The 282,376-nt window shown below is 41.5% G+C and overlaps 4 protein-coding genes and 1 long non-coding RNA gene across 16 annotated transcripts; 3 read left to right on the forward strand and 2 right to left on the reverse strand.

The window, feature by feature from the left end:
- Positions 1-252: 252 nt before the first annotated feature.
- LRRC40 (leucine rich repeat containing 40) lies at positions 253-51,297 on the reverse strand. Of its 5 annotated transcripts, none has more exons than XM_061633405.1 (16): positions 51,046-51,297; positions 49,135-49,282; positions 47,274-47,455; positions 45,964-46,037; positions 39,617-39,746; positions 37,176-37,299; positions 36,066-36,208; positions 35,240-35,412; positions 34,626-34,716; positions 34,474-34,519; positions 32,529-32,640; positions 29,879-29,986; positions 27,023-27,133; positions 22,989-23,066; positions 9,842-10,027; positions 253-7,550 (listed from the first exon to the last, which is right to left on the reverse strand). In XM_061633405.1, exons 2-16 carry the CDS (start codon positions 49,262-49,264, stop codon positions 7,445-7,447), a joined length of 1,794 nt encoding a protein of 597 aa, XP_061489389.1. In that variant the 5' UTR covers positions 49,265-49,282; positions 51,046-51,297; the 3' UTR covers positions 253-7,444. The 5 variants fall into 5 exon arrangements, with proteins under 5 accessions (XP_061489389.1, XP_061489385.1, XP_061489387.1 ...); XM_061633401.1 differs by having other exon boundaries at positions 50,979-51,056; XM_061633403.1 differs by lacking the exon at positions 51,046-51,297 and adding an exon at positions 50,531-50,948 and having other exon boundaries at positions 254-7,550.
- SRSF11 (serine and arginine rich splicing factor 11) lies at positions 51,162-76,020 on the forward strand. Of its 2 annotated transcripts, none has more exons than XM_061633406.1 (12): positions 51,162-51,555; positions 55,829-55,962; positions 60,157-60,266; positions 63,382-63,474; positions 68,500-68,549; positions 69,702-69,829; positions 70,994-71,075; positions 71,960-72,091; positions 72,291-72,380; positions 73,666-73,761; positions 74,505-74,643; positions 74,757-76,020. In XM_061633406.1, the coding sequence occupies exons 1-12, from the start codon at positions 51,428-51,430 to the stop codon at positions 74,949-74,951; spliced, it is 1,377 nt and encodes a 458-aa protein (XP_061489390.1). In that variant the 5' UTR covers positions 51,162-51,427; the 3' UTR covers positions 74,952-76,020. The 2 variants fall into 2 exon arrangements, with proteins under 2 accessions (XP_061489390.1, XP_061489391.1); XM_061633407.1 differs by having other exon boundaries at positions 51,163-51,555; positions 74,760-76,020.
- A 3,743-nt stretch (positions 76,021-79,763) lies between these two features.
- Positions 79,764-115,124, reverse strand: ANKRD13C (ankyrin repeat domain 13C). 2 transcript variants are annotated; one of them, XM_061633414.1, is made up of 13 exons: positions 114,527-115,124; positions 105,108-105,149; positions 102,006-102,110; positions 99,943-100,022; positions 97,854-97,899; positions 95,969-96,035; positions 93,582-93,726; positions 92,744-92,875; positions 92,258-92,419; positions 89,846-89,925; positions 87,171-87,269; positions 85,091-85,191; positions 79,764-83,537 (listed from the first exon to the last, which is right to left on the reverse strand). In XM_061633414.1, the coding sequence occupies exons 1-13, from the start codon at positions 114,873-114,875 to the stop codon at positions 83,407-83,409; spliced, it is 1,539 nt and encodes a 512-aa protein (XP_061489398.1). In that variant the 5' UTR covers positions 114,876-115,124; the 3' UTR covers positions 79,764-83,406. The 2 variants fall into 2 exon arrangements, with proteins under 2 accessions (XP_061489398.1, XP_061489397.1); XM_061633413.1 differs by having other exon boundaries at positions 99,943-100,028.
- Positions 114,229-118,352, forward strand: LOC133387814 (uncharacterized). Of its 2 annotated transcripts, none has more exons than XR_009763574.1 (3): positions 114,229-115,532; positions 116,132-116,217; positions 116,351-118,352. It is a non-coding gene; the product is annotated as an uncharacterized LOC133387814 (long non-coding RNA). The 2 variants fall into 2 exon arrangements; XR_009763573.1 differs by having other exon boundaries at positions 114,238-115,285.
- Positions 118,353-151,162: 32,810 nt separating this feature from the next.
- Positions 151,163-178,636, forward strand: CTH (cystathionine gamma-lyase). 5 transcript variants are annotated; one of them, XM_061633417.1, is made up of 6 exons: positions 151,163-151,573; positions 152,546-152,698; positions 153,512-153,633; positions 155,104-155,156; positions 158,708-158,846; positions 178,127-178,636. In XM_061633417.1, the coding sequence occupies exons 2-6, from the start codon at positions 152,617-152,619 to the stop codon at positions 178,265-178,267; spliced, it is 537 nt and encodes a 178-aa protein (XP_061489401.1). In that variant the 5' UTR covers positions 151,163-151,573; positions 152,546-152,616; the 3' UTR covers positions 178,268-178,636. The 5 variants fall into 5 exon arrangements, 4 of the variants coding, with proteins under 4 accessions (XP_061489401.1, XP_061489399.1, XP_061489403.1 ...); XM_061633415.1 differs by lacking the exon at positions 178,127-178,636 and adding an exon at positions 160,463-162,925; XM_061633419.1 differs by lacking the exon at positions 178,127-178,636 and adding an exon at positions 161,396-162,925.
- Positions 178,637-282,376: the final 103,740 nt, after the last annotated feature.

Below are 282,376 nucleotides of genomic sequence, written 5' to 3' on the forward strand. Positions count from 1 at the left end.
TATTTCCCATGAAGCCACAATGACAAATAGTTATAATTTTTTCTCTTTTGTCTGTTACAGGCAAATGGACACAGTTTTGTACATATGGAACATGAAAAAGCTGTATTACTACTGAAGAGTTTCCAGAATACAGTAGACCTAGTTATTCAACGTGAGCTTACTGTCTAAATATTTTTTATAAACAGTAAAACATGTCTAGCCAGAGCTAATGTTTAATTAAATAAAAATTTATATATATACACACATACTTACATATATATATATAGGAAACATTTTTTTGCCAATTGCTGGACCAATGGCAAATACAGTGCCAAATGTATAATATATGTTAGATCATCGGGGGGGATACATATATACATGTAATTTTCACGTTATTACATATTTGTTTTCATTGTAAGCCTCGGGCTGTGCACAGGCACCAGTTTCTTTTCAATATTCTTTTTAATTATTTCTAGATGTTATGTAATTTCAGAACACAGAAGCACACACAAGCTCTTTACAAATTCTGCTGTCCATTAAAACATAGCCTCAAAGTTCTTTACATCTCATAAAACTAATTCCCATAAACTCTTTTCTTATCTCAAGTCCATATGATGATTTATAGAATGATATTTTCATTAAAAAAAAATCTATATATAATTTAAGTCTGCAAACCTACATCCACTTACCCAGGAGTAAACTCCATTGAACTTAATGGGACTCACTGCTGAAGAGACATACAGAATTGCCTTTAAAACTTTTGCCTTTTTAAATTTAATGCCTTACAAATTTAAATTTAAGTACTTCTGAGTTGGGGGCAGGATACTGAATATGCTGAATTTTCAAGGAAGAAAGTGTGCTTTTGAGGGGTACATAGACACCTTCTTTTGACTTTCATCCTGGCTTTCATGTACCTATTCATAGCCATTGTTATTCCAAATCCCCTGCTGTTTCAGTGCTGTCTTTTAAAACTTTTAAACAGGGCTTTTTTCCAACTTCACTTTTTCATTTTTTTTCACATCATAAATCATTTAGTAAACATGTCATCACTCACAGAGGAAATCAGATCTGGCTATGAGTTCCACAAGGACAAATGGAATTGCATTGTCCCTTATCTAGTTCTAGTTGCACAAGGATGCACTTCAGAATGTGTATTCCAGCGCACAGCCTCTTCATAGCAAAAGTATGTGTAGGCAATATTCTGCCTGCAATGCCTATGCAAATAAGCATCTGAGTCACCCTCCTGTGCAGTTCCCAAAAGAGGGTGTTTGCTCAATTAACAATCAATCCCCCCCAACCATTTTTGTACCATCTTGACTTCCCCCTACCCATTTTGGAAAAATGAAAATGTGGAGATGCTTTTTGAGGGACATGGAAGTATTTACAAAACATACCCCCCACCCGGTTCTACTTAGTTCTAACATTTATACAAATTCCTAACATTTTGTGCTCTCTCACAACACTCCTGTGTGACTAAGAAACAGAACCTAGGCCAGGGCTACAAAGGCAGAGTCTGTCTTGGACGTATCAGTGAGTTATAGCTAACAACATAATATGTGCCATGTGAGACACTGGCATCAGAGATGGATTTGAGACATGGATGGCAGAGCAGGGAGTATGAGTGAAGTGGCAGGAGTGGGAAGACTGGAGCTTTGCATCCCTTCCCCCACCTATTACACCTGTTGACCCTTTAGCTACAAATAACTTGGCAGGTATGCAGCACTTGAACATGCCAAAGTGCTTGACATACATCATCTCAGTACTTCTCAGAGCACATTAATTTAAGAATTATGGTTTGGATAGCTCTGATCACTTGCAAAGATACGGAGGAGGAAGGAACTGCATTTGGACTCCCCTTTGCTTCCACCTCTTTCAGACTCAAGGCAGCTAATAATCAATTATTATTGATTATTAATAGTCAAACTGCCATTGCCAACCATTTGTTCAACAGGTGTACATATGGAGTTCTTTGAGTGCAGCCTTTAGCTGCATAAGTCAGTTAGTGGTCCTATTTGTTAATAAAGCATCTGTAAGTGCAAATTAAGGCTGTCAGAAAGAGCAAAACACTTGGATAACCACATTCACTCAATGTGGTTTAGGGTCTCACACAACGAATATTCACAACTAATCTCAATATTCGTTGTAATCTGCAATGCTTCCCTGCCACACCCTTTTCTTAGTCCATATTCAGATATTCTGATTGCAAAAATATGCTGTCCTTACTCAGCTCAAATTCTTAATGAATGACACGGTGTTTCGTCTGATAAAACATGCATTTGGGTTAATTCACAAGATGACAATAAATGATGGGAAACAGTGTATACTCTTGCTTATTGCTAGAGGAACCTTTACTACAGCTAATTAAAAGTGGTTTAGCACTAATGTAATACAGTTCTTGAGCATTTGCAGGGGGATTCACACAAGCAATAACTTTTTTGAGTATAAATATATATTAGACTACTTAAAATATTTATATACTTTTTCCCAGGTTCATGACTGATGACACTGAAATATAAAACCATAATTAAACAATAAAATGCAACAGTTCAGCTGCTAAAAAGAACTCAGGATAGCCCCTTGAGGGCTAAATATATTGTGCAGGTTTCAGCTCAGTTGTGTTACTGAATCAGATAATTATGACAGGCTGGAAAATAGTAGCTGGGCATCAAGCTGATCTACTTCAAATGGTTTCCAAGGCCTGGCCATGTAAGCTGAATGGGAGGTGGCCTGGGAATCATGCCACTTGCTCTGACCTTCTGAGCAGGAGTATAGTATAGTAAGATAAATACTCTATATGTTATTGCTCTTGTATGCTATGGGCCTGTAGTGATCTTTGAATCCCAGGTTTCTTCTTCCAACGATGTGAAACTTCAAATGCTATGTAATTTACCAGTCCTCATCAGTAGTGTAGTGGCAAATTCAGAAGTGCACAGTCCCTTCATGATAATCACAGCAATGCCCCCCCTTTTTACTGCTGGATTGAGAATGAGATCCTTGCTAACACCTTCTCTCACAAAAACAGACATCCCTAGGAACCAATAAGCATGAAAGGGGAGAGTGTTAGCTGCCGAGAAGAGTCTTCTCAACAGCTGACTCGCCTCCTTTTACTCTGATTGTCTCCAAGGAAGCATGTTAGGAGACTCTTCTCAGTGACTAATACACTCCCCTTTCATGCTTATTGGCTCATAGGATGGTGGAGACATAGGGACCCTGCTGGGACTCTGCTCCCAAAAAAGTAAAGGGTCTTAGACCCTCCCCCCCCCGAGACCCTGCACAACTGCACTCCTGGTCCTCATATCCAGGTGAGAATCCAATGTTTTTAAACTTATTTCTTCCCATTTTTTACAATAATTTAAAAATACACATGACATTTACTCTTCACTCTGTTGCATTTGTTACCATGGCAATAGTTCTGTTAGCAACAATTCTTAAAAGTTTATTTACGAAATCTCACCTTAGAATTACACTAAAAGTAAAACAAAGGGAAAGACTGACATACCTTGATTTAGCGCAACAGCTGTTCAGGAACCCATTAGGATTAATGCAGATAGAACATCACTACATGGATTCAGTGACAGGAATTTGTTATGCTTCTATACATGCAGTTACGACATACTCCTATGGCAAAAACTCTACAAAACTGACTTCTATAGAAATACAATTTTCAGAATCCTTGTAAGTTTTCTCTCCAGCACCATTTATACTATGAAAGCTCTCTAACTATTAGGATTAGGGCTGAGGTGAATGGATTAAGCTTTTTTTTTTTTACTGCAGCAGCAGCATGGCTGTGCTTACCCATTTACCTAACTAAGAACAGTAATTTCAGCATTTTACAGAGTTGGCTTGTGAGTGTACTGTGTCTGACTGCAATACATGCCTCTCTTAAGAAGTAATCATGCAAACCAGAGAAGCTAAAGGAAAATGCCAGCATGTTCACACCCTTGCTAAGGTTCAATAGGTATCACTATTGTCAACAATAACAGTGTTTAAAGTTAAAGGCTATTAACTTTGATTCAGGTTTTCCATATTTACAGCTTTCATGTACTTTGGGGGCAAAATTAAGATGAAACAAGAGTGGTTTATACTTTCACAAAATATTTTTTTCTTCCTTTAGGAATTGCTATCAAGAATTTTGATTTCTAATTTTTTCCTTTTGGTCAGGCCTGCATCATTGCATCATGTTCCAAGTATGAGATAAGAATAAAAGCATTTTTAAACCAGTAGTTTGGATAGTGAAGGTTAACAAGTACAGTTTTTGCTATGCCCTACAATGATGGTAGTAATATTTGTACAGCCCAACACTGACACCGAAAGGCAAAGCATAATTTTCCTCAGCACGCATTTTTAATAGCCACATTTCTCTCTATAAAAAACCAGAATTTTAACTCCAATTTTTAAAAGTCCTCCTTTACTAGTCTTTATGAACTTTTCAGATGTGCGTTAAGTCACACTCAAAATATGTATAATACACACCATTTTACTCCATCTAGAATTTTCATGCCCCTTGTAAAAGGTTTTATTCCAAACATCAACAAGCCACACCAGTTCAGCACAAGAGGCTGAATTTTTATAAATTGGGGCCTTTCCTGCCTCTTTGCTAGCTTAGGTGGCTTAACACTGGGCAAAACAAAAGTTACATTTTTCTACTTGTGAGTACTGTAATCAAGTCAAAAACAGCTTACTTTATTACAGATTTTACCATTTTATAAAAACACGTTTAATTATAGAGATAGCTGTATTGTAATTAATATTTTGAGACAATTGTGATTTTGAGCTTAAATTATATACAGAACTGTCATTTTTGTATGTGTTACAAAGATTGCTATATGAAAAACTTACTTTTCAGTTTAATTATATCATTGTAAATATGGCTGAATGAAGAATCATTTACTATTCTATGAACATAGATTGTGAATGTATTTCAGTGTCTTTGCAGTATACAGATTTATTGAACTTAGAAGCTGCTTCATTTTATGTGCAAAAAGGTACTTTAAAGCTATATTTTAAATCTATTGATTCAGTGAAATCAATTATCTTTAATTTGCACATGCAGGTGGTATCTCTCCCATTTTACTTTATGTGTTGACACTAACTGGTAAGGTGCATATTGTGTCTAGAATGCATTTTGCAGATGCTTTCTGTACATAAAAAGAATACAGGGACTCAAACAATGCTGTGCAGCGTATAGCAGAGCCATTTTCGGCTTTGATGTACTCAACCTTTTTCAGTATTTAAAAAAGTGTTTTGAATAATATATTAAAAAGTCTATTGTATAAATAAAAGCACCTTATTGTAAGTACTTTGTGCTGGAGTCTTGCAATTACATTTTTAAAAGACAAAGATGTCATATTTGCTAATTCATAGAAAGCAAGTTTAGAGGAGTAAGAGCAAGATTTTTTGGCAGGCCTCTTAATTTTTACTTTCTCAGCCCACAGGTTTTTATTTTTATTTTGTACCACTCCAAGCATATCAGAACTAGAAACACATTCTCAAACATAAAATGACACTTCTAGTTGTCAGCCTTTCAGGTCACAAAAGTAGTATTGGCTACACTGCTGCGAATGGTTTAGTACAATGATTGCTATTAGTCCCCCAGCTCCTGCGAGTACTGTATAGCTAGAAGTGTTGCCAGAACTGATATAGGACTCAAGTATCTGATACGTTAGCATGTACTCAGGCGAATCAGCTGCATAAACACAAAGATAGGTGCACTCAACTAGACTTAACACTGCACTGCACTGAACTGGGGGTAGCATCTAGAACCACCATCTGAGGCTTGGAGTATGCCACTATGGAATATGCCACCAACATATTTAGAAAACATTTTTTCTCTTATCTAGAAAGATGAAACATGCATGAATTGTTACCAATCAGCCCCAGTCCCAGTCTTTATGTATTTACCTTTATCTTTGCTTCAATACATCAAGGACAATCAGTGGCTAAAAACAGGCTTAGGGCAGCATACTCACTTGTGGAATAGTTTAAATAGGGGGAGGTGGCACATAAACATTTCCTAAATCACAAAATCTACTAGACTAGGGCTAGCTCATCGGTGGCCTCCTAGATGTTGGAGAACTTCAGCTCCCATTAGCTCCAGGCAACATGGCTAGTGGTTAGAGATTATGGGAGCTGTACTCCAAAACCAGGGCCCCAGCTTAGTCACCCCTGCACTAGACTCTCATTGGGTTGGGACTATGGCTTTCATAACCATATCTGCTGTTTGCTGAAAAGGAGAGTATCCTCCTAGGCAGTAGTGTACATATGGCTAGTATTTTACACATCAACCAACACCGGGGCTGCTGCCTGTTTCTATATACAGAATCAGAGTAGATTTAAAACCACAGTCCTAATGCTTTGACTCATCAGTGAAAAATAAAAAGGGGGGAAGAAGAAAAGAAATGAAAAACATGGGCAATATCCAACACTCTTGTTCTGCTAGTGCAAGATACTGATAGTACAAGATAATGTAACGGAACATTCCTCTCCTCTCTCCTACAGCCCCCCATGAACCCTCAAAATCACCTCTGGAAGGTTGAGGGACCCTCTGGAGAAGATTTGGGGGGGGCAGGAGAAGATGAAACCAGCGTCACTGTTCCAGTGGACCTCTGCTGATGCTGCTTTGGATACAATCCTTTGTTAATCTAACGAGACTAGCCATTTGAATAAATACAACATACACACAGTACAAAGTGTTAATTTTAAAAACACAGAAAAAAATGCTTCCAACATCTGTGGTGTTCCATATGGAAGTTTTTCAAAACATTTCTGGAATTCATGACCGTCAATTGCACACAGCATACTTAAGTCGTTTGGCTGAATTTCTGAAACTGATCATTTGCTATATATATTTCAATCTGATTTTCAAATACTAATTTGATACAGGTGCCAATTTATCAATAGTGATTAAGCCAGCATCATACTTCTCCTTGAATAGGCAATCATGTGGTCAAAGGCATCATGTTATACAGATCAATATCTACGTTTAATTTTTGAGTAACTGTTTTGGTGCTCTTAAAATTAAAGAAAATGGAATTTTAAACAGCAAGGATAAAAGAAAATTTAAGCACAACAGAATATTATGTCCAATTTCAGGTAACACACAGCACCTGTTCATACAGGGTATATGGGGCAAGAACAGACCAAACCATACATAGAAACAGTCACCAGCAATTCCTTGACTGCAGCAGTATTTTTAACACTATGTCATGAACCCAGGAATAGTTGTTGGACAGATAGATCTAACACACACACTTACGCTATGCAAATATGTACCCAAAGACACTTTGAACTGCTCACATGCAAAGTAAAAGTCCTCTGTGAAACAGCCCTTAACAGTAACTCCAGCATATACACTTTGAACTTATGCTGATCCAATCAAATACTTCTCAGGCATAAGGACTGTGATCTTCATGCTTCAGAAGGGTAAGGTCTTGTACACATTTTGGTTCAAACCAAGCACAACAGATCAAGTAGGAATTCTGCTTCTTAGGTATTCAAGCACAGCAGCTGTCCCCTTGGCAAGAATAGCAGCTCGAGGAGTCCGGAAAGGATTGCCTTCCAGCAAAAGGGTCCTAACAGAAGGACCAGAAACCAATTAGGACTACTGTTCATTTGTCTATGTGTGTGCATACATGCACACAAGCATGTGCACAAACCTTACGTATAAAAGCAATAATTCAACTTATCACTTTTATTTTACTATATCAATTATTTAAAGAATGGAGGTCAGCCTTGCCTTAGCCTAGTGCATTCCACATGTTGTCAGGCCCAGGATGTGACTCAGGAACCAGACCAACGGCTGTAGTTAATTCGTGTTTTATTAGGGTAATGTCCAAACAAAGACTGCGTTTTCTCATGAAGCAATACAGGGATACAGGTCCTGCGGCATTGGGAGAAAGTTGACAGAGCAAGGGACTTCTTCCCGCCTGTTCTTTAAGAAGGGGCCAAACGGGCGCGCAATCTTTCGCTCCTCCTTAACTGCCCTCAGGTACTGCCCGCCTTCCCCCCTTCTCTCCTGTCTTTTCAGCTGTCTGCGTGTGCGCGGTGAGGGGGGAAGCATCACCCCCTCCTCTTCTGAAGTTTCCGATTCCAGGATGGGGGATAGGGGAGGGGCTGATGGTAAACTGCCTCCCCGCTTTTCGGCTGTGAGCAGCCCTCCCTCTTTCCCCTCTTGCTCTGAGCCTGAAAGAGGGGGAGGTGTGAGAATGTCCAGGGAGGGCTCAGGCTCCCCGTCGCTAAGTGACCTTATCACTGGCAGTTCCTCTGTTTCGTCTTCGCTCCAAAGGGGGGAAGTTCCTCCCCCTTCCCTCTGCCATCCATCCGAATACTCTTCTCCCAACTCTCTGGGATCCAGCTCCCCGGGATTGGGACCCCAGCTCTGCCTTCCGACACATGTTTTGGGCTAACTTCCATCAGCCTCAGTCAGAATGGCCAATAGTCAGGAATGATGGGGATTGTATCCAAAATATCTAGAGGGTACCAGGATTGGGAAAGGCTTCTCTAATAATTTATATTTTCCATCTTTCAACTACAACTGAACTTACACAGGGGAAATATCACTATTAATTGTATTCATTTTCTTAAAATTTCAACAGCACACTGAATAAATGTTTCTGTTCAGCCTCTCGCAACAATACTCTTTTTCATAAACAGTCACTTAGCAAAGGTTCTGTTGGGAAATACCTTCCATTTTTCTTTTTCAGACCTGTGTAGTTAGAGGTATTGGGGAAAGGCCATGGAATTTGGAATCAATTATAAATTCTCGTTAAAGACTGGTGCTGTTGTAAACCTTGATCCTGGTTGGGATCTGCATACTGCAGAAAGTACATGATCCTTTGGCCCATTCTTGATTAGGGATATGGTAGAATTCCACCCAAATTTGGTAGAATACTGTACCAAATTTTCCATTAATTTGCTTATTTGTTATCACTGCGGATCACATTTTCATGTAGTGATTTGTTCATGGCTATTTTCAGAAATGAATTTTTTTTTTTAAAAAAAAAATCTAAAATATGGACAGTAATATCAAAGTTTTATTCCAATTTCATTCGATTTATAAATTTCCTTTAATTTATTGACAGTTCCTTTCAAATATCAACATTTCTTTTCAAAATATCAACATTAATATCAGTATTTTTTCCAAGGTGGAAAAATGGATTGATAAATCAGTGGTTTGTGGACAAAGAATGAACTTGGAGTGATACCAGCCTGTTAGGATCAACAGAATGTTTTTGAACCAGCCAACAGATCCCATCCCTATTCTTGATCCCTTAACTGTAAGGGATCATGAGCATATATCTTCATCAACTCTTCCTGACTACATCGGACCACATTAGAACTTGATTCAACAGCTGAGCCTCTTCACCATTTACTGATTTATATATAAAGTTCTACCACCACATCTTTAACAAATAATTGCATCACCATAAGTCAGGGCTGTTAGATGAGCAGTTTTGAGAATGGGGTTCTCTTGTGCTCCCATTAGCATAGGTACAACCTTGTTTGAGGGGTTCTATCCCATATAAGGATCAGGAAAATTATCCATTCAAATATTCAGTTGTATATTGCAACGATGCTAATGAAGTGTACATGAAGAAGCCCACTACCAAACTTATTGTGTATAAACAATCCTGGGAAGTAGAACATCGTTCAAAACAGCCCTTGTCTCTGAAAAGATGTAAGAAAAACACATTTTCAAAATTATAACCAAATCAATTCAAATAGTCAGAAGACAGTTTCAAACTGGATTCAATTATAAACATTTGCAATGCTTCATTTACTGTTTACTAGAATAAATATGAACATTTTCAACTGGAATATCCTGTATAGAAACAGGTTATCCAAAATTCATGAAGTTAGTCACCTGAGATTGACACAGTTCCCAAGTTCTGGTGGTATGTGTAAGAGGTCATTATTTTGAAGATCAAGGATCCCAAGCCTATCCAACTTCTTTATTTGCAGAGGGTCCAGGGATCCGACCTGATTATTGGCAAGGAGGATTGTTTCAAGAGTAGGAATGTGATAGAGGACATTTGGAAATATTTTAAATCTAAAAGAAAAACAAAGGCACTTCATTAATATAATTATGTGTAAACACACCACCACAGAAAGAGACAGAGAACTGCTGAGCAACAGTGGTGTTAATTCTACCCAAGAAAATATCCTATGTAAATACAACCACTGTACACACTTCTTGGCTTACAATAATAATGTAACTTGCTGAAACGTTGAGAATGTTAGAGCCTTCAAAGAATTCAAGAAGTCTAAGTGTTGGAGTCATATTGTTAGTCATTACTTACGTCCAGGATCCCCTTCAATTAGATATTCACCAGATAAGAAAAATTCCATTTACCATACTCTGAAAGTATTGTGCTATTTGGCGGCTGCTTTTTTTTCCTGTCTAAAAGTCTGTTTTGCTTTCTGTAATTTGTCACTTTTACAGGGAGAACATTTCCAACAAGAAATAGTATAACCTAACTTTCTGTCTTGTGTCCCTACTATATGGTCTATTTCTCTCTCTTCCTACTACAAAAATTGGGCTGGATCTAGACCAGTGGTTCGCAAACTTTTTTTTGCCATGGAACACTTCAAAATTGCTGATGGTCTTGGTGGACCACTTAATTTTTTTTTTGCCTGTTGTAGCAATTGTAATTGCACCATGCTAAATGCTGTATGATTTTTAATTGTATCTTTATTGCTTTTATTTCTTCTGTTGTATTTTATTGTACTACAATTTGAATCCTGTGGGATGCAAATTTTAATATAATACAATATAAGAAATAAAAGAAGCAATAAAAATACAATCATTATGAACATTCATGTAGATTTGCGGCAGACCACCTGAATTAAGCTCATAGAGGAACTCCAACCAATGACTAAATGTGCCTTGAACTCCAACCAATTAGTACTCCACTTCCTTTCCAATTCCAACCACATACCCTGCACTGTTCAAAAATTCAGATGTGTTCCCCACCCAAACGAACTGGCATCCATGGCTATCATCAGACACCACAATAGAAAGGATCCACCTTCATGAAAGCATCCCTCTGATGTCAATCACAGCAGATCCTGTTACAGGAGATTGGGAATCAGGATATGGATATGTCTGTGACTAGCTAGTTGATCTTGAAAGGGAGTAGCAAGCACTGGAGAAAGTAAATGTAAACCCACAACTATGGGACCCAGTCCTGGAAGAAGACCCAACAACCCCAAAACAGAGAACAACTGCAGAAACTCTATTCTCCATCCTCTGAGTCTCACACTTGTTACGTGGCAGTGTCAAGGACTACTCCCAGCTGCATCAACTGCTGAGTAGGAGTCAAGACACTCTTCTCTAAATTGACTACAAACCTATGTTCCTGTAGACAGTCCAATCCTAGCCACATTGTTTCCTGGGATCATGCATGAATTGATATTATTTAGATATGGGTGCAACAAACTTCTCTGAAACCGGAGAACTGCTCCCAGGTGAACACTCGGGGGGGAGTGTGAAGTTAATGTTAACGACAGAGCCTGATACTGAAAGTGTCCTTTGTTGCAAGAAAAATGATAAAAACTCCAGTGGGATGGACAGATTGGGATGTATAGATATGCCTTGGAAAAGTTCATGAATGCAATAAAGTCATGCTCTGCCGAAGTGTCGAGAATTGATCTTAGGGTCTCCATCTTGAATTGACAATTGGTCAAAAATTATTTTAAACAAGTGAGGTATAAACAGCCCAAATCGTGTTCTTTTTGGGAACCAAGATAAAAAGTGAGTAGACCCCAGACCCAATCTCCAAGCTCAGAATTGGTTCTATGGCCTGAACTTCCAGTGTTAGTCTAGATACTTTGCTTTGACAACCGGAACAAAGTTGTCATGAGGAACCTGATGGAACTCTAGGACAGAGCCTTATGTGACCATATCTAGAACCCAGCAGTCTGATGCAATAGTGCAGGCCTAGGAGAAATTATGTAGTTGGCCCCCGATCACACAAGTAGGGACAGCCCTGGGGCTGGTCATGTTGAGGATTTTTTCTTGAAATTCTTCTGCAGCCTAATAAATTGGAGGTATTCTTGGTAGAGCTCAACCAAGCCTTGCCCGCTTCATGGAAACCTCTGTTCTAATGTGGCTTAAATCCAGGTTGGAACCAAAACTTTGATGAGTACCTAGAGGCACAAAAGGAAAATTGGCCTTTAGAACTTTGCTTTCCTTCTTTGTGGTGGGCAAGACTTTTTTCATCCTTAGTCTCTACCAGGATTGGGTCCAACCAATTACAAAACAGATTAGCCCCCTCAAACAGCTCATTATGCTTACAGCATAGTGTGGGAAGCTGCATCCACGTCCAAGTTTGTTCTTGTTGTTATGTACCTTCAAGTCGATTACGACTTATGGTGACCCTATGAATCAGTGACCTCCAATAGCATCTGCCATGAACCACCCTGTTCAGATCTTGTAAGTTCAGGTCTGTGGCTTCCTTTATGGAATCAATCCATCTCTTGTTTGGTCTTCCTCTTTTTCTACTCCCTTCTGTTTTTCCCAGCATTATTGTCTTTTCTAGTGAATCATGTCTTCTCATAATATGTCCAAAGTATGATAATCTCAGTTTCATCATTTTAGCTTCTAGTGATAGTTCTGGTTTAATTTGTTCTAACACCCAATTATTTGTCTTTTTCGCAGTCCATGATATGTGCAAAGCTCTCCTCCAACACCACATTTCAAATGAGTTGATTTTTCTCTTATCCACTTTTTTCAATGTCTAACTTTCACATCCATACATAAAGATCATGAACAACATGGTCTGAATGATCCTGACTTTAGTGTTCAGTGATACATCTTTGCATTTCAGGACCTTTTCTAGTTCTCTCATAGCTACCCTGCCCAGTCCTAGCCTTCTCCTGATTTCTTGACTATTGTCTCCATATTGGTTAAGGACTGTGCCAAAGTATTGATAATCCTTGACAAGTTCAATGTGCTCATCAATTTTAATGTTACATAAATCTTCTGTTTTCGTTACTTTAATCTTCTTGACGTTCAGCTGTAGTCCTGCTTTTGCGCTTTCCTCTTTAACTTTCATCAGCATTTGTTTCAAATCTTTACTGGTTTCTGCTAAGAGTATGGTATCATCTGCATATCTTAAGTTATTGATATTTCTCCCCTCAATTTTCACACCTCCATCTTGGTCCAATCCTGCTTTTTGTATATGTTCTGTGTATAGATTAAACACCCCTTGCTGGATCGTCACCTTGTAGTGGTGAGTGGGCTTGTGTGTTTCTATGAACCCTATGAGCGATGCCGTCAGGAGTCATGTACTCCCAGCAGGGTCACCCATGGCAGTAAGGTTAAAGGAGAGGAACCAGACAAAGAACGATCCAAGAATGTCCTCAACGGCAGAACAGGCGGAGGATAACAGTGTATATGTTACAACGGCTGTGAAGGTGGATGAAGGCTGCATCAGATAAAAGACTTCCAATCTTTGTGGTATCCATGCCATTGGATCAAAGCCTTTTTCTGTCAAGATTGTGTGTTGATCGTCGTGCACCGATCTCCCCACATAAAACAAATTCACGCACAGGCATCTTCCAACCAAACAAAACGAAAGCCCCATGACGGTCGGTGAATGGCAACGGGGGCAGGACTGAAACCCAGAAGCCCCTAGTCATGGAGTAGCACATGGGTGGTCGATACAGACTCAGTCGTCCTGGCTCAAGGACCAAGGCAGTTGAGTAGTTCGGCAGCTATATCCAAGACTGAGCAGTCCTATTCAGGATCCACTCTGCTCACCCCATATGGGGAGGGGGCTAGAAAAGGTGCCCTAAACATAGTCTGCCTCATCTCTCTCACTGACTAGATCATTGCATCCAGTGGGGTCACCACTTAGTGGTCGCAAAAGACAACTGAATTTTGGAACATGGAATATACGGACATTGCTGGACAATACAGATAGTGAACGTCCTGAACGCAGGACTGCCATCATCACGAGGGAGTTAAGACATTTTAATATTGACATAGCAGCACTCCAAGAAACTCGAAGAGCAGGAGAGGGGCAATTGAAGGAAGAAAAAGGAGGTTACACCTTCTTCTGAAAAGGACTGCCTGAACAAGAAAGACGAATACATGGAGTAGGCTTTGCTATTAAAAATGATCTTGTGAAGCTCTTGTCAGGAGCTCCTATTGACATTAATAAACAACTCTCAACTCTCCGGTTAAAACTTGCCCAATACCAGCAGGCCACTATTCTAAGTGCTTATGCACCAACATTAGATGCTGATGAAGACATCAAGGAAATTTTTTGTACCCAGCTGGACACCATCTTATCAGAGATACCTAAGGAGGATAAAATTATCCTCCTGGGCGATTTCAATGCAAGATTTGGGTGTGATTTTGATTTATGGCCAGAAACCATTGGGAAAGAAGGAGTTGGCAATAGCAACCTGAATTGAATTCTACTTCTGACTAAATCTGCAGAGCATAATCTTGTTATTACAAACACACTCTTTCACCAGAAAGATACATTTAAAACATCATGGAAGCACCCTTGATTGAAGCACTGGCATCTCCTGGATTATGTAGTTGTCCATGCCAGAGATCATCGTGGTGTACTCCTCACTAGGGCCATGACGAGTGCCGATGACTGCTAGCCAGATCACCGATTAATTCAATCCACCATGGCCATTAATATTGTTCCTCAACGTAGGCTCCAAGGAAGAAAACCAAGCTGTAAAATGAACATCCATGCCCTTCAATATCCTATTAAGCGAGCTTGCTTTCAAACAGCTCTCAAGAAACATCTACCTAGGAACTCCCTGAAAACATCGAGGAACACTGGATTAAACTGAAGACTTCCATTATTGCAGCATGTGAACAAACTATTGGATACCAAACTAAGAAACATCAGGACTGGTTTGATGAGAACGATAGTGAGATTGAACATATCATTGACAAGGAAAGCCTTCCAGATATGGCAAAAAGACATTAACTGTGCTGCTAAGAAAAACATCTATGCCAGTGCAAAGGCTGAGGTCCAAAGAAGAACTAGAGAACTTAAGAACCCCTGGTGGATAAAGAAAGCTCAAGAAATCCAGCATTTTGCAGATGCTCATGATGCACAGGGCTTTTTTAATGCCACAAAGGCAATCTACGGGCCAACAAATTATGGTACAAATCCCTTACATTCAATAGATGGTACCAAACTTCTAAAGGATAAAGAATCTACTGCACTGTGTTAGAAAGAGCATTACCACGACCTCCTTAATCGTAACTCTTATGTGGCTGGTGAGATCTTCTTGCAAATCCCACAACAAATTAGAGATGAGCTCGCAGTATCCCCTAATTTGGATGAAGTCAGTAAAGCCATCAATCAAATGAAGAATAACAAAGCTAGTGGACCTGATGGGATTCCTGCTAAAGAAGATGGGCCTGAACTTACACAACTTCAGAAACTCATCAAAAAAAATCTGGATGAGGGAGGAGATCCCGAAAGACTTTAGGGATGCCATAATTACCACTCTTTTCAAGAAGGGTGATAGAACAGATTGTGGGAACTATCAACGCATCTTTGTTCTAGCTACCGCAGGTAAAATCCTTGCAAGGATCCTCACAAATCGCCTCCTACCTATCTCAGAAGACATCCTCCCTGAATCCCAAAATAGCTTCCGCCCTTCCAGGGGGACAGTGGACATGATCGTCACTGCACAGCAGCTTCAAAAAAAATGCAGGGAGCAAAACCGACCTCTGTATATGGCGTTTATTGATCTGACTGAGGCCTTTGATACTGTAAATCGAACTGCTCTCTGGACCATCCTTCTGAAAATTGGATGCCCTGATAAATTTGTGAATATTTTGCGACTCTTCCATGACAACATGATGGCAACAATTTTGGATAACAATGGCTCTCAAAGTGATCCATTCAAAGTGGGATCAGGCATCAAACAGGGATGCATCATTGCTCCGACCTTATTTGCTATTTTCATTGCCATGATTCTACACCTTACTGAGGGGAAACTTCGCACTGGTGTGGAAATCACATATCGAACAGATGGAAAGCTTTTTAATCTCAGTAGGCTGCAAGCAAAAAGTAAGGTAATTACAACCTCTGTTGTAGAACTTCAATATGCCGATGATAATGTAGTCTCCGCACATTCAGAGAAAGATCTTCAAACTACCCTAAATGTCTTTGCAGAAGCATATGAAAAGCTTGGTCTCTCGCTTAACATCAAAAAAACCAAAATGCTTCATCAGCAGGAGCGAACCAATCCCTCTGTAGCACCATCAATCCAGCTTAATGGTGCAACGCTGGAGAATGTCGATTGCTTTTCTTATCTTGGCAGCCATCTCTCTGTAAAAGCCGACATCGACACTGAAATTCAGCATCGTCTGAGCTCTGCGAGTGCCGCCTTCTCCATGATGAAGCGTAGAGTGTTCAAGGATTGGGATATTCGCAGGGAGACCAAAATGCTTATTTACAAAGCCATTGTACTACCAACCTTACTGTATGCCTGTGAAACATGGACCATCTATAAACGCCATTCCCAACTTTTTGAAAGATTCCACCAATGCTGCCTCCAGAAAAATCTGCAAATTACTTGGGAAGATAGGCGGACTAATGTTAGCGTATTGGAAGAAGCAAAGATCACCAGTGTTGAAACAATGATCCTCCAACATCAACTTCGCTGGACCGGCCATGTTGTTCGAATGCCTGATCACCGTCTTCCAAAGCAGCTACTTTACTCCCATCTTAAGGATGGAAAACAGAATATCGGTAGACAGCAAAAGAAGTTTAAAGATGTCCTTAAAGCTAATCTAAAAAAATGTAACATGAGCATCAAGAACTGGGAAGCTTTGGCCCATGAGCATCCCAATTGGAGGTCGGCCATTATCAAAGGTGCTATGGACTTTGAAGAAGCACGAGTACTAGGCGAAAAGGACAAACGAGATAAGCGGAAGGCACATCAAGCAAATCCTCATTGTGACCATCTTCCATCTGGAAACCTATGTCCTCACTGTGGGAGGCTGCGTGGATCCAGAATTGGCCTCCACAGTCACTTACGGACCCACTGTTAAAGACCTTACCCTGGAAGATAATCTTACTTGGCCATGAATGATCGCCAATGAATGATGAATGAAATGAATGAAGATTAAACAGGTAGGGTGATAAAATACACCCCGTCTCACACCCTTTCCGATTGGGAACCAATCGGTTTCTCCATATTCTGTCCTTAACATCCAAGTTACACAGCCAAATAACACATTTGCCATTTTGCACACCTCAAATTGAATGTGTCAAAAGCAGAGTGCCAAAAAGGCTCCAAAGAGAGATATCTTTTTCAATCCATCCTGAACCACCTTTTGAATGTTGTGAACTAGCGCTAGTTCCTCTGCCTACATAAATACAGCCCAAGCAAAATTTTAACTTCCCAAGGTTGGGGTTGGTGGGAGTCTAAGACTGCAATCCAATACACATCTACTCAGAAGTAAGCTCCATTGGGTTCAGTGGGACGTACTCTCAGCTAAGGGGGTATTAGATTGTAGCCTAAGCCAGTAAAATTTTACACAAACAAAAACTACTTAAGAATCTGATGAGGATCAGGCTAATAGGAAGTGCATTGATCAGGTAACATCAGTGCACAGGCAGAGGCAGTATAGAAAGCTAGGGGTGGCTCCTCCCTCTGAAGTTTGAGGCTCTGCCTGTTGGCCCTGTAGAAGGCACCACCCAATACTGCTCAATGGCCTCAAGGATCTCCTTATAAATTATGTATCAATGTTGCAAGAACACTTGAAGAAAAGTGTCCCAAATCAACATTTTAAAAAAACTGGCTGGAAAATCAATTTTAGCACTGCATATGCGTTGTATGCATAGCCACTGGCAACATTTGAAGGTTTATAATCACTTTCTGGAGAATACCTGTGCACTGAGAAGTTCACACAAGTAAACAACTGAAGGCCTAAGGGGAAAAAATGGATTATTGAGGGGAGAAAGGGTTTTCTTCATCTCCACCTTCCTCAAACCTTAAAAAAATTCCAATCAACTTTTTCTTTTTTTGAACAATAATTAACACAATACTTTTAAGGTGGCAAGGTCTTTAAAGGTTGTATTAACTACTCTCACCTCCTGAAAAGACTTTCTAATAACACTGTGCATCTCCTCAGCATATATAAATTAGGGTTGTCTCACATACTCTCAAATACCCTGCCTGCTTCAGACTCCTGCATTTTCTACGGCATGTGTGTGGTTTTTAACATACATCAAGAAACAAGCTAGATTGAAAAAATAGATAAATTTGCTTCAAACTGTACAAACCTTCAGTTCTCTGTAGTCCATGGACATAAAACAAATACTCAGAATTGGAAGTTCTTGCTCTCTCAGAAATTAGTTCTGCTTTAGAATTATAGCATTTTGTAAGACCATATTAATGATTATAGGTATACAAGTGATATGGGTTTCCCATTACTAGTTTTGTCTACAGTTACTATGACACTATATGTAATAATACACTGTTGAAGAGTTCACTATTAAAGTTAATTTAAGACTGAGATTTACTGATACCACTACACTCTGTTAAGATGGAGGTAGACAGTAGGATTTTGATCCAGCTGAGGAATCCAGCTGGTAGGAGGAAAGGCAACATCTTTCAATTTTCCCCTGCTATTATCCAAAAGAACAGTGTGGGAAATGAAATTGGCAGAAGTCACCTCCACCCCCTCCCTTCTGCCAGTAGGGTATCTCCACTGTATCAGAAGCTTTCTGTGGATAGAAGTCTGAATCCAGCCTAGGCTATTTCCAACCAAAGGGAATGGTTGCTTCCATTGTGTAAGCTCATCCCACTGCAAACAGTGCTGCAGTTTCTGTAGTAGTTCTTCTATTTCTGAATATTGCTGACAGTAATATGAGGATAAAAACTTTGTTTAATATTCATTATATCTATTTTCAGCTCTTATATTATGTTTAGCTACTATAGAGATGGCAGCAGCAAGCTACTTCACATATTTATCAATTATAATTATTTCATTCATCAATCACTTTACATAATAAAAAGTCTCAAAGCAACTTGACAAAATACAGTACATAAAAACCATTAAAACCTTTAAAATTAAATAATAATATAAAATACATAAAATGTTCATCCAGAAATGTTTATAAGGACCAGGTCCTATCCACCCCACTAAAAGATGAGTACCAACGCAGGAGGAAACAACAACTGAGGGCCTGGGTGAATAGAAAGATCTTCACTTGGCACCTAAAGACTGCCAAGGATGATGCCAGTGTGCCTCCCTGGGAACAGCATTCCACCGATGGGGGGCTACCACCAAAAAGGCCCGTTCTTGTGTGGCCACCCTTCACACCTCCCTCAGGTGTGGCACACAGCAAAGAGCCTCCGCTGAGGACCAGAGGGTCTACGCTGGTTCATAAAAGGACGGGCCGTCTTTGAGGTACTGCCATCCTGAGCAGTATCAGACTTTAAAGGTCAAAACCAGCAGTTTGAATTGAGCCCCAAAACTAATATGTAGCCAGTGCACTCAGGCCAAAATCTAATATAATATGTTCAGACCTCCTAGTCCCATTCAGCAATTTGGCCACTGAATTCTGCACTAATTGTAGTTTCCAAACTGTTTTCAAAGGCAGACCCATGTATAATGTATTACAGTAATATTTATTTTTAAAAAATTGAACAAAAGGTATACTTTTAAAATTTCATGAATGTACTAAGTTATACAATATTATGTGCCAAGTTATATATAGCACATACAAACTAGATTAGATCTGAAAATAAAATAAATATTGCATATAGTTCAACACAAACACACAACCAAATTGGGGGGAGGGAGATTTCATTGCCTTCTAAAGTTCTGCAAATTTTACCTCTCTGCATATCTGAATGATGATCTTACCTATGATATGTCACTAAAGGACTAGTAAGGACACTAAAACAGGTGTGGGAGTAATGGGCCTCTGTTATCTTGGTAGCCCATACTGGCTTTGGAGACCCTGGTTCTCTGAGATCTTTCACCTGGCAGTGGAATCCTCCATAGCATTTGCCAATATCGCCTGACCTGCTCACTCAAGGGCTACTGCAGCAACCAGATCCTGTCTACCTTCATTTGGCCTCATTGATGTGAAACGAAAGCACCTACTGAAGCTGGGTTTTTTCTCTGACATACGGCCACAACCTTGTTATGTTGTCCTTCTCGACACAGAACTGGTGTTCCAGTAAGGCAGGACTGCTGGAGCATCTAGCTTCACTGCAGAACGGTTTGAAAATGGGCCTTAAGCCTAATACCTGGAAGAGACGTGTGTCAGCTTTGTCATCGGTGCTAACTCAAGACCTAGATAACGTATATGGGGCACATCCTTTTGTGAAAAGGTTTCTTCATGGGGCACAGCTGTTGAATCCTCCTGTCCAGCATCACTTTTCATCATGAGACAGAAAGTGCTCTCTGCATTACAGAAACCAGTCTGTTTTGGGTTGCTATTACATCAACAGTAAGAGTGTCACAGCTGAAGCTGTGCGTGTTCCACATGCATGGAGTATACTGAGATCAGATCCTGCTTTCATTCCAAAAGTTAATTCTGCATTCCATTAGCAACAGAAGCTTATTCTTCCAACATTCTGTTCTTTCCCTTCTCAGCCATCTGAAAAAGCTTGGCACTCCCTGCACTTACACAGGGCATAAAAAGTTTACAATTCTAGGACTCTGTCCTGTAGACAGACAGATTCTCTGTCCGACTCCTTTCTGCCTTCAGATTTGGATAGGGTGGTCTCCACTTTCACCATACCTAGGTGAATCAAGGCCTATACTGTATGCCATATGATTCTCCGCACTTACCTGTTCTTTCTAAAATCACAGCTCACTTCACCAGTTGCTGCTCCTTTTTCCACTAACGCCCCTCTTCCAGCAGTGTGCAGAGCAGCTACATGGGCTAATCCTAACACTTTCACACAGTATAAGATGGACCTGTATGCCTTGACTGAGGCAGCATTTGGAAGACATGTTCTCTAGAACATCCTCCTTACTCCCAGGCAGCCTCAATTGTCCCACCCTAAAGTCAGAGCAGCTTTTGAACATCTCACTTGAGTTCATTATAGCACCACAACAGAAGGGACAGTTGGTCTTATCCAACAGGTATTTCGACGTGGTGTTATAATGGTTTTACCATGTGCATGCTTACTAGACTGCCTAAGGTAGGCTACTGTTATTTGTAATCTCATACAGTTAGGACAGCTTAGTGTTCTGCAGTGTTCAGGGGTGTCAGGTTGTTACTATTATGTTGGTTCTTGTTATGTTCTTTGTTTATACATCTCTGTGCTCTTTAGCTTGTCAAGAATGTAACTGGTTGCTTCAGGGAAAGAAGCAAAATATTTCCTTTGAGGTGACTGTGTTCCTGCCTTTGAGCAGTAGGGGAAGCCAAATCCACTTGAAGCCATTCTAACACTACATAGAAACAAGTAGGACCACTGGTCCCATCTCTCCTAGTGGCGCCTTAATGCCCCATGCTGCAGTATTTTACCATGGTTATGAATCTATGTCCAGAGTCAGCTTCACAGAATAGCAGTGTGATTATTTTTTGGTCCTCTGACAGTTGGCATCCTGTGGCACCTCACAGCACATCACCTTTCTCCAACGCTATTTAACATCTACATAAACCATTGTGGCATTAGGATATTTAGGATGATGGCACCCAGCACTATTTCTCTGAATATCTGAATCAGGAGAGGGCATGCAAGCCCTGGAAAAGTGCCTGGTTGGGTCGACTTGATGAGGGCCAACAGTCTGGATGCTGAAAAGACAGAGGTACTGTCGGTGAGTGGTAACCAATCTGAATAATTGGTCAATTGCCTGCTTTGGATGGGATCATACTTCTCCTGCAAGACCAGGTTCATAGTCTGGAGGTGCTCCTGCATCAATCTGTCACTAGTGTTCCACTAGTGACCTCAGTAGCTAGGCACACCTTCTACTGCTTCTGGACCAGGATAGCTTCACCACTGTTATCAATGCACTGGGAATCTCCAGACTGGATTAGTGCAAGTGGGTTGCCCCTGTGGTTGGCTCAGAAGCTGCAGCTACTGCAAAATGTAACTACTTGACTACTTGCTGGAACTGAATATCACCATCATGTTATGTTGCTGCTGAAAGAATTGCACTGGCTGCCAAGGTGCTGATACTCATGTACAAAGCCCTATACAGCTCAGGACCATGATACCTAAAAGGTAATATCTTATATACTGAGAGCTAGTGTAGTGTGGTAAAACCAGTGTGGTATAGTGGTTAGAACGTTAAGATTAGAACCTGGGATAACAGAGTTCAAATCCCCACTCAGGCATGAAGTCCACTCAGTGGCCTCGGGCCAGTCACTGTCTCAGCCTAACCTACCTCACAGAGCTGGAGGGCGGGGGACCAATGAGGAGGTGGGAACCATGCACACCACCTTGTGCTCCATGCAGGAATGGTGGGATAAAAATGTAATAAAGGAAATAAACTAACCCAACCAAGCCTTGAGCTCTGCAAGAGAGGATGTCCTGCAGAAACCGTCTCAGATTTGTTCAATAGGATGAGGGAATCAGGCCTTTAGTGTGGTGGCACCAACACTGTGGAACTCCCTCTTATTAAATATCAGACTGGCACAATCTCTATTGTCTTTTGAGCACCAGCTAAACTTCCTTTTCCAACAAGCCTTTTAAGAGTTTTTTTTTATATCCCAGTCTATATCTATATTCTTGAAATAGTTTTCAGAGTTGGTGTTTTTGTTAATAATTGCTTCAGGATGTTTTACAGGAAGCAATTTATAACTAAAATTAAAACACCTGGAGGGACACAGGTTATCCACAACCAAATTAAATTAAAGTGTCAGGAGTTTCCTCCTCCAACAGGATACTGCTCAGGCAAGCAGATTTTTGGAGTGAATTTCTAAATGCAGAAGTCTGCTGTGAATTCTAGGATAAAAATAGCAGTGTCATGTAACAGCACAATGTTAAAGCAAAAGACCAACAATTTATTCAGTAATCTTGATAGGGCTGTATATAAGAGTACTTACCTGTTGAAAGCAAGATTAATTACTTGCAGTTTTGTCAGTGCTTCCATTTCATCAGGCAGAGATGTCAAACTGTTATTTCTAAATTGTATTAAAAAGCAACAAAATAACTATTAATTTTTTATTAAAAGTTGGTATTTTAATTCAACCATTTCCTAGTACGTAAGATTTAAACGTACTTCCCTCAATAAACAGGCAGAACTATTCTAATGTGGATCACCATGACAAAGTATCACTTCAGTACAGAAAACTGAACACATCTACATCACCATCATGTGTCATGACTGCATATTAGTACATGCAGAATACCCATATTCAAGAATAATATGCTTCCAACTACCAATAGCTGGAGTCAAAGAATGCGGAGATTGTTGCTCTCATGACCTGCTAGTGAGCTCCTGAGAAGCATCCAGAAAGGTTGTACCCAACCAATTTGTCCCATGCTTCTCCCTGTGCAACAGCCTTCTCTCCCCACATGCCCCATGTGCCCCCCATCTGCTTGGGAAGGTTGGGGGGAACCTTGAACAGATCTGGGGTAGCACAGGGGGAGCAGAAGTCCTGTACAGCCAGTGAAAGTCCTTCCACTAATGAGATGACTTCACTGGATATAACCCTTAGTTAAACGAGACCTGCTGCATCAGAATATGTATTGCCACATACCGTAGTGAGAAATCCCACTTGACAATTTCAGCTGCATGTGTATATGATAAAATACAAATACACATTTGTTATATATGACAGTATACATGAAAGGATAAAATTGTCTATACAAAAATGATATCTCCATGCACACCAAAATTTCCCACACAGTAACCCTTTGACAATATTCAAATCACTGCTGTAGTGCCAACAGTTCAACAGATTTAGCTAAATCAGCCTTCACAGACTGCATGAGTTAGGCAACAAGCATACACTGATTTAATCCTTCCCACTTTTTAACCTGTTAAGAACTGTTCAAAAAACATCACTTGGAGAACTAGTTACATACATGTTAACCGCTTGATATCATGGACCTTAACTGCACTTAGGGGTTGAATTACTTGAAGCTGAATTTTGTACTGAAGAGCATTGGCTCCACATATATCTATTTGATTGATTTGTGGGAGTCCTGGTATTTTGTTGCAGTATGGTTCTGGCTTATTGGTTTTTCTAATAGATCAGGGTTCTCTTGTATGCTAGGCTATGTGTTTTAAAAAACTGTGTGGTAAGATGTGGGTAAATAGTGTAATAATATTACGCCATGATTAGTGGGTGTAATAATATTTAGCCTACTTTTTAGCTGCTGTTTTGTTAGTATTGCTTTAAAGATTACATTATTTTATCCTTGATTTCTTAATATTCTGTGACTTCATAGGGTCAACTTTTAATGGTCTAGGCATTGTAATGGTGTTTTGTGCTGATATTTCTATTGTTAAGTTTATTGCTATTTGTTTCAATGCTGCTCTAGGATTCACTTGAAAGAAAGCAGCATAGAAATACAATAATATTTATTTAAAATATTTCTATCCCACCCTTCTGCCCTAAAATAGGGCATTCAGGACGGGTCACAATAAAATCATACACAATAAAAACACATACAAAAATAGATAAAAATACATAAAATAGTTAAGAAATCTAGGGGGGTAATATTAAAATGGGACTAAAGAGTTAAAACTAAAAAAAGGGGGGGATAAAATCAGTTTCATGCTCAGTCTTCAGTCCCTCCCAAAGGCTCTCTGGAATAGGATGGCTTTCAAAAGTCTCCAGAACGCCATCAGGGAGGGAGCAGAGAAGGCTTCTTGGGATAGGGTATTCCAAAGCTTGGGGGACACAGCTGAAAAGACTCTTTCCCATGTGCCTGTCAGTCTAACATCATTCATTCCAGGCACGCAGAGGAGACTAGAGGCAGATGATTTTAAATCCCCAGCAGGTACATATGGCATAAGCGGTCCCTCAGGTACATTGGTCCAAGGCCGCTTAGGGCTTTAAAGGTCAGAACTAGCACTTTGAATTAGGCCCAGAAACAAATTGAGAGCCAGTGGTGTTGATAAAGCACAAGGGTGATATGATCCCCACACCGTGATCCACTTACCATTCTGGCTATTGCATTTTGAACCAACTGCAATTTCCAAATCGTTGTCAAAGGCAGCCGCACATAGAGTGCATTACAGTAATCAAGCCTCAATGTCACCAATGCATGTGTCACTGTGGCCAAGTCAATTGCTTCAAGGAAGTTGGCCAAAAGCACTCCTGACTATCGGAGCCACCTGATATTCAAGCAGCAGGGCAGGATTCAGGAGCACTCCCAAAGTGTGGACCTGCTCCTTCAAGGGGAGTGTGACCTTGTCCAGAACAGGCGGCAGCCCTATCCCTGACACAGCTTTCCCCTTGACCAACAACACTTCCATCTTGTCTGCATTAAGTTTCAGTTTGTTAACCCACATCCAGCGCTTCACAGCCTCCAGGCACCAGTTTAGGATGAGCACTCCCTCCCTGCAATCAGATGGTAGGGAGAGATAGAGTTGTGTGTCATCAGCATATTGATAACATTGTACTCCAAATCTCCAGATGACCTCTCCCAGAAGTTTCATATAGAAGTTAAAGAGCATGGGAGTTGAAAATGCACAAAAAGAACTATTAAAAAGAGCATGGGAGACAGAATGGAACCCTGCAGGACTCTAGGTCAGCACCCAGGGGTCGAGCAGTAGTCTCCCAGTACCATTCTGAGACCTGTCTGACAGGCAGGACCAGATCCATCATAAAACAGTGCCTCCCAATCCCATCCCAGCTAGATGGCCCAGAAGGATACCATGGTGAATGGTATCAAAAGCCACCAAGAGGTCCAGTAGCACCAGCAGGAATGCACTCCCCTGTCTGATGCCTGGCGTGCGTCATCAAGCAGGGCAACCAAGGCAGCCTCTGTTCCATGACCAGACCTGAAGCCTGTTTGGAAAGGGTCCAGATAATGTGATTCATGCAAGAAAACTTGGGGTGGGGGACTCTGTGTGCTGTGGCAGCTGTTTGCCATATCTTCTTTCTGCTCCATGTAAATAAAGGGAAGGGGCTGCCTGAGGCAGTGCCTCAGTGCATGCCTCGGCATTGCGCAACATGTGCCGCTAAGTGCACAGTTGGGAGTCAGTTTGGAATCCATTCCCTTTCCAAGAGAAATCATTGCCACTCTTGAAGTGCTAGAGACAGACAGCCAAACTGATAGGTGGTTGTGACGAATGCCTGCCTCTTTTTAGGATGACACCTGAATAGCTTTTGGTTCCTCAGGTGAGAGATGAAGGAAGTGTCATTGCCTATTATGTTTGGACAAGTAGTTTATATATATAATTTTACCTCCTTGAGTGAAAGACAAGGAGTAGTGCTTGATATATGAATTATGTGAGTGTTTGCAGAATGTGATTTGAGATGTGTTACAATAGGAAGCTTGAGAGCATTGGTTCAGAATGTTATTTTTGATGAACATAAGTGTGCTGATCTTGTAAGGGTGTACTTGGAAACAGATATCATTCGGTTTACTCAACTGTAGTTAGATGAAATTCTGTTTACTGTTATAGGGGCTGGCTTTTTAAATTGTTTTGCTTTTTATTATATAGCAATTAAGAAATCAGTTGATTTTATTTTGTCTAATCTGCTATGTTTAAAATAAGGTTGATTTTTTACCCGATTTTTATTAAAAATGTGTGAAGCCTAAGGGGTATTTGTTCAGTCAGCTATGTTATGATCTTTTCTTGTATTTTTTTGTAGTTCATTTCTATATGTGATACTAAATGTTGATACTAAAGAGGATGTTCTATTCAGTTAATAATTGTATTTTATAGATTGTGTTGGGTTTTTTTGTATCTGCTCTTTAAGACGTGTTAACATGTTGTACATCACTTAGAATTTCATTTAAATATAAGTGGTATATAAATTGTCAAAATAAATTAATTAATAAAAATATAAAACTCAATCTACATTAGCCAGCATTTCAACTATTAGTGCATTTATCGGGGGGGGGAAGCCTTTAAGGAAATCTACAATTCAAAAAGGTTTTAGAAACAAAGGCTTACCTGACATCCAAATGTGTCAGTCTGTGAAGCATACAGAGTTCCAGGGAAACAGAAGAGAGCTTATTGAAACCAAAACTGATATCAGAGACAGATTCCTTTAGCTCCACAATTCTGCAGCATAAAAATTAAACTTGTCAATAATTCACAGCATTTCCGGCTATCTCAAAAGATCACTGATTAAAGTAGACTGCATCTTAGCTTTCACCAATGTATAACTCTAGATCAGTTTCTCTCAAACGCTGGGCTGGGACCCAATAGTGGGCCTTTCAGGTGAGCCACAAGATGAGAAATTTTTACTTCCTGATTTAAACTGGTGTTTCTCATTAAGTCTGAATTGGGAACTCTTATTTAACAGAATTTATATACTGCTTGATTGTAAAAACAAAAACACAAGCCTATAAGTAGTTTACAAGAAACATTAAACGGTTTACAAGTTTAAACCAGGGATAGTCAATATTGTGGATTACAGCTTCCATCAGCTCTAGTCAGCATGGTCAACCATCAGGGATACCGAGGGAGCTAGTCTGTATCTGTAGGGCACCCCATGTTGGATCCCTCAACATTAAACTATGGCTTGTTAAAACAAGCTAGGATCAATTACCATGAGCCATATCCACATGCAACTCCACTATGGTTTACCACTATGGAGACATGCTTGCACTCCACCCTCCTCATCCCGTATTCGTGGGAGGAAAATGCTGCAAAAGTTTAGTTTACTTTTACAAAATTCTGGCTTAGTGTTACAACTGAATAATGGGTTAAGAAGTTAGCTTGTTATAAAACTTACCAGTGTTTGTTTTAAACCAAGACCCGGGTTCACATACAAAGCTAAGTCAGGATTCTTTAAAAGTAAAATTAAGCTCTGCTGAAGTCCACCTCCCAGTGTTATGGGAGGGTACATGAGCCTGACTCCTCAGGCTCACTTATCTACATAACCATGTGTTAGTGCTATGTGTAAATGTGGCCATGACTTATGATCCTGCTATTTTTCCAACAAGCCACAGGTTAAAGTGACCACTTTTGTCCTTTTCTGATGTTAACAATAAACTGATCAGTTAAAATGAGACGCAGATGCTTCCAACTCTTTGTGACCAAGTTAGAGGAGGAAAGAAGAGTGCACAAGCCTAAGGATGTTTCATGTAACACTATACTATGGTTTTGTGTTGTGTTCAAACCAAGTGACATGTCTTGTTAGTATACCTACTGTGATGAATCCCTATATTCTGCTGTAGGCCAACAGTGCCACTAAAGTGCCTGGAATTTAGTATCTCTTGCAGTGAACCCTAAATAGGCAGATATCTTGGGTTTTATTCCTGAATACATATTCTCAGGTTAATCCCAATAGCCAACTGTTATGAACTGGCTAGTTCTTTTGTAGTGGAACTTCAATATCATTAAGGAGGGAAACTAACCTCTAAATAAAAAAGTTCATTGATGTTACTAGTCTAGGTAGCCAGAGATGGAACCTCTCATCATTGGTTTTAAAAAACCAATCTGTCTCTGTTAAAACCAGCTTTTACTGGTCTAAGATTCCCATAAAAATGTGAAGCTTCACCCTCAGTCTTTGCATCCTTGGAACTATCTAAGGCTGCAATCCAATACACACTTATCCAGGAGTAAGTTCTATTGAACGCAATGGAGCTTACTTCTGAATAGACATGTACTGGATTGCAGCCTAAAAAGATGAACTCCCACTGATGGGTTTCGTACACAGTCCTAAGGTGAACTGCAGCTTAGCACACATAAGCTAACGTTTGAGTTCCTGGACAACTAAGTCCACTCTCAGCCCTGCTGCTGCCACACTTTCCAGGGCGAAGCCATCGTTTGCTTAAGTGTTACATTGCTTAAGTGTTACATTCAAACCGAGGTTTATGGCTTGCCTTGCTCCAAACAACGTGCAGTAGACCAAGAACAACCCTTGGTTACAGCTTGTAATTTCTCTGGAGCAAGACAAATCACTAGTCTGGGTTTGGACTCAATATTCAACCAAATCATGGCATAGGTTCAGGTAGTATTTCAGCAGTAAGACCCAGAGAGGACAGCCAAACTAAGTCTGGCTTAGTGTTTTATGTTTAGTGGGCCACTGTTTCAGAGCCTCTTTCCTGAAATGAACTCTGGACGTGCTCTGAAACTGAAGGTAAAAGGTAATTAGCAAAGTTAGATTCACTTTCGTTGATTTAATGTGCAACACTCTGTTATGTGGCTGTTGCCTTCTCTTTTTATATACACATAAAAACAAATGAAATAGTATTTCCATTGACTGAAACATAGCTATGTTTGCTTAGCAGTAACAAACACCAAGATTGACATTAGACCCATGCAAAATATCCTCCCCTTTCATGAGGCTATTTTTCCCTGGCAGAAGGGGGGTTATATACAGGAGGCAAAATTGTAGAACCCTATGCAGGGCTTCGTCTTACCTTTTAAAGGAGTTGAGGGTGGTTCTCTTTCAGCCCTTTTTTCTTTTACTCTTAAAAAACCCTTCAAGAGGTATCATTCCTGGAGGGACAGAATGCCCCAGGGAACTGTGACATAGTGTTGCTTTCTGGGCCACTCTTGGGGAAGAAAAAGATGGGCATTCTGTCTCCAGGTACGTAGCTGGATGACTATGGCTAATTTTGGTGTTGCTTGAAGCAGCAGCAAGACTTTTGAAAGTAAAAAGTGGGGGGAGGGGAAAAAGAATCACCCTCTGCAACCTTTTTTTTTTTACGGTAAGACCACCTTGCCCTCCCCACCATTAAAAATTTTACAGTCTTTTTGGGGAGAGGGCAATTTCACCCCACCCATCCCCCAAAAAGATCTGGGCCAAATATTTCAGCCCAACTTTAATTAATATTGCTATAGAAAAAACAGTACCTTACTGGAATTTCAGTCAGCTGATTCTTGCTGAAATTTGCAATATTGACTGGATTGGTTCCAACTGCATTCAGTACTTCATCCGGAATTACAGCTGCCTGTTTCTCACTAAATATTTATCAAAATTCATCTTATTTAACAGGACAATTATCAATTTCCCAGAACTGTCGCTTTTTTGACAAATCACCATTATTAAAAGTTCAACACAGAGCACTCCAACAGGAAAGGCAATGTACTTTTAAGAGTTATGTTGCAAGCAAATTCATATTGTACTCAATTATCAAAATAAATTACGGCTGGGAAGTTTCCTAAAGAGAAAACTTTTAGAAAAAGAAGCATTAAGCAGTTTTTATAGTCTTTGCAACTGGAGCTACTAACCTCACAACACTAGTCCACAGAAATGTTTAGAATGTAAGCCTGTGCGTAGTACTGTCTTATTTGTTGCTGATCTTATTCAAGCTGGTCTGGGAATCTTTTCAGCTGAAGCCTGGAGTAGAAGTGCTTTACAACCAAGCAGATTTTCACAAGTGTGTAAAGAGAGCTGCTCAATTTCTTTGATACAGGAGTATCATCCTATAAATCAAGGGTGGCTAATTTGTTTTTGCTTGAGGCTGCATTCACCCTTGACCAATCCTTCAGGAATCACATGCCACCAGTGGGTGTGGCCAAACAGTATGGCTATCAAGCACACACACCTCCTCAATTGATAAGGGCTGGATCATTAGACAGGGCAAGAGGATTTAAACCTTCTGCCCACCCCAGCAACATATTTAATTTTTTTTCTTTTTCCTGCCACCAAAACTTGGGGAATCTTGGGGGGGGGGTCAGAGGAATATGCTCGGATGAGCCACTTCAGGCCCCCAGAACAGAGATTAGCCACCTATGTGATGTAAATCTAGTTCTGAACGTTTGGTGTAAGACAGTAATTGTTCTCCAACATTTCTACAGTATTTACAGCACAACATCAATCACAGGAGTTTTACCAGATAAGCAACTTTTCATTTTATAACTTGCAACAATATAAAGCTTGTTATTACTTTCTTACCATTACCACAGTATTAACATTGCTATGGTCTACTACTTACTGTGTTATTACAAAACGATCTGTTAAGAATAATAAGGCTGCAGTCCTATCTACACTTACTTGGGAATAAGCTGCATTGAACATGAAGGAACTCACTTCCAAGTAAAAATACACTAAAAGCAAGGTTCTCAATTCTTTTACTAAACTTATGACAGATATAATTCAAGTCCCCTTACCAAAACACACCCAGAATTAAAACAAAATCCAAATCAATTCCTTTATAGAACATACAGTGTACCTGGCAGTGCAGCCATGTAGTGGCCCATCCCTTACTCATAGCCAAAGGAATGACTGTTCCCTTCCCACAGACACTTCCACAGCAGACTCTCCTCTTTAATCACGGTTAAGGATTGCAGCAGCAGCAGCCTGAACCACAGTTAATACTCACCTTGAGTGCTTTAGCCAATAGATTATATATCAGTGTTGTAAATCTATGTTTAAACCAGGGGTGAGGAACTTTTTTGGCTCCAGGGACCAGACCTTTATCTGTCCCACCTTGCAGGGCAACTTTGACAGGTGGGTGGAACAACCCACCTGTCAAAATCCCTTGCAGAAGATTCCAAAGCTTGGAAACCACTTCACAAGAGGCATTGCCTGACCTATGTTTGCATCTGAAGTGGAAATGAGAAGCCCAAAGAGGCTTCAAAGAGCAGCATCGGGAGGGAGAAGCAGTTTTCACTGACTGGAAAACACTTCCCCTTTCTTGAACAAGGCGTGCTCCTACTATCCAGCTGGTGGGCGGCTGGGAGCACACCTTGCTACAGCAAAGGAACAACTGGGAGGAACACTTAAAGCCTCTCAATTGTTCCTTTGAAGCCCTGTCCTTAACCACACACCTGATGTCATGGTTTCCCCAAAATGGCCTGGCAGTTCCCTACCCCTGTTCTAAACAAGCTATAGTTAAGGGAAGGTGGCAGTAATTCATGCCAGAGAGATGAGTGACTGGCAGGCAGAAGCTGCTCACCTGGCAGGACAAAGCCACAACACTAGCTTCCCAGCAGCAGGATCACTGCCATTTACAGGGAGGAGCAAGGTGATGGCAAGGTTGGGGCTAGAGTACCAGATTGGCTCCACCGGTGTGCTCCCTTAGCTCTGATCTGACCACCAGCTCACTCCTCCCGGTAAGCAGAAGCACCGCCACTGCCATGAACCTAGTATTGTGGCTCCACCTCACTGAGCAAGATGGTTCTGGTGGCATGAGAGAGCATGTGATCCTTATGTTTTAGGGCTAGCCTCATTAAACCTGCACCAGTGCCATTTGATCTATCAGGAACACACTGGGTGGTATTCAACAAAGTAATTTCATAAACACAAAGACTTCTGGTTGTACAATGGAATTTTTCCTCTTTCTTTTCCCCATGCACTCCCTACGTCTATCCTGGAAATTCCCCCAACCCTCTAGATCAGATCTGGGGAAGGTGCAGAGGGAGGGGAAAGGGAGGGGAAAGGGAGTAGAAATCCATCACACAGCCAGAACTCCTTGTGCTTACTGAACTACTTCACTGGATACTGCCCATTATATTTTAATTTATAAGCCTATGATTAATAAATTTTAAATATTCCTACCTATAGTCCAATGTTTTTAATGCAGTTATAGCATGCAGGTTAATTTTTGATTGACTTGGCAGAGTCATCGCTGTCACAGACAATTCTCCATTTGGACTAATTGTATCATCATCTAAAGGAAGCAGAAGTATGTAGGTTTAACTTTTGACAAACATCAGAATTTGCAAAAGTCTTAAAATGATAAAGAAGTGTGACCAAAAGTTTAGGATTATTATTTAATTTCAATTTTACCCACTTTGAATCTGCCCATCATGAAAGAAAGAGCTTTCACAGGAGCTGAGAAACACCTTCTACCCTGGCTCAGCACTACTTAACGAAGACCCAGCACAAAATATTTACACAACATTTCTAGAAGATGCTCAGGTTTGTTCTTCAGAAAGTTTCAGAAGGCTGGAAGTTTCAACAGTTATCCCAGGTGTAAGAAGGTAGTTAATTACTGTTCTATCCAGTCAAATATGGATTTGTTATAGCAGTGACTTAGGTCATAGAACTTGTATTTTTTAACCATACCAAGACTAATGGAGAAGGTGGCTTTAAGTGGACAATTTTTAGATTGCGCTCCTAAGTAGCATGTGATCCATTTATCCAAATGTTGCCAGATGTTAAAGAATTGTATCACAATTCTTTGTAATTACAAAGGGTATTACAAGAAAGTATCACAGCAAAATCTATAATTATATAGCATAAAATGTCTGACTACATTACAATTATCATTTTTTTCTTTTTTAAAGAGGAAGCTATACAATCGTGATCGTATCTGGTTGATACAAGTCCAAATCAATTTTGGCACATACCTTAAAACTACACTATGAAATAACTTGGCAGTGAAGTCCTTAGAGTAAATGATATCCACTAGTTCTACCATCTAATCTTTGCCCATACATACAGAATCCTAGCTAATAAATCTATTTCCAAATAAATGTTATCCTAAGCCAGACATCTCAAGAGTGAGCATAAGCATGAGTATAAAATTAAGTATGCAGTTATTTCCATATTAAGTAACGAAATACTAGTCTGAGGAATGGCAACCTATAGCTCCCAAGAACTCCCAGCATACAGCTGGGGATGAGAAATGGCTGAGAAATAAGTGTGAGAAATCCAGATAGAAAATGGAAGAGTAATGTGGTGTTAATGTGGTTTGGGAAATGGAAGCTGTCCACGTCCACCAGAGTGAAAAATTATTGCTAAAAGTTTTAAAACAAGAATGCTCAGAAACACTGCAACATGACAAGAAACACCTAAATTAGTGACATTATGCATCAACTTAACAGTCAAAAATGGCTTTATTAATTCCATCTTACCCAGCCATCTAAGCCTACTTGTTGGGGTTTAATGCTATTTTGCTTATATATCTTAGTAATACAAAAGAATTTTGGAGAATATCTTTCAGGGGAAGGGGCACAATTTTTAAACTTTCTAGAGTCCTTCAATACTAAAGTTTATGTGTGACAATCCGGAGAACTGCTTAAGAATACCCAAAGGAGACATTTTTTACTTTTTTTCTTTGGAAAAGTAGGCTATCACATCACAAACTGCTCTGGAAATTACCACTAGTTTGACATGTAGTGCAAGGGCTGTGTGTTCAGCATTCAGAGCTAGCTGTAGCAGCGAGCAAGGTCATTTCATGATTGCTGTCTTTGCATCTTCTACCACCAAGTCCACTTTACACAGCCAGTGAATTATTAAACTCATATCTGGTCAACAAGCAATTCTTCTGGATATTATTGTCCAATTAAGTTTTCCACTTTTTTAGAGTCTACATAACAAGGGATACACTTTCTTCTGATCCATACTAGAAAACCACCTCCAGTTACATTGGACTTGGAAGAGAAGAAAAGCTATGTAAGCAAGCAGATGTGTACAAAAATGCTAAACAGAGAATAATTAATCTCATAATTACAGCTATTCCAAGGGTTGACCTTCTACTCTCAAAGAAAACATTTACCTTGTATTTTACTTCTAAGATATTTCAGTATTTCTTGTGTTCCTTTCTAAAAGGGAAGAATAAAAGCACAGAAAAGCTTATCAGTCACCACATCTTTTGTATCTCAAGGGGTAGAAATTATTTAAGATAGTATATAAATTATGCGTTCTTACTTGTAGAACTTCCCTTCGGATGGTTCTTAAAGGGTTTCCTTCCAGTGCTAGGAACTTCAGCTGAGATAGGTTTCCTAGTTTATAAGGAAGTCTGCAGAGATACAGAGTTCTCTTTAAAAATAACCTCAGTCAAAGCCAGAAGATGAAGCAATGCTCAGCTCAGTTATTCAGACTTGGATACAAACTAGGTGACCATGAACTTTCACAAGCTCCTTTTATTCAAGGATAGTCAAGATCCAGCTGATAATTCCACTGGCAGAAGGGATGGCAGAGGCGATCTTCACTTATTTCTCTTGCGCTATTTCTAATGCTGCTCTGAAGGATCCCTCAACCCTTCAGAGCAGATTGTCATGAGGGCACAGGGTGCTGCTGGGGGAAGGGGGAAATCAGTGCTGATACGAACAGACCTTTCACCAGTGGAAGTCTAATTAAGATCGAAACCCCTGCATTTTGAACCTCATTAACTAGAACATTCTTCATGGCTCAATATTACTTTATGAATTAAAAGTATTGTTTTTCCAAGATCAAAATATGAGTTTTAGGTCTTAAAATTCAGTAAGAGTAAACATTTGCTCCAAAGTAAAGAAGGCTATTAAATATGCCTATAACCTTACCTACTAATATCATTGTTGGATAGGTCCAGTCGCTCTAACCCTTGTAACAGAGTTATTTCATCTGGTAGTGATTTTAGTTTATTATCTCTTAATTCCAGCACACACAAGGAATTCAGATGCTTTAGGTGGTCAGGTTTTAATACTTCAATTTGGTTTTCACCAACATGCAACTCCTTGAGGAATAAAAAAAAATTATATAGCCATGAACTCAGTATCAAGATTAATCTATGTTATAGGAGGCAAGAGTATACTAAAGTATTCTCCATATTTTCACTGCATATCTTATTTACGTATTTGTTTACATTTAGAGTTTCTCAAGCAGAGAATCTATAGTAACCTTGTAGGAACTTCAAGTCACTAGAGTTGCTAAATTATGCGTATCTACTTGGGAGCTGCACTAAACTCAGGAAAACTGACTTCTACATTGGATTGCCCCTCACCAGCTTTACTAAAACCCCAATAGTATTAGTTTCTATTAAAATATGTTCCATCCACAATCTGAATCTTGAACGCAAAGCTACATGTACCTGTGTCAGTGAGATGCCCCCCTATTAAGACACACTGTGTAAAAGCATCATGATAATTGTTAAATATATGCAATGGAACATACTCTAATCCCAATGTCACCAGACAAACTAAAGCTTAAAATTCAGTTTCAGAAATTAGTTGGATGAACTTCATCACTTTTAGTTCAGTTTCACCAATATAAAGATTAATCTATCTTTAATTACAATAGGCTTCAGAAAAGGAGAAAAAAACTCCAATATGACAATCCATACACACACACACACACACAAGCATCAAACATACTGAGAACAAATCTTACCTTTAAAAATTTACATGAAGGAAGGTCTGGCAGGTAGCACAATTTATTTCTCCTTAAATAAAGTTGTTCTAATGATACCATATTGGCCAGTTCAGGAGGTATAGTTTCCAGATCGTTTTTAGTACAATCAAGCTGTTTTAAACCTATAGAAAATAATGTCAAATAGAAAAACAAGTTGAAACCTCAGAATCAAAATCATTAGAGTGGCTTTACTAAAGACAAGCATCACACAGACACATTGTCTTCAATATTATACTTCTGAAAGAGGCTTCAAATGTTTGTCATCCAAGCCAGACTGAATAAAGAGTGCTTCACAGTTGTGCATGTGAAACTTCACCCTCTTACGTCTAAGGACAGAGGGGGGGAAAGGGAGGGTGAAGTTAACTCACAAATGCAAAGGCAGAAGAATGTGCCACTGGATTTGTTATATCTACATTACTTTCTCAGAATTCTTAATAAGAGCTATGCCACTTGCAAGCAGAAGACAATGACTTGGAGCTAAAACATCTCTTGCGTGAGCAGAAGGCACTTCCACACCACCTGTTGCCCCCCTCCCAGCTTTCCACTTTGCCTCACACACTGTTCAGAGGATCCCAACAATAAAGAATCACTTTTCAGAGGGCTTGACAGTCTGCAGTGAGAAGAGCAAGTGGGAAAACCCTGTTGCATGAGCAGAATTCTGACACAATTCTTTGGATCCAGACCATTATTTCTAGCTGTACCAAGATATTCTAAACACGTAGGTGTTAACTTTATTGAAACAAGCTGCCGCTGCCACTTCCCACTTAAATCCATTGTTTTCTGATGTACACAGTTTACACTGCACACAGATTACAATGCAGAGATTCTGTACATATAAGATTCTTCTCATAGCTTATCATGGGATAGTCTTCCTGTGTTGCACATACCAGTTCTGCTGGACTACCAGTTCTGTTTAAAATGGGTGTTACACTTTTTTGTCTACATGAACATAAAACTAAAGAGCTTCTTCTAAAGAAGCATGACGGTAATGTACTTTTCAAATTAAGTTCCATAAACCCCTTATTACTACCAGTAAAGCAAGACAACAAAATATTCAAATTCTAAAGGCATAATTGAAGACTTCCTTACTTTTCATAGCACTGATTTCTGTTGGTAGACTCTTCAAATGATTACAAGACAAATTGAGCCTCACCAAGTTTGTAAGGAAACAAAAACTTGCAGGGATACTAGAAATATAGTTGTTGGAAACGTTCTGAAGAAAGGGGAAAGAAAAATTGATGAAATAGTTTAGAGTAACTATATGATAATTTCTGATAGTCTTCAAACCACTTAAGTCAATAACGCAAGTAGTATTAATTCAGCATTGGGTATCAGAACATGATACAGGATACTTGCTATCCCTAGTCAGCACTTGCAGTATTTATGTCCTGTTTCACTCTCATATGGCATGGCTAAAATGCAGTAGTTCCTAGGTGAAAAGAGTTATAATGTAGCAACATGAATAGCTAGCTATTCCAGTGAAATATTCACTTACATAGACTGAGGCAGTCATAAGCCTCTTTTGCACATCATGATAAGCCACAGTCTGAAACAAATTATGTTTTATGTAAACGAGTAGCACTCTAGTGCACGCTGCTCAATTGTGTCTGCTTCACTCCTCCCTTTGCAGAGCTGGGAAACAAATCACAGAGTGACTGGCTTAGTGTTACATACAAACCAGCACTCATGTTTTTTCTCTTCCAACAGACAAGCAGTAAACCAAGAACCACCCTTGGCTTATTGCTCATTACCCATTTGGAGAGAAACAAACCATGAGAAATGGTTTTCAGATAACACTAAGCTAGCCACTCCATGGTTTGCTTTCCAGATCTGCAAACAGAAGAGAGAAAGGTGCACAATTATGTAGTGTAAACCAGCATGCTGCTTGTTCACAGTAAACCATAGTTTATTTCAGACTGTGGCTTACCATGATGTGCAACTCAGGCCACTCTGTGTTAAATACACCAAATAAGAGTACCCATACCTTGTACCTCTTGACAAAGTTCTTAGATCTAAGTAAATCACTACATAGAAATGTGAGCAGTGAATTAGCCAAGTCCACAATGACACCAAATTAGTCAGAATGGTGAAAAACACAAGCAGATTGAAGATCTCCAAACATGGGCAACAGAATAGTAAATGAGGCCTAAGGTAAGTAAGCACATAACGGTGCATATTCAGGCACAAATTCCTAACGTTCATATTTCCTAATGAGGTCTGAACCGGCAAGCAACTATCCAGGAAAGATCTTGAGGTGGAGTGGATAGCTCAATCAAAACATTATTTATTTATTTATTATTTATTACATTTCTACCCCGCCTTTCTTTTCATGACTGAAACCCAAGGCAGCTTACATATGGTTCCCAGGCAGTCTCCCATCCAGGCACTGACCAGACCTGACCCTGCTTAGCTTCAGCAGGGAGCTGGCCTTATGTGCCTGTGAAAAAGGCAAGATTTTGTTATAAGAGAAACTGAAAATAAGATGGGTAGTGTCATAATGCCTGTATCCACAATGCTACCATTTGAAACACAGTGCCACATCTCAAAAAACATTTTGCAGAAGTAGAAAATGTGCAGAAAAGAGCATCTAAATGACCAAGGGATTGAAGCACCTTGCCAACAAGGATAGACTGAAGTATATGTAGCTTTTTAGGAGGAAGGAGGGTGGGAGAGAGGTAAACATGATAAATTGCACATGGTTTGGAAAAAGTGGATAGAGAATTTTTTCTCCCTCTCTAGTTATACTAGAATTCATGACCAAATCCAACAGAACTGACCAGCAGAAGATTCAGGACAGAAAAAATACTTTCCAAAACATGCGTAATTAATTGTAATTCACTGCCACACAATAGGGTAATTGTCACACTCAGATGGCTTTAAAAGAAGGTCTGTCAATAATTATTAGCCATGAGAGTCAACCTAATAAAAGTTGCTAGGGGAAAACAAAAGGGAAAGGATATTGCCTTCACAACGTGCTAGTGGGCTTCCCAAAGGCATCTGGTTGGAAGGCAGAATATTGGACAAGATGAACTTTTAGCCTGATCATGGACTGCCTTCAAGTCAATCCCGACTTATGGCCACCCTATGAATAGGGTTTTCATGGTAAGTGGTATTCAGAGAGGGTTTACCATTGCCTCCCTCTGAGGCTGAGAGGCAGTGACTGGCCCAAGGTCACCCAGTGAGCTTCATGGCTATGAGGGGATTTGAACCCTGGTCTCACAGGTCATAGTCCAGCACCTTAACCTCTTCTCAATACATCCCACAAGGCTTTAAAAAGGAGATAGAATAAATTGGCTTACTTTTAAATTAATTGGATGCAGTAAGCCAAAAGCCGAGTCAAATTATACAATGTTTGCAAGCAATGTGCCATCTGCAGAATTTAAACATTTTCATAGCAAAACTGTCAGATAAGCACTACATAACCGTTCATGTAGGCAGATAAGATAACTGTAAAATGCAGTACCCATTCAAGTGTTACACAAGTAATAAAGTTAGTGAAAAAAATAACCATAAAAGCCTTCTATACTTACCAACTCCTCCAAACTAGTAAGTTGTCCAAATTCATCCGGCAAGCGATTCAATTCATTATGCTGCAGAAGCAGACTCCTTAAATGTTTCAGCTGGATAAGCTCCTCTGGTACATCTTTTAGTCTATTATGACTTGATAAAATAATAATTGTGAAGGAATGCATTTGTACAACCTTGTTCTGAAAGAGCCTTGCAAGTCAGTCCATAAGTGTTATGAGCCACAAGAACTACTAATATCCTACCCAGCTACACATTGCTATGATACTGCCTAACCCTATACTGCACATTTTCTCAGATGCATCTTTAACTAAATTTACTTCCTAGTAACATAGGATTGCAATTTTAAGTATTCTGAAGCACATCAATGTCCCAGAAAAAAACACCTTAGAGGAGCTTTCCTCACCTGAAGTCAACTATTATTCAAGACAGCCAACTGGCTATTCATAGGCTTCTTCTAAAAAGCTATTTATGTTCTATAAAACATAATCCCATTTTTAGGACTATAAAAATTAAAAATACCCTTTTCCAAAATTACAATTTGGTACATTTTCCAATACATGCATATTTTCAGGGCCGGCAAAATATCGATTGGACCAATTGGGCCTAATCGGGTGCCCCGTGCTCGTGGGGTAGCGGGTTGCCTGGTGGCACTGCTGGGTGGGGAGCGCTGCTTCTCTTCTTGCTACTCGCCGGGCCAGAGGCCGTAGCAGCATCACCAGTATTCTCACCCGAAGCCGCTGAGCAGCGTAGTGGAGGAGAAAGTGCCAGTGATCCGATCCAGGAGGAGATCCAGCTGCGTGTCTTTGGGGGAGGCTTCCACCAGTTATTATGGCAGCTGCAAAATGTCCAGGAGACCCTCTTTGCCTTGCATTTCCAGAGAACAGGTAAGGCTTCCTCTGGGAGGCATGCTGCTTTCTCTCTCCGCCCGCCCTCCTGTCCCCGTTCATCCACCTTTTGCCAAGTCCCATTTCCAGACAGAAAGAGAAGTTTTTTAAAAAAAACCTTTTCCTGCACTTCCATGTGGCGAAACCTTCGGGTTGTTTTTGCTGTCGTTGCTGCTCTTTTGATTTTATTTAAAGGAGGCAATCTGCTCACAAGGTGGCAACTGCACTAAAAGAGATGCTAAAAGCCAGAGAGAAAGCAGTGGCAAGTGAACGGCCTTCCTAAAAAGCATCCCGGGTGTTTGGATAACCAAAGGACACTTTGCATAGCCCAGAACAAGAAGAGGAGTATCAACCGAACGGTTGTGAAGATCAGCCAAGTGGGTACACACACACACCCCAAAAACACTTCCCATTAAAATAAAAAAACAACCTCACTCGCAGAGACAAATTCCAAGAGTCGGGGGGGGGGGATCTGTTGAAACTTGGGAAAGTGTTAGTTTACTCCCTCAGATGCTCAGAGAGATGCGGACCCATCGCGGCTTGCTCTAATTGCCTGTTTTTGGTGGTACAGATTGTTTTTTTCATTTTTTTTTTTAAATAGTGATAAAGTGTAAAAGTAACTCCTTTTATAAGGCATGGGTGTTCGCCTAATCTGATCACCTTCTGCCCTGTTATAGGGCTATTGGGTGGCTCTAACGGCTACCAGCGGGCTTGTGCTGGACGCCTTCTTCGCTTGCATCGGGTGGGATTCTTCTGTAAAATGTCACACTCCTCAGGGAGGGTTTGGGGCTGGGGGGGACAGAGAAGAAGCTTAGGAGCGCTCTGAAGCTGAGCATCTCTTAGAGCCCAGGGAAGAGTGCATATTGCAGTGGGACCTCACGTGCAAGCTGAGGCTTCAAAACAGTTCGGGTTGCCCGATCCAGCCAAAGCGAAACACTTTTAAAGTCCCATGGATTTCAACGGGTGAGAGAGCTGAGCACATGCTGAACTCTCCCGTCAAATTCAATAGGACTTGGTTCTACAACTTGCGTGGCCCTTGGTTCCTAGACAGTGCGGGGGGGAGGATTGCGCCTTGCGATCAGAGTCAATTGCGCTTACACTTAAACAGTGATCCTCACTGTGTTTATTTGCCCCCCCCTGGTAAGGGTGTATTTGCTACCACAAAACTGCTCGTCTCTCCAGAACTGAATCATTAGACCCCAGTTTCCTGATACAAACTTCTACAAGGGTAACAAAAAGTCCTGCATGCTTTAATGTTGGCTTTTCAGGTGCTCCAGGGCTATTTGCTGAGTTTCCTGGTATATTACTTCTTATCCCTTTTGAAAATTGCATGCTTCATGCTCAGTTACAAAGGACCATAAAATCAAATCTGGTGAAGTGATTTATGTTATTGGGCCAGATACTGATACAGTGCTCATGGGGGAATTGCGTCTTTTTTAACCCTCGAGCAGCAGCGCTTTTTTCCATTTCTGCTGCTTTGTGGAAATCGGCACCCGCCATAAGGTTCCCAATTGGGCCCCACATTTGCAAACGCCGGCCCTGCATGTTTTGAAAACTATTTGTTAAATGGAAACAAGTTCTATGCCAAGATTGTTATATATTTGTTTAAAAACCTAAGAAAATAGCCTGCAGAATAAACTACATAAAAACTTTTCATTAAAATCCTTGTGCATATAATAATTTCACAGTGGCATCCAAATACAGCTTTGAAGTACTATATGCCAAGAAACAGGCCTCCTCTATCCAGCACCTCAGACTGAGAAGACAAAGCCCGACTTTAAACAGCTAAAACCCTGGTAATCATCCATTCAAAATAGGGTGCTGGATTAAGTCCCATTCCATCTCCAAACAGCTGACTGAATTTTTAAAAGCTGTGTTAGCTTTTAAAAAACAGACTTGACACATACTACTTCCAGCTACTCTGTCTGTGCACTGTAACAATCCTCCCACTGGCACCACCGGTCAGGCTCCCACCCGTGGCTACCACCAGGGAGAAACATAGTTTTTATTTTTCTCTAACTCACCCTACCACAGATCTCACAAGATCCCACTGCTAGGCAGCACCACCAGTCACTCCCTGTAAACAATACTGCTAGAGATTTCGCCTTAGTCTCCCTTCTGGCTTATTGTTACTTTGTGTCTGGGTGCACTTGCAGGCCACACCCCCCTGTATCTTTGTGCCAATAAAGCATACAGCCCTGGGTTGCCCTGGATACTTGATGATACACTATCTATTCACCGCTGCCACCATTTGATACTGTTTCTCCGCCTTGGTAAATACCCTGCCCACCCTTCTGGTCTGTGAAAGCCCCAGCCAAGGATCAGGCTTTTGGTAAACCAATAGAATATTTATTTATAAACACCAGGAAATAACAAATTATGTAAGGTATCTTTAACAAGCATATGGTTTCATATAGTGTCACTCTTTATGTTTCTGGTCATATAAATATATTGCCTAAATATCAGCCAAATACAATCCAAGCCTCCCTCAGAACTATGCCAACCAACTCCTCCAAAATACCTCTCATCAACCAACTAACCTCCTCAACAACTCCCCCCCCCGACTCAACTGCCATCCTCTCATTTATACCTTCAGCCATTCAAACACTCAGCCAATCATCATACAGCATTCTCCAGCATTCTAGCCCATGTACTCCTCTCTCACTCAGTCACTTACCATAAATCGCTTAATAAACCCGCACTTACCATATTTACAGATATTAAAATACAGGGGCATCACATGCACCACTATATTATGGTCTGCATTCTCTTTATAATTATGGCCAAAGGAGGAGGGGGGGAAATTCTCTTTACAGACAACTTGCATCTAAAAGCCTACGCAAGTAAAACTAATTGTAATGTCTTGATTTGTGGTAACTTAAAAGTTAGCTGTTGGTATATGCTTGTGTATCTACCCAACAAAAGCTTATCTACATAAAAACTAATAAATCACATCCAAAATGCAGATGGAAAAAACCCTAGTCCTTGCTTTGTAGGTTTTTGGAAACTTCACTGTGATTTTTCATATGTTGTATGACAATACAATGCAAGATCACATTTTTTTGTTCAGTTAAAAAGATCTACAATACAACGAAGGCTGAAATCGATGCAGTTATTTGAGAGTCTATGCCACTAAACTGGCACCCTCCCATCACCCAGCCCTGCCAGCCTCCACCTGCAGAGTAATGTCAGCTAGTGGAAAGTTACCCCTTCCACCTACCCACATTTTCTGCTGGCACTGCTGGCAGGATCCCCACCAGTGGGGCAAGGCATTGAAAAGCATTGGATCCCAAGCTGGTCCCACTGCTGCTGTGTTATGGCATTGGGCCAGATCACTGTGCTAGCTCCCAGCTGACATTTATTTATTTATTAATGTATTAAATTTATTAGTCGCCCATCTGGCTGGCAATCCAGCCACTCTGGGCGACGTACAAAATTAAAACATATAGTTACATTAAAATATTAAAATCTCAACCAATAATAATAAAACCTAACCCTTTCCCAAGGACACTGAGGTAACAGGCCTGTTATGTGTTTCACAGAAATGGTGAAGAGCAGTTATGAACTCACTGATGGAAGGGGATCACTCCCTAGTATAGACCCAAAGCTGGAACAGACAACACTCCAAAAGGTAGTAAGAACCCTATCCCTTTATTGAATGCACTGGAAAAGGTTGCATCGTGGTTTCATTCTAAAGGGATAGAGGCAAAGACAGAACTGCAGTCCAAGAAGGATTACTGGACACTTCCTCAGATGTTGCCTGCTGCCCCCCTCCCTGAGAGTGTTTGTCAAAATGGTAAAGAGACCTAGACTTATTAAGATTTGGGATATAGCCCAAGAGAGAAATTGACTACAGGCCTAACTCTGTCCTATATCAGAACATAAGCGACTACTGTGGCATGAAAGTAGTTGTGGAGACAGGACCAAGATTACAGACCTAAATGGCCCTAGGGAATGTAAAGGGGTGGGGGTTCAGACTGCTGGATTATCTATTTGTCCGGCATCAATTCGCAGCCAGTCTTGCTGAACTATCATGGGCAGATGATCACATAGACCCATGTGAAGGAATGCAAGGGCACTCCTAAAGCTGTAGGAGCAAAAAGAGCCTTCTGAAGCCCAATGGGAAAACTGAGATCCTAGTCTAGGAAGAGGTAAGGATTAATTTCAGGTGCAAACTGAATAGTATAGATTTACTTTTGCATCTGTTTTAAAGAGCAAGTATTATCTACCTGTGTTGAAGAAGAAAGCATCTAAATCAGGAATGAGGAACCTCTGGCCCAGGGGCCAAAGTTGGCCCTCTAGGCCTCCCTGTTGGGCACATGAGGCCATTTTTGGGAAGCATCACCCACCTACCCTGCACCTAACATAAGTGTCAGGTGTAAGGGCAGGGCTTCAAAGAGTCAATTGGGAGCTTAAAGTGAGCTCTCAATTGTTAAAGGAAACAGCTTCTCCCTCCCAGCACTGAGCAGCATGGGGCTGTTTGAAAACCCTGTCTCAAATAGCCCTGCACTGCTCTTTAAATCTCTGATTTTTGGAGGCTTAAAGAACACCATGGGGATGTTTAGAAAGCACTGTTTGAAAGCCCTACACTGGTCTTTCAAGTCCCCAAAATCAGGGCTTCAAAGAGCACCATCACCTGACATCACTATGATATCAGGTGACTGACAGGTGGGTGGCTCTGCTCACCTATCAAATGTGGCTTGTCAGGGGGCAGGGAGAAAAGGTTCCCCACCCTTGATCTAAATCCTAAAATGGATGCACATGTGCTTGGGAAACTAAGGGATGGATGTGTTTTTTGGTCCTGACTGTGGCAACCAAAGCATCAGCTGAATCAACCAGTGAAGTCAACCTGTTAGACATAACCAAAAGGAAGAAAATTGCAGCAAGGCAAGTCAAAGTGATTCACCAAGAAATTGGTTAGCTGTGTCTACCTTATACAACACCCTTGGTGCAACTGGTGGGGATGGAGCACAAGCAAAGTCCTCGGCGGGATAACAGAGTTAAAAAGCAGAGGAAATCACATATATGAAGAAAGACCCTGATGAGGCCCTGATGAGCCAAGGCATGGGGTAGCAATAATGATCTGCCTGTCCCCCAGCCTTTGTCCCGGCCACTGCATGTGGGAAGGCACTGGCAGTATCCCCATCAGACTGAGGGAGGTTAAGACTGAAACCTATGCAGATTTTATTTCTAAACAAATATGGATACAATTGTAAGAAAAAAAGACATGCTTTATGCATATCAAAACCATCTGACTAAAAATATGTGCCCCAGGCCTCTGTTTTTGCTACAACAGTCTAACACACCTACTCTCCATAATCTTTGACAATAATCACTACTATCAACACAAAACACTCTGGCTTGAAAAAGCTGGGGGGGGGGACATTAGAAATGAAGATATGTACTTTAAACTGTTTGCATTCCAGAAACGTGATTTGTGTAAGAAGTGTGTACACTATATTTACCTCACATTAAGTTTCTGAAGGTTTTCCAGTGATCCTATAGCAGAAGGAAGAGATGTCAGTTGATTATCGTGCACCTAAAAATAAGAAGAAATTGTCAGCATGTGTATTCAAGAGAGTAAGAGATCAATTGCTCTGAGTACCAAGCTGTTTAGGCTCCAGACATTACTATAAGTCATTGTAATATGCTCTAAACAATAATTCTTGTATTTCTTATATTGTACCCAGTTCTTCAATTTCGGCAACTTAAGGATGAGGCTAAATGGTGAAGCCAAATGTCATAAAGAAAAAGGTATGCTGAGAGATAAGGAGAAAAGCCATGTTCACACAGGCAACAGTTTTCCATATAGGTGTTTAAGGACAAAGGGAGGGATCCAACAAAGTTGTTCCATTAGCATAAGGATTTCTGGCTGTGCAATGAAACTTTTCCTCCCTCTCTTCTCCTCACCCCCCCCAAATCTGTTCTGGGGGTTCCCCCAGCTCTCTGTAGCAGATTTGGTGAGGGCTCAGGGGGTGCATGTGAGAGGAGAGGGAGGGAAAGTTCTATTGCGCAGCCAGAAGTCCTTGTGCTAATGGAACTACTTTGCTGGCTAGTCACTGACCAGACTCCAGACCGCATTTCCAAAGTATTCTGCTTTGCTATGGTGATAAGTGATAAATACAAGTTTTTAAAATCTCTCCACAGCCAGTATGTAACAGAATTTTAACACTGAGGAACTTGGCTGATTACAGATGGCCAAGATTCAGAATTCTTCTTAGAACTTTGAAAATTCCTCTTTCTTTTTCTCCATCAAAGCCAGCCAACATTATTACATTTATCTCTCAAGGAATTCATGGCGGCATTCGTTTTATTGTCCTGCTAGTTTGACCAGGTCAACCTGTGAGGAGCATAACATTTTCAACCTGGGACTCCCTAGTTTGTGTCAAACACTCCAACTTCCAAATCTAAAACTGTTATCCTCCTTCCAAGCTGGTTATAACGTTACTTCACATGTACTGGATGAAACACAGGCATGTATATTTAACGCAAGATCTGCACATACCCTAAAACAGCCTTTCCCAACCTTTGGGTCCCCAGATGCTGCTGGACTACAACTCCCATCAGCCCCATCCAGCATGGCCAATAATCAGGAATTATGGGAACCGTAGTCCAGCACCATCTGGGGACCCAATGGTTGGGACAGGCTGCCCCTAAAAGATAACAAGATGCAACAAAACTCTTACAGCTCACAGAATAGAAGGGGGCTATTTCCCCCACTCTGCATCAGCAAATAATGCAATAAAAAAACATTACTCAGATTTATTGTACTCACATCCAACACAGTAAGAGCAGGCAAGAGTTTGACATGATCAGAAAGACATTGCAGCTTGTTTGAGGATAAGATTAGTTTGGTGAGATCAGTTTGCTCCCACCACCGATCAGCAGCACCAAAAGAGAGGTTTTGATGAGCCTCTTCTGGAGTATCCAAGTTTATCCGCCATACATGTAGAGGTACTACAGACAGAAAAATGAACATAAGCAAAGCCTTGTTAAAGTAGACCTAAGGTTCATCTAGTTCAGCATCCTGTTCCCAGTGGTCAATCAGATCCCTATGGGAATCCCGCAAGCTAAGCACAACAGCACTCTCACCACTTGTGACTCCCAACAATTGGTATTCAGAATTACCTGATACTAGACGTAGTACATACTAGTCATCATGGTTAGTAGTAGCCATTGGCTGGCTTATCCTCATGAATTTGCTTATCCTCATGAATTTGTTAAACCTTTTTAAACGCCATCCAAGATAATGCAGAAACGATTATATGCAACTACGTTTTACTCTGAGTAGACCCACTGAAATTAATGGACCTAAGTTAGTCGCGTTTATTAATTTCAATGCCAAAAGTAGGATACATCCGGAGCTCACATCTTTCTATCGCCCAGGCTGAAGAAATTCTGAGAGTTCTCCCTTGTTGCTGGCATGGGATTTTTTTCCCCCTCCAAGCCTAATGACACACTTTAAAAGCCACAGAGCCACACCAAGAAAATAAACGGGCGCGGCTAACACCATTCAGACACCCATTTCTGCGAGTACAAAACTCTAGCTGCCGAGGTGGAGTAAAAACACCCTGAACGCAGCCCTCCGAATCCAGGCCGCTCTTTTTTCTCTAGTGTAAAGCGGGGAAGGACCTCGGCCTCACAGGGTGGGTGCTCAGCAGGCCTCTCCTCTCTAGCCTATAGCTGGGTGCCGCACTGAGGAAAAGAAATGGATATAGATATAGCCTCCCATCTTTCGGACGCCCTGGCCTCTCTCACCTTCAGTTAGCTCCCGACCAGACAGGTTTAGCTGGCCACTCTTTCGGGCCACCCGAATTAGTCCCTGAGGCACCGCCGCCGCGTTCGTCCCACCATCCCCTGCGCTGCGTCGGAAACCGGCGAGGGAATTTCCCGCTCCTCTTCTCCGCGCAGCAGACATTCTCTCCCCTGACCCACTCGATGGCCGCCCAGTCCCACAACCTTGGAGGGTGGTGCACAGCCCGGTTAAAACTCGGACACGCCTTTCCCAGCGTAGTAGGCGTATCAGCCGGCGTAACAGCCGCCTCCGTGATCGAAGGTGGGGAGGAGAGTGACAGCAGGGGACCACGTTTGAGGAAAGGCTGGTGGTAGCGCTGTGACAAAGCCCTCAGAGTTTTAGTTGAGCCAGAACTTGATTTCAATGCTAAGACTGACAAGAAACACGTGAATCAATGAGACAGTAACTGCTGAGCATATCCTCTGCCCTTCCGTGAAAGTATCCACACCTGGGTCATAAATAAGAGCTAATGTAGCGGTTTGAGTGAGAGTAGGCCCAAGGATCAAATCCTCACTGAGCTATGAATCTCATTGAATGACCTTGGGCCAGTCATTTCTTTGCTTAGCCTACCTTACAGGGTCGTTGTGATGGTAAAATGCAGAACGTACATTGCTTGGAGCTCCTTAGATATTGATTTAGAACTGATTTAGTATCTAGGGTAAGCCTTGTTTCATCTCCTCACCTTTTACAAATTTATTTGTTTAATTTGTTAGTCGCTTCATACCCAGTAGTTTCTAGGCAATTTACAACACATTTTTAAAAGCATACACTACAAAATGAACTTAAAAACACACAATATACAAAATTTAACACCCAAACAAAAAGGACTAAGACAGCATACCAAAGGCCTGAGTGAAAAGGAAGGTCTTTGCTTGATATCTAAAGATGGATAGAGAAGGCACCAGGTGTGCCTTCCTGGAGAGAGCATTCCACAGCTGAGGGGCCATCACCGAAAAGGCCCATTCTTGCATTGCCACCTTCCAAGCCTCCTGTGAAGGGTGAACATGAAGAAGGGCTTCAGATGACAAATGCAGGGTCCGGGTCAGTTCATAGGGGAGAGGCATTCCTTGAGATATAGAAGTCCTGAGCCGCATAAGGCTTTACAGGTCAAAACCAGCACTTTGAATTGAGCCAGGAAACTAATGGGTAGCCAGTGCAGCCATGCCAGAATTGGTGTTATACATGTGAACTGCTATATCCCAGTCAACAATCTGGCCACCAAGTTCTGCAATAGGTGGAGCTTTCAAACTGTTTTCAAAGGCAGCCCCACATATAACATATTGCAAAATGACAGTTTATTCTGCTTACATTGTCATAACAGATTGTTTTGAGTCTGTGGAAGAGTTCTGATAGACATAAGAAGAACCTGCTAGATCAGGCCAATGGCCCATCTAATCCAGCATCCTGTTCTCACATTGGTCAACCAGTTACCTATAGTAAGCCCGCAAGCAGGACCTGAGCACAGGAGCACTCTCCCCTTCTGCAGTTTCCAGCAACTGGCATTTGGGAGCACGCTGCCTCTGCCTATGGAGGCAGAGAATAGCCATCATGGCTAGTAGCCATTGACAGTCTTTTCCTCCATGAATTTTGTCTAATCCTCTTTTAAATCCAAGTCATGTTATAAGTGAAATTCTGACTGTAGGCAGAACTTCGGCTTCTGGCTCATTCCAATGCTATGTAGTTAGAAGTCCCACTGAGTTAACTGGCATATATAATGTGATGCATATAATGTGCTAAAAATCCTTTGTGTCAGTGTAGTCACCCTTTGAACTTCCTTTCATCCAGAATGGTAACTCTAAGCCATAGGCCCTAAGCTCTGAATATAGCAATGCTTACTTTTGAACAAACACAGGTAAGGATAACAACAGTAAATTAACTTATGCTGTGGTCAGTACTGTGCATAAAAGTGTTGAGTTCAGTCCAACTGTAGCTTCTTGCAGTGTGTTTTCAAGATGAAGTTTTGATGAAATAAATCTGTGGATACACTTTATGCATGCCCATTTTAGTTTCAGATCTGTAACACCTAACCACTAAAAGTGTAATGTGAAAAAACCACATTCACTAGGTGGGTTTAGGAAAGAATTGTAAAGCACTTTGCATGTTACAGATGCACTATTGTTTCACTTCAGACAATTGGAATTAAACCTGGATGATACCTATATAATGACACCTATATTTTTCTAAAATAGAACACTGTACATAAGAATAGCTTTATAGTTCTTATATTCATAACAAACCTCAAGTAATTTCTGCTTGGCCAATTCACCTCCAGGTGGTTTCAGTAGCTGGGGTTTCAGTCAGGCCTTTCCCGTCCTGATCCAGCATCACACTAGCTACTATGAGTGCACCAGTTTCTGCAGACCGTTTATGCAGTCTTAGGCTACAATCCAATTCACACTTACCTGGGAGCAAGTGCTACTGAACCCAATGCAGTTGAGCAGACACCCCACTAACCCATGAATAAGCCCCAATGAATTAAATAGGGCTTACTTCCGAGTAGACATTGAATTGCACTATTAGCCTCACTGTTAATGGAAGTCTTTTCTTACTTTTTGTCTAATGACTGCTAAACCATTCAAGGCGATTGTAATATTGATCATGCTACAAATACAAACAAAAGTCAATTAAATATACACAGAAATATGACTTGTTCACTTCAGTAAGGAATCTCCAAAGTCAGACAACCTTATATTTCACAACTCCAGGACAAAGTAGCTCCCTTAGCAATAGCAAAACACTGGCCATTACTCGCCTGCACCGAAAACCCTAGCACTTTTATAGCTTCGAACTTCAAGACATATCCAACACATGCGCAACAAGGTGTTCTAAGGACCCGGATGTCTCTCGCTGTTAGGCGGCTTGGTTTGAGCAAGCGCAGGACTAAGAGACTCTCGCTACGAGTAGGCGCGGAAAAGGGCCGCTGAGGATTGTGGGATATTGCGGCCCAGGCAGGCTGGTAGCGGAACGATCGCGCAGCGGCGGTTACTGGGTGCGTGAGAGGAACCCTTTCTTGACTGGGATACTTCGACAGGAAGCGCTGAGGGACATAAGAAAGAGGCTGTCATCCGGTTCTTCAGGGTCTTTGACCCCTTTCCCCTCGATGTGTTTGTAGTGCCGGGGCAAGAGGTAGCGCGATGGCTTCAAGTAGTGGTACCGATGTGATCCAGGTCACCAACGTCTCCCCGAGCGCCAGTTCCGAACAGATGCGGACTCTCTTTGGCTTCCTCGGCAAGATAGAGGAGCTGCGCCTCTTCCCTCCCGAGTGAGTCCTGTCCGGCCAGCCTGAGGGGGCGCTGGCCGCTTAACCCCGTCGCGGTCGCTTTGTAAAGGCCTAGGCCTCAGGGCGAACTAATGGAGGCCGTAGAGCCGCGCGCTCGGGTATCTTCGAGCGCGGTGCGCCTGCTAGGCCAGGATTGGACGTGGGGAGCGGGGAGAGGTTACCCGCGAGGCTGCGAAGGCCGCCCTGCGTGATACACAACACGGCTGCTCTTGGAGCTTCCAAAATGTGAAACGGGAGGGTCACCGGAAACATCCCACGGCGCCCCCGTCTCTTCTTGCCCCACCATCTTGTGCTCATGGAATTGTAGCCGTCTTTTTGTCCCTCGCCCCCTTCCTGCACTTCTCTAATGGGGCAAAAAGTGAGGCCATCAGTGGGTTTCGACTTCGCTCTTCTTCTCCTGCTCCCTTTATCGTTTTCCGAGCGCTCCGTGGAGGCATCATTTAAAATGCAGCAGAACAAAAACGGGTAGTTGATCGATACAGTGGCGGGTAGAAAATAAATCGGGGTATACTGTTGAGTAATTCGCAGTAGATCGGCAAGGAGTTTTTACTCCTAATTGTTTAAGAACGGGAACAGCAGAATGAACCCCCTCCCCCAAATTAGGCTGTTGAAATGAAGACAGTTAATGTTAACCCAGAGAGGACTTTTGTGTGAAAGGGCTTGTAAGGTCAGCTTGGTTCAGTTTTGGCTCTAAAAACAAACTCTTACACTTAGAATGTGCTCAGACAGGCACTCGTCTTTAATTCTAATTGTGCTCCCGACTCTGGTTGGTTAATCTTGACGTTCTTGTTAAGACACACACAAGTACCTCTGACAAGCCTGAAGTCTGGCCACCCCTGCACTTGACCAAAATATAGAGAGACAGTAAAATGTTTATTTGTTAAGATTTATATCCCACCCTCTGAAAAGTGCTCAGGAATCAAAAATAATATTTGGATCAACAAATATTCATAATCTCGTATGGGAGCCTGATGTGAACTTGGGCCTGATAAAGGTGTTGAATACAAGTTGCCTGTGTTTAGAAGAAAGGGACCTCACTTCACATATATTTGAGTAGTTCTGATAAGCTGTTTCCAGTTTTCAGTGAGACAATAATGCCAAATGATAGCGGTTTCCTTGCTCATCAGTATACACAGACACACTAACAAGTAAGAGTTGCATGTTTCGCCTCGTACTGTAGAATCTCCAAACTACACAACTTAAGGTTTTCAAGGTAGTGTGATTGATCATGCCAAAATAGTATAGATTGCTCTCTTTTCACTTAATCATTGCACACTACCTTGAGCTGTATGGTTTGGAGATTCTACAGTATAGTCTGAATTCCTCAGAAATGTGTGAGTGGACTTAAGATTTTTTAGCCCAATTCGATCATGTCTTATCTTTACTGATGTGTTAAGAAGCATGGCAGCAGGGGCACACTGCCCAACCTTCAACCCCTCCAACCTTCAACCCCTCCAGCACCCCCTCCAGCACAGTACAGCTCCTTCTATACCGGTAGAGGCTCCTCTTTGACTTACAACCCTAATTAACTAAAATCCCAAGTATATACTTTTGTTTTGTAAATTTAAATCATATGGATCATGTGTGGTTTTAAAAAATAGAGTAGACTATGCAAGATTGGCTTCAGCTTACCTGCCTTGCTGTAGAACTATTTGGCTTTTGGATGTGAAAACTCCATTTTGTACCTACCATGACTAAAAGGTTTGTTGTCCTGTCATCACCTGCCACAGGTAATTTTTATGAGCCATTTCCATAAGTAAGCATTCATTCTTAGTCACGCCAATTAGTATTTTCCGTGGATTAAACTACTAAGGCTGCAATCCTGTATTGCAGGAATGAGGAACCTCCAGCACTAAACCTGGCCACTAGGTCTCTCAATTTGTGGGCAGGCTTGCAAAGCATAGAGCTGGCAATGCCTCTTGCACAGGACTTCCAAGCTTGGGAGTCCTGCACAAGAGATTTTGACAGACAGGTTGCCCTACCGTCCTAGAAAAGTTGGTCTACAAGATCTGGAGCCAAAAACGCTTTCCCACCCCTTCTCTCTGCCCACTTAACCCAGGAGTAAGTCATATTGAACTTGATGCAATTTACTTCCAAGTATGTATATATAGGATTGCACTGTAACACTGTGATATATGCACACTTGAGGAAGTACATTTGAGAAGAGAGGGCAGCAGGAAGCATTTTTATGGAAAATGTTCTAGTAACTACCGTAAATTGATTAGATTCTGATTTGGTATATTTCAGTTATATTTAGTGAACAAAACTGTTAAAAAGTATAGTTTGTATCCAGCGCGGCACCAGAAGGATTCCACTGGCACAACAGGATTTCTGTTTCTACTACTACTACCCCCCCCCCCGGTGCTTCTTCAAAATCTGCTCTGGAGGGTCCCCCAACCCTCCTGAGCTGATTGTGAAGGCTAGTGGGGAGCTGGAGGGAACAGAAGAGGATGTTCTGTTGTGCACAAAGAAGTCCGTAGCATCCGTGTAGGATATGGCCCTATTAATCCTACATACTAAAATATTTTACTAGGGAGAAAGCACCATTAGATAGAATGGAATTTATTTCTGAGTGAACAAACACAAGTTCCAAACACATCTGAAGCTTTACTTTGAAATTGTTTTTATTGGATAGGATTACTCATAAATATTTCAAGATATGATAGTATGCACTAGCCTTGTTTAAATTTTAAGAAAAGTAGTTTAGGCTGCAATTCTAAACAAACTTCTCAGTGCTTATACTAGTTTTCAATGCTTCACACTGCAATCCTATCTTAGTACAGCTAGGTGGCTTATAATTGTCGGAAGGCAGAGCTGGGGTCCCAATCCCGGGGAGCTGGATCCCAGAGAGTTGGGAGAAGAGTATTCGGATGGATGGCAGAGGGAAGGGGGAGGAACTTCCCCCCTTTGGAGCGAAGACGAAACAGAGGAACTGCCAGTGATAAGGTCGCTTAGCAACGGGGAGCCTGAGCCCTCCCTGGACATTCTCACGCCTCCCCCTCTTTCAGGCTCAGAGCAAGAGGGGAAAGAGGGAGGGCTGCTCACAGCCGAAAAGCGGGGAGGCAGTTTACCATCAGCCCCTCCCCTATCCCCCATCCTGGAATCGGAAACTTCAGAAGAGGAGGGGGTGATGCTTCCCCCCTCACCGCGCACACGCAGACAGCTGAAAAGACAGGAGAGAAGGGGGGGAAGGCGGGCAGTACCTGAGGGGCAGTTAAGGAGGAGCGAAAGATTGCGCGCCCGTTTGGCCCCTTCTTAAAGAACAGGCGGGAAGAAGTCCCTTGCTCTGTCAACTTTCTCCCAATGCCGCAGGACCTGTATCCCTGTATTGCTTCATGAGAAAACGCAGTCTTTGTTTGGACATTACCCTAATAAAACACGAATTAACTACAGCCGTTGGTCTGGTTCCTGAGTCACATCCTGGGCCTGACAATAATGATATCTTTTTATGTATTTGAAACACTTCTGTACCATCCATCAATAATATCAGGGCAGTTAACAATATAATACAATTCCAATAAAACAAAATATATCACAGTCCACAGTGGACCAGCCAGATGTTACTCAGGCCTGCTATTAACAGCCCACAAATGCCTGAATGAAGCAATGGGTCTCTAGTAAACATTGAAAACCCATCAAAAGTCAATACTTGACTGTATTTTTAGAATTAAAAAATGTTCTGTCCAATTTAATCAGTGAGATGCCGTATAGGAGCCTCTGTGCGTTGGAAAACATGTTGATTCCAATTAGTCTGGACTCCAGAGCGGTGGGGCAGGGTGGATGACAGATTTTAGAAATCCAGTGTCAAATACCCCTTCCCTGTTTTTGAAATCTATCCACCACTAATGTTAGATTGTGAAAATGACTTGATAAAATTCCCACCTCTACCACTAGATGTCTCTTGCTCCAGAGATTTAATTTATCAACTGTACAGTATAAAAATACTGTTTTGCTGTCCTGATGATGCCATCAAATGATATGCGTGCATCTTTTGTGCGGCTCTGTATGACCTCATGTTATAATAGTTTTCTCTTGAATGATTTAGTTGCATATGCAGAGAGAACCAGCAAACCACAACAGTGATAAAGATGGATGATACCAGTCGCATCTCTTGCGAATGTTCACAATTTAATGACAAGAGTAATGCAAAACTAATACACCATTACAACTCAGTTCCATGTATAGTCAAAAAAATTCCTTGATTTTGTTGATCTTGTGTCTAATATTCTTTCTTCCTGTTTGTTTTTTTTCCCAGTGACTCCCCTTTGCCTGTTTCTTCCCGTGTGTGTTTTGTAAAGTTCCAAGAAGCTGACTCTGCAGTTGTGGCTCAGCATCTGACAAATACTGTATTCGTTGACAGAGCATTGATAGTCGTACCATATGCAGAAGGTTTGTGAATTGTTTAATGATCTATGAAGCCACAGAATAATGGTATTAAATCCTGATGTAGTTTAATAGCATGAAGTTTAGCATGTAAAACACTGAAGCTTTTACATTTTTTAAACCCTTGGTATACTGACACCATTTGTTTTTGTCCAAAAGCAAAACCATTAGTTATTCAGTAAAAGCTGGAACTTGCCTGTCAGTCTTCTTGCGACATTTAGAATACTAATATGTTTAAAGCAGCATTATTTGAAATCTTTTTTTCATCAGGCCCCATCAAGCAGTTTTTAAAAACTGAAACATAAAAATAAGATATGTTGCTTTAAGTAACTTGGCATATGTTGTCATATGATTCATTCTCATAGAGAATGAGTGGAAATATACTGGCAGTTACAAAGCAATGTTCTGTTTACTTTAAATGACAACTCAGAAACATTCAGTACACATTCTGGTACACCAAGGGTTTGATAATGTCAATTAGACAGAAAATATCTCCAAAGGTGCTAAATGGGCACTGGGTGTTAGATCTTATTCCGCATTTTCTTGTTCAACCTTGCTATATTATCTAGAATTTCACTAAATAATAAACTCTTCTCTCTGTTATTTGTGTGTGTGATTTTTGTAGTGGAGAAGGCAAATGCAAAGGCCCTTCCAGATGACTGAAACAGTGGGGTCCTCTGCAGCTACAGGGGATTCTAGACATTAACTAAAGGCCAGCAAGCACTCAAGTCCCCAAGTGTTTTCCTGGTGTAATAACTTGTTAACGACATTTTTTTCTCTTTTTTCTTACATTTTTAGGGTGTTACAGTAATTTGAAAAACAATGAGCAGGGTTTGGGAACATAATTTAGTAATTCTATACCAAGAAGACTGCTCTTCTAACAAGTTCTGTTAAACTTCTGTAGATTTCATCACAGCTATTTCAAAGGCACCATTAATTGATAAACTAGTAATCTTCTTAAATAACTTGATTTCAATAAAATATTTGTAGTCTTGCGCACACGCAGGCTGCTAAATCTCATTGAAGTCAGTGGGATTTAAGCAGCCTAACTGTATGCAGGATTGTAGTGCAAGTCTTTATGTGCAGTACCTGTCTTTATAAAAATCTGTTTGCACATTAAAAGGCTGAGGAATATGCAGTGTACAGACCTGGCAGGACCTAGTTGTGGGGGATTCCTAACTGAAACTATAAGTAATGTAAGCAACTTCTAATTTTAATCAAATTTAAATTGCAGAACAGAACATTTTTAGAATAGAATTGCTTCTGCATTATTTTGGACAAAATAACAATTGAGATATAATTTGCATTTGGTTCTAACATGAACATTACATAGGGCCAAACTAGATATGACAGTCCTTGTGTTTAACATAGACTTGCCCCAGTCTCATTGAAAGAGTGGGTTGGGAGTTAGTCTTGAACAATTAAAAAGGCACATGGGTGAAGTGCACAGAATCCTTCCTGTGCCTGCAGCTTAACCTCCTTCAATCTATCCCCCTGTGCTTTTATCCCTACCTGTGCTGTAATGCTGGAAATGTGCTCAGTGCTTGCAGGAGGGCTTTGGGGACGTAAGAGCAGGTCGAGGTAGATTTCAGGGGCTCTCTCAGTTTTCCTTTTGTTATTAAAAATGGGCCACATACCCTTTTTAATGTGATTGGGGGAGGACTGCTGCTCTCATATCTAGTTTGGCTCTAATAGTAGCAGCAATCCCTACCAATTCTATTATACTTAATTTGGCTGTAATAGAATCACAAAGTGTGAAGAGTTTAATATTTTTCTCTTTGAAAGTATAATGTATGTTATGCTAGATAATGCATAAATCTGGCAGTAAAAAAATCAGCCATTTGGATCACTTAAAGATCTGACATTTCTTTAATGCAACTGAGCAACTATTATTTGTCAAGGACTCAGTTGAGTGTGGTAGGATATATATAGTTTGGTAGTTGGGGAGAATTATAATTCTGGACACAGTACTATATAAGAATAATCTACTGATTGTTTTTTCCACGAACTTTGACTACATTGTTCGTACAATTCTTCCATGTTTATGGAAGTAAACAGACTTCACTCTTCAGTTGTTCATACTGTAAGAGTCCCATTTCTGCTAGGTACTTAAGCATTGTTCAGTGAGACACTACAGACTGAGTGGGACTCGTGCATTCAGCACATGCTTAAGTACTCTGCTGAATTTTTCACTAGTGATGATGAGTTTTAGTGATGATGAGTTTTTACCATTGCCTAACTTGAAGTATTAAAATACTGCACTGTGCTGATCATAGCTCTCTGTGTCACTTACATTCCTGTTCTTGGTGTGTTCATATATCTTGGTGTTGGCTATTGCTTTGTGTTCTAGACTTACACAAAGTTCACGGTAAGGCATAGTACTATAAACTTCACTGTGAAATTCAAGGATGTGGAAGGAACTCAGATATTAACAATGGCTTTGGGTGGGGTTGTGTAGGTTCTTTGGTTAATGTTTGTTTCTTTTGTCTGTTTCTTTTTCTTCATTTCTACACATTCATGCAGTATTTCATGGTTCTAGCAAAGCAGCAGTAAAAAACTCTTGACGCATGAAAATTAACTGGTGAGGGGCCTCATTGCTTTTTTTAAATTGTAGTTTTATTTCTGAATAACTTTTTTCCTAAAAAAAAGAGAGGATCAGATGCATGACTACTTAATGGATGCAGATCTTCTGTGAGGGGTCTCAAGATAAGAGGATTTTTAGTTAGATGCCAGAAATGTCATAGTTGCACTCTGTGTGTGTTAACATAAATAATATCCTCTGAGACATAATTTTGCATGCAAAATTATCCCATAACCTTTATAGATAATGTTTATATTGATGCATTAATGCCCTGTATCTAAATGACCTTCCCCCCCCTTTTCCCACCATAACTTTTGGTATTGAAATTATGACAGCTCAGTGACAGAAGAAAGATAACAGTGCTGTGTATTATACATTTGTTTATATTATCGGCACTTCTCAGTATAGGTGGAAGGAACCATTACCTTTATTTAACAGTGGTTTTTCTTTTTTGTTGTTGTGTTTTACAGTTCTTTTCCCTGGTTCAGCCTGAACTATATACCAGGCCCTGCTGAAAATACCACCCAACAGTTTTCTTCTGCAGCTTATCCAGTTTCTCTTAAGTGCCCTGTACATATTGTATGTTTTATGATGAGATGCAGTCTTTTTAATATGTATTGCAGAAACGCTTCTGGTATTTGCAAATATATAGTACCGTTGTCTTGTTGAACTCTCACATTGGGGGCTTGGGCACATTAACAGATTAATCCATACATAATAGGGCTTTTGCTGTTGGATAAAATAACAACTATCAACATTACTGTTTGTCCCACATTGGACCTTTTAGTAAAGTTATTACCTATTCAGGATAGGTAGTAAAACTAGACACTTGCAGGCTACATGGCTGCAGACCAGAAGTTTCTTCTGAAATGGCAATATGCAGCAGCATTCTTGGTACAGTAAGCATGACAAACAGTGGAGCATATATTTTACTGCACAGGTAAGGAATGTGCCACATTTTAGGTTTACATAAACACACATGGAAACATATGCAAAACCTATATTTGGAGCTCTGTGGAGACCTTCATATCCATGTGACATGTCAGCAAAAGCCCTACATTTTTCCTTACCTTCGCTTAAGATTTACAAATTTGTATGGTAGGTGTAAAAGAAATCATAGTGAACTGTACCATATTATTAACCCCTAAATCAAACTTTTTTTGTCTTGTGTATCTTGATTTTTCTGTGTGCTTTATAGTGAAGCAGCCGACACGAGTCGTTGTTCATAAAACAGCTTTTGAAAGTTGAGAGCACACCCCTGGAGAACCGACTGTGCTTGCTTACGTTTGGTTCATGACTTAAAAATCGAGTACAGGTGATGAAATCTTGGCAGTGTTAACAAAAAAGTAGTGTGTATTGTGCTATTTTTTTATTCTAGAACTTAACCTTTTGTAGAGAAAAAGGAACAGTCAAATTTTCACACATTGAAGTTTCATTCTGACATACAAATTAATGATAAATTATTAAGAGATCAAACTTTGTATTATAGCCAACATAAGTACTTGCAGCAAACTCAGGTGGTGTTTCAGGGAGACATTTTCTGGGTGTATTTGTGTGTGTGTGGTTTTTAAAAAATGTCAGAGATGAGTGTCTTCTAATGCAAAGCTGTCTCTCTGCAGGAGTTATTCCTGATGAGACTAAGGCTTTGTCTCTCCTGGCACCAGCTAATGCTGTGGCAGGCCTTCTGCCGGGGGGTGGACTTCTGCCTACACCCAACCCACTTTCTCAGGTAAGTTTACTTTATGTGGTGTGTAAAAGGATGCCCAAGTGTATACAACTTCACATTGCTGAATTTAAGGAGATACACCTGCTATACCAAAATAATTTCAAAACTCAACAGCAGGATTTTGGCAAGTAAGAATTGCCCCCAGGCAACCATGCCTCTGCTTTTGAAGATATCTCTGGTTTGACACTTGATTATTATGCTTTGAAAGATGTTCCACTTGTTTTCTGTTTACAAGTTAACATTTGAAGTGGGAACTCATGGAAGACTGCTGCTTCCATGAGAAGAAGAAGAAAATGTCTTGCAAGTTTTGTAGCTTTTGCGATCTTCCCCTGTGTCCCCACTGCCAATATAACAGTATAATATTGGTGCTTTTTCATGAGCAGTTAGTTGTGGGGATTATCTGGCTGTATAACAACTGCATTAGCTTTTAGGTGGGAGAAATACAGTTTTTAGAGAGGTGGCAAGAACTGGCACACTTTCACACAGCGCGACACTTATAGAGCTATTCTTATTTCTAACACAGCCGCCATGATGCTTTCCCTGGATTAGGGCTATATACTGTTGGAAGCTGGAGTTGTTTTTTTCTTCTTCATTGGATGAAAGAAAGGCCTTTAGCTTGAGAACCCCAACAGAGGAGTATTCTAAACTCTCCTTGCAGAGACGTTTCATTTTCAGCAAAGCTAGAAATGAGAAACCTCTGCCTGCAGCTTTCAGAAAGCTGTTTTTTGGGGGCTTCCAAGGTTCAACCTAGTCCTGCAAATGTTTGGTTGGGATACAAATGGGAAGTGGGGCTGGCCATTGATTGGTGAGTTACCCTTAAAATGGGTCTGTAGTCTGGAAGTTTAGCAGTATTTTAGTTTATTTATTGTGATATTTTGTATTTCTGTACTTTTAATCTTTTGTACACCGCCCAGAGAGCTATTTGCTATGGGCGGTTTAAAAATGAAATTAAATAAATAAATAAAATAAATCACTGTGTTAGATCCTGTCCGTAACTGGATCTTGCTTATAGTATATAAGTAATTTTAGTAGCAATGGATGATTGGCTAGGCAGGTATTGAGTGTAGGCCTGACTCTGTGCCATACATAGGTACTTCATTGCAATCTAGAATGCCACAAAACCCAGCCATTTAATCGCAGCTGCCTCTTCCACTTGTAAACATGCTGCTGGTTAGCCATCTATGGACTAGGACTGTCACCTGATTAAATTATTAACCTTGCTTTAATTGTACAAGTTGCAGTCAGATGATCAATTGATTAAATTTGCACATGCATAAACCAGTCGTTCTGAAGACAGAATATGCTTTCTGGATCAGGTTACTTGGAAGTAAGTCCCAATGTGACATGCAAAATTGTACCATTATAGCCTGTTTAGACTGCTTTGCTGGCAGTGTGGTCTGTTCATCCCTTCTACTTGTCAAGCCAACAACTTCAGCAGGTGAGAGGAAGACCAGCAGTGACACCAGTGTACATGAGTTCTGATTTTCTATGCCTGCATCTTTACTCTTCCTGTTTCCTGGGGAGTGGAGTAGAGGGAACTGTCAGGCTACTGACTGATAAGAGAACTACTTCTTCTAAAGTTATTTGGGAACTTAAATCAATTTGAAAATCTTAAACCAATTAGTTGGTTTAATTAATCAAACATCACATCCCTAGGACACACATTGTAGATCATAGGAAAGGGGCATTGCTGACTGTTAGCATACATGTTTGGCTTTGCCCAGATTCATCCCCCAGCATCACCATTTCATTTTTAAAAAAAGGATTAGATAGCAGATGATGGGTAAGAACACTGCCTAACTCTGAAGAGCCACCACTGACAATGTGGCCTGTACAGTAACTAATGGTCTGACCCTATTTGAGGTTGTGTCCTTGGAAAAGGATAGTAGGTCAGTGGTAAAGCACATTCTTTTTATTCAGAAGGTCCCAAGATCAACCCCTGGCATCTCCAGTTGAAAAATGAATTCAGGTAGCAGGTAATGGGAGTGGCTTCTGCTTCAAATACTGCAGAACTGCTACCAATTAAATTAAACCGTGCTAGGCTACTATAATAGTCTGACCAGATTTGAATACCGTATATTCCGGCGTATAAGATGACTTTTTAACCCAGGAAAATCTTCTCAAAAGTCGGGGGTCGTCTTATACGCCGGGGGTCGTCTTATAGGGCGGGTGCTGAAACTTCCGAGCCGGACTGGAGGATCTGTGGTCGCCGCATATGGTGGGGGGAGCAAATGGCCGCGGCCGCATCCCCGCCGTATGCGGCGACCGTATGAAAGCAAGCCGGCTGGCTGGGTGCTGGCCTCGAGCTGGGGGGTGACAGTCACCCCACCTCACGCGAAGGCAACCCTGTTGCTACCAAGCGCCCCCAATACTATCGCCCCCAATACTAAGACTCACAGGTAGCTGCAGCCTCCGACAGCAGGGCGGGGTGCCGTAGGGAGCGCACCTCTGTCTCCTCGGGGGTGGGGGGAGTCGTTCGCTGTCCTCCCCAGGTCCGGCAAGCTTGTAGAAAAGGGCTCGCTCAGGCAAGGCAAGCGCGCACGCTCCCGCGTCTATCGCCTTCCTATTTTGACAAGGACGAGCCCAGCGCAAGCGCGCACCCGCCGGCCTGAGGCAAGGAGGCGGGAGGAGAGGGATGAGCGCGGAGAAGGCCCTCTCCCTCCGAGACAGCACGGGCGCTGTGCCCTCCTTAAGCTGGCAGATTTCTTCCACTCCGTCTGACAAGGCGCGTTCCCTCTCAGACCATCACAACATGCGCGCGCGCACGCTTCCTTTAAATCAGGTTGTGATACCAGTAGTGTATTAGTACCGTATATTCCGGCGTATAAGACGACTTTTTAACCCAGGAAAATCTTCTCAAAAGTTGGGGGTCGTCTTATACGCCCAGTCGTCTTATACGCCGGAATATACGGTAATAGTCTGACCAAATTTGAAAGCTTCCTTTGTTGCTTCCTATTAGCAGTGCTGCAAGTCATTTTTCAGCAATGTTTCAAAAGTTATGTGATACTGTTAGAAACTGTTCCTTTTCCTTGTGGAGATAGTAGAGGCTATTTTCTTAATTATATGCAAAGTCTGATAACGATGTGCTGTGTACTTACATTAACTCTCCTTTTCATAGATTGGTGCTGTTCCTTTGGCTGCTTTAGGAGCTCCAACTCTGGACCCAGCCCTAGCCGCTCTAGGGCTTCCCGGGGCAAATTTAAACTCACAGGTATATTGTGTGTACACAAATGGGCACATACACTTTGATTTCTCACAAGTTGTCCATTACAAACATTTTGGTAATATTTTTTCAGCATCTGCTGATACATCCTGATTTGATCCAGGATTTAGTGACATGTCTACTTAACATTTACCAAGAAAACCCAGGAAGGAGTTCAACATGATTATACATCAAGTATTTATTTATTCTAGCATTTTCAATGATTAAAAAGAATAGGCTTTATACTATTTCTAGCAGATTTGTAACTACAGGGTAACTTCCCTGCACCCAGATTTTTTTGAGGATCTGTGATGCTTAAATGTTTGGAGTCCTGCAGGACTGTGACTTGTTGCTATGCTTTTTAACATAATGAAACTGCTATGTGAGGTCATCTGGGGATATGGAGTATGGTGTCATCAGAATGCCTATTTGTCCATTTCATCTCATTCTGATAAATTGGTTGATGTGCAGAATCTCTATCTGAGACCAGTAATGGACTAAATGAGGGCCAGTAAACTGAAGGTCAGTCCAGAGAAAACAGTTGGTGAAACATATCTCTTAACATAACTCATATTCACTAATAGGCAAAAAAAACCCTTGCAGTTTAAGAACATACCTATAGCCAATTTCTATCAAACTTTAAAAAGCAGGGAAATTGAGCAGCTATAGGGAATGCACCAGGGGAGCAGGAGACCTGACCTCTCTGAGATATTAGACTTCCCTACAAATGTGTAAAAATGCAAATGCAATTTGGGTTGGTCTTTCACAGTCCAGCCCGCTTCCTGTGTAGCTTGGAAGAATTTGGTCATATGTGCCTCTGAGCATAAGATGAGTGGTGGCAACACCTGCCATCTTCAAAGATGGAGAATTACATTTCTGTATGTTTGTTGGTGTTCTTACTTTGCTTCTTTTCTGCGTTACTACTGTTTCTACAGAGAATCTAACCTAGAAACTTACATTTCTCATTCATCCTAGAAATCTGTATCAAATTTATTTTTATTATTTTCAAAGGCTTTTTATTGGTCAATGTCATATGATGGTAAAGACAGCCTTTTGTGTTTCAAACTGGAGATTATGCTCTATTTCGGGCACATTAACAGTTGAATCTGAAACTGCAATGTGATGTAAAATCAGCCTGATTACAATATGTTGCTACTTAAGCAATGACTCTAGCTGTTGGAAAAAACAAACTTGGCTTGCCCAAGATGCATATTTTCAGCCTGCTATGCTTAAACTACTCCACTTAAGGAAAGGTGGGCATGGTCAATTAAAACATAGAGCACACCTAGAATTTTGCTAGAATATATTTCACTTCCCACTGTTTTATCTTGTGCAGACTGAGACACTCCTCATGTCCATTGGAAACTATTCTGCAGAACAGACAGTGCCATTATTCCACAATTGTTTTTGGAGCTTTTTTTTCCTGTTGCAAAGTGTTGCTGTACTTCACATATTCACAGAAACAGAAGCAAAAGAAACGTCTAGGAAATGTCACTAAAATTGCAAAGTAAATCAAAGATATTTAAAGTGACTGTCTGAACTATATAAACTGTTTTAATGTTGCTTCCTCCCTGCTAAAACAAGACCAGCAACACATGTCTTATTTCTGTTATTTGGGCTGATTGCAGGTGTTGCCACCACTCCCCATATACTCAGAGGCACATGTTATCAAATTCTTCCAAGCTACACAGGAAGTGGATTGGACTGTGAAAGACCAACGCAAATTGTGTTTGAATTTTTACAAATTTGTAGGGCAGTCCAATATCTCAGAGAGGAGGTCAGGTCTCCTGCTCCCCTGGTGCATTCACTATAGCTGCCCAATTTCGCTGCTTTTTAAAGTTTGATAAAAATAGCTGTAGGCTATAGGTACGTTTTTAAACAGCAAGGTTTTTTGCCTGTTAGTGAATTTCTCTGCTTTTTAATCTGGGAGGTAAGAAATGGGATCCTGTCATTTGCATGCTTATTGAGTTAGTGGACTGACTGCCCTGCAGTCATAGGTGAAGCTGACCACGGGATGGGGAGGGGGGAGAGCAGGTTTAATCATTTGCATGTTTATTGAGTTCAGTGGCATTTACTCCCATGCAATCATGCTTAGGATGAGTAAAACTGACCATGGGGAGGAAGGCTGGGAGTGGGCAGGAGAGAAGGAAAAAGGAAGAGGGGAGAGGAGAGAGGAAGGAGGGGAAAGGCAGGTCTGATCATTTGCATGCTTATTGAGTTCAATGGGATTTACTCCCATGCAATCATGGCTAGGATAGGGAAAACTAACCATGGGAGGGAGTAGAGGGAAGGAGGAAGGGGGAAAGAGTGGAGCAGAAGGAGAGGGGGGGAAGGAGGGGATTGGAAGGGAAGGGGGGAAGGAAGGGGGAGGGGCAAAAGGGAGGTAATGCGAGGGAGGAGGGGAGGGCAGGTTTGATCATTTGCATGCTTATTTATTTACTTACTTACTTACTTATTTATTTATTGCACTTGTATACTGCCCCATAGCCGAAGCTCTTTGGGCGGTTTACAGCAATCAAAAACATTAAAACAAATATACAATTTAAAACACATATTTTAAATTTTAAACACAATTTTAAAATTTAAAACAATATGAGTTCAGTGGGATTTACTCCTGTGCAGTCATGCTTAGAATAGGTAAAACTGACCATGGGGGAGGGGGAGGGCGGAGGGGAGGGAAAGGTGGAGGAGGAGGAAGAAGAGGGCGGGTGAAGGAAGGGAGAGGGGAGGGGCAAGAGGGGGATAGGAGGGAAGGGCAGGTTTGATCATTTGTATGCTTTTTGAGTTCAGTGGGATTTACTCTAGTGCAATCATGCTTGGGATAGGTAAAACTGACCATGGGGGAAGGGCAGGGAGAGGGAGGAGGAGAGATGGAAGAGATTGGATGGGTGGGCACTGGGCAGAAGGGGAAGTCCCTTTCCAAAAGGAAAACCTTGTGAACAGTATCATTCTTTTTCAGGGTTTCCCCCACCTTTTTATTCTTCAGCAGGCACATGTACTCTTCCACCCAAATTTAAACCAAAGCTGTCCCTGGCCACATCCACACCAGACCTTTATTTCACTTTATACAGTCATGGCTTCTCCCAAAGAATCCTGGAAGTGTAGTTAGTGAAAGGTGCTGAGAGTTGCTAGGAGATGCACTATTCCCTTCACAGAGCTTCAATCAGAGCATCTGACTGTTGAACCACTCTGGTCACTGAAGCTCTGTCAGGGGAATAAGAGTCCTCTCAGCACCCTTCACAAACTACACTGCCCAGGATTCTTCGGGGGAAGCCATGACTGTCTAAAATGAAATCAAGGTCTGGTGTGGGTGTGGCCCCGATTAGGCAAGCCAAACAGCTGTGAGTTTGGCTTTTAGAACACTGACTGTTGGTTCTTAATGAGCATGCCCAATGTTATCATTCAGTTCAATGCTAAATTTCTTACATTAATTAAAAATCAACCAGGCATTTTTTTAACTTTTAAAGTGCAGAAGATGAAGGTCAGAGTATGGGGCAAGGTCAGTAATAGGATTACAGGTACTTTGAATATGGCTGATTTTTAATTAATTTCAACAAATTATGAGAACTCTGACTGAAAAAAGTCCAAAAGGGCTCTGGTTTTTCTCTCTCTCTTTTTAGACTTTGAACTCTTGATTCTCTCTGACTGTTTTGTGTATCACCATGAAAATTGAGAGGGTTGTTAAGCAAGTGTTTCTGAGTTGAGGCCTATAAGTTTTGTAAGGTTTTGTTTTGAAATGAGCTTATGGGAAGCATCAGAATGGCGTGGGGGTATTTTCAATTTAACATAGTGGAATGTGAAAAACCCATGCTGACTATAGTGTACAGCCACTCTTACGGCTGTATAATTACTCATTTGGTATAAAACACTGTGTAACACCCACCCACTGACTGGGCTTCTCTGTGTATGTCTTATTTACCTTTAAAAGTTTCATTTGATTTATATTTTCTATAGTAAATATATAATGAATTGTATATTAAAAATCTTACACCTGTGGCCTCTTTACCTCACAGCCGAAGTTTTGCAACAGTTAGCTCATGTTACTTTGTCAATATATTCTGTATTATAAATTCTTACTCATTCTCTTTAGGGGTTCTATCTACACAAATAGGAAATAACACAGTTAAACCCTATATATATATCGGTGGACAATTGACCTGCACTATCCTACTTCCTGGTGTGGCTAGATTTTATTCAGTTTACTTGCATGTAAATGTAGTTCAGATGAAAATCACTGGAGTCTTTAGGATTGCAGACCTATATATTATACAGGGTATGTGGAACACTTATTATCTAGAACTGTAATCCTGAGCAAAGTTATGCAAAAGCAAGTCTCTGTAAACTCAGTGTGAATGATTTCAGAGAGAACTGATTTAGGATTATGCTCCACTGGATGTTTGGTTAAGCCCATGGTTATCAACCATCAGCCTTCATATTCGGGTTAATACAACTTCTGAGCAGCTAACAGTTCAGTTCAGAAAATCTAGATTAGAAATTTGATCCAAATTCAAGTTTAATGTATAATTTAGCTTGCAAAACTATACCATGTGCACAACTGAGAATTAAATCTGAATTTTAACTTTAAACTAACAATACTGACAAGATCCAAATCTGCCAAATAGATTAAAATACTATTAAGTGTTCCAAAACAACTGCTACAAACTTCACACAAGTTCAGCCTTCCTCTGGCCTTAAGCATAAAAAGAAACAAGCAGTAAAATAAAGACCAATTCTTAAGCAAACTGGAAACTTTTCATCAAGTCAGTTGAGAATTAAGTGCTAACATAGACCACTAGCGGTGAGAAAGAAGAGTGCTGTTTTTTGCCTGAAATTGTGTCTGCCTGGAATGATGTAATCCTATCCGAGAACTTTAGATGACCTACTTTCATGACACTTAACAGATATTTTTTGCATATTAGATGCTCACTCATTTTGGTTAGATTTAAGGACTGTTTGGATGTCCTTTCCTTCCCTCCCACAAATTTCAAAGTGCTTATGGTGTTAAAAGCAATTTCTGACTAATTTTCTTTACAGTCTCTTGCAGCAGATCAACTACTAAAGCTTATGAGCACAGTGGATCCAAAGTAAGTATGAATTTTAACATTTAGATTGTTTAATAAATTTAGTCTGTTTAACAAATGTATTAGATTGCTTCATAGTATGAAATCATCAAAGCAGTATATAAGACAAAAGCAGAATAAAACACAAAAAACAGGTTCTAAAAACAACAAAATCATTTCAACAAACTCTGATTTCAGCAAATTGTAATGCAGCTAGTCCTGAGTAGGAGCTTAGGGTGGTGTACTTGGTTCTTCCCCCACTCCATTTCAACCTTAAAATAGTAAGCTATGCCTATTTCGGATCTTGGTCATATATCTGAAAAAATGGGGTTAAGGAAGGTTGGGCTAGGAACAAATCTCATGCAGGTACTAGAATTCCCATCCTTTTTCTAAAAAAAATGAAAGGGAGGAAAGATACTGCATATGGCAGGAAAAAACAGATTCTCAAAAGTGCCAAAATGTATTAAAGCCCAACACATTGTAGAAATAAAATTTCATTTTCAGGGCAATCTGAGTAAGTATGCTGTTTTGCCCCAAAGATGAAACTTTATTTTGGAATGTGTTGGACTTTATTACATTTTTGACAATTATTGTTGAAACTGAGCTCAGTTTTTAGAGATTCTCTTGAGGATTTTTTATTGAGGAAACTAAAATCGTTATTATAGACCAAGCAACATTTTTAAATGTTGCTATATTTCCAAGACCTGTTATGTTGCCAGTTCTTCGATTGTCATCTTTTTTATTTTTAATGGTTTTATTGAAGTTATGATTCTGTATTCTTTATATTTGGTCAGTTGACTCTAATAAATGTACTACATACCTATTTAGTCTTGCTTTGACTAAAAAGAGAGATGGGAAGAAGGGCCACTCCTTTGGTTCTAGAGAGAGTTATCTTTTGGTTACGTCTTTCCCTCTGGTATGTTTTCATCTCGGCTAGTCCTTATATGAACTTTGTAACTTTTAGAACTGGTGCTTGAGTTGGATTTTTTTCCCTCCTCACTCCCCATCACTTTTTCTTTTCATGTAATGTCTTTTAGATTGTACGCCTCAGGGTAGTGACTGTCTTGTTTTTTATTGATCTTTAAGCTCCTCTGTGATTCTTTTCATTGGAAGAGTGGAGCAAAAATAAATCCATAAATAGGCCTAAAACCCAAATACTATCTTTTTGGTGTGTAGGCTGAACCATGTAGCTGCAGGCCTCGTTTCACCAAGCCTGAAAACTGATACCTCCAGTAAAGAAATAGAAGAAGCCATGAAACGAGTACGAGAAGCACAATCCCTGATTTCTGCTGCTATAGAACCAGGTAAACTAATCTAAAATGTCTTCCTTGTATTACAAAAATTACTTCTCAGAATTCTGATGACACCAAATTATTCTGGATGGTAAACGGGACATGGGATAGGGAAGAGCTTCAAAAAGATCTGTCCAAGCTGGGTAAATGGGCAGTAAAGTGGCAAATGAGGTTCAGTGGAAATAATTATGAAGTGATGCACATTGGGACAAAAACATTAACTTTGCACATACAGTGATGGGTACTGAGCTGGCAGTGGCTGACCAGAAAAGAGATCTTGGGGTTGTGGTGGATAGCTCTATGAAAAGATCAACCCAGCATGCCGCAGTTGTGAAAGACAAATTCTACATTAGGGATGATTAGGAAAAGCATTGAAAATGTAACTGCAGATGCAATAATGCAGTAGACACACACAAAAAAAATGCTTTTATACATCTGTGGTGTGACCACACTTGGAGTACTTGGTATAGTTCTAGTCTCACATCTCAAAAAACGATATTGTTGAGCAGAAAAAGATGCAAAAAGGCACACTCAAAATGAGCAGCTCTCCAGAAGGAAAGATCATGACATTCGGAGGTACCTTGTTTGGAAAAAATAAGAATAGAGGTGTATAAAAGTTATCCATCGTGTTGAGAAAGTAGATAGAAGGTCTTCCTCATTGCACTAGGACTAGGGTCATCCAATGAAGCTGAATGGTGGGAGGTTGACAGACAGAAGGAACTACTTCACATACACCACTCCACTACTTCACAAGATGTGGAGGTGGCTACCAGCGTAGATGGCTTTAAAGGGGAATTAGATGAATTCATAGAAGATAAGGCTGTCAGTGGCTACTTGTCATGATGGCTGTGTGCTACCGCCAGGATCAGAGGCAGTATGCCTTTGAATACCTGTTGCCAGGTACAACAGTGGGGAAGGCTGTTGCTTGCACACCCTGCTTGTGGACTTCCCATCGGTATCTTACTGAGCACTGGACTTAAGCATCTTACCCTTCTCATTGTGTTGAACAGACTTTGAAGACAGACACCCACCCACCCCAAATGCAGACACATTTTGGGTAGATACATTCACTTGCAGCTTTACATAAAGAGAGTCCAGGAGGGTGGACAGCCAAACATTAGGTAGATGTCATATGACAATGAAAGGATTACAGCATTTTTATTGTGTTAATTCCAGATAAAAAAGATGATAAAAGAAGGCATTCAAGATCCAGATCACGTTCAAGGAGGAGGAGAACTCCATCTTCTTCTAGACACAGGTAAAAATTAAAGGGATGGGATCATTGGCAGTCCAAAATCAAAGTTCTTTAGGGCACTTCTGTCATTATGCTTTTTTATAGCACATGACAATAGAAAACAGTGTTTCTAAGATTTGAAAGTGAGTAAAAGGACAAACCTTTACTGGGTTATTGGTTAAATTATGTTGCACAGAGCATGTTCTCAAACTTAATTGCATCCAGGGTTCATCATCTATTAAGCTGCATTGATTGAATATTAAAACTAACTATTGAAAATGGTAGGTACTGAAAAGAGTTGTACTGAAGTGTGGCAGACATAATTACTGTGAAATTACTTGACTTTAAGGTTTATCAATTAGACTCGACTTTTAAATACATTCATATTCTTTCATCTTCACCATAATCAGAATCCTAACCATTTAATTAACATCCAAATCATATGCAAAATTGTTGTGTTTCTGCTAGCAATTGAAGAGTGGCAAGGAAAGTAATGCGTAAGTGCAGCCCTATCTTCTGATCACTGGGAACCATATGCTGTCTCTTTTATTCCATCAGCCAACCCAAACTTGTCAGATAGTTGCCTTGTATATTCTGTTTTATCTCCCTAATTCATAAGGATTAGAAATGTTTATGAAGTGCTTTCTAAACAAAAGAAACCCCAAATGCTAATATTCCCTAGACACTGAACTCTGCATGGAAACATATAGCCACCCCCCCTTTTTTCCCCACTTAATCTTTTTTCAGACACTTCTGAAAGCTGTTGTTTTGATTTCTCATTTTGGTTGTTTATAAAACTTAATTGATAATAAGTGAGAAGCTTGTTATGGGATGACTTGAACACAATAAATAGATACAGTACAATACCATATAAAAAATATTAAGGCAGCTAATGTTTTGTTCAACAGGCGGTCAAGAAGCCGATCAAGGAGAAGATCTCACTCAAAATCAAGAAGCAGGAGACGATCTAAAAGTCCTCGGCGGCGGAGGTCTCATTCCAGAGAGCGTGTTAGACGATCTCGGAGCACATCCAAATCCAGGTAATCCCTGGAAAGTGTGTAATTCTGAAATACATTTTCTACTGTAGGATTTTACAACCTTGGCTAAAAGAAAGTCGAACTATAGCTAAATGAGTTTGATAAATTGTATTTATGAGACAAAATGTTCTTTATTTGATCTACAAGGTAAATGAAGGGAGCTAATCTGCTTGTCCTTTTTTATCTAATGGGGTTTTTTTAGAGACAAAAAGAAAGAAGAGAAAGAGAAGAAACGATCTAAAACTCCACCAAAGAGTTACAGCACAGCCAGACGGTCCAGAAGCACAAGCAGGTGCAGCATCTTTTGTACAGTATATTTTGTACTCTTCTGCTTACATTTTAAAAAGTAATTACCCATACCTAAAAGGGACAACTCTCCTAAAATACGGGAAACCTGACTGAAAGAGGGTTATATTAGATCACAGAGCATTTCTGTAAATGAGTGTTTCAGGTTACAGAAGATGTCAAACAAAATTTGCGAGATCATTTATGTAATTTTTTTGTGTTGGAGCCAACAGAACCCTTTTTTATTTGGAATCTGTTTTTCACTTAGAAGTGAAGAAATCCATACTGACATCTTGCATACTGGCATCTTACTGCGATGGGGGCAGGTTGTTCTTTCCTCTACAAATAGTTACTTATCCGTTTCATTTTTAAGGGCAAACAAAACCTTAGAGTAGTATCCAACATTGTATGAGTGAAAGGCAAGCTTATGCCTTATCTTATCTTCCCCTCCTCACATCTGTATCTTCTCCCTGAAGAGCCTCTACAACTATGGGCTGACTAGTGGTGGGCCATGTCATACAGGGCTATGGTGTGGGGAGAGTGGCCCAAAGTCAGACAATGGGATCTTGCACCTCTGCCCAGTTGTGGGTGCTTTTCATTGCAGCCCCATATGGCACAGACCACAGGGTTCAGTAGGTACACACACACACACACACACACACACAACCCTCTGGAGAAGCTTTTGGGGGGTGCAGTGGGGAGGAAGGGAAGGGAAAGATCTGTTGCATGAGCTGCCTTCTACTAAATAGTGCTGGATGAAAGCAAGCGTCATTAGAAGCAATTTTACCTGTTTCCAATTAGCTTACAACTCCCCAGCATAATTTGCTATCTGGAAATCAGGTGTATTCATTCTACATTACAAACTTTCGTTTGGATCCAAATGTAGCTTTCTATGAATGCCACCCACATCCAGTGGAGGGTTGGTGGACGGGAGGAGATTGGAAAAGTTGTTTGCCCTGCTACCACTGGTAGGGGTGTCCCCTGAGTGGAACTCTGTGCTGGTAGGACAAAATACTTTGATTCCAGCCTATTTGTTCAGCAGTATATCATAGTCCAGAAGCAAAAGAGATTGCAGCATTTTCATGTCTTTAGTTTCATTTGTTTTTATTTAAAAAGTATACCTTACCCTCCTTAAAAAAGAACTCAAGCCCTTAAAGAGGAGTCATTGTTTAAAATGCTGGTATAAGGTGTGCTATAGAGAACACACATATGATAGGAATATTAAAATAATATTGAAAACAATGGAAATGTTGACTTGGAGGCATCTTGACTTTTATTGTTAATAACTGCAGAGAAAGACGGCGCAGAAGAAGCAGAAGTGGATCTAGGTCACCTAAAAAGCCCAGGTCTCCTAAGAGAAAGTTGTCTAGGTCCCCTTCACCAAAAAGGTTTGTTTATTTAACATATCCATAGACTTGCATACTTCCCCTTTGTGAAGGATGCAATGAGAAGATGACAGTCTCGTTTGCAAGTCTTCTTGTTCTTGGGCAAGTTCACACACTATTCAGGCTGTTAGCATTCAAGCAAATAATGGCTTATACTTGAGTACATTGCAAGAATTACAGCTTTCATTATGTTCTTTTCTGTAACATTATGCCAGAGGTGGCCATATAAGTTGTAGAGAGGTCAAGTACTTCCCCTGTTTTACATCATACATCTCTTGGTTTATTGTCTCTATTGTCCTACGTTGTGCTTATTTAAAATACCTTCTCATCCCAAAATTTTGAAAACTATACATTGTGAAGAGGAGGGTTTGTTGCATCCTTCTTGGTGCTTGTATCTGATATAGTTGATATTTGTGTGTAACTGATTTTACATAGTGTTAGGGAGAATGGAATCTTTTGGATGCTTTCAGTAAACTAGCTTATACAAAATTCTTCAGTAGGCAGGAATAGTTTTCATTGACATTTATTTAGCTTGAATGCAAGCATTACCAGCAAATTAGTTTGGTAAGAATCTCTCCCTTTTGCATTTTTCACATCTGCAGAACCAATTTTATTAAAGCCACTTGTGTATTTGGCTGCTGGTTTTAACACAGAACAGTTTGTCTACCTGAAGTGGGAAGTGAAACTGAAACGTTTCACTGATCTTATTAAATACCTGCATTTCTTAAAACCTCTTATCGCCTTAGGCACAAAAAAGAGAAGAAAAAGGATAAAGACAAGGAGAGAAGCAGGGATGAACGAGAGAGGTCAACAAGCAAGAAGAAAAAAAGTAAAGACAAAGAGAAGGATCGAGAGAGAAAGTCTGAGAGTGACAAAGATGTCAAAGTATGCTTTAAAAATCTGTTTCCTCTGTCTCTGTGTTGCCCTACATAATCCTAAATCCCAAGAGCCTTTAAGCATGTCTTACGTATTTTGCTTTGTGTTTTATCTTGGCAAAGCAGGTCACAAGAGATTATGATGAGGAAGAACAAGGCTATGATAGTGAAAAAGAGAGAAAGGAAGAAAAGGCAGCAGATTCTACTTCCCCAAAACATAAGGAGTCACCAGCTGAAAAAGGGAGCGGAGATGCAACAAGGGAGTCCAAAGTCAATGGGGATGATCATCATGAAGAAGATATGGATATGAGTGACTGAATATTGCCTTGGCTGTGAAAACAGTTGCCGACATGCATCAGTGTCATTCCTGTGTGATTCCTTTATGCTGTACTTGTTTAACGTTTTAAGCTAGATGTACACAGCTGTAACTATAACTGGTTGTAAAGCTCCTGATATTAAATAATTACATCAAAAGCTTTAGAGGAAGTGATGTCTGGGTTTCCATTCTTGTTATTGGCCAAATTGAATTGAGTAGCCCAGAAGTTCTTACAAAACTTGGTGCTACTTTTTTCCTTTTTGAGCAAAAAGCTGCATGCATCTTCGGCAGGCATGGACTGTTTGTGTTGTATGATCTTTTTTAGTAAACCAGCTCACCTACAATAGTGTTTCTAGAGTTTGATTCATTTGCGGTAATAGAGCAAAATAGGGAATGCACTGGCTGCATGTTAACTGTGGCAAGAACATCCTTGGCTCCTATAACATGGTGGATCTCCTAAGGGTCTCAAATGTAGACAAAGAAACTAACATTAGCTTCATCTGGAAACAAATGTTCTGATAGAGATAGATAATCTTTTTGTTGTGGATTTGTTTGGCTTTGACGCGTTTGAAATGCACTAGCCTTTTTTGATACCCAATGTAAGGTGAACTTTGAGTCTAAATCCTTCTCAGGTGGTGTTTGATTTTTGACAACTTGGAGTTCTTGAGACAGTAATGCAAAACTTCTGTAAGAGACAGTTAACCTTGTGTAGTTTTTCATAACATGCATTTTGTTTCATTCTGTTTGTATGTGCTAATAACCCTGCAAAAAAGGTAGTGCATTTTAAAAATAACTTCATAATTTTAAAACAAGTCTACTTGATAATGTACTTGATCGCAAGTTGTATAAACTAATAAATTTGTGTTCTAGTCACTGAAGTAGTAACCTTTGCACACAGTGATTTCCTGTTATTATGCAAAGTAAGTTGGGTAACTTCTTTTAGTTCTGGAAGTTTTTGGAGCATTTACTTTTGTGCAGGTAAAAACAAAAGTAGGCTACAGTCTGTGCCATGTTGATGTACAGTTTCTGAAATTGTTTTACAAGACTTTGATAATAAAACCCTTAAATATACACTAGTATTTGTACTAAAGTGTGCAAGTATATTTATGCTAATTGATTTGTATGACATTACCTCACTTATCTCCTATTCACATTTTCATTTAGGACCACAGGTTTAATTCCTTCTAACTACAACAGACATTTCTGGTAATACTTAACTGCTTCTAGGGATTTTCCCATTAATTTGGGAATGCGAACAACAAAGGTTATAGGAAGCCTTTAAAAGAGAAGACATCCAAATTCTAAGGCTTTTATTACTAGGATGTGAACTCACTGATCTTTCTTTTAAGAGTGGAAGAGAGATACGGTAATATCCAAGTGCCATTCATTCTGAATGCCAATATGTAAAAGGAAAACTTGCTCTAATAACCAGTGAACAGCTGCTAAAACTTACATGTTCTGTTTAGAATCAGTACCTATATTGGCTAGCATGTGGTCCTCTAAATGGCCCAGCATGGCCAATGATCAGGATAATGGGAGTAATCCAGCATCAACTGCAGGGTCACACATTAGCTACTCCTGACCTACACGATTTGTTTGAATTTAAAAGAAAAGCATATGAAAATAACTTTTTCTACATGTTTTATGGTAAAGATTGCTATTTAAAATAACGTTTCAGAACTTAGGGATATGTAACTTTTTAAACAACTTTGAGCTATGTATATAAAGTATGTCAGCCTTTTCTTTCCTTAGCAAAATGTAATGCACCCTCACAAGAAAAAAAGGACTGGTTTACAAACAACTTTGGTTTGGAAACACTAGATGCAGGAACACTAGATGCAGGAATTCTGTGCCGCATCACTGTGTATGATGCTTTATAGAGTACAAAAACTGTTGATTCACTAATAGGCAAAAAACCTTGCAGTTTAAGAACATACCTATAGCCAACAGATATTTCTATCAAACTTTAAAAAGCAGGAAAATGGGGCACCTATAGTGAATGCACCAGGGGAGCAGGAGACCTGACCTCTGAGATATTGTACTGCCCTACAAATTTGTCAAAATGCAAACACAATTTGGGTTGGTCTTTCACAGTCCAATCCACTTCCTGTGTAGCTTGGAAGAATTTGGTAAGAATTTGGAAGGAGTGGGTTGGAAGGGGATGGGGGAGGGGAAGGGAGCGGTGAAGGGAGGGGGAGGGGAGGGACAAGACAGGAGGAGGGCAGGGCAGGTTTGATCACTTGCATGGTTTTTGAGTTCAGTGAGATTTACTCCTGTGCAATCATGCTCAGGATAGGTGAAACGGAGGGGGAGGGGAGGGAGGAGATTGGATGGGTGGGCAGAGGGGGAAGCCCCTTTCCAAAAGGAAAACATTGTGAACAGTATCATTCTTTTTCAGGTTTTCCCCCACCTATTCTACAGCAGGTGCATGTAGCCTCCTACCCAAATTTAAAGCAAAGCTGTACTGGCCACATTCACACCAGACCTTTATTCCACTTTAGACAGCCATGGCTTCTCACAAAGTATCCAGGGAAATGTCGTTAGTGAAGGGTGCTGAGATGCTAGGAGATGCCCAGTTCACCTCACACAGCTTCAGTCAGAGCGGCTGACTTAAACCACTCTGGCCACTGGAGCTCTGTCAGACGAGTAAGAGTCTCGGCACCCTTCACAAACTGCACTGTCCAGGATTCTTTGGGGGAAGCCATGACTGTCTAAAGTGAAATCAAGATCTGGTGTGGGTGTGGCCCCGATCGGTCAAGCCAAGCAGTTTTGACTCTGGCTTTTAGAACACTGACGGTTCTTACTGAGCATGCCCAACATTATCATTCAGTTCAATGCTAAATTTCTTACCTTATTAAAAATCAGCCAGGCATTTTTTTTAACTTTTAAAGTGCAGAAGATGGTCAGAGTATGGGGCAAGGTCAGTAACAGGGTTACAGGTACTTTGTGAACACAGCTGCTTTTTAATTAATTTCAACAAATTATGTGAACTCTTGACAGAAAACACTCCAAAAGGGGTCTGGTCTCTCTTTTTACACTTTGAACTCTTGATTCTCTGACTTTTGTGTATTGCCATGAAGATTTAGAGGGTTGTTAAGCAAGTGTTTCTGAGTTAAGGACTATTAAGTTTTGTAAGGGTTTGTTTTGAAAGGAGCTTATGGGAAGCATCAGAATGGCATGGGGAGTTATTTTCAATTTTAACATTGTGGAATGCAAAAAACTCCATGCTGACTATAGTATACAGCCACTCTTGTGGCTGCATAAAATACTTCTGAACAAGACCTATTTCTATCCAGGTTTTCAGACTTGTTTATTAATTCATATTTCACAAGCTTTCCTAGATATTAAAACACCCTTGTATATCTATTTAAATAAAAATAGTATCAGGAACCCAGTTGGGGGGGGGGAAGGGGCAGTAGTCTGGGAAAATGTTACGTCTCTCCTTTCCCAAGCTATGTCCCCCACTGTATAGCTTTTTTTTAATAAAGATCTGCAGATAAAATCACTTTCAGTGCATCATCTATTTTAGTTGTTAGGCTCTCCAAATCAGAGTTCAAATTTACATAAGAGAGATTGCAGCATAAATGGGATTAGAACCCCCTCTAATTAGATTTTTTTAAGTATGTTCACACATAACCACAATGATTAACTGGACTTCTAACATACACTCGTTGATAGAGATATGATTCAATGTTGCTTTAGAATCAAAACGCATTTCCCCTAGGTCAATGCTTGCCACCAATCCCATATAGACTATGACCCCAGGTTATCATGACAGCAGTCCATACAGCATCTGGAACAAACTGTAGCCATTGATAGCCCAACACCACTCCATACAGGTGTCATGTGAGGGGAGGGGAAGGCTTTTCAACTCTGTTTTATGATAGGCAGCTTGAAAAGGGAGGCCATCGTCTAGCAACTTGTAGCCCTCTAGATGGCATTTGGGAGGGTACTACTGTTTACAAATGGGGCCTCCACATATGTTCAGCAAGCCTGGTGACAGCATTACAGGTAAGGTGTTCACATACAGCCTCCTGCTGCTGTTTGCCAATGAGCATTTTGCATCTAAGGCAATGTTTTGGACAGTTCTTTTATTCTTTAGGTCTAAGGATATCTTGATTTGTTATTTCCAAGATTTGAACTTAACACTTTATGTTCTATGCCAAGAGAGAACTTTGAAAAACAATACAAAAAGATACATTCCCGAGTATAATCTTGTGGAGGAAAAGGAATAGCTTTCTCTCTTTATGTGGGGCTGCCTTTGAAGCCTGTTCAGAAATTGCAACTGGAACAGAATGAAGCAGCCAGATGGATGATAGAAACCAGGCCGTTAGGCCACATAACCTCTATTTTGATCCAGCTATCTATATAGATTTCCAGCACAATTTCAAAGTGCTGATTCTAACCTATAAAGCCTTACATGGTTGGTCCCATTGAACCAATGGAGCTTCCTTCCGAGTAGACATGTATTGGATTGCAGCCTTTCTCTTTTTTGGAAGCACTATGTCCAGAAGTTCCTCAGCTCTCAGGCTTTGAGGATTCTATATGCCTTTAGTTAATTATTATCCTGGCTGATTACCCGCTGCTGTCATGTGATTGTGATATCATTTATACTTTTTGTGTATTTTAATCTGCTGTAATAGACCTTGAGTCTTTTTCAGAAATAGGCACTTAAAAAATTAACTTACTAACAAAAGTATGGTGCAAGCAGACACATTCATTTGTCAACATGTGTACTGCTTAGCTGATGGGTTTCATCTTACGAACTCTAAGGCTCACCCTCTAAAGTTACAAGACTGAAAACAAAGATGCACTGAAAATTGAGGATTTTATTGAAAAACTGACCAATAAAGTGTCCTTGTGAAAGTGGTACACTGTAATATCCTTTTTCTTAGCCTTCCTCTAATATGGAGGAAGTATCCAAGCATGGTAGAGTATAGATTTCTGAAAATGTCCATACGCTTAGTCTCAAAAGCAAACAGCATATTTTGGTCTTTATTCTAAGTGGCATAACCAAAAAACACTGTTAGTGAAGGTGAGTTTTGATTAGACAAAGAACACATAAAAGTAATATACAAAAATGACATTAAGTTTCCACAATTATAATCTGTCAAAAGAAATTGCAGCATTATAGGAAGTTTGTTAATAAAGTTTAAATAATGTAATTATCTTTTAATGAATAAAATCAACAAGTATATATTTAAAATGGACGAACATATTATGATTCAACATAAGGTGGGTTTTCAGCACAGATTTATATCCACAGTTGTACTATCTGATAAAAATTGCTAGGTATCCATCGATGCAGTTTAAAACTTAAATAAGGTGACTGAAACATCAGCTGCTTGGAAATAAAGATTATTCCCTTTGCCACAAGTTAAAGCAATGATTTGGAAGACCAGTAAAACTGAGTTTGGTTAAGGAAGAATTCTGGGAATTATTTTTAAAAGATTCCATATTTATGCCTGCCAACACACTGCTTGGTTTTTAAGAGGGTATACTTCAGGAAAGTTTCAGAAGCCTCTTGGAAAAGTCAGTTTATTTCATCTGTCTAAAATATTCAGAATACCAATTCTTTTACACTATTGCTTCCCAAAAGATGTTATCTCCAACAATGACTTATAAGCATGCAAGAGGCACTTAACCTATAACCTGGCCTCTTCTGATACTTGCATTATGTGATACCTTAACTTTTTTTTGCATGAATGTTTCTTCATAATCCCATACCACCACCCTTCTGAGATCCAAAGTCCTTGGGAATGATTCAGATGTTCTCCAGGACACAGTAATAACGCCCAACAGATGTTACCTAATTGTGACATTGCGATGTCAGAAAAAGTAAGTGCTTAACTACAAAGTGCTAATCAATTTTGCTTAATGTCTGCTCTTCTTTATTAACCAAGTATCACAATCTCAAATGTAAAACTTCCTAATCCAGCTATTTGCTCTTGAACATTACTGCATGCATGAAACTCCTTTTCCTGGAATGTCTAACGTTTATTTCAAGGAAAGTAGAACAACGTTCTTATTGCATGGATGGATAAGCTACCCAAAATTCACAAACCAGGAGCTTCATGTATACAAGAGATCTTTGTGTATATGTATATACTGGAACTGTCCATTTAAATTTTAAAATGGGATGAGATACAATAGAAATTGTATCTTTAAAGTATGAGTGCAACAAACTGGAATTGCTCAGAGATCACTTCTCCAACATGGTCCAGAACTTCTTACATTGTGTCCATCTAGTCTAAGCCCTTCTCCACAGACAGATTTTACTAAGCCAGGGTTGTAATAGCACACAAATTGTTTTTCAGTCATTGTGAAAGGAGCCATTTGCGAGACATTGGTCTGACAGTTCATGGGCTAATATTTATTTTGCAGATCTCAACAGAGACAACTATAATTTTAAATGTATAGGAGATGACCAATTGAATATTTCCGCAGTTTAGCAGCCATCACCTAATCAAATTCATACTGCTCATCATTCACTCATGTGAGAACAACATCGTGAAATGCCTTTTAAGCACCTCAGTAGTTTTATGAAATACTTCCAGTATTGATAACACAAAGTGTCATACACCTTCAAATCCAATGTCTCCTCCAGAAATGAACAAGGGGAGAAAACACTGATTTTTTAAAAAAAACTTACTGGGAAAATGTTTCTGTATTTAAAGTTAATTTACTATTTAGAGAGCGCAGATATTACCCAACAATGGATATTGGTAGTGAAATGTTACTTTCTACAATATGGCAGCTACAATGATACACACCAAGTCAATAGAGACTGCTCACACAGAGAACTGCCAAGTCTTCACTGTCAACATGACTTAAGGTTGGAGCTTTAAACAAATTTACAGTATTTCTGGAATTGGGTCCAACATTGCTCCTGTTATAGAATGTGAGGATGATTTCTCTGGGAGTTGCCTCTCTGCACATCACAAGAGTACCAAGTTACAGCACTTGGGAGTATGCTTAAAACCTTTTTCCTGGCAAAGCTTATGTGGTTCATGAGTCTGGTTTTATTGCGCACCATGACTCATCTCATTTCACACTCCAGGTATCACCAGCACTGGTGGCTTTCTTCAAGTCTGAAAGTGACTTGAACAGTTTCCAGAAAAAAGATTGACTAGACTGCACAAAGAATATACTTTTGAAAATATTTACATTTCTGTACATTTACACATCACCGGAAGCTAAACCTCAGAATACAAATGAACATAGTACTGATAGTTTTGGACACATTCTTTCCAGTAAAGAAAAAAGGCTATGTTATCTTCAAGTTTCATACACTGGACCCATGTGAAGATTCTAATTTTTAAAAACCCACCTGAAGAAAAACCTGACATCCTTTCTGAAGCTACCCATGCTGGAAACACCCTAATTACTCTTGTACTTTTTCCCCCTTTTATCCATTGACAAGTCTTATTAGCTTCTCCTATATTTTCACTTAGGGAAATAAACCTTAAGCACCGAGACTGTTGTTATAGTAATGTAATTGTTATAGAAATATATTCCCAAATGCTGCTAGATATCAGTACAAGTTTAGTGTATTCGATTGCCAGCTTTTATGGTTCTGATAAACCCCAAAGAATGTCAGTGATTCAGCCTATGGGCTTATCAACAGTCTCCAAGAACGCTCTCCAACGAACACAATAAGGATATATGTGACCAGCTTTTGTCGAGGGGAGGGGGGGAAATACAGATTTATATGATTAGTAAACAACTTTCAGTGGAAAAATGACTAGTTCGGGGGGAAATATGAATAGCACCACAATGAATTGCACTAAGGTGCTAAAGGAGGTACCTTATTCCCTGCAGCGTGAATGCTCTAGTTCTGAAAAGTATTGCAATACAGGTAAATGCAACTGTTTAAATGGTTACCATTCGGTTCATTCATCTACAGAAAATCAATTCCTTCTACTATATGCTCAACTGATGTTCAATTTACTGAACAAATATTACAGAATTTACAATACATGAAAAGAAAAGCTTGAAGGAAGGTTATAAGAGCAGCTCGAGTAAGATTGTTTTAAAGGGCTAATAGCCAGGTAAGACATTTTAGTTTTTTATGCTAATGGTCCAAGAGTGCTTTTATTACCAAGAAACATAAAAAATGTAAAAAACAAATGACAGTCCTTATAGCTGCTATGCAAGTATCCAGGGGGCAGGGGGAGAGTCATTGAAGTGCCAGGCTGTCATGCGTGCAGGTCTGGATGTATAAATGCACATGACACATCAGGAGACCTGCTTTCATTTAGACACTAGATGGATGCTTGCTATATGGTACAACTGTTTGAGATTCACTGTGTGTTCCCTTTCTGAATTCATTTAAGCAAGTTTTATCCCTTCCTATTTCACCCACTTTCAAACATATCTGTGGATTATCTGCATCCACTCTCTCTCTATCACTGTGTACATGCTGGTATTTTATTTACTGCTAATTTTCCAGTTAAGTTAGAGATCAGGAAAGCGGCTAGGGTCCTCCTTGTAGTCATCAGGAACTGTGAAAATTGATTCATCAAACTCATCATAGCGAAACTCCTGAAAAGTCACAGTGGCTGTGATGGTTGGAAAAACAGGTATATCTAGGAAGAACAGAGCAGAGTATTGGTAGATTAGAAAAGACACAATGCACAGTAAAAGGGGGCATTTGTGTTGACAGAAAAGGATTCATCAACCCACTTGTTCATTTTCATGGCATACCTCTGGATCACCCTACCAGAGTGGGGCTTTGAATCATGGGTTATGGTGGCTACGGTCCTTTCTGGAGAGATGGCTCCTGAATACTGGGCAACTGGCTTTTGAAGTGCCTCAAGGTTCCATCCAGTCTCCAATTATTTTTAACATCTACATGAAACCATTGGAAAGGTAGCCCAGAGGCTGAAGTGTCATCAGTATGCAAATGACATATGGCTTAACCGTTTATTTCCATCTATTAATCCCAGGGTGACAGTGGAAGCCTTAAACAGGTGTCTGGAGGCAGTTCAGGGACAAGACAGAAATTTGCTGGGGAGACTACTGATCTGGATAAAGACTTGCAACTGGTTTTGGAAACGGGTACACTCCCCCCTGAAGAATCAGCTATGTACTTCAGGGGGTACTCCTGGATTCAGTTATCAATGGAAGAACAGGTGACCTCAGTGACTATGAGTGTCTTTTACAAGTTTAGGCTGGTTTGCCAGATGTAACCCTATCTGGAGAAAGTGGACCTGGCTTCAGCTTCACAAGCAACGGTTAAATCCAGACTAGACTACACTAATGCTCACTATGTATAGCTGCCTTTGAAGATAGTCCAGAAACATCAGACAGTGTGATCAGAGCTAGTATGGTACAGTGATTAGAGTGCTGGACTAGGACCTGGGAGACCAGGCTTCAAATCCCCACTCAACCATAAAAGTCACTGGGTGATATTTGTTTATTTATTTGTTTGTTTGTTTATTTATTATTTGATTTATATCCCGCCCTTCCTCCCAGCAGGAGCTCAAGGCGGCTGTTGGGCCAGTCACTGCCTCTCAGCCTAACCTACCTCACAGGATTTTTGTGGGGATTATTAAATGAGAAGGGGAGAATCGTGTGCACCACCTTGAGCTCCATGGAGAAAAGGTGGGATAGAAATGCAATAAATAAATAATAAATTCAGTCACCAGACGACTTATGGAAGCTAGGTCATTGATCATATCCCACCAAGTTTTCATCAATTTTATTCGTTCCCCATTCATTTCTGGACTTAATTTAAACTGCCTGTACTAACCTTCAAAGCTGTTAACAGTTTGGGACCAGGTTATCTGTAGAATTATCTATAATCATATGAATCTGTCCATGGCTTAAAGTCAAAGACCCTGCCCTTCAGACTCCCATGATCATGTTTGCGGGTACCAAGGATAGGGCTTTTTCAGTGATGGCTCCACACTTGTGTAATTCTCTCCCTGAAGAACTCTTCCTGCCCATCCCGCTGGCAGCCGTTAAGCATGAAATGGCATGCTAGTTTCTATCCAAGTTCCAATTATATTCCTCCTAAAGCCTGAATGGCAACCCACTGCATTTCTCATTCCAAATATTAAGATTTTTAAACAACAACCCATGTTCTTGGCAGGGCAGGCAGACACTTTAATTGATGAAATACACACTGACAGCTCACCTAACTTTACAGGAAAACCTGGTGGAAGTTTCATCTGCACGAATTCCCGCAGTTTGTTAAAGTGCTTGAAGGGTGCAATTACTTCTAAAACATTCAACAACCTGAAAAAGAACATATGTAAAAAAATCATCTCCTAGCAACTTTAGGATTTATCCATGCACATCTGATTGGTGTAGGTGCCAATCGGAGGAAAAGTGCCAAAGCAAATCACTGCAACTGAGCCAAGCCACATGCTGTAGCGAAGATAATATTGCTCTTGGCCACTTAATTTAAATCAAATCATTTTGCTAATACAATGTAGGTTAAATAAATGTGGGCCAAATGTTCCCATATAATTCTGGTCCAATGTGGCTCAAAGATAGACACAGCTGAGCATTCAGTTGCAATGAGCTTCATATGCCTTAGTAAGAGGATTTCCAGATTTTAGCACTCATTTTCTTAGTGAGTTTAATATCCCATGATTTCAAAAGGTTTTGAAACTAAAATCAATTAAGAACTCCAGTAGTAAAGCTTCAATCTTAAAAATGAACCCCCTTTTGAAACTAACCATTCTCCAGACGAATCAATACTGGAATAATCTTACAAAATGCCACTTCATGAACTCTCCATTATGGTTGCTGGAAGAACTTCTCATCAGGGCACACAAAGAACAGATCTGGAAAAGCATCACACTTCAGGAACTAGACTTTTCCAAGCTGCCAATTATTCACCCATTTGCTCTCATTGATTTTTTCGCATTGCCCTCTTCACCACATCCATGTACGTGGCTACCTTATTCAGACTGAGGTGCCCTCCATATGGATGGCAGTACACATTAAATCATATTTCAAACTTGATTTACTGGCCACCATTGTTCTACAGATTTCTTCCACTACACAATGTGAACTTGCCCCACTGCTCCCAATAGAAATCTACTGTTGAAACAATGAAACAAGTACTTGTAAAATTATACAAGCAAATGCTGGGGGGGGGATAACTATTGCTAAAATAAACACCAGGTTTGATCATTTCACTCAGTCCTTTGCCAAGGTGAGAGATCCACCAGACTCTGGCAAGCTATTTGAGCCTGGAGCTTCAGAGGAGAGGAGGCAAACCCCGCTCCCCCCAAAGTTTGGCTGAAGCCTAAGATGTGTTTTGTTTTTGTGGCTCTGCAACTGCCAAGTACAACTAGCCTTCACCTCCCATCTCCAGTTCCAGCTAGAGGGGAAAGAGACGGCATGCGGGCTTGCTGCTAAGGGGCAGGGGCTTATTTTTACATTGGGCACCCCCTCCACAAGTCCAAGCTTAAGAGTTATAAAAAGGAGAGCATTTTCCCTCAACCTCATGCTCCATTTCAGAGGTACAACACAAGTTCAAGGACAAGAACCTATCCCTTGGGGGGGGGGGGTCCTGATGGCAATACATTTTTGATTAACTAGCAAAGTTAGCTGTAAATCCCTGAATACGCATTCAACTTTGAATGTGTGTGTTTGCCCATTGCCATATACTATAGGCCAGCTTCTACAAAATACACACGCACACAAGATGTGGGCCAGACCACTTACGACTTTGGGGGAAGGTTTTTTAAAAATAATTTTTATAATTATGCTGTTTGCCACCCTGGGCTCCTTTAAAAAAATAATGTATTTAGATGATAACATTCCAAATCTAATACATTTAATAATATTGGTATCAATCCCTTAATTGATACTTAGCTTACAAATACGTGGATCACTGTGTAAGTGAATGCCTTGATTTACAAATGACTGGAGGATGGGGAAAAAGCCCATTGATTTTGCAATACAACAAAGAGAACCCTAATTCTATGCTAGACTACATGTTTTCCTATTCTATGATTATTATTTATTATTTATTATTATTATTTAATTTCATTTATGAACCTCCCATAGCCAATGGCTCCCTGGGCGGTGTACAACATACAATAATACAATAAATGAACAAAATCACAGATACAAATACAAATAATGATAATATATTACATTGCAATCTCTGGAATAAGCACAGTTTTATATACATCAGCATATTTTAAATTCATCATGTCCTTTCAACAAACGTTTATAGCAGACAGTTTTAGACTTACGATTCAATTCCTAGAGGGAATTCTTGGCTCATGGCTATTGTGGCTTTAAATGTTTTCTTGCTTTCTTTGCAGACCAGTTCCCTACCCAAATGAGGTGCTCTAGATAAAGAAAATAAAAATTAAAACTTCCCTAAAGACATAAGATCTGAACACAGTATGCTTTTTTATGTTGGGCAAGAAAACAGGCTGACAGAAGTTGTTTAATGAAGGCTGGAAGTGTTCAGATAGCAGCAACCAAAGTGGGCAAGTTGCCCAGGCTCTAACAGATTAAAACAAGTGAATACAAGCCTTTTAAAAAGAGAATATGCACACACAATTTGGCCATATAAGATTTCATATTGTTAAGAATATATGGCCAAAACCTAAAAAGGTGTTCAGATGAGCCCAATAACTTTTGTTTGCCGCCCTGGGCTCCTGCTGTGAGGAAGGGCGAGATATAAATCAAATAATAAATAAATAAAACTTGTATAACTAAGGGAATTTGTCTTTCATCTTTGTAAACCCTCATACAGTTGCAAAAACAGTTTGCAAGCATGACACGGAGCACCATGGTCACAAGAACTTGTTCAACAGTTCTTTGAAATTTGATGAATGTGTTCCAGTCACTAATTAGAAATGAAATAATGTAGAAACAATTTTTTTAAAAAAGAAAGAAAAAGGTGCAACCAGAACTTTCTAATTTTGTGATCAAACAACTTCTGCTAAACTTGTTGAGTGCAATTTTATTTAGAAACTTGAAATAGTTGTTCAAAATTTAATTTAAACTTAATACATTTTAAGCTGGATCCAGAGTTATCCTTCCACAAACAGAAGGGCTCCCTCAAATTGTGGGAGGAACTGAGATCTGAAGCCCACCATGCCACACCCCATGCTGTTCTGGAGGGTCTCCCAACTCTCTAGAGCAGCTTTCCTTGGGACTGGAAGCAGAATTTGCCAAAACTGGTTCGTCCCATCCTCTGCAGTGGGAAGGACCTGTGAGCAGAGCGATCACAGGAACGTTGGAACTAACCCTCTGAATAGTTATGAAAGAAGTCACATTCTAAAAAGTATAATTTACAAATAAGGGCATGCCAAGACCACATAAGAAAGATCTCCGGAGCCATTCAAAGACCTCTAAGTACATCAAGATGGACACTTATCTTGTTTTTAGTCAACTGACCATTGTACTTGAAACCCATGAAGGTCTAAAATGAAGAGACCACCTTTGATTTGGTAAAGCATGTGAAAAAGTAAAGACAATGGGGCATATATCATCAGTTTGTCATTAAAACTTCAGGCAAAGTCAAGAGAATGGCCCAAGGGATAAACAACAAAGTTGTCCTCATTAAAGTCTAGCACCAAAGAATTGCATTTGATTCTTCTATTCATATTGCACAAATTCAAGATAGCTACTTTAGTTTTAGTGATCTCAGGGGGGTTATGTGTGCAGCGCTTTCAGATCTGCTCAATTTCAAGAAGATAACACACGTGCCCAATTTTATACCACTAAAATCAATGGGACCTAAAAACACTGAAATCAGCCCACAAAATTTAAACCCATGTGTGAAATTTTAAGCAGACATTTATGATCACATCAATTAGGCTTTAACCTCACTGGCATCAGAGACAGGAATAATGGTTTCACATATTCATCTTTATATTCAATTCTGTACTATATGTATCAACCAAGTATCTATGAGGTCAGCCAAGGACAGGATCTCATGCAAAAAAATTTCTAAAGAAACGTTGTTGTTATGCACCTTCAAGTTGATTTGGCGACCATATGAATTAGCGACCTCCAATAGCATCTGTTATAAACCACCCTGTTCAGATCTTGTAAGTTCAGGTCTGCAGGTTCCTTTATGGAATCAATCCATCTCTTGTTTGGTCTTCCTCTTTTTCTACACCTTTCTGTTTTCCCCGGCATTATTGTCTTTTCTAGTGAATCATGTCTTCTCATTAGGTTTCCGAAGTATGATAACCTCAGTTTCATCATTTTAGCTTTTAGTGATAGTTCTGGTTTAATTTGTTCTAACACCCAATTATTTGTCTTTTTCGCAGTCCATGGTAGCACATGCAAAGCTCTCCTCCAACACCACATTTCAAAAGAGTTGATTTTTCTCTAATCCACTTTTTTCACTGTTCAACTTTCACATCCATACACAGAGATCAGGAATACCATGATCTGAATGACCTTGACAATGAAAATAAATTACTACATAAAATTAAATATGTAGCTATACACTTTCTAAAAAAAAGCTCAACTTGATCCAATAGCTCAAGATTGAGAAAATTATAATGTTTTAGTTCCTGATATTGTCAAATAAAGTACATATATAGGATCTAACCCAGGAAATTCAAACTATTGGCTTCTTCTGTTCAGAGAACAAAACCTGATCCAGCAAAGACTTCTGTGCGATGAGAGATGGTTTCTGCCAGTTACCCCTTCCCACTAAACCCTGCAATACCAGCTGTCATGCTCTCCTGGAAGGTCCTATGGAGCAACTTTTCAGGGAGCACAGGGGACTGTAGATGGAAGGATGAATCAGTTAAAAAAAATACCCTCCTTCCTCCAGCAGAGTATCCCCTGAGAAGAACTCCACTCATGGAAAGTTTTGATCCAACTCATTATATTTTGCAAACATCATTAGCTATATACATAGCAGTAACCACCACTATACGTATTTAATACTCACTTTCCATTTTCAGCAGATATATACTCCTCCCATGTAATTGTGTTTGGTGGAGGTGGAGTAAGAGACTGCCTCCTGACAGGCTGTTAAAGAAAGCAAATGGCAATTCTTTGCAAGTCAAAGCACTTTACTTCTCAGCAGGTCACCACCACCTATCCTATAAGAATATCTATATCTCATCCTTCACATTGGCCAATCTGAAGACACAGCACATTGGCCAATCTGAAGACAAGTAATTTTGGATTAGTCCAACTTTAAAGTATTGCAAGCCTGAGAAACAAACTGCAATAGCACATTTGGACAGGAAGTAGTAATTTACACAGGAGACCAGGGCTAATTCAGTATGAGATAATCCCAAAAGCCAAGGCGAGTTTAAAACATGTAACTAGCACACATTCACAATCCAGAGCAGTGTCCTATTGCAGGGGCTGATAAATTACAGTGCCCATGTAATATGAAGATCATGGGGTAACCTGCAGGTTCATCGTTGAATTCTGTTCTAAAAAAAAACTCACCCTAAAGCTAGATTTCTAGACCTTGTGACTATACATAATCATGATTATGGGACGGCAAAATATGGTTCTGACACAGCTAGTGCCAAGAATGTTTAAATATGGCATGAATATATTGTTGGGTAATGCAATTTCTAAGAATTTGCCACCCTGGGTTCCTGCTGGGAGGAAGGGTGGGATCTAAGTTAAATAATAAATAAATAAATAAAAATAACAGCACATACAGTTGCTTGCAGAATCCTCACTGGCAGTGAGTGCTGGGACTGCAGCCCTATGAACATGTCCTTCAGAGCATGTTCCATTTATGACACCAGTATAAAGGAATACCCCGCTATACGGACCTTCACTTAACGTACACTCACTTTTATGGACATACTCCATACTCCACCATGCACGTTTATGTATGCTTGGTTCACACTTACAGACACTTAACGGTGTGTGGGGGTGGAAATAGACGCGATCGCGCCACCGCAAATCAGCTGGAAGGCGCGATCACAATCAGCTGAGAGGCACGGCAGTGCAGCAACAGAGGCTTTAGCGCAGGGCTTTGAGGCTCCGCATGAAGGAGAGGTAAAAAAAAGTTTTAAAAGGTAGTGCTTCACTTTAAGGACATTTTCAGTTTACGTACTCGCTCTGATCCCATTGAGTACGTTAATGCGAGGTATTCCTGCATACACACCCAATCCCTGTGATCCTTCCACCCCTCTTACTTCAAATACAAATGCATGCTTCAATATTTAGACACATCTCAAAATTCAGGATACCATACAACTAAAGATTTAGGATTCATCAAGCATCACATCCTTGAGGTGAAGCCATTCTTGAAGATGGAGTGAGGGTAGAAAGAGAATCAAATAACTTCCCTCACACACCTAGCCAACCAGCCCTACAGAATGTTCATCCCATCTCAAGAATGAGAGGATTTGTTAGGGTGATAACCCCTAGCACCACAGTATGTGGTGCAGTACCAGCAGTCACACTAGATTCCTTGGCACAAAGAATGAGTTTGCACTGTAAAGGACAGGGGCCAGGACCAGTGACATGGGTTTCCCAGAAAAAACTGAACTGAACTCTTCATGGAAATGTTTTGCCTTAAAACAGATATCCGATTTAGCGGTTTTAACTAAATATGTATGTCATGTTAATTTTACTTGTTATATAAATGTCTGAACAGTTTTTTCAATAGTCAAAAATAATTGAGCTAGTTGAGTTCCTAATATTAAAAACATATTAAAACAAAATATATTTTTTAAAAAAGCTTTAAAAAGATAATTCCACATACTAATTTTAGCACACCTGAAGAGCTGTGCACATAAAATAAGCACTACTTAGGGAAAATCATCTGAAAAAGAAAATGACTTTGGGTTGTATTTAAAATAGTTCTCAGTAAGCATTCGGTCAGTACAAGCATTTCCATGAGCGCAACAGGATTTCCCCCTCTCTTCCTCCCATGCACCCCCTAAATCTATTCTAGGGATTCTCCAACCCTCTGGAGTAGATTCAGGGAGGGCGTACAGCATGCAGGAGAAGAAAAGTGGGGAACCCCTGTTGTGCTAGCAGTAATCATTGCGCTAGCAGGATATGTTAGTTGGATACTGCCCTTTGTACACAAATACATGGTTTGTCTGCTCGAGACAAACCTTGGCTACAGCTCACGGTCTGCCTGGAACAAGACAAGCCATGAGCCCAGGTTCAGTCATAATGCTAAGCCAAACCATGGCTTAAGCTTTAGATAAGGGCGGCAGTAGGAGGCTCGGGGGAGGAGCAAAGTGGCCATGATTTCTCTTGCGAGTATCTGCACGCTCACTCATTCACATTTAGCCATAGTTTGGCTTAGCCCTGTTGGCCAGTAAAAGGTAATAAGTCATTAAATGTTGAATTTAAACAAAACTTTTAACTGTACCTCAAAATTTTGTTCCATCAAGTTTCCACCTTTACTCAAGCTTTCCATAATAGCCTTGTTTCGAAGAATATCTTCTTCACTGAGATGTTCCCGTCTTTTCCTTGATTCTAACACAAGTCCATTAACCAGGTAGAAGTCTGCCAAAAAGTTTCCTACCCGTTCCTGCAAATACACAGAAACAAAACACAAAAAGCATTTGAGTCAAAATATAAAACTGCTACAGAAACACATATAATCTTACCATTTATTGCCTACTTGTTGCCTTCTTGTCCCCAATCTCATATTTTTCCATACCTCATTGGGAGCAGTCTTTCTTCTATAACCCTAACCTTTAACATCCTCCCTTCTCTCAATCCAAATGACTGAGACTGTAAGCCTGATGGAGGAAATGTGAGACAAACCGAGTCAGACCATTTGCCTTCCCGCCATCTTCCTGGGACACAGTAGCACAGGATGGTCAGATGACTTAAAATAAAAAAGGCTTACTGTTTTATCTTCTCGGAAAAGCCATCCTGTTTGGGCACGTGTGAAAGTGATTGATTTGGTTGATAATGTTGCTGAATAAATATCGCTGCTCATCAAAATGTCAACTTCTTCCTCCGTTTCCATCTCAGATTCCTGAAAGGAGAAAGTGTATAATTCCATGCATTTAACACACCAAACTATTTAAACAGATTTGTTATCCTCTCCCTTTCCAATTTCCCCCTCAAATAATTAGGAGCCTTCCAATAATCAATCAATTCCATCAGGGATCAGTCTTATCCACTGCACGTGTGCGTGCTCCATACTCATATTGATATGAATTGCTGAGTGTGTCCAAATCCTCGGGTACCAGATTACTCTCCATTCAATTTCAGCTTCTTTCTAATTCTGTACATACCCATTTAGTAGTGCCTTGGAAAATCTTCAGTGCAAATTGGTCTTCTCACTTCCCAGGCCCTAGGTGTGCCCTGTAGCACTGCCATTGTCATATAGGTAATAAAGAGATTTTGGGAGGGCACTAGCAATCTACACAGCAAAGGAATTTAGCATAGTCACCATTGTTTGCAGCAGGACTGCCACCCAACTAGGCAACCTGCAAAGCAGCACTAAAATGTGAAAAAGCAGTAGATTTATAACCCTATTCTATACTTGTCTACTTTGTTCAGTGGGACTACGCCCAAGTAAAAACATACAGGACTGCAACTTTAGCGTCTGATAACAGACTGCCAATATCTTTCAACTACACAGGACATTAATTTGGGGCTTAAAACATTATATTTTTCTTTGTTTCTGAATAATATTTTAAAATATTTTATTTTATTAGTCATATGCTGTGGCTTACCTCATGATGTATTCGCTGGTAAACTTTTTGTTCATTGTCTAAAACTACAAAGGATTCAGAGGGTGCAGCATCACCACTGAAAATGAAGCTCAAGTCCCCTCGTTGGCACTTCATGTCAGTAAAATCTATGAGTGTTGTGTCAAGCCTAGAAAAAAAATTCCAACACTGAGATGATCCAGAAAAATGGACACATTACACTGCTTAGTTCACAAAAAATTTCAGGAGCAAATTCAGGGAGATTTTCTAGGAACCAGACTGGAAGGAAAGAAAAGGCCTATCTGGATGTGCTGCTTGAATTTAAAGGCTACACATAAGCAGGGATGAGCATGCTAAGCTCCACCCCCCTGCCTTCCAAGAGTGGGAAGGTGAAGTCTGAAGCTGGGAGCCGCCTCTACTCATGGAGGTTCACAGAGGGATTTAGAGCCCAAGGGTCTCCTACAACTTTTGGAAAAGCCTCTCACAACCTGCTGTAGGCTGTAGTGCGGGGCTGGGGGAAGAGGGAAGAGAAGGGAAAAAGGCAGAAATTGTGTGAGCCCCTTCCATGAGAAGAGCTCCTGCTCACAAATGGTACCTCTGACAAATTTTCAGCAATCCCACCCCCCCTTTTCCCACAGTATCATGTGCTACAGCCCACATCATTCAGTAAGGTCCTCTGACCCTCGGATGGGAAAATCACCTTCTGCTCACCCAATCCCCTGGGCAATTCACTGCATCCAACTCACTAAGTACAGCAAGACCCTTCTTGTATCAAATCTTCCAAGTTTCAGTTTAAAAAAATTAATAGTCCTACAACAGAGCTGCTGCCTCTGCTACAGCCATTTAAGTTTTGTTCAGAACATTCTAGTAAAGTTCACAAGATCAGGCTAAATAAAACTACAAAATTTAACTTTAAAAGAAGCACACATTTGTTGATGGTACATGTTTGAACACAGAATTCTTGTATACAAAAATTTCTCTATATACAGTATAAGGTAAATTCAAAGTCAGCACTAGTATTGAAATCTCATTAAGAAGGCAATGCAAAATTTCAATCAGACTGATGATGTAGCAGAATTGAGATGTTTGTTTTGCTTCTTCTAGTATTACACAGAATGTTGTCCATTTAAAACTTAGGAAGAGGTGGAAAAGAAAACCACTCCCTTTGACAGAAGCCTGGCGGTACAGCAACATATTTAATTAATAAGAAACAGAAAGACATCCTGACTTTTTAAAAAAATTAACACTTGATCACCCAATAGCAGCTATGCCAATAATCAGATACAGGTGTTCATTTTAGAAACGCCTGTGCAATCTCCAAGGCATTTAAGGAGATTCTGTTGAAGATGATCCCTAAGCAAGCTCTAATGGTACAGTTATTCACAAAGGTTTAAAGTGAGCCGCTTTATTCATAAGTTTTTTTCTATAATTTATCCAGTCAAGAGTTCTCAGCACATCAATAGTGTGAGAGTTCCAACTCCTAACAAAAGGCATTTCCACAGTGAGCCAAAAGGTCAAATCGCGTTAACATAAAGGTTTGTTGTTATGCACCTTCAAGTCGATTACGACTTATGGCAACCCTATGAATCAGCAACCTCCAATAACATCTGTTATAAACTACCCTGTTCAGATCTTGTAAGTTCAGGTCTGTAGGTTCCTTTATGGAATCAGTCCATCTCTTGTTTGGCCTTCCTCTTTTTCTACTCCTTTCTGTTTTTCCCAGCATTATTGTCTTTTCTAGTGAATTGTGTCTTCTCATTATGTGTAGTACCTGGGTTTAAGTGGCAAAAGACATACATAAATCCATTCATCAGAAGACTCCCAAACATGAGCAGGCCCATGACGAAAACATAGTGGACCATTGAGCGTGTAAGTGATTCTCATACCTTTATCTCTTCTAACTCATGTTTTTGTAATAATTTAGAATACTTGTACAATAAGTTTTTGAAACCAAGACCCAAAGAAGCCTATGAGCTGAACTTCAAACATGCAGGGGCTGTGTCAATTTTCCCTTTTAGCTGCAGATCCTTATACTATGTTGGATGTCACTCTGGAGGTCTTCAGAAGCAGCTTCTTACAGCATTTAAGGAAACTGTAGAGGAAACGCACATCAAAAGCCTCTGAACATCTTCCCCTCCTCATCCATCCCACCATACGATATGAAATCTGATAAAGCCTGAGGACATTGGCAAAGAGGGTTATTAATTCTATGGTGTTAGAACTTAATATTTTAGCAATATTACATTAGTATAGGTCAGAAATGAAGAGCTTTGGGCTCTCCAGATGTTGTTCGACTACAACTCCCATCATCCCCAGTCAGCATGTCCAGGGAGTGGTAGCCTAGCACCATTTGGAGGGCCATAGGTTCCCCATCCCTGGTATAATCCTTCAAAGGTGAAGACTATTCTTACCTGATATTTATACCTTGTTTGTATATTTTACATGCATCAGAAGGCAGGATTCGGGAAAGTAAAGGCACTGCATTTAGGGTAAAAATGACACCCTGTTACCATCAATGTCCTTCTAATATATCCATTCATATTTATTTATTAGAACTATTTACAAACCATCCTTCATCAATACAGATACCAGGGCAAAGTACAGGACACAAAATAAAGACAACCAACCAAATCATAAAAATATATACTAAAAGACACATCCAACAACTAAAAACAGAGGTATATGTAAAGCTATTAATCATGATAGTTGTATACTACATCCAGAGCCAAAAGGCACAACCCCTTAAATACCAGTCACTGGAGAATAACAGCAAAAGAGGACTATTGCTCTATGTTCCACTTGTGGGCTTCACAGAGGTATCTGGTTGGCTACTGAGGAAAACAGGATGTAGGGCCAGACAGGCCTTCAGTCTGATCCAGAAAGACTACTGGAATTCAATTTGATGGAACCCTAGCTACTTTTAAGAGTACAGTCTTCTCCACAGAATGCTGCTGAAACACATTTTAGTTCTGTTTGAAGTCTGACAAACAGCAAAACACTAAAGCACATGTAATATTTTATGTTGTATAAAAGTAATATTAACAAAACTATCCTCTTGTTACATAACAAATTACAACATGGCTCAGTGCAGACAAAAATATTTTCCAGTCCTTTAACTATGATTAAATAACTAGAACCACTCCTCAGGTTTCCATCCTCCTCGTTCTCCCTTCTGCTGCTCATACCAGACAGGCCAGAAGGCAAATCACTACGCCAGTCTGGAACTGGCACGGCAATCAGTCCTAATGCCACCATGTGACAGCAGTAAGGCCAGCTTGGGATCCATGAGATCCCAAGCCAGCTCAGCCTCTTCCCAGAATATCTCTCTTCAGGGCATTCTGTGGGCTGTTGCCAATGGGGATCCTGGCAGTGGCACTTCCATGCATCTGTACATTCAGAGGTCAGAACAGGAAGCTCCATGCCTGCAGGAGCCCAAGTTGCAGGTGCCCAAGCCACAAACACACTAGCCTGGCACAAAGGGGATTTGGAACACAGGGCCAGTGTTACTAACAAAGGCATGTATGTGGTCAAGATGATAAAGGCAGACGGAGGGGAAGGTGCACATAAGCATAAAGAGTGCTCCCAACCTCTTAACCATGGTTAAGGGATCAGGCAACATTACATCTGCATGAATCACCACCACAGGTTAGTTTAGATTTAGGAGAGAGATTAGCTCCAACTGCGATTCACTGTGAACTATAAAAGGTAAAATGTATATTTATTTTATTTTTATTTGTTATTTAAATGTGTATGCCATTTTTCCACATAAGTATGCTCAAAGCTTTGCATTATAAAGTAATGTATTATAAACAAATTAATAAATTAATAAACACAAAGGGGTTGAATCCAGATGTCTTCAGCAGAACTCCAAGTAACTGATGTTCCTGCAGGGAAGAGTTTAATCTTTCCCCCTGCAGCACCCTATGCCCCCCGAAAATGTAATCCAAAGTGCTGGGGGAACCTTCTGCAACAGTTTGAGAGGTGACACTGGGCCTGCAGGGGAAACATAGGTGATTTATCACCCTATCATTTCCATTAGCGGGAGCATCCAGCTAGCAGAACAGGAGCCTCTGCTGGACCACAGTTCCATCTGCGAACAGGAGGAACCTTTCCATTTGTAGATGGAGATGTCTGAACCCAACTCATTGCTTTTCAGAGGCACAATATTTAGTATAAACAATGATGTTGTGCTTTTGCATAACTTTATATAGCTAGCTTGGTGTACAAAACCCAATCATCCCAAACAACAAGTCTGCTCTGGAGAAATACTTATTTGGTTTTTTATAAAAATCTTACCCCAACTTTGAAAATCCCAATGAAGTTCAAGATAGAAGTCACCTAGCTGGAAAGAAACAGAATTGTCTGTTAGGTGTTAATAAACTGATGACTACTTTCATGTTTTCTTTTTTCCAGAAATGCTAGAAACATAACTTTCATTCTGGACATGCTAGACTGGTAGTAAAGTAAACATTAATGGAGTCCAGTTTGCACACCTTTTACATTATATTTTTTAGAAGAAAAAACAAAATTGTCTTTACTTGTTTTATCTACAGAAGACCAGTCAGCATCTCTCAATATTTTCATTAATTTAAAATATTCTTTAACATAATATTCTTACTCAAACTTCACAATTTTTGAAACAACCTAATCTTACAATTAGATATAACGTATATATTCTTCTACTACTACTACAAGACCTTAATATCTTGTCTGCTCATGATCTTTATTTCGTTGGACATATTCATATTCATTGGCATATTACAATACTGACAGTCTGATTTAAAATTATGTCATGTCAATAGATATATCAGAATTCCTCTTCCCCCCTGCAACCCCCAACACTCTGGAGGGGAGGAAATTAAGTCCTGTACGCACAAGAGGGTCATCACAATTAGATATATATATTATTAACGATCTAAATACGCATGCCCACTTTAAATTTAAAAGCTATTATTCAAATATTTTAACATGTTTACATCAGCTTCTGATTTCATCATGACAGCAAAAATGAAGCATTACAGCCTTTTGCATACTGATTTATTCACCCAGTTCGACTTTAAAACTAAAACAAAAATGGCATTTGTAAAAACTATTTTATGGTAAGAAGGTAGAAATTTTTAAACTAACAGGCTAAACTATTATAAACAGGATGCCATTTCAGATTGGAATAAGTGGGATTTTAGCATTAAGTATTGAAAGCAAGATTCATTAGGATTTTTTTCCTGGATTCATTCAAGATTAATTGTGGAAACAACAACACATCTTAAGAGAATTTGCTGCAATTATTTAGATCCTTTTTCATAACTTGTAACAACTAGTAAGAGTTATCAAAAGATATTTTCCTTTTTAAGCAAAGGAATTTGCCTGCATACCTAGTACATTTCATTATTTATATAACTAGGCACTCAGTATGTAGACCTGGAAAGTTGACCACAATATTGGTGCCTCTGAAAACGTATGGTCTACACCCTCCCTAAAACGGCATTACTGATTAGACTTCTATAGCAATACACAAGATTGTGCCACTGAACTATTCCCTTCATTAACCTTACTCTGGACTTGAATCTGAAATGCCCTTCCATAAACAAAAGGGCTCCTCCTGTTCCTGGGACTTCAGTCCAGCACAGGTTCTCACAGGAGGAAGGATGAGGTTATTTTTGCCAATTCTTTCTTTCATCTATGGTCCCATGCCATTTTCAGTGCTATTGCAGGTAAGTTTTTCAGGGCCATAGGGAGTTGCAAGGGAAACAGGGAAGAAGCAAAACTCCCTCTTCTACTTCCTCCAGGGGAGCAGGGCATCCCATGTTAGGAACTCTGCTCCTGGCAAAATCTGTAGGTTGCATCCAGATTTAATACTGTTTTATCCTTTGGGCTGATCTTAATTTCAACATAACTTTTCATATTTTACTATTTCTCTAACTGGGAAGAGAACATGCAAATCACATATTGCTACTGATCATTAAACACAACAGCTAATGCTTCTCAACAGCAGTAAACTACCTAGACTTTTATTTCTCGTGTTACTGTCCAAAGGACCATATTACTATGTAGGAAGAAACATGGTACTTTCAGGCACACAAACACTGCAGTTCGTTAACTTTTGAATAATCTAGTAGTAAAAGAATGTCAAAAGAAGCAGAGCAAGGGAAGATATATAGAGGTAGCAAAAAACATTATCCACCTGCTGCAAGAAATAAACCTATAGGCCAGTAATTCTAAGAGAGTAGCATGCAAGATGCAGGTCAGACACCAATTTCCAGAAATGAGAGGCTTGCATGAGCTGTTTGCCAGTGTGTCTTCATTAAGTGCAATCACACACAAAGTATTTGAAAAATAATGGCTCCATATTCTCAAATGATGGATAGCAAAATCCTTACAAACTTACCTCTTTCAGGGCTTTTAATAATCGAGGTCGCTTTTCTTCAACACTTTCCCTAGACTGTTGTTTCAGTTTTCTTAGGAGCGCTGTAACTAAATAAATATTCTCTAAGCCCAATATAAAGACAATTATGTTAAGCTTCCACTAAACTGGGGATTGACCTTACAACCTTTTGTTGTAAGGTAGCAAAAGACAATCAGCATCAATTAGCAATTTTCTGTAAACTGCTTATTGTTTTTTGTTGATTAAGCAGTATATATTCAAACCAGTAAAATAAATTCAATCATGTTCTAACAATAGCCCACATACTACCATTTAGAGGTAAATATACCAAGCATTCATAACATTGAACAAAAGATCTCAAAACCCTAGGTGCGCCGGCATTACTGAAGTTAAACTGGTGTGACCTGATCAGTAATCTGAGTGGCAGACCACTGGGAGCCTCATGCTAAAACAGGATATACATATAACACATATTTTTAAACACACACTTAGCCTTCAAGTGTGCTTATTTTTCCTGAGAGTTTGCCTCTCAGAAATGATGCAGTAGCAGTAATGTTCAAAACCTCTCACATCCAACTCCCAGATTGCTTTCTGAGGTAATTTAAATAGCAGTCTGGGGGCTCTGTAAGGGAGTTTTCATTAAAGCATTTCCAAACTTCAGGTATAAATATACTCCTCTCAGCTGTGACTATAGTGTTAATATTCCTTATGCTTAAAAGAATCCTTCACCATTTCATAGAATCATAGAATGATAGAATAGTAGAGTTGGAAGGGGCCTATAAGGCCATCAAGTCCAACCCCCTGCCCAATGCAGGAATCCAAATCAAAGCATTCCAACAGGTGGCAGCTGCCTCTTGAATGCCTCCAGAGTCGGAGAGCCCACTACCTCTCTAGGTAATTGGTTCCATTGTCGTATGGCTCCAACAGTTAGGAAGTTTAAGCACTACAGTTGTATATAAACATGCTACTGAGCATGAACACTCATCTGCCAACCTACAGTGTGTTATTTTATAGGCTACATTTTATTGTAATTGTATATAATTGAATGTATAAATCATCCATCCTGAACATTACATGTAAGTAACAATATAGAAGTTATAAATATACCTTGTGGGCTATACATGTACAGCCACAAGAATAGGGTGGGTCCTAAGAATACATTTCTCAGGTGTCAAAGGGCAGAGTATAGATGTATGTCTTCAGCATACAATGAAAACTGCATAATGAAGATGCCAGACACACCTGTGGGGAGGGAATTCCACAACTTAGGGGGTGCCACAGAGAATGCCCACTCCTGGGCCTCCACCACCACCCCAAACTTCTGAGGGTGGTGGAACTACCAAAAGGTCCTCCTTTGCTGATATTAACACCCAAGACAGTCTGCAGGGAAGAGGCAATGTTTCAGATACTTGGGACCTAAGTCTTTCAGGGCTTTAAACACTTAATATGAGCACCTTAAATAACACCTCAGCTAATTATCTAGGTAATTAATTCAGGGTCTCAAATGCTTAGGGCAATTAATTTAATGATATAATAAACTGACCAACGGACATAACGGACACTTAATAGTCACTCAGACATGCACACAATTCATTTGGCAAAAACTGTAAACGACATTCAAACACAAACCACTCAGAAAGGAATTTAGACACAACAAATCAAAAACAGTAGGGAAAGATTTGGGAATCTAAGTAAGGATATAAGCCAGCCAGACTAAAGAGCAAGGCGAAAACAGTACTGCTCAAGCCAGGCAGGAAAACAAACTGACACTCTGTGGAAAGAGCTACGGTGAGTGTTAATTCTTTCCTGCCTCAAGCAACAGGAAAGGCAGACAATGCCCACTTTGTGGTGTCCTGGTGCCCACTGAAGGAAGGGCTCCCTAATACTGGCTTATCCTGGTTAATCTGCACCAGAACGTAATATGAGCATTATGCTTTAAAAATGATATCAAGTTTAGGTGTTCATGATCTACACATTTCAGTCATGATTTGCAATACGCAGCTGATCTGTATGACTAAATGGATTTCCTGTATTTATCTCAGACAACCAGAGTCATAGTTTCTTACTCATTTGTCTATCTCCATAGCTGATGGCTTCTGCAAGAGGACTCCATCCCTGAGCATTTTTCACTTTCACAGGAGCATTGTGGGCCAAAAGCAAGTGGGCACATTCTATAATAAAGTAAGAGGCAATAATTATTTTCCAAATTAAAACTACCACATTGCTCTTCTGTGAAGAGCCACTTATAGGTTGACAAAAAAACACTGGAATAAAAATGTTTCTAACTTATTGAAGGTTGAGCAGCACATTACATCAAGCCAACCTCGAACATTATTTGCATTTGAAACATTTTATGTAGCATTTTATAAAGTTAAATCTACAGAGTCGTGTGAGTCCACTATTTTCAATGAGTCTACTCTATGACTTAGGTTGAAATCCCAACTATGGCTACTCAAAAGTAAATCCCACTGAATTCAATGCTGCTTGCTCCCAGGTTAAGTCAGATACTATTCAGTGTTTGGATTTAACAGCACACTGGGTTAAATCCCATAGATGTTTTTCCACTGACAGAAGACTCTCTGATCCAGCAAACATGGAATGCAATTCACAGGAGATCTAGAAGACATGGCATTACCTTATCAAACTCTCTACTTAAAGAATAGCTTTAATCCCTTAACACCAACTTTTCTATATTTTACTCGATTCTTTGGGGGCTGGGTTCTTCTCTTTTCAGAGTTGTATGAACTAACGTGTATGCCTTAGCCATACCAGTCCTTGTGAGGTAAGTGGTTTGAGGCAGACTTTGAACTGACAGGGGAGAAAAAGCTAGAACCTGTAGTAAGTACTATGATGATTTAGGAATTTACACATTTAGAAACTAATGCATCATGAGGACGTTAATTAAAAATATGTAAGAGCAGTTTTACTCCTTATTTGTACACAAATTATTTCTCTGAGATTAACAGGAAATTGTTTCAACATTCTTAACTGCCAGAGGGCACCTAACCTGCATCTACTCTACCTAATTAAACAAAATGCACTGAGCTAATGAGATTGTTTGCTGTTGTATCTTATCTAATTGGGTCAACCAAGGAGTCCAGTGGATAAAGAGGAAATGGAGACAAGACATGACTAATCATTTTAAAGTTATTGAGAATTAAAAATAATTTTAATCAACTCAATATCATTTTCTGTTTTACCCTACACTGCTGTTGTACTTGAACATTAAAGAAATACCAGGAGAGCATTCTGTTTGGCCATCTCTGTTCAGTTAGTAACTTCTAACTGCATTGAGGAGGACTGGAAAGGAGCAAGTGAGTGAGTGCATCTGAGCCCAAGGCCTGCTTCCAAATCTCAAGCTCGCTATAATCCTGAGGCAGAATAATGATTTTACCATTTTTATGTACAACTTGCTTATATTTTTTAAACATACTCAAGCCACTAGCACCTTACCATTTCAATGAATCCCCAACCCTCATCCTCTACTTTTTAATCTCTGCCATCTTCATGCCATACAGGCAGCATCGGAAAAGAGGAAGGAGGCAGGGGGGAAAGCAAGTGGTAGGGAAAGAAAGAAGAGAAATGGGGAGGGGAGTAATACAGCTATTCTCTCACTTCCCTCTCCAAACTGAGTGAATGGGTGGGAAAATGGCAAATGCAATTCAATATAAACAAGTGTAAAATTATGCATATTGGAGCAAAAAATCTTCATTTCACATATACGCTCATGGGGTCTGAACTGGCGGTGACCGACCAGGAGAGAGACCTCGGGGTTGTAGTGGACAGCACGATGAAAATGTCGACCCAGTGTGCAGCAGCTGTGAAAAAGGCAAATTCCATGCTAGGGATAATTAGGAAAGGTATTGAAAATAAAACAGCCGATATCATAATGCCATTGTATAAATCTATGGTGCGGCCGCATTTGGAATACTGTGTACAGTTCTGGTCGCCTCATCTCAAAAAGGATATTATAGAGTTGGAAAAGGTTCAGAAGAGGGCAACCAGAATGATCAAGGGGATGGAGCGACTCCCTTACGAGGAAAGGATGCAGCATTTGGGGCTTTTTAGTTTAGAGAAAAGGCGGGTCAGAGGAGACATGATAGAAGTGTATAAAATTATGCATGGCATTGAGAAAGTGGATAGAGAAAAGTTCTTCTCCCTCTCTCATAATAAAAGAACTTGTGGACATTCAAAGAAGCTGAATGTTGGAAGATTCAGGACAGACAAAAGGAAGTACTTCTTTACTCAGCACATAGTTAAACTATGGAATTTGCTCCCACAAGATGCAGTAATGGCCACCAGCTTGGATGGCTTTAAAAGAAGATTAGACAGATTCATGGAGGACAGGGCTATCAATGGCTACTAGCTGTGATGCCTGTGCTCTGCCACCCTAGTCAGAGGCAGCATGCTTCTGAAAACCAGTTGCCAGAAGCCTCAGGAGGGGAGAGTGTTCTTGCACTCGGGTCCTGCTTGCGGGCTTCCCCCAGGCACCTGGTTGGCCACTGTGAGAACAGGATGCTGGACTAGATGGGCCACTGGCCTGATCCAGCAGGCTCTTCTTATGGACTGCATTTGCTTTGATCCTTTGCTCTGGGCCTTCTACTAACACACATTCATATCCAGCAAATTCCCCAGCTACTGTTCAACAAGGAGCAACTTCAGACATAGGACGGTGACCCAATTAACTATGAAGGAAGCCCAAAAGCAGAGAGCAGTTCTACAATTAGTTTTCTCATGTTATGTTATCTGTCATTCATTTCTCCTCTCTTACTCCTTGCCAAGCAGACTGATCTATTCTACTGTGAGCCATGTTACTTTTGGCCTGCCAGATTTCAACTCTAAAGCAAGCACTGGCTTGAAATACGAGCCAATGGAGAAGACAAGGAAGCCTGCAAAGTTTGCCAGCTTGAAGAGAAAAACTGTGAGAAAACCTCTTTCCCTGTATTTACTGGTGCTCAGAGGACTCTAGATTGAGAGCACTGCCAAAATGAGCAAAGTCTCCAGGTCAGTTCCTCCCTATCTCAGAAGTCACATCACCTTTGGTTGTAGGAGGAAACATTTGTGACTCCTCAAATAGTTTCAAGATATTCAAAAGAGAAAATCTGAGAAAAATTCTAGTTGCTAAGTTATATGTTTTTCAAAACAAATGTAAGTCGAGTAATACCAACCTTTATGTCCCAGCATCACAGCAAGATGTAAAGGAGTGTTTCCTATTAAAAAAAAATCAGTAAATGTATAGGACCTTAATCAGAGAGAATAAAACATCACATTTTACACTAAGTTGTCATAACTTCAATTATGAGTTGTATAACAACCCTATTATTTTAATTTGATATAAGGAATAAGAGATGTTAAACTACATGACAATTTACAGTACTTTGCTATATTCTGTATTGTATTCTGTATTGTTTTCATCTTCAGGTTTGCCCCTGGACAATTAGTAGGGCGGGGGGGGGGAATATGAGTATTTAAAATGAAAAACCAAGTGACATTCTGTCACTCCAAATTAATTAAGGTCTGTAAAGTCTCCAACTTTATCAAAATTGACAAATGTAGGCCACTACTCATAAGGAATTTATTCTAATAAAAAATTAAACAGCATATTTTATTCATTCATTGTGCAGATCCAGTTTGACAGACAAGCTCTGTTACTAAAGTATAGGAAATGTAAGTCAGTGATCATGCAGGCACTCAAAATACGTAATTAGTGGAAAATGTTACAGCAACATCTTAAAATTATGTACAAATAGGGTTATGGGAATTCTTAAGCAGCAATATATTTATACTAGACACAGAAGTCAGCTTCTTCAGAACCTCAACTTTTATTTTTATGGCAGTAAAGAAATGCAATGGCTGGAAAATCTGATAAGTATGGATAGAAAGGTAAGCAGGATTCCCAGCTGCTTCGGGCACTTCAGTGTCCACAACTGGAAAAAATATATACAAAACCAAATAGTTGTATAGTTTTTTCCAAACTAAGCAAAAACCAGAATTCTTTGGTGCAGTTAATGAAACGACAAAATTCTGCATTTGGTAAGCACTAATTTTCTTCATGTATATTAAACTGTTGTTATATTTAATATTCTGAACTTTTAGACTAAACACAACCAAAAATAACCCAGTCACTAATGGGCAAATAAATTAGGAATGACTCCCAATAAAGACACTTTAGTTTGGTTAATTAAAATCTGCTTAAGTTTACGTATAAAGTAACCGTTCTAAAGAAAAATGCTACTATGTTCTCAATTTAGAGGGTGTAAACATGCTTCATAGTATACACCCATTCTGGAAAAGATATTACTACTACCCTATTATGCGGCAAAAATAATGAAATTACCGCTAAAGTAACACTTCAGTTCTTGAAAAAAAGGTTTTTTAAAAACTTACAATACCCAACATTGTATCAGTGAACACAACAGGGCTTCCCTTTCCTCTCCTTCCCCCTGCAGGCCCACAAAGGAGGTCCCTCAGGTTGCAGGTGGCAGAAGTCTCACCGCACAAGGGATTGACACCACTGGAAGTCACCCTATTTGTTCAAACAATTAGGACCACTTTTTAAAAGAAGTTTTCAAACAATGAACCTAACTGTGCAACTTCAGGGGCTGCAAAATCTAATTAAAAATAGGTTGTGCTATTCATGCAGTGGTAGTGGAGGGCAGAGCAATCCAAATCATGGGAAGCTGGCAAGAGCAGGACCAACAGAGGAGGAGCCGGTGGGAAGCTCCACAACATCCACTCCCCATTTGGGAGCTGCCGGCTCAGTTGGGAGTCACGTGCAGGGGCCGGAAAAGCAAAAGCCAGCTCCTGCAAATACCCCTATTGGGGAGTAAGTGCTCCCCATTGACCAGCATGGAAATTATTTGGTGGAAATTTTACCTGGATCAGGACCTGCAGCAATACTCCAAATGGAAGGAGGAGGATGCATAGCCCCCCCCACCATACCTGCAAAATGCCCCATTTTGGGGCCTTCCACCGACTGGCCACCCCTGGCAGACCTCAGGCTGAGCTGGCAGTGCCATAGCTCAGCCAGGACGAGGGGCTTCTGCCGGTGAAGCCAGGAGCCTGCCAGCTCAGCCAGGAATCCGCCACATCCAACTGCCCTCAGCCCGGCACAAATACGAGTTGGATTGCACCCTGAAATTATCAAGTTTTCAGAGAACTCTCCTTGTTTGTCAGGTTATACTCACAAAGATGTTCTACTGATTCAAGCAACATTCTCCTTTTTTTCCAGTAGGTATGGTACAAATGACATTAGACATGAAATATGCAAGACCCTGAGTAGTTGACTTACATTACCACTGGGAATTTTTAAAAGAAATTCAGATCTTAACTTAGAGGAAATTCATGAAATATGGTACTCTAATGTGTCTTCCTTTTGCCATTTGTATACCACAGAGATTTCACGTTAAGCGGTTTAGAATTGCTTTTTAACAAACAATTACATTGCAAATCTGCGGGTAGGGTCTGTACTAGGCAAAAATTTAAAATAATGTATGTTTTAAGAGTTTAGCAATTATTTGATATTTTACTTCAATATGAAGAAATTTATGAGAAGAAAGAGTTGCTTTACCAAGGAAACATTTTTGTAGCACCAGAAGTGTCTCCCACTTTGCATCCTTCACCCAAGAATATTAGGCATAAATGATAAGCGATACTTTTTGGGACTGTAATGCCGTTCTCTCTCAGGTATACCCAAGTGGTATGGTCATGGATCAATGACAATTCTCTAACATTTAGGTGGCTTATATAAGAGTAAAGCAGTGCATTTAACAAAGCTCCTTACTGCCACAGACTCTGCATACCATCAGCTGTTCAATTTACAGAATATTAAAGCCAAAAGAAGAAAAGGGAAAAAACCCTGCACCCATTCAACTTTGGCAGAAAAGAACCATCATGCAGAATTTTAGCGCACTTTACAACATCAAACTAGCCCTCATGTGGGGAAATTGTATATATGAGTGCAGGTCTATCTTGCATTCTTTATATAACAAAGCCAGTTTCCTCTCTGTCTCATCATAACTCTTCTAACATCTGAAGAGTCCCCTCAGTGGTGCCTACCACATGTGCTAATTAACAAACATGGAGACATACAGGAGGCATTCTGGTTATTCCCAGCTTCAAAATCCCCTACTTCTAAAAGTTTACTGAACCCAAAGTCAGATAATCTGAGGTCTACTTAAGACTTTTTTAAACTAAGCATGCATTCAACAGCTGATAAGTATGACTCTCTATATTTATAGTTTTATAAATCACTTTTTAAAAACAGAAAATCTCATTCATGTCTACACTGAACCCGGGAGTACAAGTTTAAATGTTTTCCTAATTTTCTGAAACCAGTGCTTCCTATCATAGAGTGTAAACATATCATTTTTTTAAACTGGCCAATCAAATCCTTAGTTTCATTCTGCTAGTAAACACTTTTCTAAATCAGAAGCCCAGATTTCAAGAGTGTCCATCTAAAATTGAACACAAATGTTACTACTACTAAAATAGTAATGCGCCCGTTCCCTGAGATGCCTGATCTGGCTATGGTGATACATGCCTTAGTTACATCCCGTTTAGATTACTGTAATGCGCTCTACGTGGGGCTGCCTTTGAAGACTGTGCAGAAACTTCAACTGGTACAGCGAGCAGCAGCCAGAGTGCTAACGGGGGCTGGCTACAGGGATCATACATCTCCCCTGTTACAAGCTGGTTGCCAGTTTGTTTCCTGGCACAATTCAAAGTGCTGGTTTTGACCTACAAAGCCCTATACGGCCTAGGTCCAGGCTATCTGTCAGACTGTATCTCCCGATATGAACCTGCCTGGGCCTTGAGATCTTCAGCAGAAGCCTCCTCACAGTCCCAAAACCCTCACAAGCACGACAGGTGGGGACGCAAGATAGGGCTTTTTCGGTGGCCGCCCCTAGGCTTTGGAACTCCCTTTCTAGGGAGGTAAGAATGGCTCCCTCCTTGCTGTCTTTTCGTCGGCAGGTGAAGACTTTTTTATTCCAATGGGCTTTTAGAACAGAAGGTGCTTAGGACAGGGCCTTAAGAGGTATGTTGTATTGCTCACGGCTTTAATTGCACTATTTTTAAATTGTTTTTAAGTATCTTGAGTGTATGTTAATGTTTTAATGTTGCAAACAGTTTGATTTTAGCTTAATGCAGATTCTTGTATCTTTTTATTATATGTATCCACTTTTATCTGTAAGCCACCTTGAGTTCCAATTTTGGAAAAAGGGCAGGGTAAAAATCAAGATAATAAATAAAAACAGCATTCCATTTCCACTGTGTATGAAGTTGCAAAGAAATTGAGAAAATCAATGCTGCCTACAGCTAGAGTAATGAAGGAGAGAACTCTCTGGATCAGGTTTAGGGGGTGTATGGGGGGCTGCAGAGGGGACAATAAAAACCAGAAGTCCCGTTGCACAAGCAGATTTCTATTGTGAAATCAGGCTGCCACAACGGGATCTCACCCATTAAAATAAAGTTGAAGCTTCACATTACATCCTTGGTACTGCTGACAGTCAAACAAATAGGAGACAGCTCAAGCATTCCCTTATCCCACCCATAAAAACAGTGTTAATAAATCAGTCACAGGTGAAATGGCTTATCATAAAAAGCATGCCCTGTACACAAAGAAAAAAAAGGCGTCCAAGAAAAAGTGTGCTTTGGAAGTGGGACACACCCCACTTTTAATATCATCCTATGATTGAAATTTGGTAGGCACTTTAGAAAGCACATAAGATTTTTTTCTTTCTTCAGTAAATCATATCTACATCAGGCTTCAGTCTTTGGTTTCTTTGTCCTGTGAGGAGCATAAATAGTTCCTTGAAAGAGCTCTAACAATGGAATTAGAATTCATTTTAAAAATTAAATTGCATGTCTTCAAGAACTAAACAGGAACCATGGACAGCACTCACACTGTATTAAACTATTTGATTCAATTCTGATGTATTCAATATATAATCCCACCCTTCGCCAGTCCCTATTGCCACCATAATGATTGCTGACAGTTTGAATTTGGACTGCAACATTTAACTAGATCAATCAGTTAAAAACCTTTTGAATAATTAAAAAATATTCAAAATAATGCCCAATTAATACGACATTTTCAGAAAATGCTAATAAGCGGCTATAAAAATTGTAGATGGCAAGCATCATCTTAGAAGATACACCTCCCCTTCTCTCACACAGGAGAGAAGTGGCACCTGCTATAATACATAATCAGATAATGTAAACCATTAATCTAAACATATTTTTCTTTAAAGCAGCGGCAATGCAGCCGAAGCTCTGCTCACGGCCGGAGTTCGATTCTAACGGAAGGAGGAAGTCGAATCTCTGGTAAAAGGGGCCGAGGTCCACTCAGTCTTCCATCCATCCATGGTCGGTAAAATGAGTACCCGGCATATGCTGGGGGGTAAAGAAAGGCCAGGGAAGGAACTGGCAATCCCACCCCATATATACAGTCTGCCTGGCAAACGTCGCAAGACGTCACCCTAAGAGTCGGAAACAACTTGCACTACAAGTGCGGGGACACCTTTACCTTTACCTTTTTAACAATATAAAAATATGCAAATTTAATTAATTGAAGAAAATGTACAATAGAGTAAAACAATTAATGAGGGATCAAGCTTTGCTGGAATATCATTGCACACACGGCCTCTGCAGTGCCAAGTTTTTTAATGAAGGACAGTGTTACAAACATTGCACATACAGGTTTGTCAGGGGCACCAAAACACACACCCCATTACAACAATGCAGACCAGATTCAACTCTTGGGCCCCTAAGCCATCCCTGGACTAAGCAAAAGTGTTGCTTTCCCATCTTTCTGATCATCAAACTCCTTTGACTACAATTGAATCCTCTTGTTCTGTGCCAAACAATCTTTCCAAGCCCCTCTTTTGTTCAGAAAGGGTTTTTAAATCTAAGTCTTTTATACTGAAGGGCTGTTTGAGGTTCATTACAACTCCAACCTATTGTTTTTTAGCATCCTGAGGCATACATTTTTGGAAAAATCTCTAACCAAGTAAATGCACACTGTCTGGCATTCACAATACCACCACAATACCACTACCAACAAGATATCACCTTTTTTTCCTAATCCCTATGGAAATTGAGTTATGGCTGACCAAAGATCACATTAACTCAAGTGTTTCAAATTGCTATGGTGCATTTTATATGAAAGAGTATTTCCCACCTATGTGCTTTGTCCTCTGCTACAATTCAGCTGACTGGTGACTATCCATTGTGGTGCAATCAGATGCTGCTAGTCAGACACAGAATTCAGTGTGTTCTGATGAAGTGCCAATAATACTTTTGAAAATGGATCTAAAGCTGTATAATTATAGAAAACCTATTCCTACTTTACAATCATGGTGTACTCAAACAGAAGGACAAAAGTATAAGAATTACATTTTTAACAGAATTCCTGTGCTCTTAATTACTTCCTTAAGTATAAATCAATCATGTTCTGGTAAAAGAAGCATGTTATCCCAAATTATTCTTTAAGCTTGGTGAATTTACAAACAAGAGTCAACCAGGTAAAACAAGAACCTCCCCAGCTGTAATTTAAATCCTTCAGTCCCAAACTATCCTTGTTTGGTGGCTGGCATATCCAAAAATTAAATATTTGCTGGAACTGTGACAGATGCTTAATGTTTTAATCAAGCTTATTAGCCAGTTCTTTTTCTGATCTGATTCATCCATCATGCCTAAACTGCACTGACGTAAAAATGAATTTGTAAATACATTAGACCAGGTGTGAGGAACCTTTCGCCCTTCAGATGTTACTTAACTACAACTCCCATGAGCCCCAGCAAGCATGGCCAACAGCCAGGGATGATGACAGTTGTAGTTCAGAACATCTAGAGGGCCAAAGGTTCCTCACACCTGCATTAGACCATCCAGTTTTGGGACAAAACATTTTCTTTCTTGTTGCTACAGACAAGAATTTGTCAATTCATTAAGTGTTTAGGTGGAGGAATTAAAATACAACCTTTAAATATTTTCTAAGTGCTACATGTCTGGTTTCAGTATGATTCTGGCAAACAATTTGTTTCATAGGAGGGAAGCTTTGGGGAAGGAATGGAAGATGATATCTACCCTCAACACAGATTAAATCTAATTGTCTTTTACACAGCCAGCTCTCTCTCCATGCCTCTGTATTCACAAGTGGAGAAAAGCAGTTGGTACACCCCAGAGAACAGCAGCTGGTCCTGAGACCTTAAACATTTATGTAAAGTTTAAATGGGTTCTCAGCACCTTACTCAAATGCCTGTATATTGATCCAGCTTGTCACAACATTTAGATAGTGGCTGCATCACATACAAAAGAAAAACAAACTATTCTTATTTGAACAGGTCTGACTATGTATATACCTACAAACATGGCACTTCACTGTTCTTGCCAGAAATTTTAAACTTGTGGGGATGGGAGATGGCCTATAACAATAACAAACCACATACATCCTTACCATTTTTTGCCTTACTGAAGCAAATGGTCTTGGACCAGCAGACAATCTACAGATAATTTTAACACACATGGCTGAAATCAAAGTTTAAAATAAAGGAAAACCAGTTTCAGAGCTCAAATTTTGCTTTCCATTATGACAGCTTTACCATAAAAAGTGGTTGTTTAGCCACATACTGAAACAAAAAGGATATAGAAAATTTATTCATTTATTATTTGATTTATATCCTGCCCTTCCTCCCAGCAGGAGCCCATTGAAATGCTAGCTATGCGGTTCTATTTCATGACTATTACTGTACCATGATGACATCTGCCTATTTTTTAAATCGCTTCACAACTAGTTTCTTGCTCACTGGAAATCTAATACTTACTTGTGCCAGTCTGCATTGAAAATGCTTTATGATAAAAGACTAAAAACTCAATCCTTTATCTAGTCAGAAGTAAATCCTACTGAATTAAGTGTGGCTTACTCCCAAGTAAGTAGATATAGGGTTGCACCATAAAAAGAACTTTTTTCCATTAATAAGGCTATCACAAAATTGTGGATGGATACATTGACATTTAGTGAAAAGTTGAATTACACAAAGTTCTATTGCATGAAAAGGTCAAGATGGAAACAAGAAAAATATCAAAGACTCATACCAATTACTCATAGAAATAAATGCCACTAAAAATTAAGCTCATACTTTAGGAGATTAGTACTATATTAAAAACTGGCCACAATCCAAATTCATGGTTGCAGGTAGAGGCAGGTGACATAATAACTATCCTTGTGGAAAATTAAACCACTAAATAACAGTGATGGAGCCGGAAAGGTAGTTTTCCACCCACAGAAAAGTTATGTTCACACCTTATACAGACAGTCCTTCCCACTGATAGAGGGAAAAATATCACAGGTAGCCCTGTCTAACTAATGTCCCACTGAATTCAACAGAAGCCACTCCCAAGGGTGCATCGGACTGCAGCTCCCCAAGTAACCCTATTTGGAATCTCCTTGTAATACCTGGAATTAAATAGGAAATACAGTATGTTTTTGAACAACTGTGGCCGATTCCAACAGGTTTATATCAGAACATGTCTACTCCTACTTTAGTAGTTTCATGATACTTCAAAGCATATTGTTCTTAGAGTCACAGCAGAGTTATCTTCACATTCTGTGTGGCTTGAACAAGAATCAGAAGCATCACAAATAGGAAGCATTAATTATGTCTGCGCTTCCGATTGGTATATCGGCTCTAGAAGAAAGGGGAAAGCCTATCCTTATTAGCTATTTTGTTTACTTGAAACAATGATTCTTCCAGTTCTGCTTTCAGTGGCAGGTAACTTGTATTAATGTAAATTGCCAAGAATAAGTGAGTAGGTAACCTTTATTCTAATTTTCACAGGATAAAAGAAAAACACAGTATGTTTTTCAAATTTAGGAAGTACACTGCCCCATCAGCATTCTTGCAGTTTAGAAATCTGAACAGGAGCTAAATTTTCTCTAAAGTATGTAACACAAACCTCTGTGTACGCACAAGCATGTGCATGCTTGATTCTCAATATTGCTTAGTTAATATGATCCAAAACTGGGTTAGCAGAAGTTCTGCCACTTACTTTATGCTTTTAAAGCATGTTTTTTTAAAGTATGTTTAGTCCCATTCATTAGCCATGAAGCTCCTTTCTGACTACAGCTTCTTTACTGGGTCATGGTCAGTTTATACAAATAGGACCTGAGATACAGGTATATATGCAGATTCATATTCCAAGAGAGGTAAAGATCCCAGTTCTGTCCACATATAGGTGGAGTTGATCACTGACAGAGATGAGCTTTGTTTTCCCTCTGGACTACAGAAAAGAATATACCTTCTCAAGTAAAGGCTTGGACCTTCGGGATGGGGAGATGCAGTACCGAAGAACGCGTAAAAGCGAAGACCCACTCTCCAGTGGAGGTGGGGAACACATCCGAAGACACTAAACCCGGCAGGCAGGAGACCTCCCGATGGATTAGAAGTAAACTGGGAGAAACTCAGAGCTCAGGAGAATAGACACAGGCGAACATCCTTGACCAGAGAGGCCCCGGGCCATCAATATACTCAATCCTCCCTAGGGCCGACGATAGACTGGTGTAATGTGGGCGAGCTCCATTTCTTACCGTGACTGTCCTTCTGACCGATGCCCTGCGTGCGGATTAGAGCCGACAGCCGTCTCACGTCTCCCTTGAAAACACACTCGTGTACGGGGAACTGCGCCGCTGGGCACTTGTCGGGCTCTGGACCGGTGGTGGACCCCCCAGGTCCTCCCTTGAGCGGCAGACGGTGGTGATTGGTGAAGATGCGGTGACTCCCGGCACGGCCGCCTTTCCCGCTTCCCGGCCGGCCCCCGGTAAAAGCGCCTCCGCCAGGCGCGGCCGCCGCCTCTTCTTCACTGGGCGCCAGTAGGTCCCCGTCCTCTTTGCTGGGCTTGTGGTCCCTGCGCAGCGAGCGCAGCTTCTCTCCGGTCATCGCCAGCGGCGGCCCCGGGCGCTGAGGGGCCCCGAAGGGGAATCTGGGCGCCGCAGTAGCTGCGGGAGGCTCGAGCGTTCAGAGCCGCGGCGGCGAGTCCCGTCCTGAATGCATTCCCCCACCCGGGACACCCCGCAGGTTGAGGGACTCCGAGCTGCCTTCAAACTCCCTTCCACCTGCCGCTCTTCTCAGCGACTCGTCCACGCCGCCATCTTGTCGAGGGATCTCGCGAGAAGAGAGCGCTCTGCAGAGCGATATCGCGAGATGGTGACCTCAGGCGATGGCAATGGGGAGAGATAGAGAATCGGCGCGATGAATTGGAATGTTGGTTTCGTGGAGGCTTCTCTCTGGGATGAGAGATGCGGGAAAAAGCGGAGTACTGCGAGATGGAAAGAGAGGGAATAGTCGTAGTGAGTTAATGGAGACATGGAGAGGCTTTTTTTTTTACCGATCATGGTGCCGGGGAGGCTACCCTGTGGCCATCCAGGGGCTATTGGACTACAACTTCCACCATCCCTGCTCTTTGGCTATGCTAGCTGGGGCTCATGGGACTTAGAGGCCCCCAAAATCTGGAAGACTGCTGATTAGCCACCCCTGAAAGGGAAGATTGTGTTTACTTGTTTGTTGTGGCACAATTTTAGGGGAGTTTATTCCTAAGTAAGATTACTTACTATCTAAGATTGCTGGATACGGATGTTAGAGCTAGGAGCTTCTAGGTGAAGATGAGATCCACAGGTGGATCCCAATCAGGGACTAAAACCCCAATGATGTGGGTCTCCTTGTTATCTTGGTGCCTCCTCTGATCACCCAGAATGAAAAGGGATATAGTTAGGGTTACTAACCGTACTCTTTTAAGAGTACATGTACTCTTTTTATGGTAAAACAGCGTACTCTTACTTTTCACTTATCGAAGCTAAATGTACTGTTTTTGAAATGACAAAATAAAAAAATCAGATTATCTAACCTAACTTAATTTATTATTTTATGTTTACTATTTATAAAAAAAATCATGCTTGTACTCTGCCGCTAATGGTTGGTAACGACAACGAGTTCTGTTGGTGCCAGTGACATCTGTGCCTGGAATTAGAAAGCTGAAACCCGACACATAACCTCTGTGTACCAAATTTGACGTGTCCTCACAGTTCGCAGTTGATCAGTTGACAGTTCTTTGGAGTTTCGAATAAAACTAAAGTAAGAAAAAGCTTAATTATTGAATCAGGCTGTAATGTTCGTTGAAATTTCTTCTTATTTTTAAGGATTTGCAATTAACTGTTACTGTTACCCAAGTGTTACCGTCATAGTATCCACGAAGAACGGGAATAAAGAAATTGTTCCAGTACCAGTACGTTGTAACTTCTTATTATTTTGTGTGATTTTATAATAATTATATATCTATATCTATATATAGATATAGATATATCTATATATCTATATCTATCTATATATCTATATCTATATCTCTCTATATATTTTAGATAGAACCCCAAAGAAGACAATGTCTCGGCGAAAAAACAAATTTTCTGACGAACTTCAAGAACAATATCCGATGTTCAAGAAAGCCAAGGTTGATTATGAGGCATACTGCAAAGTTTGTCAGGTGACAATTTCAGTCGCCAATAAAGGGCAAGCTGATTGAAGCAACATTTGATCTCAATGAAACATACCAAAAACATAAGAACAGCTGGTAGTTCGAAGAAAATTGACAGTAAGTTTGTCACCCAAAATACTACAAAGGAATTAAAAATATTGGCTGCAGAAGCAACTCTGGCTTTTCACGTTGTAAAACACCATCAAAGTTACAAATCTTGTGACTGCTCAACCAAATTGTACCGCAACCGCAAGTTATTCAGCGACTCTGAGACTGCTTCAAATGCTTCCAGTGCCAGAACAAAAACTGAAGCAATTGTTAATAATATTTTGGCACCCAACTCTGTGAACACTGCTGTAGAAAGGATCGAGAGTGAAAACATTCCATACATTGGAGTATGCACGGATGGAAGTAATCATGGAGCTTTTAAAATATTACCTGTTCTTATCCAATATTTCAACAGAGAATATGGGATACAATTACGTATGCTAGAGTTAAAATCATTGGAAAATGAAAAATCGGAGACCATATGTGATTTAATTACCACAACATTACAAAATTACCATCTGAAAAGTAAGTGTATCGCGTTTACGGCAGACAACTGCAACACCAATTTTGGTGGTCTGCAAAGAAGGGGACAAAATAATGTTTTCTTCCATCTACAAAATGTCTTTCAAAAAGAATTGATTGGAGTTGGATGCCCAGTTCATATCTTGCACAACTGTGTGCAACATGCTTTTGATGGTCTGCCAATCGATATTGACTCTTTGAGCATGAAAATTTATAACTACTTTTCCATTTATACAATCCGAACTGAGGTTCTAAAAGACTTCGGCAATTTTGTGGAGGTAGAATATTGAAAACTGCTATCTCATTCCGAGACTGGGTGGCTGTCATTATTTCCCTGCATACACAGGGTGTTGCAAATGTACTCGGCACTTCAAAGCTACTTTCTGTCGCAGGAACATCCACCAGTGTTAATTAGTTTTTGAAAATCCACTAAACAAAAGTTATTTGTGGTTCGTTCACTTGCTCATGAATGTTTTTCATTCCAATATTGAAAAGATTGAAAGAGGAAAAAATAATTTAATAGAAATCATCGACATTTTAGAATCCGTGGAAGATATTTTACTGGCATGAAAGTCTGAAGAATTTCTTCCGCTCAAAGTTAAATAAATTTTAAGAATTAATTCTAATGAACCAAGTTCCAGCACTATGAAAGGCGAGTTTTTCAACGTATATGACAGAGCTTTGGAATATCTCAAAAATTGGACGTCTTCTCTAGAGGAATTTAAAAATTTCAGATGGATGAAATTAATACAGACTAACTTGGGATGAAATTGAAAAAACTCTTGTGTATTTAAAAATGAAAAATGTAGAAATCAATGATGCTTTGTTATTCGACCAAGCTTCTAATTTAAATATATTTTTGGAAATATGGACACGAATGCGGAATTTTCAAGGAAAATATTGTCGGATAAATGGGTAGATTACTTCAAAAAAGTGAATAAAACTGCGAGCTCTGAGTTTAAAAATATATTCTTTCATTTTTGCAATACCAAGCGACAATGCTAATGTTGAAAGAGTCTTCAGCATGATGAACGCTCAATGGACTGTTGAAAGAAATAGACTGGCTGTCGACTCCGTGAAAAATTTGTTAATGGTTAAATATAACTTCAAAGAATTTGATTGCTTACAATTTTACAATTATTGTACAGGAAATAAAAAATTGTTAGCCGAAGTTCAGAGTAAGGCAAAATATTCATTCAATTAAAATTTTATATTTATATTATAGGTTTTGTTAAAGCTCTAATTATTGATCTCTTTCGTGTATATTTATTGCAAAAGTACTTGCAATGTACATGGTTACCTACTTTAATTTGTGATTTAATTTGATTTTTGTGATGATACTAATTGAAGGTTCTGGTCATTCAATTAAAATTTTATATTTACGTCAATAAAAATTATGTTCCAGAATTTTTTTTATTTTATTGAATACCTACTACAGTTTACACACATAAAAAAATTATACCCCCTCCCTCCGGCCCCTGGATCATCATCTTCTTTTAAAGAGTGTACTTGTTTACTCTTTCCTTATGATTCAGGGATGGTAACCCTAGATATAGTACAGAGGATGGTACATGATGAGCTATCAAAAATAAGAGAGAGAAATACCTTTCATCAAAGGGGAAACTGAGAATAGAATTCTATCTAGCAGAAAGGGAATTCTAACAGCCCAGTTGTATACATGTTTACTCAGAAGGAAGTTCCACAGTTTTCATGAAAAGTGTACAAAGCCTGATCCTCTTCAGAGGTAGGTGCACCTACAACTGGTTTATTTATGTATAACGTCGATCTTTATGCTAGACTGGATCACATGGAAAAATTAATTTAGCTTCACTTCTGTATTTTCAGGAAATGTTTGTATTTAAATTCCCTTTCACAACACAAGCCCACTGCTGTACACAATTGTATTCTCATGCAAATTGGTGGAGCATATTACAGTGACAGACAGCCTGTCCATTAATTTTAAGCAAGGGTGATTGTGAGCATGCAACTTTACTAAACTGTACTTCAGTATTTCTGAAATAAAAAATAACACTTTTTGTCTCAAATATACCACTAAAATCATCTGTTGGACACGACAGCATCACTTCAGGAAAACTGCAAAACTGTTGCAATGGATTTCATGAAAAAAACTGCTTTGTTTTGCTCAATGTAAGGTGGACTAAAAACAGATTGGTGGGCAACACAGCGTCCAATGATCACCAGTAGGGAGAATCAAGGCAAGGTTATGGTGGACTCAGGAGAGAGGGAAATCATGAATGATGTGGCTTTTTCAGGACAAGAATAATAGTTTCGGTGGACTACCAAATTAACAGCTGCTTTGACACACATTCCATGACTATATGACCATGATTTATGTCCTATGAACAGTATATATTTATTTAACATTCTGAATTTTTTTTTCTTTAAGACTATAATCGTAAACATACTTGGCGGGAAGAACCTTTCATTGATTTCATCAAGATTTACTTTCTAGTAAATATGTGTATGATCAAATTTCAAATGTCTGAAAATCATCCTGTGATGAAGCTTCATCAGGATTTTATTCTTCTCTATTAATGATTAATTAATGTAGTAATTTCAACTTTTCAATGAGTTTGAAATACTCCATTTTTACTTGAAAAGTGAAACCAGCTGATTTTATCCATGTTAAACTGGAAATAGTACTCATTTCAATGTGATTTACTTCCATGTAAGTGTGTATAAGGCTGCAGCCTATGCACATTTACTTTCAATAAAGTCCACTAAAATCAGCGGGACTTATTTCTGAATATATATGGATCAAACTGGGTAGTTCCATTTTTCATGTAAAAACAGATTATAAAAATAGGTAGATTGAACTGAAACTCTCAGATCCCAAATTTCAAAATAAGTATTGAAACTGTAATATAATACTGCATATCCTATTTATCATAGTGGGTCACAAGCAAGATGAAACCTGCAGATTCCTGAGTCATACCAACACCAGGACACTCAAATGCTGACCCATCGATGCATTCTCTCGAAATATGAGTCAGCTGAAATAGAGTTCACCTTGAAATAGTCAGAAACAAACTGCCCTTGCCATCTTGCCTGTCATTTATTGATTTTCATGATGCATGAAAATATTTCTGACTACTCTCCCCCCAAAAAAGCCAAACTGAAGAACGCACACATGTAAGCAAAGATTTTATAAAGTCTGACACATATGTTTCTCACCCTGTTTTACTGATTTATGGAATCAAAGAGGTTGAATCATTATGTCTGCTTTATATTTCTTCTTCAGGTTCTTCACTATAGTAAGTGCATAAACAGTGTAATAGTAGGAGACTTAAGGGCTTCAGATGATATAATGAAGTTTTTAGGATTATTCCAAAAACCCAGATAACCCAACACAGATACCACAGTTGCCAATATTTTTACCTTGCTCCTGTGCTGTCAGGTGATAATGCTTAGGTTTATGTTGTGAAAAGCTTTGTGGTTTCTTGCTGATCAAGCTGCTGTTAGAGGCTTGGTGGTTTCTTGCTGATCAAGCTGCTGTTAGAGGCACAGGAGCAGGCCGGGTGTTTTTGCTTTTTTCTGGTTAGTTGTCAGTCATACAGATGTCACATTTTACACTCAAGGGAAACAGATTTTATAATGGGACTACTAGGATAAGAATTGTCCCACCAAACCGAAAAACCAGTAGCTGTCCAACTTAGTCTCTGTTGGACTACAGCTTGAATTCAGATCACCAATGCTGAACCCCTGCTTTTTCAGTATTAAGCTTAGAACATATTAGGTAGTATTAAGAAAAATGCATCTGGACATTTGCAGAATGCTTTCCTCTCACCACTAAGTAACTATAACCATCCTAACACATCTCAGATGGAAGGGATTTAATATCCTTTGGGAGGTAAAGTTTCTCAGCACCATTATTATCATTTTAGAAATGAAGCAATGAGCTGGATAACAATACCTATTGATGCTTAGAATTGTTAAGCACTGCAATAAAGAACAGCTTGATCATGAACAAAAGCCGCTTTTTATAACAGTTCTGCCGCAAACTCTCCTTAATCATCAAAACTACATCTACATAACAGGGTCTACAATTTACAGAACAAATAGAAGAAGAAGAAGCTGGCTGAATTTGCATCATGACATACTTTAAACATGTAAATATATTTGAAAACAATGTAATTCTTTCAGACAGATTGATCTGCTCTTAATTTATATGGTGGTGATGATGTTTGAAAGAGAACGATAGAATTTGCTTCTGTCTATGTTTTATAATTAGGTATAAGCAAGGTAAAACATACCTATTAAAAATGGGAAAATTATACTGAGAAACAGCCCAACCCTAATCAGTATTACCTGGGAGTCACACAGGGGAAAAAATGATTCACTTCCAAGTAAGTTTGGTTAGGATAACAGCCAAAACAATTTACGGCACAATTCTATACATGTCTACTCAAACGGGGACTTATTTCCAGGTTAAGTGGGTACAGGCATACCCCGCTTTAACGTTCGCAATGGGACCGGAGAGTATACTTAAAGCGAAAATAAACGTTAAGTAAAGCAATTGTCTTCACTTATAGTGCACGCAATCACCACTAGATGGCAGTGGCGTCATGCCAATAAAGTATACGTTATTGCGAAGTGCGCAAACGTTAAGCGGGGTATGGGGATGAATGGAGCATGTACATTATAGCGAGGCAACATTAAGCGGGGCAACGTTAAGCGGGGTATGCCTGTATAACATTGTAGTGTTAAGATTGTGTGTGTGTTTAAAATGTCCATCAACAGAACCAGTTCTTGTTTCATTTAAATGTCAAGTCAGTCCTCTAAAAACACATCTGTCATCCATATCTGATCTTGGTCAAAGCAACTGACCTGGTATGTATTATTGAGATATGGCTGGATGAGGCTAACTCATTCTGAAGGACCAATTAAGGGGCTGTGGGGTAGCCATCATCCATAAGGCTTTGGTCTCACTCATTAGATACCCCCAATGGACTTGACCAATATATAGTATGTGTACAAGGCTCTAGGTACATGGGACAGACTGGAGATTCTGCTAGTGTACTAATCACCCCACTGCTTGCCTGACTAAATTGTAATCTCAGTGGTGGTATTGAGATCCCCAAGGCTTCAGATTTCATCCCAAGGTCACTAACAGGAAAAACTCACTGAGTAATGGCAGCCATGTTAACTGTGGACTTCTCCCACTGTATTTTCGGATCAAAATAGCTGGTCATACCCTTGATTTGTTAACTTTGCTTTTTGGTTCCAACCAGGTTGGGCATGCTCCATGGGTATTATTCCCAAAGATTTTTCTTATGTCATTAATGGAACACTACCTGTTGAAGGCTGGGCTTTTGGTTAATAATGACATCTGCAGGAGTGATCTGACCCCAGAGCTTATGGGTCCAATTGGTCTTCAGACTGCCATCAGGGATTTAGCTAATTAGTCTAGCAATCTAGTCAGCTGCTGAAATAGGGACTTGGCTTGGGTGGTGGTCACAATAATTCCTATATGTCCTCCCTGCTGCCAAAGCTTTGTTGTCACCATGATATGAGATGGCTTCAGGGATGAAACAACAGGGATGATGACTTGAATGCAAGTGGCAGAAAACCCAGAGGCAGTGTAATGAAACATAGCATTTGAAGCCCTCCTTTGTGGTAGTGATGACAGTAAAAAAACCTGACATCACCATTGAATCTGTACAATCCTATCCAGCAAAGCTGTCCCTACATCCTAACGCTAGGTCAATTGAAGTGTTAGATTGCTCAGCCGCCTGCTATGACACTTTTGCAAATTTTAAGGCTAAAATCACATCACACTAACCTGGACTCCACTATTAAAAGTCAATAAATGAGCTCTACAGGTCATCGATTAATCCAATTTTATTTAATTAATTTCAATTATTAACATCAAGGATGTTGATTGGGTACTTTGCTCATGTCCATGACTTGCCATTCTTGACTGATTCTAGTGAACCAGGAAAAACTGAGGGCATACTTTTTATTATTAGTAGTAGTAGTAGTAATTAATAATAATAATAACAACAACAACAACAACAACTGATTGAGGGATGGTATATTTCCATCTGCTGTGAAGGAGCAAGTGATAAGGCCTCTATTTATTTATTTATTTTATACCCCGCCTTTCTTTTCATGATAGACATCCAAGGTGGCTTACATGTGGTTGGCAGGTGGTCTCCCATCCAGGCACTTACTAGACCTCAGCAGGGTGCTGGCTTTATGTGCCTTCAGACCATAGCCTGGGACCTCTATGAGAGTGGGAGGAGAGTCCTTTCTTTGATCCTCCACATCTGGGGCAGGGATGGAATTATAGGCCAGTGCCCAATCATCCAGTGGCAAAGCAGCTCCAGGCACTTCTGGATGAAACAGATTCTCTTGATTCATTCCAATCTAAACGACTGCTTTTGTCACCCTGACCTATGCTGGTGAGTCAACAGGAATGTGACCCACTTGATTATTCTGGATCGTTGCCTCCAATATCATCAAACAACTGGCAAGGTTGGGGTTGAAGGTAGTAAACTCTGATAGTTCTGCATTGCTGGAAGGTTCTAGAACAAGGGTGGGAAACCTTTTTCAGCCCAAGGCCTGAATTGCCTCAACCTTCCAGGCACCACATACCAGTGGTGGGCAGACTCAGAGGTAAAAACAGATTGAGCAGCAGTTGTGACCTTTACCTTCACAGAGCTGCATTCCAACCATGCAAAAGTCAGAGGCTGCTACACACATCTCTTCATCCAAGCAAGGAAGAGGCCTTATCACAGTTCAAGGACACTTCCAAAAGCACTCAAGAGTGGGCTGTGAGGGCTGGGGCTTGGGAAGAAGGAGTGAGGCCTAGAGAGGGTGAGTTGCCTGGGTAGAGTCCAGAGGACTAGATAAAGAGGCCTGTAGGTCTGCATTTGGCCCCTGGGCCTGAGGTTGCCCACCCCTGTTCTAGATGGTAATCATGAGCATCTGTTCTTCTGTTTAGACCCCCCCAATGGAATCCACAGTCTCCTGTGCTATTTAATATATACATCAGGGACCACTAATCCAGCACCCATGGGCACCATGGCACCCACAAAGGCCTTCATTGGCACATCCATGCAGGAACCACTGACTCTGAGCTTTCTTTTAAAAAAAAGAGTCTGTACCCTCCTAGAAAAAAAGTTATGAAGCAAAATGTACAGATACCCTTCTAAGTGATCCCTCTGAAATAAGCCAGCCTGACTGCTCCTACCAGTCAGTGTTTTTAGCCAATGAGTGAAATCAGAGCAGTGATTGATAAGTGAGTTGTTTGGAAATCAGGCAATAGGAATCCCTGGGGTTCTAAAGAGCTGCTGTTTTCCCCTTGCTTTTAGTGCACTTTTCCTGCTTCTATCTTATTTTCTAGTAGTCCTTGGAATCTCCATAGTTTGCCCTTCTTTTTTTCCTCGCAACCAGGATGCATTTTTCCTATGTTGGGTTCATCTGAGATCAGGCAGTCCATAGAAGTTACTTTTGATAAATACTTACTATACAATAAGTGCAGGTAGATGTTAAAGAATCCCCTCCCCAAATAGGAAATGCAAAATGTGAAAATTTTGAAAAGAGGCTTAGGCATGTCTCCTGCTATGCAAGAGCTGATGTCCAGGCACTCATTAAGAATTCACTGTATAGTTGTACAGTGGTATATATGTCTACCTAATAAGAAAGTCTCTTTGTGTTTAATGTGGCCTTACTCTCAGGTAAGTGGGTACAGGATGGTAGCATTGGGAAAAACACAGTTCTTGTGCCTGTAACAGCTATACATTCACCAGCAGGACAAAGATGACTTCCCATGGTAAACATCAGGTTGTCCAGGGGATTGAGGAGAAAAGCAGCAATGACTGTACTCTCTAATTTTGTGTTATGAGATGCCCCCCACAATAGCCATGTTGTTATGCCATGCCCTCATGGCAACCATTTTGTTGTTTGGCCTTCCTCTTTTTCTACTCCCTTCTGTTTTCCCCAGCATTATTGTCTTTTCTAGTGAATCATGTCTTCTCATGTGTCTGAAGTATGATAACTTCAGTTTCATCATTTTAGCAAATAGGGTCCTCAATTCCAAAGGGAGCCTTCTTGTAATCAGGGATGGGGAACCTGTGGCCTGTAAAGGTTGTTGGACTCCATCTCCCATTAGCTCCAGCTGGCAAGGGTTGATAGGAGTTGTAGTCCAACAGTGTTGGATAGGGAGGTTCCCCATCCCTTCCATAATGCATTATCAAAGTTCTTTGAGGAGCCTAGATCTTCAAGTTTAAAGGCCCAGTGAGTTGCTGTAGGGGATTCCCCCCCCATTCCTTTGTAATAAGTTGGGGCTGGAGGTATTCCCTGTCCTTGATGCCTCCATGTTCCTGAAGTTTCTGTTTACCACACTGATATATTGCAGTTGAGGGGCGAAATAAGACACAGAGACATCAGCTTGGGTTGAACAAAGGCCACTTTATTAAATTACAGCAAACAAAACCCAATTTAAAGTGACCTGCAGAGGGAAACCTAGATGCGGGAACTGTCTATAAGCAAGTAGCTTGCCACACAGCTCTTGGGCGACCAGCTCCTTCTGGGGCAAGGGCAAGCCCATCTGCTTACCCTTTACCCCGGCCACACCTTGTAGGTGAGTAGGGGGGCCTTCCCACATCACCCCACCCGGGGCCGTATAACCCCTGGGTAGATGAGATAAGTTGGCCCCAGAAGCAGCCCATATTCTGCCCTCGAGCTGTAAAGCCCTGACATACAGGCCTCCGGAACCGCCAATCACCTCCAAAGGTGCCTAAGTGGGCCACCTAGCTGTCCTTACCTATTTCCCTTCCCGCACCTTCCCGCCACAAAAGGGGGACAAATCTCTATTTAGTCTCCCTTTACCCCACTGCCGAGCAGCACCTCTCGCAGACACCTCTGCAGGTCTCCCAAATATGTCGTTACCTGCATCTGACAGGTGAACACCATCGGCCCTGTATCGTTCACCCTTCTAATGCTGAATGTGGGGATGTGGAATGGCTAACCCCCCATGCCCAAGAAGAGCCAACCGAATCTGCCAGTTAGCCTTCGTTCGCCAAACCCTGCGTGGGAGCATGTCCTTAAGTAACTGAGGCCGTTGTAGCCTTTCCGCTGCATGTCACACATGCTTGCCAACTGAGGGTCTTGCCCTGAGTAACCGAGGCCGTCGTAGCCTCTCCGCTGCATGTCACACATGCCTGCCAATTGAGGGCCTTGCCCTGAGTAACTGAGGCCGTCGTAGCCTTGAGGCTGCATGTCACACATGCTTGCCAACTGAGGGTCTTGCCCTGAGTAACTGAGGCCGTAGTAGCCTCTCCGCTGCATGTCACACATGCCTGCCAATTGAGGGCCTTGCCCTGAGTAACTGAGGCCGTCGTAGCCTCTCCGCTGCATGTCACACATGCTTGCCAACTGAGGGACTTGGCTTTAAGTAACTGAGGCCATCACAGCCTCTCCGCTGCATGTCACACGCCAGCCAACTGAGGGACTTGGCTTTAAGTAACTGAGGCGTCGCAGCCTCTCCGTTGCATGTCACACATGCCAGCCAACTGAGGGTCTTGGCTTTAAGTAACTGAGGCCGTCACAGCCTCTCTGCTGCATGTCACACATGCTTGCCAACTGAGGGACTTGGCTTTAAGTAACTGAGGCCGTCGCAGCCACTCCGCTGCATGTCACACATGCCAGCCAACTGAGGGCCTTGCCCTTACGTAACCGAGGCCGTTGTAGCCTCTCAAGCTGCATGTTGTCCCATGCCTGCCAACTAAGGGTCTTGCCTTTAAATAACAGAGGCTGTCGTAGCCTCTCAAACTGCATGTCGTCACCTGCCAGCGATCTGTGGGTCTTGCCTCAAGCAATTGAGGTCATTCCCACCCGGGGCAAGGACCACCACTTGTGAAAGTCTGTACTGAATTATGCTGGAACAAAGTGAGTAAGAGCCTATCCAAACGCATTCCTCTCCGGCCAAGCCACTGTATTGCAGCCCATCGAGTGAGGCCCAACTGTGAGCCATGCTTGATTTCAAGGCCCTCCTGGCTGCCCAGAAGACCATGCTGTGGCTGCCTATTAGGATGCGCGTCTGCTCCGTCCCCATCCAGCAGCCTGTCAAAATAATTATAACTTGTTAGGCTTCCAAATTCCCAGGCCCTCTAAAAGGGGTGAATATAGCCCTTATAAACCTGAGGACCAGCGTCCAACAGCCTGCACTTTTGCCTGGGAAAACCCAAGACCTGCTGCCGTAGAAGCAGCTGTAAAAACCCGCTTTGTGAGCACCCAAAACTGGTATTTTGTGAGGTGGTCCTTGTGATGTTCATGTATTAGTGTATATATGATAAGTGCTGTTTGTATAGGAGATACATGGTAAGTGGAATGAAAGAGGAGGGGGGAGTGAATGGGCAGTAGAATGCTGGATGATTGGCTGAGTGTTTAGAATGGCTGAGGGTATAAATGGAAGGATGACAGTTAAATCTGGGTGGACGGTGAACGTGAGTGGGTTGTTTTGGTGGGTTTTTGAGAGGAGATTGGGTGGAGAGTTGGTGGATGTGAGGAGAGTGTGGAGTTCGGATTAATACTAAGACCAGTACCTCAGGAATAGATGAAACCATATGCTTAAGTGCCTTTATAAAGTAATCTTGTTATCTCTGTTATTTAATAAATATATTTGGTTTACCAAAGGCCTGATCCTTGGCTGGGGTTCCACAGACCAGAAGGGAGGGTAAGGTAAATACCAAGGCTGAAGGGTAACAAATGGTGGCAGCAGTGAAGAGAATAACACCACAAGTATTCAGAGCAAACCAGGATTATCTGCATTGATACAAAGGGATTGGGACAGTTTAAGCACGCAGTCACAGAGGTAACCTGATAGAGAGACTCAGGCAGAGTCTCTGGGAATATGGGTTATAGGACGTGACTGGTGGTGCTGCCTAGCAGGGGGATCTGGTGAGGTCTATGGTAGAGCGGGGAGAGAAACCATAAAAAAGGATAGTCCAGACTGGTGGAGTCCCTGGTGGTGCCTAGTGACAGGCAGTAACCACGAGCAGGTAGGAACCTGACAGGGAGAGCCAGGGAAGGGCGTCACATGTGGTGGCAGTAGCGGTGGGATACGAACAAAGGAGACTACGTCACAGGTGTTGGCTGTAGCGGTGGTACGAATACTAGAGAATCCCTAACAGTGGTGTGGCAAACAGAAATAACAAAACAAGATTACTTGTGAGAGTAACTGGCAAAGAATATGTGGCAAAGAGTGAGTAAACTTAAACACCATGGCTGAATATATAAAAATGAAAAGAGAGGAGCTGGTGGAGAAGTGCATAACATTCAATTTACCTCACAAGGGTAAAGGGGTAGATAAATTGAGGGTAGCACTTATAGGATTTGCAACTGCCCAGCAAAAACAACCTGTCAGGGAAGAGACCCCAGAAGGATACTTAAGCAATCCCGCTTATATAGAGTATTTGAGAGAGAAGTTAAGATGGGAGGCTGAGGAAAAAGACAAACAGCGAGAGTTAGAAACTGAGAAGTTGAGGATGGAAACTGAGAGATTGAGGATGGAAACTGAGAGAATGAGAGTGGATGCTGAGATACAAGGGGAAAGATTAAAATTGGATAGAGAGAAATTTCACTCTGAGGAGACAAGGAAAGACAGAGATGGAGCAAAAATAAAAATTACTCCAAAGGACTTTGATGTGTATGAGCCTGGTCAAGATCCTCAAATTTATCTCACAACCTTTGAAAAGGCAGCTCAGTTGTGGGGGCTACCTGAAGATAAATACATGCAGTATTTATCAAACCTGATCAAAGGGAAATTGGCAGAGGTATACCAATATTTCCCCTCAGACAGGCCCGTCACCTATGCTGAGTTTAAAGAGGCAGTCTACAAAAGATTCAGACTGGGACCTGACTATTTTAGAAAGTTATTCCAAAACTGTCAGATCCAAGCAGGGAGGTCTTTTGTTGAACTGGGAGCAAAGCTGATGGATATATTTGGAAAGTGGATGAGTAGTGCCAAAGCTCAGTCAGTGGAAGAGGTGAAAAGCCTCATGATACTGGATCAATTATACCATCAGTTACCACCAGAAATAAGGCTCCTGGTCAAAGACCGTTCCCCTACATCGGTGCAGGAGGCCGCAGAGATGGCGGATCACTTTGCCTCCAATAGAACTGGCTGGGTGGGGAAAACATCAAGAGATTTTAAACCCAGACCATATAGTGGCGGCAGAAAGGATGTGGTACCACAGCGAGTGAGTCCTCCAGTAAAATCTGAAGGGCACAGGACACCCCAGAGTGGATCTGTGTACCCTAAAACAGAGGAGAAATTATGCTATAAATGTGGTAGACCGGGGCACCTATGTTTTCAATGTGAGGTTGCCAACCCCATTAGTAATCCTGCTCAGGCAAGGGCAGTAAAAATAGAACCAAAAGATCTAACCACGAAAAAGGTTCAGTTCTGCCAGATAAACTGGACAGAAGTAACAGACCTTGATTCAAGTCTGAGAGAGGAAGTGAGTGTACAAGGGGCAAATTATTGGGCATTGCTTGATACTGGAGCCGCTCAGACATTAGTGAGGCCAGATTTAATAAAATCTGAGGAAATATTACCTCAGGAAATGGTGACTATCCAAGGAGTGAGGGGTAGACCAGAAAGCTTGCCTATGGCCCTAGTGAAAATGGAGTGTTGAGGCCGAGAGGGCAAATATAAAGTAGGTATTAATGCCCAACAACAAGAACCAGTGATACTGGGAAGAGATGTTATGGGGGCACAAGGGAAAATATATGTGGTGACCAGACAGCAACTTGGCAGAGAAACAGAAGCCATGTTAAAAGGGGCTGAAGGAAACAGGGTGGAATCTGTTTGCGAGCCTCAGGTCACCATAGCAACCCTTGGCAGGCCTGCTGAAGGAGACAAACTGTATCAAATGGTCTCTGGGGAAGAGACAGAGCATTTCAGAGAAGAACTGGATAAGGATACCAGTTTGAAGCAAATAAAGGAGCAAGCCCTGACCCAACAGATTCCTTTCACTGACAAACTGAGGAATCAAGTTGTGTGTGAGAATGGGATTTTATATAGACTGTGGATGCCTGCTGAGAGAAAGGATGAATGTGAACCAGTGAAGCAATTGATAGTACCTAGCAAATACAGAACCAGATTGCTAGAGGTAGCCCACGATGTCCCATGTGCAGGACATCTGGGAATAAAAAAGACCAAGAGGAGATTGGCTGCGCACTATTATTGGCCAAACATCTCCAAAGATGTAAAACAACATTGTCTATCTTGTGGTATATGCCAAAAGGTGGGGAAAAGTGGAGTAAAGACTAAGGCACCCTTAAAGCCCCTTCCTATAATTGGACAACCCTTTTATAGAGTGGGAATAGATTTGGTGGGCCCTTTTTCCAAACCCACAAGGCATGGCAAGAAATATCTAGTGGTGGTGGTGGATTTTGCCACCAGGTACCCAGACGCAGAAGCACTAAGATCTGTAGAAGCCCCTGTAGTGGCAGAGGCTTTATTAAAAATCTTTATGAGGCTGGGTTTCCCTCATGAAATGCTGACGGATCAAGGCAGTGTATTCATGGGAGAAGTGATGCAATGTATGTGGAAATGTTGTGGTCTAAAACATCTAAAGACCACTACTTACCATCCCGCCACTAATGGGCTAACAGAGAGATTCAATGGGGTTTTGAAGGGCATGATAAGAAGCTATGTTCAAGATCACCCACAAGACTGGGATGAACGTTTGGGATGCTTCTTATTTGCATACAGAGAAGTCCCTCAAGAGTCAACAGGCTTCTCACCCTTTGAACTGATGTTCACTAGAAAAGTGAGGGGACCTTTGGAATTGTTAAAAAATTCATGGGAAGGAACCCTGGGAGAGTACAAAACATCTGTAGTAGATTTTGTATTGGAATTCTGCAATAAATTAACATCAATGATGGAAGTAGTGAAAGAGAATTTGAGTCAAGCACAGGAGAAGCAAAGTTACTGGTATGACAGAACAGCCAGAGAACGTGTGTATGATGTGGGAGATATGGTTATGGCGTTCATACCCAGGAAACATGACAAATTACAGGCTAGCTGGGAAGGACCATATACCATCAGAGAAAGGCTTGACACAGTGACATATGTAATCACCACAGACCAATTAAACAAAAGCAAAGTGGTTCATGTAAATATGTTAAAGCCTTACCATACCAGGGATGCAAAGGTGTTGCAAGTTACCTTATTCCCTGAGGGAAGTGGGCCTGAACTTCCAGATTTGGTACAGGAAAGCAAAGACAAAGGAGGGGTAGATCAATTGGAATGGTCAGAGGAGGTGAAGGAGGAAGTAAGAGAAGAGATTCTGAGAGTGTTGAAAAACTATGGGGATCTCTTTAGCAATAAACCTGGCCGAACCAGTATAGCCAAACATTCCATTGATACTGGAGATCATGCCCCAATCAGATCTATGCCGTACCGTGTGAATGGGAAAGTTTTGAGTGAGATCAAAAAGGAGGTCGAAGATATGCTGGAACTAGGAGTGATCAGGGAATCTATCAGTCCCTGGGCCTCAAGTATTGTCCTGGTTCCGAAAAAAGATGGAACGACAAGATTTTGCATTGATTATCGGCTAATCAATAAAATTACGGTCCCAGATGCGTATCCTATGCCCAGGGTAGACGCAATGTTAGAGTTATTGGGGGCAGCAACCATTATCTCTATGTTAGACCTCTGTAAAGGATTTTGGCAAATGGAACTAGACGAGCAATCCAGAGCCAAAACTGCCTTCAGTACACCAGATGGGTTATATGAGTTTGTGACCTTACCCATGGGACTAAGGAACTCACCAAGTTCGTTTCAGAGGCTAATCAATACTGTGTTGCGAGGCATGTCAGATTTTGCAGTGGCCTATATCGATGACGTGGCCATTTTTAGCAAGTCGGTGCCTGAGCATGTCCAACACCTGACAACAGTATTAGAGGCATTAAGAAAGGCAGGCCTCACAATAAAAGCGAAGAAATGCCAGTTTGGGTTGAAGGAGGTGGTCTATTTAGGACATAAGGTGGGGAGTGGGAAAATCACCCCCTTATGGAGCAAGGTGGAGGCAATACAAGCGTGGCCGATCCCCTTAACCAAAAAGCAAGTTAGGGCATTTCTAGGTGTGGCTGGTTTTTATAGGAAGTTTGTGAAAAATTTTGGGGAAATCACAACCCCCTTGCATGAATTGACAAAGAAAAAGTGTTCTGAGCGTGTGGTATGGACGGATGAATGTCAGAAGGCTTTTGATCTACTGAAGCAAGCCTTGTGCCAAGGACCCATATTAATAGCACCAGACTATGAGCAACCATTCATCGTGGCTACAGATGCGTCAGACCTCGCGCTGGGAGTCGTCTTGCTGCAGGAGAGAGAAGGCACCAGACATCCAGTGGCGTATCTGAGTCGCAAGCTGACGCCAAGGGAGAAAAACTATTCGTCGGTCCAAAAGGAGTGCCTAGCGGTTGTGTGGGGACTGAATAAGTTGCGCCCATACGTCTGGGGACGAAGATTCACGGTAACAACGGATCATCGGGCCTTGTTATGGTTACGGACTATGAAAAACCATAATACTATGCTGCAGAGGTGGTCCTGGGCCCTACAAGACTATCAAGTGGACTTCCAGTTCATCAAAGGCAAGGACAATGTATTGGCCGATGGACTGTCAAGGCAGGTGGCTGGGACTGCAGTGACGTGACCAGACAGAGGAACAAAGAAAGACATTTTCCCCAGAGAGACTTGTTTTATTTGTTAACGCGGCGTATGAATCCTGGAACAGGAATAATACTCTGCCGTTATTTTAAGGGGGGGGGAATGTGATGTTCATGTATTAGTGTATATATGGTAAGTGCTGTTTGTATAGGAGATACATGGTAAGTGGAATGAAAGAGGAGGGGGGAGTGAATGGGCAGTAGAATGCTGGATGATTGGCTGAGTGTTTAGAATGGCTGAGGGTATAAATGGAAGGATGACAGTTAAATCTGGGTGGACGGTGAACGTGAGTGGGTTGTTTTGGTGGGTTTTTGAGAGGAGATTGGGTGGAGAGTTGGTGGATGTGAGGAGAGTGTGGAGTTCGGATTAATACTAAGACCAGTACCTCAGGAATAGATGAAACCATATGCTTAAGTGCCTTTATAAAGTAATCTTGTTATCTCTGTTATTTAATAAATATACTTGGTTTACCAAAGGCCTGATCCTTGGCTGGGGTTCCACAGACCAGAAGGGAGGGTAAGGTAAATACCAAGGCTGAAGGGTAACAAATGGTGGCAGCGGTGAAGAGAATAACACCACAAGTATTCAGAGCAAACCAGGATTATCTGCATTGATACAAAGGGATTGGGACAGCTTAAGCACGCAGTCACAGAGGTAACCTGATAGAGAGACTCAGGCAGAGTCTCTGGGAATATGGGTTATAGGACGTGACTGGTGGTGCTGCCTAGCAGGGGGATCTGGTGAGGTCTATGCTAGAGCGGGGAGAGAAACCATAAAAAAGGATAGTCCGGACTGGTGGAGTCCCTGGTGGTGCCTAGTGACAGGCAGTAACCACGAGCAGGTAGGAACCTGACAGGGAGAGCCAGGGAAGGGCGTCACAGTCCTCGCTTGCACTGGGGAATAAATATCCTTCTTCAGATCCCCCTGGCCAATGTACGGTCTGCCCCATACATCTCTGTTCCGTCTGAGACCTTCACAATTGTATATGGGCACAACCCCCCCATCCACAGAGACATCTGATAGCTGGAGGGCACGTTGAGACAGGTCTCACTTGGATCCAGCCATCAGCTTACCTATCGTAAAAGCTCCAAAAAAGCCCAGCATGAGGGCTACTGCCTGGAAAGTCTGGCTTCATAGCCAGAGGAGCATACTGTATTCCCACTGGCTCACCATACCCAGTAAAATGTCCAGTGAGAAAGGGCGACGGGGATAGGGAAAAAACCACCAGCCTAACTATGAAGGAAAGTCCTGCCAGCTTACCTTGAAGTGCTTGGACTAACAGGCCCCTACTCCTGCCATCCACTGGGAATTTCAGCAGGACACAATGGAAAAGGCCATTCTGTCACATAGCCCTTGCCGGCCCAGAATTCCTGAATCGCCCTACCTGCTCTGTGGTAGCTGGCGAGCGTGCTGGGGGCAATGGAATCTACAAGAAGTCCAGCGCACAGTTCACAAGAACAGGCCATCTTTGCACAGCCTCTACAGCCCTTTTAGCATTCCAATAGCTGGTGATCACACTAGGGCAATGGATAGGCTTATGGCCATCTCTGACTGGGGCAGATCCTCCCTACCCCCAGCTGTCAAGGGAATCCCCAGGTACATAGCCATACTATAAGCTGTCACCTCAGGTGCTAACATGCATCCCAAAATCTGCCATACCCCTGAACAGCCAATCACACAGATAGTGCCCCACTACTTCTGGGCCCACATGTCTCCTGATTGCTCCCTCCCAGAAGAATCTGAAGCACTCCATGTAAGAAATATAGCAGTCCATAGGCAATGTTCTGCCGCATAAATGCATAAGGCACCTCGGCCACATGCGTGCACCATGTTAAATGAAGTGTAGCACATGGTACTTAGACTATCAGGTATGAATCACTTACAGCCGAACCCCTTCAATAAGACTGGTGGTGAATCAGGTGTAATTTGCATCTTTACACTCTGTCCCTGGCAAATTACTGCCATAACGAAAACAGATCAAAGATTGTAGGCCATGAAAGCCAGCCTGGAGTTGGAGGCCATGAAGGCCAGTCTGGAGTTGGAGTATGGGACTAGGAAACCAAAAGGAAAACACCATAACACAGACAAACCTTCCCTTAAACCAGGTAGCCAACAAGCAAAGTTCATAGTACCTTGAGTCTAACCGGGGAGGGACACATGTCCTTGAGCAGCTTCTGCTGGGGGCTTCTTCTTACCCCTTTGAAGGGCTCTTGCCTCCTATCTCACTGTTGCATATATCCTTCTGCAAAAGGGAAGGAAATCATTTATGAGTAAGTACACTGTACCAACTACTAGTTCATTGCAGCGAACCCAGTTCCCTTAAAGGAGAGACTTCAGGTAATTGTTATCAAAAATCCCAACAAAGAAAGGTTTTGTTATTGTTGTAAAGTCATCAGGAAAGGGTGAAGAGTCTGCCTGGATCTTAAAATGCAGCCTTTGTGTCAAAAACAGAGTCTAAGCTTGCATCAAGGCAGCCCTTGTTTCAGTAAAGTCTTGGAAATGAGGATAAGATCCTGATAAGTGATCTGTCTTTCCTCTTTATTGCTATCCACCCATCCAGCCACACTATCATCTGCGAGACCTGCAATTCCCTGCAGAAGTTTGCAGGTCCTTCTGTAAATATAACAAATGCCACATGCTTTGTTTTTGATATGAGACCAAATTCAAATAAATGCAACTTCTGTCTCAGAGTTAACAAGGAATGTGTAACTGACACTTGGAAGAGGATCACTGTCACCTAAGTAGTGGTTGTGATTTAGACATTTCCCAGCAAACCCTGTCATCGGTGCACACCATTAGTATCCAAATATGAAAGGCTCACCTGGCCCCTCAAAGGCCACACGTAATATAATAATAGAATTAACAACCTCAACCTACTATATTCCTGGGCCTAGCAGGAAGTTAGAAGCCTAACCAAAGAGCTCCACCCCCCCCAAGCAACCACGATGTAATAAAATTAATAGAATAAAGTACCTTGAACCTAATATAGGCCCGAGTCAAGCAAAGGCCGCAAGCCTAACCAAAGAACCCTTCACAACGGCCAAGAGAGGCTGCCAAGGCCTCACCCACATCCTTCACTGTCTTGCGCCCCCTACATAGGCTGAACTCACACCCAGCCTTGGCAACCAAAGGGGGATAAATAGGGCATGTTGAGACTCGAAAGGCTTGTGCAGCCTCCTCTCCCGTAATTAGTTCTGAGCCTGCAGCCCATGGCTGTTGGGGAGATTTGAACCCCAATCTCCCAGATCGCAGTCCAAACACCTCAACCACTATCAAAACCTATCCCATGCGTATGGGGTGGTGGTGGTTTAAAATTGCCCAAAGGCCTGCATTTTATGAGGGGACCTTTCACACACACCTCTTTTCCTTGCTTGGTTGGCATGACTACTTAAATCCTCCCTGGCCTATAATAAGAATTATGAGACCAATTATAATAATAATTATTATTATAAGCCACCAACCGCAGAAACGCCAGCACAAATACCAGTATTGTAAGCTACTAACTGTAGTAAGTCACTGTCTGCAAGGTCTGATCCTTTTATGCAAAACCCTGCAGCTCTTTTGCTCTAATTTATTTTAATTACTGATTTATTCCAATTACTTTATATCGCTGCTCTTATACAATATTAAATGTGTGTGTGATCTTGTTTAACTGGCTAGCAATAGCCCTAAGGAGGCGCTGCTGGAGGACACAGAGTGCCTACCCCCCCCAGCCAAGGGGGAGGGGGTTTCCACAGCGTTCGGCCCAGCAAGCCCTTAATAAAAGGCCCGCTCCAGCCACCACCATTCCTCCAGGCTCATGACCACCTGCCTCCTCAAACTACCCCCACCGAGGAAAATAACTAAGGCCTAATCGGCTCACAAACCTGGCCTAACTAGCCCGTAAATGCAGCCCGTACCGCTGCAAACAAGCCCCTCCGAAATGATGCCGACCACGCGGCCGAACCAGAATGGCCGCTGCCGCTCTTCTCCTTGCTCTGCTTTGGCCCTCGTCGTCCTTCAACGTCAAGCTGGCAAAGAGGAAGGTAGGAGGGGCGGCTGGACTTAAATAAGCCCAAAAGCCCCTCCCCTCCACACTGCACATCGCACGCACACAATAGGTGCGACGCGCGACGTTGCCCCAAACAAAGATGGAGGCAGCAGCTTCGCCCCCATCTGCAACCATGCCCCGCTCGTCAGCTGCGTGGCAAGCGGGGCATCATTTCTGCCTGTGTTCCCATTCTTTCCAATAAGCTGTGCTATGAGATGGCATGCCTAGTAATGAATTATGTGGAATGATTCTTTCTGAGAGTTATTTTGAGGGTCTCTCTGCCCCCAGGGGGCTTCCCTTGAGCTTTTCTTATCCTTGGGTGAGACCTTCAAGCTTGTTACTAAATGCAGCCAGAGTTGTATCTGTTCAACATTCTGGTTTTGGTGTACAAAGCCCTAAATAGTTTGGGACCAGGATACCTGAAATATCATCTTACCCCAGAAGACCTTCTTCTTTCAACAAACATTTTAAGTAGAGACCTTATCCCAGTCTGCATCTGTGTTGGAATTGCTTTTAAATATGTTTTTAAAGATGTTTTGTTGTAATATATTTTTAGAGATGTTTTGTTTTAATATATTTTAAAGCCTGCTTTTATGATGCTTTAGAGTGTTTTTAGTGTTTTTGTTTTCCACCCTGGGCTTATACTAGGAGGAAGGGCGGGATATAATTTTAATAAATAAATGAATAATACTTCTTACTTTGGGGGATGGCTAACCTTTTGCAGACTCTGTAGTGTTGGGCACACTGGAGGCCTCAGAAGCACAATAAATGACTGACACAGTGCCAAGCACTGTTTGGTTTGATTGGTTTGGTTTGGTTTGGTCAGGTAGGTGATAAAGCAACTTGAGGCTAGTGCAGCTGACATCCAAATGGTTGCAGGTGAAGTCAAAATGCAGTTTGGCACACGGGATTAAAAGTCTGGAAGTCTATTTCCATGTGGACTTTTTGTGGTTAACTAATATGAAATAATGAATTTACAACAATAACAGAAAAATCTGTTCAGTGATAATAGCCTTTCTGTATGAAAGGGATTGAGATTATACATGTGCTATAACACAGACAACCCCTCCAACCAAGAACTGGTGATATCGCCAAAATAATACATATTTGTGTGTTATTTTATAACCTTTACTAATAGCCTATCTTCTCAAAATCAGAGCTTGGAAAAGTTACTTTTTTGAACTACAGCTCCCATCAGCCCCAGCCAGCATGGCCACTGGATTGGGCTGATGGGAGTTGTAGTTCAAAAAAGTAACTTTTCCAACCTCTGCTCAAAATAAACAGCTTGTCTGGACTGAAGCTCCTACAAATCCAATACTGAAATGTATTGACATCCAAGGATGTGCTCAGATCATCCATAAACATAAAGGTATTATTCTAGTAGTAGACAATACCTTTATGTCTGCATATTTCCAGGTAAGCTGATTTTCCAGTGCTGTTCCAGAAATGTCTCATGCACAGATCCTTCCCTCCCCCCGAAAAAACCAAAAGGAGAGAACTGGCAGTGAGAAACTTAAAGTTATTGGCTCTGCTGCATTTAATTTGGCTTTCACATGGCATGAAAGAGAGCCAGCAGAGACACAATATTAATATGGGAAGTAGGGGGATATGTTTGTTTCTTTTCTACAGCAAGCTATGGCATAGTCCTATGCATGTTTACTCAGAACTAAGTAATTTACATTTATATCCAACCTCCTTCAAGGACCTCAGTTTGTCTTACACTGTTCACCCCCTCTCCATGCTGTCCTCACAACAACCCTGTGAGGTAGTTTAGTGAGAGACTGTGGCTAGCCCAGCGTCACCCAGTATGAACTCTTCTTTCCTAGGTCCTAGTCCAGCACTACACCACAATAGCTGTCTTTGAAGATCTCTTCAAATTAGCCATGTCCTGGAATGCTTTGTCTCAGATCTGCATCAGATCAATTATTGTCTCTCCCCACCCCAAATCTTGCTGTATAAGAATTTATTGAGGAAATAAAAGTATCCAGTAACCAGCCTGGCTAATATTTTTCTGTGACCTTCACAAGGGAGAAAAGCTATATTGCAATGATTAACTCTGCAGTATTATATGGTGGGTGTTAATAAGTAATGGCTTTAGCAATTTATGGCCCTAAGAATTGCTGTGCCAGCAACTAGGCCTGTGGGATAGGGCATTCAACATGCTGGGCCTACTCTGTAGTTGCATCATCAGTGTTGCAAGGACTTCACTGTACAAACAGAACATCTCAGTGCAACGGTTTTAAACACCAGGGCATTGAACTGTGGGTAACTTAAGATGGAGGTTGGCCACTGTGGATGGGGGCCAAGCCTACCTTCCAGTCAAAAGTGGCACCACCCTGTCTGCTGCTGAATTGTGTCCAGGTCCATGGTGGAGGGCAGTTTGTGCCAGTGCCAGAGCAGCAGTGACAACAGAGGAGGATGTGGTGGAAGGCGCTATTGTCACAAAGCTGGGCCCTGCCCTGGTTGGGGAAGTGTTGGGAGGTAGGGAGGATATCATGGGCACCATGCCAGGGGCCCCCTGAAGTCTGGCATTGGGCCTGATATACTTTTTTTCTCCAGTTATAACTAATGTACATAGCAGCAGCTGTTGAGAGAGAAATAATCATTTCCCAATTTTCTGTAGGGATTCCTGAGTTATGGTGTTTCTTAATTTACAGATGGGAAAACAAGATCTACAACAGAATGACCTGATGAAGGTCATACAGTGGCAGAAGTAGGGTTTGAATACAAACTGTACCACATTGGCAGAATATTTCCATTATTCAGAAACTGTAGTATTCAGTCCACATTGTCTGCTTAGCTAACAAATTTAAATAAAATCTGAGAGAATTTGAAAAACAAGATCTTGTTTCAATTGAAAGACAAATAGCAGTACATTAATTCTTGACATTCCTTTGTACTGTGAAGCTGCAACCATAAGCACACTTATTAGGGAGTGAGCTCCGTTAGACACAATGGAGGTTACTTCTGAGTAAGCATGTATAGGATTGCACTGAGAACAAACAAAATATAGGGTTTAAATATGAAGGCACAGAGTCTGTAATTTAGAAACTTATTTGAAAACAGGAAGAGCTATTCATGTTTAATAATAATGCTACAGTGCACTGTGGTTGTTTTCAAGCGTAGGGCTGCATACCCCTGAGTAAACACCCTTGGGCTGTACCCCTTGGGAAAAGTTGGAAACTGTGTGCGAATAATAATAATAATAATAATAATAATTTAATTTGTGGGTCGCCTATCTGGCCAATGGCCACTCTAGGCGACGTACAATTTAACAACAATACATTACATCATAATAAAATACATCATAAAATACAATATAACAATAAAACAATAAAACAGTTCCAGTACAGAGTAGTAGGCTATTGGTCGTAAAAATTTAACCCTCCCCGTAAGTCCCAAAGGCCTGTCTGAAGAGCCAGGTCTTCAAAGCTTGGCGGAATACATTCAGGGAAGGGGCATGTCGAAGGTCATACAGGAGGGAGTTCCAGAGAGTGGGGGCCGCCACTGAAAATGCCTTCTCTCTTGTCCCCGCCAACCTAGCTGTTTTAGTTGGCGGGATTGAGAGAAGGTCCTGTGTGGCTGATCTTGTTGGGCGGCATGGTTGGTGGCGCTGGAGGTGCTCCATCAGATAAACTGGGCCGAGACCGTATAGGGATTTAAAGGTTAATACCAACACCTTGAATTGGGCCCGGAAAATAACTGGGAGCCAGTGTAGGTTGAACAACACTGGGGTGATGTGTTCCTGGCGGCGACAGTTTGTAAGTAGTCGAGCCGCAGCATTTTGTATAAGTTGTAATTTCCGGACCATTTTCAAGGGTAACCCCACGTACAGTGCATTACAGTAATCCAACCGAGAGGTGACCAGGGCATGTACCACCAGTGGGAGCTGATGAGCAGGAAGGTAGGGCTGCAGTCTACGAATGAGGTGTAATTGATACCAAGCTGCCCGGCTCACTGCCAAAATCTGAGCCTCCATGGACAGCTTGGAATCAAGAACAACCCCAAGGCTGCGGACCTGGTCATTCAGGGGCAATTTCACCCCGTCGAACACCAGGTCAACATCTCCCAGCCTTCCCTTGTCTCCCACGAGTAGCACCTCAGTCTTATCAGGATTCAACTTCAGCCTGTTCCTTCCCATCCATCCACTCACGGATTCCAGGCACTTGGACATGGTCTCCACAGCAGACTCTGGTGAAGATTTAAACGAGAGATAGAGCTGAGTGTCATCCGCATATTGGTGACACTGCAGCCCAAATCTCCTGATGATTGTCCCCAGCGGCTTCATATAGATATTAAATAGCATGGGAGAGAGGATAGAGCCCTGTGGCACACCACAATTGAGAGGCCAAGGGTCTGAAACCTCCTCCCCCAATGCTACCTGTTGATGCCTGTCGGAAAGAAAGGAATGGAACCACCGTAGTACAGTGCCTCCTATTCCCGATTCCTCCAGTCGATGTAAAAGGATACTGTGGTCGACAGTATCAAAAGCCGCTGAGAGATCGAGGAGGACAAGAAAGGTGAATTCTCCCCTATCTAATGCCCTCCTCATATCATCAACTAGAGCGACCAATGCTGTTTCAGTTCCATGTCCAGTCCTGAAACCCGATTGGCTGAAGTTCTAATCTTACAAGGACCTTGAGCTTAAGAGTTCAGTTCACTCTTTATTTTATTTTCTCTAGCTTGTTCTTCTCCTTGCCAGGATTCCCTTTCTCCTTGCCAGAGCTTGGAAGATTACTTTTAAAAAGTAATAAATTACAGTTACAATTACATGGCCCAAAAAGTAGTAATTACCGTTACAATTACAATTGCTCGGAAAGTAACTGATTACTTTACTTTTTCTCAGAAGTAATCACTACAATTACATTTGTTACTTTTTTAAAGAAATGCCTGCAGGGTGCTGGCCTCGGCTGCTGCACATCTAAGTAGCCTAAAACAACATTAAAAATAAACACACACATACAGAGGTAGTAGAATAATTCTTTTTATCCATAAGATAGCAATGGCGGTCTCTCCACTGGTAAGGGAGGTGGGGAGGGAGACAGAGGCCATTACTCAGATCTTTGCATGTCAAACCAAATGAAACCCCCCCCACGCAGCTAGCAAGCATAATCTCTGTCACTTAACCACCTCCCAGACCCTGCCCTGCCACCAACTAAGGGACACTCAGCTAAGCAAACATTTTCCCCTGAGATGCAAAAAAGTTAAAATACTGCAAATGAAGCACAGTAGAGAGGGTGTTGGAGGCCACTTTGTGTGCCAAGTACACACACACACACATCATCTTTCACCTCCACAGTTCTTTATCTCCATTCTGCTGCTGCCTCCTTCTCCTTTATCCATGTTATTGCCCTTCAGCTCCTTTCACCCTCCATTCTGTTCTTCACCACCACCATCCCTTGTTTCTCCACTCCACCCCGTATCGCTCTCCACCTGCAAAGAAACTCAGTTTGAGGCACATGATTTTCATCCACAAATCAGGGGAGCAGAAGACTTCCCCTGATTCCCCCCCCAGTAGTGCCCAAAAGTAATACTAGAAACATTACAATTACTCCACAAAAGTAATAAAATTAGTTCCTAGTTCTATTACAATCAAAATGTAAAGGAATTACCCACATGTTCCTCAAAAATATAATGAATTACAAGTAATTCGTTACTTCTGTCAAATTACTTCCAAGCTCTGCTTCTTACGTTAAGCCCTTTTCAGGCAAGAGCTTTTCCTCCTTGGGTTCATAAGAGAGCGTATTTAGCAAAGTGCAAATGGGAATAATGGAAACTTTCCCAGAGCTCGGAAGTAACTCGTTATTTTTAACGAGTTACTTGTAATTAGTTACAATTTTTAATAACGAGTGGGTAATTCCATTACATTTGGCAAGTAAAGGAACGACTAGTAATTTCCCTACTTTTCAGCTGCAACTTTAATGTTTCCACGTTAGGTTGGACGTTACTTGGGGGCAGGAACAAGGGGAAGTCAGCTCCTGGCTGTGATTGGTTAACACAAGACATGCGCCTCACACTGATTGGACCTCTGCGCACTTTCTCTCTTCCCTTGTGATCTGTGTTAGGAGGCATGAGGGAAGAGGTAAGCAGGGCCTGCTAGCGTCTGAGAGGACAAAATGGATGCCGGAGGAAAAAGCCTGGACAACGGAGGAGAAAGCCTGGCAGCAGCAGAATGGCGAAGAGCTGTGGAGGTGAGTGACAATGATTTGTGTGTGTGTGTGTGTGTGTGCGCCCCGGTGTGTGTGTTTTCGGCTGGAGTCTCTGGTTTTGGGGGGGGCTCTGGCTCTCTGACTACCACCCCTTACTCTCCGGACTCTCATCTTCAATTAAAAAAAAAAAGTAAGTTTCTAGGTGGTCTAATTCCCGAGATATACACCAAAACGTCAAACGCCCCCCCGCACAACTTTTTTTTAAACAGATCCATGCTCTAGCTACAACTCCCATCAGCCCAATCCAGTGGCCATGCTGGCTGGGGCTGATGGGAGTTGTAGTTCAAAAAAGTAACTTTTCAAAGCTCTGGCTGTAACCCCGCCCTTTCATGATTGTAGCCAATGTTGATCCAGGCATGCCTAGGCTGAACGTCAGAATATGGTGGCTTTGAGTTTTTTGCAGTTTGCGTAAGTAATATGGCTTAATGTTTTTTTTCCTCTTCTGTCCAAGAGTCAGACCCTGGGCTATGAAATATGAAAGTATTTTGGTGTAGTTTGGTTCCTTGCTTGTTTGTTTGTTTTTTGATTCTGTTATATCTATTGTATTTATATATTGTGCTTGTTTTATTTCTGATGTACACCGCCCAGAGAGCCTTTTTGGCTTAGGGCAGTATATAAATTAAATTAAATAAATAAATAAATAAATTTTCTGGGAGTAAAGCATGTACCTGGAGTAAACCCCATTGAACTCCATTAGGACTTGCTTTTGAGTAGACATGGTTAGGATTGTGCTGTAAATTAATGAGACTTGTGAGTAAACATAGTGCAGACTTGTGTTTGTGTTGTAAATCTCTCTCCCTCCAACCCTATTTTTAAAGAAATTAGGCAGGGTTTATCACAGTTTTTATTATGTAGGAAACTAATACTCATTTTTTAAAAAAACGAATGAAGTTTATTTATTTATTTATTTTTATTGTTTGATTTATATCCCACCCTTCCTCCTAGTAGGAGCCCAGGGCAGCAAACAAAAGCACTAAAAACACTTTAAAAATCATAAAAACAGACTTTAAAATATATTAAAACAAAACATCTTTAAAAACATTTTTAAAAGCTTTAAAAACATTTTTTTTAAGAAAAAGTTTAAAAACATATTAAAAAGCAATTTCAACACAGACGCAGACTGGGATAAGGTCTCAACTTAAAGGACTTGTTAAAAGAACAAGTTCCTTATCACTTGAGGCTGCAGTTTTCCCTGGTTGAGTAAGCCCCATTGAATACATTGGGACTTGCTTCTGAGTAAACAAACATAGGATTGCACTATAAATATCTTTATAGGTTATATAAATAAACATATTTGATAGTCATGCTTATATAAATATTTTCATAGAATCATAGAATAGTAGAGTTGGAAGGGGCCTATAAGACCATCAAGTCCAACCCCCTGCTCAATGCAGGAATCCAAATCAAAGCATTCCCGACAGATGGCTGTCCAGCTGCCTCTTGAATGCCTCCAGTGTCGGAGATCCCACTACCTCTCTAGTAATTAGTTCCATTGTTGTATGGCTCTAACAGTTAGGAAGCTTTTCCTGATGTCCAGTCAAAATCTGGGATCATCGAGAAGAGATCCCGGCCCTCCTCTGTGTGGCAACCTTTCAAGTACTTGAAGAGTGCTATCATATCTCCCCTCAGTCTTCTCTTCTCCAGGTTAAATATGCCCAGTTCCTTCAGTCTCTCCTCATAGGGCGTTGTTTCCAGTCCCCTGATCATCCTTGTTGCCCTCCTCTGAACCTGTTCCAGTTTGTCTGCATCCTTCTTGAAGTGCAGAGACCAGAACTGGACACAGCACTCAAGATGAGGCCTAACCAGTGCTGAATAGAGGGGAACTAATACTTCACATGATTTGGAAACTATACTTCTGTTAATGCAGCCTGATATAGCATTTGCCTTTTTTGCAGCCACATCACACTGTTGGCTCATATTCAGCTTGTGATCAACGACAATTCCAAGATCCTTCTTGCATGTCGTACTGCTGAGCCAAGTATCCCCCATCTTATAACTGTGCATTTGGTTTCTTTTTCCTAAGTGTAGAACTTTGCATTTATCCCTGTTGAATTTCATTCTGTTGTTTTCAGCCCAATGCTCCAGCCTATCAAGGTCCCTTTGAATTTTCTTTCTGTCTTCCACGGTATTAGCTATGCCCCCCAATTTTGTATCATCTGCAAATTTGATAAGCATGCTCTGTACCTCCTCATCCAAGTAGTTAATAAAAATGTTGAAGAGCACTGGGCCCAGGACCGAGCCCTGTGGTACCCCACTCATTACTTCCACCCAGTTTTGTCATGCTGTGTCCCTATAAGTATCCAATTGCATACTATGGTTGTACAATACTTCCTTTACATTTTAAGTATGCCTTGGGGTAGTCATGGTTCTCCATTGTTTTCATCCTGAGGGGCAGATAGGCTGAGAAATGGTGAGTAGCTCATGGTCACCCACTACACTTTATAGCTTATTTCCATTTTGAAAAATTAATTAAAACAATTTACGTGCAGGCAAAATTTATTAAGCGGATTCACACAATATGTGTAAAGCACATCCAACTCGCATTTAAAGCGCATGACTTCCCCTAAAGAATTCTGGGAAGTGTCATTTCCCCCTCACAGTTATAGTTCTCACCACTCTTAACAAACTGCAGTTCCCATGATTCTGTGGTGGGATTCATGTGCTTCAAATGGGTGTTGAATGTGCTTTAAAGGAATAGTGTGGATCTGCCCTAGGTATGATGTTCATTCAAGAGTGAATTGAAAAGAACAATTTTAAAAGATACTTCTTACTCTTACTCATGTTTCAGACCTCTTTCTGAAGTAAAGGGTCAAATCTGTAAAAACATTTGGAGCAGCCACATTAAAAGATAAGGGCAGGGTATTCCAGGCAGGGGGTTGCCAACCCTGCTTGGATATGGATGTCTTTGCAGAAGAACCCTAGTCAAGGTTTACCAACAGCACAGTCCAAACTATATCTACTTAGAAGTCAGTCCTGTTGAGTTCTATGGGGCTTAATCCCTTAGTAAGTGTGTTTAGAATTGCAGTCTTCAGGAGCTTCCATCTTTACTCCCCAAAGCTCCCATCTAACATCTCCACAACACTAGGCTCCTTTGTCTCTGCTGTGGCCTTCTGGTGACTGCCCTAGCCTGAAGGCACTTAACCCTTCTTGCTGAAAGCAAGTAGGCTAGATTAAATGTTCCCTACCCAGGCTCATATATATAAAATATAAAAGATAAACGGCATTTTGTCAAAAGTATTTTTGTCTACATTTTATACCTCATCCTTGGTTTTCCAAGCTTGGCATGGAATGCTTCTCATACAGAATTAATTTGAAATGCTGCATATTTATTATCATAATCATCATATTCAAAATAAAAATATATATGTACCGCCTTCAAGTTGATTCCAACTTATGGTGACCCTATGAATAGGGTTTTCATGAGGCTGAGAGGCAGTGACTGGCCCAAGGTCACCCAGTGAGCTTCGTGGCTATGTGGGGATTTGAACCCTAGTCTCATTTTGTTCTCACAACAACCCTGTGAGATAGTAGGTTAGACTGGCCCAGGCAGGGTTATTCAGTGAGCAAAAATGATGCAAATAGGATCTCTTTTAATTGTGCTATTGACCTGCTTACGTCCACTCTGACTGGGGGATCTTGCAGCATGGGGAAGAGATGGGGGCACATCACAGCTGAAGTTCACCCATATAGGAGCATTATCTCTTGTTTATTACAGAGACGCCTGTTGCAGGTTTTGCTGCTGAGAGCAGCAGTCAGTTAGTGCGGCCACTTGAGTCACAGCTTGTTGATCCTGAGGAGGCAAAACTAGAAAGTGAGGTTCAGAAAGGAGGCCCTGTGCACGAGGAGGAGGAGGGCATGAAGCAGTGCCAGTTGCCCACAGCCACATCTGCAGAACAGCAAGTACCATGGTTTGGCTTTGAGAAAGCTTGTACATTTGTGAGCCAGAGTGGGAAAAATGTTGTTGTACGATGCAATTACTGCCTTCCAAGGATCAAAAATCTGAGATCAGCTGTTTCCTCCTCACCCAATGTGAAGAAACATTTTGAGGTAAGCCTTTGTCATGCTGGTCCTCAAAGAGTGTCCATTGTCTATTTATGTTTAAATTGTGAAGTTCCTCTTCCATTTTTTCTTGGATTCATGCTTTGTTCTTCTTCCTCAGAGGGCACACCCTGAGAAGCTGAGAGCAATTGAAGAAGCAATAAAGGCAAGGAGACGTGGCCTTCCTGAACCAATGCATGACACCCCTCCTCCCAAAATGCTGAAGCAGCAGCAGACAACCCTTGAGAGGTGGGGATCTGGCAGGGATCTGCTTCTTCTGGCAGCCTGCGTACACCCTCGCTTCAAACTAGATCGGCTGGAATCGTGTCAGGCCACCACCCATACCAACAAGTAAGAACATTAGGGAAGCCCTTTGGGTGGATTACTTCAAGGGAAATGTTGTCTCAAGGGAGGCATCAGAGGGCTTAAGGTGGTAGGCAGGGGCTGGGCCTTTTCTTCCTGGGGCTCCTCATCACGACCTTGGGTTGCTGCAGGTAATCCTTAAGGGTCTGCTGTGCTGCCCCATGAGTGTGGTGACTTGGTCACCTTCCTACCTTCCATGTCATCATCCACAGGCTCAGGCTGGACCCTGAACCAGGGGACATGACAAGCATCAGGAAATGAAGAGCAGATGATGGTTTCCTAACATATATGTGTTAACATATCCTCTCTCTTTCTTAGATACACAATGGAAGCCTTGTTGAAAGCTGAAATAAAGATGGGTGTACTTAATGAGGACAGTGATCAGTCTTCAGATAAAGACCAGGAAGGAGATGACTTAGAAGATGACTTCTTTAACTTTCTGCCCCAGGGCAAGAAGTCAGCAGTGGACACTGCTGAGGAGGAACTGGTGAGGTACCTGAGGTCTCCCAGCAGGGAAGTGTCATCACTCCATGGCTTTCCACGTGTGCTGCGGTGTTTTTTGCAGCACAACACAGGCATGCCTTCAAGCGCCGCAGTAGAACGCCTGTTCAGTACTGGTGGCAACGTAATGACTGTAAAAAGACATTCCTTGTCTGACATGCTCTTTGAGCATCTTGTTCTTTTGAGACATAACAGAAACATATTATAAAAGCATTTCAAGTGTAAAATTTGATTTCAAGAGTTGGGGTATCTTCATTGCTTGGGGGGATGTGAGATTCTGTTATGCCATTATGTTAATCTTATGGATAAATTTTTTTATTCTACTACCCCCTGTGTGTGTGTGTTTATTTTTAATATTGTTTTAGGCTTCTTAGATGTGCAGCAGCCAAGGCCAGCACCTTGTAGGAGTTTTTTTTTTTAAAGTAACTGAAATGTAATTGTAGTGATTACTTTTGAGAAAAAGCAAAGTAATCAGTTACTTTCAGAGCAATTGTAATTGTAACGGTAATTACTACTTTTTCGGGCCAAGTAATTGTAACTGTAATTTATTACTTTTTAAAAGTAATCTTCCAAGCTCTGAACTTTCCCAGCTACACCATCTGCTTAACCTCTAGAGAACAGAAATTTCAATGGTACTCTGCTTTCAACTGTGGTATGCAACATGCCTTATGCAGTTCTTTATAAATAGATATGCAGTGTAAAATTCCTACAGATTCTCTCTACAGATAATAAAGTGAGACTTTCTATCTGAATTCACATGTTTTTGTATTTTTTCCTGTTTCAGCATCCTTTGTCTTTAGGAGCAGACATCTGTATGTACTCAGCAACTAAGTACATGAATGGTAAGTGTCTGGTGTTATATAAAGCTTCCATGTTATACTGACACTTATTAAAAAGCATTACAAACAGTCAAAATACCTCTTCTGTCTGGTAGCATATTATTCCTCTTTCAAGTTTTCATTTTCTTCATGCCACTGTAGAAGGGCAAAAAAGTGAGTTGTTTTATGGTAGCATCAGTGATGCATCTGCCCTTCTCCAAACACAGTATATGCACACAATGGTTATTGTCTAGACTGGTTTCCCTTCTGGGGTTTTCTTTTAATGTTTCTTTAATTTAACAATAACTGTATAAGTTAATATAAAAAAGGAAATGGACTGCCTTCAAGTCAATCCCGACTTACGGCGACCTATGAATAGGGTTTTCATGGTAAGCAGTATTCAGAGGTGGTTTACCATTGCCTCCCTCTGAGGCTGAGAGGCAGTGACTGGCCCAAGGTCACCCAGTGAGTATTTGAATATATAGTTGCTGGAAGAGGAGTTCCTTCCTGTGAAAACTTTTATGTACTTGTCCCAGGGATTAAATATCTTCATCAAATGTTTGAAAAGCATATTGTTACCATGTAAAAATCACTTTGACTAGGGCTGAAAGAAATTATTTAGGTGCAACAAAGTGCTGGCAAATAATTACTAGGAATCTGGACTCTTTCTTTGGACAGCACATGCACTTGCTATATCTCAAATTGCTTTTCAAATGTGGTTTGCCATGTCATGAAGCTCAAGCCTCCGTCATGTGTGGTCCACATGAAAGTCATAATGCATAGAAAGGGGCTGTGGAGTCTTTCCAGTGGCACCACCCCAAGGTCAAGCTGTTCCTTAGCCCTGTCCCCAGTGTCCACACATTAGGTGTGGACATCTGCAGGAAACAGCCTATGCACATCAACTTCTGTGCATGTAGGCTTTCCTTGCATTCTGGAACCCCAGTTGTGCAGGGTTCCAGTACACTGGAATTATTCTATTGTAGTACTCAATAGAAGCCATAAGGTTTCTTTGGGACAAAAAGATCAGACTATCTTTACCACAAACACAGAATGTAACAAACTCTAGCATATGAACATTAACAAACAAGAGTTCAGAGTTACAGCACATTTATTGGATACAAAACCCTAGCCTTAGAACAAGGTTCTTCAACCTTTTTGGGCCTAGGGGCACATTTAAAGATAAAATACCAGTGGGCACAACAAAATATCTATTTCACAAAAGAAAAACTGGTGGTGCTCGGAACATCCCCCAAATAAACAAAATACCTACACCTACCTCATAACAAATAAAATAGACAAAATAACAGCACAGACAACCCCTTCAACCAAAGACAAAGCCAATCCCTTTCCTCAACCTTTAAAAATTGAGGGGGTACACCAGTGGGCGTGTCTGAGCGCACCCTAGTGCCCACAGGTCCCATGTTGGGGACCCCAGCCTTAGAGAAACTATGATATTCCAGCATACCTTGCCTTTTTTCACTTTGAAATAAGCAGTGCAAGGGAGATCTCGCCACTAAGGGGAAATCTTATGTCATGGCTTAAAACTGGAATGCCCTTCACAGGAAAGGTGTCTTGAAGTCCCCACATCAGGACAAAGCATTTGTTTCCCCTGGTTTTTAAGAACAGCTAAAGCAGATGTGGAGGGAGTTCAATCCTACTTGGTGACTACCTTCTGCCAATCCTGTTGTGCCATTTATTTTGAACAAACTTGCTTTTTTAGTTTTTTTTGTGTTGTTTTGTTTGCTTTATTTAATGTTTTTTATTTATCTAAATTATACTTTTGCTTTTTTTCTACATTGTTAGATGCCCTAGGACATACATTTACTGTATGTTGATGTGCAGGATCTAAGTTAGGTAGCTAAATAATAAATTGCAGAGAAAGCCTGTTGAACAATAGGATAAAGAACAGCTACAAAGTTGTCTGATGTTTGTACTTAAATAAAGAGCAAATTCACAATTTTCATCTTCAGGTCACAGTGATGTTGTAATGGGACTGGTTTCAGTAAATGACGACGATCTTCACAAGAGGCTCAGATTCTTACAATATTGTGAGTATGAATTAAATACATGAGATGAAGGCAGGCTTGACATCTGTCTACTTAGAATTAGAAATAACCTTTTGTATCTTTATGTAAAGCATTTGTTTTACATATTTTTACTTATGTTTACCTAACTTTTCAAAAACTTCCAGAAAAAGAGACTCTTCTACCCTTCAAGTAGTCCACCATCTTCCACCATCCCACTTTCATTGCAGTAAAGATATTCCAATATTTAAACTGAATCACTCTATCATAAACTAGTTTGTTCCCATGGCAAGTTAGGACTGTTGTCTATTCTTTAAAAAGTACCTCTTTACCCCCAAGCTAGTTAATGCTGCTCTACATGAGGAGCAGGAAGTGGAGGACATCAAAGAAGAAGCTGTAATCTAAAAATCAGTAGCAGCTGATAAAAGGTTCCTCGGGGCCAAGACAAATGTGGTGTGGGAGACCTGTGAATAAATCTCTGGCCAGTTAATTTCTTTTTCTTTAACCTCAAAGCAGTTGCATGCAGGTCCAATTTTTGAGCAGAGCGTTTGTGCCGAGTGTATTCACCCTTCCCTCTCTGCCATTTTCCCAGTCTAAATCCTCCTTCCTCAAAGCTGTTATTAGCCCTGCTGGGGCAGAAAATCTAAGTATGGTAAAGGGTATCTGTGTTGTTTCTGTTTTGGCCCTTATGGAGGGCATTTACTTACTAACTCTATAATAACAAAATACAATTTTCACTCTGCTGGTTCTCCTAAGCCAGTGTTCCATTGCCTCCATTAAGTCTCACTTATTTCTGTCTGAACTCAACAACCCGGTAATTGTGGGGTACACAGATATTCTACTTATCAAAGGTATTTATGCTTATTTCAAGATTATTAGTTGCACAAGCTTATCTGCTTATGTTAAAATAGCACTGTATATAGGTATACACTTTGTTGCCTTGTTACTGTTACTTTAAATACCAATGGCTTATATTCAGCTATTAATATAGTACTAACACAGCTTTAAGGAAGCATTTAGTTACCTTTAACCAAATTGCCCTTTTATTCTCTCCAACCCAGTTGAGCCTCACCAACACTGTAACTGAGTCCGGAAGCCTTTTTTCCGACCCTTTACTGACCTATTGAAGTGCATGTTTGTCTTGCTATACAGCCCTGGAAATATTCCCTCTGGTACTCCTACCAGTCACCAGAGGCCAACATTCCAAGCTCCTTCTCACTTTTCCCTTCAGTATTGCAAGCCAGTTCTTCCCTTGTCTCTTCATCCTAAGCCAAGTGATTCAGCTATCGCCAGCAAGTCTTCTCCCACCAAGCCACCCCACCTGCCTCTCAGGCCTTCCTTCTTCTTCCCTGATTCTCTTCCTCTGCTGCCTTTTTCTTTTTCTTCCTGACTCCATGGACACCAAACATCAACAACTCCAACTGATCAGCACCCAGCCATATATATACTTCTTCTGCCTCCTCTAGTCCACCCTCAGCCAGTCACACTCTGTAACTGAAAATTCTAAACCTACACCCACCAATCAAAATACGCATATCTTCTGTCCTTCTTTTGCATGCTGAGACTTCGAACACTTCAGAATCTCTCATAGCTGCAATGCCACCAGAATGCTACATTTTAATTTTTGGATTAAATCTGCTAAGGTTTGGTATTCTATTCTGAATGTGGGCTCCTTTGAGAGGAAATGAAGGATGCAAATATATATATGCCTGCAGAACTGTCTTGCTGAGTTTCTCCTTGTATTTTGACCAGTGGGGTTAAAGAGCTTGTTCAGCAATAAGGCCGTTAGCAAAGAGAGTTATTTCTGTGTTTTTCTTTTGCAGCACTTGGAGCAGTTCTATCTCCTTTGGACTGCTACCTTTGCAATTGAGGTTTAAAGACACTGCCAATCCGCATGAAACAACATTTCCACAATGCACTGACTGTTGCCCGATACCTTGAGTCAGATCCAAGAGTTGAAAAAGTTATCTTTCCTGGTAAGTTGGTTTTGCAGAACCTGGCAGCTGCTATAGTGTCCTTGCAAAAAATGCCACTGGCTGTAGCTGGGGAAAAACAAAACAAGTTGCATGGATAAGTGGATTCTTCCAACCCAAGCATGTTGGAGACTCAAATGGCTGATTAAGGGTGGGAGCAACAGGTGCTTGCAAATGTCTTCTTCCATATGCACCCAATGCACAATTTATTCTTTGAATTTTACTGCCATGGTACATAAATATATGCATATATACCTTTCTCACGCATATACGCGCACACACGTCTTTATGTGGTTCCACCATGGTTCCCAGGCATTAAATTCTAGCCTTCTCCTGCATTATACTTGTGTACGGTTTTCATATGTAGAAGATGGACTGTACCACTGGCAAGTCTGTGATGTTGTGCTCCCTGCTAGTGCAGTCACTGGGGCAGCATTGTTGCCTTCAGTGAGGATGCCTGCAAAGGGGTGGTAGGTGGCAGAGGGTCAGACTCAGCAGGGGGTGCGATATCAGAATCTGCACCAGAGGTGTGATCTTGCTCTACCTTATATACGTGAACCTTACTTACATATAACGTGTGATGGGGTCTCATACAACACAGTTTATGTCACTTTTGTGAACAGAATTCTTATTTTTATTTCTGTCGAACAATATTTCAAAACTTGCTTGCTTTGAACCACAGCATTAATCGGGACTTTCCTGATGGCAATGAATACCCACTCCATTTATGTACCTGACTAGCAACTTTATAGTATGTGTGTATTTAAAAGTAATAATATAAATCAGGTAATTTATATAATGCTTGACTCATTTTAGGATTGCCATCTCACCCACAATATGAGCTGATGAAACGGCAGTGCACTGGCTGCCCAGGAATGATCTCCTTTTACATCAAAGGAAACTTTGAACATGCTTCCAAATTTCTCAAAAACTTAAAGGTAAAACATCTGAATAGGCACTACTTTTGAAAAAACACCACATCCCCTTGTGACCTAGTCAGGATTTGGACACTGTGAAAGACTTAGGAAGATGCCTCTCTCCCTGTGGAATGCATGATGAAGTTTATACTGTATGTGGGAAGTCCGAAAATGTAAATTACCAACTTAATTATGGGAGGTGGCACTAATGAGAGGGAAGGAAAAGGGTGTCTTAGAATTAATGTGCTGATTCAAGCTGCTGCTGCTTGCCTAACAAGTTGAGTCATGTCATGCCATCCCTGTACCAGCTGCTTTTCCATCTCTCTCCACAATTATAAATGGAATTTTGAAAACAAGGGAGCTTTTGCTTACGTGACACTGGCATGATGTTTTAAAATTCCTGACATTAGTGTTTTGACTTCAGAAGATGCTTGTCGAATCATTGCCTCATCAGCATGTATCATTGGAAAGGTATGCACTCTTCAATATTGCTGTATAGTAATTTTTGTTGACTGAATGCTAGCAGTGTATAGTTTGTCTCGGCATAGCAGGCATGCTTTTGTTTCATCAAAGGTTGGCAACAGCCCCACCATCAGCTGATCATCTGAGAAGGGGGGAGTTCCCCCTCTTTGCTTATTAAATGACCAATCTGATGACCAGCAGATTAGGTCATTTTGGACCTAATTTGTACCTAGTTTTTAGAGAAATTAGAAAAACCTATTTTTTCTTTTTCTTTGCCACTGCTGCCAGAATCATTGGTGGCTGGGGTGGGGCAGAAAAAATTGTTTGGGGGTCCAAATCAGGGCCCCAAGCTAGGGATAGCATGGTACTGGTTGGAGCCGATGGGAGTTGTAGTCCAAACATCTGGTGGGCAAAAATTGGTAAAGGCTGCTTTTGTATTTACCATTAACCAACAGGTGTGGGGTTGTGCTGGCCTCCTTGGAACCCTGGGAGCTCAAGGGTCCACAGGATTTAATAGAGCAGGGGTGTTGGATACAGTGGCCTTCTGTTCTACCACTGCAGACATTCTACCAGTGAAGATAGAGCAATAGTGTTGGACAGCCCCGGCAGGTATAGTTCTCCCCACCCACCCAGTACAGTCTGGTAGGAGAAGCCATACTTTGCCAAAAATTCTCCCTGTCATGCAGAAGGGAAAGCACACTGGCCTCTGCCATTGGCCAGGGGATCAAGGTCACTAGGAAGCTACATACCTTACCTCCTAGGAAGAACATCATAGCAAGGCGGAGAACAACCTGTCCCCATCTGTTGACCAGGGAAGGAGCAGCTGTAGGGAGTTTGTTTCTCCCTGCCCCCTGCCGAAAAGAACATTCAGCTCCAACTGCCAGTTGTCCTGGGACTAGAGAGCTGAAGGCAAGCACACTCTGGACTTTGCCAGTGGTTAAGGGGATCAAGGAATTAAGTTACATGTTTTCAAATAAAAACTTGGATGGATGAATGCAGAAATATAATACTTGGTATTCTTTTCTTCAGCTTTTTGCCTTGGCTGAAAGTCTGGGAGGATATGAGAGCCTGGCAGAGCATCCGTAAGCGAAGTTCATCTGACATCTCTGTTGGGATAAATTATTTTCTAAAATCTGTCTAATACTTAATACAAGTAGTACAGACTAACAAGCATGAAATACATTATACATGAAATACAAAATATTCTGATGGTAATTGATCATCATGGCCAAATACCACACTTTGTCCCACCACCCTTTCATTTATTTGATAAAATGTATATACCACTTACTAGAAGACCTGTAAGCAGTTTACAGTAGATGGTCTATTTTATCAGGTGCTGAAAACAATACAGTGAAGGGTCTGCCTAATATCATTGGGTAGGGAGTTCCAAAGTGTAGGTTCTGCCACACTGAATGATTGTTTTCTTGCAAGTGATAGTTCTGCACATCTAATGAAGGTAGGTTATGAGACCTCCAATGTTTTGCTGTAGTAAAGAACTACAGTGCAATCCAGTACATATCTACTCAGAAGTAAGCTCCATTGGTAAGTGTGTGTTGGACTGCAGCCTTAGTAAGTTATACAGTTATCTGTCCGATGGGCTGATCCGTCAGTATAGTTCAAAAGAAAAAACATCAGGTCATATTGAATTTTATAGCCCTAAATCCTTTCTTTCATTAATTATTTTCCCCCAGTATCTTTTGGCCAGTATGCATTCCCATTATAGGTGTTAGTAGTCTCCTTTCTATTTTTTGTACACTTCCAACAGGTGGATGAATAATTTTTGTTTAATCTTATTTTTACTGAAGTCATGTATCATCTCTAAAATATACTGCTAGTAAATGTTCTCATTTAAAAATACTCAGACCAGCAAGGATTCTTACTATTTAATCTTTCTTTCACCTACAAGGATGATAATCTTTTACTAAAAAAAATAAGATCTTTATATCAGGGAAAACTATTTTTCTTTCCATATTTTAACTTTATTAGTATCCAGTTTCAAGGCATCTGTCACTACTCTTAATGGAGATAAATTTTGGCATAGCACTATTTTATATCTATCCCATAACCAGTAATATATTTTTAAAAATCTTCTTGGCGTGAACAGTTTTAGTGTTTATATTTCACGATAATATGGTGTGTAGAGGTGCTTTAATCAATGTGCTCTCAAATAATGAATCGGCAATCTGCTGTTTTAAACTATGTACAGAGGAGGGCATGCTTGGTACAGGAAACTCAGCTGCACCAACAAAGTACAGTGAATAACTCTATAATATAGTATGTATAAAGATAGATATAGGACAGATTGGAAATGCCACATCAATATTTCACTACTTCTGAACTTAAAGATCCAACTTTCAAATTAGAGGAGTTTGAGACTAGCATTTGTCTGTCTCAGAGGAAAGGTTATAGCAAGGAAAATTATCCAGGATGGTGAGAACAATCTTTTTCCTGGAAGTTATATATTCAGTGGCCATATTGAACCGTCTGGTTGATAAAACCTGTGTTCCCTGTGGAACAAATTAGATAGAATACTGCTAAATTGAGCTGCTCCAGGTTCTGCTGCCACTGTTGATGGTTCATTCATTCATTCATTCATTATAAAATTGTGTGTATACCCCCAATTCATACAATATAATATGGCAACATACAACAATATATACAATAACATATAAAATGCCATAAAAACAGTAAAAGATCACAATTGAAATTTAAACAGTTCACAGGACTGTCTACATAAAAAGGTCTTCAAAAAGCACCTGAAAATCAAAAGTCAGGTTGCCTACTCATCTTTGCTGAAAGAGGGTTCCATAACCTGGGACTGGCCACAATAAAAGCCTGACTTCTAGTGGAGGCCAGTCGAGCCTCTGTGACACAAGAGACAACTAACAGGGCTCCTCCAGATGATCTCAGTGATTGAGCTAGGATATAAAAAGTCAGGTGGTCCTTACGGTACCTGGACCCCAGTTGTGCAGGGCTTTGTATATGGATAGAAGAACATTGAGCCTGCCCTGGTAGCATATGAGCAGGCAATGCAGATGTTTTAGCAAAGATGTTACATGCTATTGGCTATCTGCCCCCATCAGCAGTCTAGCTGCTTTGTTCTGTACTAGCTGGAGCTTCAGGACCAGGCCCTGTGGCAGCCCCACATACAGCACAAAGCAGTAATCTAGTCTGGGAGTTACCATTGCATGGACTACAATGGCCAGATTATTCTGCTCCAGCTAAGGCAGTAGCTGGCACACCGGATGAAGCTAGTAAAAGGCACTCCTAGCCCCCAAGCTCCATTGGGCCTTAATAACAAAGATGTATCCAGGAATACCCCCAAGCTGTTTACCAGCTCCTTTTAGATGGAGTAAAATCCCATCCAGAGCAGGCAAATGGACTCTCTTCCAGACATGGGAACCACCTATCCACAGTTTATTGGTCCACCATCCAGTCCACTACTGTATCCAGGCGCAGGTCCAAGGCTTGCACAGCTTCTCCTGGTTCAGATGCTATAGAGAAACGGAACAGCATGCTGATATAATTGTGTTATATTGTATGTTTTTAAGGCCTAGATGTGGTAAAAAGTGGAGTATACCCTTTTAAAAAATTCGTAGTATTGCATGCCGGACAAAACTAGATGAGAAACCCTCAGCATGGCATATCATTTATCAAGGAAATCCATTTGTTTCTGGGTGTTTCTAGACCACCACAAAGGCCAATGGGATGCCACATAATGGATCAATGAAGAATTCCACCTCTTTATTGAAGCCTTGACAAGATTAGGCAGAGTTTGCTGACAGATACACTTACAGGGTCTCAGCAGGAGTGAAGAAGTTGTGTGTTGGAAGCACTATCACTGCATTCTGTCAAAATGTAACTTTTCCTGTCCAGGGTTGAGGTCTGGAAAAAGCTGCTTTGATAAATAAGATCTTTCTATCAGAAGAAATAAACTTGCTTCTGCAAGTTTAAAGCAGAAGGTTGCCATGTATGGTGTTGATTGGCTGCTCCCCCCCCACATGTTGTCAAGAAAACTGCCAAGAAAAGTGTTGCCAATCCACAGACTAGATTAAAAAAAAAAACCAAGGCAAACAAATGGAGAAATGTGTATGTGGGGCTCCAAAACATTTTTTTAAAAAGGCAGACAGCTTGCCTGAAGAGCAGACTGAAAGCTGTGTGAATATCTTGACTAGCTGATATTCAGGTCTAAAAATTGCAATTGCAAGCTTGGGCTCATCTGCTGAAAGCTCTATTCTCATATTGTGCCTATCGCATTCCTCTGTCTCCTGTAACTTTTTTTCAGCCAGCCTATGTGTTTGCTTCTACATGCAGTGTGCCAGTTCAAAGGTTCTCAGGTTTGGCTGCGGTCCAGAAATTGCTTGCTACTAGAAGAGCAGTCCCACCACCTTCATGACAGTGTCACTGTCACTACCTCTGAGAACGTAGCATGGATTTGAGGCAACAGCCTCACATGATCTTAGCTCATGCTTTACTAGGTTCAGAGTTCTGCCTCTTAAAGGGAATGCATTGGCATTTTGCCAGTGGTTTGATAACTGTAGAGCATGAGTTTGCCTTTCTGCTGTCTACGTGCAACTATTTTTATTTAAACTGTTACATCTGGAATGATGGACTAACTGTTCTCGTTTAGTGCCATCATGACTCATGCCTCAGTCCCAAAGGCAGACAGAGAAGCCCTTGGAATCTCTGATATGTTCATTCGCTTGTCTATTGGTTTAGAAGACTCGGAAGACTTACTAGAAGATCTGGACCAAGCTTTGAAGGCAGCGGTAAGTAGCTCCATAGTGTAAGTGGCTCCAGTTACGGGAAATGGTGGGGAGTTTTTTTGCTTTTGTCTTTTTAGTTCCCACAGCTTCAGAAATTCATAGCACTTTTGATGAATCCTACATTTCAGTTTGTCAGATAAGTTGGCAAAACACAATTGCTCTGCAAAATATGTTTTTGGGGTTTGATTTTGCAGAATCTTAACGTGAGATAAGCCCCAATATTTCAGTTCTGGCTGCCAGCTTCAAATTACAGGTGGAAGTTGTATTCATATAGAAGTTTGCAAATTATGCAGGAAACACCACATCACCTTTTCCAAAGTGGTCTGACAATACAAGTGTGGTGGTTCAGCTGCAGGCAGGGGAATGCTAACTGGAGTTGCCTAGGATTGAATCTGGGACCTTTGGCATGTAAAGCATGTACCCTACCACCGAGCTACAAATCTTCCCCCTTCTTGAAAGGCAGCATAGACATTTAATAAATAATAATTCTAAAAAAATCATTCTTTACTGAGGAAACTTTGATCCTCCAGATGTTGGACAACTCCCATCAGCCCTGACGATTGGTCATGCTGGCTGTGGTTGATGGGAAATGTTCACAAACATCTGGAGGGCCAAAGGTTTCCCAACATTGTGTCGTCCGGCAATGTTTTTCCGGGTGGTCCGGAGTCTTTTGGGCTCTGGCCCTACATTAGACTCTGAGCCCTCAGTTGCTCGCTGTGACATGTTTGCGAGGCACTTTGCAGATAAAATTGCTCGCATTCAGACTGACTTGGACTCCTCATTAACTACAGTTGTGCCAGATGTCCCCGAAGCTTCCTCTTGTCCTTTTTCTATGGATACTTTTCAGCTTGTAAAGCCTGAGGATCTGGACAGGATTCTGGGAGAATCGAGGGCCACTACTTGTTCCCTTGACCCTTGTCCATCCTGGTTAATCAAATCTGCCAGAGGGGGAGTGGCTAAGTGGTTGGCATATTTAATTAACATCTCCCTAAGAGAAGGTTCTATGCCAACATTGTTGAAGGAGGCTGTGTTAAGACCTTTGTTAAAAAAAGCCTTCGTTAGACCCTGCAGATCCTAACAACTTCTGCCCAGTCTCTAATCTCCCCTTTCTGGGCAAGGTGATTGAGAGGGTAGTGGCTGCTCAGCTCCAAGTTTTCCTGGATGAATCGGACTATCTAGAACCTTTTCAATCAGGCTTCAGGCCTGGTCATGGGACAAAGACTGCCTTGCTCGCCTTGCTTGATGACCTACGCCAGGCATCAGACGGGGAGTGCATCCCTGTTGGTGCTGCTGGACCTCTCAGCGGCCTTCGATACGATCAACCATGGTATCCTTCTGGACTGTCTAGCTGGGATGGGATTGGGAGGCACTGTTTTATGGTGGCTCCAGTCCTACATGACAGACAGGACCCAGAAAGTGGTGCTGGGAGACTACTGCTCAACCTCCTGGCCGTTGGCCTATGGGGTACCGCAAGGTTCCGTTCTCTCTCTCATGCTCTTTTAATGTTTATATGAAACTGCTGGGAGAAGTCATCAGGAGATTTGGAGTACAATGTCATCAATATGCTGATTCCATTTGAACCTCTTGCGTCTGTCCCCCTTCAACGGTTGTCCTTCAAGGTCCTGTTCCTGGTTGCTATAACGTCGGCGAGAAGAGTCTCAGAGCTGGAGCTTTGTCATTGGCACGCCATCTCTGCATCTTTCATAAGGACTCCGGGGTGTTGTGGCCAGACCCATCCTTCTGTCCCAAAGTTGACTCACCGTTTCATTGTAACCAGGCCATTGTCCTTCCGTCGTTCTGTCTGAGGCCAGTCCATCCATTAGAGAAGGCCTGGCATTCACTAGATGTTCGCAGAGCTCTCAAACTCTACCTCTCTCGAACCCACGATATCAGGCTCTCTGAGTCATTATTCGTATCCTTTCACCCTAGAACCTTGGGAAAAAGGGTTTCCTAATCCACATTGTCCTGTTGGTTGCGGGTTTGTATTGCTCTGGCTTGTGAGTCCCTTAATCTCCCTGTGCCAACTAACATCACGGCCCACTCCACCAGATCAGCAGCCACTTCGGCTGCCTTCGCAACCAATGCGCCCATTGCAGATATTTGCAGAGCTGCGGTTTGGTCTACCCCAAACTCTTTTGTGAAGCATTATAAGATTGACCATTACTCTTCTACTGATGCCTCCTTCGGGAGGCGTGTCCTGCAACATGTCCTTTATGTTAAGTAATCAGTTGGTGGTCCCTCCCTAATGGGGGGCTGGTTTGGTGCATCCCAAAGTGATGGCAGGCTACCTGTGGAAAATGGTCCATTGGCCTCACCTGAAGGGTGATTTTCACAGGTAGACTGCCATCATGGCCCTCCCTGTTGGAGGAGATCTGGATGTTCTGTTACACCTTTTATATTTTTTGGTTATTGTGGGCTTTTCTATTCTGCACTGTTTAGTTATGTCAAAACCTTTATGATTCTGTTGCTCTGTATGTGGCTCTCTGTTGTTACTAGGGACATTGTCTCTATTTTCCTTGCCGCTGGGCCTGTGGGCCTTTTGTTCCTTTCAGATGTGCCACTTCGGACTCGTTGCGAATGAAACTGGAGTGGGAGGGGCTGGATGCCCCAGGTTTTGACTACAGTGCATTCTTGCCTTCGGATGCTAGATGGCAGTATAACCCAAAGTGATGGCAGGCTACCTGTGAAAATCACCCTTCAGGTGACGCCAATGGACCATTTTGAAAGGATATTGCTATATGCCAGTATACTTGGTTCCTTCTTGTCACTGTTATACATGCTGCTGATTTATTGTTAAAATGATGACTCACAAAAAGACTGGTGCTAATGCAAAAGGTGGTTTTAGATTGGTTTCTGAATCTACTATTTCTTCCCTGTGCACTGTTGGAAAATGAAGTAAAATCAATTGCATGGCACCCCACGCATTGCATTTATTAAAAAAAGTCTTGAATTTGTTTTGGTTTCTGTTTTAAATTATCTGTTAATATATATATTTAGTCATCTTTTTACATTTCTTGTTGATGATTCTAGGTATGTAGAATCAAGTATTAAAATTGAAAATCAGGCCAATGCTGCTATATTGTCAGCCTAGAACTGACCACTCTCCCCCCCACCCCCCATAATTCAGCTAAAGTGAATAACAGAATAAGGCTGCAATCCTCTACTCATGAAGTAAGTCCAATTGAACTCAGTGGGGCTAGCTTCTAAGCAGATATGTATAGGGCTGCACTATAAATGAAACAAGTATTGGAACATGATTAACACCAATCATTCTGCTGGTAACTCAAGAGAGTAAAAATACAACCAGCCCCACCCAAAGTAAAGTATCTTGGAACTCTCATAGAAACAAATTCATGTTGGGGCTGGGGACACATGGAAGAAAGGAGGCATGCACTGAGGAGTTCCCTTGCTCATGCAGAAGATGGAACAGACTTGTTCACTATTGCTTCAGAGGACATGCCTAAAACCAGTGGGTGGAAATGACAGGGAAGCAGATTTTTAGCTGAACATTAGGAGAAACTTCCTAATGTTCAACTGTGGAACAGACTGCCTTGGGAGATGATGGACTCTCGTTTGCTTGAGGTACTTAAGAAGAGGCTGGAGAACTGTCGATAGGGATGCTGGTCCTGCATCAGGGGGGAGGGGGTTGGACTAAGGTTACCTTCAAGCTAACTTCCAACTTGGCACTTCTGTGATCTGATCTGTGCCCCCCACCCTACCTTGAGAACTCCTGCAACTGCCAGAGGCTCCTGAAGAGCCTGCTTATGTCCTGTTTGAACACCTGATTCTGCCCTGTTCTCCTGTTTTGAACATTATGGCACTCACCTGCCCTCTCTCTCCTGTTTTCATCCCTTTTCATAGTCTCATTTCCTCCCTCGTCCCCTTATCTTGTTTTTCCTGGAATTGCTGCTTCCTCATCACCCTAGTCTTTTTATTGTATGCAAGACAAAGTATGTGTAACTGAAATAATCACATATTCTTCCCTTGCCTCTGTTTCCTCCTTCCTCTGTTGTTTCTCTGTGTCTGTTATAGATTGTAAGCCCCTTGGGGTAGAGACCTGTTTATTTTTTAAGTGCCATGTACATAAATGATACTAAATAAACAAATGCAACTGATCTTACCTGTAGCATGTGAATGTTTTAACTAAACCTAAGATTTGTCCTATGGACAATCTGATGTGTGAGCTGTTTCCTTTGTATGCCCTAGTTCCTTTTACTGTCGTTCGATAGTATCAAAGGTGATATGGGGCCAGTTATTAAGTAATATTTGAGGTCTGTGGGATAATGTTTTGGAGTCATCCACCAACAGGTGGTTGGTCCACCAGTGCAAAGATGTTCCTGGGAACACATACACATCTGTTTTTCCCATGGAAACTTCCTATGTTTGCATTTTTATGCTGCAAGGATCAAACCACAAAAATATCCTATAGATACTCTTTCTAAAAGATCCTCCGTGGCGCAGAGTGGTAAGCGGCGGTAATGCAGCCGAAGCTCTGCTCACAGCCGGAGTTCGATTCCAACGAAAGGAGGTCGAGGTCAACTCTGCCTTCCATCCATCCGTGGTCGGTAAAATGAGTACCCGGCATATGCTGGGGGGAAAAGAAAGGCCGGGGAAGGAACTGGCAATCCCACCCCATATATACGGTCTGCCTTGTAAATGTCGCAAGACGTCACCCTAAGAGTCGGAAACAACTTGCACTATAAGTGCAGGGACACCTTTACCTTTTTTTACTCTTTCTAAGAAAGCTGAGCTAATAGCTTTTAGTTGTACCTAGATAGTTGGTGCAGTATGTTACTCCTCACAAATCAGATTCATCTTGCAGCTTGAAGACAACTCAAAATCATCAAGTATTCACAAGTGATTGGGATAGCATTTTTATCTGTGTACTTCCAAGGGAGGTTGGATAATACTACTCATCTTTGGCAATATGGCATGCAGGCATTTGTGTGATGTTTTTCCATTCAAAACACAGCAAGCTGATAATTCACAAACATGAATTTATATTTCCTACAAGATTTTATTACATCTTGTGTGGAGGGCTTGCCAAACACAAAACTGCTTTACAGCAGAACTGAGAGGTGTATAAACCAAACCATTAATTTTAGAATTATACACACTACTTGCTAAAATGACAGTGGGATCTTTTATCTCTCCCTAATGACACCAAATCCTGCTAAGCTGTTCCATATCACCTAGAAAAAGAGCACTGAAAAACAGAGAAAAGGGGAAGAATGTCATTAATTTCAGCTTTTGGCCTGCTGCCTTGTCTAGTGGTGGATGGTGCCATTGGGATTGGTAGGGCAGAAGGCAGGCAGGCCAGCAGTAGGTGGATCCAGAGCCTATGACAAGCACAATCATAGGCAGAGTCAACTAATTCTAGCTTTGTTCCCATTCTGCTCCCTGCTGAGTCCTTAGAGGGGCAACACCGAGGCTGAGGAGAAGGAAGCTGACAGGCAATGCAACCTTTTAGGCTACTTGTAAGAAAAGGCAGGCACGTGCGGGCTGGTTGAGTGCAGACTGAGGTTGGTGGAGCAGTGCCTCATTCACACAAATGGACCAGCCTCCAGTGCACCAAGACTTAAATACTCCACTTTAGAGGACTAGGACTGTGTCTTCTATATTAGTTGGGGAAATTATATTTTGGAGGAGGGCCAGGATGGGGAACTGTGGCTCTCCAGATGTAGGGAATAGGAATGAGGAGGAAACTAACCCATTTAGGAGTAATCCTTGAAGGACATTAGAAAGGGTTTGTTTAGCTTAGTTAGGTTTATTCACAAATAGGCAAAAAACCTTGCAGTTTAAGAATGTACCTATAGCCAACAGATATTTCTATCAAACTTTAAAAAGCAGGAAAATGGGGCACCTATAGTGAATGCACCAGGGGAGCAGGAGACCTGACCTCTGAGATATTGTACTGCCCTACAAATTTGTCAAAATGCAAACACAATTTGGGTTGTCCTTTCACAGTCCAATCCACTTCCTGTGTAGCTTGGAAGCATTTGATAACATGCATACTCAGGCATATGGTTAATGGTGGCAATACCTGCAATCAGCCCAATTAACAGAAACAAGACATGTGCTGCGCTGATCTTGTTTTAACAGGGAGGAAGCAACAATATTAAGACAATATAGTTCAGATAGTCACTTTAAACGTATTTGATTTACTTGGCACTTTTAGTGAAGTTCCCTATGGTAGTTTCTTTTGCTTCTTTTTCTGTGAATATGTGAAGTACAACAACACTTTGCAAAATTTACACTAAAAAAACTCCAAAAACAATTGTGGAATAATGGTACTGACTATTCTGCAGAATAGTCTCCAGTGGACATGTGGAGTGTCTCAGCTGGCACAAGATAAAACTGGGAGGTGAAATATATTCTAGCATATTTCCAGGTGTGCTCTGTTTTTAATTGACCATGCCCACCCTTCTTTAAGTGAAGTGGTTTAAGCATAGCAAGCTGAACATATGCATCTTCAGCAGGCCAAGTTTGCTTTTTTCCAGTAGCTAGATTCATTGCTTAAGTAGCAACATGTTGTAATTTAATTTTACATCAAAGCTGCATTTTCAGATTCAACTGCTAATGGACCCAAAATAGAAATTTAATATAACCTTCAGTTTGAAACACAAAAAGCTATCTTCACCATCATATGACATTGAACCCCAAAAAGCTTTGAAATTAATAAAAATAAATTTGACACAGATTTCTAGGATGAAAAATGAGAGAAATATAATTTTATAGGTTAGATTCTCTGTAGAAACAGTAACACACAAAAGAAGCAAAGTAAGAACACCAACAAACATACAAAAAAGTAATTCTCCATCTTTGGAGATGCAGTCCTGCTTGCAGGTGTTGCCACCACTCACCATATGCTCGGAGGCACATGTTACCAAATCCTTCCAATCTACACAGGAAGTGGATTGGACTGTGAAAGACCAACCCAAAGTGTGTTTGCATTTTTACAAATTTGTAGAGCAACACAACATCTCAGAGAGGTCAGGTCTCTTGCTCCCCTGCTGCATTCACTATAGCTGTCCAATTTCCCTGCTTTTTAATGTTTGATAGAAATATCTATTGGCTATAGGTACATTCTTAAACCACAAGGGTTTTTTTTACCTATTAGTGAATTTCTCTGCTTTTTAATCTGGGAGGTAATGGGATCCTGTGCAAGTTTACTGACAATGGATTGATCATCTGCATGCTTATTGACTTCAATATGATTTACTCCCCTGCCATCACGCTTAGGATAGGTGAAACTGATCATGGAGGAGGAGGGAGGTGAAGGGAGGGCAGAGGGGGAGGAGGGAGGGGAGCAGGCGGGAGAAGAAGGGCAGGTTTGATCATTTCCATGCTTCCATGGATTTTACTGTCATGCAGTGAAGCTTAGGATAGGTGAAACTGACCAGGGAGAGAGGGAGGGCTGGAGTGAGAGGGCAGGAGAAGGAAGAGGGAGGAGGAAGAAGAAAGAGGAGGGGGAGGGGAGAAGGAGGGGATGTGGAAGGAGAGGAAAGGAGAAAGGCAGCTTTGATCATTTGCATGCTTACTGAGTTCAAAGAGATTTTCTGCCATGCAGTTCTGTTTAGGATAGTTGAAACTAACCGTGGGGGAGGGGAGGGAGGGAAGAGGAGAGGGGGAGTGGAAGGGGCAGAAGTTAGAGGATAGGAGGGAGGAGCAGGGCAGGGTAGGTTTGATCATTTTCATGCTTATTAAGTTCAGTGGGATTTACTCCTGTGCAATCATGCTTAGCATGGGTGAAAGTGACCTGGGGTAGAGGGGGAAGGGGAGGAGGGGAGGAAGGGTAGAGGTAAGGAGGAAGGAAGAGGGGAGATGGGCATGGGGAGGAGCAGGGGAACTGGGAAGGGGACAGGGTGGGTGGTTACCGGGCAGAGGGACAGCCCCTTTCCTTTCCAAAAAGAAAACATTGTTAACAGTATCATTATTTTTCAGGGTTTCCCTCACCTTTTTATTCTACAGCAGACACATATAGTAAGTCTCCCACCCAAATTTAAACCAAACTGTCCCTGGCCACATCCACCCCAGACATTTATTCTACTTTAAAGAGACATGACTTCCCCAAAAGAACCCTGGGAAGTGTAGTTTGTGTAGGGTGCTGAGGGTTGCTAGGAGACACCCTATTCCCTTCAGCCTTCGCAAACTACACTTCCCAGGATTCTTGGGGGAAGCCATTACTGTCTAAAGTGGAATAAATGTCTGGTGTGGGTGTGGCTCCCTGATTAGCCAAGCCAAACAGCTGTGGGTCTGGCTTTTAGAACACTGACAGTTGATTCTTACTGAGCATGCCTGCTCTTATAATAGACTCCAATGTTAATTTTCTTAAATTAATTAAAAATCAGCCATGCATTTTTTAAAACTTTTAAATTGCAGAAGATGAAGGTCAGAGTATGGGGCAAGATCAGTAATGGGATTACACGTACTCTGTGAACATGGCTGTTTTTTAATTAATTTCAACAAATTATGAGACCACTGACAGGGGTCTGGATTTTTTTCCTCTTGTTTTAGACTTTGAACCCTTGATTTTCTCTTAGTGTTTTGTGTAGCCATGAAAACCTAGAGGCTGTTAAACAAACTTTTCTGAGTTCAGCAGGGGTGTAATTGTCTGGGGTCTCAGGGTCTTAGATCCCTTACTTTTTTAGAAGCAGGGTTCCAGCAGGGTCCCTATGTCTCCAGCATCCTATGAGCAATCAGCATGAAATGGGAGTGTGTTAGCCACTAAGAAGAACATTCTGGCATGCTTCCTTACCCTTTCCTGCTGATTGAAGCCATTCAGAGTGAAGGGAGGTGAGTGAGCCACTGAGAAGACTCTTCTCAGTAGCTAACACATTCTAACACCCTTGTCATGCTGATTGGCTCCTAGGGATGTCTGCTGTTGTGGGAGAAGGCAGATGGGGGAAGGACTGAGGAGTGAGGAGATGACAACAGAGAGCAAGCGAGTAAGGAGGACAGTTGGACACCACACATTGTATTGAAGTTTCATGTAGCTACTTGCTGCTGGTATACATATCTTCTATGTGTTTGCCTAATCCTTTTTTTAAAGATGAAGATGGCAGGCTTCTTCTAAGCAAATGGCCATCCTCATATCTTCTGGCAGAGAATTCTATAAGTTAAGTATGCATTGTCAAAGAAGTACATTATTTTGTGTGTGGGGACCCTAGCAACCAATTTCATTGACTGAACCAAGTTCTAGTGTTCGGAGATAGGATGAAAAATGTATCTCTATCCACTCTCTCCATTCCAGTAATATTTTTATAGGCCTTTATCAATTACACATGGGGATGAAAAGCAAGCAACCATTGCTCCACACATCTATATCTACTGTTTGGGAAACATGTTCTTTACTGCACAACAAGAAGATATGGAAAACCAATGCAGATAATCAAGCTTCCCAAAGTGAGTTTTCAACTGAACTGATTGTCTATATTTTTTATTATTTATTTATTTAGAAATTTTTACATACAACTATAATCCCCTTTACAACCGAAATAAAACCCTTACTCCATTCACCCCCACAAATAAATCACTCCCTTTCCTACCCTACCACATTTCTCTTATTTTCCCATTGTAGTATACAGTTAAAGTTTCCGAAGATTGCATTAGGTTAGCCACAGTCTTTTGAAGGGGGTTGGTACCTGACCAGTTTTTTCGTACTTCACAAAGGCCACCAGTCCTCCTCAAAAACCTCTTTATTTTTCTTCTTTTCTTTTTGTTAGTCTTAATTTGATAGTCAATTTTTCTAGCAGGACAATTTCCCACACCTTTCGGCGCCATATGTTCAGTGTGAGACCTTCTAGAGTTTTCCAAACGTGTGATCACTGATCTGGCAGCCACCAACAAAAATCCAATCAGTTGTTTATAATGTAAATTCTGATTTTCCTTTATAAAAAGGTTCAATAAAGCTAGGACTGCTGTGAAATTTATTTGTTGTCCAGTTAGTTTTTGGATTTCTGCATGTATAAAAGACCAAAATTTTGCTACTGTATTGCATCCTCCGTGACGCAGAGTGGTAAGTGGCGGTAATGCAGTTGAAGCTCTGCTCACGGCCGGAGTTTGATTCCAACGAAAGGAGGAAGTCGAATCTCCGGTAAAAGGGGTCGAGGTCCACTCAGCCTTCCATCCATCTGTGGTCGGTAAAATGAGTACCCGGCATATGCTGGGGGGTAAAGAAAGGCCGGGGAAGGAACTGGCAATCCCACCCTATATATACGGTCTGCCTTGTAAACGTCGCAAGACGTCACCCTAAGAGTCGGAAATGACTCGCAATATAAGTGCAGGGACACCTTTACCTTTTATTGCATCCCCACCACATGTACATAAAAGAGCCTCATTCCCCACACCCATAACAGCAAGTAGGGCCCCCTGATTTAGTAATTTGTACCAAGCGTGTTGTGGAGTCATATACCATTTCTGGATAATTTTTAATGCCATTTACCTGAAGGATGAGGCTTCCATTTAAATGGAAATTTCATCCACATATCTGTCCAGATCTCATTTTCAATCTGACAACCCAGTTCAGTTTCCCACATTTCTTTAAGCGTTTGGTTACTACCCATATCTTTTCCCAGTAAGAACTTATAGATGGTAGAGACCAGACTTTTTTCAGTATTGCCTTCATTTAATATTAACCTTTCTGCCTGAGTTAAGTCTCTTGTTTCTTCGGCTATAATATATTTTTCCTTATAAATGTACTGATACCATGTCAACCAAGAAATGCCTTTATCCCTCAACTGTCGATGCCAAGTGTCTCGTGGTATGGGGCTGGTATTCACACAGAAATCCTTTAATCGAAACACAACATTTCTAATTAACTCCATGGTCTCTCTTTCCTATAAAAATCTTGGATGATTACAGAGAGAGATTAAGGGTGATATTCCTGGTATGAACATCTCCTTTCCTTATTTCCATACTGCCAATATCAAGGTCATTGTTGTACGTACTAGCTTTGTACTCTTTTTCACTTTCTTCTATATATAAGCTAGCCCTTTAGGTACCTTTTCATTTCATTCATTTCATTCAAGGTAGGTATCTTTTCATTTGAACCCAAGTGCCTTTCTATTTTGAGGTCTAGAAATGAGAACATATATCTGATCTGATAAGCCTCATAGTATAAAAATAGATTGGGGATTCCCTATCTTCCTTCCTTACTCCCTCTACACCTAAGATTTTTAACAGTTCTTGGGGTTTTTTTGAGGTATAAATAAATTGTTATAATTTCTTTTGCCAAAAAATTATCTTACCCTTTATTACTTGGGTTGGCAAAACATAAACCAGATAGGGAAATTTTGGGAGCACTATCATCTTTACTAATGTTATTCTGCTGGGGAATTAAATCTTCAGTTTGGTCCATGCTGAAAGGTATTTTTGTATATGTTTCCATATGGGAACATAATTGATCACATATGACTTCAAGAGGTGTAGTCGTCTGGGGTCTTGTGGAGTTTTAGACCCTTAAACTTTTTGGGAGCAGGGTCCCAGCAGGGTCCCTATATCTCTAGTATCCTACAAGCCACTTAGCACAAAAAGTGTGTGATCGCTGAGAAGACTCTTTTTAGTAGTTAACCCTTTCACTTTTCATGCATATTGGCTCCTAGGGACATCTGTTGTTGTGAGAGAATGCATTAACAGGGATCTCATTCTGAACTCAGCAGCAAAAAAGGGGCGGGAAGGGGGTGTTCTGTGACTATCAGGAAGGGGCCCTGCACTTCTGAATTTGCCACTATACTACTGGAGTTCAGGACTTTAAGTTTTGTAAAATTTTGTTTTGAAATGAGCTTGTGGGAAGCAGCAGAATGGCATGGGGGTATTTTCAATTTAACACTGCAGAATGTGAAAAATCCATGCTGACTATATTATAAAGCCACTCTTGTGGCTGTATAATTTATCACCTGATGCAATCAAAAGGAGTCCCAAAGCAATTTACAAGAGAAGTAAAATACAAAATTACATAATAAAAATATCCATAAAAACAATATCCTAAAAAGCGTTCATTCAAAATCATGGGAATCACCAAATATCTGCCCCTAACCAACACAAAAGCAAGCACCAGAAGCAAGCACTAATTAATTAAAAGCAGAATATCTTAAACACACACACACGCACACACAAATAAGGAAAACTACCAAGCAGAAAAAAACATATTAGCAAGACTCAAGGTATAACTTTAAAAACTTTTTAAAATCTCTACAGTAATTACTATAGCCAGCATGGATTTTTCACATTCCACAATGTTACATTTAAAGTACCTCCCATGCCAATCGGATGCTTCCCATAAGCTCATTTCAAAACAAAACCTTACAAAACCTATAGTCCTGAACTCAGAAATGCCTGCTTAACAACCCTCTAAATTTTCATGGTGATACACTATGTAGTGGAAACTATATGTGCCTGCTGTAGAATAAAAAGGTGGGGAACATGCTGAAAAACAATGGTACTGTTCACAATTTTTTCCTTTTGGAAAGGAAAGGGGCTTCCCCTCTACCCAGTGCCCACCCACCCAATCTCTTCCCCTCCCTTTCCTCCTGCCCCCTCAACTTCCTGCCCTCCTCCAGGTCAGTTTCACCTAAGGCACATGTTACCAAATTCTTCCAAGCTACACAGGAATTGGATTGGACTGTAAAAGACCAATCCAAATTGTGTTTGCATTTTGACAAAATTGTAGGGCAGTACAATATCTCAGAGAGGAGGTCTCCTGCTCCCCTGGTGCATTCACTATAGCTGCCCAATTTCCCTGCTTTTTAAAGTTTGATAGAAATATCTTTTGGCTATAGCTACTTTCTTAAACCACAAGGGTTGTTTGCCTATTAGTGAATATTCATATATTAATCTTATAACCAGATATAGCTATCTCACATATATATATGTGACATATGCCACCCATTTCAAGTAACAATTTTCACCAACTACATGAACCACTATAGTAACCCATTTTCTATTTAAGCCCAGTTGCCTATACAGTCAGGCCAGGTGCTGTCAATGAGACAGGAGGGGATTTCAATAGGTGATGTAAATGGAATGATGAGATATATAATTCTAACCCTTCGATGTCAAAGATATCAGAACTGCCTAAATGAGCAGTATATTAAAAATTGTGCAAGCAAGAAGCAAAACATAGGAAAGAAAGGTTTAAAACATGGAAGACAAAGAGGAAGAGAGGTGGGTGGAAATCCTACCTATGTATTCACAACAAAGGGCAGAAAACCATTTTCTTATTGAGATCTCTTGGAGTTAAACTTCATAGGGCAAGAATTCAGTGCAACTCTGTCTTGATAAACAGTTTGGCGTCATGATGATGAACCCCTTCTATGGTAGACAGAAGGATCTTGAAAAGTGTGCTGATGTTCTGTGAAATACTGCACTAGGGGCAGTTTCACAGAACATAAACATATTCTTGGTTGTTCTTGGAGAAGAACAGCCATCAATCTATTTATAAGACAAAAGTATTTCCTGTAAGGTTCTTCTGAGGCAATATGGCTGCTGATAGCCGAATCTGTCCTCTTTTCTGTGACTCAACATTCTTCTGGTCTGGTGGTGACTAATTTTCATATATACACACATCTGGGTACTCTCATTGGGTTTCTCCTGCCACAGGTTCTATATCAGGGATTTTCAGGGATTTTGAAAAAGGAGAGATAATTCTGAGCTTTCTCTGATCCTTTCAAAACTCTCCAGCCTTCCTGCTTAACCAGGTAAAATTCCACTTTGTTCTGCCTTCCTTCCTTGCTGTTTAAAATCCCAAGGCAGCAACTACTACAAGGAAGTGTTTCTGCTTTGAACACTTTTCAACAAAAACCATTAGCCGTCCATTGCCGGTCCACAAACCATTTGCCATTTTGCCTGCCTGGTTCCAGATGTTAGATCTGTTTCTGGACTTCTTTGCCTTTTTCAGCTGTATTTCTACATTGCTTCCAGATTGCTCATCTCTGTTATCCATGAAATCTGAACAAAAAACTAGTCCAGATTAAGATTGGGAAAAGTAGGAACTAATTTTTTTGTCTTGTTCTATAACACCTCTCCCTTCATCTCTTCTTGAGCACAAATTCACACTCTGATGAATGCCACTTCCTTTTTAGCCCTATCTGGGCATTCAATATCGCTAGGTGATTAGAGGTGTGCTGGCTGTTCCCACCCCCGCTGTCGAGTCCTCAGGCCTGACTCTGTGGCCTTCCACATGTCGGATGACAAATAGCTGCAGTTTGCCTCTGCTAAAATCCTATTTCCTGCAAGATGACACTTTACAATTAAGACAGTCCACAGCTCCAGTCTCTACAATTCCACAGAAGAACCTTTTATTTGGACCAACCAGAACTCACATTGTGCTGTATGAATTCTTGAGTTTCACAGAACTCTTCCTTAGATGGAAAGTAAACAAAGCAATATATATTGTGTATGGGGTTTAGTCCCAAAGTACAGCTTGTTTAAGATAACAGAAATATCACTTCTATGAGCTGTGCTTGTTTTCTATGAGCTGTGATTATCTCTGTGTTCTGGGTTCCATCCCTGGTAAATCACTGTCCCTACTACTATTTTGGAGACAGTGGCTGCATACATACCATATATTTAAAGCACTCCCTGCCCCCTAGAATCCTGGGAACTGTAGCTTACCCATCACAGAACTACAGTTCCCAGCATCATTAACAAAATACAGTTCCCAGGATTCTTTGGGGGGATGCTTTAAATGTGCTTCAAATGCATGGTGCATATGCAGCCATATTCTGATTGCCTTTCAGAAATATTGTTAGTGTGTCCATACATGAGCTGGAATTATTTTGCATTCAGCCTTCTGCCCTGATTCCCTGGCCTAGAAATTAAATCTTTGGAGGGGTGATGAGGGTGTCTTGACTCTAGTGCACCTGTAGGTATATATCTGCACATGGGTGCAACATGCCAGTGTACTTCTTCCCTTTAATTATTCTGAGAAGCCCTACAAGATTCATTGTGAGATCAAGCATTTAAGCTTTAGAATAGGGGTAGGAGACCTTTTTTCAGCCTGCTAGGCAACTTTCTGTGGACCACATGCTAGTGGTGGGCAGGGCAAAGGCAAAGTGGGCAGAACAATAAAAATAATTATTACCTTTGAACAGTAGTTCATCTACACATTCACACATGCCACTCTATCCTCCATCCGGATGAGCAAGAGGCACTATGAGAGTTCAAAGACACCTTACGGCCATGCAAAAACATTTGCGGGTTGGAGGCAAAGCCAGTGAGCAGCGTGACTGGGGGAGACTGGCGTGGCCTGGGAAGGGATAGAGAACCCCAGAGGGTTCTGTTCAGCCCCCAGACCTGAGATTACCCACCCTTGCTTTAGAAGAAGGAAAGTTTGGGTTTGGGTCAGTTTACTAACATCCCATTGCTTTAGAAGCCAGAGCAGGACAAACCATTACAGAGAAAATGAAGGCAGTGTATGGCAAGTGGTTAAAAGAAAAAAAGCATGCCACCAATAATAAACAGGGCAGTTTGGGGAAAGGGTTGATTTTCATCAGGAACACCACAGGAGGGAACAGTTAAAAGCTCTCACTCTCCACCCCGACGCTGCTCAGAACTCCCTGCCACTGTTTACATTTTTAAAATAAGTGAAAGTTAATTGTATGAACACAATTAAGTCACATCTAGTTTGGCCCACAGACTTGGAGTGTCTAAATGTTAAACCATATAGGGAAGGTTGTAGTACAATACCATATATATATATATAGAACATATGATAAATGTTCATAATTGGCTGGCAAAAGGTGAGATTAGCGAGTGATTGCTCTGACAAACTTGCCACAACTTGCCATGCTATATTATTTTGAGCAATACAAATGTAATCACATTTTAATTGCTTGTTGAAGCATGCAAAAGTAATGAGGCTTGCTTTTTGCCTGTACTCCGTAAAATCTCTTATTGCACAATGAATTTCGTGCTTTCCGGGGTATTTCATAGCTGAGTACCATAGCATTCTGTTCGCCAGTAAATTGGCAAAGGTAACCTAGATAACTCAGAGTTTATAATACTTTTGTTTTTAAATTGGTTTCAAAATAGGGGATGTTTATTCCTATCAGCTCAGTTTCCATGGCAGCAGCAAGAACTCTTTAAACCTGGAAGGCATATAGGCTAAATTACTGAAGCTTAGACCCTATGACATTACACCAGTAGCTTTTGCTACTAACGTCACAGACTACAGGATCACATCCTTTCTGCTCTATCTTTAATATTGCATATTTGAATATGGTGCACTGATTTCATTGATTGTTTTTATGTTCTGATACACTATGCTACATCTATGCTTCATATAAAAATAAAGAATGCAAATATAGGTAGCCTTACGTTCAGTAGTTTACTACTTTATCATTGCCAGCAGGACATCCAAAACACAAGCTGCATCTTGTGGAGATCACCTCAATGTCTTCTCAGAGTGAGATGTGAAACTACATCTGTTGTTTCCTATCACAGCCCTTTTCTGAAGCTACCCAGCCAAATCACCATGTGATCTTGTTAGTGTTAAGTCCATTCTTACTTGTCCATGTAGTCCCCATTCACTTTCTCTTGCCAAATGCTTGTTTCTGTTGTACAGATACCAACACAACAGTGTTGTGTGTGGCGCTGGGGAACAGCCATAGTTCAGTGATACCGCATCTGCTTTGCATGCAGATCACAGGTTCAATCCCCGGCATCTCCAGGTAGGTCTGGGAACCCCTGCCTGAAACCCCAAAGAGCCACTGCCTGTCAATGTAGACAACAGTGAACTAGATGGACCAGTTGTCTGGCTCCCTATGCACCTATGACATGAACATTGGTACCATCACAGATCTCAAACGCTTCTTCTGAGAAGGCAGTAGCCTATGGGTTCCATGTCTTCTAACCACCATGTTATGGAAGCTCCGAACAGGCATTTTAATCATGCTGCTGAAGGAGCAGTACCTGGCAAGATTCTGCTCTCCTACTAAAAATGCAAAGTAAGCCTGGTACCTTTTTACTATTGAACTGCTGGATGTGAGTGAAGTGCTTGTAAGGTACAGTGCATTTTATATTTCATAGAACCATAACATAACTCTATAAATGCTAGCAGACAGTACTGCAGTAAACTTCCATCTGTGCAACCTATGCAGCAATGTAGTCGTGAACCATATCCATGACTACCTGAGATAGCAGTTTTAAAACTTTTGTGCCTTTTCTACCTGGGAAGGAAGGAATTGCTATATATTAAAGTCAAAGGGTTACTTTGATTTTATACCCTGATATTAAATAAATGGACTTGAATCCAGAGAAGTCTTGCACAAATAGAAAGGCACTTTAACTTGCACAAAGCAATCCTGCCAACTACTCCTGATTCCCCTTTCCTGTTGCAACCCCCGCCCCTTCCAACCATCAGGAGCAGAGGAGCAGAGTCTGGAAAGCCCTGTGGTATGAGTGGAGTTCTCATCTATCTCTTATTAATTTCAGTGATCCTATGCTTAGAACTGAAGAGTTAGCAAGTAAATGTCTACACTGAGAGTAGGAATGTCTTGGGTTTGCCGTTCTTTGAGTCATGGGGTGGAGGCGTCTGGGTCCTGCTCAGTGATTTGTCCAAAGGACTATACTGTTTCACTGGGTCTGGGGTAATAGCCAGATGCCTTCCAGCCCAGGAGTTTATCACACAGTACCAGTGAGCCATAATTGACATCCTGCCTTTGCTTGGAGGCTGTGAGCTGTTTGAATCCTGTCTTTCCAGCCACTGTAGCTTGAAAAACATCCAGACCAGATTCTGTACATTTTTTGGAAGTGACTGGGGAGTTTAACTCTTATGTGTGTTTGAAACATCCTGAGATGTGTATTGAGTTGCTCTTCTTTGCTCCCTTGCCCCTTACTCTGGGCCTCTTCTCTTCCCATGGCAGGAGAAGAATTGGATTGAAAATGCTTGTCTTTCCAACCACATTCTGTTGAACCTGAAACTTCTGGCAAAATCTAACTACTTGCCATGTGCAAGAAATTTTCAAAAGAACCAAATCGTGGGCTTCCTGTGAGGACACAGGGAGATCTGTTTAAGAAAAGGATATGTTGGCATAGTGGGCAGAGAACCTTGATTTGAAGAATGGCAAAAAGCCCAGATCTGCAGGTGTCGTTGATCTGCTTAGAGTTTAAAAAAAAAAATCAAAAAATCTTCCATTTTATACGGAGCTCTGCGTTTGCTAACTTTTTTCATTCATCAAAGCCTAATGTTCCAAAATCTTGATGCCCAGGCCTGGAATGCTGAGCAGGTTTAGCTCCAAGCGCCACACTGCATAATGCCTGAGATTGTTGCCAAGCGTCTGGCAAATTGGGAAGAACATGTGTGCCCTGATAGCCCCCCATTCCTGGTGCTTCAAGGGGGAGCTTTGCTTACCCACTTCCTTTATTTACTGTTCCTACCTACCAACGCCCACAAGGTGGTTCACAGCTGTTCTTCAAAAAGCTTGAAATCAAATAGATGCAGAACAAAAGGGAGGAAGGAGGAAATTCTGGTCCCTTGGCTGCGGCAGGGGACAGTTCTGGGAGGTGAGGTGCCGATTGACCAGTGGTCCCAGCCAAGCCATATGTAATAAAATAAAATAAAACAATGTAAAATAAATATCTATCCTGCCCTTCTGCCCAAAGGAGCCTAGGGGGACAAACAACAAAGTAGTAAAACATTCCAATAACAACAACAACAACAACAACAATAATAAATAAAACTTTAAGAGCATCTAAAAACATTTAAAAACACTCGCGTACTTTCACAGCTAGTAATTTTAAGGTTGCCAGGAATGGTCTCTGGGTGAATGTTTCTAATTCCTCCTGAAAGTTAATGGTGGAGGCAGATGCACCGTGCTAGGGAGGGCATTACACAAACAACGGCCACTGAGAAGACCCTGTTGCAGGTTAGTGCCAACTGGGCAGCACCCAGCAGTTGCCCCATTACTCCCCATTTTCGGAGTCCCTTCTCCAGGTCCCCGTGCCATCTGACATGTGGTGCCTGGCTGTGCAAGATGGGGCCTTTTTAATGACAGCATGCAGGCTGCAGTACTCTTTCCCAAAGGAGGCTTGTAGAGCTCCTTCACTAATGAATTTTAGGCAGCAAGCTGAGACTTTGCTGTTTTGAAGGGCTTTAGGAGCGGCTAATCATTATTTACAGTTCTTTGTTATTGCTTGATGATGGTGATCTGTTTCAATATGTCTGTGTTCAACTGCCTTGGGGATCCTGATGGATGGATGGAAGGGCAGGGTGAAAATACTTAAGAATAAAATCTGTTCGCTTGCTCCTCTTTCTATCTCCCTCCCCCCTCCCCCCCCAATAGCACAGCCTGATGCAGACGGCCCATTGCCTCTTGGAGCAGCTTCAGCTGAAAGTGGCAAGCAGGGTGGCCCAGAATGAACTCTCTGCACAGCACCAAGACATCAAGGCTGAGGGTGTTGATGGGAAAGGACCAATGGAGTGATGGCCGTGGCTGGGCCTCCTTGGCTGTTGGCCTTGTCCAGAAGAAATGGCAAAGAGAAGCCAAGTAGCAGTGTCATCTCAAGGGGGACCTTTCCAACTCTGCTATGGAGCCCCGGAAGGGAACAAGGACCAAATGGATGGCTATGGTGGGAGTAGGATGTCCCTGGGACCCTCACGTGGTATTTTGTGGATGTGTCTTCAGGAGAAATAAAGGGCAACCAAAGAAGCAGCAATGCCTTTTTTGCCCCAAGAAACAAACCTCTCACACAATGCTTCTTTTGGACTGTTGCATTCGTTTGTTTGCAAGAAATTGGCCTGAGCTTGGCCTGGCCAAGAGCTCTATAAAAAGAGAATGAACTTTGTATGATAAGCAGTATCTGCTCCCTGTGTTTGTGATCTATTTTATAGGAATCGGCTGAAGACTGCCATTCCTTATTTAGTTCTGTAGTCTCTGTGTCCCACCTAGGGCAGGAACATGGTTGGGGCTGGGACAAGAGAAAAAGGCCTTTTCCATGGCTGCACCCAGATTATCAAACACCTTACCCTGTGAAGGTCAGTTGGCTCCCTCCCTCACTGTGTGGCCAGTTAGTGAAGACCCTTTTTTCATTCCTACAGGCTGCTGCTTTGCTTTTTTTATTTATTTAAAGAGATAGACAATTTGTTTGTGATTTCTTAACTGGTGGCCTGTCTCTTTTTCCTTTTTGTAATTTTTTTTCTTTTTGTAATTACTATGTTGTGGTTTACAACAGATGCTATGGGAGGTCGCTGATTCATAGAGTTCGCCATAAGTTGGAATCGACTTGAAGGCACATAACAACAACAACAAACTGCCCTGAGTTGTGTTTTTCCCCTAGAAGGGTAGGACTTAATTTTTAAAAAATTGATTAATTACTTAGCCTTTTTCAACTGTTGGAGGCAGTGTGCCTGTGAATATCAGTTACCAGGAATCGCAAGTGGGAAGGGTGCTGTTGCGCTCGGGTCCTGTTCACAGGATTCCCATATAAACATTTGGTTGGCCACTGTGAGATCAGGATGTGGGACTAGGTGGGCTTTTTGGCCTGATCAGCAGCCAGGCTCTTGCCCTTTTTCCATGGAATTAGAAGTCTGGCAGTGACGTGGGTCTATAATTAATAATATGTGTTTTCCAGGTGCCAGAAGCATGAAATGTTATACCCAAGTACTTGAAAGCTGATACCTGATCAATTAAGTGATTATTTAGTTGCCAGCGATGTTTTTTTCTTTTTACGGGAGAAGACTAGAATCTTAGACTTATCATAATTGATTTCTAGCATTTCTTGGGTACAGAAGGAGGTTAACGCTCTCAGTAGACGTCGTAGACCTACTTTTGTTATTCATATAAGAACCACATCATCTGCATAAAGCAGCGCAGAAAGAAATCTGCCAGCCAACTTGGGGTGTGTGTGGATTTGCCCTCTCAAGGTATTCAGGTAAGGAGTTGATATAAAAATTAAAAAGGGCAGGGGCAAGAATACAACTTTGCTTAACTCCGTTATACATGGGGATTAAAGCAGACAAGTGGCCAGCACGATTACATCTTACCCTCAGGCATGTGTTGCCATAAAGACTCCTGATCAGCATTAATAGCTGCTTATCTATATTAGTTTCCGCGAGCTTTTTCCAGAATCTATCCCTTGAGATTGAATCGAACGCAGACTTAAAGTCTATAAAAGCTGTATAAAGAGCACCACCAGAAGATGACATGTACTTTTCCACCAAATGGTGGAGTACCAGTCCCTGGTCAATAGTAGAGCGTCCTGAAACCTTCTTGTTCTTCTGCTAAGATGTTTTCAACCTCCAGCCAGAGAACTTAGCAAGGAGATGGCTGGCATAGAGTTTGCTGATAATGCTCAACAAACTGATAGGACGGTAATTTGCAGGATCAGCTCTCTTCCCTTTTTTGTAGATGGGGATTATGATGGCTAAACTCCAATCTTCAGGGATAAGGGCTGATTGATCTATGCATGTAAATAGAGCTGCCAAAATCAGGGCCCACCAATCTATGATATTCTTAAGTAGTTCAGGGGGGATATTATCACACCCGGGTGCTTTACTCAGTTTAAGATTATTGAGCTAAGTAACAATTTCAGAAATGGAAACTGGGGGCCATTTGGGGAGAGTATTGAAATCAATATCCTCCCCTCCTCTACTCAAGCTGGTGTGCCTCTTGGCAAAAATAGATCTAAAATGTGATTCCCAGACACCAGCTGGAATGTAAAAATCCTTGCTGGCTAACGAAGGCTGCCTATCCTTGGAGACTAGACTCCAGAAAGCAGCCGAATCTTTCAATCGGGATGCTTTTATTAGATTTTGCCACATCTCTCTCTGAGCTTGATTCTTTTTCATCTTAATTAAGGTTTTATAGCGTTTCTTAAGCTCAAAATACTCAGCAGGGACTGATGATAGATCAAGGACCCTATATGACTTATATGATTCAATAAGTGAGTGCTTGAGGTCAATACATTCATGATCAAACTAGGGTTTAGACTCGTAGTACAAACCACGATGCCTGTTCAAACTGTTGAAAGACAGCTGATTATAAAGGCAGCGGGACAATTCCTGATAGCATTCTACGGCTGCTTTGGGAGTCTTAGCAGTTATTATGGCCTCATGAAGATGTTGGATTCTGCCTAAATGGAGGAAGTTTGTCACGTCCATGGCTAATTTAGGAAACCATTTAATACGCGCTGCCAGATTTATCATCGGCTCATTGGTCAACTGGAACGGTTCATGTCCTAGGTTAAGGCACAAAGACAAGGGTAAATGATCACTATTGTCACAGGTGCCTACACAACAATCGGTCACCAGATATAGCAATTGTATGAAACAATAAAATAATCAATTGTAGAGACCCCTAAATTCGTTACATAAGTGAATTCACCTCCTCTGTCACCCCTAACACTCTTGTTTAATATCACCAAATCTAGGGTATTTGTCAACCGTAGTAGACACAATCCTGCAAAATTACATTTCTTATCCTTAGTGTGTCTGTCAGGAATGGGATGAGCCATCTCTACATTTGGCGGCACAAGGTGGAAGTGGGAGTATAACGCTTCATTGTTAGGGCCAATTCTGGTGTTAAAATCCCTGGCCATTATAATTAAAGCATCGGGGAATTCCCTCATCAAATTGCTAACGTACTCCTCCAGCTTTTCCCAGTGGGCCTTAATTTCCTTTTTCCTATGCCATGGGGGAAGATAGACATTTATCAGCAAAAGATAGACACAGAGGAACGTAAGTAACATAGCAAACGCGATATTGTCCAATTCTTTGATTTTCCTGAGATGAATTCCCAATTTGGTTGAGACCAACATGGCAAGTCCTCCTTTGGGGCATCTGCCCCTAGTACTAGGAGCTGCATCGAGGGAGTAGGCGGTAAAGCTGCTTACTGCTGGTTCTTCTCTCATCCAAGTCTCTTGGATAAAAATGATATCATAGGCATTAATATACGATGAGAATGATGGATTGTTGCACTTATTAGCCCAACCAGAAATGTTCCAGGACAATATCGTTACCTGGGCATTATGCCTAGGAGGTTTCTGTCAGATGGAGGGAGAAGGTACCTTTCCTGCCAGTCCATTACTAGGGCTGGCGTTCTCCAACAGGGTTGGAGTGGTATACCAGATACCCTTCTCAGGTTGCTTCTTCTGGGCTGTACAATGCGGAATACAGTAGGGCCCCACTCATATGGCGGGTTACGTTCTGGACCCCCACTGTAAAGTGAAAACCGCTGTAAAGCAGAACTCATTGAATAGAATGGCACGCGATGCCCGAAAACCACCGTAAAAGTGGAACAAGTGCCGTATGAGTGGGGCTTTTGTCTAATTGCATCTAATTGAGACCGCTGTATTAATGAATCGCTGTAAAGTGAAGTGCTGTAAAGTGAAGTGCTGTAAAGCAGGGCCCTACTGTAATATCCTCAGGTTTCTCACAAGCCTCCATGTCATCTTCTAGAGGTTCAATCTCTTCCAATCATGGGCTCCATCTACTAACTTTTGAGTAGTGTAGAGTCAGCTTCTTACTTGGAGATTCATTCCGGAGCGGTATTAATTCCAGTGATCCAAGTTGGTTCACCTGTAAGATTCTCATCTCCGTCCAGGAAGGCGTCGATTTAGTTGTTGTTAAATTTGTATTGGCTGACGAACATCCTGGGGGACTTACTATAATCCCGTTTGCAGGCCACAGGGTTGATGTCAGCCAAAACCTGGAGGCATCTAACTCCAGGCAGCCTTTCCTGGGTAAACTTCCGCTCAGTTAGGCACATCTCCTTTTGTGCCTCAACCGTATGTTCCTTCGCATCTCCAGACGCCATGCTTAAAGTTCTACTTTTGTTTTGATTAAGAAAGGTCAGACGGGCTTTCAATATTTCCATCCTTGTCAGTATCTCCATTTGGGCATCTAGTGGTAACACTCCAAATGAGTCCAACAACTTGCTTTCATCAGTATCAAATAAGGTAGCCTCATTACTGGGAGATTGTCTGTTGGTTACATCCACATCCTTGAGAGTCTTCTTGTAGGGGGTTATATTCCGCTCATTTTGAGTTTGAGGAGTTCTTTTACAGGGACTGAGGTTACTTTGGTTCCTGGGCCTCTGCATTTCCTCCAACATGCATTTGGTTACACAATTCTGAGGGACTGGAATCAGCACCAAAGGGGCCGTGACATTCTCAGAAACCCTTGTGACAAATATGTCATGACTATAGAATACGACACCACGTGCCAGTAAGGCATTTGCCAGGCTCCATTCCCTAAAAGTGATCATCGCCTGGGCTTTTAAACCGTTAAAATACAAATATTCAACACGGACTAAATCATGTAAAAAGAACATGCCCGGAAGAACTTCCTTCAAGATGTTTAAGAAGTGCAATTTCTGCTTTGTTTGAGTTAGCAGACCCCTTGGTTTAGGGTAGTTGCACAGCATCAATTTTTTGTGATTCAAAACTAGATTCCAACTCTTAGCCTTGAAATTCTTCACCTTGCAGCTATTATCATTAGACAAGGTGTTGACCGGAAAGTTCTGTATGTTTAAATCCTGCACAGGTACTAGTCTATGAGGAACCAACTGCAAGTGAGGACTAAATGCATTATTTGGCTGTGAAAAAACTTTGCCCTTACTACTTTCCTTAGTGCAAGGGTGAACAGTATTCCATTTCACAACTCTCTGGGTGGGCTCAGTTTCTAGGTGCCTAAAGAGTTCCCCGTATTCCATTTTCTTATAACTCGGGAACTTATAGTTCTTAATATTTTTACTCTTTTTACTGTTTAAAATGGTGGAACTCCTGTGCCTAGCAGTTTCAGTTAGTTTCAATTTGGGTGCCTTTGAAGGGTTGACATGGGGCTTGTTCTGACTTAGCGATATGCTCAACTCCTCTCTCAGCTGTTTTGCTTTAACAGCTGTTAACATTTTGGTAAGAGAAGTCAGCAGACTATTACTTTTATCTAAAAAAGATGTAATGAGTTCGATATCTCAAGAGATCAAAAATAGCCAGCCTTCAATTGGAAGTTCCCCTATGTTTACTGTATCCAGTTTCTCAGGATGCTCTTGCGTATTTATCTCAACTTTATGGCAGATCGCCTCTGACTGGGGGGACAAATCATTTTCCCGATTGTGTAAAGTATCTTGTGACGATAAGAAGAGAGGATTGGGTTGGATCTCGGCCTGCGCCAGTGAAAGTTCACATGCTAGATTAATGTAAGCATCGTTATCCATAGCATCCTTGACTTTGCAGTCAGCTAAGATGCCCTTAGTATCCAAAGACCAATCTAGGCCTGCACAATCCTTTTCGGTAAGATTCTCTTCCCTTGCTCGGCTTAACGAGGAACTGGATGATTTTCATCTGGTTGCCACTCCCATTCAAAGGAACATCCTGAGAAAGGGGGATACCCAGGTCCCTGTATCCCTTTCTTGTTAACACCATTTCTCTAAAACTTTTACTTCTAAAATTCCCTTGGAACTCAGCCTTAAATTTCAAGGGTAGTCAGGCAGTTGCAGGGCCTCTGTATGTTCGTTGTCCGCTACCGCTCTAGACTATCAGCATTCGGTTGGCAGCATGGTCAGCTTCCAGAGCAATGCGAAAAGGGGTTTCACAGGCTTTTAACAGTTCATGAGACACACAAACTTCTTGCTTCTTACTCTAAGCCTGCCAAAGTTTATTCTTTCATGTGTAATCTTTGCTGACTTAGTTATTCTTTTGACTGGGGAGTCTTTCAGATAAGCAAGGGCTGGCAGAATTTATAGCTCCGTGGAATCGGCACAGGCTCTTATCATACTCCTTCCTCCCTTCAAACGTTTTTGAGTATAATTGGCTTGCTCAATGGTGTATATGCTTAGAAGGCTTAGAAGGCTTTAACTTACAAACTATATGCAGGAGCTCAGCCAGAATGCATCCAACGCCATCACTGTCCCCACTGGAAGTTTATTGTTTATAAAGGTATTAACAGGATTGCTTTAGAGAGAGAGACCCTTCTAAATCCTCTGGACCAGGGCCGGTGCCAGACATGTCGGGGCCCTTGGGCACCAGCTTGCCCTGGCACGCATGTGCACATGCACATATGCACACATGCGTGTGCCCAGGGCCAGCCGCAGACACGCTGGAGCCCTTGGGCAAATGCCTGCCCCAGGCCCCAGCGCTCCCCTTCCACAATTCGCACACGGCGAGAGCTTCAGGACTCTGCCATTCCCTTGCTTAACTTACCTTGTTCTGCGGTTGCGCACGCAGCGGTGCCCTTAAGAAAGATGGCGGCTGAGGTTTCCCTAAGGAGCTGAAGCCTCTGCTGCCATCTTGGCTCATGGCAGGGATGCGAGCACGCATGCGTGCCATCAGCCAAGATGGCGGCAGAGGCTTCAGACCCTTAGGAAAACCTCAGCTGCCATCTTTCTTAAGGGCACCGCTGCCTGTGCAACCACAGAACAAGATAAGTTAAGCAAAGGGATGGCGGAGCCCCAAAGCTCTCGCTGTGCGATCAGCGGGAGCGATCCTGCTGCAAATCCCGGAAGGGGAGCAGAGGGGCCCTCAGGGGCTCCTGTAGCCTCAGGGGCCCTTGGGCCCATGCCCCACCTGGCCACCCCTTGGAACAGGCCCTGCTCTGGACACAGAAATCTGCCCACAGCTCTGAAAGCTGCATGCAGTTGGCTCCATGAGTTCCTAGGTTCTCTTAGCGTGAGGCTGTCCTGCCTATGAGCAAGAAGGTGGGGGAGGCACAAGCACCATTCTCCATCCCTGGCCTTGTTTTCTTTCACAGGAAGACTCTTGTGTGAAATTGGGGGGGGGGTGCCTAATTCTGCATCAGCAGCCTACCTTTCCTCAGGGGCTCATGTTGCTACTTGGTCTTCAGCCAGTGGGCTGGCACCCCCTACCAAGTCATAGCCTGATCCAAAGTGGATTGCAGCAACAGCAGCACAACCACCATACAACCGTACAGTAAAAAATTAAGAAATGGGTCCTTAAATGTGTATGTTTGGGTTAAAGGTGTGTCCCAGTTTTGAAAAGGTTGAAGACTATTGGGCTACAGCAGCCTTTCCCAACTAGTGGGCCACCAGATGTTGCTGGACTACAACTCCCATCAGCCTGACCATTGGCCATGCTTGCTGGGGCTGATGGGAGTTGTAGTCCAGCAACATCTGGTGGCCCACTAGTTGGGAAAGGCTGGGCTAGAGGATGCATTTCAAGTTCCTTCTTGCTCTCCCACTCATGTGAAATGATCTATAGTGCATTTACAGGATATTTTATGGGAGGGAGGATATGAAAATTCTGTGTAAGCGACTTTGCCATCAAAGTAAGCAAGACGTAGGAGAGCTGTGACTGTGTCTCCTAACGTGGTTATCCAAGGCTTAAAAGGAGTTGCCTGGAGCAAACATGGAACAGGGCCAGTGTGTGTGAGGAGGGTATGTGTTAACCTGTTCACACAGACCAACCATGTTTGTGATCAGATCCCCCCCCCCGAAAAGCCGTGATTAGCTCTGGTGAGGAAAAAATGTACCCCTATTGTAGCTCTCTTGTTTTCCTGTAGTGGGGTTATTAGCAAGTGGGGGGTTAAACTCTGGAGGAAGGGTTAAGCATCCCTTTCTCAAGCACTGTGGCCCTGATTCTGTTTGCCCCCATGCCACCTCTTCAGCATCTAGTCCTGCATCCTGTTGTCACACTGGGAAGTGCTAAGCAGGACCTCAGCGCAAGAGCACTCTCCCTCCTGCGGCTACTGGCAACTGGTATTCAGAAACATAGTGCCTCTGACTGTGGAAGTAGAATATACAGCCATCAGAGTTAGTAGCCATGGATAGCCTTATCCTCCATGAATTTGTCTAATCTTCTTTTAAAGCCATCTGTGTTGCTTTGTGAGGTTTTAAAAAACATCCCAAGGCAGGGAACAGGCACCCTCTTGTGGCAGCTTTTTAAATGCTTTATGATGCCAAGGCAGGGAAAGGGTGCCCCCTTGTGGCAACTTTTAAAATTCTTTAAAAAAATGTACTGCCTTCAAGTCGATTCCGAATTATGGCGACCCTATGAATAGGATTTTCATGAGGCTGAGAGGCAGTGACTGGCCCAAGGTCTCCCAGTGAGCTTCATGGCTGTGTGGGGATTCAAACCCTGGTCTCCCAGGTTGTAGTCCAACACCTTAAGCACTTTAAGAGGGGCTAAAAAAACATGCCAAAATAGGGAACGGGCGCCCTCTTGTGGCAGCTTTTAAAATGCTTTATGATGGACTAAAAAACATGCCAAGGCAGGGAAAGGGTGCCCTCTTGTGACAGCTTTTAAAATGCTTTGTGAGGGGCTAAGAAACATGCCAAGGAAGGGAGAGGGTGCCCTCTTGTGGCAGCTTTCAAAATGCTTTGTGAGGGGCTAAAAAACATGCCAAGGCAGGGAAAAACGCTCTCTTGTGGCAACTTTTAAAATGCTTTATGAAGGGCTAAGAAACATACCAAGGCAGGGAAAGGGTGCCCTCTTGTGGCAGCTTTTAAAAGGGGCTAAAAAACATATTAAGGCAGGGAAAGGGCTCTCTCTTGTGGCAACTTTTTAAATGTTTTATGATGGGATAAAAAAAATGCCAAGGCAGGGAAAGGGCACTCTCTTGTGGCAACTTTTAAAATGCTAACTAGCTATGTTGGAGCAGCAAGCACTGAGCCCAGTGCTCGCCCTCATGCTTGGAGAAGAGGGAGAGACAAAGGAACATGTCTGCACTCCCTCATGGAGAAAGAAGGAACTCTGGAAGGAGGGAAGGAACTCGGATCAACATCCTCTGCATACCAGTCTAGCAGGAGGGGAAGAGACAGCAGGAGATCAAAGGACAGGTATAGCCTAACAACCAAGAGGTCTCCTCTCTAGCTACCCGTTTTAACCCAATGCAGCCTCAACCTACAAGTTGGAGTTGAACCTCATACATTCCAACACCCCTTCTCAACGAGAACTTGGTTCATTCTACAAGGTGCATCTTGCCTCGTAGCTTCTGGTGTCGGACTTTGCCCAATGGTTTGGTCAAAGCATCAGCTGTCATCTCTTCTGTTGAACAGTAGGTCATCTCTAGAAGTCCTTTCTCCCTTATGTCCTTTAGGTAGTGGAACTTCACATCAATGTGCTTCATGTGAGAACTTTGCCCTTCTGATTCCACAAGTCTTATGCAAGCTTGATTGTCCTCAAGTATTCTGATAGGGTCTGGTTCAGATATGCCCAAGTCTCATAGAAGCTTGCATAGCCACAGCATTTCCTTGCATGCCTCATCAGCTGATATGTACTCAGCCTCAGTAGATGAGTGTGCTACAGTCTCTTGCTTTTGACTTGTCCAGCAGATAAGTGACTGCCCATAGTAGAACAAGTTTCCACTGGTTGACTTACGATCTTTGGTGTCTCCAGCCCAGTCAGCATCAGCATATCCTAGAAGCTTAGGATCTTGAGTAGCTGATAGCTTTAGTTTTAAGTTTGCAGTGCCTTTCAGATATCTTGCCACTCTCTTGACTGCTTCCCAGTCTTTCTTGTTTGGCAAGCTGGTTTTTCTGCATAGGTATCCCACTCTGCCGCTACGTCTGGTCTGGTTATTGTACTGATGTATAGGAGTTTCCCTATAGCTTGTCTGTACCTTTCGTTGTCTTCCCAGGGTTGATTGTTCTGGTCTGGTTTCAAGTATCCTACTTCCATTGGTGTAGGTGCTGGATGTGCATCCTTCAGTCCTAGACTCTCAAGTAGGTCTTGAATCTTTTGTTTTTGATTTAGAAGAAAGGATCCATCATCCTCTCTTTCACTTTGTATTCCAAGGTATTGCTCCAGAGAGAAGAACAGCCCTTAAGATTTCTGAAGACCACTATTTTTGTTATATGTAATCTTATAATTACATTTCTGATGGCCATTTTTAAAATGCTAAAACATGCAGAGGCAGGGAAAAGGCTCCCTCTTGTGGCAACTTTTTAAAAGCCTTGACATGGGTTAAAAAGCATGAGGAGGCAGGGAAATCTAGTGGCACATTTTGAAATGCTTTGTGAGGATTTAAGAAACATCGCAAGGCAAGGAACAGGCGCCCTCTTGTGGCAGCTTTTAAAATGCTTTATAAGGGGCTAAAAAACATGCCAAGGCAGGGAAAAAATGCTCTCTTGTGGCAACTTTTAAAATGCTTTAGGAGGGGCTAAAAAACATGCCAAGGGAGGGAATGGGTGCCCTCTTGTGGCAACTTTGTATATATGTGTGTGTGCGCACGTGTAATATATATATATATATATATATATATATATATATATATATATATATATATATATAATTTTATGTATTTTAATTTTATTTTATGGATTTTAATTCATTTTAATGCTGTTGTGATTTTACTGTTTACAATTTTATTATGTACGTGTTTGATTTTATTTTTGTAAGCCACCCTGACTGCCCTATCATAGGGTAGAAGGGCGGGATAAAAATATTTTAAATAAATAAGTAAAAAAAACTTTTAAGATACTTTGTGAGGTTTTAAAAAACATGCAAAGGCAGGGAACGGGTGCCCTCTTCTGGCAGCTTTTTAAATGCTTTGAAAATGGAAATGGACAGCCGTCAAGTTGATCCCGACTTATGGCGACCCTATGAATAGAGTTTTCATGGTAAGCGGTATTCAGAGGGGGTTTACCATTGCCGTCCTCTGAGGCTGAGAGACAGTGACTGGCCCAAGGTCACCCAGTAAGCTTCATGGCTGTGTTGGGATTCGAACCCTGGTCTCCCAGGTCATAGTCCACCACTTTAACCACTACACCACTATGTGGGGATAAAAACATGCCCAGGGAAAGGGCACGCTCTTGTGGCAACTTTTAAAATGATTTGTGAGGTTCTAAAAAACATGCCAAGGCAGGGAACGAGTGCCCTTATCCCAATGGGGCCCACCCATGTAGCTGGTCATGCTCTCGACCTTGTGTTTGTCTCAGGAGAGGAGGGAAGTGATCTGAAAATTGGGGGTACATCCATCACCCCCTTCTCATGGTCAGACCACTATTTGGTAACGGTGGACTTTTCGGTGCCACAAACCCTCCATGGGGGTAGAGGACCCATTAGGATGGTCCGACCCAGGCGTCAGATGGATCCAGATGAATTCCTGAATGTGCTTGGGGATTCTCTGGGGCAGGCACATGGGCACTCGGTTGAGACCCTGGTGGAGGGGTGGAATGCTGCAATCATCGGGGCATTAGACCAGGTGGCTCTGAAACGCCCTCTCCCCCTGAATAGAGCTCAGACGGCACCATGGTATACTCCATGGTTGCAAATTCTGAGACGGGAGATGAGATGGCTAGAGAGCCAGTGGCGGAAATTTCGCTCTGACAACAATCGGACACGGGTTAGAGCAGCTGCAGCAGCCTACCATGTGGTGATAAGGGCAGCAAAAAAGGATTTTTATGTTGCCTCTATTGCGTCTGCAGAGTGTTGTCCCAGGAGACTGTTCCAAGTGGTCCAGAGCCTGGTCGGTCCAGTTGCCCCGGAACCAACAGAACATGTTAAGGCCTCCTGTGATGAGTTTGTAAAGCACTTTGCGGATAAAATTGATTGTATTAAGAGTGCTATTCTGTGCACTATGGGCACAGTGAGTGAGCTAGAGGCGGCCAGTGGTGCTTTGATTGTGTGGGATTGGTTTTAGCTTCTTCCTTCTGATGAAGTGGACAAGGTGCTTTCAACCTTAAAGCCAACCACTTGCTTACTTGATCCTTGCCCATTGTGGCTCATTATAAGCTGCAAGGATAGATTGAGTGAGGGGATCAAGGCGGTGGTAAATACGTCCCTGGAAGAGGGAGTAATACCATCAGCCCTCAAGGAGGCAGCAATAAAACCTATTCTAAAGAAGCCCTCCTTGGATCCCCAGGATCTGAACAACTTTCACCCAGTTTCAAATTTGCCATTCTTGGGCAAGGCGGTTGAGCGGGTGGTGGCGCAGCAGTTGCAAGCGCACTTGGAGGAAGCGGATTATCTGGATCCATTTCAATCAGGCTTCAGGCCTGGACATGGGACTGAAATGGCCTTGGTTGCATTGGTGGATGATATGAGGAGGGTGCTGGATAGGGCGAATGCACCTTCCTTGTCCTCCTTGATCTCTCAGCAGCTTTTGATACCGTTGGCCACGGTATCCTTCTGGACTGTCTGGAGAAGCTAGGTATAAGGGGCACTTTACTGCAGTGGTTCCATTCCTTCCTCTCTGGTGGGTACCAGAGAGTGGCATTACGGGATGAGGTTTCGGATCCTTAGCCTCTCACTTGTGGGGTGTCACAGGGCTCTATCCTCTCCCCGATGCTGTTCAAAATCTATATAAAGCAGGAGGAGTCTGGAGACATGTTTGTAGTGTGGGGGGGTAAGACTGTGGAAACCTGGCTGAAATGTCACGGGGGAGAGGTTAGATTTGTCTTTAAGTCACTTATGTACGTGTTATTTTTGCTTTCATTGTTTTAAAGGTGAGACACAGTGGACTGAAAATCACAACAGGTATAAGTGACTACCTATCCCCCATGGAGTGTTCAAAGATAGGAGAGGTGGTTGCGGGCTGTCGAGGTGGGGGTGTCAGGTTGTCAGGGTGGGGGGTGGCATGGGTCAGGGTTTGGGAGGGTGTGGTGGTGGGGGTTGTGGGTGGGTGGGAGTTGGGGTGGGGTGGGGGTGTCAGGGTGGGGTGGTTGTTGGGGGTGGTGGAGGGGGGTGGAGGGGGGTTGGGGGGGTTGGCGGGTGATGGGGGGTGGTTGGGGTGGTTTTCTGTACTGGGGTGAGTTTAGTGACCGGTCATGGAGTGTGGGTTAGAGCTCTACAATTTGTGGTGTGGTGTGGGTGCACTTTGTCATAGGGTGGGGGGCAGGGTTTGCCTTTTTGTCCTGGGGTGTTTGGGGTGGGGGTGTTTGGGGGGTGTTTGGGTGGTGGTGGGACGTTCTCCCGTCAGGGGAGAAGAGTATGTGGGGGGGCAGGAGGAGTCTGGAGAGCTGTTTGCAGTGGTGGGGGTAAGACTGTGGAGTCCTGGCTGGAATGTGGGGGAGGGGGAGTTTAGATTTGTCTTTCAGGCTCTTATGTACGTGTTTTTTAGCTTTCATTGTTTTAAAGGTGAGACACAGTGGACTGAAAATCACAACTTGTATAAGTGACTACCTATCCCCCATGGAGTGTTCAAAGATACCTGGAAGGAGGAGGTTTATGGAGAATCCTGTCCTGAGGACAACCTGGAGCTGAGGACCAAGAAGCTGCAGTGTGATGGGCATGTGAGAATTCAAAAGTCGTGAATGAATCTGCCATCCTGGCATCTCTTTTATAGAGTTCTTCAGTGTATTGCTTCCATCTTCCTTTTATTTCATCTTGGTCAGTCAGTGTGTTCCCCGTTGATTATTCAGCATCCCTACTCCTGGTTTAAACTTCCCTTTCATTTCTCTAATCTTTGGAACAGAGTTCTTGTTCTTCCCTTTTTGTTGTCCTCTTCTATTTCTTTACAATAGCTATTGTAATAGTTCTCTTTGTCCCTGCGTACTATTCGCTGTATTGTTGCTTTTTAGGGTTCTGACCGTGTTTCTATCTCCTTTTGCTTTTGCTTTCCTTCTCTCTTTAACCATTTGAAGAGTTTCTTCCATCATCCATTGAGGTATTTTTCTCTTTTTAACTAGAGGTATTGTCTTTTTCATTCTTCCCTAATAAGAACATAAGAAGAGCCTGCTGGATCAGGCCAGTGGCCCATCTAGTCCAGCATCCTGTTCTCACAGTGGCCAACCAGGTGCCTGGGGAAAGCCCGCAAGCAGGACCTGAGTGCAGAAACACTGACTTCACTCCATAGTTCTTCTAGGTCTCTGTCGATGAAGTTTAAAGCCTCAAACCTTTCCTCTGGATTTGGGAGGTTTGGGTGGACTTTGTCCTAGGGTGGGGGGGCAGGGTTTGTCTTTTTGTCCTGTGGTGATTGGGGTGGGGGTGGTTGGGGGATGGTGGTTGGGAGTTGGGGGGATTGGGTGGTGGGTGAGGTGGGGTAGTGGTGGTGGTTGGGGGTATTGGGTGGAGAGAAGTTGGGGTGGTGTGGTGGTGGGCGGTGGGTGGTGTGGTGGTGGGAGGTAGGTGTCAGGTTGGGGTGGTGGGTGGGGTGGGTGGCGTGTGATGGGGGTGCTAGGGGTGGCTTTCTGTACTGGGGTGAGTTTAGTGACCGGTCGTGGAGTGGGGGTTAGAGCCCTGAAATTTGTGGTGTGGTGTGGGTGGACTTTATCCTAGGGTGGGGGGCAGGGTTTGCCTTTATGTCCTGGGGTGGTTGGGTGGTGGTGGTTGGGGGTTGGGAGTTTGGGTGGGTGGTGGTGGTGGGTGGTGTGGTGGTGATCTGGTGTTGGAGTGGGGGGTTGGTAGGGTGAGGTTTCGGGTTGGGGTGTTTGTGGTTGGTGGTTGGGGTGGGTGGGATGGGGCAGTGGTTGGGGTGGTGGGTGGGGTGGTGTTAGGGTGGTGGGTGGGGCATGGGTAGGGGGGTGGGGTGGTTGTGGGTGTCAGGGGGTGGTTGGGGGCTGTCGAGTTGGGGGTGTATGTTTGTCATTGTGGGGGTGTTGTGGGTCAGGGTGGTGGTGGTGGTGGGGGTTGTGGGTGGTGGTGGGTGGTGGTGGGTGGTGGTGGGGCAGTGGGTGGGGTGGTGGTGGGTGGTGGGTGTCATGGTGGGGTGGTGGTTGCATGTGGTGGTGGGTGGGGTGGGGTGGTGGTTGGGTGTCAGCTCTACACTGCATCAGCAGTGTCAGGGGGGGCTGGAAATTCCTGGGTCTCTGGCAGGGAAGGAAAGTCCTTAGCCAGCAGTCGGGTTGTAAATCTGCCAGGCCTATCCAAAGCGTACTTGCCGAGTCAGAAGTCCAGAAGCGAGGTCAGTGGAGGTCCGGGACCAATTGCCAAGGAGGTCAGTCAAAGAGATGCTGCAGGGAAACTAGGTCTACACAAAGCCACACCTGACATTGCAGTCAGCAACAAGCTGCAGCCAAGATGTGCCTTATAAAGCACAGGATGGACAGCAGGTGTGAGCCCTCAGCGTTTGGGCCTTAAGGAGACAGGCCTGTCTCTCTTCTGCCTGACCTTCTGCTATCTACGTTCTGCAGGTGAGGGGGGAGTATCCTGTTCACTGTCTGTGTCTGGCTGCAGGGACTCTGCTGTATCTGGGGTGCTCTGCAGCTGAGGGGGAGAAGGAGCTGGATTCTCAGGAGGCTCCTCCGTGTCTCCTTCTGAGTCTGCTGCTCCTGGGTCTGCTGCTGTTACTCCCGAGTCATCCTCATCTGAGGAGTCCTCTGACGGGGCCATGACATTGGGGGTTGCGGTTGGTGGGGTGGGAGGAGGGTTGTTGGGGTGGTTGGTAGGTGATGGGGTGGTTGGGGTGGCTTTCTGTACTAGGGTGAGTTTAGTGACTGGTCGTGGAGTGGGGGTTAGAGCTCTGCAATTTGTGGTGTGGTGTGGGTGGACTTTGTCCTAGGGTAGGGGGCAGGGTATGCCTTTTTGTCCTGGGGTGGTGGGGTGGAGGTATTTGGGGCTGGTGGGGGTTGGGGGTTGGGAGATGGGGTGATTGGGAGTTGGGGTGATTGGTTGGGTGGTGTGTGGGGGTGGCAGGTGGTTTGGGGGTGGGGTGGGGGTGTTGGGATGGGTGTGGGTAGGGTGGTGTGTTGGGGTGGTGTGTTGGTGGTTGCAGGGTTGGGGGGGTGGAGTTGGGCAGTGGTTGGGGTGTGGGAAGGGATTGGTGGTGTGGGTAGGGAGTGGTGGTGTGGTGGTTGGGGACTGTTGAGGTGGGGGTTTCAGGTTGTCAGGGTGGGGTGGCGTGGGTCAGGGTTGGGGTGGATGTGGTGGTGGGGGTTGTTGGTTGGTTGGGGGCTGGCTTTCTGATCTGAGGTGAGTTTAGTGACAGTTTAACTGACAGTTAACAGCCACATGCCTGACAGTTGACAGCAAGACATCTGACAGCTAGACATCAGACACACTGACAGCCAGATTCCTGACAGCCAGATTCCTGACAGACTGATAGTTGACTGCCTGACAGTTGTCAGCCTGACAGTTGAAAGCCAGATGCCTGACTGTTGACAGCCTGACAGTTGACAGCTGGACAGTTGACAACCAAATGCCTGACAACCTGAGAGTTGACAGCCTGACAGCTGACAGCCAAATGTCAACAAATTGAAATTGAAACAAAATTCAAAGGGACCTTGATAGGCTGGAGCATTGGGCTGAAAACAACAGAATGAAATTCAACAGGGATAAATGCAAAGTTCTACACTTAGGAAAAAGAAACCAAATGCATAGTTATAAGATGCAGGATACTTGGCTCAGCAATACGACATGTGAGAAGGATCTTGGAATTGTCGTTGATCACAAGCTGAATATGAGCCAACAGTGTGATATGGCTGCAAAAAAGGCAAGTGCTATATTAGGCTGCATTAACAGAAGTATAGTTTCCAAATTGCATAAAGTATTAGTTCCCCTCTATTCAGCACTGGTTAGGCCTCATCTTGAATACTGCATCCAGTTCTGGTCTCCACACTTCAAGGAGGATGTAGACAAACTGGAACAGGTTCAGAGGAGGGCAACAAGGATGATCAGGGGACTGGAAACCAAGCCCTACGAGGAGAGACTGAGAGAACTGGGCATGTTTAGCCTGGAGAAGAGAAGACTGAGGGGAGATATGATAGCATTCTTCAAGTACACGAAAGGTTGGTCACATAGAGGAGGGCCGGAATCTCTTCTCGATCATCCCAGAGTGCAGGACATGGAGTAATGGGCTCAAGTTGCAGGAAGCCAGATTTTGACTGGACATCAGGAAAAATGTGCTAACTGTTACAGCCATATGCCAATGGAATCAATTACCTAGAGAGTTAGTGGGCTCTCTGACACTGGAGGCATTCAAGAGGCAGCTGGACAGCCATCTGTTGGGAATGCTTTGATTTGGATTCCTGCATTGAGCAGGAGGTTGGCCTTGATGGCCTTATAGGCCCTTTCCAACTCTATTATTCTATTATTAGGGGCCCTAGTAATAAAAGTAATAAACTCTATTGATTTAATAACCTAAGTATGATGATACAATTTTTCGCAAGTGAAGCACTGTACACTAGCATGAGAAGCATTTTTCAAGAAAATATCACTAAGTATGGGCTCCTCTGCTTAACTCAATTCCCCTCTCAAAGCTCAGCAGAGAGGAGACAAGATGATCTTCACAATGATCTTCACCTGTGCTCCAAGCAATTGCCTTTAAAAAAAAAATTTAATCCCCACAATTTCAAATTAGTGAAACGGCAAAAGAGATGTAGGAGCATTCAGGGCAATAAAAGAAACTGTAACAACCACACCCAGCACTAAAATGACGGTGGGAATTTGGATGAGGAGGAACCAATCAGCAGCTGCTTCAAATGTTGGGAAAAGGGGAGAAGAATGAATTAATAAAAGCTGCTGCTGGTGGTGGTATAGGAGAGAGCAAACCGAAAGCCATCTAGTCAGTTTCAACTGCTGCCTTCCCATATCCATCTAAGAAACAACTTCAAGAAAGATGCTGGGGATGGAACCTGGGACTTTCTGTATGCGAAGCAGATGCTTTACCACTGAACTTTGGCCTGGTCCAGCACAACAGGGCTGGAGACTGCAAACCAGAGAACCTTATTATGGTTATTTTAAAAAAAACATTGAAAAGTGGGGCATTTGGGATGCAAGTGAATTTCATCAAATGTTCAGAGCATTTTGTCCCCACCCCAAATAGCTGAAAGTTTAAGCCCAGCTGTGTTCAGAAGTCAGCAGAGACACTGTTTGTTCTTTCTGGTAATAGCCACCATTTGAGTTCTCAAAATGTTTGTAACATGGGCATGTTAATAAGTCATAGTCTTGCATTCTGCACCTGTTGGACCCTGACTGACTTGTACTGAGCAGAACTTTTCGTTGGGTTATCTGCAGTGAGACATACTTTTTCCCCCTTGAGTGATTACAGATCATTTAGATCCCAGCATGGTACCTGCATAGTTTGAATTAATGTCCACTGTCTTGCATTTGTTGACATCTGGATTCATTTGCTGTCATACAGTTCAACAACTCTTATAAATGCTTTACAACATTTCTGTGTGGGTCTACCAGAGCCCAATTTTGCTGTTTTAATAAAAATCCTTAGCGCTTCTCATGCTGGAAAGAAAAATTAAAGAACTACGGGGTTCCACTTTAGCAGCTGTGGCCCGGTATTTTGAAACAGATTATGTGTTGCGAGCAGTAGCCCCCTTCATGCATTATTGTGATATTGTGCTAAGAGATTTGCATATTGGGATTGGTAGTAAAAAGACATAAAAAGGTTCTGGGAGGAACAGAACAGGAAGGGGTGGAGTCGGTTTGGTTGGGAGAGGAAGAAGGCTGGTGGTGTAGGTGAAATAAAGATGATTATGTATTGGTCTCTAGCTTCTCTCTTCAATTGCCTACGATACAACAATTATTCACACAAAGGGTGCTCATGTGATGATGCGGGGCAAGTTTGTGCCAGTGCCCCCAACATCGGACGCACTCCTTGTGCTGCTTCTGCAGGATTTAGAATTGTATACAGGGACACTCCCTCTGTTGTGTTAAACAATGCATATATTAGGTTAGAGTTACGGTACTCTATGCTCCCTGTCAGGTGATATCGCTCCCTTTTTATTGGTCAGTCCTAACTAGTTTCCTGCAGTTAGTTTTTCCCTCCAAAATCTGCCTCAGTTTGTTTCAGCCATTGGTGAAGCTAGCAGCAGGCCTTTTTACCTGTCTTTCTGTGAGAAGCGGTCTCTTTCTCTCAGAAGCTATCTCTCCACCAGAACTGTCTCTGTACCATCAAACTTCACCATCTTCAGTTCACTGTCCCCAGGGACTGCAAGCTCTTTGGAGATTCTGTATACCATTTGTTTATTTGGTTTAATAAAACAGTCCCTGATTAAAGAGAGATATTGAGTTGGCTGTCTCACAAGGGCTTATCCACATGGAAGCATACCTCCATGCTAAAGACAGATAAAGCAGAAGTATTTGATAAATTTCCATCTGCATAAGTAGGCAGTATGTTCTTCTGGCAACACATTATAGAGATCAGGAACATAAGAAAACATTTCCCCATCCCTCCCACTTTCCCCCAGAGTGGCAACAGACTAGTTGTATGACATCAAAACACACTGTGGGTGTGTGCCTGCATCAAACCAAGGGCTTATCCACACGGGACCTTAACTTTGTACTAAAGAAGCTGCTTTTACCATCGCAATAGCTTTTCAAGGTCCACACTTCATCTCAATGGTAGCTTCCAATCTGCTGTTTCCCTTTCACACAAGTAGGTGTTCCTCTGGAAAGGTTTAGTATCGCTGTTTCCTTGTGGCCCCATCCCCAATTTTACATGTTTACTCCCTCTGGAGTATAGATATTGCTAATGGAGAAGGGGATGGTTGATTTTTTTACAGTTTCATTGTTTCTTAGCAATTGCACACCTCTCTTGGCTGAAGCTGGGAGAGCATTGGCATGCAATTGACACGAAACTATATAAAACTGATTAAAGGGGGGAGAGTGAAAGGCAAAGTAGGCAGTGGCTGTGGCAGCTTTTATGGGCAGCAGAGGGAGAGGGAGCAGGCAATGGGGCATAAGAGAGCCCGCCCACTAAAAATCATTGATGGAAAGTGCCTACACAGAGGAGCACAGTGAAATTGAGACTTTTTTCTTTCCTTTTCGCATTATAATTGGATTGGGTTGATACATATTTAAAAGGGGAAACTGTGTTATAGCTTTTGCTTGCCTGCAACTTCATGTGAACCATGCGAATTACAAAGGGATGCAAGTAACACCAGACACACACTAAATCGCCATGTGGATGAGCCCCAAGATTGCAGATCAAAGACTAACTACCTACATCAGTCTGTAGTTAAGAATCTTAAACTCTGGGCTCTGAAAGTTAGAAAGAACAAAACAAAACATGTTGAAAAGAACATAAGTTAGCAAAGTTATCTGCCTTTGCCTGACAGTCAAGATATTGGTCGTTTCTAGCCCTCTTAAACCTGCAGTACTATATGAGCTTTCCCTAGATCCTGTGCATATTTAATTTGGTTAATAAATATTTAATTTGTCCATGGGATATATGGAAAGTGCATTTTAATGTCTTAGAATAGTGGGGAACAGGTGAGAGGGAAAAGGGCTTAGATGTTATGTCTCAGTCTACTTTTGTTCTTTGCAAACATGCAAAAAGTAGCCTATGAGTTGGGATGCAGTTCAATTTTAAAGTTTGAGACTTTAAATAAAAGACGGGGCTACAGTTCAGCTGTGCATTGACCTTATCTGATTTATTCTGCTTGAAAAACTTAAGTTCTTATTGCCTTTTGCACAGTCAAGACAGATAATGAGCGTTGGAGAATTTTATTTTATTTTTAAACCAAGCCATGTAAGAAAAAAGGCTATAGATAAAATGGAACGTGAAGCCTGAGTGGAACTACTAGGAGTTAAATATATGCCTCTGCTTCCATGGAAACTTTTTTTGTGTGATTGTGTGTGTCTGTGCTAAGGCTGTGTGATTCATAGTTGGTTTCCACTGGGGCAGTGTAGCCCCCAGCCTGAAGACAGTTCTCTGTCCTTGCCTTAGAAGATCAACATGATGGTGGTTGAGCTATAATATGAAGATTGTTTGCTGCCGATTAGCCGCATTATTTTTCTATGCCACCTTTCAGGGCAAAACTTCCCCAGGTGGCTTGCACAAATGAAACATAAAACTAAAATATCTTGTTCCAATAAAAGTAAATCATTAAAATATCAGTTTAAAAACATTTCACAGCCCAGCAGAATACTCATATGAAACTAATTTAAACAATTTAGAAGAAGCAATTGAAAAGCTACAGCAGTGTAAAATAATTAGAATTCAGCCCAGCCACTCAGCTTGAAACAAGTGGATTTTCACATTCTGTTTAAAAACTAAAACTGACAGGTCCAGATGTATATCCGGGGGGGGGGGGGAGATACCATATACATTCTACTGAACATTTAGTTCAGTTGTTGAAGCTCCCTCAAACCAGGCCAAGCAGTTTTGCCACTTGAAGGCAAAACTATTCCCGCCCATCAACAGCCCCAGAGGGCTCTGTCGATGGCAGGTCTTGGCAGCTATGCTGGAGAAGACCTGGCATGGTTTCAAAGCTCCCCCCCTCAAATGCAGTACGCCATGTTGCACAGGGGGTGAGGCAGGGTGGCTATTTAAGCCCTGCTCTGCCCTCCCTCTGCCTTTTTCTGGCCTTGTGCGATACAGAGCAGGTTGTGGGTTACCTGGGCACCTGGTTGGGTCTTGGCTGACTGGCAGCCTGTTTCGTCAGCATGTAGGAAGGAGGAAGGAGGCTGCGGTGGGGCTGTGTGAGCATAGGAGCTGTGGTGCAGACCTTGTGGAATGGAGGTGCGGATCTGGTGGCATCTTTGGTGTGCTCTTCATGGCCTGTGAGGTTTGGAGATGGGAGCCTGGCTGCCCTATGAGGAGCTGTGTGGGGGCCTTAGTGCTCATCTGGAGGCGAGGGCGGTCGGGTCTGGCTGCATTATCGCCATTTTGCAGTCGCCTGGACCTTCGGCATGGCTGCCATTTTGCGGCCTAGGCGCCAGCTTTAGGGCTGTGTGCCTCAGCTTTGCCTTTCTTTCTTTCTTTCTTTCTTTCTTTCTTTCTTTCTTTCTTTCTTTCAGCAAGGCTGCCTTAATGCTCTTCTGGAGTCGGGAGTGGTCGGGCATGGCCACATTGGGGCCTTAGTGCCCGGGCCGTCTTTTGGCGCAGCTGCCATTTTGCAGCCACCTGGGCTTCCTTTTGGCGTGGCCACCATTTTGAGGCCTAGGCGCTAGTTTTAAGGCCGTGTGCTTGGGCTTTGCCTTTTGCAGTGGCCATTTTGGGTACAGCTGCAATTCAGGGAGACTTGAGTGCAGCCGCCATATTTGGGCCTTGTGTGTGGCAGTCATCTTGCAGCATTGTGGGTGGCAGCCATTTTGGGAAGGTCAAGTTTGAAGGCTGCCATTTGGGGAAGGTTGTTGGGGAGGTGGCCATTTTGGGAAGGTCAATTTTGAGGGTAGCCTTTTTGTGACACTCTTTTGAAAGATGGTCATTTGAAGTGGTCTTTTGAAAGAAGGTGTCAGGTTTGTGGTACCATACCTCCTAAGAAGGGCAGGGGTGGCTCTAGGGGAAGGGGAAGGCCCTAAAGCAGCCAGCCCAGCATCCACCTCCTCCACCCCAGGAGTCCTCATCTTCCAAGGATGAAGGGCCTGATACGGCTTCAGTATTAGCTTGTATCAGGTACTTGGAGAGGTTGAACAGGTGACCTCAGGAGAATACTGTGAAGAGGGTTAAGGTGGCTAAGGATATGAAAGGACAGGATGATAACATCTGGAATTCTGTTTTGGACCGTTTAACTGTGCTGGTGGGGTCATCTGGCCAGTTTGCCCCTGTGTATTTGGTGCCTGAGACAGAATCGGTGGCACTTAATCCAAATTGAAAGAGCATTTGTTGACCCCTTTTTTCATTTTCCTCTTGTTCTTTCTTGTCTTTTCTTTTCTGGGCTCCTGATTTGTGAGAATACATTTTGGAGAAATGATTTTCTCATCATGATAGGGTTTAAAGGTTCACACTGCTTACCTTATATGAGCCCTCAAACCGCATTTTTCCTTTCATACTAAAGGGAAAGGGTTAATCTAGCTTCCTAATGACCACGCCCTCTTACGGTCAAAGTATCTCTTCCTCTTGCTACCTTGGCCACTGAGCATGCTCAGTTTCTTCCAGAGTAAGTTTCATAAAAAATGAAAAAAATCCTCAAGTTTGATTATTTGTATTTTCAGAATCCAAGAGAAATACAAATATTTGTTTGAACAATGTTATTTTTTTTGCACAAGTTAGGGGGGAAAGAAAAAAAAGTACCATTGGTAGCAGGCTTGCAGAATGGGAGCCAGCAGGAAATGACATAACAAAGGGAGGAAAAGGGAGCTCCCCTCCTTTGGCTCCCAGGCCTCCTTTTTGACCCCAGGCCCAGGTAAGATGTACCCCCTGCACCCCCCTCTCATGGGCCCTGCTTGGCTGAATTTTCTCTTCTCTTAAAGATACAAAATCATTCTCAGGGCCTGAGCCTGGCAACTCTAGTATGTAGGTTAGAAAACCATAATCAGATAAACTGGAGATGACATAAAGCTCTAAAAATACCTTCTGAAAAGTCATTTCTAAAATTTTAACAAAAAACTTGTTAGCATTGATGTCATCAGTTCAAAAATCTGTTTTATTAAATGTCAGAAGAACAGCCATTTTAATCTGTAATAGCAAATACAATCACTGCTGTGACAACTTAAAGAATAATATAATTTAATGTGGCAGGAGTTTTTCTAGATCAATAGGTTGAAGACTTGTTTGTGAGATGCATGAAACGGTCTTTGGGCAAAATGAAACAAAACAAAATGAATGTTCATACTTCAATACATGTCTACATTTTAAAGGTTCTATGGAACTCTGAGATTTAGGCTGCAATCCAATACATGCCTACTCAGAAGTAAGCTCCATTGAGTTAAATGGAGCTTCCTCCCAGGTAAGTGTGTACTGGATTGCAACCTTAATTTCATCAAGGGTCTCTCTCTCACACACACTTTCTTATTCTGTTAATGAAAGAGCTTGATCATAAAAGCTGTATCATATTGCACAACCCAGATGACTTTCTTGTTAAAACTATAACTGCTGGTGTCATTTATATTCACTAAGGATCAGAGTGTTCCAAAGAATTATATTATATTGCAAATGTTGCCTCAGCATTCTAATTCAGGTTCTTTTTATGATTAGACATTTCTGGTAGACATTGATGGGCACTTATCTTCCACTATCTAACTTTGATCATCAAAAACAATATCTTCCCCACTCCTTTTGCAGGCCCACAGAAAACTACTGCTATAATATGATTAGCACTTCCCTTTCTGAACATCTGACTAATCAAATGTTTTTGAGGTACCCAGGCAACAGAAAAACTACAGTTTGTAATTAACAGAACTTTGTGTGATTGATTGATTGATTGATTTGTATTTACAATATATTATGCTGCCTTTAAAAATAAGTGGTGAGAGATAATTATAATCAAGTCTAGGGATGGGCAAGAATTCAGCTGAATTCTGATTTAGCACTGGATTTTTCAGTGGTCTGCGTATTCTCCATCTTTGCGGTCCTGTTTGCTCTAAGTTTCAGCAGATTTCCCACGATACCAGATATTTTTCCCTCGAATATATTGTTTTTATTGATTTAACTCTCAATACATCTCTCTCTCTCTCTCTCTCTCTCTCTCTCTCTCTCTCTCTCTCTCTTTGCCACTCCCCCCACTTGAATAATCCAATCTCCAAGTGGAGGCATGCAATCCAAGGCTCATCCATGTTAAGGACTCAGGGCTTGCCAAGGAGGTGATGGTGGGGCACTGAAAGCTGCTTTTCTCCTTTCCTTTCCAAAAAGAAAACAACCAGTCTCTGCTAATGTAAAAAGTAAACTGACCAGCCTCAATCACAGTGAAGGCAGAGGAGGAGGTGCTGAAGCTACTTTTCTTTCCTTTTTCAACATTTTATTTCAAAATATTGATATTTTCTTTCAAAAATATTGATATTTTGAAAGAAATATCAATATTTGGTGGGGAGGAAGGGAGAAAGGACCAGTAAAAGCAGCAGATAACAGACCAAGAATGAATTGGAATCAATACTACCTGTTAAGTCAATAGAATGCTTTTGAAGTGGCACCCGCCAACAGATCCCATCCCTAATAAAGACCAAACCGCAAATCTAGCATTACGGTTGCCAAATGTTGAAAAAAATAGCTGAATTCTGGGATGGAGTCTGTGTACACCTTAGCAGTGGACCCCACAGAAAATGCTCTGTTCATGTGAGATGTACAGCTATTACTTGTGCTTATATCTCCTGACAACAAGGAAAACCATCCAGATATGATTTCTGGATTTCATGCATCAAAAAACAATGGGGATTACAATTGTGCTATAATCAGAAAAGCAGGAAATAAGCTACTTGCACAGGAAATAGCTCCCAAAAGTGAGCGAAGCCACAGTTCAAGTTGCAGAGGTTTAATTTGTTGATTGTAGAAAGTATATCTAGAAAATACTATGGGTTGTATCCAATGCTACTCCTGCTTGTTATTGTTATTATTAATTAGTCACTTGTTTTAAAAAAAACTCAAAGCAATTTACAACATTGCACATTGGAGCAGACTCATTGAAATTAATGAACTTAAGTTAGTGATGTCCATCAATTTCAATGAGTCTACTCTGAGGACTAGTTTTGGCTACCACCCAAGAAAATGGAGAACACTGAAGCTGAGGCTAGTTCTTGAGACCATCCGTGAATCCATGGGAGAAGATTCAAAATTGAGGGCAGATGGTAAGCCAAGTCAGACTATATGTAACACCTAACAGGAGCCCTGCTGAATCAGACCAAAGACCTATCTAGTTCAGCATCTTATGGACAACCAGATTCCTCTTGGCAAGCTCACAAGCAGGTCATTAGGGCAATAGCCCTCTTCTACTACTTCCCCACCCCCCACTGAGTGGTATTCAGAGGGGTGCTGCTTCACTCTGATCCTGGAGGTAGCATATAGCCACGACTAGTAACCACTGATAGCTCTTATCCTCCATAAACTCATCTTTGAAAGCTGTCTAATTGGTGGCCATCACCAGAATGCACATAATCAAGGAGTTATGCATGATAAAGTAAACAAGCCCTCTTTCTCAAGGAATGAAACATGTAGGAAATTCAAGAATTAAGCAGTTTCATTACTCATTCTGAACATGTATTCACACAGTGAATGCTGGCCTTGACCCAGGGCTGGCACAAGACATTGCACTGCCCAAGGCAGGTACCACCACCCATTCTCCCTGCTTACTCATCTGTCTCCCCCCCTTGTCTAATCTTTTAAATTAATTTCATTTTCCATACATAAAAACAAAGAAAATTAACATAAATCAAAAACTACAAATAAATTCTTATATTCATATTTCATTAATCCAGGTAAAATGTCTCATGGGCTTCCCATAGTTACTTATCTGATATGATTAACAAATTAATTAATTTTCTTTTCTTTCTTTTTTCCCTTCAGGATCTGTTGGGTAACTAATATTCCCAATGAATAGCACCTTTTCCTCCTCTGCTCAGCTTGCCAACTGCCCACCACCTGCCTCAGCTGATGCCTGGAACTTTCTTGCAGTGGCCTCCTTGTGGCTATGCCACGTATGAGCAATGGGACAAATATGTGAACAAACATTACAAATAAATGCATGCAAGTGAGAAAAAAAAGTGATGGTGTGTTTGTATGCAGGACAACAGCTGGTTGTTTTGCCCCCATCCCCAGCTGATTGGCAGCCCTACCTAGTGTACATACCCTGGCCAGTTAGCCAGCTTAGAGCTTCTGTGTACAGAGGGGATTCTACATTATGTTCCATAAACTGGACAACATTTTGAGCCAATATGAGCATGCAGTGTATTTCCCACTGACACTGAGTACAAAAACTCCCGCATGCACAGTTCTATGAGTATATATTGCAGTTCTTGAAAGATTTTGGCATGAACTAAATGCATCTTCCAAAAAGACAGGCATTAACTGTATAATTTAATGTACCAATAAATGGGTGCAGTTCTGTCCCTAGGTTATGCAGAAGCAGATATTTGGATAGCTATAAAGATTCTTCTAAAGTCTGGTCCCAATACTTTTTTTAGTTGCTTATGTTATTGGCCTTGGTTGCTTTGGCATGTGAAAAAATATAGGGTGTTTTTGTGGTTTATTACACCATACCAGATATTGATGCTATTAAATAAAGTGAAATCTGTGTTGTTTATGAAATAATGAAAACTACACAAAACTAGCCAGGAGCTTTGTTTTGGATGGCAGGATACATATAATTTTTTGGCACTTTCGGTTAAGATGGCTTATCAGATAACTGCTAAATTAAAAAGTGGCATGTCAGATGGAACTGGTTTGAACATGGTTCTCCTTCACCACATTGACAGATGTTCTGCTGCCTTCAATTAATACAAATAGTAGGTGATAATAAGTAGATGATGAATGATGGATCTGTTATTGACACCTTAATATACAAGCTTTTAATGTATATGTCCAGGATTTCATGTGGTCTCCATGAAAAACATTTGCACTCTTAGTGTTAGACTGTCCTGGGATAACTTTCACATCCATACATGTTGTTATTGTTATGTGCCTTCAAGTCAATTATGACTTATCATTCATTGGTGATCACTTGTGGCTGAGTAAGATTGTCTTCCAAGATAAGGTGTTTAACGGTGGGTCCATAAGTGACTGTGGAGGCCAATTCTGGATCCACACAGCCTCCCGTGAGGACATAGGTTTCCAGATGGAAGATGGTCACGATGAGGATTTGTTTTACCTGCCTCTCACTTAGTTCGTTTGTCCCTTTCACCCTGTACTCGTGCTTCTTCAAAGTCCATAGCACCTTTGATAATGACCGACCTCCAATTGGGACGCTCATGGGCCAAGGCTTCCCAGTTCTCGATGCTTATGTTACATTTTTTTAGATTAGCTTTGAGTACATCTTTAAACCTCTTTTGCTGTCCACCGATATTCCGTTTTCAATTCTTAAGTTGGGAGTAAAGTAGCTGCTTTGGAAGACAGTGATCAGGCATTTGAACAACATGGCCGATCCAGCGAAGTTGATGTTGGAGGATCATTGTTTCAACACTGGTGATCTTTGCTTCTTCCAATACGCTAACATTAGTCCGCCTATCTTTCAAAGTAATTTGCAGAACTTTTTGGCGGCAGCATTGGTGGAATCTTTCAAGAAGTTGGGAGTGGTGTTTATAGATGGTCCATGTTTCACAGGCATACAGTAAGGTTGGTAGTACAATGGCTTTGTAAATAAGCATTTTGGTCTCCCTGCGAATATCCCGATCCTTAAACACTCTACGCTTCATTCGGGAGAATGCGGCACTCGCAGAACTCGACGATGCTGAATTTCAGTGTCTATGTCAGCTTTTACAGAGAGATGGCTGCCAAGATAAGAGAAAGCTGGATTGATGGTGCTACAGAGGGATTGGTTCGCACTTGCTGATGAAGCACTTTGGTTTTTTTGATGTTAAGTGAGAGGCCAAGCTTTTCATATGCTTCTGCAAAGACATTTAGGATAGTTTGAAGATCTTCCTCTGAATGTGCGGAGACTACATTATCATCAGCATATTGAAGTTCTATGACAGAGGTTGTAATTGTCAAGGTCTCCTGCCCCACAGGCATGGATACCATGCTTCTTCAGACTCAATTCCCACCCTTAGGGCAATTGATCTGGAACCCAATCACCAAATTCTCCTTGCCAAGGTTGTGCAAACCAACACCAACCCTGCAAGGTAGAAGATAGGCTGCCACCACCCCTTCACTGGTTCAACTCTGAACTAGGGGAACTCACAGCCCAGAAATAGGTAAACCAAGGTTCAATATGACAAGAGCCAAACTTACACTCCTTGTCCAGAAACCTCTGGTAAAACCCCAAAATATACTTAGGCTTAACTTCTTTGTCCTTGGTAGTTTCGTGGTCAAATGGTCAAGGTGCTGGATTCAGAACCACCCTTACCCTCAATGAACACACCAGGTTAAATAGAAGTAGCTTTATTAAAAAATATAAGTGCACATCAAAATATAGCAGCAAAACAATTCCTCAAAACCACACACCCAATCAGGGGTTCAGGTACAACATAAGAGGTTTCAACACACAACAAGAAAATAACAAACTAGCTATCCTGTCTACTTACTTAGGAGGTAGATAGTTGTAATCTCATCTCTCCTCAGAGAGAATGGCATCAGGTACGAAACAATGGAACCCCACCTAGGTGACCACCAGCAAGATGGACACCCAAAGGAACCATCCCGGGGAACCTTCCAGGGGGAACAAAGGCTATGGGTCTCAAACCTTATACTTAAGGAAAAAGAAACCCAACGGTCCAGAATTAATTAACCAATCAGGGGCTTTCTGATGTAATCCCTTCTCGAAGCTTCCTCACATTTTCACGCCTTGCAGGCCCCCCTCCCAACTGTGTTCTTAACCTTCACAGGCCTGCATGTCCTTGAGTACCAGGCTCCTACTGATTAGCAAAGATAACCAGGTGTTTCTATTCAGGCCTCCCTAACTGCTTGCAGCTGGAAACGAAAGTTAACATTTTTCCCTTTCCAGAGGCCTGTCTCCTGACAAGATGTAACTCCCAGAGTTCTTTATAACTGAGCCATGATATTAAAAATCAGATTACCGAATTCATAGAAATTTACAGTTTCATGACAGTAATTACCTTACTTTTTGCTTTCAGCCTACTGAGATTAAAAAGCTTTCCATCTGTTTGATATGTGATTTCCATGCCAGTGGGAAGTTTCCCCTCAACAAGGTGTAGAATCATGGCGATGAAAATAGCAAATAAGGTCGGAGCAATGATGCATCCCTGTTTGACGCCTGATCCCACTTTGAATGGATCACTTTGAGAGCCATTGTTATCCAAAATTGTTGCCATCATGTTGTCATGGATATTCAAAATATTCAGAAATTTATCAGGGCATCCGATTTTCAGAAAGATGGTCCAGAGAGCAGTTCGATCTACAGTATCAAAGGCCTCAGTCAGATCAATAAACGCCATATACAGAGGTCGGTTTTGCTCCCTGCATTTTTCTTGAAGCTGTTGTGCAGTGAAGATCATGTCCACTGTCCCCCTGGAAGGGCGGAAGCCATTTTGGGATTCAGGGAGGATGTCTTCTGAGATAGGTAGGAGGCGATTTGTGAGGATCCTTGCAAGGATTTTACCTGTGGTAGCAAGAAGAGCGATGCCTCGGTAGTTCCCACAATCTGTTCTTGAAAAGAGTGATAATTATGGCATCCCTAAAGTCTTCTGGAATCTCCTCCCTCATCCAGATTTTTTCGATGAGCTTATGAAGTTGTTGTGTAAATTCAGCCCACCTAGTTTAAAGACTTCAGCAGGAATCCCATCAGGTCCACTAGCTTTGTTATTCTTCATTTGATTAATGGCTTTACTGACTTCATCCAAATTAGGGGATACTGCAAGCTCCTTTTTCTTCCTTCAATTGTCCCTCTCCTGCTCTTTGAGTTTCTTGGAGTGCCGCTATGTCAATATTAAAATGTCTCAACTCCCTCGCAATGATGGCAGTCCTGCATTCAGGATGTTCACTGTCTGTATTGTCCAGCAATGTCCATATATTCCACGTTCCAAAGTTCATTTGACTTTTGCGACCGCTAAGTGGTGACCCCACTGGACACGGTGATCCAGTCAGGGAGAGAGAAGAGGCAGACTATGTTTATGGCACTTTTTCTAGCCCCCTCCCCATATGGGGTGAGCAGAGTGGATCCTGAATAGGACTGCTCAGTCATGGATATAGCTGCCGAACTACTCAACTGCCTCGGTCCTTGAGCCAGGATGACTGAGTCTGTATCTACCACCCATGTGCTGGTCCATGACTAGGAGCTTCCAGGTTTCACAGTCCTGCCCCCCTTTGCCATTCGCCGATCACCATGGGACTTTTGGTTTGGTTGAAAGACGCCTGTGTGTGAATTTGTTTTATGTGGGGAGATCGGTGCACGACCATCAACACACAATCTTGACAGAAAAAGGCTTTGATCCAATGGCATGGATACCACGACAATTGGAAATCTTTTAGCTGCTGCAGCCTTCATCCGCCTTCACAGCCATTGTAACATACACATTGTTATCCTCTGCTTGTTCTGCCGTTGTGGACTTTCTTGGATCATTCTTTGTCTGGTTTCTCTCCCTTGACCATACCGCCATGGGTGACCCTGCTGGGAGTATATGACTCCTGACGGCATTGCTCACAGGGTTCATTGGAACATGCAAGCCCACTCACCACTGCAAGGTGACAATCTAGTGAGGGGATTATGACTTATGGTGACCCTATGAATCAGTGACCTCCTAGAGCAGCCTTTCCCAACCAGTGTGTCTCCAACTGTTGTTGGACCACAACTCCCATCAACCTCAGCCAGCATAGCCAATGGTCAGGAAAGATGGGAGTTGTGGTCCAACAACATCTGGAGGCACACTGGTTGGGAAAGGCTGCCCTAGAGCAACTTTCACATCTATACATAGAGATCGGGAATACCATGGTCTGAATGATCCTGACTTTAGTGTTCAGTGATGCATCTTTGCATTTGAGGACCTTTTCTGGTTCTCTCATAGCTGTCCTCCCCAGTCCTAGCCTTCTTCTTATTTCTTGACTATTGTCTCCATTTTGGTTAATGACTGTGCCAAGGTATTGATAATCCTTGACAAGTTCCATGTCCTCATTGTCAACTTTAAAGTTACATAAATCTTCTGTTGTCGTTACTTTAGTCTTCTTGACGTTCAGCTGTAGTCCTGCTTTTGTGCTTTCCTCTTTAACTTTCATCAGCATTCATTTCAAATCATTACTGGTTTCTGTAGTAGTATGATATCGTCTGAATATCCTAGATTATTGATATTTCTTCCTCCAATTTTCACACCTCCTTCATCTTAGTCCAATCCCGCTTTCCATATGATATGTTCTGTGTATAGATTAAACAAATAGGGTGATAAAATACACCCCTGTCTCACACCCTTTCCAATTGGGAACCAATCATTTTCTCCGCATTCTGTCCTTACTGTAGCCTCTTGTGCAGAGTATAGGTTGTGCATCAGGACAATCAGATGCTGTGGCACCCCCATTTCTTTTAAAGCATTCCACAGTTTTTCATGATCTTCACAGTCAAAGGCTTGACCCTGCTTACTACCATTGGCCTATTTAAGCTCTTGAGCTCCTAGAATTCTTAATTAGACCTTACTAATAGCAGCTGCTCCCTGTCCTACCTTTCTCTTAGCTGGCCTGACTTGACTTTCAGCACTGATGTCGGCAGAGTTGGATTGGGGCCTTCTTAAAATGGAAGTAATGGTGGAAGCCATTCTGCTCAAGGTGATCCCTTGTGGATCTTCACATTCAGGGGAAGAAATCTCTCATTATATCTCAAGGGTCACCTGATATTACAATTAAATAAACAGGTGTCACAATCCAACAAACGCTTGTATTACAATTTGGCAACCCTGTAATTACTCCTAGACCTACAAAAAGAATAGATGAAACTGATCAGTTGATTTGCTGCATTTTTCATGCAACTGAGCTGGCTTGGACATCATGCTAAACCATAGTGTAGTGTTATGAATATGAGCCACAGTGAGCCTTGGGCTCACGTAGTCCCCACTCCTTTTCCAGTGCAGCCACAAGAACAGTTTGGAATCTTTTGTTTCCATTTAGATCAACTGCTTGTCATGCCATCCAAAGCCAGACAAACTGTGGTTAAGATTAACTAAAGGTTTGGTTTTGGACAAGTACAGGAGTGGAAACATCTGATCTCCTCAACATTGCATCAGAAGAGGAAGGGGAAGTGTGTGAATCCAAGCCTTAATGAGGCTTGCTCTCATAATAGTAAACCATGCTTTTGTGTTTTGTCCAAACACAGCCATTATTGTGAAGGTGTATCTTGCTAAGATATTGTCAGGATCTTTTGAAGTTGGCTGCCCTAAGATCTGTGCAATGCATTGAATGAGGCTGTAATGTCATGCCTTTTAGTGTTTGTTCATTTTTTATTATATAGTACTGAGAGAGACTGGTTAGAACAACATGTTCAATTATCCATTTATCCAAGCACATTATCGGGCTCAATAGCTGTAGTTAATGAAAATTATTACTGAAGATGTTATGGCAGCAGCTGACGGGTGGTCTGTTTTTGTGATTTCTTCTAAAGGCTACACTTGAGTGATCCTGTACTCACATAATTTGCCTGAACTTTTCTATCAGTAGTAGAAAAATTATAAAAAATTAGACTTGCTGCTAATGGACAGAGGGCCCTTTTATTCACTAAATATCTTGTTTTGTAACATACTGAATTATCCTGAGAAACCACTGGTTGACAGAAACATGGTTGATAGAGAGTGGCTCGTTTTTTTTTGCCTCCCACCACCCATTTGAGGGCACATAGCAGGTTAAATCTGCCTGTTGTTTCAGTGCTGTAGCCAAAGAAAAAAATGAATGATGAGATGATATACATCTTAAACAGTCATTTTTCACCAGACAGATCATCATCACTCATCATAATAGCAAACACCAACTCATCACAATAGCAAATTGTGAGTGCCAACAGAATTGGAGTCAAAGAAGGAACACTGAGAAACAAGAGAGGTATCAGCACACTTGGTCCTTTTACTCACAAGAATCTCAGGTGGTGGTAAAGGAACTGAAGCAAATGTAATTTGCTTGCAAAAATGGAAATATATGTCATATCATATAGCAACCTTTCTCAAGCCTGGTGCAGATGAAGAACTTCCTCAGAATGAAGATAGTTAATTTGTGGCCTGAAACTTCACATAGTAACAAACCCAGTTGGCCTGCAGATGGGTGAACAGGAGCATCCACAAGTTGGTTTTGGGTTTTGGCATTGGGGTGGGCTTTTATTTCACATTCGAGGATCTTATGATGCCCCCCATTTGTTCAGAAACGATGGTGTGCATCTCTCAACACAAGGTTGCAGCTGGTTTTTGAAAGACCAGTTTGACTGACCTCTTTTTGGTGGGTAGAGATGACCAAGCAGCTGCTGATCGCCTCTTGTGGTGTGGAGTCTGGGCAGGTGAACTGGTTGGGGCTTAAATTAGGTATCCTGAGGCATTTTGGGGACAGGGGCACCCTCCAGTGATCTTCCGGGGCTTCATGTCTCACAGTGAACTGAGTGCTCTTGGGCATTTTGGGTGAACGCTAGTACAGCAGGGCCCGGGTGCATGGGTGGGGTGCACACCCTAGGCTCGTTTAACAATGAGGGGGATAATTCCTCTTCATCCTTGGTTGGGGAGCCACAGCCTATGGCTGATAACATGCCCAGGGGTTGAGGGTGGTGTTCCCCCAGAGTTAGAGTTAAATTCACCTGCCTGGACAGTTGGATTTTGGCTTAATTCGATTAATTCAGTGGAATTGGAAAGTAGGTTCTCCAAAAACGTGTTTTATTTTAATAAAATATAACATCAACCTATTTCTGTGTCTTGAGTATTCCTTGGGTGTGGGAGCAATGTGCTTTGTTCAGTGTTTTCTCATTTCCAGGATAACTATGTATAGATTTCAGTGTTTTCCCATATGCTAAAATGAATTTACTGCAGGACTGGGAATTAAATTGTCATGCTATTTAATTTGCTTTCAGAACCATCTTTTAGAAACCGAGCAGTTGACTGATTTGGCATATCCCGCCCTCTCTTGTCAATTTACCAATGTGAATGAGAACTTATTCCATGCATGTAATTAAAATTACATTTCCAAGAAAATGTAGACATAATTTCAAGTTTATGAAGAAATAAGATCAGAGCTCAAGGATTATCAATACCTTGGCACAGTCATTAACCAAAATGGAGACAATAGTCAAGAAATCAGAAGAAGGCTAGGACTGGGAAGGGTAGCTGTGAGAGAACTAGAAAAGGTCCTCAAATGCAATGATGCATCACTGAACACCAAAGTCAGGATCATTTAGACCATGGTATTCTCGATCTCTATGTATGGATGTGAATGTTGGACAGTGAAAAAGGCGGATAAGAGAAAAATCAACTCATTTGAAATGTGGTGTTGGAGGAGAGCTTTGTGCATACCATGGACTGCGAAAAGACAAATGATTGGGCGTCAGAACAAATTAAACCAGAACTGTCACTAGAAGCTAAAATGATGAAACTGAGGTTATCACACTTTGGACACATCATGAGAAGACATGATTCACTAGAAAAGTGAATAATGCAGGGAAAAACAGAAGGGAGTAGAAAAAGAGGAAGACCAAACAAGAGATGGATTGATCCCATCAAGAAAGCCACAGACCTGAATTTACAAGATCTGAACAGGGTGGTTCATGACAGATGATCTTGGAGGTCACTGATTCATAGGGTCGCCATAAGTCTTAATAGACCTGAAGGCACATAACAACAACAACAACAAGGCCAGAGCAATTTGACTCTTAATTAAAAGACACTTGATTTTGTTCAGCCTTATAAAGGTGTGTGAAGTCCTTTTGACCAGTTCTGCTCCTCTTGAAGCCACAGCACCACTAAATATTTATTTATTTATTATTTTATTTATATCCCGCCCTCCTCCCAGCAGAAAACCATGTTCTGTTTATTACTGCTGATTCACAAGGTGTATGAGGCTTTTTCTCCCACTCTCAACCGCACCACTGCCAGCATATATCTATACAGTAGGTGGTATTCTATGCTAGTCCTACTCAGAGCAGACTCATTGAAGTTAATAGACATGACTAACTTATGTTCATTAGTTTCAATGGGTTTACTCTGAGGAGAACTTTGTTGAATACAACCCTTTGTCTACTGTTTACTAAAACCTTAATCTATAATTATAACTCAGTAGCTGTTGTACTTTAGATGTGGTGTAAAACAAGCCAGACTCACAATATAAGTAAATGAAAGTAACAAGTTGTTCTTTATTTTTAACTGTCTTAACTGTGTGGTGTAGTGGTTAAGGTGTTGGACTACAACCTGGGAGACCAGGGTTCGAATCCCCAGACAGCCATGAAGCTCACTGGGTGACCTTGGGCCAGTCAGTGCCTCTCAGCCTCAGAGGAAAGCAATGGTAAACCCCCTCTGAATGCCGCTTACCATGAAAACCCTATTCATAGGGTCACCCATAAGTTGGATTCGACTTGAAGGCAGTCCATTTCCATTTCCTATACAATAAAAATGTAAGCCCTCATGCCATCATGATGTCATGCGGTGTGATGATGAGGGTGTGGCATGGTGACAAAGAACACTAGGTGAGCGGGCAGGCTATCTGATGGAGGCAAAGGAGACTGAGGAGGCGGCAGCCATGGAGGGGGAGGGGGGGCAGTGGGCGGTGAGACAGCTGCAGCCTGGCCCTAGCCCTCAGTGAGTGGGTGGGTGGGAGGACGGCTTTGATAACCCATGGTGGGGTGTGGGCTTTGGCTTTCCTGAGCTCCAGACTGCCACTGCCACCTCCTCCTCCTCCTGATCAGCAGCAGATGCTACCTCCCTCAACAGTGCTACCCCCCAATCCAATCTGGGGACTGATCCAGCCCAGGGAAGAGTCAGAACGTACCTGACCCAGATCTGAGCCCTGTATGAACTGGTAGGCCAGTCCTAATGTTTAATTAGGGGTTTAAATCCTAATTAAACATGCAGTTGGGAGGGGGCAGGGAAAAAGGAGTTGCTGGGTTTCCTCTCCCCTGGCCACAAGTTTAGGGGTTTAAATGCTAATTAAACGTGCACTCGAGAGAGAGGTGGGGGAAGAAGAAGTTGCATTCAATCCTGCTGGGTACCGCTTTGCCAGTGGGTTCCCTGTGGGGAACATGCTGGCTAAGCAGACCATTACGGAAGCTGCCTTCCTGCCCTTCCTATGCCACCCAACTGTCCTACCTTTTTATAGCCTCGGATCGCTCCAGGTGGGCTGATCCAATCCAGGATAATCCAAGGCTGTCTCAATCTGAATTGACCAATCCCAGATCAACCTGAACTAATTCGTTATATGGGATTCGGCCAGGTTTGGTGCACAGCTCTGTTGTATATAAAACAACCCTTTCTCAGTAAATGCATTTTAAAAGGTGATTTTTCCACACAGTGATTATTTTTAAAATAATAATTTATATTGCAAAGTTCTGTACCAACGTAAAAAAAAAAAACAGGAAAAGAAAAGAAATAGGCTCTGTTGTATCTCCCTTTGCCAAAACCCACACATCAGGAGGAAATAGCTATTTTTCCTTTAGATTTTCTTATCCTGTACACTACCAGAATCTCCACTTCCATGCTCTGCATTATGCAATTAGAGATCCTAATTCCACCCCAAATTAAGCAAAGCTGTTGCTAGGGACCTTGTTTTCTTCCCCACCTCCCAATCTTTGATTACAAATGGCCTTGGCAGCAGAAAGCCTCAAGCCCTCTGGATACTTTATAGTCTCTAAAGATCCCACCTATGGGTTGTTCTTCTGATACCAGTAACTACTTCTCTCTACAGTAGGGCCCCACTTCTCGGTGCCCCGTGTGATGCGTCCTTCCCTGGCTCTCCCTGTCAGGTTCCTACCTGCTCGTGGTTACTGCCTGTCACTAGGCACCACCAGGGACTCCACCAGTCCGGACCGCACTCTCTTATGGTTTCTCTCCCCGCTCTAGCACAGATCTCAACAGATCCCCCTGCTAGGCAACCACCAGTAACGTCCCAATACTAGTATTCCCAGAGACTCTGAATACTGGTATTGTTATTCTCTTCACCGCTGCCACCATTTGTTACAGTTCCCCTTCAGCCTTGGTCATTACCTTACCCTCCCTTCTGGTCTGTGAAACCCCAGCCAAGGATCAGGCCTTTGGTAAACCAAATTAAGTATTTATTACAGATAACAAAGCTAACAAGATTCCTTCTTAAGGCACATAAGCATATGGTTTTACTCAATACTAATCCGAACTCCACCTCCCTCCTGGCAAACAACTCTCTAAACCCCACCAACCAACCCACTCAGTTCTCTTCTCCCCCCCAGATTCCACTCTCACTCTTCTTTTTATACATTCAGCCCTTTTAAACACTCAGCCAATCATCTCGCATTCTACTGCCCATTCACTCCCCCTCTTTCACTCCACTTACCATGTATCTTCTAAAACAACAACACTTACCATATATACATTAATATAGGAACATCACATCCCCCCCCCCTTAAACAACAGCAGAGTATTATTCCTGTTCCAGGATTTATACGTCGCGTTAACAAATAAAAGTCTCTATGGGGAAAATGTCTTTCTTTGTTCCTCTGTCTGGTCACGTCACTGCAGTCCCAGCCACTTGCCTGGAAAGTCCATCGGCCAGTACATTGTCCTTGCCTTTGATGAACTGGAAGTCCACTTGATAGTCCTGTAGGGCCCAGGACCACCTCTGCAGCATAGTGTTATGGTTTTTCATAGTCTGCAACCATAACAAGGCCCGATGATCCGTAGTCACTGTGAATCTTCGTCCCCACACGTATGGGCGCAACTTGTTCAGTCCCCACACGACCGCTAGGCACTCCTTCTGGACTGACGAATAGTTTTTCTCCCTCGGCGTCAGCTTGCGACTCAGGTACGCCACTGGATATCTGGTGCCTTCTCTCTCCTGTAGCAAGACGACTCCCAGCGCCAGGTCCGACGCATCTGTAACCACGATGAATGGTTTCTCATAGTCTGGTGCTATTAATATGGGTCCTTGGCACAAGGCTAGCTTCAGTAGATCAAAAGCCTTCTGACATTCATCCGTCCATACCACACGCTCAGAACACTTCTTCTTTGTTAATTCATGTAAGGGGGTTGCTATTTCCCCAAAATTTCTCACAAACTTCCTATAAAATCCAGCCACACCCAGAAATGCCCTTACTTGTTTTTTGGTTAAGGGGATCGGCCACGCTTGTATTGCCTCCACCTTGCTCCATAAGGGGGTGATTTTCCCACTCCCCACCTTATGTCCTAAATAGATTACTTCCTTTAGTCCAAACTGGCATTTCTTAGCTTTTATTGTGAGGCCTGCTTTTCTTAAGGCCTCCAATACTGTTGTTAGGTGTTGGACATGCTCAGGCACCGACTTGCTAAAAATGGCTACGTCATCGATATAGGCCACTGCAAAATCTGACATGCCTCGCAACACAGTATTGATTAGCCTCTGAAATGAACTTGGTGAGTTCCTTAGTCCCATGGGTAAGGTCACAAACTCATATAACCCATCTGGTGTACTGAAGGCAGTTTTGGCTCTGGATTGCTCATCTAGTTCCATTTGCCAAAATCCTTTAAAGAGATCTAGTGTAGAGATAATGGTTGCTGCCCCCAATAACTCTAACATTGCGTCTACCCTAGGCATAGGATACGCATCTGGGACAGTAATTTTATTGATTAGCCGATAATCAATGCAAAACCTTGTCGTTCCATCTTTTTTCGGAACCAGGACAATACTTGAGGCCCAGGGACTGATGGATTCCCTGATCACTCCTAATTCCAGCATATCTTCCACCTCCTTTTTGATCTCACTCAAAACTTTCCCATTCACACGGTACGGTACAGATCTGACTGGGGCATGATCTCCAGTATCAATGGAATGTATAACTATACTGGTTCGGCCAGGTTTGTTGCTAAAGAGATTCCTATAGGTTTTCAAAACTCTCAGAATCTCCTCTTTTACTTCCTCCTTCACCTCCTCTGACCATTCCACTTGATCTACCCCTCCTTTGTCTTTGCTTTCCTGTACCAAATCTGGAAGTTCAGGCCCACTTCCCTCAGGGAATAAGGTAACTTGCAACACCTGTGCATCCCTGGTATGGTAAGTCTTCAACATATTTACATGAACCACTTTGCTTTTGTTTAATTGGTCTGTGGTAATTACATACGTCACTGTGTCAAGCCTTTCTCTGATGGTATATGGTCCTTCCCAGTTAGCCTGTAATTTGTCATGTTTCCTGGGTATGAACGCCATAACCATATCTCCCACATCATACACACGTTCTCTGGCTGTTCTGTCATACCAGTAACTTTGCTTCTCCTGTGCATGACTCAAATTCTCATTCACTACTTCCATCATTGATGTTAATTTATTGCGGAATTCCAATACAAAATCTACTACAGAAGTTTTGTACTCTCCCAGAGTTCCTTCCCATGAATTTTTTAGCAGTTCCAAAGGTCCCCTCACTTTTCTAGTAAACATCAGTTCAAAGGGTGAGAAGCCTGTTGACTCTTGAGGGACTTCTCTGTATGCAAATAAGAAGCATCCCAAACGTTCATCCCAGTCTTGTGGGTGATCTTGAACATAGCTTCTGATCATGCCCTTCAAAACTCCATCGAATCTCTCAGTTAGCCCATTAGTGGCGGGATGGTAAGTAGTGGTCTTTAGATGTTTTAGACCACAACATTTCCACATACATTTCATCACTTCTCCCATGAATACACTGCCTTGATCTGTCAGCACTTCATGAGGGAAACCCAGCCTCATGAAGATTTTTAATAAAGCCTCTGCCACTACAGGGGCTTCTACAGATCTCAGTGCTTCTGCGTCTGGGTACCTGGTGGCAAAATCCACCACCACCACTAGATATTTCTTGCCATGCCTTGTGGGTTTGGAAAAAGGGCCCATCAAATCTATTCCCACTCTATAAAAGGGTTGTCCAATTATAGGAAGGGGCTTTAAGGGTGCCTTGGTCTTTACTCCACTCTTTCCCACCTTTTGGCATATTCCACAAGATAGACAATGTTGTTTTACATCCTTGGAGATATTTGGCCAATAATAATGTGCAGCCAATCTCCTCTTGGTCTTTTTTATTCCCAGATGTCCTGCACATGGGACATCGTGGGCTACCTCTAGCAATCTGGTTCTGTATTTGCTAGGTACTATCAATTGCTTCACTGGTTCACATTCATCCTCTCTCAGCAGGCATCCACAGTCTATATAAAATCCCATTCTCACACACAACTTGATTCCTCAGTTTGTCAGTGAAAGGAATCTGTTGGGTCAGGGCTTGTTCCTTTATCTGCTTCAAACTTATATCTTTATGCAGCTCTTCCCTGAATTGATCTGCTTCTTCCACAGAGACCACTTGATACAATTTGTCTCCTTCAGCAGGCCTGCTAGTGGTTGCTATGGTGACCTGAGGCTGGTTAACAGATTCCACCCTGTTTGTTTCAGCCCCCCTTAATATGGCTTCTTTTTCTCTGCCAATTTGCTGTCTGGTCACTACATAGATCTTTCCTTGGGCGCCCATTACATCCCTTCCCAGTATTACTGGTTCTTGTTGCTGGGCATTAATGCCTACTTTATATTAGCCCTCTCGGCCTCTCCAAGTCATATCCACCAGGGCCACAGGCAAACTTTCTGGTTGACCTCTCACTCCTTGGATAGTCACAGTTTCCTGAGGTAATATTACCTCAGATTTTATTAAATCTGGCCTCAGTAATGTCTGAGCGGCACCAGTATCAAGCAATGCCCAATAATTTGCCCCTTGTACACTCACTTCCTCTCTCAGATTTGAATCAAGGTCTGTTACTTCTGAACATAAGAACATAAGAACATAAGAAGAGCCTGCTGGATCAGGCCAGTGGCCCATCTAGTCCACCATCCTGTTCTCACAGTGGCCAACCAGGTGCCTGGGGGAAGCCCGCAAGCAGGACCCGAGTGCAAGAACACTCTCCCCTCCTGAGGCTTCCGGCAACTGGTTTTCAGAAGCATGCTGCCTCTGACTAGGGTGGCAGAGCACAGCCATCATGGCTAGTAGCCATTGATAGCCCTGTCCTCCATGAATTTGTCTAATCTTCTTTTAAAGCCATCCAAGCTGGTGGCCATTACTGCATCTTGTGGGAGCAAATTCCATAGTTTAACTATGCGCTGAGTAAAGAAGTACTTCCTTTTGTCTGTCCTGAATCTTCCAACATTCAGCTTCTTTGAATGTCCACGAGTTCTAGTATTATGAGAGAGGGAGAAGAACTTTTCTCTATCCACTTTCTCAATGCCATGCATAATTTTATACACTTCTATCATGTCTCCTCTGACCCGCCTTTTCTCTAAACTAAAAAGCCCCAAATGCTGCAACCTTTCCTCGTAAGGGAGTCACTCCATCCCCTTGATCAATCTGGTTGCCCTCTTCTGAACCTTTTCCAACTCTAGAATATCCTTTTTGAGATGAGGCGACCAGAACTGTACACAGTATTCCAAATGCGGCCGCACCATAGATTTATACAACGGCATTATGATATCGGCTGTTTTATTTTCAATACCTTTCCTAATTATTGCTAGCATGGAATTTGCCTTTTTCACAGCTGCCGCACACTGGGTCGACATCTTCATCGTGCTGTCCACTACAACCCCGAGGTCTCTCTCCTGGTCGGTCACCGCCAGTTCAGACCCCATGAGCGTATATGTGAAATTAAGATTTTTTGCTCCAATATGCATAATTTTACACTTGTTTATATTGAATTGCATTTGCCATTTTTCCGCCCATTCACTCAGTTTGGAGAGGTCTTTTTGGAGCTCTTCGCAATCCCTTTTTGTTTTAACAACCCTGAACAATTTAGTGTTGTCAGCAAACTTGGCCACTTCACTGCTCACTCCTAATTCTAGGTCATTAATGAACAAGTTGAAAAGTACAGGTCCCAGTACCGATCCTTGAGGGACTCCACTTTCTACAGCCCTCCATTGGGAGAACTGTCCATTTATTCCTACTCTCTGCTTTCTGCTTCTTAACCAATTCCTTATCCACAAGAGGACCTCTCCTCTTATTCCATGACTGCTAAGCTTCCTCAGAAGCCTTTGGTGAGGTACCTTGTCAAACGCTTTTTGAAAGTCTAAGTACACTATGTCCACTGGATCACCTCTATCTATATGCTTGTTGACACTCTCAAAGAATTCTAATAGGTTACTGAGACAGGACTTTCCCTTGCAGAAGCCATGCTGGCTCTGCTTCAGCAAGGCTTGTTCTTCTATGTGCTTAGTTAATCTAGCTTTAATAATACTTTCTACCAGTTTTCCAGGGACAGAAGTTAAGCTAACTGGCCTGTAATTTCCGGGATCCCCCCTGGATCCCTTTTTGAAGATTGGCGTTACATTTGCCACTTTCCAGTCCTCAGGCACAGAGGAGGACCCGAGGGACAAGTTACATATTTTAGTTAGCAGATCAGCAATTTCACATTTGAGTTCTTTGAGAACTCTCGGGTGGATGCCATCCGGGCCCGGTGATTTGTCAGTTTTTATATTGTCCATTAAGCTTAGAACTTCCTCTCTCGTTACCACTATTTGTCTCAGTTCCTCAGAATCCCTTCCTGCAAATGTTAGTTCAGGTTCAGGGATCTGCCCTATATCTTCCACTGTGAAGACAGATGCAAAGAATTCATTTAGCTTCTCTGCAATCTCCTTATCGTTCTTTAGTACACCTTTGACTCCCTTATCATCCAAGGGTCCAATTGTCTCCCTAGATAGTCTCCTGCTTTGAATGTATTTATAGAATTTTTTGTTGTTGGTTTTTATGTTCTTAGCAATGTGCTCCTCAAATTCTTTTTTAGCATCCCTTATTGTCTTCTTGCATTTCTTTTGCCAGTTTGTGTTCTTTTTTATTTTCTTCATTTGGACAAGACTTCCATTTTTTGAAGGAAGACTTTTTGCCTCTAAGAGCTTCCTTGACTTTGCTCGTTAACCATGCTGACATCTTCTTGGCCCTGGCGGTACCTTTTCTGATCTGCGGTATGCACTCTAGTTGAGCTTCTAATATAGTGTTTTTAAACAACTTCCAAGCATTTTCGAGTGATGTGACCCTCTGGACTTTGTTTTTCAGCTTTCTTTTTACCAATCCCCTCATTTTTGTGAAGTTTCCTCTTTTGAAGTCAAATGTGACCGTGTTGGATTTTCTTGGCAATTCGCCAGTTACATGTATGTTTAATTTAATAGCACTGTGGTCACTGCTCCCAATCAGTTCAACAACACTTACATCTCGCACCAGGTCCCGGTCCCCACTGAGGATTAAGTCCAGGGTTGCCGTCCCTCTGGTCGGTTCCATGACCAACTGGTCTAGGGAATAGTCATTTAGAATATCTAGAATATCTGTCCAGTTTATCTGGCAGAACTGAACCTTTTTCGCTGTTTCTAAAGCCTTGGGCTCTGTTTTCACTGTCCTTGTCTGAGCAGGATTACTAATGGGGTTGGCAACCTCACATTGAAAACGTAGGTGCCCCGGTCTACCACATTTGTAGCATAATTTCTCCTCACTTTTAGGGTACACAGATCCACTCTGGGGTGTCCTGTGCCCTTCAGATTTTAATGGAGGACTCACTCGCTGTGGTACCACATCCCTTCTGCCAGCACTATATGGTCTGGGTTTAAACTCTCTTGATGTTTTCCCCACCCAGCCAGTTCTATTGGAGGCAAAGTGATCCGCCATCTCTGTGGCCTCCTGCACAGATGTAGGGGAACGGTCTTTGACCAAGAGCCTTATTTCTGGTGGTAACTGATGGTATAATTGATCCAGTATCATGAGGCTTTTCACCTCTTCCACTGACTGAGCTTTGGCACTACTCATCCACTTTCCAAATATATCCATCAACTTTGCTCCCAGTTCCACAAAAGACCTCCCTGTCTGTATCTGGCAATTTCTGAAAAGCTTTCTAAAATAATCAGGCCCCAGTCTGAATCTTTTAAACACTGCTTCTTTGAATTCAGCATAGGTGACGGGCCTGTCTGAGGGGAAATATTGGTATACCTCAGCCAATTCCCCTTTAATCAGGTTTGATAAATACTGCATGTATTTATCTTCAGGTAGCCCCCACAACTGAACTGCTTTTTCAAAGGTGCTGAGGTAAATTTGAGGATCTTGACCAGGCTCATAGACAGCAAAGTCCTTTGGAGTAATTTTTATTTTTGCTCCATCTCTGTCCTTTCTTGTTTCATCAGAATGAAACTTCTCTCTTTCAAATTTTAACTTTTCTACTTGTAATTCAGCATCCAATGCTCGTTGCTTCTCCCTCTCCTCAAACCCCATCCTCAACTTCTCAGTTTCCAACTCCCTCTGTTTGTCTTTTTCCTCAGACTCCATCCTCAACTTCTCAGCTTCCAACTCCCTCTGTTTGTCTTTCTCTTTCATTTCAAAGACTCTCTGCTTGTCTTTTTCCTCAGCCTCCCATCTTAACTTCTCTCTCAAGTACTCTATATAAGCGGGATTGCTTAAATATCCTTCTGGGGTCTCTTCTCTGACAGGTTGTTTTTGCTGGGCAGTTGCAAATCCTATAAGTGCTACCCTCAATTCATCTACCCCTTTACCCTCGTGAGGTAAATTGAATGTTATGCACTTCTCCACCAGCTCCTCTCTTTTCATTTTTATATATTCAGCCATGGTGTTTGAGTTCACTCACTCTTTGCCACACACTCTTTGACAGTCACTCTCACAAGAAATCTTGTTTTGTTATTTCTGTTTGCCACACCACTGTATCTGGATTCTCTGTTGTTCGTATCCCACCGCTACTGACACCACGTGTCTTTGGGACTCTCTTTGGTTCATATCCCACCGCTACTGCCACCACATGTGATGCGTCCTTTCCTGGCTCTCCCTGTCAGGTTCCTACCTGCTTGTGGTTAATGCCTGTCACTAGGCACCACCAGGGACTCCACCAGTCCGGACCGCACTCTCTTATGGTTTCTCTCCCCGCTCTAGCACAGATCTCAACAGATCCCCCTGCTAGGCAACCACCAGTAATGTCCCAATACTAGTATTCCCAGAGACTCTGAATACTGGTATTGTTATTCTCTTCACCACTGCCACCATTTGTTACAGTTCCCCTTCAGCCTTGGTCATTACCTTACCCTCCCTTCTGGTCTGTGAAACCCCAGCCAAGGATCAGGCCTTTGGTAAACCAAATTAAGTATTTATTACAGATAACAAAGCTAACAAGATTAACAAGATTCCTTCTTAAGGCACATAAGCATATGGTTTTACTCAATACTAATCCGAACTCCACCTCCCTCCTGGCAAACAACTCTCTAAACCCCACCAACCAACCCACTCAGTTCTCTTCTCCCCCCCAGATTCCACTCTCACTCTTCCTTTTATACATTCAGCCATTTTAAACACTCAGCCAATCATCTCGCATTCTACTGCCCATTCACTCCCCCTCTTTCACTCCACTTACCATGTATCTTCTAAAACAACAACACTTACCATATATACATTAATATAGGAACATCACACCCCGCTTTTCAGCATTCTGCTAATATGGTGCCAGCAGGGCGATCAGCTGCAGGGGGGGCTGGAGCTCCCTGCTTTCCAGCTGATCTCACCAGACTCCTGCGCTCGATCAGACTCCTGCACTTGATCTGATTGAGCTGGAGGAGGGGAAGATCAGGTGTAGCACACTACAGTTGATCTCCTCCTCTTCTGGCACAATCAGACTTCTGCGTTTGATCTGATCGCGCCGGAGGAGGGGAAGATCAGCTGTAGTACCTTACAGCTGATCTCCTCCTCCGGCCCGACCAGCGGGTTAGGTTCCAGACCCTCGCACTACAGCTGATTCACTTTTTGACAGTTTTCAATTTTCGGCTGGGGTCTGGAACCTAACCTGCCATTTGAGTGGGGCTGTACTGTACTGGGAATCTCACTGCCACCACTAATAACTGTTTCTGCCATTATTTGCCCTTATTTGTCTTATGTCAGTCTACGATGTAGCTTTGTCACTAGTCACAGTTAAGCTTGTTCTATTTGGTAACTAGGTCAAGAATCAAATGTGTGTTAAAAAGAAATGAATTTTATTAATTTAACAGATTTAAGAAATATAAACATATCCATATTCAGGTTCCAAAAGTGTGTGGTTACAAAATAAAGATTACATGTTTCACTTATCTTACCCTTGCTAAATCTCCTCAGAGAATAAAAATACAAACCTGCCTGTCCTACCTCTCTAACCCCACCCTCTCCTCTGTATTCCTCCCAGATATATCCACCATTCCACCTTCAGTCCACCAATCATCGTGCAGCATTCCTGAACATTCTCACTCACTCCCCTCCCCTTTCTCTCTCCATATCACATTTACTCTAATATAGACCCCTACCATATGTGAACTGTTTAAGGGTTCAATGCAACTAGAATTTGCACCGGGCTTGGGGGAGTTGGATGTGGCAGATCCCTGGCTGAGCCAGCAGGCTCCTGGCTCTGCCGGGCTCTGCCAGCATAAGCCCCTCATCCTGGTTCAGATGTGGTACCACCAGGACCCTGCCTGGCCCAGCCTGGCCGACAAAGCTGGTGGAAGCTAGCAGTAGCCCCCAAAATGGGACATTCCAGGGCGTGGCAGGGGAGGACCTATGGGGGGGGACTTACACAGCATCCAAGTCCCCCTCGGAGCAATCTCTCGGGTCCCAATCCACAGGAAAATTCTGCCTGCAAAAGAGTTGGTGGAGGAAAATAATTGCAATGTTGGTCTATGGGGAGTGCTTACTCCCTGGGAGGGCTGTTTGTGGGAGCCGGCTCTTTCCTTCCGGCTCCCATGCACAGCAGGAGCCTGCATTCAGCCGTGCTGGTGGCTTCCGAGCAGCAAGGGGATGCCATGATGCTTCCCACTGGCTCCTCCTCTGCCAACCCCCCTCCCTCTGGTTTCCCCACATTTGAATTGCCCTGCCCCTGATTATAACAAACTATGAAAAGTGAAACATTACAGGCTCCCAAACTCTTACTATCTAATAAAAGAGAACAGAGAGAAGAGTGCAAATGAAAATAAGAGAAAATTAGAGTACACCTGAAATAAGAGCACACTCTTGAGTAGCACCTTGAGAGAGGAAACTGAAGGAACCTTCTGAAGTTACAGTCCATCCCATCATCAGATGAGGTTGGAAAGTTTCAGTCAGGTTACTAATAAGCGTGTAAAAGAATGGCAGGCTTAATTTCCTCCTCCATCCCTGCTGTCCTGATAATTATGAGCTTTCTAAGATGATGCTATTTGAATTTTTTTTAAAAAATGTAATGTTAAAAGCAAAATCTGCGTGTCATGTTGTTTAGTTCATGGGTGATACCATGTACTATAGAAATGACTGGGATGATAGGAGAAGGAAAAGATGCAGCCAGCTTGAACTGAACAAGGTCTTTTTGCAGTTAGGAAAGTGATGGAGAAATGCACTGAAAACTGTGGGATGAACAAATGATTAGAGGCTACTCATTATTACATAACCTCCTCACAAACAAATCAGAACAAATGCTCAGTAAAGACCTGGCATAATTTAACCTTCACATAAGCTTTCTACAAGCAAATCAGAATGAATTCACTTGTAGGCAAAAACCCTTGTGGTTTAAGAATGTACCTATAGCCAGAGCTTGGAAGATTAGTTTTAAAAAGTAATAAATTACAGTTACAATTACATGGCCCAAAAAGTGGTAATTACCGTTACAATTACAATTGCTCTGAAAGTCACTGATTACTTTTTCTCAAAAGTAATCACTACAATTACATTTCAGTTACTTTTTTTAAAAAAAAACACCTACCAGGTGCTGGCCTTGACTGCTGCACATCTAAGTCGCCTAAAACAACATTAAAATTAACACACAGAGGGCAGTAGAATAATGTGAAGTGTGCCCCCATCTCTTCCCTATCTTGCAAGATCCCCCCAGTCAGAGTGGAAGTAAGCAGGTCAATAGAACAATTAAAAAAGATCATATTTGCATAATTTTTGCTCTCTGAATACCCCTGCCTGGGCCAGTCTAACCTATTAGTTCACAAGGTTGTTGTGAGAATAAAATGAAGGGGGGGGGCGAGCCATGTACAATGAATTGAGGTAGGATTTGAAGATGATGATCACAAAATCATAGAATAGTAGAGTTTATTTTTATTCTTTTATTTATTAAATGTCTATACTGCCCCATAGCCGAAGCTCTCTGGGCGGTTTACAACATAAAAATCAATATACAATATATAATATACAATTCATATTTGGTACAATTAAAAGGAAAAATACATCATATTTTAAATAAACAAAAATAAATAATCAATCACAACAATGTACATAACATAACAGAATAAATAAAACAAACCGAACATAACAATTATAAAAATATCTAAAAATATTCTCCAATGTCCCATTGTGTTTCTCCCCACCTAACCCCATCTTCTATAACCAATAACACTATAAAGTTGGAAGGGGCCTACACTTGTACAAGTGTATACAACACAGCTTGTACCTTAGTTCAGTGCAATGTGTGAACAAGCTTTCAAAGTTATTGTTTTACATGGCAAACAAGACCAAGGAATGGCTTTTAATCTAGGACAAGCTTCCCCAACCTGGTGTCTTCCAAATGTCATTGGACTCCCAACTCCCATCAGCCCCAGCGAAAGCATGGCCAACTGTCAGGGATGATGGCAGTTAGAATTCCAAAAAATCTGGAGGGCGTCAGATTGGGGAAAGATGATCTAGGATGATATATAGAGCTGTCTTATGCAAAGTCAGACCAAGTCACACCATTGGTCCATCTAGCAACATACTGTTCACCCCATCTAGTCTAGCATCCTGTTCTCACAGTGGCCAACCAGGATGGGGAAGGCAGGTGAGAGTGTCAGGCAAGGACTAGGAACAGCCTGGGAAAAATCCCCACTCATTGATGATACTCACTGGCCAGTCACTGTCTTTCTGGCTAACCTACCTCACAGGGTTGTTGAGAGGATAAGAGGCAGGAGGGTGACCCATTTATGCTGGCTTAAGCTTTTTGGAGTAAAGGTAAAACATAAATGCAATACATACATATTTTTAAATTATTATTATTAATTGTATTTATAAGAAAGTGTCTCAAAGTAACTTACAAAAGTAAGATAATAGAAACAACGTAAGAAACATTCAAAATCAAATTATAAAAACACAAATTAACCCACCCTAAAATAGGTGTGAGTGGGGGGTGGCAGGCACAAGGGGGGATGGCAGGTGTGAGTGGGCAGCAGGACAAGCAGGGGGCACACACACATCATTGTCACTCACCTCAGCTCTTCACTGCCATTCTGCTGCTGCCTTCTCCTCTTTCATCCTTGCCCTGGCTTTCTCCTCCACCGTCCTTTTTTTTCTCTGTCAGCAGCGCTCCACCACCCTCTTCTTCTTCACCTCCTCCCTTGTGCCTCCTAACATAGAACATGAGGAAAGAGCGATGCTGTGCAGAAGCCCAGCGCCAGACACATATGTTTTGTCCACCAATCACAGGAGCAGAAGACTTCGCCTGCTTCCCCCCAAGTAATGTCCAAAAGAACACCAGAAATGTTACCGTTGCTGCTAAGAAGTAAGGAAATTACTAGTCGTTCTATTACTAGCAAAATGTAATGCCCACTCTTTACTTAAAAAGTAATAAATTACAAGTAACTCGTTATTTGTAATGAATTACTTCCAAGCTCTGCCTATAGCCAACATATTTATATCAAACTTTTAAAAGCAGGGAAATTGGGCAGCTATAGTGAATGCAGCAGGGGAGCAGAAGACCTGACCTCCTCTCTGAGATATTGTACTGCCCTATGAATTTGTAAAAATGCAAACACCATTTGGGTTGGTCTTTCACAGTACAAACCACTTCCTGTGTAGCTTGGAAGAATTTGGTAACATGTGCCTCTGAGCATATGGTGAGAGGAGGGGAAGAAGGAAGAGGGGAAGGAGAGGATTGGAAGCGGATGGGGGAGGGGAAGGGAGGGGTGAAGGAAGAGGGAGGGAAGGGGCAAGAGGGAGGGGATAGGAGGGAGGAGGAGGGGAAGGCAGGTTTGATCATTTGCATGCTTTTTGAGTTCAGTGGGATTTACTCCCCTGCCATCATGCTTGATAGGTAAAACTGATCTGGGGAGGGGCAGGGAGGGGAGGAGGAGGGCAGGAATGGGAGGGGGAGGGAGGAGGGGAGGGGGAGGAGGGAGGAGGGGAGGGGGAGGAGGGAGGAGGGGAGGAGACTGGATGGGTAGGCATTGGGCAGAGGGGAAGCCCCTTTCCTTTCCAAAAGGAAAGCACTGTGAGCAGTATCATTGTTTTTCAGTGTTTCCCCCACCTTTTTATTCTCCAGCAGGCATGTGTAGTTTCTCACCCAAATTTAAACCAAAGCTGTCCCTGGCCACATCCACACCAGACCTTTATTTCACTTTAGACAGGCATGGTTTCTCCAAAGAATCCTGGGAAGTGTCATTAGTGAAGGGTGCTAAGAGTTGCTAGGAGATGCCCTGTTCCCCTCACAGTGCTTCAATCAGAGCAGCTGACTGTTAAACCACTCTGGCCACTGGAGCTGTGTCAGGGGAATAGGAGTCTCCTCTCAGCACCCTTCACAAACTACATTTCCCAGGATTCTTTGGGGGAAGCCATGACTTTCTAAAGTGAAATCAAAGTCTGGTGTGGGTGTGGTCCCCTGATTGGCCAAGCACAGCAGCTTTGAGTCTGGCTTTTAGAACACTGACAGTTGGTTCTTGCTGAGCATGCCTGGCCTTATCACTGAGTTTAATGTAACATTTCTTAAATTAAGTAAAAATCAGCCAGGCATTTTTTTAACTTTTAAACTGCAGAAGATGAAGGTCGGAGTATGGGGCAAGGTAAATAATAGGATTACAGGTACTCTGTGAACATGGCTGATTTTTAATTAATTTCAACAGATTATGAGAACTCTCAGAGAAAAAAGTCCAAAAGGGGACTGGGTTTTCTCTCTCTCTTTTTACACTTTGAACTCTCAAGTCTCTCTCACTGTTTTGTGTATCACCATGAAAATTTAGAGGGTTGTTAAGCAAGCATTTCTGAGTTCAGGACTATAAATTTTGTAAGGTTTTGTTTTGAAATGAGCTTATGGGAAGCCTCATAATGGCATGGGGGGTAATTTCAATTTAAGATTGCAGAATGAGAAAAATCTATGCTGACTATAGTATACAGCCTCTCTCGTGGCTGTATAATACTCAGCAAACAGATCATCCGGAGGAGCCCAGAGACACCTTAAAGCAGGCAGCACAGCCATGCTGGCTGGTGCTGATGGGAGCTGTAATCCAAAACATTTGAAGGGCCCAGGCTGTTGAAGGCTGCTTTAAAGACTTCTGAGCTTGCTCTCATCCAAAGGAAACTAAAACCAGCATGGTGTCCCTGGAACATCTCACTCAGAGAAGCAGCCAACACATAACAATACTTATTCTATCCACCAAGTCTGGCACATTATTATTCCATAATGGGACTTGTACATGTGCTAGATAATATAATAAAATCATCTTGTTTAAAGTCCATTTGGACGCTTCCGGATGAGAGAGCCTTTGATGAATCTTTAATGTTTATGTCATTGCAACTAATACTGGGAACTGTTAACTACATTCTGTTCGGATTACAACCAGCAACTGGCAACAATGAAAGTGTGTGCATGAGTAACCCAGAGCCAATGAAATAATGAGTGCTTGCTCATCCCTATCCACTTGTGAAATACCCTGAGTAGTCTCTCGAAGTTTATGGTGCTTGTTTAAACTCAGTAGGAGTAACATTTTGTTCTGATTTATCACTTTTAAAAAAAGCCTTCATGCTGCTAGCATTTTGAAATATCCTTTTACATTCTAAGTGTTTGATCTGAGATCAGCAAAATGTTTTCAGGGCATACAGATGCATTAACTCCACATGAAATTTATACAGGAAAATATGGTTTTTCTTTTGGTCAGCTTTTTGGAAACAGAGTAAGGAATTTTAGGACTTTCTTGGATTTGTGAATTAAGCTGTTAAACAAATCAAATGATTGTGGAAGATGTATTTTGTTTTATTACAGTTATATGTAATGGTACTGTAAGCATAAATATATAGAACACCTTAGATTTTTTAATTGATAAATTGAGTAACAAGGTACACCAGGATAATATATATAAGAAAAGAACATTTAAGAACATAAGGGCATTCTATTCTCTTCGCCTAACTAACTTCACCAATAAGTAAACAGACACTAAGGTGCAAAAAATAAAAAGAAATACTTGAATTGCTCCTAAACAGCATATGACTGGACTGGATCTTGTTCTTTACAATTCCAGTAACAAATGAACTCTGTTTCTGCATGAATGAATCAGATTGTTGCCGTCCTTCTTTAATTTTTATGAAGTTAGTAAGTTTGATCCTGTAGGTCAAGTCCCAGACCCTTAGGGCACAATCCTTTAGGTATTTACGCCGGACTGAGGGGAGTTGGGAGAATGTGTTGGCAATTTTTTTAAGGAAGAATTATAGTTTTCCCCCGATTTGTAATTGCTAGATGATATTATTTCTTTTTCAGCTGAGCAAAATATGTACTAAATAAACATGTATTTCTGTAACATAAACATTACAAAAGTAAGTCAATGGGCTTTGACCAATAGAGTATACAATAACCAAACAATCTTGTGTGACTTCACAACATGAAAATGCAGATACGTGTGTGTGTGTGTGTTTCTCACATCAATGTATTCTAAAATATCTAGCTGTGCTGACTGTGTGCATCCTTCAAATGCTGACTCCACCACAGCAATGAAATAGAAAGATATGGTTGCCCAAGAGTGTGCTATTTTGAAGATGAACTCTGTTTACAATATATGTGTTTCAGAAAGATATCATATATTTTCATATTTATGTTACAGGAATACATGACATTTATTTAGTACCTTGACTTTTGTATCGGTTGGTTGCTGAATATATGTGCTAGGGCTTTTTTCTTCAGTTGAACAGTCATTTGGGCTTGTTCTCATTTTCAAAAATCCATTGTTTTAAAAAGCAAAGATAATTCAACTTTAGAGCAATTAATCGGGTCTAATTATTTTCTTGAGCTTCTTGTATATATTTGGGAAACAACTTGTTTTATGTTGTTGCTCCATTTGTTTTATTTGGCTCATGAACTCGAGATTGACCCCGATCCCATTTTCTTAAGAAATTAGGGTTTTGAGATAAGACTCCAAGCAACACCTTTTGAGGTTCAGCCAGTGTGGTGTAGTAGTTAAGGTGTTGGACTACAACCTGGGAGACCAGAGTTCAAATCCCCACACAGTCATGAAGCTCACTGGGTGACCTTAGGCTAGTCACTGCCTCTCAGCCTCAGAAGGAGGCAATGGTAAACCCCCTCTGAATACTGCTTACCATGAAAACCCTATTCATATGGTCGCCATACGTCAGAATCGACTTGAAGGCAGTCCATTTTTCATATAGTTGCCTAGTCTAATTCTAGATTATTATTCATTGAAAAACATTCATCCAGATATTTTGTTTATTTCTTGTACCTAGTCAGAGTCTTGTAGAATATCCAACTTCCAGTTTTTGCAAAAAATGTTTTCTCCTTATAGTTGTACACTCCATGGGCAATGGGTTTTTCCTAATTCTGTATTATTTCATATTAATAGTTTCTCTACCCCAAAAAGGATGTTGAAGGCCTAGTTGAAGATGTAGTTCACTGGCAAAGGCTCAGGTGCTCTGATTCTTTTGCTTGAGAGCTGGTGTGATGCAGTGCTTAGGGTGTCAGACTAGGATTGTGGAGATCCAGGTTCAAATACCTACTCAGGCATGAAGCTCACTGGGTGACAATTGGGCCAGTCACTCTTTCCCAGCCTAATCTACCTTGCACAATTGTTGTGAAGATAAAATGGGGAGGGGGTAGGAAGGAAAGAATCCTTATGCTGCCTTGAGATCCTTGGAAGAAAGGCTCAGATATAAATGTTAGAAATAAATAACTGTATTATATGCAATAAAAATTATTAGAATGCCAGAATGTGATGGTGCAATATCACAGTCAAAAGCTATCATGTGCGCATCTGTCAATACTAATGAAAGTCTGGCTGTGTGTATTACTAGGGCTTCTCAGTTTATTGCAGAGAGCATTTAATTATCAAGGGAGAAAATGTTTCACATTTAACGAATAGCATTACAATTAGGATTAGTTTAAAGCTGCAGACATCTGAATGCTGGCATTATTTCTGGCAAATTTGGCAGAGCTGTGTAATAAATACATAAATCCTGCTCTCCCTTTTAAAACAATTATATATATACTGCTAATCATAAAAAAACAAAGCCGTTTACAACATATATAAATACATGATAAAACCATATAAAATTTTAAAATCAGAAATCATTAACTAACTTTTGCAGAAAGATAATATATTAATGGCCTGCATAAGCCTGGTGACATACAAGAGTTTTCAGCAGGTATTTAAAAGCCAGAACAGAAGGAGCCTGCTGAATATCCATTGGCAGAGCATTTCGCTGGACTGGGCCAATGACACTAAAGGCTTGAGTTTGTGTTGTCAAATGAGTCTCACCAACTTGGGGGATGACCAGTGGTGCTCCTGCAGATGATCTCGATGATTGAGCTGAGATATAAAAACCTGGCTTGGTGGTGGATGCGTAGCCAGTGCAGATGTTTTAAAAATGATGTCACATGTTGTTGGCCATTTGCCCCCATCAGCAGTCTGGCCATGGCATTCTGTACCAGATGGAGCTTGCGAACCATATCCAAGGGCAGTCCCACATACAGCAAATAGCAGTAATCCAGCCTTGAGGTTACCAACTCATGGGCTACAGTGGTCAGGCTATCCCTATCTAGGAAGAGCTGTAGCTGGCAAACCAGACAAAGCTGGTAAAAGGCACTTAGCTCCAAAGGACATTTGAGCCTCAGGTGACAGAGATGTATCCAGGAATAGCCCCAAGATATTCACTGCTCCTTCAGAGAGAGTGCGACCTGATCTAGAACAGGTAACTTGCCTATCTTCTGGACATGGGGACCCCCCCACCCCAACAGCCTCTGTCTTTCCAGTACTCAAGCACAGTTTGTTGGTCTTCATCCAGTCCACCACTGTGTTCAGACACTAATCCAGAGTTTCCACAGCATCTCCTGATTAAGATGTTACAGAGAAATAGAGCTGTGTCATCGACGTACAGATGACACCATGCTCCACAACTCCTAATGACTATTCCTAAAGGTTTCATATAGACATTAAATAGCACTGGGGAAAGGATAGCACGCTGCAGAACCCCATAGTACCAATGCCAGGGGGCAGAGGAATACTCAACCTGTGCTAATATCTGAATATGGCCCTGTAGGTAAGAACAAAATCAGTGTAATATGGTGCCCCCGATACCCATCTCATGGAAAATATAATCCAGTATCATTGGGGCACATTTGCTCTGGTCTGTCTGCATGTGTAGGGGGAGGGAATGGAGGCCAAGTTCTAACAAATGGCTGATGAAGTGGCAAGCAAGTCTGACTCAGTGTTCCTCTGTATAAAAAGATTCCTTAGAAACCCCCTCTAGGATGCACACCTTAACGTAGTGAGGGGGTTTGAGAGTGTTGAAGAAGCTGAGAGCAATGCTGTCAGGAGTCTAGACCAAGAGGCTAGACTCCTAGCAGGGGCACCCAAGGCGGAATGGTTAATTCTGAGACACCAGACTAAGATGCAACCAAACTCAGAGGAAGGCAATGGTAAACCACCTCTGAATATCTCTTACCACGAAAACCCTATGAACAGAGTATCCAAAATGCAACACGAGATAGTACTGGAAGATGAGACCCCCAGGCCAGAAGGCACTCATTGAGCTACTAGGGAAGAACAAATGACAAGTACAAGTAGCGCTGTGACTAATGACGCAGCTGGGTCAAAGCCGAAAGAAAGCCCAGAGGCCGATGCGCACAGATGCAAAACGAGTGCAAAAGGAGAGTTCAGAGTTGTACAACATACACAATAGGAACATGGAATGTGGGAAGCATGAACCAGGGAAAGTTAGAAATTGTCAAGCAAGAAATGGAACGTATCAACATTACAATACTTGGCGTGAGTGAATTAAAATGGACGGGAATGGAACATTTCCAATCAGGCAACTACAAAATATTTTATGCAGGAAATGAGAAAATAAGAAGAAATGGGGATGTGAAAGTTGGACAATGAAAAAAGCGGATAAGAGAAAAATCAACTCATTTGAAATGTAGTGTTGGAGGAGAGCTTTGTGCATACCATGGACTACGAAAAAGACAAATAATTGGGTGTTAGAATAAATTAAACCAGAACTACCATTAGAAGGTAAAATGATGAAACTGAGGTTATCATACTTTGGACACATCATGAGAAGACATGATTCACTAGAAAATACAATAGTGCTGGGGAAAACAGAAGGGAGTAGAAAAAGAGGAAGGCCAAAGAAAAGATGGGTTGATTCCATAAAGGAAGCCACAGACATGAATTTACAAGATCTGAACAGGGTGGTTCACTGTTGGAGGTCGCTGATTCATAGGGTTGCCATGGATCGTGGTCGACTTGAAGGCACATAACAACAACACATAGAAATCTAGCAAGTCAGGGAGAAGTGGATTTACCCAGTTTTGTTCCTGCCCGGCTAGCTTTCTATGTTTAGAGAATATTTTTGTATATAGGAAGAGTCTGTCAGACCTGCAGTTTAAATGGTATGCCCATATTGATAATTTAGACAAAATCAAATTAGAATTACATTTCATATTATGTAATCTCATTTCTACACTTCCTGTTTCAAATGGAAGCTGAAATTCTACACAATCCAGAGCTAGGTTTGCCACTTTGTCTGCTGTTTGAGAATTTGGACTGAGTGGGTATTTGAAGTGGGCTTTTCCAAATTCACCCTAGTTCTCAAGCCATCATAATACTGTAGTGAAAGCGGGGAGCCCTTCCCCGTCTGCTCTCACTGTCCTAGGAGTCAATCCTCAGCCTTGGGCAATTGATCCCAGCAAATCCTGGTTTGCTAAGGTTGTGCATGTCAACACCAACCCTGCAAGGTAGTACTGCCACCACCCTGCAACTGGTTAGCTACTCTGGGGCAAAGGGAACCCCAGAGCCCACTTAAGCACCTGAGCCTCTCAGGACCAGAGTCTGGATACACTCCTCGCCCCTTCTGAAGTCTTAGGTAAAAACGTTTCTCTGTTACATGGTAGTTGTGGTCAAATGGCAAGGACTGAATTTAGGAACTGACCCCTTTCTCTGGAATAAACACACATTGGTTTAAAGTAATTAAAGTTTATTAAAAAGAAAATAAGAAAAACATAAAAAAGGTTACAAAAAGCAAAAAGGTACACACAAATAATTTGTAGCAGCAAATTAAATCCTAAAACCATACACCCAAACGGGTAAGGTATTTAGTAAAAAAGGTAAAGGAAAGTTTCTTGGCACAAATCAAAATAACAAAGCTGTTTGCCTAGCTATACTTACAAGAGCATAGGATCTCTCAATGAATAGCCTTCCCCTCAGGGAGTTGCAAGTCAAGATGTAAATGGAGCCACAACAGAACATCACCATAAGCAAGGTGGTGCTCCGAAGTGGGACACAAACCCAGAGTTCTGAGCCTCCTCTTATGGAGGAAAATTCCCTCCCAGCCGGAGACAATTAACCAATTAACATTTTCATCAAAGGGATGAAAAAATGATGTTCCCACAGCACCTGGCGCCTCCTCTTGGTTTCCCATAACAAAGCGAGGAGTTTTACGGCCTTGACGAAACTAGGCCCCTTCCACTGATAAGAAGGTGCAAAATTACTGTAAGCTGGTACAGCTGTGTTATAAAAATTACCAAGTCACAGTGATGAAAGAACATCAAAGATTTAACTGCTTGCTAGCAAGCTAACAAGGAAGATGTCAAGGGGAAGAATTCCCCATAAGGCTTTGGGAGTTAGCCATTTTAACTGCAGGCCAGGGTAAGGCTGGCAAGCTGGCATGACAAATACCACATGCTAATTTTCTCATTATATCTGCCATTATTTCATGCACGTTCTTTCTAGGCTTGTTCATCCTGTAGAAGTAATCAGACATCCATAAACTTTAAATTATTAGTATCCAACAACTCTTCCGCTAAACAGAGCTCTACAGTTAGTTCAAGTTATTATTCAGTGTTCTAAATATGTGTTCCTGACTTTTATCTCCAAAGAGCCAATTATATCTGAGCCTGTAATATACCAATCCAATGGAAGACCAGTTGGGATCGGCTGTTTCCTTTGTATCACATTAGGCATGCAGCATGTTTAGGATGTGACATATTTGGAGACAGTATTGAGCTGTACGTTTCTGGAAGCTGAGATATGTGATGTGTATCTTGGCAAGCTACTTGTGAGAACATAACCTGGCTTGCTCCCAGTGTGAAGAAGAAGAAGAAATGTTGCAAATGTCTCAACAACTCTTTGATTTGCTGTGTTCCAGTATGTATTTTGTGTGCAGCTCATCTGAACAAGTTATTTTGCTCCTGTAGTTTATTTTTAAAATTCTCTTCTGTGTTTAAACTGGCAGAAACGTCGTTGAATGCTAGCTTGAGAAGGCTCCTCTTTTTAATGCAGTTCTTTATTACATGTTGCAACCTAATTCTTAGCAAGTGGCTTTCTCTTTCTCCCTACACTTAAAAGGACATGACCTTTCCCTGAAGAAAGAGTGGGTTCCCATACATACTGAATGCCTTTATTGCCTTAGACACGGATGGAGAATCTCAGGCCTATGGGGCCAAATGGGGCCTTCCAGGCCTCTCTGTCTGATCCTTGGGACTCTCCCTAGCCACCCTCCTCTCTCCAGACTACTCCCCTTACTGGCCCTGTTTGTATCATTCCCTTGAGTGTTTTTGCCTGACTGGTATGTGCCTTTGAACACTGATAATGCTCCTTGCTTGCCTGGATAGAGGATGGGGGGTGGGTGCAAGTGTGTGTAGAAATTAGCAAAGGTAAAAATCGCATTTCTTGCTCCTCTCACATTTGGTTCTGACCCCAACCACCACTGATATGCGGCCTTTGGGTGAAAAAAGAAATGTTCCCTACCTCTGTCCTAGGAAGACAAAACTTGTGTCATGTCAGCTGGTACTTAGCAGCAAAGAGACTCAGATATATACTGAGTTTTACTATCACATGTTCTTTTCTTCCATTCCACAGTCGAGGTAGGCTGCCTCCAATTTTGTGGGAGCCCAGGGGAAAGCATCTTCTGGCAATGGGCCTGGCGGGCTTTTCTGCCAAGGGTAGTAGCTCTGCTGGGCAGCTGTGCCTAGTCCCCTCCCCTTCAAATTTCCCATAATGTTCCAGAGCTCCACCAGGTCAAGAACATTGTGGGAAATAAAAAAAGGGTGGCTAGATTCAGCTGCTTGATGCTGCCAGGCCAATGCAAAAGAAATTAAGGGGGTGCAGAGTGTTGTGCCACGCCAGCAGACCAGAGCTACCAATAGTCCAGTAGCTTGTTAACTTGTCTTGTTCTTGTCAGCTGCTAAATGAAATAAACAGACCGACAGCCCAGGCTTCTGGAAGAGGAAACTTTACCGTTCCAATGAAGTAGTTTATTACACCGTGCTCCGTCTCTCTCCTTCAACACCATATGCTAATTACCCCCCACACCATTGTGTGCTTATCCAAGCTTGTTATAGCTGAGCCTCTGATCTGCTGCAGCTGCACACTGACCTTGGGCGTTCCCTTCAATTAAACACTTTAACTCTTGCACTGTCTGTTCTGGAACTGGCTGTGTTGCTCACCGAAGCCTGACAGCCCCCACCTTCCAGTCAGACATGCAATTCACATGTTTTTACATTTTTGCTTTTGCTTTTACAGTTGTTCTTATACAGTTTGTTCAGTTCAGTTACATGACTTATACATTTTTGTTACATTCCTCATACATTCCAAGTATTCTAAGTCTTTACACAGTCAAGGAATATGGTATCGCATTTGGTTATCTCTGTCCACTGTTTGTCTTTCCTTTTTATATCCTCACCCCTTATCGTTGTCACTTGGAAACGTTCTGGCGGTTGTCCAATATTGGACCGTTTGGACCTTCTCAAAGTTACTGTTTCTTGTTCTGTATCTGTGTCAGACTCTCTACTACTGTAATCTGATCCACTATCCTTTACCTCAGGTTGTGTTTCTTGCACGCCCTGATCTACACTTTCCTGTTTGATTTGTTTCTCAGGCTCTTTTGCTACTGTGCCATTGGTGTCAATGCAATCTAGGTTTACATAGGTTTTCTCATTTTCCCATTCCTGTTCTTGGGTTCTTACACTTCTGCTGTTACTGTTCCATCTTGTGGAACCCATACACGGTAACTAGCATGTTGAAAACCTAACACATACCCCTTTTTCGCTCTGGGAGCTAATTTCCCACATCTCTTTCCTTTTGGAATATGCACCCAGCATGGGGAACCAAATCTCAGTATGTGTTTTAACCTGGGCTTTCTCATGTACAACATTTCATATGGTGTTTTTCCTATTGCACTGTGCATTACTCTGTTCTGTATGTAAGTGGCATACATTATGCATTTACTCCAGAATGTTTGTGCAAGTCCTGAATCTTTTAACATTGCCCTCACAGCGTCCTGCAATGTTTTATTTTTCCTTTCAGCTGTTCCGTTCTGGAACGGTGAAAATGGGACTGTTACAGCATGAGTAACACCTTTCTTTTCCAAATATTGTTCAAGGGATTTCCCAGTGAATTCCCCACCCTGATCCGATCTGATTTGCTGCACCTGTGTGCCATGCTGTACTTCTATTCTGGTCAAGAAACGTTTTATTTTCTCTGCAGCCTCATCCTTTGCTTTTAATAAATACACATGACTATATCTTGAATAATCATCAACAATCACAAGATAATATTTTGCACCACCTTGTGTTCTAGGAAATGGACCTGCCAGGTCAACATGTATTGTTTGATAAGGCTTCTCAGTATGCCTTTCGGCTTCTCTGTTAATAGGAGCTACAGTAGCCTTTGTCTGCTGACACACTTCACATTGAACATATTGCTTGCAGTCATGCAGCTTTATATCTGCACTAAATTGAGGTGTCTTTTTCACAGTTTCATAATTTACATGCCCCAATCTCCTGTGCCACTCATGTATACATTTATCATGGGTTTTCTTATGTGCTACTATCGCAGCCTGTGAAGAAGAATTAATGTTTACATAGAACATGGAATCCTTACAATATCCCCTCAGGCACTCCTTCCCTTCTTTCATCACTTTACATCTCTTGTAGCTGAAAATTACACTATAACCCATTTCATTTAATTTAGAAACTGACAGTATATTACTTGTCAAAGTTGGCACGTATAGAACATTTGTCATGATAGTATTTAAGGCACATATCTGAACAGTACCTTTCCCCAATACCCTTTGTTTTGTTCCATCCGCTAATATGACGTCTTCATTAGCTGGCAACATTGTTCTAAACAAGTCTTTATCCATTACTAGTGAGTGGGTTGAACCTGAATCCAAGACCCACATACTGTTGTCTCTATTTGCAATGTCTTTCTCTTTCTTTGCCTTTGCACTCACCAGCTGCACATGTGAGGGTTGTCTCCCGTCCTTCCTTCTTCTCAATAAATCACAGTTCCGCCTTAAATGATGCAATGAACCGCAGTTGTAACATGTTTTAGCTCCAAAAGCTTTTATCTCAGTTCTTTCTTTTCTGTCGTTTCTTTTGTTTCTTCCCTCTTGCTTCTGTTCAGTCTCCTTTCTTCTCTCCCACTCTTGTTTAAGTTTGTTTGTGATATACCGGACCGTCAATCCAGAATCTGGAATCGCTTCCGGCGCACTCACCACTGGATCCCAAGAGGCGTTTAAAGTTGAAAGAATTATGTAGACCTGCTGCATCTCCGTATGTTCCACTCCTCTTTCCTGCAACTCCGCAAATATCCTTGCAATGTTCATTAAATGAGCTGACATAGTTTCTGAGTCTGTCAGCTTCATCTGATAAAGTTTTCTAGCGAGGCTTATTTTACTGCTAGCAGTCGTTTGTATATAAATATCATGTAAAGCAGTCCACATTTCTTTAGCAGTGTTTTTACCTCGTAAATACAACAGTTGAGAGTCCTCGACAGCCAATATTATTAACGACTTTGCTCTTTCATCCCAGCGCAGCCATTCCGCAGGTGGTGGAACGGAGGGGGGTTGCAGTTCAATTACTTTCCATAAATCTTCTCTATTTAGGTATGCTTGCATCCGCAGCCTCCAGCTTGAATAATTTTGTTCTGAGAGACGCTCAAGAGGTATGCCAGCCAAAGTTGTTCCAGCCATTCTTTCAGACTTTCCTTATCACCTTGGTTTCCTGGCAACACTGTGTTCTGTTGCTTTTCCGCTCACCAGCTATGCAGACCGATACACTTCCTTCTCATTTCCTCCGGTCTTTGGCGTAGGACAAGTTTGCTCACTGGTTGCAACTGGTTCTTACTGGTTATACTGGTTTGGATCTGGGCCCATAACCCTTTGTTGCACCGCGCCAGCAGACCAGAGCTACCAATAGTCCAGTAGCTTGTTAACTTGTCTTGTTCTTGTCAGCTGCTAAATGAAATAAACAGACCGACAGCCCAGGCTTCTGGAAGAGGAAACTTTACTGTTCCAATGAAGTAGTTTATTACACCGTGCTCCATCTCTCTCCTTCAACACCATATGCTAATTACCCACACACCATTGTGTGCTTATCCAAGCTTGTTATAGCTGAGCCTCTGATCTGCTGCAGCTGCACACTGACCTTGGGCGTTCCCTTCAGTTAAACACTTTAACTCTTGCACTGTCTGTTCTGGAACTGGCTGTGTTGCTCACCAAAGCCTGACACAGGGTGGGGATCAGCAGTGGGCACTGCTAGGAAGTTGGGCCTTTGCAGCTGCCCAAGGATGTCAGGGGCTGATGCCTATCCTGCCCCACTGCTCTCTATGGGATAGAAAACGGACAGAAGGGATACCTCCCTCACAGTATAATGAACACAGGGAGCTACATTATACACAGTCAGACTATTTTGTTTGTTAGTATCTACTCTGACTGGCAGACCCTCTCCAGGGTCTCCGGCAGACAAGGCTTTTCCCCATTTCATAGAAGATAGCAAGGATTGAACCTGGAATCTTCTGTATGCAAAGCATGTGCTCTGTGGTATGGTTCTTTCCCTAAAGTGTTGGAAGTAAATGTAATATTTGCAAGAGTTGAAATGAATCACAAATACTCATTAGAAGGAACAAACTTTACTTAACAGTCTGTTGCAGCATAACCAAGAGCTCTGCTTTTGTTTTCCTACTGGTCCCTCTCCCAACTGATTCCCCCATCAACTATATCTAATTCACTTGAGTTCCTACTCACATTACATCTCCCTTTTTTTTTTAAAAAAAGAAAAAGATAGAAAGTACTGTCTATATCGAAAAGGTTTTCTGATCACTCTGCCTCTTGATGTAGTAACAAGTAACTCAGAGTCCAAAATCTTTTCTGGTATATCACTGGCACTTTGTGCTACAGCTGTTCCACTTTTGTTGTCTTGAGACTCTGATAGGTCTACCTCTGATAGAGGTGCAGTTGCAGTCTCAGTAGTCTCATCCATTTTTGGTTCACAACTTGGAGTGCTTTGAAGATCTCTTCTGTTCCGTCTGCAGACAGCTAAATCATCAGTCTGAACCAAATATGATCTTGGAGTCATGTTTTGTCCAGTCACTCTCGCTGGTTTCCACACTCCATCTTGCCAAACATTAACAGAATCACCAACCTGCAAAAGTGGTAAAGGCTTTGAACCTTTGTCAAAGTAATGCTTCTATTTTTCTTGTCTTCTCTTCAGATGTGTCTCTATGTCACCTTTTACCTGCTGAGGCAGTAACAACGGTGCTGAGGTAGGCAACCTGGTTCTTAAACGTCTCCCCATTAAAAGTTGTGCAGGTGAGGCTGTATCTACTGTAGGTGTATTTCTGTAATCCAATAAACTAAGATAAGGGTCTGTGTTATTCAGACTAGATTTCTTAAGAATCCTCTTTACTGTTTGGATCGCTCTTTGTGCCATTCCATTTGATTGAGGAAATAGTGGACTGGATGTTGGGTGAACAAAGTCCCAATCTTTGGCAAACATTTTAAAGTCTCTAGTGCAAAACTGAGGGCTATTATCACTGACAACCTCTTCAGGTATACCATGTCTTGCAAATATAGATTTGCAGTGTAAAATTACTGATCTACTTGTAGTGTCTTCAAGCAAACATATTTCCACATATTTTGAATAATAATCAACCAAAAGTAGATAGTCCTTTCTTTCAAATTCAAACAAGTCCATTCCTAACTTCTGCCAAGGGCTTCTTGGAATTTCATGAGGTAACATTGGTTCTTTTGGTTTTTATGTCTGAAGGTGTGGTACATGACAGTACCAATTCTTTAATTTGGGCACACATACCTGGCCAATATACAGCTTCTCGTGCCCGCTTTTTACATAATTCAACACCCAGATGACTCTCATGTATAATATTCAACATCTCTTTCCTCAAATCTTGTGGTACTACGATTCTGTCACTTTTAAAAATGAGTCCATCATGAACACTTAATTCCTCTCTGTAATTCCAATAAACACATATACACTCTGGAACTTCTACTCTTCCATCTGGCCACCCCTGCAAAATGGCATTTTTCAGGATTGCAAAATGCTATCATTTTCAGTAGCCACCTGAAATTCTTTCAGTTTTGATTCGGAGATTGGTAAATAAGATAACATGAGGTTAACAGCAACCTCAGCTTCTTCAGAACTTATTCCTTCACCCTGTTCCAGATCTGTCCTGGACAGGGTATCAGCAATTATTAATTCTTTGCCTGGTCTATAGTGCACTTGTAATTGATATTTCTGCAGTGGTAACTGCCATCTTTGGATTCTTGGAGGTGCATTATACAAAGGTTTTCTGAAAATTGCCTCCAATGGTTTGTGGTCCGTTTCCACAGTCACTTTTTTGCCATAGAGAAATTGATGGAATCTTGTGCATCCAAACACTATTGCCAACGTTTCCTTTTCTATTTGAGCATAGTTCTGTTGGGCCGCAGTCACTGCTTTAGAAGCATATGCAACAGCTGCACCTCTTTCCAACAGTACAGCACCTAAGCCTGTAGAACTAGCGTCCACTGACAGAGTTACAGGTTCTTTCACATTATAATATTTCAAAACAGGAGTTTTTGTTAATAGTTCTTTCAACTGTGTGAATGCTGTTTCATGAACTGACATCCAGCAAAATTCAACATCTTGGGCCAACAGCTGTCTTAAAGGGGTTGTTACTGTTGACAAATTTGGGATAAACTTTGCTAGGTAAGTCACCATTCCTAGAAATCTTTGAAGAGCAGCTTTGTTACTTGGACTGGGCATATCAGTGATGGCCTCTATTTTAGATGAATCAGGTTTTAGTCCTTCTTTGGTTAAGATATGTCCTAGATATTTTATTTCAGTCATGTCAAATTTGCATTTCACTTTGTTCAGTTTCAGATTCCTCTCTCGGCACCTGTCCAGAACTCTCTTCAGTCTCTCATCATGTTCCTGTTTGGTCTTCCCCCAAATCAGGATATTATCTATGTAGCATGTGACCCCATCAATACCCTCAAATGTCTGTTGGATCATCCTCTGATAGACCTCAGGAGCTGAAGAGATACCAAATGGCATTCTTGTAAATTGGTACCTGCCAAAAGGTGTATTAAACGTGCATAGCCTGGAACTGTTGTCATCTAACTGAATTTGCCAGAATCCACTACTGGCATCAAGAACCGTAAACAATTCAGCTTCTGCTAGCTTACTGGTAATTTCTTCTACAGTAGGCAATTGAAAATGTTCTCTTAAAATTGCTCTGTTCATATCTCTTGGATCTAAACATATTCTTATCTGTCCCGGCCAGGCTTGTCTACAACCACAATGGAATTCACCCACTCTGTAGGTTCTTCTACCTTAACTATGACTTTTAATTACTCCATATGAGTCATTTCCTTTTGGACTTTATCCCTTAGTGCCACTGGAACCTTCCGAGGTTCATGAATTACAGGTGGAACCTGTGGGTTGATTGCGATGGCGTATTTCTCTGGTAAGCAACCTAAGCCTTCAAATACATCTTTGTATTCAACTGCAACATCCCATTGATCTACTGGAGCTCTTTTCATTAAATTAACTGTTTGCACCAAATTTAAATTAGTCACAGCCCGGAGACAGAGTACAGCTTGTGCATCAAAGTCTACTATGTGAAATTCCAACTCAGCTCTTTGATCTTTATATTTTCAATCCAGGTTACATTTACCAGACACATGTAGTCTTTCTCCAGAGTAGGTTATTAATCTGGCATTTCAATGCTGAAGTGGTTCAGCTTGCAAGGCTTTGTATGTTTTTAAAGACATTGCATTAGCCTGTGCTCCTGTGTCAATCTTAAAGGTCACATACTTGTGATCATTTATGAGAAGATCCACACACCATTCATCTTCCAGAGCTGTAGAATCCAATGTGCCAATGAAGAAATCATGAGCATTTTTAGCTGTATCTGCTACTGAGAACATTTTTCTACGCTGAAGTTTTCTATCTCTAGTTTTACACATTTTAGCAAAATGATTAAGTTTGCCACATCTTCTGCATTCCTTCCCATTTGCAGGACAAACATTTATGTCATGATGACTTGTAGCAGGCCTTTGCTGCTTCTACAGGCCTCTGTGGCATTTCCTTTTCTTGGGGGCTGGTAGTAGTGTCAGGGCTCCATTTGCTCTGAGGCTGGCTTACTTTTGGCTTTTCAAAGGTACTTTTGTCCTGTAAGGCATCCATTTGTTTTTCTGTTGCCCCAAAATCTTTCATCTGTTTTGCAGCCACTTCTTCTGCCCTGCATATATTCACTGAACACTCAAGGGTTAAATCACACTCTCTCAGTAACTTGGCTCTCAATCTGTCTGTCTGAATGCCACACACTATGCGATCCTTAATAAGAGAATCACACAGCTCCCCAAATTCACAGGTCTGAGCCAAAAGCTTCATCTCAGTCACATATTGGTCTATACTTTCTCCTTCACTCTGTATTCTAGTGAAGAACCTGTGCCTTTCATAAGTAACATTTCTTCTGGACACACAATAAGCTTCAAATTTATTCATCAAAACTTGAAATTTATTTTTATCTGCATCATCATCAAACTGGAAAGTATTAAATATCTCTCTTGCTTCTTCACCTGCCACATGCAGAAATAATGCTGACTGGAGTCTCTCATCTTTCTTATCTGCTCCACTTGCAATGCAGTACAATTCAAACCCTTGCTTCCATCTTCTCCAGTTCTCTGCTGCATTTCCTTCAAACACCAACTTTCCTGGAGGCTTCAACTGGTCCATTTTTCACTGCCTTATGTTTTTAGGTAGTTTTCTGACACCATGTAATATTTGCAAGAGTTGAAATGAATCACAAATACTCGTTAGAAGGAACAAACTTTACTTAACAGTCTGTTGCAGCATAACCAAGAGCTCTGCTTTTGTTTTCCTACAGGTCCCTCTCCCAACTGATTCTCCATCAACTATATCTAATTCACTTGAGTTCCTACTCACATTACAGTAAAGAGATAGGATTAACTTCATGCTTTCAGTCACTCTTGTTACTTGAAAAGTGCACCTGTTGATAGGAGTAATATTGCTAGAATACTTTGCTGAACTGATCCTTGTGGTTCCTCCTGATTTTGTAATTCTGAAGCAGCAGCAGTGAGGTGGGGGAAGCACCAATGCATAAAACAAACCCAAACATTTCAGGATCTGAGATTAATAAGGCTCTTTCCTATGAAGTTTAGGACATACCTGCTTCTTTTTATAGTTTGTGCTTTTTGTTGAACTTGGGAAGTAAAATAAGAGTTCTTGTTTTGCTGTGGAGCTGAGATGCCTGGCTTACCGCTTCCTAGATCTATGGTTCCATCGTCCACAATGTACAATGCTGTCCAGTACAAAACATTTTTATTGCTGCTAAGGGCATTTTTAATTGTACTGTTGCAAACCTGTCAGACAAAGTCTGAGCAGTGCACATCTTGGCAAAAAGAGGACAACCAAACACCATTTATTTTAATTGCATTCTCCACCCTGAAATGTTGGCTTTGTAAGTTTAGCATGTCTTTGAGTGTAGACTGCTCCAGTGTCTTTCTAAGTCTCTGGAGAAAAGGCTCTTTGGTCTTGTGAAGGACTCCTTTTTTTGTTGACTGAATGTTGATAAAGATACTGGTAGTACTTTTTTTTGTTCTAATGACATGTTTTTATCCACCTTATCTGTCCCTCCTCATCTCAGAATCTTTCCCATCTCTCCGCCCATGTACAACTATCTGTTCTGTACTTTGTGTCCAAGATTTGAAAGTAAAGAGAAGAGGTAGATAAATTAGAAGAAAACATGTTGTCCCAAAGGAGGCCATTGCAACGGAAATATAATAATGGTAGTGGTACTTTTAATATGTTCTTGACTTTCCTCCTTTCCAAAATATTCACATTTAAGCATCATGTTTTGCTAGTCCACATTTTTATATTAAGAAATTAAACACACACCATTAGACTCCTAATTCATCTAGTTAACTATCTGATCTGTGCCACAGAACACTACAGTAATCTACGACCAACCATGAATCCTAAACATGATGGTATGACGTGGAGAATTCACTATCACCTTCACTAACTCTATAGCCAGTCTATAATATAGGGCTCCTTTGTGCATATTCAAATCTTTTTAATTTGGATCTCTTATATTCCAGTTCTCAGTGATGTTATAAATTTGAATCCATAAGACTATAAATCTGAAGTTATGTTGGACATGAACTAATATCTATTCTGTTAGATTCTTAGCTTCATTACCATAAACAGTTATGTGGATCAGAAGTCTTTTAGATTGTTAGCCTGTTGCACCAAAAATTTCAAAGAGGTTAAAAATCCAGAGTAGAATACGCTTCATTTTATTTCCTATAGACTAAGTATGTGAAATATCAGAAAACAGGGCTGCATGTTTATAACTGGGAAACCTGGAAAAATAAAAACATCAAAGAATTGTTTTGTGAGACCTTAAAGACTTAACACTTTAAAGACTAATGGAAAACGTATTGTGCGGCTGGTGAAAGATGATTCCCCTCCATCAGCAATGTGAATAAAACAGTCAACAGTTGGTTCATGGATGAAAACAAGCCACAACTTTCATCATTAGACCAGGTAAGCGGAGTTGGCATGGCATTAGGGCAAGGATCTGCTTCCATTCCAGCAGACTTTGCTGAGGGAATGTTAAGGCACCCAACCAGCTGTTGGGAATCAAAGTTGGGAACTGGCCAGGGTTAGATTCAGCTGAAGCACAAGCCCTGTGTTCCCACTGGCCAACAAGTGGGTGTGTGTGACTGCGAGCTATATGCCCCTCCCAAGCTAGGGTATGGCCAGTGAGTACCCTACTAGACCTCTTCTGGGAGTCTACCTTATGGTTGATCCTGCCCAATGCCATTTTTGTGTAAGTTGTGACAAAAGCATATGAATGCCTAACATTTCACCACAGTCACTGAGGGATAGGTGGGAAAAGCCTACTCAACTGAAAGCCAATTTGATTGAGAGGAAAAATTCCTAAACAGCCCCATCAACCTGTGACCCCTTTAAGAAAAGCTCGGTGAAGTGCGAAAACTAAGGGATGGTGGTAGGAAAGCCAGAGCATGAAAAAAAGAGGCTAGTGATTGGCAGGCCAAGGCCTCTTATAGGCCTGGGCCTATCCCCGCCCCTTTGGAACTCTTGCGGGACTGCCAATGACTACAGATGGTCCGTTCCGTTGCTGCCTGGAGCCACACTCCACTCCACAATGGCACCCTGATCTGGGATACAAGGCTGTCTTCAGCAAAAATCACAAAGATCAGTGGCTGATGCAAATAATTATCTATGTAATTCAAATAAATATTTATTCCATAACTCTGTTACATCCCACTAGACTGTTGTGTTTATTTTTAAAGATTTCCCAGTTATATAACTCTTGTTTTTTATTACAGGCAATCTACTCTGCAGATTTTTTTTTTAAATGACATTGGCAAAAATGCCAAACATGACTACTCTGCATTACTAAATATATAATAGAACAACTGGAAACTATTTCTATTTTATTTGCTAGAAAATTCAGTATACAACTTTAATGGCAGTATAAGCACTTCAGTTAACTGTAAGATGTACTGATGTAGGTTTTATTTAGCTGGCAGATACTTCAAGACTCCTAGCCAATTAGTTAGTGACCAAACATAAAGTGTCATTAGCAATGGTGACATGACATCACTTTTCATTGGTAGGCAGTTCCTGGAAAATAGTAGACCTAGAGGGGTTTGCCATGGCCTTACTTAGAATGATGGATTTAATACACCCCAGTGTGCCACACAGGAGCCGTCTGGCAAGACAACATGTCCTTTTTATTTTCCTTTGATCTAGTTGGTCCAAGTCCAAAAGGAACAAAAGGTGAAAAGAAAACAAGTAGGGCATGCTTTCTTTTTTGTCCAGGGGATAATAATATGAGCAGAGGGTTGTTGTTGTTAACTCCCTTGATGCTTGGATTTGGGTAGCCAATGGTATCTCCCCCTCCACACCCAATTATATACATGCTGCTGTTAAGTATAAAGAAGATGAGTAAAGTTACGATTCCTGCTGCTCTGATCTCCCTGTGGACCTATGATAGCCAGGCATGTTCACTTAGCTCTGGTGGATGGTGACTGCTGTCTCTCTCTCATTCTCTCCCTCCCTACCCAGTTCCTTGACAGCGCGAATAAAATCTTTAGTGCTCTGGGCTTTGCTCTTGCTCACTGATGTAGTGGAAAGTGAGGAAAAGGAGGGCAATTTATTGGTAGCATTGCCCCACATGAAATGGCAGTGCTCTCCCCAGCTTACGATCGCAGTATATAGGGCAAGATGGATATCATTTTGCCATGTTAACAACATACCATGGTTGATAGAATGGGGAACAAACTGTGGCATAATCACTGAAAGCAAAGAACTACAGCAAGCTGGGCCTCTTTGAACAATTCAGCTAAAGCAACTGTCAGAGAAAAACAGTTCTGAATTCCTGCATTTCAGAGATGGAACGTTGTTAATGCTGTGTCATAGGACTACACAAAAGCTTCAGTTAATCATGATTTGCACATACAGTTCTGTGACTGATGGGATCCTTGGCAGGGTGGTTCCCTGTAACATCCTGAGAATCTCTTTAAGCAGACACACGCTAATCCCTTTAAGTGAAAAGTGTCATCCCTGAGAGACACCTGGATTTTTTTTAATGCTATATAAAGCAGTGGTTTTCTGCTGGTGTGTATAAATATGGGTACTTTGGAACTGCTATACTTTTTTTAGGCCTTAATTAATTGTGAATGCATGTACCCTTCAGTTCCATTTGCTGAGGGAATGGGCTTTCTCATCAACTCTCTGGTCCTTTTGGAATATGCACCTATGCTTGCAGTCTTTTCCCTTCAGGTTGTTGGCCCCTCTCTCTCCCTCTCTCTCTCCATGAAGGCTGGGAGGCTTTGGTCAAGACTCTACCCCTACATATGAGAATGGATATCAGTAGGTGGTCTTAAGAGGTAAGCTATATTCCTTGGACACATAGGTAGCTATAATACTAATAATTGGTATTGGTATCATGTTTTAGAATGTGGAAAACTCTTCACATATAATATTTGTAAGTGTTATAACAGCCATATAAAGAAAGTCAATATAACTCACATTTTTTTGCAGTTGTGAGGCTGAGGCTGAGAGACAGCAATGTGCCTATGGTGACTAATAAGTTAATGGCAGAGATAGGGTAGTTAGATAGGGGGAGAAACCCGACAGGCCTCTTGCATCTTTATTAGGTGTGCGGAAGAAAGAATTTCTGCATGACAAGCTGAAATCCTTCTACACAATTATTAAAGATGCAGGAGTCTTGTCCTTTTTTCCCTCCAGTCACCATAGCAAGAAGCAAGATTTGAAATTACAAAGGGGTCCACAGTTTTGGCTGGGCTTCCATTCAGCCATTGGCCACTGTGAGTACAGAATGCTGGACTTGATGGACCATTGATTAGATCCAGCAGGGCTCTTCTTATGTTGCTCATAATGAATGTCTGAATAGGGCTGTGAACTGGGGGCTTCCTGGTTCGAAGTTCAGGCTGCATACATACCATACATTTAAAGTTCATTATTTCCCCCCAAAAATCTTGGAAGCTGTGGTTTACCCCTTGCAGAGCTACAGTTCCCAGGATTCTTTGGGAGAAGTCATGTGCTTTAAATGTGTGGTGCGTACACAGCCCCATGTCTTGGTAAGCAAGATTGGAAGGAGAGGCATTGTAGCACCACTAGGTAAGAAATAGCTTTGTTTGTTTATTTATATAGAAATTTCTGCCCTGCCCTTCTAGTGACTGTGTCCACTCAGAGTAGATTACAACAATAAAGCCCATTGATTTCAATGGTTTTACTCTGAGTATGACTAATATTGAATATATCTCAGGGAAAAAATACAATAGAGGTGGAGATCACAGATAAAATAAATGCCTACTGAACCTCTCCATGCCACACATTTTATTAAAAAGATAGGAAGATCTCTCAATAGTGGACCACTTATCTAAAAAATAAACACACAGCTGTTCAGGGCTCTGCAGCCACATACGATATCATTCTTTTTAAAGGCACAGTGGTACACTCTGAGTGAGGAAATGTGCAACCTCATCATCATAGAGGTCAAAGGTATTAAGAAAGTATATTTATGCCCTGAAGTCAGAAAGCTCTCAACTGGAATAGGAATTGAGCTGAAGAATCATTGGTTCTGAAGAACACAAAAGTTACTTTCCTACTTTTCCTGGAAGTGTTTGCAATTGCACAGGGAAAAGCATTCTTAAACATCTTATGCAGAATGGGGTGCTTTCAGGGGTGGCCAGTTACTAATAACTGAAAAACAGAAATCCCTCACAAAAAAGGGGATGCTAAGATTTGCATATGCTTAGAAATGCAATTCACTGCATAGTACCATAGTAGCCCATGTACTTCATCAGTCTGCTGTTTAAGTGCCATTGATGGGAGACTTCAAAGCCCTTGGTCTCCCTACTTATGGTTCTTTATCTTTCAACTGGACTTGGACTGTCCTCTGCAAAGTAGGACCTATGGGCACCTTACGTGCTTGAGAAGAAAGGAATATTGAGAGCCAGTGTGGTGTATGGTTAGAGCAGCCTTTTCCGGACTTCCGGGAAGGGTGACTTAGCCTGTGCCTGCTTTTGAGACGGGCTCCTGCCTCAAAAGAAGCTTATTCAGATATATCAGTCAGTTTTTTCTTTTTTTTTTGACTGATTAAACTTCTCCCGGGTAGGGAGAAACGAAGAGATTAACCTCAAAGCCTATTTTTGTTGGGACGACCAGATCTCATTAATTTATGGGACGAGGTCCAGCCGACGAAGGTGGGACGGATTTTCAACAGCAAGCTCTATCTGTTAAAGCGAACGTTCATCTTATCTTCTAAGAGAGAACGCACTAACAGGCAAGCACCCTTCTTTCTATATTTTTCTTTTACTTGACTTAAATTGTTGCTGTTTAAAAGAGATTTGCCAGATTGATCGGTTTTTGACATCTCACTGGGGAGCCGTAACTTCTCTCTGCTACGCACTAATTAATAGCTTATCTCTGTTTTTGTTGCAAAAAGCTGTCCTGGATTTGCATTCTAAAGATACACACAGAAGAGGGATTTCTATTCCAGATTTTTATTTTGAAAAATATTATACTGTTTTGAGACTACTCTCTTTTTGGTCTATTTTATTTTGACGAATCTGTTTCTTGACGATTGCCATTAATTGCTTCGATCCTGGGAACTGCATTTTGTTTACTTAACTATTGGAGAGATAAGGCTGTCTGCTCTGTTTATACTGTGATGTCACCAAGTTTGGAGTATTAACCCAATTGTTGCTGAAATAAGAAGTGGTTTTCCTATATTTTTCTTTTAAAATGGCAATTAAGAAAGTGGCTGAGAATCTGGAAATAACTATGTTTCAGAGAATAATGAATGAGATTGAGATAACGAAAATTGAATTGAGTAAAATGAAGCAGGAGATTAAAGATATAAGGGTCCCTGTGAGAGAGGTGACCCTGGAAGGGGTCCCTGTGAGAGAGGAGACCCCGGAGATTGGAATAGGGGTCCCTGTGAGAGAGGAGACCCTGGAGACTGGAATAGGGGTCCCTGTGAGAGAGGAGATCCCGGAGATTGGAACAAACGTGGAACAGGAACAAGATTTGGAGTCTATGGACTTTAGAAATAAAATCTATTGTTTGGAACTCAATGTTATCTCTGAAGAAATTAATGAAGATTCTAGAGATAAAGTTATCAATGGCATGGATTATCTTCTGGACTGGAATGATGTGATGGAGCCCAATATAGAGAAAATCTATGGAATTAACTGCAGCCATGTGACAATGGAAAAACTTTTAAGAGATGACCCAGTGTATTTTGAAAAAAAGAACAGAGATATGATTTTACAGCAGTATTTCAGCAACTTATTCAGAATGGATGGCAAGAAAATATTTGGGATAGAGGTAATTCCCATCAGACTCTTATTATATGACTATGGCTTTGACAGCAAGATTATTATGGAATACTGATAATGGAAGATTGGATATTGAAATTACTGGACTTAACAAGACTACTGAAGATGGAAGATGGAAAATGGAACTAATAGAGATAATAGAACAATGGCTACTGAAACTACTGAACCTAACAGATTCTGATGTGATGGATTAATTGAAATGTTTATTTTGACTATGGTTATGACAATAAGATTATCATAATTAGTAATGAGATGGATTAATCGATATGCTTATCTGGAAAAAAAAATTGATAGATATATTTCTTAAAGAATTGAAACCTCTCTTTGACTTTTTGTGGAAAGAATAAAGTAATGTTTATGAGATTTGATGATTAAGTAAGATAACTACTGGAGGAAAGTGATTTTATAATATGACTTAAGAGACAGGATTGCTATATATTATAGACTTATAACTGATTTGATCTTTGACAAATGGGAAGTCAATATTTTACTCTTTATTTTTTATTTTTGTTTTTTTTTTTTTCTTCTTTTCTTTTTTTCTTTTTGTTTAACTATTTTTGATTTTGTTTTTTGTCTTTGAATGTTTTATGATTTTGTCTTGTATGTTTTATGAAAATCTGAATAAAAATTATTGAAAAAAAAAAAAAAAGAGCAGCCTTTTCCAACCAGTGTGCCTCCAGATGTTATTGGACTACAACTCCCATCAGCCTCAGCCAGCATTGCCAATGGTCAGGAAAGATGGGAATTGTGGTCCAACAACATCTGGAGGCACACTGGTTGGGAAAGGCTGGGTTAGAGTGTTGGGCTATGACCTGAGAGACCAGGGTTCGAATCCCCACTGAGCCGTGAAGGTTTGCTGGGTGACCTTGGGCCAGTCACTGTCTTTCACTATAGCCTACTTTGCTGGATATTGTGAGGATAAAATGGGGACAGGAGAACTATGTATGCCACCTTGAGGTCTTTGGAGGAAAGGTGGGATATATATATTATAAATAAATGTCAGTGGTGTTCTTTCTCTCTGATAAAAAGCGGTTGTAGAAACAGAACAATATTTGACCCAGTCATTCTCTGAGCTGAAAAAATTATTTATTGTAAATATTTTTATACTGCCCTACTAAAACAGAAGGGAGTAGAAAAAGAGGAAGACCAAACAAGAGATGGATTGATTCCACAAAGGAAGCCACAGACCTAAACTTACAAGATCTGAACAGGGTGGTTCATGACAGATGCTGTTGGAGGTCACTGATTCATAGGGTCGCCATAAGTTGTAATCGATTTGAAGGCATATAACGACAACAATTATATTATCTGCTGCATAGTAGGGATGATCCTGTCCATTTTGCATTCCTCCTTGGTATGGACAATGCCAGTAGTCCCAACTAGTACAAATTGTAACCTATAAGAAGTATGGGCATTGAGCAAATAGCTATAATAACTATTATATTGAATTTTTTCTCTCTGGGTGTATTGAATAGATTTATGACTTTGATGTCAGTGAAGTTTATGACATGGTAGTGAAATGAAATCTGTAGTTAATGTACCAAAGTAGCCCACAACTTTCAGGGAATAAAACAGGAAAGAGCCCCTCCTGTTTCTGCTTTTCTTCATCTACTTTTTTCTGACTGCTGGGCTGTACTATTACACAATGAAAATTAAATGTAAGTATGTTTGAATTCGCCTAAATACTTAACAGTTTTTCAGTGAGAGTGGAAATACAGACACATCATTTAGTGCAACCAGTCACTTGGCCTTTGGGATTACGCAGGTTACTTGAAATATTGCCTCCAAATATTGAAATATGTTGCCTCCAAACTCTACAGTAAATTTCTTCTCAATAAGCTTGTAGACTGGGTGGAATCTTACCAGATTATCCACCCTGAACAAGTCGGCTTTCGAAAAGGTTCTTCCCCAATTGACCACTGCCTAACTCTCCACTTCTTGGCAAAACAAAGCATCGCCGGTCCCACAAAACATCTATATGCTGCTTTCGTCAACTTGGCCACAGCTTTCGACTCGGTAGACAGGAATGCCCTATGGCTTAAACTGTTCAACTTGAATATTGACCCTCGTCTTTTATTCCTTATTAGAGCTCTATATAATAACACCTATGCCTTAGTTAGAACAAACCATTCTGGAGCTCTGTCTGAACCGATAGCGGTAGAGAGGGGTGTTAAGCAAGGTTGTCTTTTAGCTCCTCTGCTTTTCAATCTGTTCTTAAATAACATCATCCCCGCTCTATCTGGCCCTCAATATTTTCCACCTTCCATTGGGCAAAGGAAAGTGTCGGTGTTGTTGTACGCCGACAATATGGTCCTTCTTTCCTTAGTTCCCATTGGACTACGGAAGCTGCTGAGAAACCTACAGTCCTTTTGTATTGGAGAAAAGCTGAAAATAAATTACGATAAAACTAAAGTCTTAGTCTTTGGGAAGAGATTCGAAGGCCACCGTTGGCATATGGCAGATCATCAGATAGAGCAGTCCCGAGAGTATAAATATTTGGGAGTATACTTCTCGGATACTCTCTCGTGGAAATGCCATCTTCAATATATTAAATCAGCGGCAAAAACAGTGGGTGCTATTCTAAAATTTTATCGGTCTACAGGCGGTAATCAGATCCTTCCAGCCTTAAAAATCTTTAAAGCTAAGGTGCTCCCACAGATAATGTACGGAGTCTCCGTTTGGGGATGGGACAATAGGAATATATCCTTCCTAGAGTCTATCCAAAACAACTTTCTTAGGCGCTTATTGTCCCTTCCTCCGGGTACATCAGCAGCAATGCTACGGGCAGAGACAGGCCTCCCCCCGCTGTGTGCACATTTACATCTTACCCTCATGAAATTCTTTAGATCTACCTATGCACTCCAAGGCAGGGAAATCCTAAAACTCTGTCTCGATCACCCCTTTTCCTTCAATTTATGGGGTTGTAAATTAGATGATCTGATACATAGATATCATATCTCTCTACAGGAATTTACCTCAATTCCAAATAACAACTGGCTCCGTGAGGTTGTCTTTCTCCACTCTATGAATTTAGACAGACTAGCTTTAATCAACTCTAAGGTTGCCCCTTGGTTTTGGAGGTTTAAGTTTGACTACCAATATTCCTTATACCTTATACATCCCCTCCCTTTCGCACTTAGACAGGCTTTTACTGCTCTACGTTTTTTCTCTCTCCCTAACGCCGATAGAGAGGGCTGGATCTCTGGAATCCCCAAGGATCAAAGGTTCTGTATTTGTGGCTCTAATATGGCGGAGGACCTTCCTCACGTAATGTTTTACTGTCCAATCTATAAAAATCCCAGATCCAGATTCCTTTGGAAATGGACAGATACCTACTTGCTTAATTCAGTAGAGGACAAAATAACCTTCCTATTGTCTGACTCCAATTTGGAGGTGACCTACAATGTATCCTTGTTCGCAATTGCTGCGTGAAAACTTCGAGCTAATTATAATCAGTCTTATGAAATAGATGGGTTGTATCCATGTAATAGTTAGGGATTCGTTGTTGTCTGTTTTAACATTTTGTTTTAAATCTATATAAATTTTACTGTACCTGTTTTATGCACTTGTGTTGGCCTATGGCCCTGCAATTCTTAATAAAGTAAGTAAAGTAAGTGAAATATTGCCTTATCCCTTTGTTAGAAATCCCGCTTGTCAGGTTCCCTCAGAGCTCCAGGTTGATCCTTAGCTTCAGGGGCTGCTTGGTGGGACCATTCCTCTAGGGCTTGGAATCCCTTTTCATCACAGGAGTCCTTTTCCATTTTTATTTCCATGATGTAGGGCTTTCTTACCCACACCCATGTCGATTTTTCTGTACCATAGTCATTCCCTTCACCACCCCATGCTACTTTATAATATTCTCTTCCTGGCTTGCCACTGGGCTTAACAACCCAGAATTGCTTTCTTAATGTCTCTTTTCCCCTCTGGCTCTACTTGCAGCTAATCTAGTTTTCCTCCTACCGTCACCATCTCTCTTTCCTCCTATACAATTTTTCTGTCTTGTCCTTTCTGTTTCTTTCAGTCTCTGTTCCCTTTCACTTGTAAATTTCCTGTGACTTCCCTCTAGCACACTGTGTGCTCTTAGGGCTGAGGAGAGGGGAGCGGGAGGGGCAAACCCCCTTGGGGCCTGGACCTCTGGGAGCCTGGACCATGAAAAAATAAACAATACATTACAAAATAAATATTGTCATCTCCTCAGACCAGAGAGTGTCTGTAATATCTGTTGCTAAATCATAGCATATCCAAGTCTTCTTGGATAACTTTTACCAAAAGTGGGACAGGGGAGTGCAACCTTGCTCCTGCTTCTCAGTCTCTCCGTGGCTTTTGATATAATTGATCATGGTATCCTCCTGGACCAGTTCCATGGAATGGGAATTGGAGGCACCATGTTACAGTGGTTCCAGTCCTAAGAGTAGCTCTGAGTGATTATCTTTCAGCCCTCTGGCAGTTGTGCTGAGGGGTGCTGCAGGGTACCATCTTATCCCCAATGCTATATAATATCTACAGTATATGAAGCTACTGGGAGTGGCTGTACAGAATTTTGGGCAAGTTGTCATCAGTATGCTGTATTTCTCCATAACATCTGAATCCAGAGAGGCTGTACTGGCTGTGGATCAGTGCCTGGATGCAGTGGTGGGATGGATGAAGGATGAAGCTGGGCTTGAATCCTGGCAAGACAGAGGTACTGTGGGTAAGTGGTTCCTGTGTCCAAGAAACTGGTCAATTGCCTACCCTGGGTGGGGTTGCACTCCCCATGAAGGAGCAGGTATACCCTGGGGATGCTTCAGAATCCAGCTCTGTCACTGGAGGCCTAGGTAGTCTCTGGCTAGAAGTGCCTTTTGTCAGGTGAACCTGGTAAGACATCTATGACTGTTCCTGGACTGGGAGACCCTGACCACAGTAGTTCAAGCATCAGTGAAATGAAATGCACTCTATGTGGGGTTTCCCTTGCACTTCCCCAAGAAACTGCAGTTAGTGCAGAATGCTGCAGCCAGATTGCTGACAGGAGTGAGACCCTGTCAGCATATATCTCTGCTCAGGGATCTGCACTGGTTGCTGATTTGTTACCGGACCAAGTTCAAGGTGTTTCTATTGGTATATAAAGTCCTTAATAGCTTGGGATGAATTCACTTGTGGGACTGCCTTACTCCGTATGTGCCCACTCAAGTGCTTCGATCTGTAGAACTGGCACTTTTCCAGGTGCCATAGAATGATTGTTCCTCACTTGTAAGAAATCACTCTTTGGGGCAGCACCTACTGTTTGGAACTCCCTGCTTACTGACATCAGGCAGGCTCCTTCACTGTATTTTTTTTTGGTGCTTGCTTAATTTGTTTGTTTGTTTGTTTAGCAAGCCTATCCAGACACATAGAAGCTGATGTGTTTTAATCTTTTTAGTCTGTTGCTACTTTGTTTTTTTTAATTAACTACTTGTTCTTAACTGTTTTATTGATAGTTTTAATGTTTTTTTTACAATCAAGCAGTAAATAAATTTTGTTAAATAAATAAAATAAAATAAATGAGCATCAACATGAATATGATTCAGACATGGCAAAGCGCAACATATACCTTGAGACCCGAACTATTAGTAGTAGGCCCCAGTTCACAGAACTGTATTAACACTCCTAATTGAATAGTTTAGCAACGCAGTAGTACTAAGTTTATTTTCACTTTGGTTTGTCAACAGTGTTATTTCTAATAAACACATTAACTATCCCATTCTGATACATTTATTTAGTTTCAATCTTTCTCGCCCCAAGTTAAACCTGTCATTTAAACACTAGTTTAAAGAAACTTGTAACATTTGGTTTGTAGGAAGATTTAGGGAAGGGCGCCCAATCATGCATCTTGTCCTGGGCCCAATGCCAGCTCTCAGTGGCCCTGCATGCCCTGCCTTTTATAGAGCCGCTGTGAGTGTCTGGGTAATGCTCCACAGATGCTGCCATCCTGCTGTGTCTTCTCTGGTTCAACTGTGCCTTCAGTTGAGTGAGCTTGAAGAGGAACTGTATGGAAGGCAGCAGCAGCTCCTGTGTTCTGCTGACACCTCTGTATACCTGTTGGCCTTGGCCTGCTGTGCTCATCAGGAGAGGCTCATCCGATAGTGGCCAAGATCAGCTCTATGTCAACCTAGAACAGGGTCCTTAGTGTTGCAGCACTTGTTTTTTGGAATTCCCTCCCTGTACCAATTAGACCGGCACCAATGTATTGATCTTCAAGTTGAAAACCTTTTTATTTAGACAATCCTTCCCAGAGAGGGATCTCAGCTATTTCCAGGTTTTAAATATATAATTATACTGTTTATTGATGCCTGTGTGACTTCATGTACATGTATCTTGTATCTTCATGTACATTTATATCTTGGATATAAAGCAATTAAGAAGTTCTGCAAATAAATAAATAACACAAGTGGGCTGATCGTAACTTATAGAACTTAAGTTATCCATAAGGCAACAGTTTATGGATTTCACTTGCAGCAACATCAATGAGCTGCTAAATACAGGGTTTAGGTTCTGTAGTTCCTCCAACTCAGACCTTCAAACTTGTGATTCAAATTTCATTTCTAAAATAGGCCACTTGAAGGAGTAGAAAAAGGCAGCAGAAGTCACACATGTGACTCTAGAATACTACTGGTTCTGTGACAATTGTCATAAATCATGCTACACAATGTGATAGATGGCTGGGTTTGTATAATAAATGTTATAATTTGGCAAGCTGTAAACCAAGACTAGAAGTTAAACTTGAAAGCTATTGTGTAAATTGTATGAATCAAATAAGTGGAAGCACTAGTCTTGGACCATACTGTGCATTTTAGTGCTTGTGAAATTGCTTCTGGTAGGGCATGTCACATAGCTAAAAATGATTTATTTATAAGTTTATTTCCTCCAGAGTGGTCAGGACATAAGAACATTGGAAGCTGCTTTAAACCAGATCAGACTACTTGTCCATCTATCCCAGTATTGTGTATTCTGACCTTCACTGGTTTTCCAGGGTATTGGACTAACATCTTTCACATCACCTACTATCTGATCGGTTTTAGGGCCGCATCTGCACCATACATTTAAAGCAGTGTTATACCATTATAAACAGGCATGGCTTCCTCCAAAGAATCCTGGGAGCTGTAGTTTGTTAAGGGTGCTGAGAGTTGTTAGGAGACCCCTATCCACCACACAGAGCTACACAGGGGTGTAATCATCTGGGTCTTGAGGGGTCTTAGACCCCTTACTTTTTGGGGATCAGGGTCCCTATGTCTCCAGCTTCCTACGAGCCAATCAGTGTGAAAAGGGAGTGTGTTAGCCACTGAGAAGAATCTTCAAACAAGCTTCCTTGTCCTTTCCTGCTAAGTGAACCCAGAGTGAAAGGAGGCGAATCAGCCACTGAGAAGACATTTTTCAGTAGCAAACACACTCCTCTTCCATACGGATTGGCTCCTAGGGATGTCTGTTGTTGTGGGAGAAGCACGCACAGGAAGGACTGAGGAGCGGAGATGAGGGGGCATGGCTGTGAGGGGGCATGGCATGACTATCATGAAGGGACCCTGCACTTCTGAATTTGCCACTATACTACTAGAGCTACAATTCTCAGAGTGAAACCCTGGGAATTGGAGTACCCTTAATAATCTTCCAGGATGCTTTGGGGGACACCATGACTGTTTAAAGTGGCATCATACTGCTTTAAATATATAGTGTAGAAGGGGGTTAGGTTTCTTTATAAAGTGGCATTTCTCTGGATTCAGTCTGGGACCTTCTGCATGCAAAGCGTGTGCTCTACCACTCAGTTATGATCCCTCTCTTATTTACATAGATTTGTCTTATTTTATATTCTATTCTTACCATGGGGAAGTTAGGTTGACAGATAGCGATCTGAGCAAGGCTTCATAGCTGAGCAAGGTAATATCAGCCCTAGCTCAATATCCTGATGTCCATCATAGTGGCTTTTTCATGAGTCAATATGTGTGACTACCAGATTGTCTGCCTTGTTTTGGATTTTACCACACCTTATCAGAAATCCGGCATCACAGGGAGTGGTAAAAATCCTTCTTACTACTTGGTAATAAGATGGCTGTTTGTAATGAAGGAGAAGAGGGCTCATTCTCATAACACTAAAACCATGATGGATAAAACTATGGTCCAAGCCAGTGAAAATCGCAGCTAAAAGAAAGAGGTTTAGTTGAAATTGTTTATTCTAAGGTAGAGATGGATTAATTCTTGGTTTCTCTTTTTTTCAATCTTAAATTCCATTCTCCATTGTTCTGCAGCAATTTGTGATTTTTTTTAAAAAAAACTTCATAAATTTCTTCAGCATTTCAGTGCAAATTTCTCCTAATAAACACATTTTTCTGTGCTGTTTTGACTAATACACATTTATTTTTGCAAGCAATTTTCCCTAACATAATGCATCTTTATGTTATTTTCATACATACACATGCATTTTTGTACCCATTGGTTGGTTGGAGAACTGCATTGCAAAATTTGGAGAGGTGCAAATTTCAAAAGATAGCTGTGGTTCAGTTTGCATATTTTAAAAAATATTGAAGTTTTCCTCAACATATTGATATTAATATTATTTTGAGGGAAATACCAATATTAATATCGATATTTTGAGGTGAATTGTTTTTAAAAAATCTGCTTCAGCTGAGGAAAACTGCTAAAAAACCTGATCTGCAAGGACAAAAAAAGTGTGAATAAATAGGAAATCCTTTGTCAAATTTGAATTTTGCAAAATTTGAGCACATCCCTAGTCTGAAGGGGCTGTAGCCTGACAAAAATAAACCAGAATATTTGTGGTATTAAAAGTTAAGGGATTTCAATGAGAATTTATAGAATATGCACTGACTGAAATGAAGCAATGTGACCGCCCCAAAACTCTTGCAGGCACAGACAATATTAAAAGTGGGATTGTGTGTAAGCGCCCCAATAGCATCAAGAGCACAAAGCATCATGAATGCACAATAAAAAGGCTGTCTGGAGAGACCCTCACATGCACATTTTACCCCTTTACCATTTTTGAGCCAAAGGCAAGAACTTTAGCTCAACATTAGTGTTTGTTATTATAATATATACTGGTCTGGACCTAATTTCACAGCACATTGGATGTTATTTCCCATGTATAAGAGAGCCATGGTGTATTCTGTGGAACCAACAGTTGGCCTGGGATAGTCATCTCTAATATAGTTCATCATAATACAGTGCTGTAGCCTATGATGTTATATCATATTGTATCCATATATTAGGCAATACTCCTAATATCTTCACAGTACCAGGAAAAGTCAGTGAGTTGTTTATTGCATTTCCATACTGCCCTTTCTCCATGCAATTCTGGATTGCATACATGATCCCTACTTATTTTACTATATACTTTACTTGTAACCCTAATAAGGTAGCTTAGGGTTAGGGAAGGAATGGTCCAAGGCCACCCTGTGAAGTTAATAGCCGAGTATGGATTTGAATCTGGGTCTCTTCAGTCTAATACTAGACTTTTTGTTAAAGGTTCTGTAATATGTAAAGCATCTTTGGACTAAATAATGTTGTTGACATATTCAAAAGTTGTCAACCTGAGAGTTAAAAGAAGGGACTTCATGAAATCAAAGTAGTTACGACCTCCAGAATACAGACATGCCAGGTTTATAGATTACATATGAGGTACAGAGAGCCATGTGTCTTTTAAAGCATGTTTCTATCTAAAGCCAAAACATTTACATTGGGTTTACATGATATTTTTGGACCCATTAGGAGGTGCCTGAGATCTATCTTGGATGTTACCTGGAAGCAGCAATAACTGGAAAATACATAAGAACATAAGAAGAGCCTGCTGGATCAGACCAGTGGCCCATCTAGTCCAGCATCCTGTTCTCACAGTGGCCAACCAGGTGCCTGGGGGAAGCCAGCAAGCAGGACCTGAGTGCAAGAACACTCTCCCCTCCTGAAGCTTCCGGCAACTGATTTTCAGAAACATACTGCTTCTGACTAGGGTGGCAGAGCACAGCCATCATGGCTAGTAGCCATTGATAGCCCTGTCCTCCATGAATTTGTCTAATCTTCTTTTAAAGCCATCCAAGCTGGTGGCCATTACTGCGTCTTGTGGGAGCAAATTCCATAGTTTACCTATGCGCTGAGTAAAGAAGTACTTCCTTTTGTGTGTCCTGAATCTTCCAACATTCAGCTTCTTTGAATGTCCACGAGTTCTAGTATTATGGGAGAGGGAGAAAAACTTTTCTCTATCCGCTTTCTCAATGCCATGCATAATTTTATACACTTCTATCATGTCTCCTCTGACCCACCTTTTCTCTAAACTAAAAAGCCCCAAATGCTGCAACCTTTCCTCATAAGGGAGTTGCTCCATCCCCTTGATCATTCTACCTAGGTGACTCATTCATATACTTCCCCAGCTTTCAGGTAACATGCAAAGTATCAATACACTCATTCCTGTGATGTGGAGACTGCCAACACAGGTAAAGGCTGGTTTAGCCATTGTTAATGTCTAGATTCTATTAATGCTTTAGACCTCTCTGAAAGAGTGGCCTATACATTCTTACAATAAACAATGAAATAAATGAATCATCCTCAGAAGTAAGCATAAGTTCTGAGCCACTAGAGATGCCTCTTACAAGAGACCGTCTTCATCTTCCAGTTCATTGGCTTCAGAGGTGCCACATAGGTGAGAGGAGCCCACCTTAGTACATTAGATATATTTGGATAGATTTGTAACGTTGGCTTTGGAACCCAGCTTAAATTATTAAAATCACATTCATGTCATTTTATGTGTTGTTTGTGTCCCTGATGATTTAATGTACAATATGTTTCTGTGCTACTTCAGGTTTACAATTAATCCTAATGTAATTTCAGCAAAAGATGACCAAAATGTACTTTTATCATGCAGAAGACAAGCTGTTCTAAATGAAAACAACAAAATATCTTATGCTGCCCACATGTTTGCTTATTTACTTTGTTACATATTTTGTGAAGGTTATCTATATTCCACTCCTGTGACATCAAATGTGGAAGATGGGTGTTCTAATCCAACCAAATCTTCCCAAACTGTTAAGGATCTGGTTTATCAAGCCTTCTTCAAATGTGTTATAAATATACTTTAGTTCCTCTGCCACCATTAAAATTCTAAAAAAATCTTGTCCACATACTACACCATCAATGGCATAGCATTAATGCATATCAACAATATATAAGATTTTATGTTGTCTATATGTACTGGTTCTTTAAGAAAGCTACTATATCTTTAACTAGCTTCATTCCCCTAATTAAAACCCCATAAGCCAGTTACCCTGTTCCTAACTGAACTGTAATTAGATCTCCTATAAAGACACAGAGAACTGTGGGACAGGAACTCTTTGGGGTAGGGTCTAACTGGATGGATACAGGATTGAACAAAGTATCTTCCAGCTTCTTGAGATAGGCACATGCTTCCCCTTCCCCTGCGGTCTTCTTTCTGATCAGAGGCTTGAGAATTAGGATACAGCCAAGAAGATGACACACAGTTATCTCTTCTGAAGTCTTCCTGCTTCCACTCCTGTTGCCAAGGTCACACCAGCAGATGCTCAGGCGTGAACAGATAGCAAACTGTTCACAGGAGTGTCTGCTTGCCATTGCCACTGTCATTGATTATACATGAGATAACTGATGTATGGGAAGCTAACAAATAATACAGCCAGCATATATTCTTAACCAGAGCAACCTTGTGGATTTTTAATTACCATACAGTACTTTTAAGTCCTGAAAGTCTATTCTTATCTTAAATAAAAATAAATACAAAATATAACCGCTGGGACCAAATGAGCAAAATTTTCCATTTCATGCTCCATTCCATAAGTTGATTCCCTCTTTAGTGCTGTTTTTTCCAACAGCTAGATTATTGCTTAAGCTACACAGGAAGTGGATTGGACTGTGAAAGACCAACCCAAATTGTGTTTTCATTTTTATAAATTTGTAGGGTAGTACAATATCTCAGAGAGGAGGTCAGGTCTCCTGCTCCCCTGGTGCATTAACTATAGGTGCCCAATTTCCCTGCTTTTTAAAGTTTGATAGAAATATCCGTTGGCTATTGGCAGGTTCTTAAACTGGTTTTTTTTGCCTATTAGCGAATATAATCAAAATCTATACAAGCATTTAAAATTGGCTTCTGTCTGAAATGCCGGTTATGAAGGTTGTTTGGAGGTTGAGATAACTGTAATGGCAGCCAGCTGGATTATTCTGGTAAGGCACACGATAAGATGAGCTAAATACATATTTGTGTACTTACACCTTGCTAAATAGCTTTAGGTCAGGAATAATTATACTACCACACAAAAATCTGACATGGCAATTCAACAAAATTAATTTGAGAATTTTTATCTCCCACATACAGTGACAACCCACCTTGCTTTTGAGAATTTAAGGCTGCAGTCCTATCCTATTGAATCCTCTTCAATATTCAGTTTATGAATGAAGTTTGGATTGCAGGTTCTTTTATTCAGTTCCTATAGTGAGGTAGCAAAAAAAAAAGTGACCTCAACCACTCTCCCACCTTCTACCCTGACCAGTGTGAATGGCAGAACATCATATTTGGTGGTAGCTGGTGGGAGAGGTCCTCTTGGGGATCAGGAATTGCCAGGAAAACAGAAAGCAGAGAGTAGAAATAAATAGACAGTTCTCCCAATGGAGGAATGTAGGAAGTGGAGTCCCCCAACTTTGCTGATGATACTAAATTGATGATACTAAATTAACTTTGCTGATGATAATAAATTAAAACAAGAATGGATTGTGAAGTGCTCCAAAAGGACCTCTCCAAACTAAGTGAATGGATGGTAAAATGGCAAATGCAATTCAGTAATGAACAAGTGTAAAGTTATGCATAGTGGATAAAAAAAATCTTAATTTCACATGTACGCTCATGGGTTCTGAACTGGTGGTGACTGACCAGGAATAAGACCTTGGGATTGTAGTGGATAGCTTGATGAAGGTGTGGACCCAGTGTGTGGCACCTGTGAAAAAGGCAAATTCCATGCTTGAGATCATTAGGAAAGGTACTGAAAATAAAATTGCTGATATAATGCTGTTGTACAAATCTACAGCCACATTTTGAATACTGTACAGTTCTGGTCACCTCACCTCAAAAAGGATAGTGTAGAGCTATAAAAGGGTTCTGAAAAGGGCAACCAAAATAACCAAGGGGATAGAGCGACTCCCCTATGAGGAAAGGGCTTTTGAGTTTAGACAGAAGGTGAGTAAGTGTTGAGCCCTAGTCCTCTCGCGAGGGCCTGGAGGGAGATATGAGTTTCAGGCTTCTCAGCTGTCAGAGGGCGAGGATGGCCCAGAAGTTGCTGAGACTCTGCCAGACCTTGAGAGAGGGAGTAAGGAGGATTTCAGGCCATTTCCCATGGACTATGCTGTCCCAGCAGGGGAGAACACGCTGCCCCCAGACATGTCAGAGGAGCAGCTGGATGCTGAGCCAGAGCAGGCGTTAATTCCCCCTTCACCCAGTGGCTCACGGGATGAGTCCAACCCTTCACACACCCCTGCCCTTGAATCTCTGGCTAAGGAGCAGATTCCTTAGGATGAGATGTTGGAAGCATGCCCCCCTTCACCCCGCTCTTGACACAGGGAGAAACAGACAGGTCAAAGGCAAGAATTGCGCAGGAGCCAGAGAGTACGCTCCAAGACCATGCCTATTTAAGCCTGCCGCTTCCAGGTTGGAGCTGCTGAGTCAACTTTCTTTCAACATTGCAGAGCATGCCTAGAGTGCAGTTTGGGTATTCTAGTGAGATAGCTTAGGGGTTCTATGAAGCGCACTGCTTTTGATGTTTCCATTACTTTAATAAAACATGATTTAATTGCACCAGCGTCTCAGTCTCGTGGATCCCGCTCAGAACCGGACAGTAAGAGGCAACAAGATAGAAGTATATAAAATTATGCATGGCATGGAGAAAGTGGACAGAGAATTTTCTCTCTCTCATAACATTTGAACTTGTGGACATCCAATGAAGCTGAATATTGGAAGATTCGAGACAGACAAAGAAAGCACTTCTTCCACACAGCAAGTAATTAAAATATGGAATTCGCTCACGCAATAGGCAATGATGGCCACCTACTTGGATGGGTTTAAAAGAGGATTAGTCAAATTTATGGAGCATAAGGCTATCAAGGACTACAAGCCATGATGGCTACACTCTGCCTCCATAGTTGGAGGCAGTATGCTTCCAAATACCAGTTGCTGGAAACTGCAGGAGGGAAGAGTGTTGTTGCACTCAGGTCCTGCTTTTGGGCTTCCCATGGGTATCTCATTGGCCACTGTGAGAACAGGATGCTAGACTAGATGGGCCACTAGCCTGATCCAAGAGGCTCTTCTTATGTTTGTATGCTCTATTGCTCTGTTTTATTTCACTTCTCCCCATTCAGAGATAGGATTGCTCTGCCAATGACATATTAAACCTCTATGTACCTTTAATACAAAATTATCTAAATGTAAATATATTTTGGGGAAGAGTTAATCTTTAGTGAAAAGATCTAAGAGAATGTCTCTTTTTATTTGAATCAGATGCCAAGGTCCAATTTAGTAATGCATTTCATTAAAGGTATCCCCACATATACTATGATACTGAATCTGAACAATGGCAGTCCAGTATGGTGGATGAACCCAGTATGGTGGTCTATCCTGGCCAGCAGCAGCTCTTCCTGCAGGTAGTCTTAACTCTACGCTCCCTTAATTAGAGATGCCAAGGACTGAACTGAAGACCTTCTTTAGGTGAGCCATGCATTTTACTACTGAACTATGGCCTGTTGCCATGTGAAAAAGCCATGTGAATTGCGTGAATTTACCCTCATTTATAACATTGTGCTGAAAGAGGTGATAAACAGAACAGATAATTAGTGAAAGAAGAATTTATTAAAGCAGAATTTTCTCCAATACCTCATGCACTGCTTGACACCTGTAAACAAATTTCTGATAGCAAAGGCCTTGTGGCAACCAGTGTGAGATTCGATGTGGAGAATAAGATCTCATTAGCTGTTATGAAAATTAAGTCATGAATCATTCAGAGAGTATATTCCATTTATTTCAGAAAGGCAGAGATGTTGTTATGCTGTTATGATCAATGATAGGCCAATACAACTGTTACATCCATGCTGCAGACACAGAGTTAGAAAATAAATTGTGCCTTATTGGTAATCAGATTTTGTTCTGGAAACATTACAAAAAATTCAGGAAGGAGCCCTTTGAAAACTGTAGCCGAAAGAACACTGACTTCATATTCCAAGAATCTAGAAAGAGCAGACAGATTTTCCCCCTAGATTACAGCAACTTCCTAAAAAAGATTTTAAAAAACTTCTAGGGAAAATGTGTTTTTAATCACTGATCTTTTGGAAATTTTAAATATATATATTTATATCTAACATGTCTTTTTCCTTTTAAGATCATAAGTCCCTTGCTGGATCCACTCCACCTAGTTTGGCACAGTGATTCCTACAGTTGACAACCAGACATTTGCTGATATGATACAGAAAGGCCTTTTGTCTTTCCTGCAGTTCACCTCTAGATGACTCTGCAAGAACAGCAGTAGGGTGAGTTAGGAACCATTCTGTGCTGTGGATGGTAATGGCAGCGATTAATATGCTATTAAGGAGAAAATAAACATGATGTCCCTTTCAAACTGAACATTCACCAGATGAAGGTGTTGTCTAAAGAGGCCAAGGGGGAAGCGTTGTTCCATTCTGTATTCCTCAGTAGCATCTTGCTACAGTTATATGCCTGGTCACATCTAGATTGGCCTATTGCAACGCACTCTAGTTGTGGTGGCCCTTGAAGCGTTTCCAGAAGCTTCAGCTGGTGCAAAATGCAACAGAGAGGCTGCTGACGGGAGCTCAGATCTTTTGACCATATTATGCCTGTTTTATATCAAATGCACCAATCCCAAGTTTGTTTTGGGGCCCAATTCAAGGTGTTTTTAAAGCCCTAAAAATGTGGAACAAGAGATAGCTGAGGAACCAACTCCTCCTGCATAAATCTGTCTACATGCTTCAAACAAGAAGAAGCCTTAGTTTGCATACAGAAGATTCTATGTTCAATCCTTGGTATCTAAGGTAACATGGGAAGATCTCTGACTAAGAACTTAAAGAATCACTGCCAGTTGGAGTTAGAATAGGGATGGTCCTGTTACATTTTCTGCCTCCAGCCAGAGGCAGGGGGCTGGGATTCATGGCCAGTCATTTTCTATAGCATGTCCCAGACTTTGTCTGATGTCCTATAAAGCAATTGGTTGGAGAAGCTTATTTTCTCACACAAAGTGGCACATAGTGGATGAGATTTTTGCAACTAAATAGTGCAGCTAAAGCCTATTCTTCTCTATATATGAAAGCTTATTGTTATAAAGGGACGCCAGTCCCTTAAATTCGGAGGAAAAGATACTGTTCTCTTTATATAACAATATATTTACATTTATTGTGGAAAAAACAAAAGTATATGGAGAATTAGGGAAACTCTGTTGTAGGTTTTTTTTGCTGTCAGTAGGTTCTCCTTTGAATAATTTGCCTCCCAGTAGCGCTCCAGCATTTATTAGTGCACAGGTCTCACTACTTCATATAGATGTCAGTGGCCATTTTTTTTTTCAATTAATTTTTATTCCAATTTTCAAAACCAAAACAATACAAAAAGAAAACAACACAAATCAATAATTAGTACAATACAAAAAGAAAGAAAATATATATATATATATAAAAAAGAAAGAATATTGACTTCCGATTTGTCATAGTTCAGCTATAAATCTATAATATATAACAAACCTATCTCTTAATAGATTATAAAATCACCTTCCTCCAACGGTTATCTTAGTTGGTTTCAAATCTCATTAACATCATATCATTTTAATCTTCCACAAAAAGTCAAAGAGAAGTTTCCAACCCTTGAGATATATGTCAATCAATTTTTTTTTCTAAATAAACATGCCAATTAATCCAACTCATCAAATCTACTAAGTCCAGTGATTTTAAATCGCTCTTCTGTCATTATCCATATTGGGTCCATCTTCCATCTTCCATCTTTACGCACCCAAAAATCTTGCTGTCATAGTCATATAATAAAAGTCTGATAGGAATTTCCTCCATCACAGATGTTTTCTTACCATCAAATCCAAACGTATCACTGAAGTATTGTTGCAAAGCCGCATCTCTGTTCCTCTTTTCCACATGATACACTAGTACATCTCTTGAAGGTTTTTCCATTGACACAAAACAGGGATTAATTCTCTTAACTTTCTCCATTTCAAGTTCCATCAAATCCTTCCAGTCCAAGAATTTTCTTGAACCGATAATATCTTTATCTCCAATCTCTTCAATTCCTTCAAGGACAGCGCTGAATTCCAAACTATAATATTTGTCTCCAGGATCCATCACAGCCAGAAAATCCAGATCTTTTTTCATGTCCATAATTAAGCCAATCTCCATAGTTTGAACCTTGCCTTTAATTTCTCTTCCATCCTTTTTTTGTTTTCCAGATCTATCTTTATTCTCCTTTCTCATAGAATCCTGAGTTTCTTTCAGCTCCTGTCTCATTTCGTGAAATTCAATTCTCCACGCTTGTCTATTATTTCTCAGTTCTTGTTTTATTGAGTTAATCCCATTCATTATTTTCTGAAACATGTCTAGAGATAAAGTCCCTTCTTGTACATCCATGATCTTCTTAATTGTCATTCTTAAAACCAAAGGAACAAAACTCCTTCAATTTTCAATGTCCCAAACAGAGAGCAGCTTATTTCTTTAACCAGTTACAAAGGAGTTAATCTTTCCAGCAAACTAACGTCACACACTAGACAGCCCTTATCTCTTATCTGCCCAGAAGTGTAAGAACGGCTTTAGTTCACAGCGTCGAAATAGCTAGTAGCAGAGAGAATGAGCAGATTCGTCAAAAAGAAAAAAAAAAGTAGATCAAGAAAAATAGTCCCAGCCAATAAATCAAAAAGATTTCTTATCTCTTTCAATCAGAAATCTCTCATCCGTTTAATCTTTAGAATGCTATTTTCCATGTCAGCTTTTTGCAATAAAAAAAAGATACGCTATTTATATTTTCTTCCCCCTTAGTTCCGTGAATAAAAAAAGGAAAGTCTTACCTCACCTAGGTTATCTCAATTGCTGTTACTTTGACAAATCTCTTTAGCTGTATAGATAAGAAAATGATGAATGTAGACAGGAGGATGTTTGCCTGTTAATCCGTATAAAAAAACCGATCACTTATCCAGCTGAGCTAGCATAAAAATCCTCGCTCTGTCTGAGCTGCTGGAAGACAGACAATTCTGACGAATTCCAGACTCCAACAATCAAAACAAAGCTATGTAGGAAATCTCACGTTTCTTCTTTAACCGGAAGAAATTATTCCCAGTCAGAAAAGAGCCTTCTGACTGAATTTAAACTGGAAAAGTTTCATCCAAGACGAGAGCTCGTCTCAGAGGCTGCACAGGCGTAGGGATCCTCCTGGGAAGTCAGTGGCCATTTTTCTTCAACCAATTGTTTTAGTTTGCGGAACACTTCATTTCTGCTGCATGTAAGAATGCAGACCATACCAAGATGGATCTTCAGTAAGTATAAGTTGGAACAGTTCTGTTGATTTTAAAATCATGTGATTAAAAAAAGTCTTTCTTTGATTACCCAATTTCTATGACCGCGATAAAATATTTTACTTTTAAGGGACATGAAAGAAACAGTGCCAAAGAGCTTATACATTTCAAAAGTGCCAATTGATAAGCTTTCCACATAAAATCTGAGTGCAAAAAGACAAAGTATTGGAGAAAACTATAATATATCTTTACATTATTTGTCATTAGACAGCTGGTTCTTCAAAAGAGTCTGCATTATTCCCAGTGAACACTTAAAAGCCTTGATCACTCCCACGTTGATACCAATTCTCTGTGAAATTGGCCAGTTATTATGGTGACTGGTCTAGAGGAGAATGACATTCAAAGATTATGTTTTCCAAATTTTCTTTTTTCCACTCTGAATATACCCAAGCTCTACAGACATTGTAGCCCTATGCATGTGTTGCTCATGTGTGGTGTTTAAACTGGTACAGATAGTAATGGGGCCACGCTTTTAGCCGTGTCCCCAACAACAACTGTATGTTACATGTGGTTGGTTGTATAGAAAACTCAATGCACAAGCTCATTCTCACATTTAGGGTCTGTGCAATTGGGACACATGGTTGTGCAGATGTGCCAGTGTGCTACCAGGCCCAATACTATGTATTAGTACTAGCATATAAAACCCTAAATGGCTTGGGGCCCAAGTACCTAAAAGACAGCCTTCCCCAGTATCAACCATCTTGGATCCTATAGTCTGCAGGTGAGGCCTTGGTGGTGGTGGTGGTGGTGCCACTAGGGACTACCCAGTTGACAACCTGTGACAGGGCTTTTTCAGTGGTGACTCCCCATTTGTGGATTGTCCTCCCTGGTGAGGTGTGCCTGTCTCCATCATTACTGACTTTTAAGAAGAATTTGAAAACTTTTTATGGTTGAAGGAGACTGTTCCTGACAACCAGGTGATCAATTGATGAAATAATGGTTTTACTTAGAGACTGCTTTTAGAATGTTTTTAATTGTTTTTAGAATGCTTTTTGTTGTTGTTAAATTGTTTTGTTGATGTGCTTGCTGCCCTGGGATTCTTTGGGAGCAGTTAATAGTCACTGTTGTCATAACAACAACAACAACAACAATAATAATAATAATTTTGCTAATCCTACATATGAGCATTGGGCTTACTATACAGACAATACATAATACACAGTTCTTAAAGAAAGACCTAACACTGGGGATGGGACTGAAAGCACATCTCTGCTCCAGCCTGCCCATGGTTCTGCCCTATATGGGAGAAACGCATGCATTAGGCTTTTCGAATCTATTCATGTTGTGGAGGGCTGCCATTAGCAGCTGGCCTCCTTTGACAGCTGTCATTTTAATTTTTGACAGTGCTCCAAAGTAACACAGCACTGAAGGCATTTTGAGTCACCTGATGCTGCTAGTGGAGCATTGATCTATTGTTTTTAGTTGATGGATAAGTTCTAAAGTTAAATTTCTGTTATACCTGAGAGCTCTTTAATCATGCCCTTTGCTTTCTGTAATGCCTTGTAAAATTTGATCACATATGAAGTTTATTAAATATATATCTGATAGAAATAGGATATTTAGAGATTAAAGTGAAGTCCCATAAGGATAAATACAATTTGGCCAAAGAGTATAGAAGTTAGTAAATGAAAGAGAAAAAGAGCCTATGCTGACTTTGGCCATATTGGCTGGGCCTGATAGGAGTCCAACAACATCTGGAGGGCTACAGGTTGCCCACCCCTGTTCTAAAGCATCAAGGCAAGTCCCAGGCTATAGATGGAAAGCACACAAGACCACCACTTTGCTGCAGCTAAGCAGGTCTGTATCTGGTCAGTGCCTGGATGGGAGACTGCCTCGGAACCACATGAATACCGCCTTGGGTTTCTTGGTGAAAGAAAGGTGAGATAGAAATGTAATAAAATAAATAAATAAAAATAAGAACCCTTTAGAAAAGTGAAAAATAAAACAAACAAAATGTAGAAATCAAGGGGTGAAAAAACAAGAATAGAAAATAATGAAATTCTTTATTGAGTTGAGTATCTAAGTGTGAGAATAATAAAAAAGGGAAGTAATGATATCCATTAATTATTTACCATAATTAAACTGATGGTTGACAAACAGAAACAAAACCAGTATTCACCTTTGCTGAAGTGCCTTCAAACAGACTCTGCTGAAGAGGCTAAAAACAGATTCCCACATGCACAATTCTGGTATGTGAAGTAACCCTTGCAATCATCCAACCCATGTAGTATGCTTTTGACTGAATTACCACAGTAGTATAGATCAAATCCACCAGGGATGGGCTTTTAAGAGTAATAGTAATTTAAAAATTGAAGTTGAGCTAGTTCTGAGTGTGCTGTCAATTTAACTGAGCATAATTCCCCTGGTCCCCTTGACAGCAACAGAAAAAATATATATTGGGAGACAGTAAAGAAGGGAAGCATTAGATTCTGAGCAGGCAAACTCTGTCTCTCATATTGAACCTTCCATAGCACACTGCTCATAAACATATTTACTGGGGAGTAGGTAACACTGATTTCAATAAGATTTACATCCAAGAAAATATGTTTAAGATAATAATAATAATAATAATAATAATAATAATAATAAAATTTTATTTATGAGTCGCCTATCTGGCCGAATTAACGGCCACTCTAGGCGACGTACACCAACACAATAAAATACAATATAAAACCAAAAAACCACATTCAATAAATAAACTAAACAGCATTAAAAGCTAACCCATCCCAGAAATCCCATAGGCCTGCCTGAACAGCCAGGTCTTCAAAGCCCGGCGGAAACCTATCAGGGAGGGGGCATGATGAAGATCAAAAGGAAGGGAATTCCAGAGGGTGGGGGCCACAATAAAAAATGCCCTCTCTCTGGTCCGCACCAGCCTAGCTGTTTTAACTGGTGGGACCGAGAGAAGGTCTTGTGTGGCTGATCTTGTCGGGCAGCATAATTGGTGCTGCTGGAGGTGCTCCTTTAGATAAACTGGGCCGAAACCATATAGGGCTTTAAAGGTCAACACCAACACCTTGAATTGGGCCCGGTAAACAACTGGTAGCCAGTGTAGATCTACTAACACCAGAGTGATGTGATCACGGGGACGGCTGTTCTTAATCAAACGTGCTGCCGCATTCTGTATCAGCTGTAATTTCCGGACGTTTTCAAGGGTAACCCCACGTAGAGCACATTACAGTAGTCTAAGCGGGAGGAGACCAGAGCATGTATCATCCGTGGGAGCAGATGGGCAGGAAGGTAGGGTTGCAGCCTCCGTATCAGATGAAGTTGATACCAAGCTGCCCGGCTCACTGCCGAAACCTGAGCCTCCATGGACAGCTGGGAGTCAAGAATGACCCCAAGGCTGCGGACCTGGTCTTTCAGGGGCAATTTTACCCCATTAAACACCAGGTCTATATCTCCCAACCTTCTCTTGTCCCCCATGAGCAACACCTCAGTCTTGTCGGGGTTCAGTTTCAGCCTATTCCTTCCCATCCATTCACTTACGGAGTCCAGGCACTTGGACATGGTGTCCACAGCCAACTCTGGTGAGGACTTAAACGAGAGATAGAGCTGAGTGTCATCCGCATATTGGTGACACTGCAGCCCAAATCTCCTGATGATGGCCCCCAGCAGCTTTACATAGATGTTAAATAGCATGGGGGAGAGGATAGAACCCTGTGGCACTCCACAATTGAGAGGCCAAGGGTCTGAAACCTCCTCCCCCAATGCCACCCGTTGGTGCCTGTCTGAGAGATAGGAACGGAGCCACCATAAAACAGTGCCCCCTATTCCTAATCCCTCCAGGCGATCCAACAGGATTGCAGCCTTCATTAAAATTGCAATCAATTTTCTATTTATTTTTAGTCTCTGGTGCTGCTAAAAATTCAAGTCTTCCCCCCCCCTTTTAATATGAAGCCTTCTTAATCTGTCTTGTGCAGGAAAGATTTTCCTTTTACAGCAACATGACACCATTCAACAGGAGAAGCTTTTCTCAGTATGAAGATACAGTAGTGTAGGGGTGGCTAACCAGTGGCCATTCAGATATTGTTGAGCTGCAACTCTCATTGTCCCTGACTATTGGCCATATTGGCTGGGGCTGATGGGAGCTGGAGATACCGCTCCAGTAAAGGAAAGCTTCATATTGACTTTCTGTGTGTTATGTGGATGTTAAAGGTGCAGGAACCCATCTGCCCCTTGGAGAGCGAGGGCTCCAGAACATTTCAGCCTAGAAGAATGAATAAGAGGGATGCTTGAACTGCAGCTGCACTAGGGCCAACAGTTCCCTAATCTCTTTTTGCAATATAATTACATTGGCAGCAGCCAGGTTGCCAGCTGTCCTTTTAACAGAGGTTTCAACTGCAACAATTAGCAGGTGATAAATGTTTACTTCCATGCCATGAAAAGATTTACTGGTTGATTTATGCAAATTTAACCACTGTTAAACAAACAGGCTCAGTCCAGGGCCAGCCCAGAACACCCCATCCCACCCCACCAGCCCAGCCAGCTGCTGGCAATTGAAACTTTCCCCTCCAAATCTGTTTGTGTATTGCTTGAAGCTCAGCCATGCTTGCCTGCCTGGCTTTCACTCCTTCCTTTCTTTTCCTCAGGCAGAATGTACCAAGCAGTTATCTACATAGTAACTTCTGCCTAAATCCTGGCAGTGTCAGGAGGAAGCCATCTTGACTGGGTGGGACTGGGGTGGAAGAATATACCAGGTAAGTTTATCAGAACTCCCATCAGCCTCAGCCATTGGCAATGCTGGCTGAGGCTGATGGGAGTTGTGGTCCAACAACATCTGGAGGCACACTGGTTGGGAAAGGCTGCCATAGACAGTGCAGGGTTTTCCAAAAGTGATTCCTGTGGGTGTATGTAACCAAGGAGGCCTTTCCTGGTACATGTAGGGTCCCCTCATCCACTGAAAATTAGGGTTGAAATACATTCTACTGTAGCCAGTGCTTGGTTGTGGTATATGTGTGTGTGGTGCTCATGACAGTTTCTCTAATTTGCAAATATCCTCCACAAGCCCCAAAAGGTTGCTGTCCCCTGCCATAGTGGCTGCACTTATGTAAATTCTTGCTTCAGCTGTGCCTGCTACTGCAGCTGGATAAAATCAAGGTGGTAATGACTGTGGCCTGGGTCATAGCTGGGGGTCATAATATACCCAAATTAATAATTAACTGTAGTCCAAGAAGAAAAGCTGAGAGGCAGGTGTGTTTGCTTTACAAACACGGAACTACTAAGTAGAGAATTATTTCTGGTTCTTGCATGTTGTCAAGGACACCCTTGCACACTCCGCAGATCTGCTCTCTCTCCTTCCTCTATTACTGCTGCACTCCTCCAAGGTCCTGCTCATTTTGTTGGTAATTATTTCCATATTTGTTTGTAAATGAGGCAGCCTCAGTGTACATAGCATTTTGCACAATATGTGCAGGCCAGATGGAACTACAAAGTAATGGTCCAATTGGGATCCCTCCATCATAGTGCCATTCTCCATATAGTAGTGTTTTGTTATGTATGAGCAGATGCCTAAGCATCTGAAGTGAGCATCAGCTAGGCTGTGGGTCAAATGCCACTTGAGGCACAAATGAATGCTTCCACATGTTGCATCATCTCATGGGGTATTTGGTGTATTTTATGGTCTCCTGTGTGATTTGTGGGGGAGGGAGGAATTGTGGTGCTCAGCTACTCAGATCCAGCAGGAACTGAAACAGTACTCTTTGTTGTAATTGACAGAAAAGTGAACTCTACAAGCCAAACAAATCTCTTCTGTAACTTCATTGCATTTAATAATGAACTGAGCAGTGGCATCACTACGTGGGTGCGGCAGGTGCGGGCCGCACCTGGGTGACACCATGAGAGGGGGTGACACCAGGAAGCGTGGCAAGCAGAGAACTGCCCTGCCCACACTAACATGCAGGCGTGGGGGAAGAGCAGGGAAGGGCGCCACCGCGCCGGCTGGATCTCCCATGGGGCGGGGCCTCGAGCGGCGTTGCAGACGTTACCAGGCAGGCTAGGCTAGAGCCTGAGGCTGCTGCACCACCCACCACCACCACCAGGGGTGACTGTTTTGCACACCACGTGGAAGGGAAAGGCAAGTTTCTGAGGCGGCCAGTCGTTTCCCTTTCCCTCTCCTACTCAGCTACTTGAATACTATAACAGCTACAGCTTTCATTTGTTTGGTTCCGATTAAAACTCAGGTTGTGGTACAACTAATTGATTGTCGCTGAACTCTCTTATTTTTGTTGCAATTTACTAGAATGGTACCTGTCTGGAAATGATTTCACAGTATATCCCAATCCAAATATGCCTTGCTGTTTGTAAGCATTCCACAAATATCAACTAAGCCATTGTTGCAAACAGAATGCTTGACTTGATGGGTCTTTGACCTGATAGATAATAATCAGTGATTCAGAGCAATGTCACTGGTAATATGTGATTTGATTTATGACAATAATTAGAACAGATTTTAATGGTAGCCTGACTGTTGAAATAGATACCCATCATAACAGCTTTTTAAAGTTTATTCAAAATTATTCAAAATTATGTTTATTTTTTTACTGTTCATAGCAATGAGTAACCAGAGGATAATTTCTGACTGTAAATAATAATAGGAACAGCCTAAGTATTATAGTCTGGATATGTTCCTTATGAACACCTTTCCCCCCCGAAAACTATTCTGCCTTTGAGAATTTTGGAGGCAGAAGTGACTTCCCGGAAGATTGCTCCGCCTGTGGCTGCCTCTGAGATGAGCTCTGTCTCAGAGGAAGCTTTTTTCAGTTTAAAATCAGTCAAAAGGGAACTTTGACTGGTGTAAATGTTCTCCCAGGCAAGGGTGAACCGAATAGATTATCCACAGAAACTTTGTTGGGCTGTCGGTGGCTGGAATTGATCAGGAATTCCCTGGGAAAGGAAGGCATACCTAGCAGCCGAGGACGGAGTTAGGACTTCCAGCAAGCTGGGCTGAAAAAAAGTGAGATGTTTTTTCTTTTAAACGATCCACAACGGGCGAGCTTTCTTCTGTCTAATCTTATCATTTGGCTTAAATTACTACAGTAAAAGAGATTTGTTTAAGAATCAGCAATTAAGATACCTGGGTGAGTTACACTTCTCTCTTTTATACAAGGAATTAAGGAGGAGGAAAGAAAATTTTAAAAGCTTATCTTATTTTTTATGGCAAAAAGCTGGCCTGAATTTGGAAACTATAAAGATTAAAACGGATGAGGGGCAACTTACCCGAAGAGAAAATCTGATCTAGATGATTATTTGATTGATATATGTCTGGGACTACTTTTTCTTGGACTACTTTCTTTAGACGAATCTGCTGTTCGTGTATGTTACTAATTGTTCGGCGCTGCAAACCAAATTTGTTTTGTATTCTTGGAGGTGCGGGAGATAAGAACTGTGCTGGCCTGATGTCAACAAGCCTGGAATATTAACTCCCTTATTGCTGGAAAAAGAAGCAAATTACTCTTTGCTTGGGAATTGTGGCTATATTGGAAATTTGAAGGGTTTTTTTTTCGGCTTTAAGAATGACAATCAAAGAAGTGGCAGAGACCCTGGATGTACCTCTGGAAGGGTTTTCCCCTCTGGATATGTTTCAGAAGATAATGGATGAGATTAAGATAACGAAACAAGAACTGGGACAGAGTAGACAAGAGATGGCAACTGAATTTGGTAAAGTGAAACAGGAGTTGAAAGAAATAAAGGATTATATGAGAAAAGAAGCAGATGGACAAGCAATAGAATATGAAAAAGAAATTAAAGGGAAGGAGCAAATTCTGGAGATTGGATCAGATATATCAAATGTGGAATTGGAAAAAGATTTGGACTTTATGGCAAAAATTGAAGGGAGGATGCAAGTCCTGGAGATTGGAACAGATATATCAAGTGTGGAACTGGAAAAATATTTGGAGTTTGTGGATCCTGGAGATAAAGGTTACTGTTTGGAATTCGGCGTTGTCTCTGGAGAAATTGATGAAGATATCAGAGATAAAGCTATCAATGTTTCGATGGAATTTCTGGACTGGAATGATTTGATGGAACTTGAAAAAGAGAAAATGTATAGAATTAATTCCAGATATGTGACAATGGAAAAACTCTCAAGAGATGTGCTAGTGCATTTCGTAAAAAAGAGGAACAGAGATATGACTTTACAACAATATTTCAGCAACACATTCAGAATTGACGGCAAGGAAATATTTGTGATGAAGGAAATTCCCATCAGACTCTTACTATATGACTATAACTGTGACAGCAAGATTATTATGGGTGCAAGGATGGAAGTTGGAAGATGGAATTAACACTGATAATGGAAAAATGGCTATTGAAATTACTGGTCCTAGTAGACTTGATGAGATGCATTAATTGACATGTTTATTTGAAGAAAAATCGAGGGATATATTTCTCAAGGAGTGGAAACCTCTCTTTGACTTTTTGCGGAAAGAATAAAGTGATGTTAATGAGATTTGATGATTAATTAAGATAACTACTGGAGGAAAGTGATTTTGTAATATATTAAGAGACAGGTTTGTTATATCATAGACCTATAACTGATCTGCAACAAATCGGAAGTCAACATTTTATTTTATTGTTTAATTTGTTTCTTTTTTGTTTTGTTTTGTTTTGTTTGAAAATTTGAATAAAATTAATGATAAAAAAAAGAGAATTTTGGAGGCAGAAGTAAGGATTGTAATTTCCTACGTATCACCATGCTTTCTTCTTACTATTTTTTTTTAAGGAGATGGAAGTTATTTGTTAAGGGAAGAAGTAGAGCTTTTTTAAAAGAAGAGATAACATAAATTAATAGAAATAGAAAAAAACAGGAAAGCAGAAAAGAATCTTTTTGAAGGAACAAGAAATGCACTTACAGTAGCTATCACCAGTAATGTTTTTATGTCCAGCAATCCAGGTTGATCTGACCTGCATCACTACCTCTATGCTTAGAAAGAGAATGTTGTTTTATCTTTCCAAAGTTTGCAATAGCCAGTCTTCTAGAACTGAGAAACTATGAGACTTAAGTAGAGTGAATGACCAGGTGGTAAGAAGGACATGGTTTGGGCTTTTGACTTATTATTTATTACAATTATATTATGTATCCAGTGCACTAAGGGGGTGCGGGCAGTTGCCGGAAGCCTCAGGAGGGGAGAATGTTCTTGCACTCAGATTCTGCTTGCGGGCTTCCCCCAGGCGCCTGGTTGGCCACTGTGAGAACAGGATGCTGGACTAGATGGGTCACTGGCCTGATCCAGCAGGCTCTTCTTATGTTCTTATGTTCTTATTTGCAGAAGAAAGTGGTGGAGAAGCACTAGAACCAGCAGAATAGTGAGTGTTTTTCTACCCTATATCTTAGTGGCAGGCTGAGCATGTGCTTTGCATGCAGAAGGTCCTGGGTTCAATCTTTTGCATGTCCTTGTGAAAGGGAAAAAATATTCTAGGTTGTTTGTGTGACGATACATTTAGGCTGTGCATATGATATTGTAATTTAAAGGTGTAACTTTAATTTTGCTAGTTGTCACTACTATTGCCATTACATTCAGTGATATATGGGAATTACGATTTACGAGTAACATTAGAACAAAAAACATTACTAAGGATTCTGTATTGTCTGGTCTGGGAGGAGGTCCATGGGGGTGACACCATGAGTTACCACACCAGGTGACACCAACCCTAGTGACGCCACTGGAACTGAGTTTATTAGAATATGGATTAGGTTACAAGGAATTGCCTAGCCAGATATCTTTCTAGAGAAGGTAGTACTGTTTTAATCTAGCTAGTAGCAGCAACAGTCAGATTTAGGGGCAGATGACCTCCTGGAGTGGTAGGCTCAGGGTATGGTAGGTATATACAATATTATCTCTCAATATTTGAAGTGAATAGTACAAACAGTTCATCTTCTCTTGTAAGGCTGGCAACACTGACCTACCTAACTGGCATTGAGTTACTTACAGTTAATGTTCTAATGAGCTCCCTAAAATACTCTCAGCCATGGTCTCGGACATACATAAGGGACAAGATAGAATCATCAGAGTTGGAGAGAGTCTTGCAGCCCTCAAGTCCAAACTCTTCCCCTGGTCTTGATGCAGGAAAGTCACCAGTCAGGGAGTGAGATATAAGACCAAAGTGAAGTGAGAGCCCAGCTGTGATGCTGTGAACCGATGTCAGATTAGGTATTCAAATCCTGAACGAACGAAGGTAGCCATGAAGATGCTCCTTGTCTGGGGTGCCATTTGGTTAGAGATGGTCTCTAACATCTCAGGCACATACCATTTACAGAAACTGCTGGGGATGGAACCTGGAATCTTCCACGTGCATGAAACTTCACTAAAATTGCAAAGTAAATCAAATATATTTTAACTGATTATCTGAACTATATCAACTGTCTTAATATTGTTGCTTCCTC

This window comes from Rhineura floridana, chromosome 6 (genome assembly GCF_030035675.1).
Source record: "Rhineura floridana isolate rRhiFlo1 chromosome 6, rRhiFlo1.hap2, whole genome shotgun sequence".
Lineage (NCBI taxonomy): Eukaryota > Metazoa > Chordata > Lepidosauria > Squamata > Rhineuridae > Rhineura > Rhineura floridana.

What these genes read in the sequence shown, in the direction of transcription:
- SRSF11 (XM_061633406.1), top strand. Translation starts at nt 51,428, where the DNA reads ATGGCTTCAAGTAGTGGTACCGATGTGATCCAGGTCACCAACGTCTCC. An exon ending in CTGCGCCTCTTCCCTCCCGA is followed by an intron (nt 51,556 to 55,828) that starts GTGAGTCCTGTC and finishes TTTTTTTCCCAG; the next exon opens with TGACTCCCCTTTGCCTGTTT. An exon ending in ATGAGCACAGTGGATCCAAA is followed by an intron (nt 68,550 to 69,701) that starts GTAAGTATGAAT and finishes TTTGGTGTGTAG; the next exon opens with GCTGAACCATGTAGCTGCAG.
- CTH (XM_061633415.1), top strand. Translation starts at nt 152,617, where the DNA reads ATGAAACAACATTTCCACAATGCACTGACTGTTGCCCGATACCTTGAG. An exon ending in TGAAAAAGTTATCTTTCCTG is followed by an intron (nt 152,699 to 153,511) that starts GTAAGTTGGTTT and finishes GACTCATTTTAG; the next exon opens with GATTGCCATCTCACCCACAA. An exon ending in ACCAAGCTTTGAAGGCAGCG is followed by an intron (nt 158,847 to 160,462) that starts GTAAGTAGCTCC and finishes TTGTCCTTCAAG; the next exon opens with GTCCTGTTCCTGGTTGCTAT.
- LRRC40 (XM_061633401.1), bottom strand. Translation starts at nt 51,038, where the DNA reads ATGGCCAGTGTTTTGCTATTGCTAAGGGAGCTACTTTGTCCTGGAGTT. An exon ending in CTGGAGTTGTGAAATATAAG is followed by an intron (nt 49,283 to 50,978) that starts GTTGTCTGACTT and finishes CACCCTTCACAG; the next exon opens with GAGGCTTGGAAGGTGGCAAT. An exon ending in ATTAATCTTGCTTTCAACAG is followed by an intron (nt 10,028 to 22,988) that starts GTAAGTACTCTT and finishes TTTTTCTTTTAG; the next exon opens with ATTTAAAATATTTCCAAATG.
- ANKRD13C (XM_061633413.1), bottom strand. Translation starts at nt 114,875, where the DNA reads ATGACCGGAGAGAAGCTGCGCTCGCTGCGCAGGGACCACAAGCCCAGC. An exon ending in TTGGGATTTTCAAAGTTGGG is followed by an intron (nt 96,036 to 97,853) that starts GTAAGATTTTTA and finishes CCCTAAATGCAG; the next exon opens with TGCCTTTACTTTCCCGAATC. An exon ending in AAACAAGGTATAAATATCAG is followed by an intron (nt 93,727 to 95,968) that starts GTAAGAATAGTC and finishes TTTTTTTTCTAG; the next exon opens with GCTTGACACAACACTCATAG.